The sequence below is a fragment of the Rhinolophus sinicus genome, chromosome X, assembly GCF_036562045.2.
Source record: "Rhinolophus sinicus isolate RSC01 chromosome X, ASM3656204v1, whole genome shotgun sequence".
Classification (NCBI taxonomy): Eukaryota; Metazoa; Chordata; class Mammalia; order Chiroptera; family Rhinolophidae; genus Rhinolophus; species Rhinolophus sinicus.
In genome coordinates, this window is record NC_133768.1 from 45,118,269 (window position 1) to 45,406,626 (window position 288,358).

General features: G+C 40.3%; 3 protein-coding genes across 12 annotated transcripts; 2 read left to right on the forward strand and 1 right to left on the reverse strand.

Annotated features, from left to right (window-relative positions):
* Window positions 1-28,028: 28,028 nt before the first annotated feature.
* LOC109438788 (profilin-2) lies at window positions 28,029-28,490 on the reverse strand. The gene has a single exon (XM_019718859.2). It carries the CDS (start codon window positions 28,488-28,490, stop codon window positions 28,029-28,031), a length of 462 nt encoding a protein of 153 aa, XP_019574418.1.
* A 4,695-nt stretch (window positions 28,491-33,185) lies between these two features.
* On the forward strand, window positions 33,186-172,206 carry ASB12 (ankyrin repeat and SOCS box containing 12). Of its 8 annotated transcripts, XM_074323412.1 has the most exons (16): window positions 33,189-33,331; window positions 40,740-40,839; window positions 55,334-55,456; window positions 61,940-62,102; window positions 64,303-64,460; window positions 68,365-68,493; window positions 69,682-69,816; window positions 78,862-78,994; window positions 80,347-80,456; window positions 87,047-87,172; window positions 88,948-88,997; window positions 91,751-91,951; window positions 101,798-101,926; window positions 138,413-138,539; window positions 170,260-171,109; window positions 171,931-172,206. In XM_074323412.1, exons 2-16 carry the CDS (start codon window positions 40,837-40,839, stop codon window positions 172,062-172,064), a joined length of 2,571 nt encoding a protein of 856 aa, XP_074179513.1. In that variant the 5' UTR covers window positions 33,189-33,331; window positions 40,740-40,836; the 3' UTR covers window positions 172,065-172,206. The 8 variants fall into 8 exon arrangements, with proteins under 8 accessions (XP_019574424.2, XP_019574422.2, XP_074179513.1 ...); XM_019718863.2 differs by lacking the exon at window positions 40,740-40,839 and having other exon boundaries at window positions 33,188-33,331; XM_019718865.2 differs by lacking the exons at window positions 40,740-40,839; window positions 170,260-171,109; window positions 171,931-172,206 and adding an exon at window positions 141,342-143,467 and having other exon boundaries at window positions 33,186-33,331.
* Window positions 172,207-186,771: 14,565 nt separating this feature from the next.
* On the forward strand, window positions 186,772-205,936 carry AMER1 (APC membrane recruitment protein 1). Of its 3 annotated transcripts, none has more exons than XM_019718862.2 (2): window positions 186,772-187,289; window positions 197,722-205,936. In XM_019718862.2, exon 2 carries the CDS (start codon window positions 197,818-197,820, stop codon window positions 201,193-201,195), a length of 3,378 nt encoding a protein of 1,125 aa, XP_019574421.2. In that variant the 5' UTR covers window positions 186,772-187,289; window positions 197,722-197,817; the 3' UTR covers window positions 201,196-205,936. The 3 variants fall into 3 exon arrangements, with proteins under 3 accessions (XP_019574421.2, XP_019574420.2, XP_019574419.2); XM_019718861.2 differs by lacking the exon at window positions 186,772-187,289 and adding an exon at window positions 187,822-188,156; XM_019718860.2 differs by lacking the exon at window positions 186,772-187,289 and adding an exon at window positions 187,822-187,998.
* Window positions 205,937-288,358: the final 82,422 nt, after the last annotated feature.

Consider the following 288,358-nt stretch of genomic DNA (forward strand, 5'->3'; position numbering starts at 1 on the left):
GGAGATTGAATGACCAGTCAAAAGAAGTACTGTTCATCTTACCTCACATTATTCTATCACCCCAGATTTTGCTCAGGTACAAGCCTGCTTTTGAGGTGGCCCAGTCTCACTCTGGGCAAAGGGAAGATGTTCAGCTGTGTGACTTGGAGTACACCTTACCATGTACAGACCTCTGTAGGTCCCTGTAAAGTATAGGAGGAGCGGTTATTGCTGTGCATATGTGGCACACTGGAGGTCAGATCTGTCAATTTTATTGCGGCACCACTAGCCAGCAGTTATTTCCCAGGAACACTTCTGAATAGCAAGGGAACAATTCATGTCTTGAACAGCTAAACCTGCCAGCCACTGGGTGGGGTGTACTATCTCATTTAGTTTTTCCAGTTCACTTATGTATTGTGAAACAAACCACCCCAAAACTCAGTGGCTTAAAACAATCTCCATTTGTTTGCTCATGATTCTGCAATTTGGGCAGGACTTGCTGGGAATGGCTTATTTCTATTCCATGTGGTTTTACCTCAGACAGCTTAGCTGGGGCTGAAGGATCCAAGCTGTTTGTACTCTCATATCTGGCACCTCAGCTGAGGTGGCTGAAACAGCTGTGGGCTGACTGGGCCCCCCACCTCACTTCATAGTATTTTCTTTCTCCATTTAGCCTCTCTCCAAGTAAGGTAGTCAGGTATTCTTTTTTTTTTAACCTGGCAGCAGGCTTCCACAAGGATGAAAATCAAAGCTGCAAGGCCTTTTGTGGCATAAGACCCAAAGTCATACAGCAACACTGCTGCTGTACTCTTGGTCAAAGCAAGTCATAGAGCCAGCCCAGATTTAAGGAGTGGGGCAAAGAGACTCTGCTTCTTGATGGGAGGAGCTGCATGCTTGTCAGAGATGGGAAAAATTGTTGGCCATATTTGTAGACAGTCTATCACATCTTTCAGCTACCTTATAAGGAAAGTGTTACGTGTCTCCATTTTTACAGATGGTAAAACTGAGGCTCAAAAAGGGTAAAGTAATTGCCCAACTAATAACTAGGAAGGGGCAAAGCCAGGAGTCAGACCCAGGTTTTTATGCCTATAGCCTGTGTTCCGTCTAAGTTCAGTGCTGCAGGTAAGTCCCAGACCTGGTTAAGAGAGAATAAAAGAAGGGACGAGAAACAAATACAGAATGAAAGAAGACAAGTGAGTGATGGAGAGAGAGGGAAGGGCGGAAGGGAAGGGTATAATAGGGAAGGGACTACCCTCATGTAGGGCCTCCCATAGAGGAAAAGCTGATAGCTGTGGGTCATGGTTCCTCTCCAGAACTACAAAACAGGCTCTGCTGCCACCTGCCATTGAGTCTGTTTAATGATTATGAAAGACACAGGTCCCTCCCGGGAATGAGGCAGGAACACTTTTTGCTTGTGGCTGTGGAGGAAAGACCATCCCCAAACAAGAATTCCCATTAGGCCAGCTATGCTCCTGTGCACTTCAGTGGTTTCTGTACTGCATAGCACAGGGAAATGACACTGACCCAGGAGCCTGTTCTCAGGTTCAAATCCCAAATTCTTTATTTGTTAGCAAGTTATCAAACTTCTACCTCCAGTTCCTTCATCTAAAAATTGGAGAGAATACCTGCTGTGGGGTTTCAGTGAAAATGTTAAAAACAAAGAAGGGGAGGATCACCATTCAATGGATGCCCATAATTTAGTTCTTTCACAGACTTCATCACATATGGCAGGCAGCATAGTGTAGTGGCTAAGAGCACGGATACTAAAGTTAGAGCGTCTGGGTTCAACCCTCAGCAATGCCATTTACTAACTGTGACCTTTGGTAGGCGCATTAACTTTTTTTCTCAGTGTTATATTAGTTTCACGTATACAGCATAGGAGTTAGACAGTTATATAATTTATGAACTGATCCTCTGACTAGTACCCACATCACATTCACTATACGTAGTTATATTCCTTATGCTGTACTTTATATCCCTGTGACTATTTCATAACTACCAATTGGGAGTTATAAAAGAATTTACTTCATTGGACTGTTATGAGGATAAAATGAGATAAAATTTATAAAGTGCACATAGCATTATGTGAGTGTTGATAAAGTAAACAAATCAAATCTTAGCAATACTCAGTGTCATCAACTTGAGATGAGAAAATTGAGGCTGGTAGAAGTCAAGTGCCTTCAAATTTGGGTCTGACTACTAAACCACAAAAATGCTTAAAAGAGTTACTGATGTCTGCAGTTTATTTTGAAATGCATCAAAATTTAGGTGCATTGATGGATGAATAGAAGGAGAGATGTATGATAAAATACAGTAAAATGCTAATTGTAGAATCCAGGTGGGGGTGTATGGGTGTTACATATAACATTTGCTGTGTAGTTAAATGTTTTCATAATAAAATATTGGGGAGATAAAATATCTATCTGGGGGGCGGCCGGATGGCTCAGTTGGTTAGAGCGTGAGCTCTCAACAGCAAGGTTGCCAGTTCAATTCCCGTATGGGATGGTGGGCTGTGCCCCTGCAGCTAAAGATTGAAAATGGCGCCTTCCACAACTAGGCTAAAGGACAACTTGGAGCTGATGGGCCCTGGAGAAACACACTGTTCCCCAGTATTCCCAAATTAAAAAAAAAAAAATTCTATCTGGTAATGTTACTCCTTTGCCTAAAAGCCTTGGTTTGTTCCTTAGCATACCCATTTTATAATGTGACCTCTTGTAAAATCAGCATAGCATTTCACTGATCCCAGTGGAACTAGCAAAGCACCAGGGAGAACAGATGATAATGGAGTAAAAGTCTACAGCTCTGCGCTCCCACTTATGGTGAACTTGTTCCAGTTTTCCCAGGACTGTTCTGGTTTTAGAACTGAAAGTCCTGCATCCTGGGAAACCCCTCACTCCTAGGCAAACTGGGATGGTTGGTCACCCTACTGCACTTTTGGGCCCAGCTGTGCTAGTAGTTCTAAGGGCAGCTGTCACCTATTGTTTCTAATCCATGCCATACCATGCTCAGGGGCTCTGGGTAGACGGTTTGATATCTGGCCCTGACCTATTTACTCTGCCATCTGGGCAGACGTTGCCTACTGCTGGTAATGGGGTGCACCTGTTACAGAACCTTCCCCACATTACTATTGTTCGGACTGAGCCCAAGTTGTTCCAAGATTTGTGCCTGAGAAGCTGCAAGCCCAAAGAACACATCAAGTGGCTGAGTGTGAGTGTGGGGACAGAGCCAGGAGTATAGTTTCCAGGCTCTCGCCCTCACATGGAAAAGTGCTCACTCGAGTAGTAAATAGCCATCAACTGTGATTAGATGGCCATCAGCTGTAACCAGTGAGCCATTGGGCGCTAACATAACTGCCGTGGCTATGCTAGCAGTAAATGGGGGCTAGCAAGAAGATGGTGGCTGAGCTACTAAGAGCTATTGCAGTTAGCACGGTGGATTGCAGCTAACAAGTGAGGTTGGTTGGCAGAGAAAAGTGAACGGCAGGTTGTGGATAGTGTGGCTCCTGCTTTCCTGTGTCTCCAACCTAGCCGCCAGCGAGACTATAGTGGTATGACTCCCCTATCTATGGCTCCGTGGGTGTTCCTTTTGGGCCTCACCATATCCTGCGTTCTTATGTGGGGAGCAGGAGCTGAGACCCCACATGACAACATACACGACAGTGAAACATAGGTTTATTGAGACTTACAGAGTGGGAAGAGTTTCAGGTGGTGGCCTGCTGGAGTGGTAGTGCTCTGCACACAGGCAGAGAAGAATTGAGATTATATAGATACAGCAAAGCACATTCCGTGAGAAAAACCACCTGGCAGGCCCTGCTGGTCTGGTCTCATGCACACAGCGTTCCCATGGAATTGGGAGACCTTGACTGCCTGCTAGCTTATGTGACTGGGCTAGGTCTCTTCAGCTGTGCACACCCAGTATGGTGGCAGTTATGCCTGCTCCCTTCTCCATATATCACTGCAGTCCTAGCCTTTTGAACTTGAAATCCCATACTCCTAATGTTTACAAGGGCACTGAGACACTGCCCTTGATCTCTGGGTCCTACTGCCAACCCTGATTCCAGACATTCTTTCACATCCTGACCAAATAACAGCAATACCCACCAGGAGACATCTGGATTCCATCCAGAAAGGAGAAGGGATGTCTCCACAGCAGGCAGCTGGCTATATTTGTCCAAAAGGAGCAAGGAACAGATACTCATACATGGCAGCACCTGGGAAAACTGAAGAGCCAGCCTGGGGGAGCCGAAAGATAAACATGGCTGCTAATGTGTTTTCAAGAGAAGCCTACAGAGAAGTGCATCCTTCTACTACTACCTAATACTACTCTGGCAGGGCACCTACATCCCTTGAAAATATTGCTTGCCAGGACTTTAGATGGCTCTGTATTTAGCCTGATGCCTTCTAATATATTTCCCCCTGTGACAAATGCATTGGGATGAAGACAGATCTGAAAGAGTCAAAGTATAGTAGCTTCTCTTTATTGAGTGAGCATTTGCTATGATCCAGGCACTGAAATACGTGCTTCACACAAAGCGCACATTTAACCCTTATAGCAGTCTGAAAAGATACATGCTATTCTGAAGCACCAAGTGGTTAGGTTTGTTGCCAAGGTTGCAGAGTGCTCCTGGATACAATCTCCATGAACTTAATAACAAATTTGAGTGTCATCCTAAAGCCATAGCAGGACTGGGCAGTGATGATACAATGGAAAGTACTGTTCAGTGCCCTCTTCATCTCTTATCTAGCCTGTCAACCACAACCCAGGAATAGTCAGAGCCTACAAAGAATGCCTCAACAGTTATACTTTTTTTTTTATGAATAGAGATTATTTTGAAGTGTGCTACAGAAATTGGCCTTGGTACAGGATTTTTTAAAAAAGGACATTCTTCCTTTTTGTTTTTGTTGGTAGAGTGGAGAAGACCGTGCAATTTTCCTATAACCACTTGGTTCTTTTCCTCTGTTATGGAGACAATTTCCCAAGAGAGGAGCAACACTCATGGGAGTCGTAGCAAGGAAGAAAAACTTTACTGGTCCCAGGAAAAATGATGCGTTCTTCACTCTCCTCCTGATGAAAGGAAATTATGGTTCCATTACTGATTTAAGAAGCTGTCTTTCACAAATGTGGCAAATTTATATCTGTAAGAAATTTAGCTCTTAGTTTTCTGTCCTGGGGAGAGATTTACTTTTCACTGATCACTTCAAGGACAAGAGTACCAATTCTTCAAGACTCACAAACCTGCCCAACTATATTTCTTTTCTTCAAGGATAGAATGGTCATAAGCAAACTAGCAATAATATTTTAAAACTTTATGTAATATTGCTGTATGCCAAGCCCCAGTCTAAAAAGTTATACATATCAACACATTTAATTCCCATAAAACCTTATAAGGCAAGTACTATTATTATTCCCATTTCATAGAGCAAGAAATTGAAAAAAGTTAGGCATCTGCCCAAGGTCACAAAGAGAGTAAAAAACGCAAATGTCATAGAATTCTCACACTTACTAGACTATAGAATACTATTTCTTTCTTGACACCATCAATAATGCCTTATAAAGACACATATTATGATTAAAGTTATATGAAATAGCCCCCAAAGAAGCAAGTAAAGAGAGACAGAAATATGTTGAGACAGAAAAGTTGATGAGTTGTCACCCAGGGATAGAACAGAGAATAACTGTAAATGGGCACGAGGTTTCTTTCCAAGGTGATAAAAATGTTCTAAAATTAGATTGCAATGATGGTTCTACAACTCTGAATATACAAAATATTATTGACTTGTCTCCTTAAATGTACATGAATTGGATACTTTATAGGCAACTTTTATTATAGATAAGTTATATCTCAATAAAACTCTTTAAAAAAGTTTAATTAGTACATTTTATCCCAACCACTGTACAAGAGAAGGTAGCACAGTAGTTCTTCCCTGATCATGATGGAGATGTTCTTGAAAAATTTCAATAGGTAAAATCAAAGTGTAACAATTTTACACTTTATTGAAGTAAGGAGAGTTACAGGGAAGAAAGTATGACTGTGATTTCATCCCTTTCTCTGGATGAATAAACAGTTGGGAAACATGTCAAAAAGTGTGGTGCATGTATGCATGAAAAGACACCAATGCTATTTTATACAGATTGTTTTAAGAAGTTGTAATAATAGATATTTTACTATTAATTTGTATTTACCACTCCCTAGTCCCTAGAAATATTCTTCTCCCACTTTCTACATGAAGTTTGTAACTGTGTTTTGTGTTGTTTAAGATAACATGCAAACTAAAAGGTATCTTTCCTGTGTTGTGATTCTTCCACTAAATGTTCTACCTCAACAAAGGAACAAGACAAACAAACAAAGAAACAAAAGTGACAGACACAGACAACAGTCCAGTGGTTACCAGAGGGCAAGGGGGTGGGGGAGTGGCAAAAGAAGGAAAAGGGGGTCAAATATATGGTGATGGAAGGAGAACTGACTCCGGGAGGTGAACACACAATGCAACATACAGATGATATATTACAGAATTGTCAATAGTTATACTTAATGGCTGTAAGCTTGGTCTACCTGTCTTACCACTGATGAATCTGTAAGTATAAGTGGCTGCTGTTTTCCATTCCACACCAATGGTGGCATTTACCCCTGCTACTACTCCATCCCACAGCACACCACCAGCAGCCTGCCAGTACTTACATAAGCAGCATAGCCTCAAAAATTTCTGTAAGACCCATTGCAGTTTATAGGTAAATTTTATAAAACCAACACTCATCCCTGAACACCAGAGAAGACAATCTCCCTGCAGAGGTCATCTTTATCACACCCACTCTGCAAATACTGAAAAACAGTTACTAAGGAAACAAACCCCATGGCATTCTATTTTTAGCTGCCAATATCATGAAGACTGGCTTATCTGCTACTGCTGCTCTTCCACCTGGCTTGCCTAGAGCACAGCCCTCTTCTAGCCCTGTGCCCAGCCCCAGCTAATTTAGATGTAGAACTGTAAAGCAGAATGGAAGAAATCTGATCTTACACTAGCACCGTAGTCAGCCCCAATTTCTGGTTCAGTAAAAAGTTAGGGGTGACATGAAAGCTTGTGAAAAAACCACCTTCCATCTCAAGAATACCTAAGAACCTATTAAATTCCTTCATTAATAAATCCATGAAAATCCAGGGCCAGCCCCTAGCAGGGAATAACATGTGTGTGTTGGAGATAGGGGTGCTCTATCTTTGCTATGATCATTTAAGCCAACTGGAGGAATGCACAAACTAGGCACCCCATGCCTCATAAATGCTTCTAGACTGTTTATGACAAGCCTCTGCAGCATCCCCTACTTGTTTGTGACCTACATTGGCTTCAATTTCATCCCTTTGGGACACAAATTCTTGGCTCTTGACCTTGATTCTACTTCTAGTCTTCCTTGGGTCTTGGGGTTTGAAGTTATTGAGCAATGCTAGGACCTCAGCTCATCCTCTGACATGCTGCCTTGGTGCTTTGTACTCTGCTTGTGGCCTCTCTAAATACAACTTTGATCTCAGTCACTAGACTTTGTAGACAAGCTGGGCCAGTCCTGGCCTTGTCTTATGAGGGGAATGTTAATCAAACACCCACTGCTTTCCCCTTCCCCTGCCCTGCTTCCCATCATGCCAAGCACTGACCCAGACAAACAGTGGTACAGTTCTGGCTGGAAATACCCAATATGTCTCAACCCTTCCCCTGACTGACTCTCTGCTTTGTCAATTAGTGGCAGGGGGATAGAAGCTGGTAGACATTCAGGTTGATTCTAGGTCTTGCCCTGGAAAAAAATCTCCCCCCTGTACCCAAGTAGGCAACTCTAGAAACCCTCTAAACTCCCTTTGAATTTCCCCAGAAGCATTCTGCAGGATGGGTCACGATCAACCACAATTGTGGAGGAGGTATTGAGTGAAGTGGGAGAACCTAAGGCTATGCTGGAATGCCAGCTGAAGAGTGATTACTGCAAGGTTAATGAGGTTTCTTAATGCATTTACTTAGTCCATCTTCTAAATGTTCATTTAGACACTCATCCTTCTCTTACTGAAGTTCAGGGTTGGAGGAAGAAGAGAAGAAAACCCAGTTTCAGTTTTGCCTGAGAGCCTGAGAATACGAAAGGAATTCAACCAACCTAGGGCTTTAGCAGACTCTACTATGTTATCCAACCAGCTTGATCAACTTTAGCATGAAGAAACTCAGCAGCTGTTCCCACCCAACAAGGAGAGCGAACCTCAACACACCTTAAAGCTTCAAAAATAAATTCAATAATCCCTGTATGATCCCACTCAAATTCCTGTAACTTTCCAGACATTAGATCCTGATTCTTACATAGGTGATCCCTTATTAGATTCGAGCTAGGAATTTAAAGCTGGAAAGATACTTAGAGTCATTTAGTCTAACTGATCCTTGTACTAATGGGAATGTTAAACCCAGAGAGAGGAAGGGACTGACACAAGGTCATAAATCTATTGCAGAGGCAGAGCTAGAACCGAGGTCTCCTCCTGAGTACCAGCCTATTACAGGTTCCTGATGCCACTTTTGTCCTGACATCTAAACAACCAGCTGTCCTTCTACTAGATCCCCTCTTCTCTGGTGCATCCCTAAACGGTCCTGTTCCCAACATGACCAAAGGAAGCCTCTGGCCGTTGTTGCTGCATGCCAGTGAGCTGTGATGGGGAGTCTGGCATAAAGGAGCTCAGCCCCATGGGACAAGCCAACTATGCTTTTGGGGAAATCCAGCCCCATATATCATCTAAGAAGACTGAGGCTGAACGAACCCCTTCCAGGGACGGGATGGTCTTTATTGTCTGAGGCACATCTCTTAAGAAAAGGCAATGGTTCCCTCCAGTTACCGATCAAAGCCTGTCATGCGGGGGACCCTGCTCGCTACGCCATTTGTCATGCAGGAGACCCTGCTCGCTGCGCCATTTGTCGTGCGGGACAGCCTGCGGGGTCTCTGGTCCCGCTCCCCACATAACGCAGGATATGGTGAGGCCAAAAAGGAACACCCACGGAGCCATAGATGGGGGAGTCATACCACTATATTCTCTCTGGCGGCACTATACTCTCACTGGAGGCTGGATCCACACGGTCCGCAAACCGCCATCCACACTTGCCAGCCCAGCCACCATCTTCTTGCTAGCCCCCGTTCTCTCTCTTTCTCCTTCTCCCTCTCTGCTAGCGTAGCCACAGCAGTTATATTGTGGCCAATGGCTCACTGGTTACAGCTGACGGCCAACTAGCCACAGCTGATGGCCATGCAACCACAGTTGGCCATTTACTACCTGAGCCAGCACCTGTCTATGTGAGGCCGAGAGCCTGGAAACTACTTTCTGAGGCTCTGCCCCCACACTCCACCCCTACAGGCTCTCGCCTCACAATCTACGCGACAAGCGTCTTCCGCGAGGGTCCCTGTGCGAGGAGCCTGGGGGTGAATGCAATATCCTGGACATAGCCAGGCTCTCTGGGCACAGCCAGGGTTTCTCAGGGCACCACCAGTGCTTCTGGGCACGGCCAGACTTCCTGGACTTCTTAGGGTACCACCTGTCTTCCCGGACACAGCCAGGGTTTCTCAGGGCACCACCAGTGCTTCTGGGCACAGCCAGACTTCCTGGACTTCTTAGGGTACCACCTGTCTTCCCGGACACAGCCAGGGTTTCTCAGGGCACCACCAGTGCTTCTGGGCACAGCCAGACTTCCTGGACTTCTTAGGGTACCACCTGTCTTCCCGGACACAGCCAGGGTTTCTCAGGGCACTGCCACTCTCTCTGGGAACAGCCCGACTTCCTGGGCACAGCCAGGGTATCTCAGGGCTCAGCCAGACTTCCTGGACTCAGCCAGGTCTCTCAGTGCACTGCCACTCTCTGTGGGCACAGCCACACTTCCTGGATACAGCCAGGGCTCTCAGGGCACTGCTACTCTCTCTGGGCCTCTCAGGGTACCCTGCTGGAACAACAGCGACTCACAATCAAGGTGCTTACATATTCTCAATGGCGGCCAGTCAAGACACAAAAGCAAATATCCCCCAGTTCCACTAACAACAGTTCCCAAAGAAACAGTCAAGCGGTCCATTAAATTAGGGATGGAAGGCAATTCCCCATAGTCCATAGTCATTCACCAGGGCTGTCCTGGGGGTGAGGGACGACCTTGACCTCACCCTTATCTCCCACGGAGGACTCAGCAAGCGTTACCTCCTGGGACTATAAGTCCTGCATCCGGGCTGCCTGAGCAGGAACTTCCCGGCCCACAGGGCTGCACCACCAGTACTTCTCTGGCCTGTGCTGGTTGGGGAACCGTCCACATCTTTCCACCTCTCCACGGGGCTCCATCTCTCCAGCAGCTGCATGGCTTTTCCTGTGCTGGTGGGAGAAACGTCCACATCCTCCCACCCCTCCACGGGGGTCCAGCTCTCCGGCAGCTGCTCCTCCTGGTCTTCCTCAGACTGGGTGTTCACACGCACAAACTGCTCCACCGTCCTTTGGAGAGCTTTGGCCGGCACCATACCCTGCTCGCTGCGCCATTTGTCATGCGGGGGACCCTGCTCGCTGCACCATCTTTCAGGCGGGGTGGCCTGCGGGGTCTCTGCTCCCGCTCCCCATACAAGAATGCAGGATATGGTGAGGCCAAAAAGGAACACCCACGGAGCCATAGATGGGTGAGTCATACCACTATATTCTCTCTGGCAGCACTATACTCTCACTGGAGGCTGGATCCACACTGTCCGCAAACCACCATCCACGCTTGCCAGCCCAGCCGCCATCTTCTTGCTAGCCCCCATTCTTTCTCTCTCCTCTCCTTCTCTTTCTCTCTGCTAGCGTAGCCACAGCAGTTATATTGTGGCCAATGGCTCACTGGTTACAGCTGACGGCCAACTAGCCACAGCTGATGGCCATGCAACCAGAGTTGGCCATTTACTACCTGAGCCAGCACCTATCTATGTGAGGCCGAGAGCCTGGAAACTACTTTCTGAGGCTCTGCCCCCACAAAGCCTGTTGGACCTTCTGTGCTTCATCCATCTGAACTCCCAATTCCCAGATCTGTCCACACCCAAAGCACTCTGTCGTGCGGGAGACCCTGCTCGCTGCGCCATTTGTCATGCAAGGCAGTCTGCGGGGTCTCTGGTTCCGCTCCCCACATAAGAACGCAGGACATGGTGAGGCCAAAAAGGAACACCCACGGAGCCATAGATAGGGGAGTCATACCACTATACTCTCGCTGGCGGCTGGGTTGGAGACACAGGAAGCAGGAGCCACAGAATCTGCAATCCACACTCTGCCACACTCCACAGCTTGTTAGCTCAGCCACTATCTTCTTGCTAACCCCCATTTTCTGCTAGCATAGCCACAGCAGTTATATTAGTGGTCAATGTCTCACTGGTTACAGCTGACGGCCAACTAGCCACAGCTGATGGCCATCCAATCACAATTGATGGCCATTTACTTCCTGAGCCAGCACCTGTCTATGTGAGGCTGCGAGCATGGAAACTGCACTCCTGGCTCTGTCCCCACATTCCACCCCTACAGGGCCTTGCCTCACAATCTACTCAACAAGCGTCTTCCACGAGGGGCCCTGTGCGAGGAGCCTGGAGGTGAATACAATATCCTGGGCACAGCCAGGGTTTCTCAGGGCACCACCAGTTCTTTTGGGCACAGCCAAACTTCCTGGGCTTCTTAGGGTACCACCGGTCACCCCAGGCACAGCCAAGGCCTCTTAGGGTACTGCCATTCTCTCTGGGCACAGCCAGACTTCCTGGACTCAGCCAGGGCTCTCAGGGCACTGCCACTCTCTCTGGGCACAGCCAGACTTCCTGGACTCAGCCAGGGCTCTCAGGGCACTGCCACTCTCTCTGGGCTCAGCCAGACTTCCTGGACACAGCCAGGGCCTCTCACATATTCTCCACAGTGGCCTGTCAAGACACAAAAGCAACATCTGCCAGTTCCACTACATGGTGGTACGTTCCCAAGCAAACAGTCAAGTGGTCCATTAAATTAGGGATGGAAGGCAATTCCTCATAGTCCATTGTCATTTGCCAGGGCTGTCCTGGGGGTGAGGGATGACCTTGACCTCACCCTCATCTCCCACGGAGGACTCAGCAAGCATTTCCTCCTAGGACAAGTCCTGCATCCAGGCAGCCTCAGCAAGCACTTCTCAGCCCACAGGACCGCAACCACCTTTGCTTTCTCCGGCCTATGCTGGATGGGGAACCGTCCACATCTTTCCACCCCTCCACAGGGCTCCAGCTCTCCAGCAGCTGCTCCTCCTGGTCTTCCTGAGACTGAGTGTTCATATGCACAAACTGCTCCACCACCCTTTGGGGAGCTTTGGCTGGCACCATACCCTGATCGCTGCGCCATTTGTCGTGCGGGAGACCCTGCTCGCTGCGCCATTTGTTGTGGGGGGCGGCCTGCAGGGTCTCTGCACCCGCTCCCCACATAAGAACGCAGGACATGGTGAGGCCAAAAAGGAACACCCAGGGAGCCATAGATAGGGGAGCCATACTACTATATTCTCGCTGGCGGCCGGGTTGGAGACACAGGAAGCAGGAGCCACAGAATCCTCAATCCACACTCCGCCACACGCTCTACCTCTGAAATCTTATGACTCCATTTTCCCTTTCTGCCTCCACACCTCTACCATGTTTACCAGTCTCCTTCTTCTTTCTCTTAGTTCTTCCGGCCAAGCTACTTCTGGACCTCACAGAGGCCCCAGGCCTGGGACCCTCACCTGGACCATCTACCCCATCCTGCCTTACTTCTCCAGCCTAGACCTCCTGGTCCATTGCTTCAACACTTCACTTGCCGAAACCTTCAGCTCTTCTTGTACCTGCCATTCTTCCATACTGCCTGGAGAACCTCAAATCAGTAATCAATGCTGCTGTTGTCTTGGGCAGCCAAATGCTGCTGGGATCACCTCCCAGCCTTGTGTAGCCTGGCCCTGCTTAACATTCATGGTCCTTAACTTCATCTGGGCATTTAGCACTACACAATTAGTCCCTGATCACTTTCCTTTCCTGTTTCCTCAGTGAAAAGGAGTGAGGGATATCACCTAGAGGCCACATGGGTGCTTAGAATTGCATATGTTAAAGCAGCTTAAGTAGGGGAGAAGGGAAGTTTACAGTTAGGCTGATCTGAGTTTGAATCTTGTATCTTCCTCCTGTTGATTCTGTGACCTTTGACAAGTCAGTAATCTCTCTTAAGCCTCATTTTCCTCTTCTGCAAAGTGTGGGAAATGGTGTTGTGAAGCATGCTTCTAAGGGCTTAGAAGGATACTTGGCAAATAGTCAGTGCTCAATAAATGGTAGTTGTTATCACTTAGTGCCTTGGGCAGAACGCTGATTGGCAATACATCTTAATTCCAAGTCTGATTGCTTAGTAGGAAGAAGCTGCTGACCAGTTGTTACCCTTATGGAGAGTGGTTCAGGACCTGAGATGAGCTTGAGCCTGCAGGCAGGCACATGAAGAGCTTAGGGAAGACATGGGGAGACCCAAGGATGTAAAGAGTCTAAGGTCATACAGATCTGAAATCTTTGTGACCTAGAGTAAGCCAGGTCACAAGTAAGCTTTATTTTTCTGAGCTTTAGTTTACCCACATGTAAGATGGGGACAATATTACTGCTTAGCACTCCTGCCAGGGCTTTGGGAATAATCAAATGGTATAATGGATGATAAAGTGCTTTTGCAAATTATAACAAACAAACTGTCCTCTTGTTAGTTGTGTGTGTGTGTGTGTGTGTGTGTGTGTGTGTGTGTTCTCTCACAAGGGCTATCTATGCTCTTGGATCCTGACTCAGAATATGGCAGGAGGCAGCACTGGGGTGACCACCTTAAGATGTCACTCTCAGCAAGAGCTTCCCTAGATGAACAAACCAGAAAATTTGCCAGAGTCCAGATAAATTAACTGTTCTTTTTTCTATTCTGACAGCAATTTAGGGTGAAAGACTTGAAACCATTTTCCAATATTCAGGTTACCCTGTGAGCTAAAGGCTGACTCATCTAAGAAGCTGATTAAGTGAGTTCTGCCTCAAGGGCTAAACTAGCTGACCTTTTGAGGATCCATCTAGCCTCAGGATCTGGTGATATAATGAACTTCAAATCAGAATTGTAGTTTCATATCTGCCACTAACTTCCTGTGAGATCTTGTGTGGGTCCCAACTTCTCTCTAGGTTTCAATATTCCTAACTTCAGAATAACAGGAGTCATAAAAAAATCTGTGGTTTCTAAATGCTACAGGCCTAGGAAGTGACTACCCACCATGACCTGATTTAGTTAGGAAATTTTTATGTTCAGACTATCCCGTGTGGTTACTTTTCATCACCAAACTAGAAAGGCCTACAACAAGCTCTCTGAGAGTTTCAGGTTTATCATGTGGCCTTTTTTTTTTTCTATTTTAATTTATTGGGGTGACAATTGTTGGTACAATTACATACATTTCAGGTGTACAATTCTGTATTACATCATCTATAAATCCCATTGTGTGTTCACCACCCAGAGTCAGTTCTCCTTCCATCACCATATATTTGATCCCCCTTACCCTCATCTCCCACCCCACACCCCTTACCCTCTGGTAACCACTAAACTATTGTCTGTGTCTATGAGTTTCTGTTTCTCATTTGTTTGTCTTGTTCTTTTGTTGTTTTTGGTTTATATACCACATATCAGTGAAATCATATGGTTCTCTGCTTTTACTGTCTGACTTATTTCGCTTAGCATCACACTCTCAAGATCCATCCATGTTGTCACAAATGTTCCTATATCATCTTTTCTTACTGCTGAATAGTATTCCATTGTGTATATATACCACAACTTCTTTATCCATTCATCTATCGAAGGACATTTTGGTTGTTTCCATGTCTTGGCCACTGTAAACAAAGCTGCAATGAACATTGGAGCACACGTGTCTTTATCTCTAAATGTTTTCAGATTTTTTGGGTAGATACCCAGGAGAGGGATTGCTGGGTCATATGGTAATTCTATTCGTAATTTTTTGAGGAACCTCCACACTGCCTTCCATAACGGCTGCACCAGTCTGCATTCCCACCAACAGTGTATGAGGGTTCCTTTTTCTCCACAGCCTCTCCAACACTTGTTACTATTTGTCTATTTGATGATAGCCATTCTGACTGGGGTGAGGGGATATCTCATTGTGGGTTTTATTTGCATTTCTCTGATGATTAGCGATGTTGAGCATTTGTTCATATGTCTATTTGCCATTTGTCTGTCCTCTTTGGAGAAATGTCTCTTGAGGGCGTCTGCCCATTTTCAATTGGGTTGTTTGTTTTTTTGCTGTTCAGTTGCATGAGTTCCTTGTATATTTTCAATATTAACCCCTTATCGGAGGCACTGTTTGCAAAAATCTTCTCCCATTCAGTTGGTGGCCTCTTTATTTTGTCAATGGTTTCTTTTGCTGTGCAGAAGCTTTTAAGTTTCATATAGTCCCATTCGTTTATTTTAGCTTTTACTTCCATTGCCTTTGGAGTCAAGTTCATAAAATGCTCTTTGAACCCAAGGTCCATAAGTTTAGTACCTATGTTTTCTTCTATGCAGTTTATTGTGTCAGGTCTTATGCTTAAGTCTTTGATCCATTTTGAATTAACTTTGGTACATGGTGACAAATAGCAGTCCAGTTTCATTCTTTTGCACGTGGCTATCCAATTCTCCCAGCACCATTTATTGAAGAGGCTGTCTTTGCTCCATTGTATGTTTTTAGCTTCTTTGTCAAAAATTATCTGTCCATATTTATGTGGTTTTATTTCTGGGTTCTCAATTCTATTCCATTGGTCTATGTGTCTGTTTTTCTGCCAATACCATGCTGTTTTGATTATTGTAGCCCTGTAGTACAAGCCAAAGTCAGGAAGTGTGATACCTCCATTATTGTACTTTCTTCTTAAGATTGCTTTGGCTATTCGGGGTCTTTTGTGGTTCCAAACAAATCTGATGATTTTTGTTCTATTTCTTTAAAATATGCCATTGGGATTTTGATGGGGATTGCATTGAATCTGTATATTGCTTTGGGTAATATGGCCATTTTAACTATGTTGATTCTTCCAATCCATGAGCACGGAATGTCTTTCCATTTCTTTGTGTCTTCTTCAATTTTTTCAAAAATGTCTTATAGTTTTCAGCATATAGGTCTTTCACATCCTTGGTTAAGTTTATTCCTAGGTATTTTATTCTTTTTGCTGCAATTGCAAAAGGAATTGTTTTTGTATTTCTTTTTCTGAGATTTCATTGTTAGTATATAGGAAGGCAATGGACTTTTGTGCGTTGATTTTGTAGCCAGCAACTTTACTGTATTCGTTGATTGTTTCTAATAGCTTTTTGGTGGAGTCTTTAGGGTTTTCTATATATAGCATCATGTCATCTGCAAAGAGTGATAATTTAACTTCTTCATTCCCAATTTGATGCCTTTTATTTCTTTCTCTTGCCTGATTGCTCTGGCAAGGACTTCCAACACTATGTTGAAAAGCAGAGGTGATAGGGGACATCCCTGTCGTGTTCCTGAACGTAGAGCAAAGGGCTTCAGTTTCTCTCCATTAATTATGAGATTAGCAGAGGGCTTGTCATATATGGCCTTTATTATGTTAAGGTATTTTCCTTCTATACCCATTTTATTAAGTGTTTTAATCATAAATGGATGTTGTATCTTGTCAAATGCTTTTTCTGCATCAATTGATATAATCATATGATTTTTGTCCTTTATTTTGTTTATGTGATGTATCACATTGATGGATTTATGGATGTTGAACCATCCTTGTGCCCCTGGGATGAACCTCACTTGGTCATGATGAATAATCTTTTTAATGCATTGTTGCATTCAATTTGCCAGAATTTTGTTTAGGATTTTTGTATCTGTATTCACCAGAGATATTGGTCTGTAGTTTTCTTTTATTGTGTTATCCTTACCAGGTTTGGTATCAGGGTGATGTTGGCCTCATAAAATGAGTTAGGGAGTACTGTCTCTTCTTCAGTATTTTGGAAGCGTTTGTGCAGAATTGGTATTAGATCCTCTTGGAATGTTTGGTAGAATTGACTAGTGAAACTCTCTGGTTCCGCCTGGACTTTTGCTTTTGGGAAGGTTTTGGATGACTGATTCAATTTCCTTAGTGGTGATCGGTCTGTTTAGATTTTCCAATTCTTCATGATTCAGCCTAGGAAGGCTATATGTTTCTAAGAACTTGTCCATTTCTTCTAGGTTGTTGAATTTGGTGGCATATAGTCCTTCATAGTATTCTCGGATGATCCTATGTATTTCTGTGGTGTCTGTAATAACTTCCCCTTTTTCATTTCTGATTTTGTTAATCAGTGTCTTCTCTCTTTTTATCTTAGTAAGTCTAGCCAAGGGTTTGTCAATTTTGTTAATCTTTTCAAAGAACCAGCTCTTTGTCACATTAATTTTTTCTATTGTCTTTTTGTTCTCTATTTCATTTAGTTCTGCTCTAATTTTTGTTATTTCCTTTCTTCTGCTGACCTTGGGTTTTACTTGTTCTTCTTTTTCTAGTTCTTTAAGGTGTAACATGAGGTTATTTATTTGGGAGTTTTCTTGTTTCTTGAGATAGGCCTGTAATGAGATAAATTTCCCTCTTAAAACTGCTTTTGCTGCATCCCAAAATTTTGGTAGGATGTATTTTCATTGTCATTTGTTTCTATGTATCTTTTGATCTCTCCTCTAATTTCTTCTTTGACCCAGTCGTTCTTTAAAAGTATGTTGTTTAATCTCCATGTATTTGTGTTTTTTCCTGCTTTCTTTTTGCAGTTGATATCCAATTTCAAAGCCTTGTGATCAGAGAATATGCATGGTATGATTTCAATCTTCTTAAATTTGTTGAGACTGATTTTATGTCCCAATATATGGTCTATCCTTGAGAATGTTCCATGTACACTAGAAAAGAATGTATAGTCTGATGTTTTAGGATGAAGTGCTCTATAAATGTCAATTATGTCCATTTCATCTAATGTGTCATTTAGGGCTACTATTTCGTTATTTATTTTCTGTTTGGATGATCTATCCATAGCTGTCAATGATGTATTTAAGTCCCCTAGTATAATTGTGTTTTGGTCAATTTCTCCCTTTAGTTCTGTTAGTAGTTGCTTGGTATATTTTGGTGCTCCCTGATTGGGGGCATAAATATTGATGACTGTTATGTCTTCTTGTTGTACAGTCCCCTTCACCACTATGAAATGTCCATCTTTGTCTCTTGTTATCTTTTTCACCTTGAAGTCTGTTTCATCTGATATCATTATGGCTACACCTGATTTTCTCTGGGTACCATTTGCTTGGAGTGTCAATTTCCACCCTTTCACTTTGAGTCTATGCTTGTCCTTGTAGCTGAGATGTGTCTCTTGGAGACAGCATATGGTTGGGTTTAGGTTTTTGGTCCAATCTGCTACTCTGTGCCTTTTTATTGGTGAGTTCAGTCCATTTACATTTAGGGTGATTATTGATATGTGAGGATTTCCTGTCATTCTATCTTTAGTTTTCTGGTAAGGCTGTGTCTCCATTGTTTCTTTGCCTTTTTGTTGTTGTCTATTATTTCTGTGTGTTGGAATTCTATGATGTTTCCCTCTGTTTCTTCTTTTACTACAGTATGTATTTCAGTTCTGGGTTTTTTTGATTGGTTCCCCTTAAGTTTATGTTAAATAAATTTTGATGTTTAGAGTGTTCCATTTTCTTCAGCACGCTTACTTTCTCCATTCCCATATTTCGCTTCAGGCCTTTACTCTCCCCCTTTTTATGTTTTGGTTGCCTCATAGTGTCCCTGTTGATGGTGGTTTGATAGCCTCCATTAGTATTTCTTGTAGTGCAGGTCGTTTATTAGAAAATTCCCTCAGCTTTTGTATCACAGTGGCTTTTCAGTCTTTTTCTGCTTTTTCCCTTTCACTTTTCTGCGAAATTGGTTGTGCTCTGTAGTTGTCCTTGCTCTGCTGGTCTGACAGCAGCAAAGCTTTAGCTGTTAGTGTTTTAAGTTAGGTCCTATCCTGTAGCATGGTAAGTGGGTATAGAACTCTTCAGCTTGTACTCTACAGTGACAAAGAGATCTATTATCCTTTGAGAGTCAGTACTCTCCTTAGCAGTTGCTATGCACTGGCCCAGGCAATGATATTGTGCCAGTCATTGCCATAAAGAGAAAAAAAGTGATCTCATCTCTGTAAAGATCTCTTTGCAAGGGCAGTTTAAACTTCTGCAAAGACTAGTTTCTTTTTGTGTGTGTGCATATGTGTATATCATATCTGTGTGGTGGGCACAAGTGTGGACTGGTGATAGCGGGTAAGTTGTAGTGCTGTTGATGCCAATTTTTATTTTATTTTAATTTTTTGTATTTCGCTCTCCCTGTGCTCTCATTATACCCAAACATATACTAGTACTAACCACACTGTCTTGTAATCATTGTGTAATTGTCTCTTTCTCTAGGTAAGCACTGTCCTAGTGTCCTAGTACATTTTTATCACTCAGTAACTAAACGGCACACAGTAATCACCCTATTAATATGTGAACGCATGAAATAATTCTTTCCACTTCCTTTATTCTAAAGCTTTCCCCAAAATTTATGGTTTATGCCATATCTGCAGATTAATTCTATATACTGAAATATAACTGATTTGGTTGTTTTAAAATTTTATTGTATTTTTTATTTTATCTTTTTACAGATATTCAGGGACTTCTAGGAATCTTCCAGACAATTCATTGAATCTACTCCTTTTCATCCAGTTACCTTGTTTACTATAGACTCAGCCTCTAAAACTGAACAAGACAGCATGGTTTGTAAATAGACTAAACTGCCTTGACTATCTATCAATCTATCTATCTATCATCTATTTGTTTATTTACTTACTTTCTTATAAATAACTTTCAGAAAAAATGCAAATAACTTGTTATTTCCACAATTTGAGAGTCAGTTTCTGACCTAGAGCCCCACATTCTCCTATCTAACCATAATACAACCAATCAGGATCAGGAAACTGACATTGACACATTACTATCATCTAATCCTTAGACCCTGTTCAAGTTTACATATAAGTGATATCATGAATTATTTGTCTTTCTCTGTCTTCCTTATTTCACTTAGCATAATGTTCTCTAGGTTCATCCATGTTATCGCAAGTGGCAGGATTTCCTTCTTTTTAAAGGTTGAAAAATATTCTTACACAAACACACCACATTTTTAAAATTGAGATATAATTGATGTATATATTGTGTAAGTTTCAGGTACACAGCATGTTAATTTGATACAATTATATTTTGAAATATGATTAAAAATCTAATGTTACCTAACACCTCTATCACATCATATAATTATTCCTTCTTTTTATTATTAGTTTCAGGTATACAAAGCAACATGATGATTAGATATTTACGCACTCCGCAAAGCGGTAACCCCAACAAGTCTACCACCCTTCTGACACTTCACATTGCTATTACAATACCATTGACTATATTTCCTATGCTGTAATTTACATCCCATAAATATATACTATATATATATATATATATATATATATATATATATATATATATATATATATATTTATATGTTACATAAATATATATGGTATATATATAAAGTATAGTTGATATTCAATATTATTTTATATTAATTTCAGGTGTACCGCACAGTGGCCAAGCATTTATATAATTTAAGAAGTGTTAACCCAGATAACTATGTATATTGTCTAGTACCCATCTGACAATATACATAGTTTTTACAATATTATTGACTATATTTCCCATACTGTATTTTACATCCCTGTGACTATTTTGTGATGATAAATTTATACTTCTTAATTCCTTCATCTTTCTCACCCATCCCCGCAAGCCACCTCCCATGTAGCAACCATCAATTTGTTCTCTGTATCTATGAGTCTATTTCTGTTTTGTTTGTTCATTTATTCTGTTCTTCAGATTCCACATATAAATGAGGTCATATGGTATTTGTCTTTCTCAGTCTGACTTTATTTACTTAGGTTAATATCCTCTAGGTCCATCCATGTTGCCAATAGTAAGATTTCATTCTTTTTAATAGCAGAGTAATACTCCATTGCATAAATGTACCACAATTTCTTTATCCAATCGTCTATTGATGGGCATTTCAGTTGTTTCCATATCTTGGCTATTGTGAATAGAGCTGCAGTAAACATAGGGGTGCTTATATATTTTTTCAAATTAGTGTTTTGGACTTCTTTGGATAAATACCCAAGAGTGGAAATGCAGGGTCATAAGGTAGTTCTATTTTTAATTTTTGAGGAACCTCCATACTATTTTCTATGTGGCTGAATCAATTTGCAATCTCACTAACAGTGCACGAGGGTTCCCTTTTTACCACATCCTTACCAACACTTGTTTGTTGATTTATTAATGATGGCCATTCTGACAGGAGTGAGGGGGCATCTCACTGTGGTTTTTATTTACATTTCTCCGATGATTAGTGATGCTGAGCACCTTTTCATATGTCTATTGGCCATCTATATGTTCTGTTTGGAAAAATGTCCATTCAAGTCCTCTGCCCATTTTTTAATTGGATTGTTCTTTTCTTTTCTTTTCTTTTCTTTTCTTTTCTTTTCTTTTCTTTTCTTTTCTTTTCTTTTCTTTTCTTTTCGGTGTTGAGTTAGATGAGATTTTTAACAAAGTTTGGATATTAACCCCTTATCAGATTCTCATTGGCAAATATCTTTTCCCATTCAGTAGGATGTCTTTTCATATGTCTATTGGCCATCTGTATGTCTTTGTCATTAACTTTTGACAGTTTTAATATAATGTATCTTGGAGAAGGTATTTTTGTGTTGAGATAGGTGTTTCTGTTAGCTTCTTGTGTTCAAATATATCTTTTCATAAGTTTGGGAAATTCTCATCAATTATTTCTTTGAATAAACTCTGTTCCTTTCTCCCTCTCTTCTCCTTTTAGTACAACCATTATTCTTTCTCTTTCAAATGAAGTCATATAGTTCTCATAGAGTTCTTCAATTTTTTTTTTTAACTTTTAGTTTTCTCTCTTCGTCTTTCTGAGTCATTACTAGGTTTCTATCCATAGTGTCGCTAGTTCTCTCTTCTGTCTTATGTACTCTATTTCCAGCACTCTCTAATGCATTCTTTATCTCATTTATTGTGTTCTTCAGCTTTAGAATTTCTGTTTGGTTCCTTTTTAAAGTTGTAAGACCTAGCCCACGTAACTTTTCTGATATCATTTCCTACCTGTCCCCTCCCCTCCTTGCTCATTCCACTCCAGCCTTCACTCCAGCTGCAGATATATCAATTCTGCTTTCACCTCATAGCTCTTGCTTTTGCCTGGAATACTCTTTTCCCAGATATTCACAAGACTTGCTTCCTTACCTCCTTCAGGCCTTTTCCTTAATGTTGCCTTTGGGTGACATACCTGCTGTGGTCTGAATGTTGAAATTCATAATGTTGAAATTCATATATTGAAATCCTAACTCTGAAAGGTGATGATATTAGTAGGTGGTGCCCTTGGGGATGACTAGTCATGACGGTTGAACCCTCATGAATGGGATTAGTGCTCTTATAAAGGATACCATAAAGCTACCTAGGCTCTTCTACCAGGTGAGGGCACAGTAAGAAGGTGCTGGCTATGAGACAGGAAAACTGTCCTCACCAAAACACAACCATGTTTTTCTTTCTGTCTTGACACTTAATCACCATCTGATGTACTTTGTAATTTACTTAATTTTGTGTATGATCTGTCTCACAGACTAGAATGAAAGCTCCATGAGAGCAGGGACTTTTCTCTAGTTTGTTCACTGTTGTGTTGTCAGTGCTTAGAACAGTGCTTGAAACATAGTGTGTACTCTTTAAATATTTGAATGAATGAATGAATATACTCTCTAATACCACTTACTACATTGCATTATCATTTATCTGCTCACAGTAAGTACATGGTAGGCACTCAATAAATATTTTGTTTAATTTATTTTTTAAATTTATTGGGGTGACAATTGTTAGTAAAATTACATAGATTTCAGGTGTACAATTCTGTATTACATCATCTGTAAATCCCATTGTGTGTTCACCACCCAGAGTCAGTTCTCCTTCCATCACCATATATTTGATCCCCCTTACCTTCATCTCCCACCCCCCACCCCCCACCCCCCTTACCCTCTGGTAACCGCTAAACTATTGTCTGTGTCTATGAGTTTCTGTTTCTCATTTGTTTGTCTTGTTCTTCTGTTGTTTTTGGTTTATATACCACATATCAGTGAAATCATATGGTTCTCTGCTTTTTTCTGTCTGACTTATTTCGCTCAGCATTACACTCTCAAGATCCATCCATGTTGTCACAAATGTTCCTATATCATCTTTTCTTACCACTGAATAGTATTCCATTGTGTATATATACCACAACTTCTTTATCCATTCATCTATCGAAGGACATTTTGGTTGTTTCCATGTCTTGGCCACTGTAAACAAAGCTGCAGAATAAATATTTTTTGAATGAATGAATGACAAAAGACTTTTATAATCTGTAAAGCACTCAGTGCTTTATCATTAGGAAATGGCCACTCTTTTCTCCTCTAGGCCACAAGGGTATGTTTGCTACTGTTCCTAAGAACCACCTCTACCCTTCACACAAGAGGCAACACTTTATTCTTATCCCCTCACCCCCACCCCCTGGCCACCTCAAAATCAATAAAGACCTCTGATATAACTGGCACTTCAAACCCAGTCTCCAGATTCTGTTGTCAACCACATAGGAACTCAGCCTGTGCCCCAAACCTACTTCCAAGTACCTTCCTGAAGACAGATGGCTCTAACTTAATCCCCACCCCCATCCCCATGGTTGACCTGATATCTAAAGCACTTTATGCTTTTCAAAGCACTTAGTACCCATTTTTTAAAAAATTTGATCTCCACACCAACCTTGCAGGTATCAACATCTCCATTTTCTTGGTGAAGAACCAGAGGCCCATAGAGGTAAGTGATTAGCTCAGGATTATGTACCTAATAAGTGATAGCTTAGGACTGGGATTCAGATTCTCAGAATTCAAGCCTTTTCACCTTACTGTAAATGCTGTTATGAACAACCCAACAATAAAATAAATAAACATATGAATAAATGAGTATACTGCATTTAGAACTCTTAATTCGCAGAGAGTATGCACATTCTATACAATAATGACCAAGGACAGCACCCAAATGGATTTTTTCACTCAATTCCTATACAATTACCATTCACTTGGCATGGAGCTCACCCTATGCAAGGAACATAATCACATAAAACCTCAAAACCAGAGCTAAAGATTTCAGAGAGTGAGATACCACACTTCCTAGAGGCAAGGGAGTTAATGACTGGTGCTGGGAGAAGGGGAGATGAGGGACGAAGAACAATCATCAACAACTTACCTTCATTCTCCAATCATTTAAACGGTGGGAAACCAAGGAAGGGGTTTGGCTGGAAACTCATTCGTTTATCCATTAATTTGTTATGTCCGTCATTCATTTAATCATCCTGCAAGTTGTGTATTCATTGAGAACTTCCTAGTGCAAAAGCCTGCTATGGGGTTTACAGCCTAATAGTCATTTCTAGGGGAACTTGCAGGCTAATAAGGGAGAGGAGGTATGTACCATGTTTCCCCCAAAATAAGACCAGGTCTTATATTAAGATTTGCTCCAAAAGATGCATTAGGGCTTATATTCAGGGGATGTCATCCTGAAAAATCATGCTAGGGCTTATTTTCCGGTTAGGTCTTATTTTCAGGGAAACACGGTACATGCATAGTAACGTGAAAGAGTTAAGTGTCATAGGAGAGATGCAAAGAAGGCGGTGGGGGTTTCCAAGGCACGGAGGGCACACCTCCAAACTTGGGGAATAAGGAATATCCTTAGAGGAATGGGTCTGATGGCTGGGCCTAGAAAAATGAGTAGAATATGAGCTTGAGATTGTTAGAGAATGGGAGGGGGAAGGCAGGTGGTGAATTCTGAGAACAGCATGGGGGCAATTGTGAAGCATGTCGTCAAAACAATGAGTTTTTCAGTGTGGCTGGACTGCACGGTGGAAGACAGGAAATTTAGGCTCCAAGGCTGCAGAGGAAGGTTAAGACTAGTTTCTGAATCCCACTGTGAACACCCCAAACACTACGGGAACACAGGGTGGGTGGAGAGGTGATGGGTCCTCCCAACAAATTTTGAGCTTCCTTGTTCTGACCCTGAACCCTGCCATGATGGCCTCCACCTGATGTCTTTTGGGAATAGAATAGCCTGAACAAGTTTCTCTCCTCATTCAGTTCAAGTTTATTTTCATGCAAGGCACATTCAGTCTCTAGGGAAAGACTTCACTATAGCAACAGGCTATGGTCATGGCCTTGTCCAGTGCTTCTCTCTGGCCAGGAATGGCAGGATCCCTGCTGGGTGGTCACTACCTGGGCTCCCTTCTCCTTCCCAGTTTATCACCTGGTGTCTTGGTCAGCCATAGGCCCAGTGGAATTTCTTGTTCATCAGTGCAGCTGGGTCCTTTAGCTTGTCTTCAAATGAAGGATTTGCCTGGGCCCCTCTAAATAGCAAGGCCATTTTACCTCAGTGGCCTTATTTTCTGAACACATCTCTGCTTGGGAGATCCAGGCTGCAAAGAATAATGTAGAAGGCTCAATTACCTTAAGGATTCACCTTCATCATCCTTTAGCTCACCTCCCTCTCTTTCCCTTCAAGGATATGTATCACGCCACAGTGAAATTCTGTCCAAGATGAAGACTCTAGTGAAGCCACTTCCATGTGTAATGTTTTCCCCTGGCTTACTGCCCTGCCACTATTTCAAACTCTTTTCTTAACAGCAGTCAGAATGAAAAAGCCTTAGGGGTTTTAGTTAACTAGGAGCCCAATGTGAGTCAGAAGTATGTTGTGGCTGTCAATTTAATTAGAAAGAGAGGGCCCAGAAGGAAGGCAATGAGAGCTTTCGTATTGCTTTGCTGCTCCACCCTGGGAGGCAGCATCAGCACCATGTCTGAGGATGCGGCAGGTGGGGAGGGAAAGGGGGCATTGTTATCGGAGGCTACAACCACATTGGCCTACTGATATCAGTTCCTCAACAGACCAGACACACTTCTGCCTCAGGACCTTTGAATGGCTCTTCTCTCCGCCCGCAACACATCTTCTGGTTCTTGGCATGGCTCACTTCCTCATTAGGCCTCTGCACAGATATTGTTTCTCCAGAGAGGCTGCCCCTGACCTGCCTATTTAAAATAGCCCCTGCTATCTCTCTCTATCTCCCTTTATACTGCTTTCATTCTTTTCATGAGACTTATCATTTCCTGATACATATTATCAGTTTCTCCCATTAGAATGTAAGCTCCGTGAACAATGGATTTTTGTATATTTTGTCCACTTCTGTGTATAGGACAGTGCCTGACACATAGTGGGGGCTCAATACATATTTGAAAACAAAAAATTTTTATAGCATTTACTTCATTGTACTGTAATTTATCTTTTCACTTGTCCCCACTAGAATTTTGCCTAAGCAACCTCTTTTTCCTCTCGTTATTTTAATTAGTTACTTAGTCAATGTCTGGCATGGAGTGTGTTGGTTGGATGGATATGTTGGAAGGGATGTTGCAGAACCTAGACTATGCTGCACAATATGGTAGCCACTAGATACATGTGACTATGGAGCATTTGAAATGAGGCTTATCTGAATTGAGATGTGTTGCAAAAGTAAATACACACCAGGTTTTGAAGTTTTGACATAAAAGCATGTAAAATATATCATCAATAATATTTTTATGGATTACAAGTTTAAATAATAATATTTCGGATGTATTGGATTAAATAAAACATGTTCCTAAAATTAATTTCACCTGTTTAATTTTTAATGTTGTTACTAAAAAGTTTTAAATTATATGCGTGACTAACATTATATTTGTATTGAATCGCAGAGCTGTAGAGATTTTGACAAACCCCATGTTGAAACCCCTGACCTCTACCAGCTCATGAGGGTGCGTGTTGGGGGTGTGGTATAGGTGATTCCTTGTAATTAACACAGAAGAGGGCTCTCCATAACCACTGCTCCTAGGCACTGATGACAGCAGGGTCAAATAAGCCTATGTTTTTTTAATAAACCTCATCTTTCTCATTCCTGCCTTCTCTCACCCCAGCTTACCTAGAGTTGCTAGCAACAAGGCAGATCAAATAGTTAGAATTTTCCACCTCCTTTCTTAACTCCTGCTTACCCATGTTTTCCCTGATGGTGACAACAATAAACAGATAAATGGTCCCAAGGTGAGCTACAAATTGGAAGAGGGAAATCTGGCCATAAGCACCCTGGATCATCCCCACCCAGCAGAATCCCCACTTAGGGAAATCTCTCTTTTGCTGATAAGTGGTTTTATGCATATACCCAACACCCCTGGCAGAGCCCCATGCTGGGTTATCCCAGGAGGGAAATACAGAAGTAGAAGACAGGAAGAGGATGTTGCAGTCTTGCCAGACCATCTGTCCTTTGGGGGATTATAGTCAAGTTGGGAAACAAAACTAACATGTATGTGAAAAGTTAAAAAAGAATATAGAACAGTCATCCAAGAAATGTTGGGCAAAGTGTGAGTAAGGGCCAAACAAATGATCCAGAGAGTTGTTGCTCTGGGAGTTCAAATCAGGATTAGCCTCAAATATTGAGGCAGGCGAGCAAGCTTCCCTGAGGAGGTGGTACTTGAGCTGGACTTTGAAGGATGCGGTAATATTACAAAATTCTAGATTTCCAGAGCTTGAGGGCCCTTAGAAACATATTGAACTCCTCATTGAACAGATAAGGAAACTGAGGCTCAGAGAAAGAAAGATCTCATAGTAAGTCAAGAAAAAATTGGTATTAAAATCAAGGTTTTCTAGTTCCCTGTCCGCTATTCTCTTCTCCAAGTGCTAAGAAGGAAGGGATCATGTTCGAGGTATAAAATAGGCCCAGAACCTCAAATGCCTGACCATCCCCAATACACACACCAACACACACACAGCATCTCCAAACCAGATCTGGGATCTCCCTTTCTTTTTACCTCAAGATCATGTTAATTTAGCAGGTGAAACAGGCAATACTGAACTCAAATTCCAGGTCAAACATCATCTCCTTTTTATTTAGAGGCGGGCCATGTGTTGGTCAATGGCCTCTTTGATGTAACCTGCCATCTCAAAAGCCTTGAGGTTGAGAGGCCCTCCTTCAGTTCCTTTTTGTCCTATCACCACAAAGTATACAGACTCCATTTGAAATATCGTTACTGCCTGGCTGCTCCAACTCTGGCCTTTGGTGCGGAGGTCCATGGTGTTGTTGCCCTCAGTGTACAGGTTGTCTCGGATCAACAAGCATTTAGTCCCCGCAAGAGTGACTCCCTGAAGAAACAACTTCTCTCTCTCCTCTCTCGCCAGCAAAATCTGAATTTCTTCCTGGGTCAACTGGAACAAGTTGCCTTCGGGATAAGAAGCTAACAACCAGGGTGGAGAATTTGTGACAATTGCTGCATCACAGCAGATCCCAGTCTGTAGGAAGAGGGTGATGCAGTCTTGCCAGACCTCTTTGTTGATATCCCTCATGCACTGCATGATTCAAGTAGGCTGTCTTTAAAAGATAAAGTACTTTCTAGCAAGATGGTCTTCGAAAGACGTTGGTTGGCAGTTGACTCAAGATGACTGATAAGCAGAGACTGAAATAAGCTTAAAATGCAGTCTGTTTCTAATGATCTCTCCCAGCAGCAAGGTGGAGGAGGTCAGCTCCCCTCTGCTGTGATTTATAAAGCTACCTCTAGAGCAGGAGTGAGGTCACAAAGGCTCTGTGACTTTTTAAATAGTCATCATCCACCACATCATGGGTGATCTTTGGCAGTAGGTTTCCGAGGCTATATCTCTAGCTAGTGAGATAATGGGACAAAATACACTTCCTTCCTTCCTTCCTTCCTTCCTTCCTTCCTTCCTTCCTTCCTTCCTTCCTTCCTTCCTTCCTTGGATACCATGGAAAGAACACCAACCCCCAACAGTAGAAAAACTCTCAAAGTAGAACATAAATGAGCAACAAATGAGTTGGAGGTTTGGACATTAGGCAGGACAGGTGAGATTTACTGCAGCAACTCGTAGGTCAGATGGTGGCTAATCATGCTGAGACCTGAGATCTAGGTACAAAGTCCCAAAACCCATAGGCTCACTGGTTCACAACTTCTTTTAGTATGACCAAAAAGCCTCCAAATTGTTTCCCTGCCTCCAGACTCTCTCCCTCTTGTCTATCTTCTGCCCCTCATCAGCTGTGAATCTAGAGTCATTCATCCTCATCTAGTCACTCAACAAGTATTTATCAAGCATCCACTATGTGCAAATACTTTTCTAAGCACTGGGGTACAATAGTGAAGAGAAAAACCATATGGAGCTGACATCATAATGGGAGGAGACAAACAAATAAATAGATAATAGTAGTATCCCTCTGACTGAAAATATTTTATGAGTCTAATATTTTCTTCTTCCAGGTTTTTCCTCTTATTCCCAGGCTTCCTCTACTCCTGTGAGGTCCAATCTGACTTCTCACTCTTCTATAGCCTTGGGAAAATCATTGCCTGTGCCTTCATTTCCTCTGAAATGACACCAACTTGCCTTAAGGAGGGAAAGTTAGGAGGATGGCTAAAATTAATGGTGGCAAAAACCTGGGATAGCTTTGAAAATTCATTTATTCAACAAATATTTGTTGAATACTTACTGTGTGCCAGGTGTATAGAATTTGGAGATCCAGCAATAAACAAAAAGTCCCTGCTCTCATGAAGCTGCCATCCGAAAGGGGGAGACAAATCATAACTGACAAAGACATTTATAATACATCAGGTGATGCTGATAACTATGAAGAAAAAGGGTTAGGGGGGTAGAGAATGCTAGGGCCGAAGTGGTGGTGGTTTTGTATTATATAAGGTGCTCAAGGAAGGATTCTCTGATATGGTGACATTTGATCAGAGACCTGACAGAGATGAGGGAGTGTACATGTGGATATCTGGGGGAAGGGCATTCCAGGCAGGGGGTTAACAGCAAGTGTAAAGGCCCTGAGACAGGAGCATGTCTGGAAAATTTGAAAAACAGCAAGGAGATCAATATGACTTGAACAGAGAGAGAATTGGGTGATAGAAGATGCAGTCAGAGAGGTACTGGGCTTAGATAATATGCAGGGCTTCATAGGCTATGATTAAGGGTTTGGCTTTTACTCTGAGATGGGGAGCCATTGGAATGTTTTGAGAAAAGGAGTGACATCACTATAGATTCTAGAGTCTAGAAGATGCTATGTAGAGAATAGATTTCAGAGAGGGAAAGGACAAAACATAGAGACTAGACTGTGACAATAATCCAGGAAAGATAAACAGAGGCTTGGGTTAGGGTACAGGGGTGAGAAGTGGTTGGATTTGGAGAACATTTTGAAGGATTTGATGATGAGTCAGGCTTGGGATATGAGAGAAAGAGGATGTCTCTAAGGCTTTTGGCCTGAGCAACTGGAAGGATAGAGTGGTCTTTTCCTGAGATAAGAAATACTATGGGAAGAGCAGATTTGAGGATGCAGGTAGAAATCAAAAGTTCTGTTTGGATATGGTAAGTTTGAGATGCCTCTTAAACATCCAAGTGGACATGTAAAGTAGGCTATTGGATATTGCGTATGCTTAAGAGTTCAGGGGGCAGATCAAGACTAGAGACAAAATTTTGAAAGTTGTCTAGAAATAAACAGTATTTAAAGGCCATGGGACTGGATGACAGCACCCAAGCAATAAGAGTAAATAGAAGACTAAGGTCTGAACCCTGGCAGCACTGAAACATGTAGAGATAAATAAGATGAGGGATAAACAGCAAAGGAGATTGGCAAAGAGAAGTCAGAGAAACAGGAGAGTAGTATCCCTGAAGTCAAGTGCAAAAAAAAATGTGTCAAGGGAAAGGGAGTGATCAAATACTGCTAAGAGGACAAGAAGAGGTGAGAATTGACCAATAGATTTTGCAATATGGAAATTACTGGTAACCCTAACAAAGGCAGTTTGGTGGGTAAAACCTGGTTAAAGTTGTCTCAAGAGAGAATGGGAGGAGAGGAAAAGAAATGGGGGGAATGAGTGAATTTAGAAAAATCTTTGGAGGAGTTTTGCTATAAGGTGCAATAGAGAAGTGGGGGCTGGTAGGTAAGGGAGAGTAATGTGGATCAAGGAAAGGTTTTTTTTTTTAATTGGAAATACTATAGCATGTTTTTTGTGCTGATGGAAATGATCTGGTAAAGTGGAAATGTTTTGTGATAAAGGAAAGAAGGGAACTGAATAGGTGAAGGAATATGCAATTGAGTGGACAATTGTCTTAGGAATGCTCAGGAACAGCTGATTCACTGAAGGCAGATTATAGGTCCACGTGCAGGGCAGCAACATTTGGTTGTGAGAGGATGTGAAAGTTCCTTTCTGATGGCTTGCATTTTATCAGCAAACTATTAGGAAGCAAGGTAATCATCTGAGCGAGAGAACAGACATGTTTAATAATTGAGTTGAGGAAGGGAAGGTAACCACCAATATTCATTGTGCCCTTATGATGTTCCTGCCACCTTATTATGTATGTTACCTTGTTGAATCCTCACAAATACTTTATTAGAATGGGTTTACAGGTGAGAAAACTTACACCCAGAGAGGCTGTGTAACTTGCCCAGGATCATGTACCATTAGCAAATAGCAGATTCCATACACCCCTTTTCACTATCCCAAACAGCACGGAAATGAGGTTTTGAGTCTGAGAAACTGGGTGTATGGTGGTGGCAATAATAGGGATAGGGAAACCTTGAGAAAGAGCAGGAGTCAGGAGGAGGGTGCCTTCAATATGCTAGCGGGAACATCCAAGGTGAACTCTCAGGGGACAGTTGGAAGTTTCAAATTTGAACTCAGAAGAAAGGTCTCCAGACTTGAGATATAAATTTGGGAAATCTCTACCAGGGGGTAAGAACTGAACTTGAGTAACAGATCAAGATTACCAAGGGAAAGAAAATAGTGAGAAGAGGAATGAGGACAGAAGGCAGGCAAATGGCTAAAGAAGGACAAAGAGTAGCTGGGAAGGAGACAGAGAAGGAACAGTTAGGGATGCAGGCATTGAGTCTGCTTTATAACAAAACCCAAGGGAGGAAAGAGTTTCAAAAAGGAATATTAATCAACAGTGTTAAATGCTGCAAACAGTTGGAGAGTGAACACTGAGAAGAACTATTGAATGCAGCAATTGGAGTTCAGGATGACATAAAAGAGCTAACTGATTGGAGTGGTTAGGGAGGAGTGAGTGTGTTATGAAGAAGCGGAGGCAATGATAAATGTAGACTACTGTTTTGAGAGGCTTGGCAGTAAAATGACCAAGCCTCTCAAAACACTGATATTCATGGAATGACTGCTCAAGGGATAATTGGCCAATAGATTGAGGGAAGGGCTTTCAGGCTAGGGAAGAAGGCAGAATATGATGAATGAGTAGTTTAACTAGCCAGTGTTATCTCAAAAAAGAAAGAAATCACTTTGTAGGGGAGGTGAGATTGCAAACCATAGCATCACAATAGCAGAACTAGAACTGACCCTAGAGATAGTGGCCAACACCCTCATTGTAACCTTGGTCAGCTTAAGGCCCAGAGAGGTGATATGATTTGCTGAAAATCACAGAGAAAGTTAGTGGCAGGTCTGAGAGTAAAACCCAGGTTTTCCAAACCCCAGACTTCTTTTCTCCATCACAAATTTGATTCAGAGAACACCACTGAGGGACTGCACCTATTGTCACTTCATCTGAGATGTGGTCCAGTGGGCCATTGGTCCTTTTCCCATATCTGTGATGACAAAAGTTATGAGGCTACTGCAATTATCCAGGCCTTAACTAGGTTTATGGCAGTAGACTTGTAAAGGAGGGGAGTCAGAGGAGGATATGCTTACAAAGCATTTCAAAAAATATTCTAGGGTGACTTGCCCAAGGTCTTTCAGCTAGGAAGCTCTTCAGAAATTCTGTTGCCACCAAGGGACAGTCTTCTATCTCTGCCGGGTGCCTTCACTGTTAACATTAAAGAGTAGTGAAATGATATCGGTGTTCAGAATCCTTACAGCATCAAGGGGTGTGGGAAGGGTGGCGGTACTCGAGTCTGGGGCTTAAGAACCTCAGGGCGAAACCTAGAGCTTGAACCAGAACAACTCCCCCAGAGAAAAGGGCATTTGCCAGAAAGCAAGATGGCGGGAGAGCCCACAGGCGAAGTGTCGCGATAGGACTTTCCGCGAGGATCAGGTGACGAGATCTCGAGCCAAGATAAGGCAGGCGGGGCCAGGAGCTCGGGTTTAACGAGCAGGCAACGGCAGAGGCAACGCTGGCGGTGGCGGTAGCTTTAGGAGCACTGAGGGCTTCAGGTTGCGGGAACCACGATCATGGACCACATCACGGTGCCCAAGGTAAGGAGAAGAGTTAAGCGAGGTTGGGAGCCGCGAGCTCCCTCTTGATGCCCAGCGGGTAGCTTAGGCACACCCCCTCAAGCCTTCTCCCGGTGCTCCGTGACGCCCCCTTCCTGCGCCGGGACCCGCGTTCTCTTCTCGGTTCACATACCCTTTCAACCAAACTGAACTCTTCTCTGGGCCGGCCTGCGGGCGGCGGCGGCGGCGGCGAGCGGAGGAGAGGTGGTATGCGCCAACCGTCCGCTTACGGAAGGGAGCCAGCCGGGTCCCTCCCTGCCCTGTGCCTCTGACCCCAGCTCTTCCGGGCACCCCAGCCGTTACTTCACATACACCCGTTTTACGCACACTCGCCTCACTGGTAACTGCCTTTCTTTTTTCTTTTTTTCATTTTATTATTTTTTTTATTAGTTTCAGGTGTACCGAACAATGTAATAGACATTGTTGCATACCCCACACGGCGTGGCCACCCGGAGAGTTACTTCCTTTATCCAGCGTTACCCTACTCCTCTTGGCTCCCTCTGCCCCTAAGCTGCCGGGAGGGCTGTCGAACCACTCAGTATCACTGTCCGGACCCCAGCTCTCCCCGGCGGGCGTATGTGGGTTTTGGGGGTGACAGCATCTCTCTAGCCCAAGCTGGACTATGTGAAAAGAAGGCGGCGCAGTAGAGTGGACCTGTCCCTGCTCAGCTAAGAGGAAAAACCCAAAACTGCCGGGCCAGTTGGCGCCTGTTTACAGCAGGCTCCCAGTTAGAGCTATTTCTACTTTTCTTTCCAGATCCTACTCTTCCTCCCCTATGGCAGCCTCTTTCCAAAGCCACCGACCCCGTCAGTTTTCTTTCTACCATCTGAGGCTGAGGATCAGGGAAGAGTTCACACCTAGTCTCTGCTTAGTTTTTTTTCCTATCGGTTGTAACAGACATTGCCCAGACTAAGTGAAGTCCTCACAAAAGCCCAGTATGTTGTAAACAAAAGAACATGGATTTTGAAGCCAGAAGACTTGAACTAGAATTCTGGTTCCCCCAACTACTATTAGGTTGGTGCAAAAGTAATTGCGGCTTAAAAGGTTAAAAATAGTTGCAAAAACCACGATTACTTTTGCACCAACCTAATAGCTGATGATTTTGGACAAATCATTTAATCGCTTTGAGCCTTTCCTCCTCTATCAAATGGGGATAATGAAATTTGCTTTGCTCACTTAGGGTGGTTGTGAGGACTAAATAAAAGGAAGTGCATGAAAGCTTTTTTATTTTTATTTTTTAACTAGAAAAGTGTTCTGCCCACTTGTTGATTTAAGATTATGATGCTTAGCAGGAACTCCAGCCTTCAATCCTCTTCTTTCCTGACTCCTTCAGGCCGCTTCTCTGTTGAGGATAACCACATCCCTTGCAGCATACAGCCTTAGCTTTCTCTTGGTCCCTTCCTTTCTAGGTCATGTCATCTGCATCAGTTTCCCTGGCATGGTATAGGAAGGTGGCACCATCAAAGCAAAGGGGCTTCTGCTATCCAGCCTCCCTTTTTTATCTATGCACCTAACCCTGGGCCACCCTGTTTGCTCAGTTCAAAATTAGCTCATCTTAATACTCCCTTTGTTCTTTCCCTGGAGAAGAGGGGGAGGCAAAACTGCCCTTATGCTTGAGTGTTATAATATTCAAATATTAAAATCCCCCTATTGGGGGATTAAAGCTATAAACTGGGTAGCTGTATGGTAAAGGAGAAGAAACCATTATCCTGCCCATATCAAAATAATAATAGCAGGTAACTCATTGAATGTTTAACTATGTGGCAGATACTGTGCTAATTGCTTTACATGAAATAGGTCTTAAATCCTTACAATGATTTATAAGGGAGGTACTTTTATTATTTCTATGTTACAGATGAGGAAACTGAGACCCATAGAGGTCAGGTGACTAGGAGTGCTCAGTGTCAGGCTGGTGTGGAGATGGGGTTCGTGCTCAAGAAAATTTTAACTGGCATCTTGGCCAGACTCCATTTGTACTGCATGGATGGTATTGCGAGTCTTGGAATACAAATTAAAACTCCAAATGAAGACTTAGTTTTTTAAAATAAAATTGGTATTTCTTTTGGTGCCTGGCAGGGCTACAACAGCCCACAGTAGGTATGCTGCCACAAGTCTATTTCTTTTGTTATAAGTTTCTGGGAAGGATTAGGGTTTCACAAATGGCTCGGGATTAAAATGCCCTCTCTCTTGTTAACTCATTGTTTCCACAAAAGGGAGAGAGTTCTGTCTTGTCCATTTCAGGACAAAGAGATAAACATGAGCTTCTAAATTATTAGTTCTGCATGTCAAGTGCAAAAGTGACTTTTATTTTTGGTTCTTGCTTGAATCTTTTTCTCTTCTTGGGAAGACTTTTCTTTTTAAACTGTATTGAAGTGTAACATACATATAGAAAAGTTTGCAGATTATAAGTTTATACTCCATGAATGTTCACAAACTGCACATACCCATGTAATCAGCACCCAGATCAAGAAACAGAAGTCACCTCATTCCTCTTCTAGTCAATAACCCTCTTAAGGGTAACCATTATCCTGACTTTTAACAGAATACATTGGTTTGCCCTTTTTTTGTACTTAACAAATGCATATAGTATATACTCTTCTGTGTCTGGCTTATTTTGCTCAAAATTATGTTGGAAAGATTCGTCTATATCATTCCTTATAGTTACAGATAATTCTCATTGCTATAAAGTATTCCATTTTGGTAACATGCCCCATGTGATTTATCTAGTCTTCTGTTAATGGGGACTTTCCTGTTCTGGCTGTTACAAAATAGAACATTTTTTTGATGGATACATATGCATTTTTCTTGGGATATATTATATAGGAGTGGAATTTCTGGATCATAGTGTATACATATGTTCAGCTAGAGTAGACACTATCAATTTTTCATTCCCACCACCTATGTGTGAGAGGAACTGCCTTTTTAAGTTATAACCATAAGATTTAACAATGACTTTTGTGGTACCTCAGGCCTACCTGAAAGTTCAGCGACTCCTATCTGAACCAGAATTTGTTCTTTGTACTTTTCCCTACCACTGACACTTCTGTGTCAGTTAGCACCTAGAATTTTAAATTATTTTCCTTTCTGGAATGGAATATTATTAATTAGGATTTTTCAGTTAACATTAATTGAGTTTCAGCTGGCATGGAAATTTACTGTCATGGTTAAATTAAGAGTGTGTGCTTTGGAGCCAGACTGTCTGACTTTAAATTTCAATTAGATTTTGTTGGGGAAGGGGAACAGTGTGTATTTCCAGGACTTTATTGGGGGAACAGTGTGTTTTTCCCAGAACCCATCAGCTCCAAGTCAAGTTGTTGTCCTTCAATCTTAGTTGTGGAGGGCGCAGCTCAGCTCCAAGTCCACTTGCTGTTTTTCAATCTAGTTGAAGGGTTGGGGGTGAGGTGGGGGGGGGGCACAGCCCACTATCCCATGTGGGAATTGAACTGGCAACCTTGTTAAGAGCATGCGCTCTAACCAACTGAGCCATCCGTCCACTCAGCGGCAGCTCAGCTCAAGGTGCTGTGTTCAATCTTAGTTGCTGGGGGCGCAGCCCACCATCTCTTGCGGGAGTTCAACTGGCAACCTTGTTAAGAGCATGCACTCTAACCAGCTGAGCCATCCCGTCCCTCAGGGAGCTCCGGAGCTCAGCGGCAGCTCAGCTCAAGTCGTTTTCAATCTAGTTGCAGAGGGCGCAGCTCACGCCCATGTGGGAATCCAACCGGCAACCCTGTTGTTCAGAGCTCCTGCTTTAACCAAGTCAGCCATCTGGCCCCCCCTCAAATTTCAATTCTTATACTTAAATAACTTTGTGATCTTGAGAAGTATGTAACTTCTCTGTGCCTCAGTTTCTTCATCAATAAAACGGTGGTGATAGTAGTATTTGTCTCACAGGGTTGTTATAAGGATTAAATGAATTAATATTTGTAAAAGTGCTTAGTCTAATGCCTGGTGCATCATAGATGCTTAATTTAGCTACTAATAACTATCATCATCATCATTATTTGTTATTATTTACAAAACCCTCCATTGGGAATAGTTAGGGATACATAGCTGTCTTAGATACAGCAACTGCCTTCTAGGAACTCTTAATCAAGTAAAGTGATGAGACGCCAAGAATGAAAGCGAGAACTTTCATAAGAAGGACAAGTGAAATAGTATTGGAGTTTAAAGGCAAATAAGGTTGAGTTCTAGATGAATGGGAGGAGTATGAAATGAAGAAAGCTTTATGGAAAGCTTTATGGCATTTAAGCTGAGTCTGAATAACAGATAGGATTTTACTCTTCAGAGACTGGGGAGGTGAGAGGGACTCCCTACCAAGGGAACCTCAAGAGCCTAAGCTCAGGGCCACGTAGCTCACTAGGGCAAGGCAGTCAGAGGAACATTTCAGGAATTAAGATGGAGAGATAGGTTTTGTAGATTGTAGAGGAGGACCCTGAATGTTAAACTGAGAAATCTGAACTTGGTTCTGTAGGTCGCAAAGAGCTGCTAAAGCTTTGTAAAGTCTAGAAACATAGAATATAAAAGAAAGGACTTTTTAAAAGGTTATATAAAAGAGGAATGGGAATACAGTTTCTTTTTGGCGTGATGGGAGTGTTCTAAAATTATATTGTGGTGATGGTTGCACAACCCTGTAAATTTACTAAAATCAGTGAATTGTGTACTTGAAACAAGTGAATTTCATGGTCTGTAAGTTCAATCAATCAATCAATCAATCAATCAATCAATCAATCAATCATCTAGTGATAGTCCAAGCCTCTCATTTCACAAATGTGAAAGCTGAGGCTCAGATGGCTGAAGTTTCTTGTTTTAAAATTCATTTTTATTTTTTTACTTTTATTATTTTTTAATTTTTTATTAGTTTCAGGTGTACAAAACAATGTAATAGTTAAACATTTATCATTTATATCCCTCACACAGTGATAACCCCCCGCCCCCCATCTACTACCCTTCTGACATCGCATACAGCCATTACATTTTCAGTCTCTATTCCTAATGCTGTACTCCACTTCTTGTAACTACATATATATGTATGTGTGTGTGTGTGTGTGTGTGTGTGTGTGTGTGTGTGTATATATATATATATATATATATATATATATATATATAAACTTGTAGTTGGCATTCATTATTGTTGAGCTTCAGCTTCAGTGCAGTGATCAGGCATCTACATCATCCCTGAGGTGGTCTCCCTAATGAGACAAGTCTCCATCAGATACCCTACAAAATCTTTACAACATTATTGGTTACATTCCCCAAATTGACTTTCGTAACCCCATGGCAATATTGTGGTTACCGATTGTACTTGAAGTCTCTTGTCTAAGGTCAAACATTTAGCAAGCAGCAGAGCCAACATTGTCTTTTTGTTGTTTAGTACGCATGGCTGGTTCAGACTATGATAAATTGTGTGGAATTATCATTGAAACAAGCGCCAAAAATAATTGGAGGTGCCAGGTGGGTACAGAATGCTATTCTGAATAATAATAATAATAATAATAACAACAACAATAAAAACATGTTATAGTACTTACTGTTTAAAAAGTACTTTTCAAACCACTCTACATACCTGTTCTCAAGATTACAATTTATGTGAAGTTTTCCTAAAAGCAGATAATTTTTGACTTGACTTCCAGGAAACTAAGAAACAAATTTAGTGTTCAATCATATTAACTACATTAGTCCTTGTACTTAGCATAATTGCTTCCTCTTCCTTTTCATGGCTTTGATTTTCTGTCCTAATAACCTAATTGTAGATCTTTTATTATAAACCACCTCAAATTCATTTAGGAAAGAGAGGCACGTTCAGAGTAAATCAAGATAAAACTAGGTAAAGTGTTTTTTATTGTCAAGCAAATGTGATTTTCAGAAGTGAGGATTGTATTCCCCTTCCAGTTCTCAAAAGTCCAAATTCAGTTGGCTTCACTTTGATTCTTTCAGTCTAGGAAATATAGTAGTACCTCGGTTTTCGAACGTCTCCGTTGACGAATGTTTCGGTTTACAAAAGCCGTAAACCCGGAAGTAAATGCTTCGGTTTTCGAACACGCCTTGGAAGTCAAACATGTCACGTGGCTTCCTCTGAGTGCAAGATCCTGAAGCCTAGTTGTCGGCTGTTTTTGAATGTTTCAGAACTCGAACTGTCTTCCAGAACAGATTATGTTCGAAAACCGAGGTAGCACTGTAGTGTGATGTAGTAGGGGGAAATAAAACATGAAAACAGCTGGGTTTGAATTCCAGATACATTATTTCTTAGCTTTGAATTCTTGGCCAAATCACTCAAACGATCTGAATATCATTTTCTTCATTTGTAAAATAGGGATGATATCTACTTCTTGAGACTATGATGAAAATTAAGATAAGGTCTGATAAGGGCCTGGCACATATTAAATGCTCCATAACTGTGTATACCTTTCTGTTTCCATCAGAGCCAAACAATGATAGAGGCTTTAGTATACATTAGTTCTGGGAGGTCTCAAAGATCCGCCTGTCTCAACGAGGGAGAGTTTCCTGAGCATCCAGAAAGGCTCTTGGTACTATAGTGTAAAGAGAGAGGCTACCCAGGAAGCCCTGGTAGCAGTGGTCTGGCATTTTGGCCACTATTTCATAGGCTTTGGAATTGTTTTCCTTACCATCAAAACCTCCTCCTTTGACCTCACTTTACTTGGGAAACCCCACCTTAGCCATTACTCCTAGAAAACCATTGGGATTTGTTTTAGGGTTGTGTGTTTTTTTAGATATCGTTCTGTGATTTTGTGGTACAATACTTAAATGCTTTAGAAAGATTTAAATTTTCTTCAATTACAGTTGATATTCAATATTATATTAGTTTCAGTTGTATTACATAGTGGTTAGACATTTATATAATTTACAAAGTGATGCCCCCGATTAGTCTAGTACCCACCTGACACTATACATAGTTATTACAATGTTATTGACTATATTCCGACACTATACATAGTTATTACAATGTTATTGACTATATTCCGTATGCTGTACTTTACATCCTGTGATTATTTATTTTATAAATTTTATTGGGGAATATTGGGGAACAGTGTGTTTCTCCAGGGCCCATCAGCTCCAAGTCGTTATCCCTCAATCTAGTTGTGGAGGGCACAGCTCAGCTCCAAGTCCAGTTGCCATTTTCAATCTTTAGTTGCAGGAGGCACAGCCCACCATCCCATGTGGGAATCGAACTGGCAACCCTGTTGTTCAGAGCTTGCGCTCTAACCAACTGAGCCATCTGGCCGCTCCATCCTGTGACTATTTTGTAACTACCAATTTGTACTTAATCCCTTGACCTTTTTCACCCAGCTCCCCAACCCCTTCCCATCTGGCAACCATCAGTTTGTTCTCTGTATCTTTGAGTGTGTTTCTGTTTTGTTTGTTTATTCTTTAGATTCCATATATAAGCGAAATCACATTGCATCTATCTTTCTCTGTATGACATACTCCACTCAGAATAATATTCTCCAGGTCCATTTATATCATCGTAAATGGTAAGATTTCATTTTTTTATGGCTGAGTAATATTCGTGTGTGTGTGTGTGTGTGTGCGTATCTTACATCTTCTTTATCCAGTTGTCTATTGATGGGCACTTAGGTTGCTTACATACCTTGGCTGTACAGCTGCAGTAAACATAGGGGTGCATGTATCTTTTCTAATTAGTGTTGTGGGTCTCTGGATAAATACCCAGAAGTGGAATTGCTGGTCATACATAGTTCTAGTTTTAATTTTTTGAGGAACCTGCATACTGTTTTCCATAGTGGCTGCACCAATTTGCAATCCCACCAACAGTGCATGAGGGTTCCCTTTTCTTTACATTCTCGCCAATACTTGTTTGTGGTTTATTGATGATAGCTATCCTGACAGGTATGAAGTGATATCTCATTGTGGTTTTTCTTTGCATTTCCTTAATAGCTAGTGAGGTTGAGCATTTTTTTTCTGTCTATTGGCCATCTGCATGTCTTCTTTGGAGAAAGGTCTGTTTAGGTGTTCTGTCCAGTTTTTAGTTAGATTGTTTCTTTTGGTGTTGAGTTGTGTGAGTTCTTTACAAATTTTGGGTATTAACTCCTTATTGGATGTATCATTGGTTAATAATTTCTCCCATTTAGCAGGTTGTCTTTTTGTTTTGTTGCTTGTTTCCTTTGCTGTGCAAAAAATTTTGGGTTTGATGTAGTCCCATTTGTATATTTTTTCTTTTGTTTCCCTTGCCCAAGGAGTGATATCAGAAAAAAATATTACTAAAAGCAATGTGAGAGAATTTACTGTTTATGTTTTCTTCTAGGAGTTTTATTGTTTTGGGTCTTACCTTTAAATGTTTAATCCATTTTGAGTTTATTCTTATGTAAAGTGTAAGAAGGTGGTCAGTTTCATTTTCTTTTTTTGCATGTATTTGTCTAGTTTTCGCAGCACCATTTATTAAATAGACTCTCTTTACCCAATTGTATGTTCTTGCATCCTTTGTCATAGATTAAATGACCATATAGGTATGGATTTATTTCTGGGCTCTCTATTCTGTTCCATTGATCTATGCGTGTGTTTTTATGCCAGTACCATGCTGTTTTGATTACTATAGCCTTGTGGTATAGTTGGATATCAGTAGTGTGATACCTCCAATTTTGTTCTTTCTCAAAGTTGCTAAGGCTATTCTGGGTCTTTTGTGGTTCCATATAGATTTTAGGATTATTCTAGTTCTGTGAAAAATGCCATTGGTATTTGGATAGGGATTGTACTGAATCTATAGATTGCTTTGGGTAGTATGGACATATTTTTTTTATTAATTTTATTAGTTTCAGGTGCACAAGACAAAGCAATACTTAGACGTTTATCATTTATATCCCGCACACTGTGTGATCTCCCCTCCCCCCATCCACTATCCCTCTGACATCGCACAGAGCCATTACATTTCCATTGTCTCTATTCCTAATGCTGTACTCCGCTTCCTGTAACCATATACATGCATATATATATATATATATATATATATATATATATATATATATATATATACATACATATATATATATATATGTATATATATATATACATATATATATATATAAAATTATAGTTGGCATTCATTATTCTTCAACTTCAGGTGTACAGTGCAGAGATCAGGCATCTACATCACCCCTGAGGTGGTCTCCCAAATGGGACACGAGTCCATCGGATACCCTACAAAATCTTTACATTATTGATTACATTCCCCAAATTAATTTTCAAAACCCCGTGGCCATCTTGTGGTTACCGACTATTTTCTAAACCCCTCACCTTCCGCCTTATCCCCACACCACCGCCCATCTAGCAATCCTCAGATTTTCCTCTATGTCTCCAAAACTGTTTCTGATTAGTTCATTCACTTATTCTTTTCTTTAGATTCCGCATATAAGTGAGCTCATATGGTATTTGTCTTTCTCTGTCTGACTTATTTCACTTAACATAATGTTCTCTAGGTCCAGCCATGTTGTTGCAAATGGTAAGATTTCTTTCTTCTTTATGGCTGCATAATACTCCATTGTAAAAATGTGCCACAGTTTCTTAATCCAGTCGTCTACCGATGGGCATTTCGGTTATTTCCATGTCTTGGCTATTGTGTATAGTGCTGTAATAAACATACGAGTGCATAAAGATTTTTGAATTGCAGTTTTGGATTTCTCTGAATAGATACTTAGGAGTGGGATTGCTGGATCATAAGGTAGTTCCATTTTCAGATTTTTGAGATACCTCCATACTCTTTTCCATAGTGGCTGCACCAATCTGCATTCCCACCAACAGTGCACAAGGGTTCCCTTTTCTCCACATTCGGGCCAGCACTTGTTGTTTGTTGATTTATTGATGACAGCCATTTTTTTCTTTTCTTTTCTTTTCTTTTCTTTTCTTTTCTTTTCTTTTCTTTTCTTTTCTTTTCTTTTCTTTTATTAAATTTATCGGGGTGACAATTGTTAGTAAAATTACATAGATTTCAGGTGTACAATTCTGTATTACATCATCTATAAATCCCATTGTGTGTTCATCACCCAGAGTCAGTTCTCCTTACATCACCATATATTTCATCCCCCTTACCTTCATCTCCCACCCCCCACCCACCACCCCCCTTACCCTCTGCTAACCACTAAACTACTGTCTGTGTCTATGAGTTTCTGTTTCTCATTTGTTTGTCTTGTTCTTTTGTTGTTTTTGGTTTATATACCACATATCAGTGAAATCACATGGTTCTCTGCTTTTTCTCTCTGACTTATTTCGCTCAGCATGACACTCTCAAGATCCATCCATGTTGTCACAAATGTTCCTATATCATCTTTTCTTACCGCCGAATAGTATTCCATTGTGTATATATACCACAACTTCTTTATCCATTCATCTATCGAAGGATATTTTAGTTGTTTCCATGTCTTGGCCACCGTAAACAAAGCTGCAATCAACATTGGAGCACACGTGTCTATCTATAAATGTTTTCAGATGTTTTGGGTAGATACCCAGGAGAGGGATTGCTGGGTCATATGGTAACTGTATTCATAATTTTTTGAGGAACCTCCACATTGCCTTCCATAGTGGCTGCACCAGTCTGCATTCCCACCAACAGTGTATGAGGGTTCCTTTTTCTCCACAGCCTCTCCAACACTTGTTACTATTTGTCTTGTTGATGATAGCCATTCTGACTGGGGTGAGGTGATATCTCATTGTGGTTTTGATTTGCATTTCTCTGATGATTAGTGATGTTGAGCATTTTTTCATATGTCTATTTGCCATTTGTATGTCCTCTTTGGAGAAATGTCTCTTCAAGTCCTCTGCCCATTTTTCAATTGTGTTGTTTGTTTTTTGTTGTTGAGTTGCATGAGTTCCTTGTATATTCTGGATATTAGGCCCTTATCGGAGGCACTATTTGAAAAATCTTCTCCCATTCAGTTGGTGGCCTCTTTATTTTGTCGCTGGTTTCTTTTGCTGTGCAGAAGCTTTTAAGTTTCATATAGTCTCGTTCGTTCATTTAAGCTTTTACTTCCGTTGCCTTTGGAGTCAAATTCATGAAATGCTCTTTGAACTCAAGGTCCATAAGTTTAGAACCTATTTTTTCTTCTATGCAGTTTATTGTGTCAGGTCTTATGCTTAAGTCTTTGATCCATTTTGAATTAACTTTGGTACATGGTGACAAATAGCAGTCCAGTTTCATTCTTTTGTATGTGCCTATTCAATTCTCCCAGCACCATTTATTGAAGAGGCTGTCTTTGCTCCATTGTATGTTTTTAGCTTCTTTGTCAAAAATTATCTGTCCATATTTATGTGGTTTTATTTCTGGGTTCTCAATTCTATTCCATTGGTCTATGTGTCTGTTTTTCTGCCAATACCATGCTGTTTTGATTATTGTAGCCCTGTAGTACAAGCCAAAGTCAGGAAGTGTGATACCTCCAGCATTGCTCTTTTTCCTTAAGATTGCTTTGGCTATTCAGGGTCTTTTGTGGTTCCAAACAAATCTGATGATTTTTTGTTCTATTTCTTTAAAATATGCCATTGGGATTTTGATGGGGATTGCATTGAATCTGTATATTGCTTTGGGTAATATGGCCATTTTAACTATGTTGATTCTTCCAATCCATGAGCACGGAATGTCTTTCCATTTCTTTGTGTCTTCTTCAATTTCTTTCAAAAATGTCTTATAGTTTTCAGCATATAGGTCTTTCACATCCTTGGTTAAGTTTATTCCTAGGTATTTTATTCTTCTTGCTGCAATTGCAAAAGGAATTGTTTTTGTATTTCTTTTTCTGAGATTTCATTGTTAGTATATAAGAAAGCAATGGACTTTTGTACATTGATTTTGTAGCCAGCAACTTTACTGTATTCGTTGATTGTTTCTAATAGCTTTTTGGTGGAGTCTTTAGGGTTTTCTATATATAGCATCATGTCATCTGCAAAGAGTGATAATTTAACTTCTTCATTCCCAATTTGGATGCCTTTTATTTATTTCTCTTGCCTGATTGCTCTGTCAAGGACTTCCAACACTATGTTGAAAAGTAGAGGTGATAGGGGACAGCCCTGTTGTGTTCCTGAACGTAGAGCAAAGGGCTTCAGTTTTCCACCATTAATTATGAGATTAGCAGAGTGCTTGTCATATATGGCCTTTATTATGTTAAGGTGTTTTCCTTCTATACTTATTTAAGTGTTTTAATCATAAATGGATGTTGTGTCTTGTCAAATCCTTTCTCTGCATCAATTGATATAATCATCTGATTTTTGTCCTTTATTTTGTTTATGTGATGTATCACATTGATGTATTTGCGGATATTGAACCATCCTTGTGCCCCGGGGAGGAACCCCACTTGGTCCTGATGAATAATCTTTTTACTACATTGTTGTATTCGATTTGCTAGAATGTTGTTTAGGATTTTTGCATCTGTATTCATCAGAGATATTGGTCTGTAGTTTTCTTTTTTGTGCTGTCCTTACCAGGTTTTGGTATCAGGGTAATGTTGGCCTCATAAAATGAGTTAGGGAGTACTGTCTCTTCTTCAATTTTTTGGAAGAGTTTGTGCAGGATTGGTATTAGATCCTCTTTGAAGGTTTGGTAGAATTCACTAGTGAAGCCATCTGGTCCCGGACTTTTGCTTTTGGGAAGGTTTTGGATGACTGATTCAATTTCATTACTGGTGATCGGTCTGTTTAGATTTTCCAGTTCTTCATGGTTCAGCCTTGGAAGGCTATATGTTTCTAAGAACTTGTCCATTTCTTCTAGGTTGTTGAATTTGGTGGCATATAGTCCTTCATAGTATTCTTGGATGATCCTTTGTATTTCTGTGGTGTCCGTGATAACTTCCCTTTTTCATTTCTGATTTTGTTAATTAGTGTCTTCTCTTTTTATCTTAGTAAGTCTAGCCAAGGGTTTGTCAATTTTGTTAATCTTTTCAAAGAACCAGCTCTTTGTCACATTAATTTTTCTATTGTCTTTTTGTTCTCTATTTCATTTAGTTCTGCTCTAATTTTTGTTATTTCCTTTCTTCTGCTGACCTTGGGTTTTACTTGTTCTTCTTTTTCTAGTTCTTTAAGGTGTAACATGAGGTTATTTATTTGGGAGTTTTCTTGTTTCTTGAGATAGGCCTGTAATGAGATAAATTTCCCTCTTAAAACTGCTTTCGCTGCATCCCAAAAATTTTGGTAGGATGTATTTTCATTGTCATTTGTTTCTATGTATCTTTTGATCTCTCCTCTAATTTCTTCTTTGACCCAGTCCTTCTTTAAAAGTATGTTGTTTAATCTCCATGTATTTGTGCATTTTCTCGCTGCTTTTTTACAGTTGATATCCAATTTCAAAGCCTTGTGATCAGAGAATATGCTTGGTATGATTTCAATCTTCTTAAATTTGTTGAGACTGATTTTATGTCCCAATATATGGTCTATCCTTGAGAATGTTCCGTGTACACTAGAAAACAATGTATCGTGATGTTTTAGGATGAAGTGCTTTATAAATGTCAGTTATGTCCATTTCATCTAATGTGTCATTCAGGGCTGCTATTTCATTATTTATTTTCTGTTTGGATGATCTATCCATAGCTGTCAATGATGTATTTAAATCCCATAGTATAATTGTGTTTTGGTCAATTTCTCCCTTTAGTTCTGTTAGTAGTTCCTTGGTATACTTCGTGTTTCCTGATTGGGGGCATAAATATTGATGACTGTTATTTCTTCTTGTTGTACAGTCCACTTCACCATTATGAAATGTCCATCTTTGTCTCTTGTTGTCTTTTTCACCTTGAAGTCTGTTTCATCTGATATCATTATGGCTACACGTGATTTTCCCTGGGTACCATTTGCTTGGAATGTCAATTTCCACCCTTTCACTTTGAGTCTGTGCTTGTCCTTGTAGCTGAGATGTGGCTCTTGGAGACAACATATGGTTGGGTTTAATTTTTTGATCCAGTCTGCTATTCTCTGCCTTTTTATTGGTGAGTTCAGTCCATTTACATTTAGGGTGATTATTGATATGTGACGATATCCTGTCATTCTATCTTTAGTTGTCTGGTAAGGCTGTGTCTCCATTGTTTCTTTGCCTTTTTGTTGTGTATTATTTCTGTGTGGTGGTATTCTATGATGTTTCCCTCTGTTTCTTCTTTTATTACAGTATATATTTCAGTTCTGGATTTTTTTTTTTTTAGTGGTTGTCCTTAAGTTTATGTAAAAGAAAGTTTGATATTTAGAGTATTCCATTTTCTTCAGCACGGTTACTTTCTCCATTCCCATATTCGGTTCAGGCCTTTACTCTCCCCTTTTTATGTTTTGGTTGCCACAAATTGTCCCTGTTGATGGTGGTCGAATAGCCTCCTTTAGTATTTCTTGTAGTGCAGGTCGTGTATTAGAAAATTCCCTCAGCTTCTGTATGTCTGGAAAGGTCTTTATTCCTCCTTCATATCTAAAGGATATCTTTGCTGGATATATTATTCTTGGCTCATGATTTCTCTCTTTCAATAGTTTGAATATTTGGTTCCACTCCTCCTGGCTTGTAGAGTTTCTGCTGAAAAATCTGATGATAATCTAATGGGCTTTCCTTTGTAAGTTACCGTCTTCTTTTCCCTGGCTGCCTTGAGGATTCTTTCTTTGTCGTTGATTTTAGACAGCTTCAATACAATGTGCCTTGGAGAAGGCCTGTTGGGATTGAGGTAACTAGGTGTTCTATTTGCTTCTTGGATTCGAGGGTCCAGTTCTGTCCACAAGTTTGGGAAGTTCTCATCGACAATTTGTTTGAATATATTCTCTGTTCCCTTCTTTCTTTCTTCTTTTTCTGGTATGCCCATTATTCTTATATTGCTCTTTCTGATGGAGTCAGAAAGTTCTTGTAGAGTTCTTTAGTTACTTTGAAGTCTCAAGTCTCTTTCTTCTTCCTTTTGTTTAATTTCCAAGTTTCTGTCTTCGATGTCACTGATTCTTTCCTCCATCTGTTCAACTCTGCTACCGAAGCTGGTTATTTCATTCTTAATTTCTTCTTTTGAGTTCTTAATCTCCAGAAATTCTATTTGGTCCTGTTTTAAAATTTCAATTTGTTTCATAAAAATGCTCATGGTGTTCTTTGATTGTGTTTCTGAGTTCATTTAACTGCCTGTCTGCGTTTTCTTGCATCTCTTTGAGTTTTTTCAGAACTGCAATCTTGAATTCTCTATCATTTAAGTCACATATTTCTGTTTCTTCAAGTGCCTTTTCTGGAGATTTTGCACTTTATTTCTGAGCTATCTTGTTGCCTTGGTTATTCATGGCAATTACTGATTTACTATTTCTCTTCCTAGACATCTACATTAGTGGCTTCTGCAACAGGTTGATATGAAGTGGTCTTTCTTTTGTTTTCCAGTACTTGTTGGTAGAATGTTTTATTATTTCTCCAACTGCAACTTATTTTTCTTCTCCCACACGGTAGTGCTATTTTTTTTCTGCACTATTCCAGCTTCTCACACAATGGGGGGATTATCTGGGAGACAGGCTTCTCCTCTGTTAATAGTTCGTCTAGGTCACAGGGCGCAGTGTCCTGGTGGGTATGTGGAGAGCTTTTGATGTTCCAAAGCTCTTTGAGCTCCAGATTGAGAGCCCATGTGTTTCAGCAGTTCTGTTTACTCCTGTGGGGATCTGCCCAGATAGGTGGGGTCAGGGGCGAGGTGAGTTGTGAGAGGTGGCCCAGAGCAGTGGCGTCGACCACAACCACAGCCGGTCCTGCTTCCACAGCTCCCTCCCCTTTGCCGGAACTAGTTGGACTGCAAATTTGTGTCTGCGGTCCACAGTTCTGAGAACCGCAAATATTGTATTCTTTAGATCTGACATGGGTACTGTTCCGCTTCTAGCACTGGGCCAGTGGGGGTGGGGCGAGCTCTGGGATGGTAGGGAAGGGGCGGCTAGTCTCAGTGCCTAAGGCTTCCGTTCTCTGCTCGGCAGTGAGGGCTTAAACCACCGTTTTCAGCCTTCTTCCCTCAGTCATTTCTCTGAGGTCTCCGCCGTGAGCGTTGGGTTCAGCCGTGTTATATGCTTCCCCCTCAGCCCTGTGGGTCATAAGCGGAGCCCTAGCAGTCCAAGTTCTTCCCTCTCCCGCAGCTGAGGTAGTTTCGGGAAGCAGCGAGCTCAGAGCACTGTGCCCACGCGGCTCCGTCTCCGCACTTCTCCCTTTCCTCCTCCCCCTGCTTGCGCGATTCTCCCACCTGTAGGTGACTTCAGTAGTCGGCCTCTTCGTGTTCCCTGTCTGCTGTGCAGGGAGTCCTTTGTGGAGTTTTTGTTGTTCGATTTGTTGTAAATTCCAGGTGAGCTTTACAGAGGCTCACCTCACGCCGCCATTTTTCCTCCGTCCTGGACTTTTATTGGGGAACAGTGTGTACTTTCAGGACTTTTTTCCAAGTGAAGTTGTTGTCCTTTCAATGTTAGTTGTGGAGGGCACAGCTCAGCTCCAGGTCCAGTTGCCCTTGCTAGTTGTAGGGGGCGTAGCCCACTATCCCTTGCGGGAGTTGAACTGGCAATCTTATGGTTGAGAGGACGCGCTCCAACCAACTGAGCCATCCGGGAGCTCAGCAGCAGCTCAGCTCAAGGTGCCGTGTTCAATCTTAGTTGCAGGGGGTGGAGCCCACCATCCCTTGTGGGACTCTAGGTGTTGAACCGGCAACCTTGTGGTTGAGAGCCCACTGGCCCATGTGGGAATCGAATCGGCGGCCTTCAGAGTTAGGAGCATGAAGCTCTAACTGCCTGAGTCACTGGGCCGGCCCCCTACTCTATGTCTTTTGATTGGAGCATTTGGCCCATTCACATTTAAAGTAATTATTGATAGGTACATATTGATTGCCATTTTGTTATTGGTATTTCTGGTCTTCCTTTGTTAGTTTGTTTTCCCCTTTATTGTGTTTAGAAAAGCCCTTTTAACATTTCCTTCAATGCTGGCTTGATGGTAATGAATTCCTTTAGCTTATTCTTTTCTGAGAAGCTCTTTATCTCTCCTTCAGTTTTAAGTGATAGCCTTGCTGGGTAGAGCAATCTTGGTTGTAGGCCTTTGTTTTTCATCAGTTTGAATATCTCCTGCCAGTCCCTTCCGGCCTGCAGAGTTTCTTTAGAAAAGTCAGCTGATAGTGTTATAGGAGTTCTCTTGTATGTAACCCGCTGTCTTTCTCTTGTTGCTTTTAGGATTTTCTCTGTCTTTAACCTTTGCTGTTTTAAGTACAATGTGTCTTGGTGTGGGTTTGTTTGGAACTCTCTGCACTTTCTGGGCTTGTACGTTGATTTCCTTCACCTGGGTAGGGAAGTTTTCAGTCATTATTTCTTCAAATATGTTCTTGATCACTTGCTCCTTCTGTTCTCCTTCTGGTATTCCTATGATGTGCATGTTTTTGTGCTTGATGTTCTCCCACAGGTCTCATAAACAATTTTCATTGTTTTTTCTTTTTTTCTTTTTTATTCTTTTATTCTTTTTTCCAATTGGGTGGTTTCTGCTATCTTCTAAATCGCTTATCCAATCCTCTGCTTCATCTAATCTACTGGTAATTCCTTCGAGTGTGTTCTTCATTTCTGTTTCTTCATTTCTGTATTGTGTTCTTTACTTCTGTTTTTTTTAAAATGATTTTTCTATCATTTTTTATGTTCTCACTAAGATCCTTAAACTTTCGTATCAGTGTTCTAAACTCTGTCTCTGATAGGTTGGATGCCTCTGTTTCATTTAGTTCTATTTCTAGAGGTTTCTTCTGATCTTTTATTTGGGACGTGTTTCTTTGCTTCCTCATTCTGGCTTTCACTCTGTGATTGCTTCAATGTATTAGGTAGATCACCTATGTCTCTAAGTCGTTGCTGGGTGGTCTTATGTACTATGTGTCCTTTATATTCGGATTGCACATTCTCCCTATTCTCTTGTCCCATGTGTTCCAGAAGTGTCAGTGTTGTAGTTGATCTTTAATTTCTTTTGGCTTGTCTGAGGGTGGGATTGACCCTCATGCTGATTAGCTGGGAGAATTATCTCTGCTCACATTGTATGAACTGCTATGTGAAAGTTGACCCCTTTAGAGGAGGCTTTGCCCCTGTGGGCTCTTGTGCCTGTGGAAAATTTCCTTTGAGAGTGCTGTTTATATGTTCAACCAGGTAATGCTCTGGCTTGGTCTGATGCTGGCCTCTGGGTATATTGGTTCTGGTGTCTCTTGGGCGGGTCTCCCACTAAGGACCATTTCAGCCTTGTTTGTTACTGGCCTGTTGGTACCTGGTAGGTGCCTCAAAGCTGTATGCAGTTGGCTGCTCCCCTTGCTGGACCTGGAGTCATATTAGGGTGGTCTCTCTGTGAATTGAGGCTGGCTGCCACCAATATTGGTCCTGAGGCAGTTTAGCAAAAGGCACAGGGCCCCTTAGGCCTGTTGCCACCTGTCAGTTGGCCATAAGGCCCTACTATTGAAAGAGTCCTCTTTAGGAGCCAGGCTGTTTCACCTGGTGTTGAGGGTGCCCTTGGCGATGTGGCACTAGGTGGGCAGGATGGTGTTCAAGTGAGTTATGAGAAGTGATTTGTGGTTTTTAAGATAATAATGCTGATTCAGATCTTATGCCAATGCCTGGCCTGTGACCCCCTTGTACAGTGTCCTGAGGGCGCTACAGCCAGCCTCCTCCTCAAGCTCACAAGTTCTCGAGAGCTGCTCCCGAGTGGCTATGGTGCTGGTTTGGGGTCACTGAACACCACCAAGATGACTCTAGGACTCTGTGGACCATCTGCTATTGTAAAAAACCTTTTCCACAGTTTGTGGGGGTGGGGCCAGTCACCCAAATTGTGGGGCCAGTCACCCTGGAAATGTAGCTGTAGGTGGGTGAGGTGGTATTACAGGTAGCTTAAGGCTGTGGTCAGTGGTTTCTACAAATTCAGTGTAGTCTCAGCTTCTGGACCAGTGGTAGGCCCGTGTCCACTTTGCAAAACAAAAACAAAGCAAGGCAGATCAACAACACCGAGAAACAACTACACCCCCAGAAAAACACGAAATACAATGATAAGACAGGAGAAACAAAAATATATAAAGGAGACAAAAACAGCAGAACAAGACATTAAAACAGTAACCAAAGCAATAACAAGACAAACAAACCCGAGAAACAACAAAAAGAAAACGGGAAAGACAAAGAAAAAGGGACAAAAAGATGAAAGAGAAAGAAAAAACAAAAGATAAAAAGAAAAAGGAAAAAATGGTAATATAAAAAAGGGGGGAAGAAAAAAAGGACTGAAAGAAAAGGGAAAAATACCCCCAAAAAACAGAAAAAGAAAGAGGAAAAAAAAAAGGCTCTCCATCCGCTTTAATCTGCAGGCCACTTACTCTGCAATAGAGAGACTCTGGGCGACTCAGCACCAGCTCTGTTGAGGGGAAGGGCCCAGTGCATCCTGCGCTGACCTCCCTCTTAGGCTTGTAGTGAGCTGCCTGCAGTTGGCTGCAGTGGGCTCTGGGGCCTTGCTCACCACCAAAAATCCCCACAGGTTGCAATGGGATGTCCGCTGCAAAAACCCTGTGGCCTGTGGGGGTGGGGTCCAGGCATCAGAGGCCCTGGGTGCCCCTGGCAACGCAACTCTAGGTGCGAGGGGGCAGGCCCCCAGGGCACCACCATGTCAGAGGAGGGTGCGCTCCTCCACCAGGCAGCCAGCCCACTCCAACACGCCACGAATGCCCCAGACAGATTGTGCCACCGCATAGCTCCTGGCCCAACACTCAGGAAAACTCTCTCTCTCTGCTTGTCTCAATCAGCAGCCCGTGGATCAGGTAGAGCAGCCTGAAGTCAGGCCTATCTCCCGTGATGCTGCACAAGCTGAGTGGAGAACCAGGACCCAAGGCAGGCGCATGCCTGCGTGGATTCCACCAGACCAATGCAGTCCCGAACCTGACCCTCTGTGGGAGGGCCCAAACCTCAAAACATGGCGCCCTCCTGTGCACTACGCGTGTGTGAGCTCCAAAACAATGGCTAACGATGGTCCCAAAACCTCCAGCTCTCGCACCAAAGGTGCTCAGCTTAGTCTTTCCCCGCAGGCTCCTGCCACCCCCTCGGTACCACTCTCTCCACCAGTGAACTGGGTGAGTGCTTACCAGTGAGCGAGTCCATGTGCTGGCCGCACAGGAGGGTGACGGCCTCTAGCCGCCCTCCATCCCATCGAGTTGAGCAAAGAGAGTCCTCACCGATTTCTACTGCCAGCTATTGTGGAACTCCCCCTCCTGGCAGAGGCACTCTGGCTGGGGAACCAGGAGTGGGGCTGGAGGGTCCCTCCCCCAACAGGGGAAGCTTCCGCCACTGAGGGGCCCCTGGCGGGGTTCGCCCTCTCTCCATGGGCCTGGAGTCAGCCTGCCTCACATTTCCACCCCTCCTACCAGTCTCCACTGGCCTCTTTAAATCCTCAGTGTAGAGGTTCTAAGTTTAGCTAGTGTTCAGATGAATTCCAAGGTTGAGTGTTTTATATAATTTGTAATTCTGGTGTAATCCTGGGAGGCAGTTGGCACAGCACCTGTCTATTCCACCATCTTAGCTCCTCCTGCAGCTAATCTATTTTTAACCTTTCTTGTTTCCTGATAAATACAGTGGTACCTGGATTTTTGAACATAATCCATTCTGGATGACCGTTCAAGTTCTGAAATGTTAAAAAACCGAGGTACCACTGTATACTTAAAGCTATATTAATATATTTCCTTTTTTAGTTCTGCTTTAGTTGTGTGCCACAGATTCTCATTTGTTGTGTTTTTATTATCATTCACGTTTTAAATATTTCTTAATTTTATTTATGATTTCCTTTTAACCCATGGTTAATTTAATATGCTGTTTTGTTTCCAAATCTATGCTAATTTTGGCTATTATTTTGTTAATTAATTTCTGACGTCATTAGTTGGCAAGGTAGGCTGTGATATTGAGCCTTTGGAATTTATTGAGGTTTCCTTTACAGCCATTATCATGGTGTCTTTTTGGAAGTGTTCTCTTTGTTGTCTTGAATGATAATGTGTTCTCTTTGTGTTGGACATAGAGTTCTACTCTCTATATCTAATGGCTTGAGCTTTTTAGTTTTACTTTGCAAGTGTTCTGTATCTCTACTTGTTTTGGGGTTGTGTTTTTGTGTATTTGATCTATCAATTCCTAACTAGAGTGTTAAAATATCCAAGTGTTCTTTTTCTTTCTGTAATTCTGCTGCAGGCAAGTACATCAAGCAAGATATATTTTGAAACTGTATTGTAATATGCATATATGTTTATGATGAATATATCTTCTTGTCCTGTTGTTCTTTGTCACTTAATTCTCTTTTGTCAGCTACTGAGAATGCTACACTGGCTTTGTTTTGGTTCATATTGCCTGGTATATCTTTTTCATCCTTTATTTTCAACTTTACATCTCTTTGTTTTAAATATATCCCTTCTAGCCTGAGTATTGTTGAATCTTTTGTTTTAATCCAGTCACTATTATATCTTTTAATTGGTAAGTTTAATTCATGTACATTTGTTGTAATTACTCTTACATTGGGACTTATTTCTGGTATTTCATTTTACATTAATATAATACTTTACATTTATGGTACTTTTTGTTTGTTTGTTTGTTTGTGTTTTCCTTTCCTGCTTTCCATGGGCTAGATCAGGTTTTCTCCAGCTTTATAGGAAGTTATATATTGTATTTTCTTGCCTTTAATTTAAGCACTAATCTCATGTAATTTATTCTGATTGATTTTTACACATACAATAACTACAACTTCCTTCCAACAAGATGAGTACCCCAGCAGACTCTTATGTCCTATTTATCTTCCACCCACAACTACCCCATCATGGTAATATCATCTAGAAGTTTAATCCTTCCTGGAATCCATGTTTCCTTCTCACTTTACAGTTTCTCCAGTCTCTGATGTAGGAACAGTAAACATAAATTATACTAGTTTGCCACCTTGTCAGGAACTAGAAAGCCTCAAAGAAGTTTTGTAGCAAATTAATAGCATTTATCCTGCTTTGCATTTTCTCACTTTAATCACAGGTGGTGAGTTGATGACTTAATCAATATTCCCTTCCCCCCAAACAGGTAGAAAACGTGAAATTACTGGATCGTTATGTGGATAAGAAACCAGCTAATGGGATTTTATATCTTACTGCAACTCACCTGATCTATGTGGAGGCTTCTGATGCAACCCGGAAAGAAACATGGGTATGTTCATGAGAACAAATTTCAAAGGGTCTTGAAGCGTTGTGGGTACATACTTTCTAATATGGTAGTTCCTTGAAATTTAAAGTAACAGCTAAATTTCTGTAAAATCTTTGCTTCACATAACCTATTCTAGGGGTGTTTTCATAGATTGAATCATATGATTCATTATCCCTCATGTTATTAACTATAGTCATCTTAGTCATTTTAAACTCCATGGAACTTTTCCTGAATATTTTTATGTACAGTAGTCTCTGCTCATTTTCTGAGCCTAGTTGACAAGCATCCTGAAACAATTTAAAGCCTTGCTACTAATAAAATGTCCAATAACCAGCAGTATCCATATCTCCTGGGAGCTTGTTAAAAATGGAGGACCTCAGGCCTAAGATTTTAAATTTTATTTTTTTATTAGTTTCAGGTGTACAAAGCAACATACTAGTTAGATATTTAAGCCCCTTATAAAGTGATAACCCACCCCCCAAGCTACTACCCCTCTGACATCTTATATAGCTATTACAATACCATTGATTATCTTCCCTATGTTGTATTACACATCCTGTGACTATATATACATTTATATTTAGTTATAGTTGACATTCAACATTATTCTACTTCAGCTTCAGGTGTATAGTGCAATGGTCATCAGGCCTAAAATTTTGAATTTCTATAAAGCTCTCAGGTGATGATGGCCCTTTGACAACACCTTGGGTATCAATGATTTAGACCATCTCTCTGACCTAAGACAGGGTGTGTGTTGTGTGTGTGTTTCTTGTTAATACCTTTAAACAATGTCTTCTAATTAGTGTAGCACCCCTATCATTACTGTATGCCTTCTCCATCCTGAATTATCATTATTTAATCTTAACTTATTCTTTAGCCAGATTTATGCTTAGACCTCTTTATAAGAAGTACAAAGTGCTGCTGGTATACAGTGTAGCATAGTGATTTACATCACAGGCTCTAGAGCCAGTCTGCTGAGGTGCAATCCTAGCTTCAACTTTTACTACCTTTGGAACCTTAGGCAAGTTGTTTAACTTCTCTGTGTCTTACTTCCCTCATCTGTAAAAAAGGGATAATAATAATAACCTTGTTATGAGAATAAAAAAGTTAATGTTATAAGTGCTTAATAGTGCCTGGCACATGATAAATACTACCGTATAAGTATAAAATAAACTGAATATATCTATATGTGAAATAAGTACAGTTGACCCTCGATCAGTGTGGTGGTTAGGGGTGCCAACCTCTGTGCAGTTGAAAATCTGCATATAACTTTTGACTCTACAGTCATCCCTCGGTATCCGTGGGAGAGTTGGTCCCAAAACCCTCTATGGATACCAAAATCCATTGATACTCAAGTTCCTCATATAAAATGGCACACAACAATACTTGCAGTTAGCCCTCTGTGTCCATGGATTCCCAAGTATGAATTGAAAATACTGTTTTCGATCCTCGGTTATTTGAGTCTGAGGATGCGAAACACATGGATACAGAGGGTCGACTGTATATTTATTGAAAAAAAAATCTGTATGTAAAGCTGTATTTTAATACTTCCTTTTCAAAACACCATGAGCTTTCCCCATATGTGATTGTATTTTGCTCTCTTTGGTGTGATGAAAGGAACGCCAAAAGAGGAATCAGGAGAGCTGGTTCTAGCTAGACTCAGTTATGCACTAACTGGCTACATGACCTTCAATAAGTGGCTCTTGCTCTCTTGGCTTCAATTTCCTTATCTTTAAGATAAAGTGGTTAGATTATATAAATTAGTAGGGATCCTTCCATTTCTAACAATTTAGGAACCATTTCTTTAGTACTGCATCATGAGATTTGCTCCTTTCTACCTGCATTTATAGACAGCACACATTTCCCTAGTTATGTTCCTACTGGGTATTATTTCAAACCCAGGGGACTAGATCTGGAAAGGAGAACTTATGTGGATTATTTCTACATATCAAAGGAAGCTTATTTACCCAATTAGTACTATTAATGAAGTTAGCTCTTCTCAGCCTTTATCTGTTTCACTTTCCCCCTCTTCCCAAATCACCACTTTTTTCGTGGCACCTAATTTTAATGATCAGTGTTTTACTACCCCAAACACAGGTCTCACATGTTGACCGACAGGGCTTTGATTTTCTTGAAATTTGATATATTACTTCCTATTACATTATTAGTAATTGTTGTGGCACCTCCAAAACTGCCATGGAAGGAACTGAGTTTAACAAAACTGTTAAGACAGAAATTAAGATGGAAAATCCCTGTAGGAATATGTGATGGTCCCCACACCTGCCCCATTCTTAAATGGTGGATATGATTGAAAGAGTTCCTGGAGGTGTATTTTCCAAATAAATTGGGACTGGAGCATGGAGTATGCAGGGTGGAGGAAAAGAAGAGACCATGATAATTGGAAGGCCATTCCAGGCACAGGACAGGGAGTCCAAAGAATGAAAAGAGCACATCAAGGTTCTAGTTGCAGGAAATATCAGAGAAACAGATAGGAGGAAAACATCAAAGACTGAAATGTAAAACCATGATTCCATGGCTTTTTTAATCTATAAAGAAAGAATTGTATTATTTGGATACCATTTCTTTGACTAGTTCCCTTTCCATGCATTTCTTTTTTTTAAATTTTGTTTATTAGGGTCTTTTCTCTTTTTGTCTTAGTGAGTCTAGCTGAGGGTTTGTTATTAATATGTTTTTGAAAAACCAGCTCTTTGTCACATTAATTTTTTCTATAGTCTTTTTGTTCTCTATTTCATTTAGTTCTGATCTGGTTTTATTATTTCCTTTCTTCTGATCTTGGGTTTCATTTGTTCTTTTTCTAGTTCTTTAAGGTGTAACGTGAGGTTATTTATTTGGGATTTTTCTTGTTTCTTGAGATAGGCCAATAATGATGTAAATTTCCCTCTTAAAACTGCTTTCGCTGCATCCCCAAAATTTTGGTAGGATGTATTTTCATTCTCATTTGTTTCTATGTATCTTTTGATCTCTCCTCTTTGACCTGGTTGTTCTTTAAAAACATGTTGTTTAATCTCCATGTATTTGTGGTTTTTCCTCTTTTCTTTCTGCAGTTGATATCCAATTTCAAAGCCTTGTGATCAGAGAATACGCTTGGTATGATTCCAATGTTCTTAACTTTGCTGAGGCTAGTTTTATGTCCCAATATATGGTCTATCCTTGAAAATTTTCCATGTACAGTAGAAAAAAATGTGCAGTCTGATGTTCTAGGATGAAGTGCTCTATAAATGTCAATTATGTCCATTTCATCTAATGTGTCATTTAGGGATGACATTTCCTTATTTTCTGTTTGAATGATCTATCCATAGCTGTCAATGATGTATTTAGGTCCCCTACTATATTGTGTTTTGGTCAATTTCTCCATTTAGTTCTTTTAGTAGTTGCTTGGTATATTTCAGTGCTCCCTGATTGGGGGCATAAATATTGATGACTGTTATGTCTTCTTGTTGTATAGTCCCCTTTATCATTATGAAATGTCCATCTTTGTCTCTTGTTACCTTTTTTATCCTGAAGTCTGTTTCATCTGATATCAGTATAGCTATACCTGATTTTCTATGGATACCATTTGCTTGGAGTGTCAATTTCCATCCTTTCACTTTGAGTCTATGTTTGTCCTTGTAGCTGAGATGTATCTCTTGGAGGCAGCATATGGTTGGGTTTAGCATTTTGATCCAATCTGCTACTCTGTGCCTTTTTATTGGTGAGTTCAGTCCATTTACATTTAGGGTGATTATTGATATGTGAGGATTTCCTATCATTCTATCTTTGGTTTTCTGGTAAGACTGTGTCTCCATTGTTTCTTTGCGTTTTTGTTGTTGTCTATTATTTCTGTGTGGTAGTACTCTATGATTTTTCCCTCTGTTTCTTCTTTTAATATGTTACATATTTCAGTTCTGGATTTTTTTTTTTGAGTGGTTACCATTAAGTTTATGTAAAAGAAAGTTTGCTATTTAGAATATTCCATTTTCTTCAGCATGCCTACTTTCTCCATTCCCGTATTCCTGTTCAGGCCTTTACTCTCCCCCCGTTTATGTTTTGGTTGCCACAAATTATCCCTGTTTATGCTGGTCAAATAGCCTCCTTCAGTATTTCTTGTAGTGCAGGTCATGTGTTAGAAAATTCCCTCAGCTTCTGTATGTCTGGAAAGGTCTTTATTCCTCCTTCATATCTAAAGGATATCTTTGCTGGATATATTATTCTTGGCTCATAATTTCTCTCTTTCAATAGTTTGAATATTTGGTTCCACTCCCTCCTGGCTTGTAGAGTTTCTGCTGAAAAATCTGATGATAATCTAATGGGCTTTCCTTTGTAGGTTACTGTCTTCTTTTCCCTGGCTGCCTTGAGGATTCTTTCTTTGTCATTAATTTTTGACAGCTTCAATACAATGTGCCTTGGAGAAGGCCTGTTGGGGTTGAGGTAATTAGGTGTTCTATTTGCTTCTTGGATTCGAGGATCCAGTTCTTTCCACAAGTTTGGGTAGTTCTCGTTGATTGTTTGTTTGAATATACTGTCTGTTCCCTTCTCTCTTCTCCTTCTGGTATGCCCATTATTCGTATATTGCTCTTTCTGATAGAGTCAGAAAGTTCTCATAGAGTTCTTTCATTTCTTTTAACTCTTTAGTCTCTCTCTTTTCCTTCTTTGTCATTTCCAGATTTCTGTCTTCGGTGTCAGTGACTCTTCCCTCCATTTGGTCAAGTCTACTAACTGAGCTGACTATTTCATTCTTAATTTCTTTTATTGAGTTGTTAATCTCCAGAAGTTCTATTTCGTTCTTTTTTAAAAATTACAATATCTTTCTAAAATGTTCATTTTGTTCTTTGTGTTTCTGAGTTCATTGAACTATGTGTTTTCTTGCATCTCGTTGAGTTAATTTTAAGAGTTGCAATCTTGAATTCTCTGTCACTTAAATCACATATTTCAATGCCTTTAAGTTCATCTTCTGGAGACTTTTCATTTTCTTTGTGAGCCGTCTTTGTTACCTTGGTTATTCATGATTTGGCAATTAATGATTTATTGTTTCTCTTCCAAACATCTACAGGAGTGTATTCTGCAACAGGTTGACAGAAAGAGGTCTTTTCTTTTCCAATAGGTGTTGGTAGGATGTTTTATTTTCTCTCCAACTGCAGTCTTTTATTCTCTTTCAAACTGTAGTGTTATATTTTCTCTGCACTATTCTGGCCTCTCACACAATGGGGGGATTCCCTGGAAGATGGACTTTTCCTCTGTGATCAGTTCGCCTGGATCATAGGGCGCCGCCTCAGTGGAGGCATGTGGAGAGCTTCTGAAGTTTCAAAGGTTGTCCTCATGCATTTCTTTTTTGCTGGCATCAGCATGGGCAGGAGTCATGAGACTAAAGATTTAATCATCTTTTTTGTTTTTTAAATCAAAATTGTTAACCTGTACTCCATGGGAAACAACTTTATTACCACAGTGCAGTGCTTATGTATATGTCTTTAGTTATTAGTATTTTTTTAAAAAAATTTTATTGGGGAATATTGGGGCGTAGTGTGTTTTTCCAGGACCCATTAGCTCCATGTCAACTTGTTATTTTTCAATCTAGTTGTAGAGGGCACAGCTCAGCTTAGCTCCAAGTCAAGTCCTTTTTTCAATCTAGTTGTGGAGGGCACAGCTCTCTGGCGCATCAAATCGGCGACCTTGGTTTTATGAATACTGCACTCTAACCAGGGAGCCAACCGGCCCACCCCAGTTATTAGTCTTATAGTTTCTACTCGTTTCCTAAGTTATTCAAGTCATTTTCTCCCCCATTTCATTGTTTGCTTTACTGTCACTAGAGTCTAAAATGTGGGAGAGGAATTTTCCCCCTAATATTTCTCGTCAAATCTTAATTCCAAAGTTAGTGTTTTTAGAATTGCTAGAGAAAGAATCCTGAGCTTGATGTTAGACTGCCATGGTTCAAATCCTGCTTGTGCCACTTCTTGGCTGTATGACCTCTGGTGAGGAATTCACTTCTCAGAGCTTCGTTTTTTTCATTCTTGAAATGGGGTGATTATATCTCAAAGGTTTATTACAGGGATTAAATAAGTAATAGTCATGGATGATCTTGTGAGAAATACAGCACAATGCCAGTTATTAATCATTTTAATTAATGATTAGGTAGAATGGAAGAAAGTTCTATTTTTCTCTGTCACAATTATTCTATGATTGTAAATTTCACCAGCGCATGCTAGAAGCCATCTATACTGAGCCAATTTACCACAATTGCCCCCACAAACCTGTTAACCTTATATCCCTGAGAGAGAAGTTTTATAACGCTGCAATTTGCTTTTCATTGCTTTACCACGGTTTACTTCTGTTTGAGAGAAACTCAGTTGTGCCTTCTAAAGGATGGTTGAAGGTTGTAGATGTGATAATGTCTCTGGCAGTGGTTTTATCATTAGTGAGAGTCAGAAGCACTGATGATGATAGAACTAGTGCATGTCTGTGGATTTATTTTGGTTCTTTTCTGTTTTATAGATTGCACTGCATCACATTGCCACTGTGGAGAAGTTGCCTGTCACTAGCGTGGGTTGTCCCCTGATTCTCCGCTGCAAGAACTTTCGGGTGGCCCACTTTGTTTTAGACTCTGACGTTGTGTGCCATGAGGTTTATATTTCACTGCTCAAGCTTTCGCAGCCAGGTAGTTATGATAGTATTTTTACCTAAAACCACTTGTTTATTTTTCCCAGAATGGCATACTGGAAAGATCATGAGCTATGCAGTTAAACAGGGCAGAGTTTGGATCTGTGCTATGCTACTTACCAGCCCCATGGTATTTGTGCAAGTTACATAATCTCTGAACTCAACTTCCTCACATGTAAAAGTAGTGATAGTATAAGTTCCCCATGGGATTGTTTTGAGTCTTCAATCCATTTGTGCGTTTTACTTTGCACTTGCTATATAGTAGCCGTTTAATAGATGTTATTTCCTTCTCTCTCCCTCCCTCCTTTTAAGTATCAACTTGGGAATTTTTTTCATCAGTTTAGGAAGCAAGTCAGCTTTGGAGCAAAATTTGTTTCCTGTTGTTCTGCAAGCTTTATGTTTGGCCTTACTATTCCCGCCCCTACTTTCAGTTCTAGCTAGAAGATTAGGGTGGTTTATTAGAGTCCTTTTTAATTTTATTTTTCAGCTATAGTTGACATTCAATATTGTTTCATAGTAGTTTCAAGCTTACAGCATAGTGGTTAGACATTTAATAATTTAAGAGGTGATCTCCCCGATTAGTCTACTACTCACCTGGCACTGTGCATAGATGTTACTATATTATTGACTATGAAGTACAAGTTGGTTATATCAGAGTCTTTAATAATGCAGTTATCTCTGTTTCTTCCATCCTCACCCTCTCATCCACCAGCTCCACCCCTAGGTGGCTAACCCATCACCTTCCTCTGAATTTAGTCTGGAATTTCCATGCTCTTACATTTTCCCTCCCATTTTCTTCCACCCTTTCCCCAGAATAATTCCTCAGAATTTGCTGGTATTTTATTGACAGAGGTTATCTGTCAGCCAGCCCAACATTTTGTGAGGCTCCAGCAGATTCTGTCCATCTCTAGAAAAGTTGTTGCCACATAAATTGGTCAAATGAGTTATTGATTGCATGCTGCATGATATGAGGGAAGGAAGGGGGTTGACCGGAAGAAGAGAAGAAATGGACATTTATCAGGCAGAAGTAGGTATTGGCCTGATAAGTAGAATGCAAGAACAGTGTTAATGTTTTGTAACGTGTTACAACAAACAGTACACTTAGGACATCGAAGCTTAGTTGAAAAACTTTCGTAAGGACCACTTTCCCAACATGTGAAACCTTGAAGCTTCAATTCAGTCCACTATCCATTAGTTCACAGGAAGCCAGACAGAATGTTCCTGATTTGTATTGGTGTCATAAGAAAATCAGCAATGCTGTAAAGATTATGTAGGCTACCAGATAGGTACTGGATTTATCAGGGGGATCACTTTGTAGACTGTATAGATGCCTGACTTCTGCGCTATATATACACTCGAAGCTGAAGTAGAATAATATTGAATGTCAACTGTAAATATATGTAAATATATATATGTTTATATTTATATTTATATTTATTTAGTTATTTTCCTGGGATGTAAAGTACAGCATAGGGAATATAGTCAGTGGTATTGTAACAGCCATATATGATGTCAGAGACGTAGTAGACTTGGGGGGAGTTATTACTTTGTGAGGGGTGTAAATGTCTATTACATTGCTTTGTACACCTGAAACTAATAAAAAACATAAATAAAAGAAAAAAAGCTCCAGTTCATGTAATAAATGATAGACTTTAACAAAAAAAAATTTTTTTTTTAAATTTAAAAGATGATTCCACAGAGGGATAGTGGATGGGGGAAGGGGGTTGTCACTGTGTGAGGGATATAAATGATAAATGTCTAACTATTACATTGTTTTGTGAACCTGAAACTCATAGAAAAATAGTCTAAAAAATAAAGGCTGAACTGGACTGAATATCAACACACATTTTGAAGTGAATTGGATAAAAAGAATCAGCAGCATTGTCATTCAGAATAAACAAGGTTTTGCTGCAATAATCAACAACCTCACAATCTCTGTGGCTTAAACAATAAAAGTTGGTTTCTTACTCAAAAAAAAAAAAAAAAAAGGTGATTCCAAAGCAATATTTCAGTTCTCATTCCTTACATAAAGGCAGCCTTGTACACAGATCATTGTCCTTTTCTGGGGCTGTATGACAGACATTCCCTTTGGGAGAAAAAAAAGTATAGCCTTTTTTTTTTTTTTTTTTTGCATTATTTGGTGTTCTTTAAGTTTCACTCATTATTACTTTGTTTTCATACCTTTCTCTCTTCCCTAGCATTATGTGAAGATCTGTATGCTTTTTCTTATAATCCCAAATCCTCAAAAGAGATGAGAGAGATTGGATGGAAACTCATTGACCCAATATCAGACTTTGGACGTATGGGACTACCCAACAGGTACTGGATCATAACAGATGCCAACAGAAATTATGAGGTAATTTTGTCATTGCTGTTTTCCTTTAGGTCCATTTAATTGAAACAGAAGAATGTCAGCAAACAAGGTTTTGAAAAAATCAGTCATAATCTCTCCTTTTCATTCAACATTCAGCCGTGCAGCATTTATTTATTTCTTAAAATTTTTTTAAATTAGAATTTATTGGGGTGACAATTGTTAGTAAAGTTACATAGATTTCAGGTATACAATTCTGTATTACATCATCTATAAATCACCTTGTGTGTTCACCACCCAGAGTCAGTTCTCCTTCCATCACCATATATTTGATCCCCTTTACCCTTATCTAACATACCCCTCCCCCCTTACCATCTGATAACCAGTAAACTATTGTCTGTGTCTAAGAGTTTTTGTTTCTCATTTTTTTGTCTTGTTCTTTTGTTGTTTTTGGTTTATATACCACATATCAGTGAAATCATATGGTTCTCTGGTTTTTCTGTCTGACTTATTTCACTTAGCATTATAATCTCAAGATCCATCCATGTTGTCACAAATGTTCCTATATCACCTTTTCTTACCACCGAATAGTATTCCATTGTGTATATATACCACAACTTCTTTATCCGTTCATCTATCGAAGAACATTTTAGTTGTTTCCATGTCTTGGCCACCATAAACAAAGCTGCAATGAACATTGGAGCACACTTGTCTTTATGTATAAATGTTTTCAGATGTTTTGGGTAGATACACAGGAGAGGGATTGCTGGGTCATATGGTAATTCTATTCGTAATGTTTTGAGGAACCTTCACACTGCCTTCCATAAGGCTGCACCAGTCTGCATTCCCACCAACAGTGTATGAGGGTTCCTTTTTCTCCACAGCCTCTCCAACACTCATTACTATTTGTCTTGTTGATGATAGCCATTCTGACTGGGGTGAGGCGATATCTCATTGTGGTTTTGATTTGCATTTCTCTGATGATTAGTGATGTTGAGCATTTTTTCATATGTCTGTTTGCCATTATACGTCCATATTTATGGGGGTTTATTTCTAGGTTCTCAATTCTATTCCATTGGTCTACATGTCTGTGTTTCTGCCAATACCATGCTGTTTTGATTATTGTAGCCCTGTAGTACAAGCTAAAGTGAGGGAGTGTGATACCTCCAGCATTGTTCTTTTTTCTTAAGATTGCTTTGGCTATTCGGGGTGTTTTGTGGTTCCAAACAAATCTGATGATTTTTTTTGTTCTATTTCTTTAAAACATGCCATTGGGATTTTTATGGGGATTGCAGCAGCAAACATTTATTAAGTACCTATAGCACTCAGGAGACTGAGTCAGAGTTCTTATAGTCTAAAGTGTAGAGCACTGTGGTAGCATAGATGAAGGCTATGGAATTCAGACTGGGAAGCCAGAAACACCTTGACGCTTTGGGAAATAGTCTGGAGAAGAAAATCTATCTTAATTTATATTGGAGAGAAAGACAGAGATCAGGAAGTGAAGTCAGAACATGAAGGGCTTCATGCCAAATTAAGGAATTTGAACATTATCCTGAAGACAGGCGTCACTAGAGTATTTTAGGCTGGAAAGGAATGTGAGTATATTTGCATTTTAGAAAGATGACTTTGGTAGTGGTGTGGAGAATTGGTGTACTGGAGCTAAGAATGCAGAAGAATGATATGAGAAGGGATGAGAACCTGGATTCCGGCAATGACTATGGATGGAGAGGAGGAGATGGATTTAAGAGATATTTAGGTGGTACAATTGAAAGAACCTGGTGACAGCTTAATGTGGCTGGGATAAAGAGGGAGAATCTTAGTATGCATTCCAGGTTTCCTGGTTTCTGGCCGAGGTGACCAAATGGGTAATGGATATGTTAACCAAGATAAGGAGCACAAGAAAAGGGCAATGTCTTTAGTTTTAGACTTGAGTTCAAGGTGATCCAAAAGATGTCAAGTATTTAATACCAAGCTTTGAGTCTAGATCTCAATAAAGAGCTCTGGGCCAAATAAGGTGGTCTGGGAATGTATTAGGGGTCCCCAAGACCTTCCCTCAGGCTTAGTGATTCACTAAGAGGGCTCAGAGGTACTTGTGGCTGTGATTTTTTACAGTGAAATGATATAAAGCAAAGTGAGCAAATGGAAAAGGAGCAAAGTCCAGAGAAAACCAAGCACGAGCTTCAGAGTCCTCTCCCAGAGGAGTCACATAGGACATGCTTAATTTCTGTAGCCAGAAATTGTGACAACATGTAGAAAATGTTCTCTGCCTAGTGTATGCCAAAGTTTCAGATGGCCTAGAAGGAAAACAGGAGTTTGGCATAAACCACATTGTTTGTAAAACAATTTAGGCATGATGAGTCACTCTTACCAGTTAAGGAATGGTGGGAACCCTTTCCAAATCCAAGTTCCCAGGCATCAACCAAGGGCCAACCTTGTAAGCAGGCCTTTCTAAGGATAGCAGTCAGGCTTGCTATGATAACTTTTCTTCACAGGGAGTCATTGGTGTTAAAGTGGTATCTCTGAATTGTTGGATCTTTCCAGCTTTTTACTAGCATGAAAAGACAGTAATTATAATGGCTTTCTGGTAACACAGTTGAGAATATCCACTAGATATGAGAATTGATGAGTTGTCACTTAGTAGGACCATTTGTGAGGTGGCTTGTTAGGGTCATACTTGACAGGAATGATTAGAGATGAGGTGAATTCTTTCCACTTAAAATACGTATATAAGTCCCCCAAATGAGGTCTGAAATATCTGTGTTGGCATCTGGGATGCATGTAACTTTCTGAGTTGTTAGAGAAGTTCCATTTATTTCTCTTTGTATGACCCATTTCTTCAAAGTCTGAGTCCAGGTATGGTGATGGGTAGAGAACTTTTTCTCTTTCAAATGTTCTGCATTTTTAAAAATAAATTTTATTGGGGAACAGTGTGTTTCTCCAGGGCCCATCAGCTCCATGCAGTTGTCCTTCAGTCTAGTTGTGGAGGGCACAGCTCAGCTCCAAGTCTAGTTGGGGTTTAGAACCGGCAACCTTGTTTTTGAGAGCTTTCACTCTAACCAACTGAGCCTTCTGGCCGCCCCTCCGGAAGCTCAGCTGCAGTTCATTGTCTTCAATCTAGTTGTGGAGGGCGCACTTCACTGGCCCATGTGGGAATCGAACCGGCAACCCTTTTGTTCAGAGCTCACGCTCTAACCAATTGAGCCATCAGGCTGCCCTGCAAATGTTCTGCATTTTAAGACATTTACTTTAATGAGTTACATAGAGCCTGATCTACCTCAAACTTTTTTGCCTATTCATACTTTTGTTTGTTTGATCCATTGTCAAAAGTTTAAGGGTGTTCTTTACTTAGAGGAATGATTAGAATTAGGTTTGTTCCATTACAATATTTTGTCACTGTCTCTTTAGAAAGATATATTTTGGTAATCAACCACTAACAGCTGGTAAATTTGAGAAGAATATATCAGTCTTTTTATAGAGTAAGTCATACGTAAAATGTTAACACTTTCACCCCCAGACTAGTGTTTTAAAGGCCCTGAAGATGCATAAATGAGGAACTGAATATGCGTTTTAAGAGTACGTTATGTTTTCTCCTTTTCCACGTGTCTGCTTTACATTTGAATCTATTTGTTTTAATTTACTTATTTATAATATACATTGTTTGCTCTGATAGGCAAGTGTGCACTTCTACTTATAACGTGCATTTCTACCTATAATATTAGTACCTTTTGTTCTTATATACCTCAGTATGTTCCTTTCTAGAAAATAATAGCATACTTGGAAAAGCTATTACACCAAGGATATTTTTGTTCCTATTTCTAAGGGATGGGTGATTCTAAGATGATAAAATACTAGAAAGCTAATGCTTAAGTGATTTGCTATTCCAACCTGTTGGTATCAAGTGAAAAAATATAAAAATATATAGAGATTAAAAAATTGAGTTTTCTTTTAGATATGCAGTACCTACCCTCCTGAAATAGTGGTTCCTAAATCTGTTACCTTGGGAACGGTGGTTGGAAGTTCGAAGTTCAGAAGTAAAGAACGGGTACCTGTGCTCTCCTACCTCTACAAAGAGAACAATGTGAGTTGAGCAAACTTCTCTCATGAGAACTAAACTTGATTCTAGAAAATTTCAGTTTAAGTCCCACCATTGCTACTTACTAGCTGTGTGATCTCAAGCAAGTTACTTCACTGAACTTAGTACTTTTGAGGGTTTTTAAGTGGGTTACATAAGGGAAAATGTATGTGTACTTTGTAAATTGTAAACTGTGATGGTATGCAGATGTTAAGTAGCATTATTAATGTGTTCATTTGGTTCTTTCCTTCTCTGTGGGCTCCTGCTTGGTGGGAAGTTGTTGAATGAAAGGTTATATGAAAATATTTGGGGACTGTGGCCTCCCACTACAACACAGACATCCTTGATTCTTTTTCATTACTTATAATTTAAGGTAGTAGGAAAAAGCACTTAACTCCTCCGTTTAAGTCCTCTTCCATAGGGTGGGATAATAATTCTTGCCTCTTGTGATCATTCTCAGATCTGGAGTTAGACAAATAGTCATGTTCTCAAGTAGGTAACTGTTCAGGTGCTAAAGAGTATAGTGATACAAGTGAGTGTATTGGTGTCAAACCATCAAAGTAAGCAGATTCCTTAAAAAGTACACTGAAGTACAATGCAGTCCATTAGCTAATCATTACCAATATACCTGCTAATCATTACCAATATACCTGCTAAATAACTATGTGGTTTTTATATTGATATAGCTCAAAACAAACCAGCCCCTCTGATTTGAAATTAATGAGTAAACCCTGCTCTCTTAAGACACTCTAAATCTCTGCTGTATCTGGAATTCTGCTTCCACTGCCAGCCTCTGGTTTATATGGGTGATATTACTGCGACTATAAAAAGCAGTTTCTGAAAAACACTAGCCTAATACATATTGAGAATAGAATTTTATTAAGGAAGCACTCAAGATGTGATTTTCTTATAGTCTGGATTTGCCAAGACTGGGTTGAGAATCTTAGCCAAGTAGAAGGGAAAAACAAGACTATTCTGAGCAGCAGTTTATGGTAACACAGCCCACATGCCAGGAGGAGGCAGGAGGCTGAGCCCAATGTCAGTGGCACGGCTGCATTTCAGAGCTACACCTCTCTTTGCTGCACTATTCTGAGTTGGCTCATCTTTTTCTGCTCACCAAACCTAGGATCCAGGAGGATTTTTGACCACCTGTGCATAAGATCACTCAACTGACACATTTATTTTTCCTTACAGGCTGCCATTTGCCGCTGTAGCCAGCCTCTGTCTGGATTTTATACTCGCTGCATAGATGATGAGCTCTTGCTAGAGGCCATTAGCCAAACGAACCCGACGAACCAGTTTATGTATGTTGTAGACACAAGACCAAAGGTATCTCTCTGTCAATCAACGACCTCTTTGATAACCCTACTTTACTCATTTTGTAATCTCCATACCTACATGTTGAACTACACAATGTTTTTGGGAAAATTAGATTTGTGTATATGGGCTTACTGTGTCTGACATTGTGTAGAATAATTTGAGCAACCCATTTGGAGCTCCTTTTATTGTAGCCTGTCACTGTCAAGCAAGACTGTGAGATGTCCTTGATTCTTTCAAAGATACTTTGAATAACCTGGCTTTGTGACCTCCTGAATTTGTGATGTCTGAATTGAATGCCTGGAGGCTCTTTGATGTTCCCACATATTTTCAACTAGATCTTTTCATCGATCAGAATTTTCAGTATTCCTCTTCTGTGGTGTAAATTTACTATCAGAGAATGCATTTCATCTTAACACTGGAAATTTATTAATAGCAACATATCTTTTTGTAAATAATGCATTAAATCACAGTGGATTAGTAGTACTTTGTATCTCCTGAAGGAACCAGGTTCATTATTACGAATGCTATATAATTAACAAAAATTCTTTTTTTGGTTTTTTTAGTTAATGTTTATTGGGGTGATTATTGTTAGTAAAGTTACATAGATTTCAGGTGTACAATTCTGTATTACAACATCTATAAATCCCATCGTGTGTTCACCACCCAGAGTCAGTTCTTTGATCCCCTTTACCCTAATTTCCCCCCCTCCCCCCTTACCCTCTGGTAACCACTAAACTATTGCCTGTGTCTATGAGTTTTTGTTTCTCATTGTTTGTCTCATTTTTTGTTGTTTTGGGTTTATATACCACATACCAGTGAAATCATATGGTTCTCTGGTTTTTCTGTCTGACTTATTTCACTTAGCATTATAATCTCAAGATCCATCCATGTTGTCACAAATGTTCCTATATCATCTTTTCTTACCGCCGAATAGTATTCCATTGTGTATATATACCACAACTTCTTTATCCATTCATCTATCAAAGGACATTTTGGTTGTTTCCATGTCTTGGCCACCGTAAACAAAGCTGCAATGAACATTGGAGCACACGTGTCTTTATGTATAAATGTTTTCAGATTTTTTGGGTAGATACCCAGGAGAGGGATTGCTGGGTCATATGGTAATTCTATTCATAATTTTTTGAGGAACCTCCACACTGCCTTCCATAGCAGCTGCACCAGTCTGCATTCCCACCAACAGTGTATGAGGGTTCCTTTTTCTCCACAGCCTCTCCAACACTTGTTACTATTTGTCTTGTTGATGATAGCCATTCTGACTGGGGTGAGGTGATATCTCATTGTGGTTTTGATTTGCATTTCTCTGATGATTAGTGATGTTGAGCATTTTTTCATATGTCTATTTGCCATTTGTATGTCCTCTTTGGAGAAATGTCTCTTCAGGTCCTCTGCCCATTTTTCAATTGGGTTGTTTGTTTTTTTGTTGTTGAGTTGCATGAGTTCCTTGTATATTTTGGATATTAGCTCCTTATCGGAGGCACTGTTTGCCAAAATCTTCCCCCATTCAGTTGGTTGCCTCTATTTTCTCGACGGTTTCTTTAGCTGTGCAGTAGCTTTTAAGTTTCATATAGTCCCTTTCGTTTATTTGAGCTTTTACTTCCCTTGCATTTGGAGTAAAATTCATAAACTACTCCTTGAACACAAGGTCCATAAGTTTAGTAGCTATGTTTTCTTCTATGCAGTTTATTGTGTCAGGTCATATGCTTAAGTCTTAGATCCATTTTGAATTAATTTTGGTACATGATGACAGACAGCAGTGCAGTTTCATTCTTTTGCACGTGGCTTTCTAATTCTGCCAACATCATTTATTGAAGAGGTTGTCTTTGCCCCGTTGCATGTTTTTTGCTTCTTTGTCAAAAATTATCTGTCCATATTTATGTGGTTTTATTTCTGGGTTCTCAATTCTATTCCATTGGTCTATGTGTCTGTTTTTCTGCCAATACCATGCTGTTTTGATTATTGTTGCCTTGTAGTACAAGCTAAAGTCAAGAAGTGTGATACCTCCAGCATTGTTCTTTTTTCTTAAGACTGCTTTGGCTATTTGGGGTCTTTTGTGGTTCCAAACAAATCTGATGATTTTTTGTTCTATTTCTTTAAAAAATTCCATTGGGATTTTGATGGGGATTGCATTAAATCTGTATATTGCTTTGGGTAATATGGCCATTTTAACTATGTTGATTCTTCCAATCCATGAGCACGGAATGTCATTCCATCTCTTTGTATCTTCTTCAATTTCTTTTAAAAATGTCTTATAGTTTTCAGCATATAGGTCTTTCACATCCTTGGTTAAGTTTATTCCTAGGTATTTTATTCTTTTTCTGCAATTGCAAAAGGAATTGTTTTTTGTATTTTTTCTGAGATTTTATTGTTAGTATATAGGAATGCAATGGACTTTTGTATGTTGATTTTGTAGCCAGCAACTTTACTGTATTCGTTGATTGTTTCTAATAGCTTTTTGGTGGAGTCTTTAGGGTTTTCTATATATAGCATCATGTCATCTGCAAAGAGTGATAATTTAACTTCTTCATTCCCAATTTGATGCCTTTTATTTCTTTCTCTTGCCTGATTGCTCTGGCAAGGACTTCCAACACTATGTTGAAAAGCAGAGGTGATAGGGGACAGCCCTGTCGTGTTCCTGAACGTAGAGCAAAGGGCTTCAGTTTTTCACCATTAATTATGAGATTAGCTGAGGGCTTGTCATATATGGCCTTTATTATGTTAAGGTATTTTCCTTCTATACCTATTTTATTAAGTGTTTTAATCATAAATGGATGTTGTATCTTGTCAAATGCTTTTTCTGCATCAATTGATATAATCATATGATTTTTGTCCTTTATTTTGTTTATGTGATGTATCACATTGATGGATTTGCGGATGTTGAACCATCCTTGTGCCCCGGGGATGAACCCCACTTGGTCGTGATGAATAATCTTTTTAATGCATTGTTGTATTCGATTTGCTAGAATTTTGTTTAGGATTTTTGCATCTGTATTCATCAGAGATATTGGTCTGTAGTTTTCTTTTTTTGTGTTGTCCTTACCAGGTTTTGGTATCAGGGTAATGTTGGCCTCATAAAATGAGTTAGGGAGTACTGTCTCTTCTTCAATTTTTTGGAAGAGTTTGAGCAGGATTGGTATTAGATCCTCTTTGAAGGTTTGGTAGAATTCACTAGTGAAGCCATCTGGTCCCGGACTTTTGCTTTTGGGAAGGTTTTGGATGACTGATTCAATTTTGTTACTGGTGATCGGTCTGTTTAGATTTTCCAGTTCTTCATGGTTCAGCCTTGGAAGGCTATATGTTTCTAAGAACTTGTCCATTTCTTCTAGGTTATTGAATTTGGTGGCATATAGTCCTTCATAGTATTCTTGGATGATCCTTTGTATTTCTGTGGTGTCCGAGATAACTTCCCCTTTTTCGTTTCTGATTTTGTTAATTAGTGTCTTCTCTCTTTTTATCTTAGTGAGTCTAGCCAAGGGTTTGTCAATTTTGTTAATCTTTTCAAAGAACCAGCTCTTTGTCACATTAATTTTTTCTATTGTCTTTTTGTTCTCTATTTCATTTAGTTCTGCTCTGATTTTTATTATTTCCTTTCTTCTGCTTACCTTGGGTTTCATTTGTTCTTCTTTTTCTAGTTCTTTAAGGTGTAACATGAGGTTATTTATTTGGGATTTTTCTTGTTTCTTGAGATAGGCCTGTAATGATATAAATTCCCCTCTTAAAACTGCTTTCGCTGCATCCCAAAATTTTGGTAGGATGTATTTTCATTGTCATTTGTTTCTATGTATCTTTTGATCTCTCCTCTAATTTCTTCTTTGACCCAGTTTCTTTAAAAGTATGTTGTTTAATCTCCATGTATTTGTGTTTTTCCTGCTTTCTTTTTGCAGTTGATATCCAATTTCAAAGCCTTGTGATCAGAGAATATGCTTGGTATGATTTCAATCTTCTTAAATTTGCTGAGGCTGATTTTATGTCCCAATATATGGTCTATCCTTGAGAATGTTCCATGTACACTAGAAAAGAATGTATAGTCTGATGTTTTAGGATGAAGTGCTCTATAAATGTCAATTATGTCCATTTCATCTAATGTGTCATTTAGGGCTGCTATTTCATTATTTATTTTCTGTTTGGATGATCTATCCATAGCTGTCAATGATGTATTTAAGTCCCCTAGTATAATTGTGTTTTGGTCAATTTCTCCCTTTAGTTCTGTTAGTAGTTGCTTGGTATATTTCGGTGCTCCCTGATTGGGGCATAAATATTGATGACTGTTATGTCTTCTTGTTGTATAGTCCCCTTTACCATTATGAAATGTCCATCTTTGTCTCTTGTTATCTTTTTCACCCTGAAGTCTGTTTCATCTGATATCAGTATGGCTACACCTGATTTTCTCTGGATACCATTTGCTTGGAGTGTCAATTTCCACCCTTTCACTTTGAGTCTATGCTTGTCCTTGTAGCTGAGATGTGTCTCTTGGAGACAGCATATGGTTGGGTTTAGTTTTTTGATCCAATCTGCTACTCTGTGCCTTTTTATTGGTGAGTTCAGTCCATTTACATTTAGGGTGATTATTGATATGTGAGGATTTCCTGTCATTCTATCTTTAGTTTTCTGGTAAGATTGTGTCTCCATTGTTTCTTTGCCTTTTTGTTGTTGTCTATTATTTCTGTGTGGTGGTATTCTATGATGTTTCCCTCTGTTTCTTCTTTTATTACAGTATATATTTCAGTTCTGGATTTTTTTTGAGTGGTTACCTTTAAGTTTATGTAAAAGAAAGTTTGATATTTAGAGTATTCCATTTTCTTCAGCACGCTTAGTTTCTCCATCCTATATTCCGGTTCAGGCCTTTACTCTCCCCCTTTTTTAGTTTTGGTTGCCACAAATTGTCCCTGTTGATGGTGGTCGAATAGTGTCCTTTAGTATTTCTTGTAGTGCAGGTTGTGTATTAGAAAATTTACTCAGCTTCTGTATTTCTGGAAAGGTCTTTATTCCTCCTTCATATCTAAAGGATATCTTTGCTGGATATATTATTCTTGGCTCATAATTTCTCTCTTTCAATAGTTTGAATATTTGGTTCCACTCCCTCCTGGCTTGTAGAGTTTCTGCTGAAAAATCTGATGATAATCTAATGGGCTTTCCTTTGTAGGTTACCATCTTCTTTTCCCTGGCTGCCTTGAGGATTCTTTCTTTGTTGTTGATTTTAGACAGCTTCAATACAATGTGCCTTGGAGAAGGCCTGTTGGGATTGAGGTAATTAGGTGTTCTATTTGCTTCTTGGATTCGAGGATCCAGTTCTTTCCACAAGTTTGGGAAGTTCTCATCGACTATTTGTTTGAATATACTCTCTGTTCCCTTCTCTCTTTCTTCTCCTTCTGGTATGCCCATTATTCTTATATTGCTCTTTCTGATGGAGTCAGAAAGTTCTTGTAGAGTTCTTTCATTTCTTTTAAGTCTCAAGTCTCTTTCTTCTTCCATTCATGTCATTTCCAGGTTTCTATCTTCGATGTCACTGATTCTTTCCTCCATCTGGTCAACTCTACTTCCTAAGCTTGCTATTTCATTCTTTACTTCTTCTATTGAGTTCGTATTCTCCAGAAATTCTATTTGATTCTTTTTAAAAATTTCAGTCTCTTTGGTAAAATGCTCATGTTGTTCTTTGATTATGTTTCTGAGTTCATTATACTGTCTTTCTGTATTTTCTTGCATCTCGTTGAGTTTTTTCAGAACTGCAATCTTGAATTCTCTGTCATTTACGTCACATAGTTCCATATCTTTAAGTTCCTTTTCTGGAGAATTTTCAATTTCTTTCTGAGCTGTCTTGTTGCCTTCGTTATTCATGGCCATTAGTGATTTATTATTTCTCTTCCTAGACATCTACAGGAGTGGGTTCTGCAACAGGTTGTTAGGAAGAGGTCTTTTTTTTGTTTTCCAGTACTTGTTCGTAGAATGTTTTATTTTCTCTCTGACTGCAGTCCTTTTATCTCTCTCACACTGTAGTGTTATGTTTTCTCTGCACTATTCCTGCTTCTGACACAATGGCTGGATTCCCTGGAAGGCGGGCTTCTCCTCTGTTAACAGTTCGCCTGGGTCATAGGGCGCCGTGTCCCTGTGGGGATGCGGAGAGCTGTTGAAGTTTCAGAGCTCTTCGTCCACCAGATTCAGATCCCGTGAGTTTTAGCAGTTCTGTTTATTTCTTCAGGGACCCACCCAGATAGGTGGGGATATGGGCGGGGTGAGGTGTGAGAGGTGGCCCATTGCAATGGCAGCGACCAGCACCACAGCCGGTCCTGCTTCTACAGCTCCCTCCCCTTTGGTGAAACTAATTGGGCTGCGAATCTGTGTCTGTGGTCCACAGTTCTCAGAACAGCAAATATTCTGTTCTTTTGATCTGACAATGCTACTGTTCCGCTTCTAGCACCGGGGCGAGCTGTGGGAGGGTATGAAGGGAGCGGCTAGTCTTAGTGCCTAAGGCTTCCGTTGTCTGCTTGACAGTGAGGGCTTAAACCACCTTTTTAAGCCCTCTTCCCTCAGTCTTTCCTCCAAGGTCTCTGCCGTGAGCGTTGGGTTCAGCTGTGTTATATGCTGTCCCCTTAGGCCTGTGGGCCATAAATGGAGTCCTAGCAGTCCGAATTCTTCCCTCTCCCGCATCTCCGTTAGTTCCGGGATGCAGCGATCTCTGAGCACTAAGCTTGGTCTGCGTCCTGCGCCCCTTTCGCTCCGTCTCCGCACTGCTCCCTTCCCTCTTCACCTGCTCTCGTGATTCACCGGCCTTTAGGTGAATTCCGTAGTGAGCCTCTTAGTCTTGCCTGTCTGCTCTGCAGGGAGTCCCTTGTGGAGTTATTGCTGTTTAATTTGTTGTAAATTTCAGGGGAGATTTCCAGAGGCTCACCTCACGCCGCCATTTTGATGTCTCCAGATTAAATAATCTTAAAATGGTAAAGAGAACTACCTAGTTTTTGTAAAACTAAAGAATTAATGCCTTTCGTCCTAACCGCTAACCAAAAATCCCCTTTTAACAGATTCCCTTATCCTCTCTCAGAAGGCTTGCAAATATCTAGCAATCTCCTTCTTTTGGATGGCTAGATCTATACTTTTAGTAGAAACTGAATTGTAATCACAAAGTTACATTTTTTTGGAGTCACACAAACCTGTGGGTCAGATACTGCTTTCAGCCCTTACCCATGTGATTCTATTTGACATTAGTTTACCTTTCTTAGATTGCTTTCTTATGGTAATAATAATAGTACAACCTCTCTTGAGGGGCTATGGTGAGGACTCAATGAGATAATTGTGATTGAAGGATCTATTATGGTGTCTGGCACGTACAAGGAATTTAGTAAATATTATATCTGTTCCCGAAACATTAGGCTGCTAATGTGCAGCTGTTCCTCAACTGTCAGACCTATTCCCAGTGAGTTTATAGTGGTACCATGAAACTAGCTATCTGCAGTAGCTGGCCTCTCAAGTGCTGCCCAGACCTGGATAGGGACTGCTGTAATTGTTGTTTTGTTTGCTGAAGCATTCATCAATCATAGCAAACTTCATTGTTACTAGATGGCTGTTGCTTGTACCTGCACAGATGTTTCTTTGACGTTTGTCATTAATGAAATCTCAGTGACATTGTCTGTGTGATAAGTAATCAAAATGACCATCACGTTTCTTTCTTTCACAAGTATCTTGCATTCTAACCAGAATATGTTGACATATAGACTGTTTTTTCCCCTGAATGTGTTAACATGAATAGTTTGTGCTTTTGAGGTTTTAGTGACAATCTTTTCTATTAAGACAAAAACTACACCCTGTCCACGTACATGCTCCTCCTGCCTTCTGAAATGCACAATACTGGGATACGAAAACACAGGCCCAGGCAACCGAAAATTATTTGATTAGTAAGGTACTTATCATAGAAGGTATTTTAGCTGCTTTCTAGTTTTGTATTTATATCTCCTCTCTGCAAGTCTCATTTACTCCCTCCCCTGCCCAACATTCTTCTTATAACCTAGAAATTTTCTTGATTACCATAAGGTTAAAACAGGTTGTGTTAAAACAGGTTCTGGTATCTCCATTTAAATTGTATCAGTGGGTGAAAGGCATTTATCTCATGCATGTTTTAGACATTTTTCTAGAATAGCTATTTACAATTAATTGGCCCTGAAGTTCTTAGAAGTGTTTTTAGAGCTTCTCAGGTGTAAAGATTTTTGAACTTTCCCGTTTCCCAGTACAAAGCCTTTTCAGCTGAGAAAACATTTGTTTGTGAAAGGAAGCTCAACATTATTATTTCATTTCTTCAGGTCACGTATCCTTGTAGGTGCCATATCCTTTCAATCTCTTAAGCAGGGTTTTAGCAATAAAACAAAAACACTAAATCTCTCTTTCCCTACATTACCATGTTATTTAAGATACCTGATCTGAAAACCAAAATCTCCCCATTCTAGGATGTACCCTGACTGATTTAACTTCTTGTTTTAAATTAAGGTTTACTGAGGTGACAATGGTTAGTAAAGTTACATAGATTTCAGGTGTACAATTCTGTAATACATCATCTATATAGCAGATTGTATGTTCACCACCCAGAGTCAGTTCTCCTATCACCATATATTTGATCCCCCTTACCCTCATCTCCCACCACCCTACCCCTTACACTCTGGTAACCACTAAACTATTGTCTGTGTCTATGAGTTTTTGTTTCTCATTTGTTTGTTTTGTTCTTTTGTTGTTTTTGGTTTATATACCACATATCAGTGAAATCATATGGTTCTCTGCTTTCTCTGTCTGACTTATTTCGCTTAGCATTATACTCTCTAGATCCATCCATGTTGTCACAAATGGTCCTATTTCATCTTTTCTTATGGCAGAATAGTACTCCATTTTTTATATACACCACATTTTTTATCCAGTCATCTATCGAAGGACACTATGATTTCACTTCTTTTTAAATGGGTAAGATTTAAAACTGTTTAGAATAAGGCATTGAGATTGATGAACCCTGTTATTTCATCCTCTGCCTAATCTGCTCTATTTTGTCCTCAACTATTGCAGTTGAACGCCATGGCCAACCGAGCAGCTGGGAAGGGGTATGAAAACGAAGACAACTATGCCAACATTCGCTTCAGGTTCATGGGCATTGAGAACATCCATGTGATGCGGAGCAGCCTGCAGAAACTCTTGGAAGGTACAGGGATTTCACCTTGGTTAGGCCAGAGGCCGTAGCTTTGCATTATTATATACACAAGAAGCATGCTTGATTTGGGGTGGAACATAAAAGCAACCAGGTGAGCAGAGTTAATAGGTGATAAGGTTTTTGACTTTAGTATGATCCCAGCCTACATAGTACTGAATTATAACAGTGTCGGTCTGGCAGAGGAACTAAGATGTTGTGCAGTTTCATAACCCATTGGAGTCCCTCGGCGATTACTTGCCATTGAAATCATTTCTCTCTATAGAATTACAGAGGCTGGTGTTTAGGGGTGGGTAGGTCAACATAATTATAAATGAATTTGGGATTCATTGCATCATCCTCAAGGTAAGAAATCACCTCATTTAATCCACTGTTAGGAGTTAGTTTGATTTCATCGCTGTGCTGATGAAGGGGGTGAATTTAGACTTCAATGGAATGAAGCTGATATCAGACAACTTGGGTCATCTGTCATCACTGCAAAATAATTGGAGTCAGAGTGGGGGCAAGATGAGATTGGTGCCTTACAGGAAGGACTCTTGAGTCTAGAACATTTCTTCCAAAGCCACTACCCAGGATTTCATGATACGGGTGTGTCAACTCAGGAAGAGATAGTGAAAACCTGCCTTCTTTAGTGAACTCCCCATTCTTCCTCTTTTCTTCAATTTTGTACATAGGGTGTAGGCCAGGACCTACCTGTCCGTTACATGACCCTTATCAGATCCTGTTTCCTCTGTCTGCATCCTTTTTAGGACATTAGTGCTCCTCTTCCTTGGATCTCTTCTTCCTCTCTTTTTTGTCCCAGAATATTTCACAGTATAGGAGAACAGGACTTTTTAAGGATTTTTGAGGCTAATGATTGTCCTCTGCTGGATAACCAATGCTAAGTGCATGAAAATTAACCAGTATACATACGAGTATATATGTATTTCAATCTGTTGAGACTGCACGGGGCTCCAGGGAGTAGGTGGGGGTGTGGGAGTACAGACGGATGTTAAGGGCCTGCAGAGTTAGGATGAGTGGGTGGAATTAGGATCAGAAGTGTTTCCTAGTCAGAGGAGATGTGTTTTCCTTTGGATGCTGACTCAGTCGTCAGGCTCTTTTCAGAGATTTCTGTGGGCTTGGGGGTGGGTTCTACAACTCAAGAACGCAGAGACCCAACCTGGAAGATATGGTAGGCTCTAGCGCTGGTACTGTTCCTGACTCACTGTGTGGTTTCCAACTAATCATTTAAACTTTCTGTGCCTCAACTTCCTCATTTAAAAAATTAGGATCCACTTTGTCCCCTTTCTTGGTGAATAAACTGAGGTGATTGTGAATTTCAATCTTTGCTTCCTTTTCTACCTTAGTTTGTGAATTGAAAACTCCAACAATGAGTGAATTTCTTAGCGGCCTGGAGAGCTCAGGGTGGTTGAGACACATTAAAGCTATTATGGATGCTGGAATTTTCATTGCAAAGGTAATAATCAGGACTTTTAAGAACTTGTACTAACTTTAATTATGGGATCTTTTGAGGTAGCAGTTTACCATGGCGGAAAGAATATTGAAAAGAAACCTAGTTTCTAGATTCAGCTCTGCTACTCACTGTGTGCCCTTGGCAAATCTCATCCCTTCTCTGGCCCTCAGTTTCTTCATCTGTAAAACAAGGTGGTTGGACTAGAATCTAATGGTATAATTTTGGGGGGCCCACAGAACTCTTTTTTTTTTAAATTTTATTTTATTAAATTTATTGGGGTGACAATTGTTAGTAAAATTACATAGATTTCAGGTGTACAATTCTGTATTGCATCATCTATAGCTCAGTCGGCAGAACTCTTTAGGAATACAGTTGGCCCTCTCCCCCTTGAAAAAATGTACATATGGCTGTACATACAGAAAATGGACCTCAATTTCAGAGGGCCTGCAGTATCCTAAAACTCATGTCCTTCCAGCTCAAATACTCTATGTTGCAGTTTTGTGTTGATTCTAAGGTATCAAGTGGAAGTAAAAGTGGGTGTAAAATAAATGCAGAGTTTGTGTGTCTGTGGGTGTTCAGAGCTCTGAGTATAAAGCAGATCTTTTTTACTTATTTGTATAGGTCTGCCTCTGAATGCAGTCCAGGCAGGCAGACTTCATCACTCATTCATGATGACTCACTTATTTTCTGACATACAGCACTTTGGCTTTATCATTTGTTAGGTTATGTAAAAAATAAAAGAAGAAATTGAGAGTGTACATTTTCTCATTTTGAAGTTTTGTTTATGTATATTCCTACATGAGAAGTCTCCCTGTTCACACCACCCCTGTTGTTTGGTAGAAGTAAAGAAAAGGAGAGAATGACTTTTCATCCCTCTGCTGTCATTTTCTCAGTTGAAGGTAATGAGATATAGAGCTTCTGGCTTAAAAGATTTGAATTGTATGCAATTAACTGCTTTAAATATCCAGCCCTCTTGCTTTTTGGCTTTCCTAGTCTTGTTGCCTACATTTTTTTAATCATTATATGTAACTAATGTTTACTATGTGACCTCTTCGGTTGTTTCAAGGCCACTGTTCTAACCATTCTTCATACTGTTCCTTTTTCATATGCCCTACATCTATACGTCTGTATTCCCTTTCTGAAGCAGACTTTATTAAACCAAAGACAGTGAGGATGGAGAAGAGGTATCAATTTGATAGACACTACAACCTTATAAATATTGATTGAATTAAAATCAGTGGATGAAAAAATAAACAGGCTTGGGATTGCATAATATATCCTGTGTTCCCCATCTCCGTCACCACCTGTTCCTTATCTTGAATTTCAAAACTCAGTCTGCCTTGAATTCTCTCTCTAGCCCTCCATTGGGGAATTGCCTACTCCTGTTATTTCTAACTCACAAGTGTTTCTCAAATCTGTCCTTCTCAGTCTCTACTCCTACTTCCCTAGCTAAGACATTCATCATCCTTTGGTTAAAGTACTATAATAACTTCCTAACTTGTTCAATTTGTACTAATTTGCATTTTTCTTACTCTCCAGTTTGGCCACCAAATTGCTTCTAAAATCATCTTTCTTGACCACATCTGATAATGGCACTTCAAACTCAAATCCTCCAGTAGCTGCCCATTGCCCATCAAACCCTGGCAAAAGTGAACTTCTTGTTCTCCAAAACATTATAGTACTCCTCCCTCTGTCTTTTTCTCTGTCATTATCTTTATTATTTCCTCATTACAAAAGTTGTACATGTCCATTATCAAAGAAGTAAACATTTCAGAAACATACAACATCAAATGTAAGTGTTCCCTGTAGTTTGCCCCAGAGCATGCACACCATTGGTAATAGTTCAGTGCCCCTACAGCAGCACTATTCAGACTTTCTGTGATGATGGAAATGTTCTAGATCTGTACTAGTACAGTAGCCACTAGCCACATGTGGCAGTTGTATACTTGCAATGTGACTAGTGGGACTGAGAAACTGCATTTTACATTTTTTTTGATCTTAGTGAATTTGAATTTAAACAGCCTCTTGTGGCTAGTGAGTGCCATATTAGACAGCGCAGCTCTAGAGTTTTTCAACATACGTGTGTGTGTATATATGATTAATCATATATATGTGATTAATCATATATATATGATTAATCATATATATATATGATTACTACTTTATAAAAATGGTATTATACTGTTCATATTGTTCTGCATCTGACTTTTTATACTTAATGTATGATGAACGTTTTTTCCAGTTCAGTCGGTACTACTTCATTCTTTTCAATGACTGTATCATATCCCATTAAGTGAATTTACTCTAGTCCCCTGTTAATGGGCAATTCGCTTATTCCCCGTTTTTCACCAGTGTAGGCATTATTGCACCAAATACCCTTGAACATATATCTTTGTATGTGTGCACATTCCTACGAGTGGATTTTATGAGTCAAAGAGTATGAATATTTGAAACTTTACTAGACATGGCCAAGTTGTCTTTCAAATAGGTTGCAGCAGTTTCCATTTCTACCAACAATGCCAATTTCTCCACATTGCCAGTAATGGTTATCATCAGTCCTTTTAATCTTTACCAATACGATAGGTGATATATTTTTGTCATGTTTTAATATGCATTTCTTTAATCATTAGTGAAGTTGAGCATCTTTTCCTGTCCATCAGTGACTTTTCATTCATTCCATTTGGAGCCCTTAGGAAAGCGTAGTTGCTACTTTCAGAACTCTGATACCTGAGGTATCTGGTTAACTGAGAAATTAAAAAGGTTGAGAAACTTTTCCCAATCTCTCTAACTCTTGTCTTGCCTGCATGCTAACTATCCTTCTAGGAATATCATTTCTTTTGTATCTTCTATAAGGGTCACTTACTTTCCCACACCCCATGAACCATAGGGCCCGTGGCAGGTTCAGTATTCTCCTCGTTCCTTACAAAACTCCTTTCTTCTTTCAGGTCTGTTTCACTTAGCTGTACCTCTATACCTCTCGAATTACTCTCTTCTTTCCATTAAGAGCTTTGGGATACTACCTTCCTCTCCATTCTGAATCTTGTTTCTATCCCAGGAGATTTGAATGTCCTTATATAATTTATTGAACACTTTGCACTGATAGTTCTTTGAACTTTTATAGTCCAGTTGTCACATTCCTGCTCCATCTAGCCTGGTTCTTCTGTCCCACAGAGACCTACCTATGCACTTTTAACTCCTCTTTTTCCACCTTTTCCCACATTCTTCCTTATCTAGCCACGACCTGGTGGTATAGCCCTTCGTCCATTCCACCTTGCTCCTTATCCTTCCACTCTACCTGCCCTGGTAATCCTAGTTATTCTTTACATTTTTTTGCTCTTACACCTGTCTACTAAACATTGCTACAAAGAAGTAAATCCCATAGCCATGTTAATTGGTACTATCACAGGTTTGTCGTCCGTAATCTTAGCTGTAGTTGTGTAAGTCTTAGGGCCACTTAACAGTCATTTTGTGTGTCCTGGTTGGGTCCCTCTGCTGTTCCACCAAGCAGCTATTCCTAATTTGTGCCTTGCTTTCAAGCTAGCTACACCACTGTTACTCCTTTCTCTATAAGCATATCCAAGAATGTATCCTTCTTAATGGAAAATTCAAGGTCATCTCATCTACTACTACTACTATCCTTACCGACTTTTTTTTTTGTCTCCTTCCTTGCTACCTCAGAGGAAATGGTGCCTCATATTCTGTGTAAGACTAATCCCTCTACCTGTATTCTAAATCCCATCCTCTCTTCCTTCAAGGAACCTCTTACTCCACATTTTCAACCTATTCCTTTCAACTGGCTTCATCTCTCAGAAATACGCTCAAATACTTTCTCATTCCTAAAGAAAAATAACTTATCCTCTTCTAGTTGTTGTCCTCTTTTTTCTTGGGTAAAGCTTTCTTGAAAGTAGTTGACTTTTCCTATGAACACTTCCTCATCTCCCTTCACTCTTCAGTTCACTGTGATAAGATTTCCGTACCATTATTACTGCTCTTGCTGAGGTCACTAATGGCCTTTGACTTGTTAAATCTAAGGGTCACTCTATTCTATTTTGACTTCTCTCCTGCATTTGGTACTGTTAATCCCTATATCTATATCTATATCTTTGAACCATTTTTGTAGTCCTGGCTTTAACCCTTTTCTTTGTACCTTTCAGGCTACTTCTTCACAGGCTGAATCCCATAATATCAACCCCCCTCCATTTTCCCTTTAAAAATCACTACTTCTTCAGGTTTTTCTTTTTCTTGCTTTGGTCTCTGCCTGGATAGCACTAGCTGTACCCAGTTTCCACTACCATCTCTATTCATATAGTAGTCAAATCTACACTCTGGCCCAGTTTTCTCCCTCTCCTGGACTTCCAACTCACATATCCAGTTGTCCACTGGGTTCTCCATTGGATGTCCCTCAACTGGCTCACACTCACCATGGCCCAAACTGAAATCTTACCTACTCCCCAAACCTACTCCCCAAACCAACTAGATCTGTTTCTTCTTCTGTGTTCACTATTCACATTAACGGTGCTGTCATCCACCAAGTTATTAAGCCACACTTTTCATAGTCATGTTCGGCTCTTCTCCTTCATCCCGTATCCTTTTTCATTTTTAGCATCCCTCTTCTCCTTTTCAACCTCACTACTACTACTTTAGTTCAGGCCCTCATAGCCTTTTACAATTTTAGTAGCTCTGTGACTGTTCTTCCTGAATCCAAACTCAAGTCCTCCCAGTTCATTCTCCGTAACTGCCACCACAATGAGAACATCTTATCCAGGCACTCCTGCTTTTAACAGTTCAGTGACTCTCTGTTGCCACCAGATAAAATGTACACTTGCTGTTCTGACCCTTGCCCTCTTGGGCAGGCCGTCTCTCCTCACCCCTAGCCTAGCCTCAACCATTACCAAGGTACTTAAGAGTTCCTCAACTATGTCATACCTCCTTGCATTTCTGCATGCGCTCGTCTTGTGCCCCTGTCTGGAATGTTCTTTCCTCATCCATCTGACAAATGCCTACTCATCTGACAAGCCCACTTTAGTTGTCTCCTCTTCTTTGGATATTTTGTGCCTTTGTTGTAGCTGGTATGGACTTTTACTGTTTTAGTGGTGATTGGTTTGTGGTTGTTCATGTAAGTGTTTGTCTCCTTTGTATCCCCAGTGTATACCATAGTGTTTCTTATAGAGTCACTCAGTAATTATTGGCTAGGTGGTTGGATGAATGAATGAGTGAATACGAGGTCAGACAATTAAGTTTGCGAACTCATCCTAGAAAAAGTGCTAAATACCTCATTACTGAATATCACTATGGTCACCTTTGAAGTACTCCCTTTGGGAAGCTATGCACCAATGCAGGCACCTAATCCACCCTTCAGAGCAATTTTGGAACTCTTTCTGGAATGGCCATCAGAGCTGTCGTCGTATTACACTTGATGTCCTGAATGACATCAAAATGTCTTCCTTTCACTATTTAAGAAAGAAGTCATTGGGGGCCAGATCAGGTGAGTAGGGAGGGTGTTCAAGTACACTTATCTGTTTACTGGCTAAAAACTCCCTCACAAACAGTGCCGTGTGAGCTGGTGCATTGTTGTGATGCAAGAGCCATATATTGTTGGTGAAAAGTTCAGGTTGTCTAATAACTGTTTCACACAGCCTTTTCAGCACTTCCAAGTGGTAAACTTGGTTAACTATTTGTCCAGTTGGTACAAATTCATAGTGAATAGTCCCTTTGCTATGAAAAAAGGTTAGCAACATCGTTGCAGCAAGTTCGCAAACTTAATTGTCAGACCTCGTATATTTCCTTCTTCTTCCTCACCTGAGGAAATGCTGCTCTTTCTTCAAGGCTCAAGCGTCCCTGGATCCTACAGAAGGATAAAGTTACTATGCATTACTCTATAACAGCATTTTTTTTCACTATATTGTATTTATTTATTTACCTTCGGTCACCCTAGTTTGTGAGTTCCTTGAAGGCAGAAACTAAGTCTCGTCTTTGTATCTCTAATACCTAGCACATACTAGGCACAGAGAGGTACATAATTGTTAGAATGAATAAGTGAATGCTCAATATCTATCATTGCCAAAATTGCCCAGATTGAGTAACTGCCCACATCTTTACATCATTCTGATTGTACAGAAACTGACCTAAGACAGGTAAACCTCTCCATCTTAAGTTGGAAGGATTTATATTAGTAAGACTAAATGCCTAAAGACTCCAGAGGAAATCATTGTTAGATCTGAGACTGGAATGCAGAACTGTCCTATCCGTGTTTGGGAGCATGGAGTCTTCCTCTTGCCCACTCCGCTCTCTGAGAATTGATCCTGTCTACTTTAGAAGTTTTGTGAACTTAGAACTCCCTTGTTTTTCTTTTTACCCTGAATTATATATTGGTTTTGATTTTCTTTACCTGTTAGGTAAGCTCTCCTTCTATTGCACTCCTTTATTTTCTTTTTCTTTCCCCATAGAGGATGCCATATTATGAGAAGAAATTAATGTAGCTCAGTAAAACCAGATTATCTGTGCTGTAGAGATGGTATTTTGTGACCCTATTTATTAACCCAGCATACTATGCAAAAGTTGTTTATGCTACTTTTTGCTTCTTATCTTCACAGGCAGTGAAGGTAGAAAAGGCCAGTGTCTTAGTTCACTGTTCTGATGGGTGGGACCGCACAGCACAAGTCTGCTCTGTGGCCAGCATCCTTCTAGATCCATTTTATAGGACATTCAAAGGTCTCATGGTAAGAGAGCAAGCAACTGTATTTTACTTTTCATGAGTGACAGATTGTGGATTAATCAAAAAGAATGCTCAGTCAACTTGTTTTGTACAAGGAGTTCCAAATCTACAAAAATAGCTCTGTTTTTCAATTTAGCTTCTTTCTACTAAATTAGGCATTTGCACTATATACGAGGTGTGATCAAACAATACGGTGAATGTTTAAATAAAAAAATTTATTACAGTAAGTGACACATTGCCATTAATCTCCATCAAAATATGTCCCCTCGCTTCAAACACTTATTCCATTGTTCTTGCCACTTTCTGAAGCAGTTCTGGAAGTCCTCTTTCATGAGAGTCTTTAGTTGTGCTGTCATAGCTGCCTCAATGTCCTGAATTATTTTGACTTTGGGGATGAGCCAGAAGTTGCAGGGTGCCAGATCCAATGAATAAGGTGGATGAGGACACACCGTAATGTTTTTGTTTGACAGAGCCTTTTATTTGACACGGAGCCTTTCCATTATGATCAACAAATATGGTGAATGCTGCTGCCGAGTGCCACCCAATGGAAAGGCAGAGATCTTTAATACGGAAAGCTAATACGGAAAGCGGCCTGTCAAACCTTAGTTATAGTGTGTGACAAGTTTCAACTTGTTCGGTGTAGTCAGTCGGGTGTGAGCTATAGTTGAGAGAAGGTGTGTTTTAAAGTGTGCCGTAAATCATCCTCCATCGTGACAATGCTCTGTGTCACACATCGCTTCTGGTACAGCAATTTCTGTCAAATAAAAACATGATGGTTTGTCCTCATCCACCTTATTCACTGAATCTGGCACCGTGCAACTTATGGCTCTTTCTCAAAGTCAAAATGACCATTAAAGGTAAACGTTTTGAATCAATTCAGGACGTTGAGGCAGCCATGACAGCGTAACTAAAGACCCTCATGAAAGAGGACTTCCAGAACCTCTTCAGAAAGTTGCAGGAACAATGGGATACGTGTGTTCGAAGCAAGGGGAATTAATGGCTATGTGTCTTTTACTGTAATAATTTTTTAAATTTAAACATTTACCATATTGTTTGATCATATCTCATATACTTTTTGTTGTACATTCAGCATAGTGTCTTACCTATCAGAAGGTAAGTTATATGTAATAGATGTAATAGACTGCTGTAAGGGTTACGAGAGACTCAAAAAGTTTGCAAAGCTGACTGGAGGACTGTTAAATAGACTGTCTGTTGGGTTCATCATCTTCAACATGTCAGCTGTTTGGATGTCAGACTCCTGATTGTTTTCTGGTGCTGAATCCAAGGCTTCTTAGTTGATCTTCCTAAGAAATAAAACTCACATTGGAGTTAATCCTCATTTTTTGGAATTTGTTTTTAAATGATTGCAAATAGGTTTGTGCCAAGATTTGTTCTTGGTACAGATCTGAGTACTGATTTTGAAGTCCTGTTTTCTTCATCAGTTGAATTTAATATTGTGTTTATCAATATTTCTTTTAGTTGTAGCTGAAATGGCTTGTCACACATCATGTAAAAGCCAAAAGAAATGTGACACTGGATACAAATCCAGAATAATTTCTCCTGAGAGCATTTGAATTTTGAAGGCAGCCTGTGCAGGCCTTTAAAGGAAATCCAAGTTACTTAGTTACATTTGGGAAATTAACTTTATTTATTATCAGTCCACCCAAACTTGTACAAAATCTGTTTCAGGAAAAAAGTGTTTTGATATTTTAATATTTATAGGTAATTCATTTTATGATTTTCCTAATGCAAACTTTTATTTTTGTACAAAACATGAAGATCCTGATAGAGAAGGAATGGATATCCATGGGCCACAAGTTCTCCCAAAGGTAAAAATATCCTCATTTTAAAGGAGGAGTCTAATGAAAGGTCATTAGCGTGAGGTTTATCAAAATCCAGTGTGTTCTGGCATGTGAAGGAGCAGTAAGTTGAACATGGCGTAAATCCCTTTTCATCAAGAAACAAGTATTCCAGACACTATGCTAGGATACTGAGGCTGAATAGGTGACTAGAATATTATCTCTGCCTTCAAAGTGTGCAAATAATTATATTAAACTGTTAAATATTTCAGAAAAGAACAAGGTATCATGGATCACAGAAGAAAAAGTACTTAACTCTGCTTGAAGAAGTCAGGATAGGTGTCTAGGAATAGGCAGCATTTAAAGATGAATTTTGGGGGGATAAATAGGAGTTTGCTAGACAGAACAGTGGGATGAGGAGGTCATTCAGGCAGAGGGAATAACATCTAAGACAGTGTGCCTTTTAACCTTTTATAAGAAAAAAGACAGGAGCAGATTTCTCTTCTTTTATAAGCAAAACAGCCTCACTGAGGCTTTACCTATGTTATAACAATCAACGAATATTGACCAAATACTTCACAGTATGCTGCATACTGTATCAAGACACTGAGCGGTTTACAAAAGGCACATAAAATATTTTACTCTCAGGGAAGTTACAGTTCAGGTCGTATTCTTCTCCATTGGTGTGTATCCATTTAATTCCCTTTGGCTGTCACTCTCTAGCCTTTTGGGTCCATCCATTCATTCATCCTTCATCAACAAGCTTTGGGCCAGGCCCTGTGCCAAGTTTTAAGGAGATTATGTTGAATCAGATATGGTCTCTATCTCTTCTACAGAAAAGAAAATTGATGATAGTATAGTATGATACATGGTAAGACAAAGGTAAATATAAACAAAAGAACTTAACCCATTCTGGGACAAAGAAAGCTTCCTGAGATTGGTGGCATTTTAGAGCATTAAAGAATATAAGGTTGAAGACTTGAAAGAGACAGTGGGTGTTTGGTAGAATAAGACTCCTGAGGAGACAAGGGGGAGTAAAAGCTAAAATTCAAATGAAAAGATTAGCGTTAGCTATAGTTAAGAACACATCTTCCATGGAGACTGGATGGAAGGACAGGCAATGAAGGAAATAAGTGTGCGAATGTCAGAGGCAGAAGTTAGATATTTTTACTTGAGGGCCTGTGTTTTTTTTTTCCAGTGGTACTATAGACACCAGTGTGAAATAGGTTAGGGTTTTGAGAAGATAGCTTAAAATTTGCAAGAGCTATAAGTTTGATGGGAAAATGGTGTTAAGGACATACATAAAGATTATTTAGGAGCAATTTCTAGATGAGTATGGAGACTTAATTTTAAATGGCATCAGTTTGCATGGTTCCATGATATTTTCATGCAGCATTCATCAGTCAGGATCTGTGAGCAGAGAACATTGCACTTTAGGCTTATCTATAGCTGGATTTTGAAGGTGAGTAATTAAAGACCAGAAAGTTGAAGAAAATGGCAAGAGAATAGTAGTTGGTGGGGCAGACCATAGAGTATAGGCTGGATAATAAGGACAAAAGGGAAGCCAATAGGAATCCAGCAGGCTGAGAGGTTCAGAGATAAGGGCTGGAGAGGTAAGATAAGCAGCCTTTGGAAATATATGGTGGTCAGAGTAGGATATTGAAATTAAAAGTTTTAAGTGCAGTATGAACCTCTGTGTAACTTAAGATCCAGCCTATGGCCATGGATATGGGAGGATGATAGTGGAGTAGAGGTAAAGATCAGTGAAGATAATTGGATTTGAGTTAGTTGAGGAACCTGTTAAGCCAGTGCAAGTCATCTGCATGGATCCCAAAGATAAGACTTAAGATAGGAGTCAGATTCCTCAGAAAACATGAGGAAGTGACCCAGAGACTTCTAGAAGATAACATTGAGGAAGGGGAAGGTAGTATAAGCTAAACAGCATGACTCATAATGGAAGTGTTTTTAAGAATGAAAAGAATAGTAGAAAGCAGTGGTAGGAGCAAGGAGAAAGCTGATCCCATCTCTGCCCTGTTTTAGGATTATGATATGTGGAGAGTGGAATGATGAGCATTCTCTATTTGATTTGGGCCCCAGGAAGAGGTGATGTCCTTGGTGAGGCATATTTCAGTTAAATTAGAAGTTAGAACATACCATGTAGAGGCTAAAGATGCTGTGTTTATTTCCAGTGGAATATGGTTTCCAGTGGATGGTAGAGTTGGTAAAAAGGGCATCATGGGGGAGGAAACATTAAACAGTTCTAGTATGAGTTTGTTCATTCATTTAATAAATGTTTATTAAATACCTATTTCACGTCAAGAACTGTTCAGTAAACAATGGAAGTATGGTCCTGACTCACAAGAGTTAAACGTGGCTGTTTAAATTTAAATTAATTATAATTAAATACTGCAGTTAAAAATTCAGATCCTCAGTCACACTAGCCACATTTCAAGTGCTTAATAGTTAGTGACTACCATATTGGACAACAGAGATATGGAACATTTCTATCACTAGAGAAAGTTCTATTGTAAAGAGGGTTGAGGGTGTAGGAGGAAATAGAATAGATGACCAAAGGGCTTACAATCTGGGTGATAGTGAAGGATACCAGTAGCTAAGAGATGTGTTGGGATTAACAAGCTTTGAGATTCTGGGTGGCATTTTGGCATGAGGTGTTTACTTGCCAGTGACAACAGAAAAAAGGTGACCTTGTTGTAGCCTATTCCAAACAGTGTAATCCCAGATGTGAGCTGTTGTCTTTCTTTACCTTTATTTGCATCTCTCAGGTGTGGCCATCTGGATGGGGACTCTAAAGAAGTATCCCCTGTCTTCACCCAGTTCCTAGACTGTATCTGGCAATTAATGGAACAATTTCCCTGTGCCTTTGAGTTTAATGAAATCTTCCTGCTGGAGATCCATGACCATGTTTTTTCTTGCCAGTTTGGGAACTTCCTTGGAAACTGCCAGAAGGATCGGGAAGCTCTGAGGTGAATACAGTTTTTGACAAAACACTGAATAGGGAGAGGGGCTCAGTGCAAAAGGAATGTGTACACCACCCTGATTTGGGGAGAGGAGTTCAGGAAAGGGGAGGAGATGACAACTATAAAAAAGAACTTTTGAAGTGTGAAGCACTCACTGTTTGCATGGGGATTCCTCAGAACCTCAGATTCCTCATCTGTAAAATATGGATAATAACACCTCCTTTTTGGAGCAATCATGAGGAACCGATAAAAAATGGATGTGCAAGGACTTTGTAAACAATCAGTTACTGTGCAGACATGAGTAGCCATTATCTGCAGTCCTTCATCATTTGTATTAGAGAGCATGAAATGGCAGCTCATAAGCGAAATGTGGCTCAACAGGCATGTTTAGTCTGTGGAGTATTTTTTAAACTGTAAATTAGTTGTCAACATTTTAATATCAGTCTATTTCACATAAAAATATAGTTATTTTAGGATTTTGTCCTAAATAGAAAAGCCATTATGCCAAGATACTGTCCTGAAAAATCAGGAGGTCTGGCAACAATGGACCTGTGTTTTCTCTTGGCCATTATCAGCTAAAGCTGAATAGCAGCTTCTCAGTGTGGATAAGGCAAACTCCCTTGTGTTTGCCATAGTCTCATCACCCCCTATAGTTTATTCTTAGCCCTTTTCTAATGTTATCTTCCCAGCTCCCGTGGGTGGTTGAATTTTCATTCAATTTAAACTCTAACATCCCCACAATATCCAAAGTGTAAACTCTTCTTGAGGTAGACACGATAAAGTTGCTGTGAGCAGTATTCTATGTTTTAGAGTTAAAGAGATAGACAAGGAAGAAGCTGTCTCACAATGCACTCTTATTTCACAGCTGTTGGTCAAGTAGCAGTTAGCTGAAGTTCTCAGGCCCCTTTATGACGTATCCTGGATGACATCACTTCTCTGATTCCATTTTGTTGTCAAAACAGAGAACAGTGATGGATCTTGATGCTTTAACATTTGTACTCACTTGGTAGCTTCTGTGCATATTTCTCTTCCTTTTTGCAACCAGATCTTTCTTACCCTCTCCCTAAATGCTTTTAGACACATTCATTCTGTCTAGCATTAAATAACACCCATGATCTTTTCCATCTTCTTTTTCTATCCTCTTAAAATGATATATCCTAATATATCCTAGACCCATTCCACAATCAAATTTGAATCTCCATATAAAAGTACAAAAGTTCAACATTTTAACACATATTAAAATAGTGATTACTTAAAAGAGGCAGAAGTTTCATTCATTCATGAAAGGAAAAGTATAGGCTCTAGAATCAGAGAGACCTTGGTGCAAGTTTTGGCTATGTTACTTCCTGGAGATGTGACCTTAGCAAATTAATTTAAAAAAAAAAAAAAGATTTTATTGGGGAAGGGAAACAAGACTTTATTGGGGAACAGTGTGCACTTCCAGGCCTTTTTTCCAAGTCAAGTTGTTGTCCCTTCAGTCTTAGTTGTGGAGGGCGCAGCTCAGCTCCAGATCCAGTTGCCATTTCTAGTTGCATGGGGCACAGCCCACCATCCCTTGCGGGAGTCGAACCAGCAACCTTGTGGTTGAGAGGACGGATGCACTCCAACCAACTGAATCATCCAGGAGCTCAGCAGCAGCTCAGCTCAAGGTGCCATTTTCAAGCTTAGTTGCAGGGGACGCTGCCCACCATCCCTTGCGGGACTCAAGGAATTGAACTGGCAACCTTGTAGTTGAGAGCCCGTGCTCCAACCAAATGAGCCATCCGGGAGGCAGCTCAGCTCAAGGTGCTGTGTTTAATCTTAGTTGCAGGGGGCGGAGCCCACCATCCCTTGCGGGACTCGAGGAGTTGAATGGGCTACCATGTGGTTGAGAGCCCACTGGCCCATGTGGGAATCGAACCGGCAGCCTTCAGAATTAGGAGCATGGAGCTCTAACTGCATGAGCCACCGGGCCGGCCTAGCAAATTAATTTTTGTCTTATTTTCTCATTGCTAATTTAGGGATAAAATTTAATGAGGTATTTTAGGTAGAGTCTGGAACAGTGTTTGACACATAGTAGATAATAAATGTTAGTTACCTTACCTCTGCAAGATATTTTTTTTCTGTTTTAACCAACAACAAATGAGAAAGACAGATATACAGGGCTTTAGGCCTCACCAGAATGGTCTGAGGATTATAAAAGTTAAAAGACTACAATTTAGGTCCTGCCACCCATACCACTCCTCTTTGTTGTCTTCCTTGAGAAGGTATGTTCCAAATGACCTTCCCCTGCATGGTTATATGCAGCTTTCATTGGGGACCACTGCAACACATGATTTTTGAGGGGTTAACTAAGGGGCTTCCTTGCTTGGTGAGCAAGGTCCCATGGTCTCAACTAAGGTATGAGACATAATGTTGCACATAAATATCGCAGTCTTTAGCTGCCAATCTAGGATAACTTACAAATATTTGCTAATATATGTTACCATTTGGAAACAACATCATAGAAATGGCAGTCTGAGGTGAGCCTCTTGAAATCTCCCCTGGAATTTACAACAAATTGAAGAGTTATGATTCCACACAGGACTTCCTGTACAGCAGACAGGCAAAACTAAGAGATGTACAACTGAAATCATCTAAAGGTGGGCTAGCTGGGCAAGCGGGTGAGGAGGGAAAGAGGAAGTACAGAGACATGGCTGCGCAGGATGCAGACCGGATTCGGAGCTCTGAGCCACCTGCATTCCAGAGCTACTGCAATCGCAAGAGAGGGAAGAATTTGGACTGCTAGCACTACCCTTATGTCCACAGTCCCGCCTGAGGCATCAGCATATGACACGGCTGAACCCAACCCTCATGGCAGAGAACTCAGAACAAAGACTGAGGGAAGAAAGGTGAAAACTGGTTTAAGCCCTCACTGCCAAGGAAAGGATGGAAGGCATAGGAACAGAGCCTAGCCCAAACACCCACCCTCCCAGAGCTCGCCCCACCTGTCTGTCCAGTGCTAGAAGCAAAACAGTAGCAGTGTCAGATCAAAAGAACAGAATAATTGCAGTTCTCAGAACTGTAGCCCACAGCCACGGACTGGCTGCCCAACTAGTTCCAGCGAAGGGAGGAGGCTGGGGTGCAGGATTGGCTTTACTAGTGTTCACCGCCATTGCTCAAAGTCAATTCTCACAACCCACCCCACTCCTACCCCTACAGGAGTAAACAGAGTCCCTGAAACACAGGCACTGAGACTGATGCAGGAAGAGCTTTGAATTTTCAAAGTGCTCCACATCCCGCATGGATGCAGTGCCCTGAGAACCAAGTGACCTGCTCATAGAGGAGAAGTCCACGATCCAAGGAATTCTCCCCCCTGGCCCATTCTGTGAGAACCTGGAACAGTGCAGAGAAAATATAACATTTCAGTGTGTGAGAAAAGAAAAGGCTGCAGTTGGAGAGAAAATAAAGCATTCTACCAACACGTACTGGAAAACAAAAGAAAGACCTCTTCCTATCAACCTGTTGCAGAACCCACTCCTGTAAATGTCTAGGAAGAGAAAACTAATGCACTAATTGCCATGAATAATCAAGGTAACAAGGCAGCTCAGAAAGAAAATTAAAAGTCTCCAGAAAATGACTTAAAGACATGGAAATATCTGCCATCAATGACAGAGAATTCAAGATGTCAATTCTGAAAAAAAAAAAAAGCTCAACAAGCTGCAAGAAAACACAGGCAGTTTAATGAACTCAGAAACACAATCAAAGAACAAAATAAACATTTTACCAAAGAGATTGAAATTTTAAAACAGAACCAAATAGAATTTCTGGAGACTAAGAACTCAATAAAAGAAATAAAGAATGAAACAGCCAGCTTAGGTAATAGAGTACAGCAGATGAAGGAAAGAATCAGTGACATCGAAGATAGAAATCTGGAAATGACACAGATGGAAGAAGAGAGAGAAGACTTAAGAGTTAAAAGAAATGAAAGAACTCTACGAAAACTTTCTGACTCCATCAGAAAGAGCAGTATAAGAATAATGGCATACCAGAAGGAGAAGAAAGGGAGAAGGGAATAGAGGGTGTATTGAAACAAATAGTCGACAAGACCTTCCCAAACTTGTGGAAAGAACTGGATCCTCGAATCCAAGAAGCAAATAGAACACCTAATTGCCTCAATCCCAACAGGCCTTCTCCAAGGCACATTGTTTTGAAGCTGTCAAAAATTAATAACAAAGAAAGAATTCTCAAGTCATCCAGAGAAAAGAAGATGGTACCTTAAAAAGGAAATCCCATTAGATTATCATCAGATTTTTCAGCAGAAACTCTACAAGCCAGGAGGGAGTAAAATCAAATATTTAAATTATTGAAAGAGAGAAATTATGAGCCACGAGTAACGTATCCATACCCTTCAGATATGAATGAGGAATAAAGACCTTTCCAGACGTACAAGAGCTAAGGGAATTTTCTAAGACACGACTTGCACTACAAGAAAAACTGAAGGAGGCTATTCAACCTGAAACAAAAAAGCAAAAGAATACAAAGTAAAAGAACACAAAAGAATACAAAGTAATATTACAAACAGACAGACTGGACAGTAGGAACTGGCAACCCACACACCAAATAAGACACAGTACACTTAAACACATCAGACAGGATAAGAAGAAAAAGAAAGCACTTAAGAAAAAGGAGGAAAAACAAGTAACTTGGTAATGTAGTGCAGAGATCAACTCACAGCATAAATAGGGATAATTAGTGACAACAGAAGCATAAAAGGGATGAAAGTAAAGGTCTGAACCAGCACAGGGGCATGGAGACAGTAAGCATGCTGAAGAAATTAAAATATTCTAAATGTGAAACATTTGTTTGCAGAAACTTAATGGTAACCACTCAAAAAAAAAAAAATAAAATAAAATCCAGAACTGAAATATATAACAAAAAAGGAAGAAATAGAGGGAAAAATCATAGAATACCACCACACAGAAATAATAGACAACAACAAGAAGGCAAAGAAACAATGGAGACACAGTCCTCCCAGAAAACCAAAGATCGATTATAGGAAATCCTCACATAGCAATAATCACCCTAAATGTAAACGGACTGAAATCACCAATAAAAGGGCACAGTGTGACAGATTGGATCAAAAAACTAAACCCAACCATATGCTGCCTCCAAGAGACACATCTCAGCTACAAGGACAAGCATAGACTCAAAGTGAAAGGGTGGAAATTGACACTCCAAGCAAATGGTATCCAGAGAAAATCAGGTGTAGCCATACTGATATCAGATGAAACAGACTTCAGGATGAAAAAGGTAACAAGAGACAAAGATGGACATTTCATAATGGTAAAGGGGACTATACAACAAGAAGACATAACAGTCATCAATATTTATGCCCCCAATCAGGGAGCACCAAAATATACCAAGCAACTACTAACAGAACTAAAGGGAGAAATTGACCAAAACACAATTATAGTAGGGGACCTAAATACATCATTGACAGCTATGGATAGATCATCCAAACAGAAAATAAATAAAGAACTAGCAGCCCTAAACGACACATTAGATGAAATGGACATAATTGACATTTATAGAGCCCTTCATCCTTGAACATCAGAGTATACATTCTTTTCTAGTGTACATGGAACATTCTCAAGGGCAGACCATATATTGGGACATAAAATCAGCCTCAGCAAATTTAAGAAGCTTGAAATCATCCCAAGCATATTCTCTGATCACAAGGCTTTGAAATTGGATATCAACTGAAAAAAGAAAGCAGGAGAAATCATAAATATGTGGAGATTAAACAACATACTTTTAAAGAGCGACCAGGTCAAAGAAGAAATAAGAGGAGAGATCAAAAGATACACAGAAACAAATGAGAATGAAAATACATCCTACCAAAATTTTTGGGATGCAGCAAAGCAGTTTTAAGAGGGAAATTTATAGCATTACAGGCATTTCTCAAGGAACAAAAAAATCCCAGGTAAATAACTTTATGTTACACCTTGAAGAACTGGAAAAAGAAGAAAAAATGAAATCCAAAGTCAGCAGAAGAAAGTAAATAATAAAAATCAGAGCAGAGCTACATGAAATAGAGAACATAAAGATAGTAGAAAAAATTGTGACAAAGAGCTGGTTCTTGAAAACAATAAAGTGGACAAACCCTTGGCATACTCACTAAGATAAAAAGAGAATAGACAGAAATTCAGAAATGAAAGAGGGGAAGTGACCACGGATGCCAAAAAAATACAAAGGATTATTCAAGAATATTATGAAAGTCTATATGCCACCAAATTCAATAACCTAGAAGAAATGGATAAGTTCGTAGAAACATAGACATCCTAGGCTGAATCATGAAGTATTGCAAATCTAAATAGACCAATCAACAGTACAGAAACTGAATCAGTCATCTGAAACCTTCCCAAAGCAAAAGTTCGGGACCAGGTGGCTTCACTAGTGAATTCTACCAAACTTTCACATAGGATCTAATACCTGTCCTACTCAACCTCTTCAAACAAATTAAAGTAGAGACAATGCAGTACTCCCTAACTCGTTTCATGAGGCCAACATTACCCTGATACCAAAACCTGGTAAGCAAAACACAAAAAAATAAAATTACAGACCAATGTCTCTGACATATACAGATGCAAAAATCTTAAAAACAAAACAAAAAAAATTCTAGTGAATCGAATGCAACATGCACTGAAAAGATTATACATCATCACCAAGTACGATTTATCCCAGAGGCAGAAGGATTATTCGACATACGGAAATTGATCAATGTGATACACCACATAAACGAAGTAAAGGACAAAAATGATATCATTATATCAGTAGCTGCAGAAAAAGCATTTGACAAGATACAACGTCCACTTGTGATTAAAACACTTAATGAAATGGGTATAGAAGTAAAATACATTGACATAATACAGGCAATATATGATAAACTCTGAGCTAATTAACAGTGAAAAACTGAAGCCTTTTGCTCTATGTTCCGGAACCTGGCAGGGCTGTCTCTTATCACCCCTGCTTTTCAACATAGTATTGAAAATACTAGCCAGAGCAGTCAGGCAAGAGAAAGGAATAAAAGGCATCCACATAGGGAATGAAGAAGTTAAAATTGTAACTCTTTGCAGATGACATGATGCTATATATACAAATCCTTAAAGACGCCACCAAAAAGTTTTTAGAAATAATGAACGAATACAGTTAAGTTGCCATCTACAAAATCAACATGCAAAAATCCATTGCATTCCTATATACTAACAATGAAACCTCAGAAAAAGAAATTAAAAAGAAAAAAAAAAAAACAATTCCTTTTGCACTTGCAGCAAAAAGAATAAAGTCCCTACTGTGTTTTCCCCAAAATAAGTCCTAGTCGGACCATTAGCTCTAATGTGTTTTTTGGATCAAAAATTAATATGAGACTTGGTCTTATTTTACTATAATATATGCCTGGGTCTTATATAATATGGTATTATGCAAGTCCGGGTCTTATTAATTTTTAGTCTGAAAGGTGCATTAGTGCTGATTGTCTGGCTAGGTTATTTCAGGGAAACACGGTAGGAATAAACTTAACCAAGGATTTGACAGACCTATACTCTGAAAAGTATAACACGCTTGTAAAAGAAATTGAAGAAGACACAAGTAAATGGAAAGACATTCCTTTCTCATGGATTGGAAGAATCAGCATAGTTAAAATGGCCATATTACCCAAAGCAATATACAGATTTAATGCAATCCCCATCAAAATCCCAATGGCACTTTTTAAAGAATAGAACAAAACATCTGATTTGTATGGACCTACAAAAAGACCCCGAATAGCCAAAGCCATCCTAAGGAAAATGAACAATGCTGGAGGTACCACATTCCCTGACTTCAGCGTGTACTACAGGGCAACAATAATCAAAATAGTATGGTATTGGCCGAAAAACAGACACATAGATGAATGGAATAGAACAAGAACTCAGAAATAAACCCACATAAATATTGAAAGATAATTTTCATCAAAGGAGCCAAAACATACAGTGGAGAAAAGACAGTCTCTTTAATAAATGGTGTTGGAGAATTGGAAAGTCTTGTGCAAAAGAATGAAACTAGACTTTTATCTGTCACCGTGTACCAAAATTAACTCAAAATGTATCAAATCCGTAAATAGAAGACCTTAAATAATAAACTTCATTAAAGAAAACATCGGTACTAAACTTAAGGACCTTGCAGTCAAAATTGATTTTATGAATTTGACTCGAAAGGCAAGGGAAATAAAAGCTAAAATAAATGAATGGGACTATATCCAACTAAAAAGCTTCTGCACAGCAAAAGAAACCATCGACAAAATAAAGAGGCAACCAACTGAATGAAAGCAGATGTTTGCAAACAATGCCTCCGATATGGGACTAATATCCAAAATATACAAGGGACTCATGCAACTCACCAACAAAAGAACAAACAATCCAGTTGAAAAATGGACAGAGGACCTGAATAGACATTTCCCCAAAGAGGACATACAAATCGCCAATAGACATATGAAAAAATGCCCAATATCACTAATCATGAGAGAAATGCAAATAAAACCCAAAATGAAATACCACTTCACACCAGTTTGAATGTGTATCATCAACAAGACAAATAATAACAAGTGTTGGAGAGGCTGTGGAGAAAAAGGAACCGTCATACTTTATTGGTGGGAATGCAGATTGGTGCAGCTGGTATGGAAGGCAGTGTGGAGAGTCCTTAAAAAATTAAAAATGGAATTACCATATGACCCAGCAATCCCTCTGTTGGCTATCTACTCACAAAATCTGAAAACATTTATCCCTAAAGATACATGTGCTCCAATGTTCATTGCAGCTTTATTTATGGTGGCCAAGACATGGAAACAACTGAAGTGTCTGTCCTTCGATAGATTAAAGGATAAAGAAGTTGTGATATATATACACAATGGAATACTATTCTGCCATGAGAAAAGATGAAATCGTGCCAGTTGCGACAACATGGATGGATCTTGAGATTATAATGCTAAGCAAAATATGTCGGAAAAAATCAAGAACTATATGATTTCACTGATATGTGGTATATAAAACTGAAAACAAAGGAACAAGACAAACAAAATGAAGAAACAAAAACTCATAAACACAGACAATAGTTTAGTAATTCACAGAGTGTCAGGGGTCGGGTGGTAGATGAGGGTAAAATGGATCAAAAATATGTTGATGGAAGGAGAAGTCACTTTGGGTGGTGAACACACAATGTGATATATAGGTCATGTGTGACAGAATTGTACACCTGAAACCTATGTAACTTTATTAACAGTTATCACCCCACTAAGCTTTAATTTTAAAAAAAAATTACCGTTTTCTCTCTGTCTTATACCCTCTGAGAGGAAGAGAAGGTGGCTTGAAATAAAATGAAATACGAAAGAGCCACAAATTCACCCTCTAGGCTGTCTGTTTACTTTAACTTACCAGAATTTTAAACATAATTTCAAGTTGAAAAAAAATTGAAAGGTGATCAGTCCATAGAATTCCAGATTCGGAAGAGACCTTAGAGGTCACAGTATATGAATGGAAAGACAGTCCCAGAAAATGGTATTGTCTTTCCTAAGATCTTTAGCTACTCCACAACAGCAGCTTTACGTAGCATCGCCTGCTTTCCAGTGTCAAAGTCTGTAACTTATTCATTTTAAAAACTGATAAATTCAAGTCCAGATAATTCATTATTCTGTCACTTATTAGCCACTTATTTCTATTTTTTTTCTATCATGTCCTATCACTATGTGTTGAATTGAGTTACTTATTAGTAAAATTTGGCTGATTATCAAGTTCTACAGAACTGTTGAGATTACTTACTTGCTGCTGTTAATTTGTTGGCTTGTTTTTCTTTTTTTGACAGAGTTTGTGAGAAAACCCATTCCGTGTGGCCTTTCTTCGTTCAGAGGAAACCAGATTTCAGGAACCCTCTCTATAAAGGATTCACTATGTATGGTGTGCTCAATCCTAGTACTGTGCCCTACAACATTCAGTAAGTTCCTAAGCTGTCCCTTCCTTTATACCAGCCGGGCCCAGGGCCTCAGCTGCTTTGCCTTTCTTTGTATATCTGCCACCATCTTCATAAGCATGACTGTGGAGTAGGACATTCTCCCCAGATCACCCATTCCTTGCTGCCTCTGAAAACAAGACCACTGTCCTTTTGATTTTCAGGGCTTTGCTGTTACTTGCTTAAGGAAATAAACAAGAAATAATAGTTGATTAATAGTAGTACTACCAGTCAAGATGTGTGTTGCATCTTTCTTTTTTCTATTAAAATTTATTGGGGTAACAATGGTCAACAAAACTACATAGGTTTCAACTGTACCATTCTATAATGCATCGTCTATATATTGCGTATGTGTTCACCACCCAGAGTCAGTTCTCTTTCCATCACCATATATTTGACCCCCTTTCCCCTCTGGTAACCACTAAACTGTTGTCTGTGTCTATGAGTTTTTGTTTCTTTGTTTGTCTTGTTCCTTTGTTGCTTTCAGTGTTATATCTTACATATCAGTGAAATCATATGGTTCTCGACTTTTTCTGTCTGACTTATTTTGGTTAGCATAATAATCTCAAGATCCATCCATGTTGTTGCAAATGGCACTATTTCATCTTTTCTTATGACAGAGTAGTATTCCATTGTGTATATATACCACATCTTCTTTATCAAGTCATCTGTCGAAGGACATTTTGGTTGTTTCCACCTATCTGAATATGTTTATTAATTCTAATAGTTTATTTTGTGTATTCCTTAGGATTTTGTTTATATAAAATCATGTTGTTTCTGAACAGAGATTGTTTTACTTCTTCCTTTCCAATTTGGATGATTTTTATTTTCTTGCCAAATTGTCGTCTCTAGAACTTCACAGAGTATTTTTTGAAATTCCATTATGACTTCTTTGATCAGTTGGTTTTTAAAGCATGTGTTGCTTAATTTCCACATATTTGTGAATTATAATTTTATTCCATTATGGTCAGAGAATATAGTTTTTATGATTTTAATCTTTTTAAATGTATTAAGTTGTATTTTAAGACCTATCATAAGTTATGTGCTGGAGAATGATATCTATTTTTCAAATGATGTGTATATTTTGAGAATAATGTGTGTTCTCCTGTTCTTAGGTATAGTGTTCTAGTATGTCTATTAGTTCTAATGGGTATATAATATTGTTCAGGTCTCCTATTTTCTTATTCATCTTCTGCCTCGTTGTTCTATTCATTATAGAAAGTGGGATATTGAAGTCTCTAGCCATTACTGTAAAGCTGTCTATTTTTCCCTTCAGTTCCATTACCTGTCTATTTCTCCCTTCAGTTTCATCAATTTTTGCTTCATATATTTTGGGCTTCATTATTTGGTGCATATATGTGTTTATAACTGTTATATATTCTTGAGGGATTGACCGTTTTTATGAATACATAGTGTCCTTTTTTTCTCTTGTAATGGTTGTTGACTTAAAGACTGTTTTGTCTTTATTAGTATAGCCACATCAACTCTCCTTTAGTTTCTATTTGTATGGAATATCTTTTTCTATCCTTTCATTTTTTTTAGTTTGAATTTAAAGTGAATCTATTGAAGATAGCATATAGTTAGATCATGTTTTAAATCATGTTTTTAAAATCCATTTTGTAAACTTCGGCCTTTTAATTGGATAATTCCATTTACATTTAAAATAATTCCTGATGAGAAAGGACTTCTCCCACTTCACTATTTTCTGTACATCTTATCTTTTTGTTCCTTAAGTTCTCCATTGCTACTTTCTTTTATATTACATTGATTTTTTAAGTGATTCATTTTAATTCTCTCATCTTTCATGTTCTGCATTTTTTATATACTTTGTTACTTGTCACCCTGGTGATTACAATTAACTTCTTAAATTTATAACATTCTACTTTCAATTTATACTAACTTTGCTTCAATTGTATTTAAAATCTCTATTCCTATACAACTCCATTCCCCCCCCCTTTTTTTTTTTTTTTACAAATTACGTCTTGTACATTGTGTGTCTATTAATGTAGACCTACAATTATTGTTTTTGTAATTTGTTTAAGGAAGAAAAGAGGAATTACAAATCAAAAATACAATATTGCTGGCTTGTGTATTTACTTAATCAGTTATCTTTATCGGTATTCTTCATTTCTTTGCATGGGTTAGAATTCCTGTATAGTGTGTCTTTTAATTTCAGCCTATAGGTCACTTTGTAGTTTTTTATTCTAGAGCAAGTGTACTAATGATTAACTCCAGCTCTTGTTTATCTGGCAATGTCTTAATTTCTCCTTCACTTTTAAAGGATGGTTCTAACCAGATATATAATTCTTAGTTGACAGTGTTTTTTTTCTTTTAGCACTTTAAATATGTGATCCCAGTGCTTTCTGGCTTCTGTGATTTCCAATGAGAAATCAGCTGTTAATCTTCTTGAGGATCCCTTGTATGTGGTGAGTAGCTTCTGTCTTGTTGCTTTCAAGATTTTCTGTCTTTTGATGGTTGATTGTATCTCAATGTGAATGTCTTTGAATTAATCCTACTTGGAATTTCTTGAGCGTTTTAAATGGGTAGGTTCATATCTTTCATCAAATTTAGGATGTTTCTGACCATTATGTCTTTGAATATTCTTTCTGCCTCTTTCTATCTCTTCTGTCATTCTGGGACTACAATTATTTGTGTGTTGGTATGCTTGATAGTCTCCCACAGCTCCCTTAGACTCTGTTCACTTTTCATCATTGCTTTTTCTTTCTACTCCTTAGAGTGGGTAATCTCAATAGACGTATCTTCCAGTTAATTTATTCTTCTGCCTGCTCAAATCTGTTGCTGAATCCCTCCAGTGAATTTTTCATTTCACTTATTATACTTTTCATCTCCAGAATTTCTGTTTGGTTCCCTTTACTAGTTTCTCTCTTTATTGATACTCATTATTTGATGAGATTTTATCTTCCTGGTTTTCTTTAGTTCTTTGAGCATATTTCAGACAATTGATTTAAAGTATTTGTCTAATAAGACCAATGTCTGGGCTTACTCATGAGGAGTTTCTATTAATTTCTTTTTTTCCTGTGAACGTGCCATAATTTCTTGTTTCTTTCTGTTCCTCATAATTTTTTTGTTGAAAACTGGCAGTTTGAGTACTTTATGATAATTCTGGAAGTCAGAGTCACCCCTCTTCAGGGTTTTTTGTTGCAATTTGTTGTTTGTTATTGTTATTTGATTAGTGACTTTTCCAAACTGTATTGTTTTTCATGTGTAGTGACTGAATTCTCCTTCCATTAGCTAAGTGATCAGCTAGTGATTGAACAGAAATTTTCTTAAATGAAAAAAAAAAGTTTCCTGTCTTTGCACATTGGCTCTATGTTGTGTACACCTTCATTGCTTAGCAAGGCCATTTATAAATCTTCCTTAGTCATCACTTCCTGCTGTGCAGAGTCTGAAAGTCAGCCACTGGTAAAGCTTAGGGTCTTTTCGGGTTTGTTCTGATCATACGTGTAGCCATGGGCATGTACTTGGCCTTTTACATGCCATGATATATACAGGAGGATTTCAGTGCCCTTATTTTCCCATGTATCTTCCTCCCAAACCTCCTTGTTTGCAGAATTTTCAATATGTCTGCTGCTTGCCCCATCTGTTATCCCTTGCCTCAGATGCCTCTATCTAGTATATTTACCTTTAAGTTATTTTGACACTGTCCATAAGGCCACTCCAGCCTTGAGGAAGTTCTAAGGTGGGCAAAACAAGCCCCTGAGCCCATCTTTCAGGGGGATTCCAAGGAAGTCAATGTACAACCACAATATTTTGATAACAAGGTCAGTATTGCCCGCTCTGGCATCAGAAAGCCACATTGGTCATGTGAACTGCTATCCCCCAAACTGCTGCTAAATTGAGGAGTGAAGGCTGGCAGGTCCATAAGTCAAAATGTGGTAATACTCTATTACCAAAATTTATAAGCTTTGTTTTTCATTAAACATCCCCCTGGTTGTTCTGAGTTTTGATTAGATTCTGAACTTTCAAAAAAGTTGACTATTACAATTTTTGCCTGCAAAATCATTGCTTTCGTGAAGGGACAGAGTTTTGGAAATCCCTACTTCACCATTTTCAGTGATGCCACCAATGATAGATATTTTTTCTTGCCACCATTCTTCTTCTTAGCTTTGGATATTCCAAATGAGAAATTCTAAGTGAAGTGATGCTAGTTTACAGTGCTTCTTGATAATTATAATGCCAGAAATTCTTCTGTATTTCTTTGAGAAGTGAAAACCAGATTAAGGGGAACACATGATAGACACATTTTTTTTCCCACTAAGTAAAACTAAAACCCTTGGACATTATAAAACCAGCATTAAACTTTGGACAGTGGAGAGATGAAGGCAGGCAAATTATGGTCCACAGGACTAAAGGAACAATGCAGTTGTGAGTTCCATGGGTTTTGTTTTTGCTTCATACAAGTCGCCAGACCTGGAGCTGGAGAAGTTGGCAATCCAGAATCATCAAGAAGATAAAAAAAGCCATAAGAAAAGCTTGCTTTTTCTAGCCAAAGGACCAGAAAAAGGACAGTATAGCAAGACAGAAAATTTAGACAATAAGTTTTAGTGAAACACTACAGAAATAAACTGTGACCATACCCAGCCAGCAAAGGCCAAGTAGGGAGCCTACATTTGTATCCTTATCAAGCTGTAAGAAAGCACCCAAATGTCCCCACATCCACCCCTTCAGTGTGGTGTTGCAGAAGGTCAGCTGGGAAGCTTGGATTTTTTTCTCCACTAGAGACTCTTCCTGGCAATATCAGTAGGGATCATGTGACAGCCTGGACTTACACTTCTACTCAGCAATGATAAGGTACCTCTCCCTCTCCCCACTTGGATGTTATCAAAGGAGGCCTAGTGTAGAATCAGGACTTTGACCACCATCCAGCATTAATGAGACCACTCTGTGGTATCATTGGAGGTCACATGGGGAGAAGTAATGAAGTACTTCTGCACACCCCAACTAGGGTGCTATCAGCATAGCACCAGTGGGATGTCTGAGTCCCCACTCACACCCATAAGTATTGTAGGGGCCCTCCTGAACATAAGTATCAGTGTTAGCCAAGTGGGGAACCTCAAACTGTTCTCCCACCTGACAGTAATGAGGAAGCACCCACAGTTCCTCTGCTAGAACAGTGTCATAGCAGACTCAAATAAGATTCAAATAAGTGCCAAAGTCTCATAACAAAATTGCCAAAATGTCTGAGTTTCAGTTGAAAATTACTAATCATACCAGGAACAAGGAAAAATATAAACTTGAATAAGGAAAGCAATCAACAGAAAGTTAACAGTGATGTTAGAATTACTTAAGATTTTATACAGCTATCATTAAAATGCTTCAACAAACAATTACAAACAAAAGAAAGTATCAGAAAATAAATTGAAGACAAATAACAACAAAATGGAAATGCACAATACATACAATATAAAATACAATAACAGAAATTAAAAAACAATTGGATGAGCTCAATAGCAGAATGGGAGAGAGGAAAGAATCAGTGAACTTGAGATAGAAAAATAGAAGCCAATCAATCTGAAAGAAATACTACTGAAAAAAAATAAACAGGCCCCCACAGACCTGCAGGACAATAACAAAAGATCTATTTGTATCACTGGAAAATCAGAAGCAAAGAAGAAAGAAGGAGGGGCTGAAAAAGTATTCGAAGAAATAATAGCTGAAAAATACTCCAAACAGAACAAAAGACACAAACCTGTAGAGTCAAGAAGCTGAGTGCACATTAAACAGGATAACCAAAAGAACTATACACCAAGACACATCATAGTCAAACTTATGAAAACTTATGAAACCAAGGGAAAAAAAATCTTGAAAGCAGCGAGAAATGAATGACACCTTACTTATAGGGGAGAAACTATTTGAATGACAGCTAATTTCTCATCAGAAATTATGGAAGCCAGAAGGATGTGGTACAACATTTTCAAGTGCTAAAAGAAAATTACTGTCAACTTAGGATTCTGTATCTGGTAAAAATATCCTTCAGGAATGAAGGATAAACAAGACATTCTGAAACGAAGGAAAATTAAGAGAATGTGTCACACTCAGACCTACCCTAAAAATAAAGCTAAAGGAAGTTCTCAAAAAAGATAAAAGAAGGAACCTTGGAAATTCAGAAAGGAAGAAAAACATAATGGGAATAATAAAAATATGAATAAACACAATAGACTTTCTCATCTTGAGTTGTCTAAATTAGGTTTGCCAGCGGAAGTAAACATTATAACACTGTGTTTCTAAATGTATGTAGATGAAATATTTAAGCCAATTATGTTATAAATGGAAAAGGGCAAAGGGATATAAAAAGGAAGTAGGGTTTGTACAGTTCACACAAACTGGTAAAATGGTGACACTAGTAGACTGTGATAAGATATATAAATACAGATATAGATGATATAGATACACACACAATATACTGCCTAGAGAAGGTACTAAAACATCTATCCAAAGATATATACTCAAAGACTATAGATTAATGAAAATAAATTCAGAAATATTCAAGTAACCTACAGGAAGGCAGAACAAGAAAACAGAACCAAGGGAACAAACAAAAATAATGTGGGAGAATTAAGTTCTAAACATATCGTAATTATGTTTAATGTAAATGGTCTAACTATACCATTTGAAAAACAGGTGAACAGTGGATTAAAAAAAGTAGCCCATTTATGCTGTCTACAAGAAACTCACTTCAAATACCAGGGGTGCCAAAAAATGTACAGAAGTGGACACTTTGGTCCGCGTTGCTCAGGTAGTAGTTTGCTGTAATCAGAAGTGTCTGGACACTGATGGTAACCACTTTGAGCACCTGTTGTAATTGCAGAACTCAAATGTGACTTGTATTCATTTTTTGGTATTGGTATATATTGAGTATTGCAATTTTAATATAGTTTTCCTTTCTTAAAATGTGTATACATTTTTTTGGCACCATCTGTATAATGGTAAATGTACATTAGCAGTAAAAGAATGGAAGGAGATATATCATGAAAACACAAATGAAAGCTGGAATGGCCATATTATTAATGGATAAAGTAGACTTCAGAAGAGAGAAAATTACCATAGACAAAGAGGGACATAACATAATGATAAAAAGGTCAATCCAATAAAAATAAAGACCAACCTTAAATTTATATGCACCAAGCAAAAGACATACAAAAAAATGTGACACAAAAATGGATAGAACTGAAAGGAGAAATAAACAAATTTACAGTTAGAGTTTGAGACATCAACACCCCTTTCTCAACATTTGATGTAACCATTAGGCAAAATGAACAAGGACATAGAAGAACTCAACAATACAATCAGCAGTGTCTAATACACGTTTATATAATACCCTACCCAACAACAAGAAGAATACACATTGTTTTCAAGTGCACATAGAACATACCTAGATAGACCATGTTGTAGGCCATTGAAAAAAAGCTCAACAATTTTTTTTAAAAACATACTATACAAAATGTTTTCTCTGACCACAATAGAATCAAACTAGAAATCAATAATAAAAAGATAACAGGAATGTGTACAATAGATTTTCTACTACTTAGAAACTAAACAACATGCTTCTAAATAATGCATGCATCAAAGAAAGTCTCAAGGGAAATTAAAATACATTGAAATAAATGAAAATGAAAATTTGTTGGGCTCAGCTAAAGCAGTGCTGAGAGGGAAATTTATAGCACTAAATGTTACATTTGAAAAGAGAAAAAGTCTCAAATATTCTAAGCTAGCTCATCAATAACTTATAAAAAGAATAGAAAAATAAACCCAAAACAGGAAAGGAGTAAATAAAGATAAAAGCAGAAGAATGGCAAAGAAAAAAGAGAGAAGACACAAATTACCTATGTCTGAAGTGAAGCAGGACATATCATTATAAACCATACAGACATCAGATAAAGGATAATAAGGATCTACTACAAACAACTTTAAGCCACATGAATTTGAAAACTTGGATGAAATGAATCAATTTTTTAAAAAGCACAAATTACCACCACTCACCCAATATGAAATAGATAATGTGAATAGCCCTACAAGTATTAAGGTAATTTAATCAATAATTTAATAATTCCCAAGAAAGAAATCTCTATGCCAAGATTGTTTCTTTGGAGAAATCAACAAATTATTTAAAGAATAATTAGCACAAACTACAAATCTTTTCTAGAAAATAGAGTAAGAAATACTCCCTAATTTATTTTATTAAGCTAGTATTACCCTGATACTGAAAGTAAAGACACTACAACAAAAATATAAACTAATTATCCTTATGAATAAGACATAAAAATCCTCAGCAAAATGTTAGCAAATGGAACTCACTGATATTAAAAATGTAATTTTATACCATGACCGTGTAGGGTTTATTAGTGATGCAAGGCTGGTTCAATATTTAAAAATTAATAACCATATTAACAGACTAAATAAGAAATATCACATGATCATATCAGTTGATTAAGATAAATTATTTGACAAAATTTAACACTCATTCATGATGAATACACTAAAAAGACAAGGAATAGAGTGGAACTTCCACAAAATACCTACAGCTAACATTGCACTTAAGATGAAAGACTGGATGCTTTATACCTGAGATGAGGAACAAGGCAAGGATGTCAGTTTTTCCATCTTTTCCAGCATAGTAATGGAAGTCCTAGCCACCACATTAGGAAGAAATAAAAAATAATAATACATATTGGATAGGAAGATATAAAACACTCTCTGTTTGGAGATGAAATGATAGTCTATGTAGATAATCCAAGGAATCAAATAAAAAATTAAAAAACCTCTTAGAAATAATAGGCAAGCTCAACACAGACACAGGATACAAGATGAGCATATAAAAGTTGGTTGTTTCTACTGTTGTTATTAAAAGCCAGGATTTGATGCTGAGCTCCACACAGAAGAGAATTTAATTTAATAAAAATTTTAAATAAATTCCCCCTCTAACAAAACTGCAAATAAATATATGTACAATTGAAAGAAAAAGCCAATTGTGTTTACATACGCTAGTGATGAACAAAGAGGCAAGGAAATAAAAAAATGTATATACCATTTATAATCACTCCCTGCAAAAATGAAATACTTAAGATCCCAACTAACCAAAACAATCTTGAAATAAAAGAACAAAGGTGGACAATTTGCACTTTCTCATTTCAAAAGTTACTACCAATCTGCAGTAATCAAAATACTGTTGTATGGGTGTAAGGACAGACATACACACTGATGGAACAGAATAGAGAGCCTAGAAATAAACCCTTGCATATATGGTCAGTAGATTTTTGACAAGGGTACCAAGAAAATTCAGTGGGGAAAGGACATTCTGTTCAAAAATGGTGCTGGGAAAATGATACCCACTTGCACAGGCATGCATTTGTACCCCTACCTTACACAATATACAAAAAGTAACTCAAAGTGTATTAAAGACCTAAATGTATGAGCTAAACTGTAAAATTCCTTGAAGTAAACATAGGGACAGTCTTCATGACATTGGATTTGGCAATGATTTCTTGAATATGAAATCAAAAGCACAGGCAGCTAAAGAAAGAAATAGGTAAAATGGGCTTGATCACAATTAATTTTTGTGTGTATATCAAAGGGCATTATCAAGAGAGTGAAAAGGCACACTAGAGAATGGGAAAGAATATTTGCAAACCATATATGGTAAGGGTTTAATATCCAGAACATATAATATACTGCTAAAACCCAACAAAAAACCCCAGAACAATCCTATTGAAAAATGGGCAAAGGACTTAAATAGGACTTCTTCAAAGGAGATACACAGAAGGCCAGTAAGTACAAGAAAATATGCTCAACATTACTGATCATTATGGAAATACAAATCAAAACCACAGTGAAATACCACTTCACACTCATTAGTATTGCTACTATCAAAAAATTGGAAAAAGAATCAGCAAGTATGTGGAGAAATTGAAACCTTGTGCAATGCTGGTGGAAATATAAAATTGTGCAGTCACTGTTGAAAACAGTTTAGCAGTACCTCAAAAAATTATATATAAAATTACCCAATAGATCCAGCAATTCCACTTCTGGATTTATATCTAAAATAATGCAAAGTAAGATCTCAAAGAGGTATTTGCACACGTTATGCAATATTATTCACAATAACGAAGAGGTGGAAGCAGCTCAAATGCCAAAATGTCCATCAACAGATAAATGGATAATAAAGAAGTGGTATATACAACACGATGGAATATTATGCATCCTTAGAAAAAGACTTTCTGTCACATGCTACAACATGGATGAACCTTGAGGACATTATGCTCAGTGAAATAAGCCAGTCACAAAAGGACAAATACTGTATCAATCCACTCATGAAATATCTAAAGTAGTCAAAATCATAGAAGTAGAAAGTAGAAAGGTGGTTACCAAGGTGTGGGGGCAGGTCAGGAGGGAATTAGTGTCTGGGAAGTGTGAGTTTCAGCGTTGAAAGATAAAGTTCTAGAGATCTGATTCATAATAATGGAAGATATTAACACTACTGAACTGTATACTTCAAAATGGTTTAGATGGTAATTTTAATGTAATATGTTTGTTAACACAATTAAAAAATTGTACTATAGATTCCACATATAAATTAGATCATATGATATTTGTCTTTCCCTGTTTGACTTATTTCACTTAGCATAATATCTTCCAGGTCCATCCATGTTATTGCATATGGTAAGATTTCATTCTTTTTTATGGCCTAGAGCTATCCCATTGTAAATGTATACCTTATCTTCTTTATGCAGTTGTCGCCAGATCGGAGGGGGTTTGGAGGATGGGTGAAAAAAGTGAAGGGATTAAGTACAAATTGGTAGTTATGAAATACTCAAGGGGGTGTAAAGTACAGCATAGGGAATATAGTCAATAATATTGTAATAACTATGTATAGTACTGGGTGGGTACTAGACTAATCGGGGGGAATCACTTCGTACATTATATAAATGTCTAACCACTGTGCTGTACACCTGAAATTAATATAAAATAATATTGAATAAAACTGTAACTGAAAAAAATAAATAACTGAAAAATACTCTATATGATACTGTAATCATGGATCCATGCCATTAGATATTTTTCCAAATTTATTGAATGTACAACACTGAGTGAAATCTAAGGTGAAGTATGGACTTTTGGTGATTATGATATATCAGGGTATGTTCATCAATTGTAACCAATGTGGCACTCTGGTTGGGGATCTTAATAATGGGATAGGCCAAACATGTGTGAGGGTAGAAGGGTATATGGGAAATCTCTGTTCCTTCCCTTCAATTTTGCTGTGAACCTAATAGTGTTCTAAAAAAAATACTAAAGTCTTTAAATAATAGAAGTGTAAAGTGGGAGGAATTACTGTGCCCAATTTGAAGACTATTATACAAGTAAATTTTAATCAGATCTGTGTGTTATTGGTGAAAGGATAGACACACACTTCAATAGAGCTGAATAGAGAACCCAGAAGAAGGCATACACAAATATATCAAGCTTATTGCATAAACAGCTCAATGAAGTTACCCTTTTCAACAAATAATGATTGGACATTCATTGGGGGAAAAAAAAAACCTTCACCTAATACTCATACTTTTATAAAATTTAATGCAAAATGGATCATATATTTAAATGTAAAGCATTAAAATATAAATTTTTTTAAATTGAGGTACTACTGGTTAATAACATTTATATAAGTTTCAAATGTACACTTTTATAATTTGGTATCTGTATGTACTATAGTGTGATCACCTCCAAAAGTATAGTTTCCGTCCATCACCATATAATTGACCTGCTTTACCCATTTCACCCTATCTCCTACCCCTGTTTCCCTCTGGTAACCACCAATCTGGTTTTTTTGTTTTCGTGTTTCTTTTTTGTTTTATATTCTACACATGAGTGAAGTCATATGATTTTTGTCCTCTTCCATCTGACTTATTTCACTTAGTATAGTACCTTCAAGATCCATGCATTTTGTCACAAATGGCAATAGTTCATCTTTTTATGGCTGAGTAGTATTCCATTGTGTGTGTGTGTGTGTGTGTGTGTATGTGTGTGTGTGTGTGTGTGTGTGTAGCATATCTTCTTTATCCATTCATTCACTAATGGACACGTAGGTTGTTTTCATATCTTGGCTATTGTGAATAATGCTGCAGTGAACGTAGGAGTACAGATGTCTTTTCAAATTAGTATTTTCATGTTCTTTGTTTGGATAAATACCCAGAAGAGGAATAGCTGGCTCATATATTAGTTCGATTCGTAATATTTGAGAAACCTCCATACTATTTTTCATAGTGGCTGCACCAATTCACAATCCTACCATCAGTGTATGGGGGTTCCCCTTTCTTCACATCCTATCACTTATTTCTTGCCAATTTGATAATAGCTGTTCTAAGAGGTGTGAGGTGATGTCTCATTATGGTTTTGATTTACATTTCCATAAAAATTAGTGATGTTCAACATCATTTCATGTGCCTATTGGCCATTTGTATGTCTTCCATAGGAAAATATCTATTCAAATCCTCTTCTCATTTTTTTAAAATTAAAGTTTATTGGGGTGACAGTGGTTAGTAAAGTTATATAGGTTTCAGGTGTACAGTTCTGTAATACATCCTCTATATATCACATTGTGTATTCACCATCCAGAGTCAGTGTTCTTTCTATCACCATATATTTGACCCCATTTACCCTCATCTACCACCCCCCCCTACCCTCTGGTAACCACTAAACTATTGTCTGTGTCTATGAGTTTTTGTTTCTTTCTTTGTCTTGTTCCTTTGTTGCTTTCAGTTTTATACCCCACATATCAGTGAAGTCATGAGGTTCTTGAATTTTTCTGTCTGACTTATTTCGCTTAGCATTATAATCTCAAGATCCATCCAAGTTGTAGCAAATGGCACTATTTCATCTTTTCTTATAGCAGAGTAGTATTCCATTGTGTATGTATACCACATCTTTTTCACCCAAGCATCTGTTGAAGGACACATTGGTTGTTTCTCAGATTTTTGTGGTATAGACTCAGGAGAGGGATTGCTGGGTCATATGGTAATTCAATTCTTAATTTTTTGAGGAACCTCCACACTGCCTTCCATAACGGCTGCACCAGTCTGCATTCACACCAACAGTGTATGAGGATTCCTTTTTCTCCAGAGCCTCTCCAACACTTCTTCTTATTATTTGTCTTGCGGATGGTAGCCATTCTAACTGGGGTGAGGTGATATCTCATTGTGGTTTTTATTAGCATTTCTCTGATGATTGACGATGTTGAGCATTTTTTCATATGTCTATTTGCCATTTGTATGTCCTATTTGGAGAAATGTCTCTTCAGGTCCTCTGCCCATGTTTCAATTGGGTTGTTTGTTTTTTTGTTTTTGAGTTGTATGAGTTCCTTGTATATTTTGGGTATTAGCCCCTTATCAGAGGCATTGTTTGCAAAAATCTCCCATTTCCTTGGTTGCCTCTTTATTTTGTCAATAGTTTCTTTTGCTATGCAGAAGCTTTTAAGTTTCATATAGTCCCATTCATCTATTTTAGCTTTTACTTCTCTTGCCTTTGGAGTCAAATTCATAAAATGCTCTTTGAACCCAAGGTCCCTAAGTTTTGTACCTATGTTTTCTTCTATGCAGTTTATTGTTTCAGGTCTCGTCAGGGAGTGTGATACCTCCAGCATTGTTCTTTTTTCTTCAGATTGCTTTGGCTATTCCGGGTCTTTTGTGGTTCCAAACAAATCTGAGGATTTTTTGTTCTATTTCTTTAAAAAATGACAGTGGGATTTTGATGGGGATTGCATTAAATCTGTATATTGTTTTGGGTAATATGGCTATTTTAACTATGTTGATTCTTCCAATCCATGAGTACGGAATGTCTTTCCATTTCTTTGTGTCTTCTTCAATTACTTTTAAAATTGTCTTGTAGTTTTTAGCAAATAGGTCTCTCACATCCTTGGTTAAGTTTATTCCTAGGTATTTTATTCTTTTTGTAGCAATAGGAAAAGGAATTGTTTTCTTTATTTCTTTTTCTGAGATTTCATTGTTAGTATATAGGAATGCAGTGGACTTTTTTTTGTACGTTGATTTTGTGGCCAGCAACTTTACTGTATCCGCTGATTGTTTCTAACAACTTTTTGGTGGAGTCTTTAGGGTTTTCTATATATAGCATCATGTCATCTGCAAAGAGTGACAATTTGACGTCTTCATTCCCAATTTGGATGCCTTTTATTTCTTTCTCTTGCCTGATTGCTCTGGCAAGGACTTCCAACACTTATGTTGAAAAGCAGAGGTGATAGGGGACAGCCTTGTTGTGTTCCTGAATGTAGAGCAAAGGGCTTCAGTTTTTCACTATTAATTACGATATTGGCTGAGGTTTTATCATATATGGCCTTTATTATGTTAAGGTATTTTCCTTCTGTACCCATTTTATTAAGTGTATTAATCATAAATGGAGATTGTGTCTTGTCAAATGCTTTTTCTACGTCTATTGATATAATCATATGATTTTTATCCTTTATTTTGTTTATGTGGTGTATCACATTGATGGATTTGCATATGTTGAACCATCCTTGTGCCCCCAGGATGAAACCCCCCTTGGTGGTGATGTATAATCTTTACAATACATTGTTGCATTCGATTTCCTAGAATTTTGTTTAGGATTTTTGCATCTGTGTTCATCAGAGATACTGGTCTGTAATTTTCTTTTTTTGCGTTATCCTTACCAGGTTTTGGTATCATGGTAATGTTGGCCTCATGAAATGAGTTATGGAGTATTGTCGCTTCTTCAATGTTTTGGAAGAGTTTGAGTAGGAGAGGTATTAGATAGTTTTTGAATGTTTGATAGAATTCACTAGTGAAGCCATCTGGTCCCGGACTTTTGGTTTTGGGAAGGTTTCGGATGACTCATTCAATGTCCTTACTGGGATCAGTGTATTTATTTTTCCCAATTCTTTGTGATTCACCATAGGAAGGCTATATGTTTCTAAGAACATGTCCAATTATTCTAGGTTATTGAATTTGGTGGCGTATAATCCTTCATAGTACTCTTGGATGATTCTTTGTATTTCTGTGGCGTCTGTGGTAACTTCCCCTTTTAGTTCTGATTTTGTTTATTTTTGTGTTTTCTCTTTATATCTTAGTGAGTTTATCCAAGGGCTTGTCAATTTTATTAATCTTGTCAAGGAACCAGGTCTTTGTTGCGTTAATTTATTGTATTTTTTTTTGTTCTCTATGTCATTTAGTTCTGCTCTGATTTTTATTATTTCCTTCTTTCTGCTTTCTTTGGGTTACATTTGTTCTTCTTTTTCTAGGTCTTTAAGGTATAATGTGAGCTTGTTTATCTGGGATTTTTCTTGTTACTTGAGATAAGCCTGTAATGATGTAAATTTCCCTCTTATAACTCCTTTTGTTTTATCCCAAACATTTTGGTAGGATGTGTTTCTATGTATCTGTTTATGTCGCCTCTTATTTTTTGTTTGACCCAGTTGTTCTTTAAAAGTATGTTCTTTAAGCTCCACATATTTGTAGTTTTTCCTGCTTTTCTTTTGCAGTTGATATCCGATTTCAAAGGCTTTTGATAAGAGAATATGCTTGGTATGATTTCAGTCTTCTTAAATTTGCTGAAGCTAGTTTTATGTCCCAATATATGGTCTATTCTTGAGAATGTTCCATTTATACTAGAAAAGAATGTATAGTCTGATGTTCTAGGGTGAAGTGCTCTATAAATGTCAATTATGTCAATTTCATCTGTTGTGTCATTTAGGGCTGTATTTCATTATTTTCTGTTTGGGTGATCTATGCATAGCTGTCAATGATGTATTTAGGTCCCCTACTATAATTGTGTTTTGGTCAATTTCTCTTTTTAGTTATGTTAGTAGTTGCTTTATATATTTCGGTGCTCCCTGATTGGGGGCATAAATATCGATGACTGTTATGCCTTCTTTTTGTATAGTCCTCTTTATCATTATGAAATGTCTATCTTTGTCTCTTGTTCCCTTTTTCATCCTGAAGGCTGTTTCATTTGATATCAGTATGGATACACCTGTTTTTCTCTGACTACCATTTGGTTGGAGTGTCAGTTTCCAACCTTTTACTTTGAGTCTATGTTTGTCATTGTAGCAGAGTTGTGTCTCTTGGAGGTGCATATGGTTGGGTTTAGTTTTTTTTTATCCAGTCTGCTATTATGTGCCATTTTTATTGGTGAGTTCAGTGCATTTACGTTTGGGGTTATGATTGATTTTTTGAGAATTTCCTATCATTCTGTCTCTGGTTTCCTGTAGAATGGTGTCTCCATTGTTTCTTTGCATTTTCTTGCTGTCTATTATTTCTGTGTGGTTGTATTCTATGATTTTTCCTACTATTTCTTCTTTTTTCAGTCTGCATATTTCAGTTATGGATTTTTTTGAGTTGTTACCCTTAAGTTTATGTAAAAGAAAGTTTCATATTTAGTGTGTTCTGTTTTCTTCAGTATGCTTACTTTCTCTATTCTGTTGTGCCTGTTCATACCTTTATGCTCTCCCTTTTTATGTTTTTGTTGCCACAAATTATCCCTATTTATGCTGTGAGTTGATTTCTGCGCTGCATTAGCACATTGTCTTTTTCTTCTTTTTTCTTCTGTTTTTCACCTTCTTTATCCTGTTTGTTATGTTTAAGTGTATAGTGTCCTATTTGGTGTAAGGGTTGCCATTTCCTGCTTCTGTCTGTTCGTAATACTACTCATAGTTTTGTATTCTTTTTCTTTTCTGTTTCAGGTTGAATAGCCTCCTTCAGTATTTCTTGTAGTGTGAGTCATGTGATAGAAAATTCTCTCAGCTTCTGGATGTCTGGAAAGGTCTTTATTCCTCCTTCATATCTAAAGGATATCTTTGCTGTATATATTATTCTTGGCTCATAATCTCTCTTTCAATAGTTTGAATATTTCATTCCACTCCGTCCTGGCTTGTAGTGTTTCTGCTGAAAAATCTGATAATAATCTAATTGGCTTTCCTTTGTAGGTTACTGTCTTCTTTTCCATGACTGACTTGAAGTTTCTTTCTTTGTTATTAATTTTTGACAGCTTGAATACAATGTGCCTTGGAGAAGGCCTGTTGGGGTTGAGGTAATTAGGCGTTCTATTTGCTTCTTGGATTCAAGGACTCAGTTATTTCTACATGTTTGGGATGATCTTGTCAACTATTTGTTTGAATATACTCTCCGTTCCCTTCTCCCTTTCTTCTCCTTCTGGTATGCCCATTATTCTTATATTGCTCTTTCTGATGGAGTCAGAAAGTTCCTGTGGAGTTCTTCATTTCGTTTAAGTCTCATGTCTCTTTCTTCTTCCATGTGTGTCATTTCCAGATTTCTGTCTTTGATGTCACTGATTCTTTCCTCCATTTGGTTGACTCTATTATCTAGGCTGTCTATTTCTTTCTTCATTTATTTTATTGAGTTCTTAATCTCCAGAAATTCTATTTGGTTTTCCTTTATAATTTCAATCTTTTTGGTAAACTGTTCATTTTGTTCTTTGATTGTATTTCTGAGTTCATTAAACTGCCTGTGTTTTCTTGTATCTCGTTATTTAAGAACTGCAATCTTGAATTCTCTGTCATTTCAATCACATATTTCAATGTCTTTAAGTTCATTTTCTGGAGACTTTTCATTTTCTTTCTGAGCTGTCTTGTTACCTTGGTTATTCATGGCAATTTGTGAATTATTATTTCTCTTCCTAGGCATCTATAGGAGTGGGTTCTGCAACAGGGTGAAAGGAAGAGGTCTTTCTTTTACTTTCCAGTACGTATTGGTAGACTGTTTTATTTTCTCTCCAATTGCAGCTTTTCTTTCTCTCTGACGTTGTGTGTTATATTTTCTCTGCACTGTTCTGGCTTCTCACAGAATGGTGGTATTCGCTGGAAGGCAGGCTTTGCCTCTATGAACAGGTGCTTGGGTCACAGGGCTCCGCCTCCTTGGGGGGATGTGGAGAGTTTCCGAAGTTCCAAAGCTCTTCCTGCAGCAGTTTCATGGTCTGTGTGTTTCAGCAGCTCTGTTTGCTCCTGCAGGGATCTGCCCAGATACATGGTAACAGGGGTTGTGAGATGCGGCCCAGAACATTGGTGGCAAGCACCAGGACAGCCAGTCCTGCACTCAAGGCTTCCTCCCTTTTGCCAGAACTAGTTGGGCTGTGAGTCTGTGACTTTGGCTGCAGTTCTCAAAACTGGAAATACTGTGTTCTTTTGATCTGGCACTGCTACCGTTCAGCTTCTGGCATTGGCGAGGTGGGGGTGGTATGAGCTCTGGGCGGGTAGGGAGGGGTTAGCCAGGCTCTATGCCTATGCCTTCCGTGCTTTGCTTGGCATTGAGGGCTTAAACTGCCATTTTCAGCCTTCTTTCCTCAGTGTTTGCTTCAAGGTTTCTGCTGTGAGCATTGGGTTCAGCAGTGTTGTATGCTTGATCCCTGAGGTGGGACTGTGAGCCATAAGTGGAGCACTAGCTGTCTGAATTGTTCCCTTTCTCACAACTGCAGTAGCTGTGGAATGCAGGAGCTCAGAGATCAGAGCTCCATCTGCACTCTGCGGCCCATACTGTGACCTGTGTATGCACACTTCCCTCTTTTCTCCTCCCCTGCTTGCCCAATTTGCCCACCTTTAGATGATTTCAATTGCTTGTCTCTTAGGCTTGCCTATCCGCTGTGCTGGGAGTCCTTTATGGAATTATAGGTGTTCTGTTTGTGGTAAATGCCATGGGAGATTTCAAGAGGCTCACCCCACACTTCCATTTTTATGTCATAATTTTTTCACCATTGGTATTTTGATAATGGTTGAGTTTAATCTATGGATTTTTTTGGGTAGTATGGACATTTTAAGTATATTAATTTTTCCTATCCATGAGCATGGTGTATGCTTCCATTTATTTGTATCTTCTTTAATTTCTCTTTTCAATGTCTTATAATTTTTCAGTACAGGTCTTTTACTTCCTTGGTTAAATTTATTCCTAGGAATTTTATTTTATTTTTTTTTGATGGAATTGTAAATGGGATTGTTTTCTTGATTTCTCTTTCTGATTATTTGTTATTCGTGTATAAAAATGCAAGTGATTTCTGAGTATTAATTTCGTGTCCTGGTGCTTTACTAAGTTCATTTTTCAATTCTAATGGTTTTTTGGTGGAATCTTTCAGATTCTATATAGTATCATGTCATATGCAAATAATGGCAGTTTTACTTTTTCCTTCCCCGTTTGGATGCCATTTATTTCTTCTTGTATGAATGCTGTGGCTAGGACACCCAGTACTACGTTGAATAAAAGTTGTGAAAGTAGACGTCGTTGTTCTGTTCCTGATCTTAAGGAGAATGCTTTTAGCTTTTCCCAATTAGCTGTTGGTTTGTCATATATGACCTTTACTAGTTTGAGATATGTTCCTTCTATTCCTGCTTTGCTGAGAGTTTTTATCACAAATGGATGCTAGATTTTGTCAGAAGGTGTTTTCTGCATCTATTGATATGATCATATGATTTTTATTTTTCATTTTATTTGCTGTATCAAGTTAATCGATTTGGGTATATTGAACCAAACTTGCATACCGGAAATGAATTCCACTTGATCATGTTGTATGATCTTGTTAATATATTGCTGAATTTGGTTTCTAATATTTTGTTGAGGATTTTTGCATCTGTGTTCAGTAGGAACATTGGCCTGTAGTTTTCTTTTTCTGTAATTTCTTTGTCTTGTTTTGGTATCAGGGTAATGGTGGCTTTGTAAAATTCGCTTGGGAGCCTTCCCTCCTTTTGAGTTTTTTGGAATACTTTGAGAAGAATAGGTGTTAATCCTTTTTTGAATGCTTGGTAAAATTCACCTGTGAAACCATCTGGTCCAGCACCTTTGTTTGTTGGGAGTTTGTTGATTACTGATTCGAGTTCATTAGTAGTATTCAGTCAATTCAGATTTTCTGTTTCTTGATTCAGCCTTGGAAGATTGTATGGTTCTAGGGATTTATCCATTTATTCCAGACTGTCCAATTTGTTGGCATATGGTTGCTCATACTATTTTCTTAAAATATTTTCTATTTCTGTTGTGTCTTACATCTCCTCTTTAATTTCTAATTTTATTTATTTGGGTCCTCTTTTTTCTTGATGAGTCTTGTTAAAGGTTTGTCAGTTTTATTATCTTTTCAAAAAAACAACTCTGGGTTTCATTGACCTTTTGCATTGTTTGTTTAAACTCTGTTTCTTTATTTCTGCTCTAATCTTTATTATTTCCTTCCTTGTATTCACTTTGGGCTTTCCGTGTTTTGTTTTGTTTTTTTTCCCCCAGTTCCCTTAGGTGTAAAGTTAGACTGTTTATTTGAGATTTTTCTTGTTTCCTTATGTAGGCCTGCACTTCTGTGAATTTCCCTCTTAGGAATGCTTTCGATGTGTCCCATAGATTTTGGGTCATTGTGTTTTCATTTTCATTTGCCTGAAGGTACATTTTGATTCCTTCCTTAATCTCAGTGTTGACCCATTCATTATTTAGTAGCATGTTACTTAGCCTCCATGTGTTTGTGTTTTTCTTTTCTTGTTATTGATTTCTAATTTCATGTCATTGTGGTCAGAGAAGATGCTTGATATGATTTCAGTCTTCTTAAATTTATTGAGAATTGTTTTGTGGCCTAACATGTGGTCTATCTTGGAAAATGTTCATGTGCACTTGAAAAGAATGTATATTCTGCTGCTTTGGTGTGAAATGCTCTAAAAATAGCACATAAATCTATCTGGGCTAGTGTGTCATTTAATATCCCCGTTTCCTTGTTGATTTTCTGTCTGGAAGATATGTTTATTGGTGTCAGTGGGGTGTTAAAGTTCACAAATGTGATTGTGCTACTGTCAATCTCTGTCTTTATGTCAGTCAATATTTGTTTTATATATGAAGTCTGACAATTATGTTCACGAACTCATCCTAGAAAAAGTGCTACATACGTCATTGCTGAATATCACTATGGTCACCTTCGAACTACTCCCCTTGGGAAGCTATGCACCAATACCAGCACGTAGTCCACCCTTCAAAGAAGTTTTGGAACTTTTTTCTGGAATAGCCATCAGAGCTGTTGTCTATTACCCTTAATGTCCTGAATGTCATCAAAATGTCTTCGTTTCAATATTTCCTTAATCATCGGGTAAAGAACAAAGTCACTGGGGGCCAGATCAGGTGAATAGGGAAGGTGTTCTGATACAGTTATTTGTTTACTGGCTAAAAACTCCTTCACAGGCAGTGCCGTGTGAGCTGGTACATTGTTGTGATGCAAGAGCCATGAATTGTTGGTGAAAAGTTCAGGTTATTTTTGTCTAATTTTTCATGCAGCCTTTTCATCACTTCCAAATAGTAAACTTGGTTAACTGTCCATTTGGTACAAATTCATAATGAATAATCCCTCTGATATCAAAAATGTTTAGCAACATCATTGCAACAAGGTAGCAAACTTGTCAGACCACGTATTTAGTTCCTCCTATATTGGTAACATAGATGTTTACTAGGATTATGTCCTCTTGTTCGGTTGATCCATTTATCATTATGTGATGTCCTTCTTTGTTTCTTTTTATAGTCTTCATTTTAAAGTCTATTTTGTCTGATACAAGTATCCTACCCCAGCTTTCTTCTCATTTTCATTTGTGTGATATACCTTTTTCCATCTCTTTATTTTCAGTCTATGTAGATCTTTCAATCTAAGGTGGGTCTCCTGTAGGCAGCACGTGCATGGGTCTTATTTTCTTACCCATTCTGCTGCCCTGTGTCTTTCGATTGGAGCATTTAATCCATTTACATTTATTTACATATTTTTTCACATTTAAAAATCTTTTAAATTTGTTTCAGGTGTACAAAACAGTGTAATAATAGTTAGAGATTTACACCCCTCACAAAGTGATAATTCCCCTCCCCCAATCTACTACCCGTGTGATATCGTATATACTTGTTACAATTCCATTGACTCTATTCCCTATTGTGTACTCCACATCCTGTGACTATATATATATATATATGTATACATACACACACATACACATATATATATACACATATGTGTATATACATATATATGCAGATACATATATACGTATATATACACATATATACATATGTATACATATGTGTGTGTATATATATCTACATATATATACACACACAAACACACAGACATATATATACATGTATATGTATATATTCACACCGTGTTTCCCCGAAAATAAGACCTAGCCGGACCATCAGCTCTAATGCATCTTTTGGAGCAAGAATTAATATAAGACCCAGTCTTATTTTACTATAATATAAGACTGGGTGTTATATGATATACTATAATACTGGGTCTTACAGTAATTTTTCCTCCAAAAGACACATTACAGCAGATGGTCCAGCTAGGTCTTATTTTGGGGGAAACACGGTATATATATAATTACATTTGATGTTCATTATTGTTTAGCTTCAGTTCAGGTATACACTGCTGCAGTGGTCAGGCACCTACACCGTCCATAAAGTGGTCTCCCTAATAAGACAAGTGCCCATCTGAGACTCTTCATAATCGTTACAACATTATTGATTATATTCCCCAAACAGTCTGTCGTATCCCTCTGGCAATCTTGTGGTTACAAATTTGTGCTTTCTAATCCCCTCACCTTCTCCCTCCTCCCCACCCTCCTCTCATTTAGCAATCCTCAGTTTCTTCTCTATATCTCTGAGACTGTTTCTGATTAGTTTGCTCATTGATTCTGTAGGTTCCACATATAAGTGAGATCATATGATATTTGTCTTTCTCCTTCTGAGTTATTTCACTTAGCATAATGTTCTCTAGGTACAACTATATCGTTGCAAATGGTAAGATTTCATTCTTCTTTATGGCCGAGTAATACTCCAATGTATAAATGTGCCACAGTTTCTTAATCCAGTCATCTACCGATGGGCATTTCGGTTGTTTCCCTGTCTTGGTGATTGTGAATAGTGCTGCAGTACACATAAAGGGTGCATATATTTTTTCAAGTTAATGTTTTGGATTTCTTTGGAGATATACCCAGGATTGGAATTTCTGGGTCACAAAGTAGTTTTATTTCTAATTTTTTGAAGTGCTTCCATACAGTTTTCCATAGTGGCGGTACCCAATCTGCAATCCCACCAACAGTTCACGAGGGAACCCTTTTCTCCACATCCTCGCCAACACTTGCTGTTTGTTGAATTATTGATGATTGCCATTCTGACAGATGTGAGGTGGTATCTAATTGTGGTTTTTATTTGCATTTCTCTAATGAATAGTGACATTGAGCATTTTTTTCATATATCTGTTGGCCATCCATGACAATGGAAGCAAGAATTTACATTGGGGTAAATGCAGTCTATTTAATAAATGGTGCTGGGAAAACTGGACAGATACATGCAAAAAAAAAACAGAAACTGGACCACCTTCTTATGCCATGTATAAGAATAAATTCAAAATGGGTTAAAGACTTAAATGTAAGACCTGAAACAGTAAAACTCCTAGAAGAAAATATTGGAAGTAAATTTGCAGACATTACCTTTAGTAATATTTTTACAGATATATCTCCATGGGCAAGGGAAGGAGGAGAAAAAATAAACACGTGGGACTACATCAAACTAAAAAGTTTTTCACAGCAAAGTAAACCATCAATAAAACAGAACTGCATCCTACCGAGTGGGAGAAGATGTTTGCCAATGATACATCTGAAATGGGTTAATATCCAAAATTTATTTAAAAACTCACCCAGAAAAACTCGTATCAAAAAAACAACCGTATTAAAAAATGGACAAAAAAAAAAAAAAAAAAATAGCCAGAGCACAAGAAGAGACATTTCCCCCTTGTTTTGAAAGAACTTTTAACATTTTTGTAATACTGGCTTGGTGGTAATCAGTTCCTTTAGCTTTTTCTTGTCTGGGAAGCATTTTATGTCTCCCATTATTATTTTTTAGTATCTTTTTATTTATTTATTTTTAATTTGCTGGGGTGAAACTTGTTAGTAAAATTACGTAGATTTCAGGTGTACAATTCTGTATTACATCATCTATAAATCCTGTTGTGTGTTCACCATCCAGAGTCAGTTCTCCTTCCATTACCGTATGTTTGATCCCCCCTTAACCTCATCTCCCACCAACCACTTCCCTTAACCTCTGGTAACAACTAAAATATTGTACGTGTCTATGAGTTTTTGTTTCTCATTGGTTTTTCTTGTTCTTTTGTTGTTTTTGGTTTATATACCACATATCAGTGAAATCATATGGTTCTCTGCTATTTCTGTCTGACATATTTCGCTTAGCATCATGCTCTCCAGATCCATGCATGTTGTCACAAATGTTCCTATATCATCTTTTCTTACTGCGGAATAGTATTCCACTGTGTATATGTACCACAACTTCTTTATCCATTCATCTATCGAAGGACATTTTGGTTGTTTCCATGTCTTGGCCACCGTAAACGAAGCTGCAATGAACATTGGAGCTCACGTGTCTCTATGTATAACTGTCTTCAGATTTTTTGGGGAGATACCCAGGAGAGGGATTGCTGGGTCATATGGTAATTCTATTAGTAATTTTTGAGGAACCTCCACACTGCCTTCCATAACGGCTGCACCAGTCTGCATTCCCACCAACAGTGTATGAGAGTTCCTAATATCCACAGCCTCTCCAACACTTGTTACTATTTCTCATGTTGATGATAGCCATTTTGATTGGGGTGAGGTGATATCTCATTATGGTTTTTATTTGCATTTTTCTGATGATTAGTGATGTTGAGCATTTTTTTATATGTCTATTTGCCATTTGTATGTCCTCTTTGGAGAAATGTCTCCTCGGGTCGTCTGCCCATTTTTCAATTGCGTTGTTGGTTTTTTTGTTGAGTTTCATGAGTACCTTGTATATTTTGGATATTGGCCCCTCATCGGAGGCACTGTTTGCAAAAAACTTCTCCCATTCAGTTGGTTGCCTCCTTATTTTGTCGACGGTTTCTTTTGCTGTGCAGAAGCTTTTAAGTTTCATATAGTCCCGTTCATTTATTTTAGCTTTTACTTCCATTGCCTTTGGAGTCAAATTCATAAAATGCTCTTTGAACCTAAGGTCCATAAATTTATATGTTTTCTTCTATGCAGTTTATTGTGTCAGGTCTTATGCTTAAGTCTTTGATCCATTTTGAATTAATTTTGGTACATGGTGACAGATAGCAGTCCAGTTTCATTCTTTTGCGCGTGGCTATCCAGTTCTCCCAGCACCATTTATTGAAGAGGCTGTTTTTCCTCCATTGTATGTTTTTAGCTACTTTGTCAAAAATTATCTGTCCATATTTACGTGGTTTTATTTCTGGGTTCTCAATTCTGTTCCATTGGTCTATGTGTCTGTTTTTCTGCCAATACCATGCTGTTTTGATTATTGTAGGCCTGTAGTACAAGCCAAAGTCAGGAAGTGTGATACCTCCAGTATTGTTCTTTTTTTCTTAAGATTTCTTTGGCTATTCGGGGTCTTTTGTGGTTCCAAACAAATCGGATGATTTTTTATTCTATTTCTTTAAAAAATGCCATTGGGATTTTGATGGGGATTGCATTGAATCTGTATATTGCTTTGGGTAATATGGCCATTTTAACTATGTTGATGCTTGCAATCCCTGAGCACGGAATGTCTTTCCATTTCTTTGTGCCTTCTTCAATTTCTTTCAAAAATGTCTTATAGTTTTCAGCATAGAGGTCTTTCACATCCTTGGCTAAGTTTATTCCTAGGTATTTTATTCTTTTTGCTGCAATTGCAAAAGGAATTGTTTTTTGTATTTTTTTTTCTGAGATTTCATTGTTAGTATATAGGAAGGCAATGGACTTTTGTGCGTTGATTTTGTAGCCAGCAACTTTACTGTATTGTTGATTGTTTCTAATAGCTTTTTGGTGGAGTCTTTAGGGTTTTCTATATATAGCATCATGTCATCTGCAAAGAGTGATAATTTAACTTCTTCATTCCCAATTTGGATGCCTTTTATTTCTTTCTCTTGCCTGATTGCTCTGGCAAGGACTTCCAACACTATGTTGAAAAGCAGAGGTGATAGGGAACAGCCCTGTCATGTTCCTGAACGTAGAGCAAAGGGCTTCAGTTTTACACCATTAATTATGAGATTAGCTGAGGGCTTGTCCTATATGGCCTGTATTATGTTAAGGTATTTTCCTTCTATACCTATTTTATTAAGTGTTTTAATCATAAATGGATGTTGTATCTTGTCAAATGCTTTTTCTGCATCAATTGATATAATCATATGATTTTTGTCCTTTATTTTGTTTATGTGATGTATCACATTGATGGATTTGTGGATGTAGAACCATCCTTGTGCCCGGGGATGAACCCCACTTGGTTGTGATGAATAATCTTTTTAATGCATTGCTGTATTCGATTTGCTAGAATTTTGTTTAGGATTTTTGCATCTGTATTCATCAGAGATATTGGTCTGTAGTTTTCATTTTTTGTGTTGTCCTTACCAGGTTTTGGTATCAGGGTAATGTTGGCCTCATAAAATGAGTTAGGGAGTACTGTCTCTTCTTCAATTTTTTGGAAGAGTTTGAGCAGGATTGGTATTAGATCCTCTTTGAAGGTTTGGTAGAATTCACTAGTGAAGCCAACTTGTCCAGGACTTTTGCTTTTGGGAAGGTTTTGGATGACGGATTAAATTTCATAACTGGTGATCAGACAGTTTAGATTTTGCAGTTCTTCATGCTTCAGAGTACGAAGGCTATATGTTTCTAAGAACTTGTCCATTTCTTGTAGGTTATTGAATTTGGTGGCTATAGTCCTTCGTAATATTCTTGGATGATCCTTTGTATTTCTGTGGTATCTGTGATAACTTCCCCTTTTTCATTTCTGATTTTGTTGATTAGTGTCATCTCTCTTTTCATCTTAGTGACTTTAGCCAAGGGTTTGTCAATTTTGTTAATCTTCTCAAAGAACCAGCTCTTTGTCACATTAATTTTTTCTATTGTCTTTTTGTTCTCTATTTCATTTAGTTCTGCTCTGATTTTTGTGATTTCCTTTATTCTGCTGACCTTTGGTTTCCCTTGTTCTTCTCTTTCTAGTTCTTTAAGATGTTACATGAGGTTATTTATTTGGGAGTTTTCTTGTTTCTTGAGCTAGGCCTGTAATGAGATAAATTTCCCTCTTAAAACTGCTTTCGCTGCATCCCAAAAATTCTGGTAGGATGTATTTTCATTTTCATTTGTTTTTGTCTCTTTTGATCGCTCCTCTAAATTCTACTTTCACCCAGTCGTTCTTTAAAAGTATGTTGTTTAATCTCCATGTGTTTGTGTTTTTTCCTGCTTCCTTTTTGCAGTTGATATCCAATTTCAAAGCCTTGTGATCAGAGAATATGCTTGGTATGATTTCAATCTTCTTAAATTTGCTGAGGCTGATTTTATGTCCCAATATATGGTCTATCCTTGAGAATGTTCCATGTACACTAGAAAAGAATGTATAGTCTGATGTTTTAGGATGAAGTGCTCTATAAATGTCAATTATGTCCATTTCATCTAATGTGTCATTTAGGGCTGCTATTTCGTTATTTATTTTCTGTTTGGATGATCTATCCATAGCTGTCAATGATGTATTTAAGTCCCCTAGTATAATTGTGTTTTGGTCAATTTCTCCCTTTAGTTCTGTTAGTAGTTGCTTGGTATATTTCAGTGCTCCCTAATTGGGGGCATAAATATTGATGACTGTTATGTCTTCTTGTTGTCTAGTCCCCTTTACCATTATGAAATGTCTATCTTTGTTTCTTGTTACCTTTTTCACCCTGAAGTCTGTTTCATCTGATATTAGTATAGCTACACCTAAATTTCTCTGGATACCATTTGCTTGGAGTGTCAATTTCCATTCTTTCACTTTGAGTCTATGTTTGTCCTTGTAGCTGAGATATGTCTCTTGGAGACAGCATATGGTTGGGTTTAGTTTTTGATCCAATCTGCTACTCTGTGCCTTTTTATTGGTGAGTTCAGTCCATTTACATTTAGGGTGATTATTGATATGTGAGGATTTCCTGTCATTCTATCTTTAGTTTTCTGGTAATGCTGTGTCTCCATTGTTTCTTTGCCTTTTTGTTGTTGTCTATTATTTCTGTGTGGTGGTATTCTATGATGTTTCCCTCTGTTTCTTCTTTTATTACAGTATATATTTCAGTTCTGGATTTTTTTGAGTGGTTACCCTTAAGTTTATGTAAAAGAAAGTTTGATATTTAGAGTATTCCATTTTCTTCAGCACACTTGCTTTCTCCATTCCCATATTCGGTTCAGGCCTTTACTCTCCCCTTTTTATGTTTTGGTTGCCACAAATTGTCCCTGTTGATTTTGGACGAATAGTCTCCTTTAGTATTTCTTGTAGTGCAGGTCATGTATTCGAAAATTCCCTCAGCCTCTGTATGTCTGGAAAAGTCTTTATTCCTCCTTCATATCTGAAGGATATCTTTGCTGGATGTATTATTCTTGGCTCATAATTTCGCTGTTTCAATAGTTTGAATATTTGGTTCCACTCCCTCCTGGCTTGTAGACTTTCTACTACAAAATCTGATGGTAATCTAATGGGCTTTCCTTTGTAGGTTAGCGTTCTTTTGTCTGGCTGTCTTGAGGATTCTTTGTTTGTCGTTGATTTTAGACAGCTTCAATACAGTGTCCCTTGGACAAGACCTGTTGGGATTGAGGTAATTAGGTGTTCTATTTGCTTCTTGGATTCGAGGATCCAGTTCTGTCCACAAGTTTGGGAAGTTCTCATCAACAATTTGTTTGAATATATTCTCTGTTCCCTTTTCTCTTTCTTCTCCTTCTGGTATGCCCATTATTCTTATATTGCTCTTTCTGATGGAGTCAGAAAGTTCTTGTAGAGTTCTTTCATTTCTTTTAAGTCTCAAGTCTCTTTCTTCTTCCATCTGTGTAATTTCCAGGTTTCTATCTTCGATGTCACTGATTCTTTCCTCCATCTGGTCAACTCTACTACCTAAGCTGGTTATTTCATTCTTAATTTCTTCTATTGAGTTCTTAATCTCCAGAAATTCTATTTGGTTCTTTTTAAAATTTCAATCTCTTTGTAAAATGCTCATGTTGTTATTTGATTGTGTTTCTGAGTTCATTAAACTGCCTTTCTGTGTTTTCTTGCATCTCGTTGAGTTTTTTCAGAACTGCAATCTTGAATTCTCTGTCATTTAAGTCACATATTTCCATATCTTTAAGTTCCTTTTCTGGAGATTTTTCACTTTCTTTCTGAGTTGTCTTGTTGCCCTGGTTATTCATGGCAATTACTGGTTTACTATTTCTTTTCTAGACATCTAGAGAAGTGGCTTCTACAACAGGTTGATAGGAAGAGGTCTTTGTTTTGTTTTCCAGTACTTGTTGGTAGAATGTTTTATTTTCTCTGTGCATCCTTTTTTTTGTCTCTCACATGGTAGTGCTATGTTTTCTCTGCACTATTCCAGCTTCTCACACAATGGGGGTTTTCCCTAGGTGATGGGCTTCTCTCGTGTTAATAGTTCGCCTAGGTGACAGGACACAGTGTCCTTGTGGGTATGTGGAGAGCTTTTGAAGTTCCAAAGCTCTTCCTGCACCAGATTCAGAGACCATATATTTTAGCAGTTGTGTTTACTCCTGCAGAGATCCGCCCAGATAGGTGGGGCCAGGGGTGGTGTGAGTTGTGAGAGGTGGCCCAGAGCAATGGCCGCGACCACCACCACAGCCGGTCCCGCTTCCACCCCTCACTCCCCCTTGCTGGAACCAGCTGGGCCGCGAATCTGTGTCTGGGTCCACAGTTCCCAGAATAGCAAATATTCCGTGACTCTGATCTGACACTGCAACTATTCCGCCTCCAGTACCGGGCAGGTGAGGGTGGGTCGAGCTCTGTGAGGGTAGGAAGGGGTCGGCTAGTCTCAGTGCCCAAGGCTTCCGTTCTCTGCTCGGCAGTGAGGACTTAAACCACCGTTTTCAGCCTTCTTCCCTGTCTTTTCTCCGAGGACTCTCCCGTGAGCGTTGGGTTCAGCCGTGTTATATGCTGTCCCCTCAGCCCTGTGGGCCATAAGCAGAGCGCTGGCATTCTGAGTTCTTCCCTGTCCCGCAGCTGTGGTAGTTCTGTGATGCAACGAGCTCAGTGCACTGAACTAGGTCTGTGTCTTGCGCCTTTGCTTCTCAGTCTCCACACTTCTCCCTTCCCTCCTTCCCTTTTCACGCGATTCGCCCACCTTTAGGTGAATTCGGTAGTGGTCCTCTTTGTCTTGCCTGTCTGCTGTGCAGGGTCCTTTGTGGAGTTATTGTTGTTCGATTAGTTGTAAATTCCAGGGGAGCTTTACAGAGGATTACCTCCCGCTGCCATTTTGACGACGTCTCTTTCTATTTCTCCTATAATTTTAAATGATAGCCTTGCTGGGTAGTGTAGTCTTGGTTGTATCATTGGTTTTTCTCACTGTTTCATGCCGCTGCCTTCTGGACTGCATAGTTTTTGTTGTAAATCGCCTGACAGTCTTATGGGATCTCTCTTGCTGTATTTATTAGGTCAGTGCAAAAGTAATTGCGGTTTTTGCAATTATTTTAACCTTTTCAACCACAATTACTTTTGCACCAACCTAATAGAATTCTTTGTCTTTAACCTTTGGCATTTTAATTATGATGTCTCTTGGTGTGGGTCTGTTTCGGTTCATCTTGTTTTGTTTGGACTCTGTGTACTTCCTGGGCTTGCATGTCTGATTCGTTCACCAGGTTAGGGACATTTGCAGTCATTATTTCTTCAAATAGGTTTTCAATCCCTTGCTCCCTCTCTTCTCCTTCTGACACCCCTATGATGTGATTGTTGATATGCCTGGTGTTGTCCCAGCGGTCCCTTAAACTGTCTTTATTTTTGTAATTCTTGTTGCTGTTCCGATTGGGAGTTTTTAGCTACCTTGTCTTCTAAATCGCTGATTCGATCCTCTGCTTCATTGAATCTGCTGTTGAATCCTTCTAATGCGTTCTTCATTTCAGTTGTTGTATTCTTTATTTCTGACTGGGTCTTTTATGTTTTTTTTTTTGTCTCTGTTGAAGTTCTCACTAAGTTCCTTGAGCATCCTTATAACCATTGTTTTGAACTCTGTCTCTGGTTGGTTGCTTGCCTCCATTTCATTTAGTTATTTTTCTTGAGGTTTCTCCTATTCTTTTATTTGGGACATGTTTGTTTCGTGTCTCTCTGTGTTTGCTTCTGTGTATTAGGTAGATCTCCTATATCTCTGTCTTTGCCAGTTGGTCTTACATAGTATTTATCCTGTGTGGTCCAGTGACGCAGTCTTCCTCATCACCTATGAATATGTTCCACCAGTGTCTGTTCTGAGTGTTGTGTGTAGTCTCCTGTTGTAGTTCAACCTTGATTGCTTTTGATGCCTCAGTGGGTGGGAGTGACTTCTAGGCTGACTGGCTGTGAGGTTTCGCTATGCCCACAGTATATGAGGTGCTGTGTGGGGGCTGACCCCTCAGAGGGGGATTCACCCCCATGGGCTTTTCTGCCTGTTGAGACCACTCTTTGGGTGTGCCGCTTGTGGAGCTGACTGGATAGTGCTCTTGTGTATTCTGAAGCTGGCCTCTGTGGTGTTTTTAGTGTCTCTGGGGAGGGGTTCCTTGGCAGGCAAATTTGAGTTTTGCATGTGACCCGCCCGAGGCTACCTGTAGGAACTACAGTGCTATATGTGGTTGATTGCTGCCTGTGCTAGACCAGGAGGCGTATGGGGGTAGCCTTGCTGTGAGCCGTGGCCAGATGTCACCAATATTGGGCCTGGGGCAACTTAGCAAAAGGCCCAGGGCCCCCCTAGGCCTGTTGCTACCTGCCGGCTGCCCATAAGACTCAGTCGTTGAGAGAGCCTCATTAGGTGCATAGTTCGCGCTGGTTGACCCAGTGTTGAGTGTCCCTGGCGATGGTGCACTAGCTGGGCAGGACAGGGTTTCAGGGAGTCACGGGGTGTGGGCTGTTGTTTTTACAAAGTTAATGCAGATTTGATTCTTGCATCAGTACCGGACCCATGACCACTTAGCAAAATGCCATGAGAACCCCACATCTAATCACTGCTTGCCTTAAGCCCATAAATCCCCGAGAGCTACCCAAGAGAGCCTGCAGCACAAGTTGTGGCTGAGTGTCCCTCATCAAAAGTTTTCCAGGCTGCCACTGGCTGTCTGCTGCTATAAAGGGCTTCCACAGCATGTGAGGCAAGTCCGGTCCCTCAGTAGCTGAGAGTGCCCCATATGAGCAGCACTAGCTATATGGAGTGGGGACCCAGGGCGTCACCAAGGCAGTACGCACACGTGGATTTTACCAGACCAGTGTGAGCTCAGATTTGGCCTTTTGGGGAAGGGTTTAACATACAAAAGTTGGCAGGCACCCTCCTATAGGCTATACATGATGCAGGCTGCACACAGGAACAATGGCAGCTGTCTCTCCAGCCCTCACCTGAAGCCACACAAATCAGTCTTTCCCCATATTCTTTGGTGCTTCTCAAGTTTCCGCCCCTTCACTGGAGCCCAGGTGTTTTCAAGAGAATGAGTCTGTGTGTGTGCCCTTTAACAGGACATCAGGGTTTCCAGCTTCCTTCTGTCTCACTAGGATGGACAGACACAGTTCTCGCTGGTTTTCAGTGGCAGATGTTGTGGGCACTCCTCTTCCCGGTGTAGGACCTCTGGGCTGGGTAGCCCAGTGTGAGGTTGGGACCGCTCCCTTTTCTGGGAGGACCTCTGCCATTGAGGGGTCCTTCCCAGTGTCCATTCACTACATGTGGGTTTGAAGTCACCCCGTTTTGTGTCTCCACCCCTCCTACCAGTCTCGATGTGGCCTCTTCTTTATATCCTTAGTTATAAGGGTTCTGTTCAGCTAGTCTTCAGATGATTCTAGAAGTTGATTGTTTTATAATTTAGTTATAATTTTTGTGATCCTGGGAGGCAGCAGGAATAGCATTTAACTAATCTGCCATCTTGGACCTTCTTGATACTGTTTTTTTTTTTTTTTAATCCACTTGCCAATATATGCTTTTTGATTGGAGAGTTTCATTTTCCATTTAAAGTAATTACTGATAGAGAAGTAGTTATCATCATTTTGTCATTTGTTTCTTGTGTGTCTTTTAGCTTTTTGTCCTTTATTTCCTCTATTATTACCTGTCTTTGTGTTTAGTTGACTTTTTGGTGTCATACTTTTAATTCTCTTCTCATTTCATTTTGTATGTACATTTGATAGATATTTTCTTTGTGATTATCGTGGGGAGTACATGAAAAATCCTAAAGGTATAACAATCTATTTTAAGCTGATACCATATGTTATGGGCTCTATTGTGTCCTCCCGAAAATTTATATGTTGATGTCATAACCCCTCAAATGTGACTGTATTTGGATATGGAATCTTTAAAGAAGTAATTAAGGTAAAGGAGGTCATATAGATGGTCCTTAATCCATTATGATTGGTGTCCTTGTAAGAAGAGATGATTAGGATACAGACACACACACACAGGAAAGACTATGTGAAGAAAGAGGGAGAAGATGGCTATCTTCAAGCCAAGGAGAGAGGACTCTGAAGAATTTAACCCTGCCAACACCTTTATCTTGGACAATAAGAAAATAAATTTTTGTTGTTTAAGGTACCCAGTCTGTGGTACATTCTTTGGGCAGTCTTGGCAAAGTGATAGAACATCTTAACTAGAGTCACATATAACAACTGTACTCCTTTACAGCTCTATCCCCCAGTGCTTTGTTATTGATCTTAAAATTTTTACCTTTGTGTATTGTGTACCCATTAACATAGATTTATAGTTATTATTTATGGTTTTATCTATTAAATCATAAAATAATTAGATGTGGAGCTAAGAACCAAAATTACAATAATAGAAGTTTTTATATTTGTCTATATTTTCACTTTACCAGAGAACTTTATATTTTTGTATAGCTTCTAGTTACTGTCTAATGTCCTTTTGTTTCAACTTAAAGAAGTCCATTTAGCATTTTTCATAGGGCAGATCTAGTGGTAATTAGTCTCTTAGCTTTTGTTTATCTTGGACTGTCTTAATTTCTCCTTAATTTTAGAAGGACAGTTTTGCTGGCTAAGGTATTCACAGCTGACAGTATTTTTCTTTTAGCACTTTAAAAATATCATCCCCCCTGTGTTCTTGCCTGCAAGGTTACTGCTGATAAATTTACTGATAATCTTTTAGTGGCTCTTTTATATATAACTAATCACTTTTCTCTTGCTACTACTGTCTTTGATTGTTTCATTTTAATGTGTTTAGTGTGGATCTCTTTGGATTTATCTTATTTGAAAATTGCTGAGCTTCTTATACTGTATAACACCAAATTTGAAGATAGAAATGAATATTCATTTCTATCTTCAACTTTGGTAAGTGTTCATCCATTATTTCTTCAAATAACTCCCCCCCCCCCTTTTGTCTCCTTCCCTCCCTCCTCTGTCTTGGACTACCATGATGCTTATATTGGTACATTTCATGTTGTCCCATAAGTCTCTTAGGCTCGGTTCACTTTTCATTCTTTTTTTTCTTTTTGTTTCTCAGACTCAATGATTTCAAATGACCTATTTCCAAGTGTGCTGATTCTTTCTTCTGCCTGATTAAATTTGTTTTGAACCTGTTTAGTGAATTTTTCAATTTTTGTTTTGTTTTTTTAAACTCTACAATTCCTGTTTGGTTCTTTTTTATCACTTCAATCTCATTGATTATATTCTCATTTTGTTCCTAAATCAATTTTCTGATTTTATTAGTCTGTCTGCATTTTCTTTGAACTCACTGAGCATATTTAAAACACTTGTCTTAAATTTTTTGTCAAGTAAGCCAGAGGCTTATTTGGGTAACTTTCTGGTTATTTATTTTGTTCCTTTGAATGGACTGTGTTTCTTTGCTTCTCTTTATGCCTCATTATCTTATGTTGAAATTTGTGCTTTTGTAAATTGTCTACATCTCCCAGTCTTTGAGGACTTGACTCCATTTAGGGGAAGACTTACATTAATCAGTAAGTTTAAAGGCTCAGGGTCCACTCTAACCTTTTGTCGACATGTGTCTTCCCCGGGCCTGTGCATGTGCTTTTATTCCCATTACCCATATACTCAGCTGCTTCTAAATAAATGAGCAAACAAAACAAATAGACTCAGAGGTACAGGAAAAAAACTGATGGTTGCTAGATGGGAGGTGGGTGGGGATGGGGAAGAAGGTGAAGGGATTAGAAAGTACAAATTAGTAGACACAATATAGTCACGGAGATATGAAATACAGTATGGGGAATATAATCAGTAATGTTGTGAAGATTACATAGGGTGCCAGATGGGTACTGGACTTATCAGGGGGATCACTTGATAGACTGTGTAGATGCCTGACCACCGCGCTATACACCTGAAGCTGAAATATATAATATTGAATGTCCACTATAGTTAAATATATATGTAAAACATATATATATACATAGAATTCAATATATATATAGAATGTCAACTGTAATTATGTGTGTGTATATATATGTATGTATTATTTATATATATATATATATATATATATATTTTCTTTTTTTTCTTTCCACGGGATGTAAAGTACAGTATAGGGAATATAATCAATGGTATTGTAACAGCTATATACAATGTCAGAGGGGTAGTAGATTGGGGGTTATCACTTTGTGAGGGGTGTAAATGTCTATTACATTGCTTTGTACATCTGAAATTAATAATAATAAAAATGATAAAGAGATAAAAATGTACTAGTTACCATAAGAGTTTTACCCCTGTTTTATAGAAGCCTTGGAAGTTTCTCTTGTATTCCTCTGTTCATAATCTCTTGCCCATAGGCACCTTATGCCTGCAGACCCTCTGCTCCTCTTACCTGCCACTTCTTTGACCATTCCAGTCAGTGCTTCAAGGCAGGTGAGACAGAAATCAATCCTTCAGGCTGCCCATAGACAGGCAAGAGCATTGCAAGCAACTTCTCTTTGCCTTCCATCCTGATACAGAAATTGGGATTGGGAATTGGGCACAGTCCTCCCAGTTGCACCATGCTGTACTGGGGAGGGGGTGGGGCTAGGACGAGCAAAAGCAGTATGAATTTTTCTACCAGTTTCGGTACAGTTTTTCTTGGTTAGGCATTCACTAGGTTGCTGCAGCTTCTTACCTGGCTTCTAGAGTGCTCACAAAGCTACTTTGGTCCATCCATTGTTGTTTATTTAGTGTTTCCATGGGGAACAAGGGCCTAGAGCTTCCAAGTTTGTCATCTTGCTGATGTCACTCCCTATTTGTTAAAACTGCATGTGAATGTATAATTATTTCAAAATAAAAAGTTTAATTTCATTTTTAAAAAGAAGGTCAAATTTGCTCAAGTCCCAAGTGTCTCAGCAGAGATCTTTCTGCTAGGAACTTTACTCTTCCATTCTTTTCAATGTTATCACAATTACTTTACTTTTGAGATCTGCCCAGCTACCTGGCTAATATTTTCTTGACACAAGGAAAACAAGTAATCTATTCCTCCAGCTAAAATAAACCCACTATTTTTTTTATTTTTTTTTTATTCAAGGTTCTGGTGTGGGATGTATAACCGCTTTGACAAAGGGCTGCATCCCAAGCAGAGTATGCTCGAGAGCCTCCTGGAAATTAAGAAGCAGAGAACAATGCTGGAGGCAGATATGCACAAACTAGAAAAGGTATGGAGAAAAGTCTCAAAATGAGGTCCTCTTGCCTGTTGTGGGTAGGCCCAGCCCACTTGGAGTTGAATTGGTACTTGTGAGAAGCTGCCTGGCTGGCTTTTTATAATTTCTGGCTTCCAGGTGTCCTGTATCTACAAAGCTCTGAGGCACAACATTTTTTCTTACTCCACATAGAAAGTAGTAAATATCATACTCAGCTAGTTAAACAAGTGGATTGGTTCCCTTTTTTGATCTAGATGTAATCATTAGGAGAAACAAGAAGGAACAACAGGGAAGTCATACTGGCATTTGTTATCCATCAAGAGAATAAGTATAACATCTTGGGTGTACTGATAAGAACAAGGAAATTGTTATATTTTCAATTAGGAAAACCTTATAAAAATTCTCATTTACTTCCCATGTAGATTGCAAACTATTCATTGAGTTGTCATGCAATGCATGTTGATTTTGCTTTACAATACCAGCGCAAAACCAAAGTCAGACATGTTTCTTTAATTATAAGTTAAACAAGTCAACAAGGATTTCGTTTCAAAATATGGACAATGCTGAGCTGCTTCTGGAATCCAGGGTTCCTTCAGGGTGTGTTTGAAGGAGAAGGGAGGAGTACCTCTTATAAAAGAATTCTTGGAAAGGGTGTGCTGTTTAGGAACTGGGTGTGACCCACTGTAGGCTAGATAAGGCATAGTTTTTCTTCTCCCTATAAGTTAACAAATATCCTTTTATTATGAAAATAAATGTACTGCTATTACATCAGATCCCAAAACTTGGGAATGTCCTCTTAGGAGGCAAAAGTCAGTTACTTGGTTCCATTTCAGAAAGAAGAAGAAGGAAAACTGGAGAACTGAAGCATGACTTAAAAATCATAGGGAACAAACAAACAAACAAAAATCATAGGAAACAAGGGAAACAAGCAGCCCTGAGAAGACCAAGCCATAGGCAGAACTGAGAAGTAGGAAAACTTTTTCCTAAGGTCTCCTGCCTTCTCTTTTAGCTATTAGCAGCAAGGTACCCAGAGTAGGTCCCTTATTTTAGCTAGACTCAGCCCTCTCACTTATTCCTGCCTATTTCTTGAGAGATTATCAGGTTCATTCTAGATAGAATCAGATCATTCTTCGATCTTAAAGTAAAAAAAAAAATTAAGGAAGGCTTCCTTTTAAAATATATACATAACAATTATTAGCATTCTTTTTTAATACAGAGAAGAGAAACAAAAGTGGCCCATAATATTATTACCCAGATAACTCTGTCAATGTTTTAAAAAGGCAGTTCACATGTGTGGGGACAGAGCCAGGAGCACAGTTTCCAGGCTCTCGGCCTCACGTGGAAAGGTGCTGGCTCAGGTAGTAAATGGCCATCAACTGTGATTGGATGGCCATCAGGGGTAACCAGTGAGCCATTGGCCACTAATATAACTGCCGTGGCTACGCTAGCAGGAAAATGAGGGCTAGCAAGAAGGTGGTGGCTGAGCTAGCAAGAGCAGATTGCAGTTAGCATGGTGGATTGCAGCTAGCAGGCGAGGTTGGTTGACAGAGAAGTGTGGCGGAGTGTGGATTGCGAATTCTGTGGCTCCTGCTTCCTGTGTCTCCAACCCAGCCGCCAGCAAGAGTATAGTGGTATGGCTCCCCTACCTATGGCTCTGTGGGTGTTCCTTTTTGGTCTCACCATGTCCTGCGTTCTTACGTGGGTGGGGAGTGGGACTAGAGACCCCGCAAGCTGCCTCGCACAACCACATGTAAAGTTATTAAATGCAGAGTACAAAAACATACAAAATGAAGAAAAGTTTAAGAGACTCCTTCAACCACCTATCCACTTAGTTCTTCTCTCCAGGGCTTATCAGTGTGTGTGTGTGTGTGTGTGTGTGTGAGAGAGAGAGAGAGACAGAGAGAGAGAGAGAGAGAGACAGAGACAGAGACAGAGACAGAGACACAGAGAGAGACAGAGAGAGAGAGACAGAGAGAGAGAGAGAGATTGATTTTGTGATTTCTGGAAAAATAAAAATGATATGCTTATTTCCTAAGGCAGGAACACTTAACTGGAGTCCATGAATCCATAGGGGTCCACAGATGCCCTGTGGAGCATCTGTGAAGCCCCTTAAATTATACCTAAAAACTATATGTGCTGTCTCATGTACACACATGTGTATGCATGTAGTTGTTTTTTTTTAGAGGAAAGTCCATCATTTTTTTCAGATTTTTAAAGGAGTCTATGACTGCCAGAAAGTGACGAATCACTGTTGTAAAGTGTCAGTGAATTATTGTATTATCCCTGAAAGTGAAAATATCCATTGGAGGTAGTACGGGGTAGTAGACAGAGTATAGACTTTGGCATTAAGAAGAGGCAGGGTCTAATCCCAGCTCTGCCACTTCCTAAATGTGTGAAATTGGGTGATTCATTTAAATTCTCTGTGCCTCAGTTTCCTCATCTGTGAAATACAACTAATACCTAATTAATAGGATCCTTATGAGTATAAAAGGAAGTATTATATGTAAAGTGTCCAGCACATAGAGGTATTCAATAAACATTAATGAGCCTCTCCCTTGCCCTCCCTGCTCCCAATAGTAGCATTTTTGAGAAAAGAGGACTGTTACAGACGCAACACTCTTGAGGATCTTTAATGGTCTGGCTTTTAATCACTCTGTCAAGTAATGAAAAAAAAGATGTTTGGGGTACGGAGCAGGCAAAGGGTTATTTACTACCTTGTAAGTGACAGTAGGCAGGATCCCTGCAGGTCAGTGTGATATTTGCCCAGTTTTTCTCCTGTTTTTAATTCTTTTCACCCATTCCTTGCTCCCATGACAGAAATTGAAAGCCCATGATGAGCCAACAGAAGAAGTCTGTACCTGCTCTCAATTAGGGAATTTATTGTCTCAGCATCTGGGAAGTCCTTTGACCAATCCTCTCGGCTTTATGGGGATTGATGGAGACCTCAGTAACTTGATGGAGAGTGGCACCCTGTCCAGGGAAGGAGGCCTCCGAGCTCAAACGGATAAAGTAAAAAGCGAGTGTGCAGATCATCACCATGACTCTTGTAGAATCATGGGTAGCTTTAGGGCCATAAACATTTCTGAGGATGTAGGCCTCTCTGGAGAGACAGGCATCTCTGGCAACACAGGCATCTCTGAGACCATGGGCTCCTCTGGAGACATCAGCAGATTTGGAGCCATGGACTTCTCTGGAGCCATGGGCATCTATGGGGAAATGGACATCTTGGGGAACACAGATATCTCAAAGGCTAGCACCAAGGAGGCATGCAGTTCTGAACAACAGTGAGCTACTCAATTTGCTTCCATTCTAGGTACACCTGCATCACCCACAATGATCATTGTCCCAAAGAAGGCTGTACTGATTTTCTAATTGGTTTAAATGGGTAAGGCCAGGGCACCCCTCCTCCCACTTAAGAGTCTGGAAGGGCATTTAGGGCTTTTACTATTGATCAAGTGATCAGTATATGCATGCCAAGCAGCCCAGAATGTAGGCAAGGGAAAGAATATGTTATTGTTCTGGAATGGGATTTAACTTTAGAAATGTTACCTTTCAGCTGAGATATTAGCCTGGTTATATTACTCTATTTTCCTTAATGACCCACCTTCCCTACTTTTCCACCCTCACTGCTATAGCATGAGAACTAAGTGGGAATACTGCCATAGTAGAGAATTAAGACCCTGTTGAGGGGATGGAGGGATGGTATGCAACAGGTAACTGAATTGTAGAATGGTTTAAAATTTTACTTTCAGGTATGTTTAGTCATAAGCTGTAAGCTAATGGTATTGCCTATAGAGACCCCAACATTTGCCTGAGAAATAAATCAAAATTATCCTTACCTGTTAGCATGGGTGCATGGGTAGTTTAAGACATATAAGGAAGTAGTTTTCCTAAGTTATACTTGCTGTCCCCAGCTAGGTCTTATAATACTCACTTAGCCAACTCCCTTTTCATAGATGGTCCATGTTAAATTTGAATCCACTACATTCTAAAATGATCAATTCCAAATTAGAAGGATTTGAATTAATAACATTGATTAATATTATTCTCAACATCAGTTCAGGAGACAGTTGGAAATCTCAGTGCTTTAGACCCTAGTTTACACATGGCCTGTGTGCTCATCTGAGTTTTCCTGAAGCAAACCTCTTCTTAGGTCTTTTTTATGAAAGCCAGTGGTTTTACTTCTCTAGACATCACATCAGGTTTGTAGATTTTTAGATACAGTTGGCATTACTTTTAAAATCTGGTCGGTTCATCACCTTGTGGTAATGTACACTTTTGAAGAAAGTCCATTCTTATAGCAGGCCTAAATACTCCTGGGGGAAGGGATATGTTTCTTGTTGTTTAAATACCAGATTTTCCCCTTGGGACTGATGCAGTTGATGTACTTTCCTGTTGGGTATTCAGTCAGGGTTTACCCACTTTCACAAGCTGGGGTAGGGTAGACCTCCGGCAGTTTGGGTCATGCATTATATATTGTCAGCATTTTCAGAACGTCCATTCCCAACAGAATCCAGGTCCCCACCCAAGATGTCTATTCTGAATAGTCTATGTCTGGTTTAAGCTCAAATATTAGTTGTCTTATTGAAAGAGCCATCTCTGTTACCACATCGAGTTGTAAACACAGACATTTCTAAAGGCTCATCTTATTAGTTACTTTTCTTTGTAAGAAAGAGGTGCCTTTTATTTTAAGTGTTAGAAGTAGCAGAGAAGAGCCAGGATAGCGCCTTGATTTCTCACCCATAGCTAAACTATGGACCCAAAAACAACCTTCCTCTTTAGAGGAAGAACAATAAATCATTTTGGTTGTCTTTTTTTCATATGTAAATGGAAGTCACTTTTTTACTTATCACTTCTTGGTAGCTGTTTTAATTCTGTGTTTTTGAAGAACTAATTCATTTGAATCTTTTCAATTAATAAATAGGGACCATTTTTTAAATTTACGCTTTCTTGATAGTTGCCTTGTTCCTGTCATTTTAAAGCAATGAGGTGATTTTCTATTGTGTCTTCTCTGATCCCCCCTCTTTCCACAATTTGGTCCTTGACTTATATAACCCTAATCATCAGATGTTTCCAGTTATCCTTTGACTTCTTATTTCTGGAAAAAAATATTTGTGCAAATCATTTTGATCTGGATACTCTATCTAACCCTGGCTTTGTGAAGGAAGATGTCAAAGAGGATGACAGGACCGATCATCTGTCACAAGTGAGTCTATTCTTGCTTGTACACAAGGGCCTTCTCCCATACCTCATTCTGAATTTTACAGTCCATTAACTAGTATGATATTCCAAATACAGTGTGTTCAGGTTTTTTTTTTCAGGGAAAGGAAAAAGGCAAATGTCAAGACATAGTTATTTTGCAAATCCTGTAAAAAGTTAGTTTAAGATTTAAAAGTCTCATATTTATTTCTACAGAACTGAAGTAAGGCAGTACATAGTACCAAACTTTATTTCTTAGATGTAAAACAAAAGTAATCAGTAGTAAAGAGATGTTTTCAATATAGTTCTAAACTGAGAAATGGTAGAGAGCCACACTGGTATTACCAAAAGCAAAAACAAAAAATTTAAAAAGACTATCTTATTTTGTTGAGCATTAAGGTCATGGAATCAATTTCAGCCTGAAGATCTCTGAGGTTAATTTACTTGGTCTTTTTTTTTCTTCCATTTTATTTCCCAACATATTCCATTAACACTTTCCTGTTTTTCAGTTGGATTTGAAAATCTGAGAGAGGAAAAAAGTTCAGTGAGATCCAAATATTTATGCACTGCTAAAAACCCAGTAGCTATCTGTAGTCGGGAGCCTCATAATGGAGAGGAAACTCCCTAAGTAAACTTGCTGGGTATACTAGAAAAAAATGATCTATTAATGGCTTTCATTTCATACCCTCATATAGCACCTACACTGTTTAAGAAATGTGACTCCTTCCCCCACTGTCCTACCCTTCCAGTTCCCTGAGTAGAAATTCCATTCTAATGTGACTGCCCCACTTAAATAGGAGGGCATTTAACCACCTGCCACTGTCTCATCCACTAACCTGACCCCTGCCTGTTTCCTACCCAAGTTTCACAGGCCTGGGATCACTGCATATCTTTTCTAAGCATGAGGCAGGCTCTGTGCCTGTGCTTGTAGGCATGAGGGTAGGAGAGATTCTGCATGGACACCTTTTTAAAGAATTAATTATTAGTTTATAGAATGACAGATTCAGATTCCTCATGGTAATAGATAAAACAATCCTAAATAACAAAGGTAAGTTACAGCTAATAGTCTGACTTTTCAAAGAAGAAATTTAGGGATAGGGCTTGCAGTATGAAAGAAAACATGAAACACTATTTGGAATTAACAGGGCAAGAACATGAAGACTATGATGCATGTATTGGCCATATATCTTTGGAATGTCACCCTAGAGATTGTGTTCAATTCCTACCAAGTCAGTTATTGCCTGTCAACATGGATGGGCACCTTTTGTTGGAGACACACCTCACACTTCACTGAAAGTAAGATCTTTCCCTGAACACTTAATCCAAGTCTTTTAAAGAGGGCTTTTCAAACCAAGTTGGTAAATATTTCAACTTGGCCTGAATTTAGCCAGAAAGAGAAGTCTAATCATTACTGTGTTTCCCTGAAAATAAGACCTAGTCAGACAATCAGCTCTAATGGGTCTTTTGGAGTAAAAATTAATATAAGACCCGGTCTTATTTTACTGTAAGATAAGACCAGGACTAACATAATATAATATAATATAATATAATATAATATAATATAATATAATATAATATAATATAATATAATTAATATAATATAATATAATATAATATAATATAATTATATAATACCGGGTCTTATATTAATTTTTGCTCCAAAAGACGCATTAGAGCTGATTGTCCGGTTAAGTCTTATTTTGGGGGAAACAGGGTACATCAGATCTTTGTTATTTACTGGCTTTTATGAAACACAACGCCTTTTCTTGACACTGTTAAGCTTTGATAAACCACTGGGAAATCTTTCTATGAGAGCATTTTATCAAGTGGCCTTTTTTTCAAACAGTTGTATAGGGAAATGTCAATTGCCTTTAAGAAAAATAGTTCTCTCAAGAGGTATACTATACTTCAGATCGGTTTATACTTAGGAAGGTTGTTCTCAATTCCTCTCTTCATTCCCCATGTGTATGGTTTGGTGATAATCTGCTGTACCAAATCTTTACCTCACTCCCAGGCCTTTCCCTCCCAGAATTCTATGTATGATACAGATAGATATGATTCCAACCAAATCTGGTTGCTTTCTTCTAAGTGCCAAATCTAGACTTGACTTTTGATATAGACATTTAAAAACAAACAAAACATAGACATGGATTAAGCCTTAAAGTTTTTCCTATGGGCTTATTTTATACAGATGGATAGATAGATAATGTGAAAAAATGGCTTGCTGTTAGGTGACATCAAATAGACAAAGGACAAGGGAAAAGGTTTGGGGTTGTAAAGGACTCTTAGTTTGTTGTTCTTTTATGGGCAGTTCTGTTTTCAAAGCATTGCATGGTAGCGTAGAAGCTTTTCCAAAGCAAAATAATAATAATAATAATTTCAAGCCATACAGAGTATGTCTTCTCTGATTCCCTGGTTGTGAGACCAACTTCTGTGCCTTCCCTTTAAATAGGAAGTATTGGTTTTGTCACCAATCACAGCAGTCCACCTCATCTTTATATGTCACTGCAAGTAAAAGTGTGTTACATGCTCTGTGATTTGTGACTTGTCTTCACAAAAGGCCAGTGTGCTTTGAAAGCTGCTGTCTAATTTAGGCCTGTGTCTTTCTGGGGCTAAACAAAAACATGTTCTGAAGTTGGCCTGTATGAAACCAACATGTTAGTCCCGTGTCCTGTTTCTTGGCGTTTTCTAAAGCTTTGGGGATGTTCTAAAAGCCTCTTTCTCTTCTAAAGCTTTGTTGCCTTTCAACCATTTTCGAGGCTTTATGCTCTTCTTTAGAGAGCCCTACTACACCAGCCCTCACAGAATCCCAGTTGTAGGGAAGGTGGGAGAAGGGCAGGAGAGAAGATAAAGTAACACAGAAATACACCTGGCCAGTTAAGAAAAAGGAGTATATGCCAGACCAGGAAGACCAGCATTCCAGTTATTTAAGTTTGCATGTGCTCCAGTAATGTCCAAAAAAGGTTCTCTTTTTCAGGCAGTAGTGTGGGTGATGTATTTTCTTTTAAGGCTGTGTCTTCAAAAACACAGAATCTTTTACACTGGTAGCAACTCATTTCTTTAAAATGCTCTGAGTTGTGTATTTTCTTTTTAAACACTTTTCTCTGCTAGGGTATTTGGTCCTGTTTTTTTTTTTTTTTTCCCTTTTAAAGGGTCAAGGATGATAGATGATATTCTCCCCGCTTTATATGTCCCTCAGACAGGTGAGTGCTGGGCCTTTTCTTTGCCTCTTTGTAGCTGAAACATTGGACCCATCACCACTCAGGTGAGAATACAACAAAGTCACTAAGTGATCACTGTTCAGATGCATGTCTCTGATCCTACCTCACATGCAGTTGGCCTCACCAATTCACATAAAGTATCTCCATGTCTTCACCTAACTCATGTTTGCAGACAGGGTTATTTTTGTATTTTGTGAATGCCAGTGGGAATGCAGAGCACATATCCTAGTTCTGAAATAGAGAATGTTCTGTATTCTAGTTAATGGTGCCTCAGGCTTGGAAAGAGCTAACAAGTTTAGTCATTTTGGAATGTAACTTATAATAGGAGTATTTGTATATGTGTATGTATTTACTGTAACTTTAGTATGTGGTCTCACAGGTCATTTGGGCATTCAGATGAGAATGTATGCAAGATTAAAAAACTCTTTTAGTGATAGACCTTTAACTTTGATATTGTCCAGCTAAGTGCCATGCAGATGCAGACTTTAGGACATGTTAAGCCAAGCCAGAGATACAAACCAAATGATGGTGAAGCAATTAGCCTTTTCTCTTGGATGTATTAATCATGCAGCTTTAGAAGTAGTGTTATCTGTAATGTGTTCATGTTAGCCACATACCTGCATGGACATCCTGCAACTGATGTATAAATGAGAATCCAAGCTGTATATGTTCTTTGAGAACCTAACTTTTCTTTAGCCCCATGTTTATAGAATGACACTGTCACAGAAGCTCATCTGAACTTGCCAAGGTACAACAGTGTGTGTGATTGACTTTAAACTTCCTGTTGTATATTATTTTGAACCTGTCATACCACTGAGATATGGGTGTTTGACCCCATTAGGATATTCACTGCCATTTGTTTAGTCTAGTGCCAAATTTCTCACTAGTTCCCTCCTGCAGTTGTGTTACAATTTGAAGATGTTTGCTCGATACAGTTGTGGTTTTTTTGGTTTAAAATTAAAAACTTGCAATCTTTTATGTGTGTGAGGTTGCTATATAATAGCTACAAATGAAACAAGGCATACCTTCAAAAAAAGGTGTCCTGACATAGCCTTAATGGAAAAACCACTGTATAAAGACAGAGAATCTGCAACTAAGTTAAAATATGCACTGTTGATGTTAAAATAAGACAGGTGCCAGGATGCCTGCTTCTGGATAGCACGATGGAGTGCAGGGTCTAGCTGTCATTGATCAGCTGAGGACAAGACTGACACGAACTTAACTCATGAAAGCATACTGTCTGACTGATACCAGTTTGTTCATTCACACTGGGGGATAGACCTGTCCAAGAATCAGGCTGTTTATTCCCATCCAGGGCTCCTTCTTCCCTACCCCGCCACCCCCAGGAAGAATCCTCACACATGGAGCTTCATGAACTCAGGGGTTGTTTCCTCCCTGTGAACTCAGGGGTTTTTTTCCACAAAAGTGGCCAGTGATATCTCCTTGCCCCACAGCAGAGCCTCCCTCTCTGGGAACCACATGCCCAGGGCCTCCAGTGGGTAGAACAGAGAGAGATATGGGTTCTAGTCCTAGCTTTGCTGTGCCAAGTCACTTCCCTTCTCTGAGCCTCAGAGGACTCACCTGAAAAATGGGGGTAATAATTGTACTTTTCTTCCACATGGTGGTTATGCAGATTAACTGAGCTAATATGTGAAGTACTACCTGGTAAAGAGCCTGGCACATACAAAAGCAAATCAGAATGATCAGTCAGCCTCCTCCTTTTATCCCTGTTGCTGCTGATTAAAATGATTAATTCTTAGGCTTCTTTTTTCCTCAGCTCCATTCAGCCCCCTTCCTACTCTTGACGCATTATGTTTAGACCATCAGGTTACATTACAATACAATTTCTGTCTTAGCCCATTCAGACTACTGTAACAAAATAGCAGAGTTTGGGTGGCTATAAACAACAACCATTTATTTCTCACAGTCTGGATGCTGGGAAGTCCAAGCTCATGCTGGAAGATTTAGTGTCTAGTGAGAGCTCACTTTCTAGACAGCTATCTCTTTGCTGTAACCTTACAGGGAGGAGAGATGCTCTCTTATGACTCTTAAACTGGCACTAATCCCACTCATGAGGATTCCACCTTAATGACCTCATCTAATCCTAATCATGCCTCAAAGGCCCCATCTCCTATTACCATAATATTGGGGAGGTTAGAATTTCAACATGAATTTTGGGAGGACACAGACATTCAGCCATAACAAGTGGATTAGGCTATGGCTCTCTTTTATAATTTACCAAGAAATCTGTTCATTATAGAATATTTTTAAAATATAAAGAATCCAAAAAAAGAGGGGCATCATAATTTCTCTCAGCAGAGATAAATCTACATGCATGCGTACAGAACAAAAATAGGATCACACTCCTATTTAAGTGTCTTGCTTAATTTTGAACTTTTTGTTTCAATAAATATAGCTCGATCTCATCATTTTTAATGGCCACATAGTATTTCACTATGTGAGCTATAATTTATTCAACCAACTCCCTATTGTTTGCCCAGGCTACAGCTTTCTTCTACATCAAATTATAATCTTACCTTCCTGAATTATACCCTATTTCCCTTTATTGGAATTCAGCAACCTCTTTTCTAATCTAAGATTCCACCTGTTTCCCTGAGATGACCTAAGCAGATGAATAATTTCATCTATCTAGGAAGATTTTATTTTTACCAGCAAGCTCTCTAAGGGTGATTTGAACTCCCAAGTTTTCAGGGTACTTTACTATAAATGGAACAAAAGCTGAACTTGGAATCCATCCACTCTGTAATTGCAAGGTAACCCACTGCATTAGCCCAAGGACATGAAAAGTTGGGCGCCCTAAAATCAACTATTTCCACAGCCTCAATTTATCCAGTAAGTATCCGGTTTCACATGTGAAAAGTATAAAGGGAAGACCCTGAATGAGAAATCACTTATGGGTGAGTCTCAGCCCCTCAACTGAGTTTCCTTATTTGTAAAATACGAACAATCTCTGTCCTGTTAGTCTAACACCGTGATTGTGCCAAATAAGGAAAATTGTAACTGTAAAAGCACTTTGTAAATTTTGAGGCACTTTTCACATATAAATTGTTACCTTTTGTTTCAATCTTCAAATCCTGTCCAACTGAACCAGAACTACCATGTAGAAGCAAGGAACCAAATAATCAAGAATTGACAGTATGCTTTTGGGCTTTGGAAAAATAAATGTTACTTGGGTATATGTGTGTCACAGCACATTAGAAAGGCTCCTGCATTTATCTAGGCCTCTGATGCCTTATGTTTAAAATAACTGGTTTGAACTAGATGATTACTAGGGAAACATACTGAACACAAATTGAGTGGCTCGTCTGTGCTGGGCCTTCAGCTGGGAGCTCTAAGTATATCTCATGTGGCTTAAATAGCCGAAGTCCTGTGTCTAAATCACCAAAGTCACATGTAGCTTGTTGGAACCCAATACTGACTCTAAAATATTGTGTCTCTTCAGAATTTTGTACCGTAGAATCCTGTTGGTTGGACTTCTGGTCCAGACAAGATGTAGACTTATTTTCACTGCTCATTCTAACTAAGTACCACTATAAATCCTGGAAATGATACAAGAGGCAACCAAAGGAGAACTCCAAAAGATCTTAGAACTGGTTTGGTATCCCAGGACTGGAATAACAACGCAAAAGAAGACAGTCCACCTTGGGTATTTCCTGACCCCCCAAATTAACAACAGAAGGCAGTCCAGACAGGCTCATTTCTCCCTCAGATCAAACAGGAATCCCTCTGAAGAGAGGTGAGCCTGGTAGTATCAGCAAAAAGAATTGATCAAGACCCTAACCCCACTAATAACCACCTAAGTGGAAGGTTCTCCATCCCTGTGTTTCCCACCCAGAGACACTGAGGCAGCCAGGAGACATTGATAAGATAAGCCCTACCACAACAAGTGCTCATTCCAGGAAGTCCTCACCATCTCCACAGGCGGGGGCGGGAGGGTGACCCTGTCAAAACAAGGACCTGCCATAGAAGCCTCCTCATCCTTGCAGGCCTGACACTTATCACCCACTCAGAGACACTGAGCAATGGACCTGGGTAAAGCCATTCCACCCTTTGAGTTAGCACAAGCAGAAACCAGCGAGAGCCCAGATGGCACCAGATAAAACAAGCAGACCAAAATAACACCACAAAGGCTTTAAAACCTAAACGTCCATTGGCACCACAGCTGACAAAAGTAGGCCAAAATCTGCATGGTAAAGTTAAGGTAACTGCTAAAGTAGAAGTTTCAAAAAGGACCCAGATTTTCCTAATACACTAAACAAAATGTCCAGGATACAATAGGAAGCCACCCATAATACAAAAAGCCAAGAAAAATCAGTTTGAATTAGAAAAGATAGTCACTGACATCAACACCAAGATAAATCAAATATTCGATTATCTCAGAAGGATTTTAAAAGCTGCCATTATAAAAGCTATTTTAAATGGCAAATAAAATTTTTTAAAAATTCTCAACAAAGAATTAGAAGTTCTGTACTTCCAGTTAAGATGGCAGAGTAGGTGAATGCTGTGCGTGCTTCCATTACTACATCAAAATTACAACTAAATTATAGGGCCATCATTGAGAACCACCTGAAGACTAGCTGAACAGAAGTCCTATAACAGGATATAAAAAAGAAGCCACATTGAGACTGGCAGGAGGGGCAGAGATGTGGAATGGGCAGGTTCCGCACCTACAGTGGTGATTATGAATCGGGAGGGATGTCTTGGCTGTGAAGTTTCCCCATAAGGAACAAGTGGTCCCAGCTGCACACAGGGTTCCCCAGCTCAAGGCTCCAGTGCCATGAAGAGGAGTTCCTGTAATATCTGGCTGTGAAAACCATAAGGGACTGCATCTGAGTGAGATGGAGGGCTGCTGGACACCTAGGCACTGCAAGTCTTAAAGGGCCTCTGCACATATTCTCTTACAAAGTCACTCCACTGAATAACGTTACTAAATAATGAATGGGTCAGCCATGAGATCAAGGAAGAAATCAAAAGATAAGACAAACGAAAATGAAGACATGACGACCCAAAATCTATGGGATGCAGCAAAAGCAGTCCTAAGAGGGAAATTCATAGCAATGCAGGCCTACCTAAAGAAACAAGAAAAATCACTAATCAACAGTTTATCTTCACACTTAAGGGATATGGAAAAAGAACAGCAAAATAAGTCCAGAGGGAGTACAAGGAAGAAGATAATATAGATCAGACTGGAAATAAATGAAGAGAGACCAGAAAAAAACAACACAAAAGATCAATGAATCCAAGAGTTGTTTTTAGAGAAGATAAACAAAATCGACAAACCTTGACAGACTCATCAAAAAAAGAGACAGAGGACCCAAATTAATAAAATCAGAAATGAAAGAGAAGTGACAACAGACACCACAGAAATACAAAAAAATTTAAGAAATTACTATGAGCAACTATATGCCAACAAATTAGACGATCTGGAAGAAATGGACAATTTTCTAGAAGCATACAACCTTCCAAGGCTAACTCAAGAAGAAACAGAAAACCTGAATAGACTGATTACCACCAGGGAAATTGAATCAGTAATCAACAATCTCCCAACAAACAAAAGCCCTGGACCAGATGGCTTTACAGGTGAATTCTACAAAACATTCAAAAAAGAATTATCACCTATTTTCCTCAATCTATTCCAAAAAATCCAGAAGGAGGGAAGACTCCCAAACACTTTTTATGAGGCCACTATCACCCTGAACCCAAAATCAGACAAAGACATTACAAAAAAAGAAAACTACAGGCCGATATCCCTAATGAACATAGATGGAAAAATCCTCAACAAAATACTAGCGAACAGAATTCAGCAATATATTAAAAAGATCATACACCGTGATCAAGTGGGATTCATTCCTGGTATGCAAGGGTAGTTCAACATCCGCAAATCAATAATGTGATACACCACATTAACAAAATGAAAAATAAAAATCACATGATCATATCAATAGATGCAGAAAAAGCATTTGACAAAATCCAGCAGCCATTTATGATAAAAACTCTAAAGAAAGTGGGAATAGATGGACCAAACTCCCCCCAGGGCTCCAGTGCAGAGGCAGCAGTTTGAAAAGCACCAGGGACATATGGGGAGGAACTAAATTGGCTAGCTTCAGTGTGAGAACCAGAGGGGCAGGGGTACAGGCAACTCTCTCCAGGGACAGAACTTCTGGCAAGAACCATTGTTTCTTTATTGAGCCCTATCCAAACACCCCCCCAACCAGTCTGGTTTTGGTGGGCACCAAATCTAAGCTCTCAATTAACCTGGCTGATTTGTCCTGCTCTGGTCATTCCCTGAGACCCCGCTCCACCGGACTTGGGAGCCCACCAGAACCTCTTCCAGTGGCTTCTCCAAACAAATAGCCTAACTCAGATTATGATGCAGAGTTTCCTAAAATCTCTCAAAGGTCCACAGACTAGAAAAAAGAAGTGGCAGTCCTTGGTGTGCCCTGCTCCTCTTGCTAAGCTACCCCAAGTCCAGCAAAAGCAGCGAATGGTCTCAACTTGCATTATAACACTCATCAGGTATCCCCAAGCCTGACATAAGCAGCAGCCACTCTTGGCTTCGATTGTAGCCTCAACTAAGTGGCCACAAACCCTGTACAAGTGACAGCTGGCTTCAGCTTACATCATAGTGCCCACTAAAGGGTCCCAAGCTTGACACTAGTGGCAGCCAGCCTCAGTTCGCAGAACAGCCTCTTCCAAATACCTCTAAGCTCAGCACAAGTGGCAAACAACCAAAGATCACCTTGTACCTCCTACCAGACAGGCCACAGCTGGGCACAAGCAGTGGCTGAGCTTGACTCACACAGGAGCCCCTATTAAGAGGCTCTACAATCAACACACTTGGTGGTCATTGTTAGATCACACACAGCACTACCTAACCAGCTCCACAAATGGCACACCCAAAGGGTGGACTTGTCTGACACTAGAGCTCCAATAAAGCAACTCCCACACTGGGGTCTGTCGGTCTGCACACAACATCCCATTCACTGTAGTCATGGCCAGCTCTCATAAGCAGTCAACCTGAGGGTCACTCCCACCCACTGACATGTGAACAGAAATCGAAGCTCAACTACAACAGGAGAGCACATACAACCCACATAAGGGACACTCCTGGAGCACCTAGGTTTGTGACAGAGAGAGTATACCACTGGGACCAACAGGATACCTATTACATAAGGCCACTCTGCCAAGACTGGGAGACAGCAAATCTACCTAATACATAGAAATAAACACAGGGAGTTAGCCAAAATGAAACAAAGAAACGTGCTAAAGAACAAGAGAAATCCCACCAAAAAAAGAACTAAACAAAATCGAGACAAGCAATCTACCAGATACAGATTTCGAAATACAGGTTATAAGGATGCTCAGTCAACTTAGGGGAGGAATAGATGAGCTCAGTGAGCATTTCATCAAAGATATAGGAAACGTAAAAATGGACATAGAAAACGTTTAAAAAATCAGTTGAAGAATATAACTGAAATGAAGAATACATTAGAGGGAAGCAACAACAGATGTAAGTGAAGGAAGGATCAAATCAGTGATGTGGAGACGTCATCAAGGTGGCGGTGTGAGGTGGGCCTCTGTGGCTCTCCCCTGGAATTTGCAACTAATGGAGCCTGTACGGTTCCGCGGGGGACTCCCTGCACAGCGGACAGGTGGGAAAAGGAGGCCCACTGCTATATTCACCTAGGGGTGGGCGAGTAGCGCAAGGGGGGGGAGGGAGAGGTGCGGAGACAGAGCAGTGCAGGCGCGGGACACACAGCTGGCTCGGTGCTCCCAGCTCGCTGCATCCCGGAGCTACGGCAGCTGTGGGAGAGGGAGGAGCTCGGACTGCTAGGACTCTGTTTGTGGCCCACAGGGCTGAGGGGACAGCATGTAGCGTGGCTGAGCCCAGCGTTCATGGCGGAGACCTCGAGAGGTGACTGAGAGAAGAAAGCTGAAAGCGGTGGTTTGAGCCCTTGCTGCCTATCAGAGAATGGAAGCCTTAGGCACTGAGACTAGCTGCCCGCTCCCTACCCTCATGGAGCTCGCCCTGCCCACACCTGCCCGGTGCTGGAAGCCGAACAGTAGCAGTGTCAGATCAAAAGAACAGAATATTTGCTGTTCTGAGAACTGTGGACCAGACACAGATTCGCAGCCCAACTAGTTCCGGCAAAGGGAGGGAGCTGTGGAAGCAGGACCGGCTATGGTGGGGGTCAATGCCATTGCTCTGGGCCACCTCTGAAAACTAACCCCGCCCCTGGACCCACCAATCTGGGCGGATTCCTGCAGAAATAAACACAACTGCTGAAACACATGGGCTCTGAATCTGGCGCAGGAAGAGCTTTGGAACTTCAAAAGCCCTCCGCATACCCACATGGACACTGCGCCCTGTAACCCACACGAACTATTAACAGAGCAGAAGCCCGTCTCCCAGGGAATCCCACCATTGTGTGAGAAGCTGGAATAGTGCAGAGAAAACAGCACTACTGTGTGAGAGAGAAAAAAAGGCTGCAGTCGGAGAGAAAATAAAACATTCTACCAACAAGTACTGGAAAACAAAAGAAAGACCTCTTCCTATCAACCTGTTGCAGAAGCCACTCCTGCAGATGTCTAGGAAGAGAAACAATCAGTAATTGCCATGACTAACAAAGGCAACAAGACACCTCAGAAAGAAAGTGGAAAGTCTCCAGAAAATGAACTTAAAGATACGGAAACGTGACTTAAATGACAGAGAATTCAAGATTGCAGTTCTCAAAAAACTCAACGAGATGCAAGAAAACACAGAAAGGCAGTTTAATGAACTCAGAAACACAATCAAAGAACAACATGAGCATTTTACCACAGAGATTGAAATTTTAGAAAAGAACCAAATACAATTTCTGGAGATTAAGAACTCAATAGAAGAAATTAAGAATGAAATAACCAGCTTAGGTAGTAGAGTTGACCAGATGGAGGAAAGAATCAGTGACATCGAAGATAGAAACCTGGAAATGACACAGATGGAAGAAGAAAGAGACTTGAGACTTAAAAGAAATGAAAGAACTCTACAAGAACTTTCTGACTCCATCAGAAAGAGCAATATAAGAATAATGGGCATACCAGAAGGAGAAGAAAGAGAGAAGGGAACAGAGAATATATTCAAACGAATCATTGATGACAACTTCCCAAACTTGTGGAAAGAACTGGATCCTCGAATACAAGAAGAAAATAGAACACCTAATTACCTCAATCCCAACAGGCCATCTCCAAGGCACATTGTATTGAAGCTGTCTAAAATCAACGACAAAGAAAGAATCCTCAAGGCAGCCAGGGAAAAGAAGACAGTAACCTACAAAGGAAAGCCCATTAGATTATCATCAGATTTTTTAGCAGAAACTCTACAAGCCAGGAAGGAGTAGAACCAAATATTCAAACTATTGAAAGAGAGAAATTATGAGCCAAGAATAATATATCCAGCAAAGATATCCTTTAGCTATGAAGGAGGAATAAAGACTTTTCCAGACATACGGAAGCTGAGGGAATTTTCTAACACACGACCTGCACTACAAGAAATACTAAAGGAGGCTATTCGACCACCATCAACAGGGACAATTTGTGGCAACCAAAACACAAAAAGGGGGAGAGTAAAGGCCTGAACCGAATATGGGAATGGAGAAAGTAAGCATGCTGAAGAAAATGGAATACTCTAAATATCAAACTTTCTTTTACATAAACTTAAGGGTAACCACTCAAAAAAATCCAGAACTGAAATATATACTGTAATAAAAGAAGAAACAGAGGGAAACATCATAGAATACCACCACACAGAAATAATAGACAACAACAAAGAGGCAAAGAAACAATGGAGACACAGCCTTAACGGAAAACTAAAGATAGAATGACAGGAAATCTTCACATATCAATAATCACCCTAAATGTAAATGGACTGAACTCACCAATAAAAAGGCACAGAGTAGCAGATTGGATCAAAAACTAAACCCAACCATATGCTGTCTCCAAGAGACACATCTCAGCTACAAGGACAAGCATAGATTCAAAGTGAAAGGGTGGAAATTGACACTCCAAGCAAATGGTACCCAGAGAAAATCAGGTGTAGCCATAATGATATCAGATGAAACAGACTTCAGGGTGAAAAAGATAACAAGAGACAAAGATGGACATTTCATAATGGTAAAGGGGACTAAGCTACAAGAAGACATAACAGTCATCAATATTTATGCCCTTAATCAGGGAGCACCAAAATATACCAAGCAACTACTAACAGAACTAAAGGGAGAAATTGACCAAAATACAATTATACTAGGGGACTTAAATACATCATTGTCAGCTATGGATAGATCATCCAAACAGAAAATAAATAAAAAATAGCAGCCCTAAATGACACATTAGATGAAACGGACATAATTGACACATATAGAGCACTTCATCCTAAAATATCAGACTATACATTCTTTTCTAGTGTACATGGAACATTCTCAAGGATAGACCATTTATTGGGACATAAAATCAGCCTCAGCAAATTTAAGAAGATTGAAATCATACCAAGAATATTCTCTGATCACCAGGCTTTGAAATTGGATATCAACTGCAAAAAGAAAGCAGGAAAATAACACAAATACATGGAAATTAAACAACATACTTTTAAAGAATGACTGGGTCAAAGAAGAAATTAGAGGAGAGATCAAAAGATACATAGAAACAAATGACAATGAAAATACATCCTACCAAAATTTTTGGGATGCAGCAAAAGCAGTTTTAAGAGGGAAATTTATATCATTACAGGTCTATCTCAAGAAACAAGAAAAATCCCAAATAAATAACCTCATGTTACACCTTAAAGAACTAGAAAAAGAAGAACAAGTGAAACCCAAGGTCAGCAGAAGAAAGGAAATAACAAAAATCAGAGCAGAACTAAATGAAATAGAGAACAAAAAGACAATAGAAAAAATTAATGTGACAAAGAGCTGGTTCTTTGAAAAGATTAACAAAATTGACAAACCCTTGGCTAGACTCACTAAGATAAGGGAGAAGACACTAATTAACAAAATCAGAAATGAAAAAGGGGAAGTTATCACGGACACCACAGAAATACAAAGGATCATCCAAGAATACTATGAAGGACTATATGCCACCAAATTCAATAACCTAGAAGAAATGGACAAGTTCTTAGAAACATATAGCCTTCCAAGGCTGAACCATGAAGAACTGGAAAATCTAAACAGACCGATCACCAGTAACTAAATTGAATCAGTCATCCAAAACCTTCCCAAAAGCAAAAGTCTGGGACCAGATGGCTTCACTAGTGAATTCTACCAAACCTTCAAAGAGGATCTAATACCAATCCTGCTCAAACTCTTCCAAAAAATTGAAGAAGAGACAGTACTCCCTAACTCATTTTATGAGGCCAACATTACCCTGATACCAAAACCTGGTAAGGACAACACAAAAAAGAAAACTACAGACCAATATCTCTGATGAATACAGATGCAAAAATCCTAAACAAAATTCTAGCAAATCGAATACAACAATGCATTAAAAAGATTATTCATCACGACCAAGTGGGGTTCAACCCGGTTCACAAGGATGGTTGAACATTCGCAAATCCATCAATGTGATACATCACATAAACAAAATAAAGGACAAAAATCATATGATTATATCAACTGATGCAGAAAAAGCATTTGACAAGATACAACATCCATTTATGATTAAAACACGTAATAAAATAGGTATAGAAGGAAAATACCTTAACATAATAAAGGCCATATATGACAAACCCTCAGCTAATCTCATAATTAATGGTGAAAAACTGAAGCCCTTTGCTCTACGTTCAGGGAACACGACAGAGCTGCCCCTATCACCTCTGCTTTTTAACATAGTGTTGGAAGTACTTGCCAGAGCAATCAGGCAAGAGAAAGAAATAGAAGGCATCCAAATTGGGAATGAAGAAGTTAAATTATCACTCTTTGCAGATGACATGATGCTATATATAGGAAACCCTAAAGACTCCACCAAAAAGCTATTAGAAACAATCAACGAATACAGTAAAGTTGCTGGCTACAAAATCAACGTACAAAAGTCCATTGCATTCCTATATACTAACAATGAAATCTCAGAAAAAGAAATACAAAAGACAATTCCTTTTGCAATTGCAGCAAAAAGAATAAAATACCTAGGAATAAAGTTAACCAAGAATGTGAAAGACCTATATGCTGAAAACTATAAGACATTTTTGAAAGAAATTGAAGAAGACACAAAGAAATGGAAAGACATTCTGTGCTCATGGATTGGAAGAATCAACATAGTTAAAATGGCCATATTACCCAAAGCAATATACAGATTTAATGCAATCCCCATCAAAATCCCAATGGCATTTTTAAAGAAATAGAACAAAAATCATCAGATTTGTTTGGAACCACAAAAGACCCCAAATAGCCAAAGCAATCTTAAGAAAAGAAACAATACTGGAGGTATCACACTCCCTGACTTTAGCTTGTACTACAGGGCTACAATAATCAAAACAGCATGGTATTGGCAGAAAAACAGACACATAGACCAATGGAATAGAATTGAGAACCCAGAAATAAAACCACATAAATATGGACAGGTAATTTTTGACAAAGAAGCTAAAAACATACAATGGAGAAAAGACAGCCTCTTCAATAAACGGTGCTGGGAGAATTGGATAGCCACGTGCAAAATAATTAAACTGGACTGCTATCTGTCACCATGTACCAAAATTAATTCAAAATGGATCAAAGACTTAAGCATAAGACCTAACACAATAAGCTTCATAGAAGAAAACTTAGGTACTAAACTTACGGACCTTGGGTTCAAAGAGCATTTTATGAATTTGACTCCAAAGGCAATGGAAGTAAAAGCTAAAATAAATGAATGGGACTATATGAAACTTAAAAGCTTCTGCACAGCAAAAGAACCATCGACAAAATAAAGAGGCAACCAACGGAATGGAGAAGATTTTTTCAAAGAGTGCCTCTGATAAGGGGCTAATATCCAAAATATACAAGGAACTCATGAAACTCAACAAGAAAAATACATGCATTCCAATTGAAAAATGGGCAGAGAACCTGAAGAGACATTTCTCCAACGAGGCATACAAATGGCAAATAGACGTATGAAAAAATGCTCAACATCACTAATCATCAGAAAAATGCAAATTAAAACCACAATGAGATATCACCTCACCGCAGTCAGAATAGCTGTCATCAGCAAGACAAATAGTAACAAGTGTTGGAGTGGCTGTGGAGAAAAAGGAACCCTCATACACTGTTGGTGGGAATGCAGACTGGTGTAGCTGCTATGGAAGGCAGTGTGGAGGTTCCTTAAAAAAATTATGAATAGAATTGCCATATGACCCAGAAATCTCCCTCCTGGATATCTACCCAAAATATTTGAAAACATTTATTCATAAAGACAGGTGTGCTCCAATGTTCATTGCAGCTTTATTTATGGTGGCCAAGACATGGAAACAACCAAAATGTCATTCGATGGATGAATGGATAAAGAAGTTGTGGTATATATGCACAATGGAATACTATTCGGCAGTATGAAAAGATGAAATAGCAGCATTTGTGACAACGTGGATGGATCTTGAGAGTATAATGCTAAGCAAAGTAAGTGAGACAAAAAGCAGAGAACCATATGATTTCACTGATATGTGGTATATGAATAAAAAACAACAAAAGAACAAGAGAAACAAATGAGAAAGAAAAACTCATAGTCACAGACAATAGTTTATTGGTTACCAGAGGGTAAGGGGAGATGGCGGTGGTATATGAGGGTAAAGGGAATCAAATATATGGTGATGGAAGGAGAAATGACTCTCGGTGTTTAACATACAATGTGATTTATAGATGATGTAGTACAGAATTGTACACCTGAAATCTATGTAACTTTACTAACAGTTGTCACCTCTTATAAACTTTAATTGAAAATAAAAAGATTTTAAAAAAGACAATGAAATAGTTAGGTATACACATAACAAAATAGGTACATGATTCATATGCTGAAAACTACAAAATGCTGATGAAAGAAACTAAGGACTTCAGTAAATGCAAAAACATAGTATATGTATGGGTTGGAAGACTGAACACAGTAAAGCAGTGAATTCTTTATAATCTTGATTTATAGATTAAATACAGTTCCTACCCAAATCTGAGTAAGGCTTTTTGTAGACATAGACAAATTTCTTCTAAAATGCATACAAAAAGGCACAGTCCCTAGTATAGCTAAAACAATCTTGACATGGAAGTGTAAAGTGGGAGTAATCATTCTACCCAATAATAAGGCCTGTAACCATAGTGATAAACACCTGTACACAGATATTCATAGAAACTTTATTCTTAATAGCCAAATGCAACCCAGATGTTCTTTACCTGGTTACTGGTTAAATTATGGTACATACATACCACAGAATCCCACTCAGTAACAAAAATAAAGTTCATATACGCAGCAATTTGGATGAATCTCAAGGGCATGTTGGATAAACAAAAGCTAATTCCAAAGGTATCATTTAATTTGTACCGTGTTTCCCCGAAAATAAGTGCTAGCTAGATAATTAGCTCTAAATGCGTCTTTTGGAACAAAATTAATATGAGATCCGGTATTATGTATTGTATTGTATTTTTTATTTTATTTTGTTATTAAGACCCAGTCTTATCGTAAAATAAAACCGGGTCTTATATTAATATTTTGAAATGGTAAAATTATAGAAATGGAGAACAGATTAGAGTTTGCCAGGGGTTAGGGACCAAGGGTGAAGGAATGGCAAGGACGTGTATATGGCTATAAAAAATGCAACATGAAGTATCTTTATTGTGATAGAACTATTCTGTATATTGTCTGTGGTGGTGTACTCAAGAATCTGCATATGTGATAAAGTTGTATACAAATAAATTACACAAATGAGTACAAGTAAACCTTGGGATCTGAGATGGGAGAATTGTATCAATATCAATATCCTGTTTGTGATATTGTACTATAGTCTTGCAAAATGTTACCATTGGGGAAAATGGTAAAGTGTACAGGGGATCTCTGTATTACTTTTTACAAGTACATGTGACTATGCAAGTATATCAATAAAATTGCTATTAAAAGCCTAATAATCTGTTTTTCAAGAATCATGCCCTATTCTGTCATGTTTAACATAATAGCTTATTTATTGGCTGCTGATCAGGTTTGCATGAGGCTTCAGATAATGAACAGCTTTAGGCCTTTGCCTCAAACTAAGCTGAGGCAGATATGCTTTTTGTTGATTTTTGATGTTTCTGATCTTTGGCGTCACTGATCACACCTGGACACTCTGACATTTTCTGAAGGAGTCATCTGACCTCCTGTGGACTCCCTGGTGCTATCGATGTGTAGGCAGGATGTGTGACCACTTCATGTGTGTGGGTGACAAGACTGGGGAAGGGACAGAATAGATACCAGCTTGAAAGAACTAGTTGAAGGAGCTGGGCTGTTTTCCCTGAGATAAGGTGACATGAAGGATAGAATACCTGAGTTCAGACCCCTAAAGGGCTGTTTGGGGGTAAAGAAAGTGGCTGGGTTGTCTGAGGTCCTAAGGGTGAGAGAAAATAGGATAAGACAGGATCAGCAGTCAACCTTAGGTGTGCTTTATACATGCAAATACAGACTTAGGAGAAAAAAGGACTAACTGAGCTGCCCAATAATGAGATATGCTGCTTCTGGATATAGAGTGCCATATTATTGGAAGCATTTAAGCAGAAATCATTGAATATCTCTCAGGACTGTGGAAATTTCTTTTCTTTTTTACATTAAATTTATTGGAATGATGGTTGTTAGTAAAATTACATAGGATTCAAGTGTGAATTTCTAGAATACATCATCTATATATCACATTGTGTACTCACTACCCAGTCAGTTCTCCTTCCATCACCATATATTTGATCCCCTTTACCCTCTTCTACCATCCCCCCCTTACCCTCTGGTAACCACTAAACTGTTGTCTGTGTCTATATTTTTTGTTTCTTTGTTTGTCTTGCTCCTTTGTTGCCTTCACTTTTATATCCCAGATATTGGTAAAGTCACATGGTTCTCGACTTTTCCTGTCTGACTTATTTTGCTTAGCATGATAATCTCAAGATCCATCCATGTTGTCACAAATGGCAATACTTCATCTTCTCTTATGGCAGTTCATTGCAGCATTATTTACAGTGGCCAAGACATGGAATCAATCAAAGTGCCCTTCGATAGATGATTGGATAAAGAAGATGTGGTATATATACACAAAGGAAATTTCTTTTCAATGTGTAGATTCTAACACCAAAATAATCATGTGAAACAGAGCTGCTAGTGCTTTATCCCAACACATCTCTGGTCCCCTCACTGACTTTTCATTTTTTCTTGATTGGGACCTTCTCTTCCTTGGTGTTTGGAAGGGAAAGAGAAGGACTCTGAGGTCTCGGGACCAGTGTTCTGTATAGACTGACATTTCTTTGCAGGAAAAGTCAAGGTATTATTGCTTGGAGTGGTATGTAGGGACACAGAACCTTACAATAACCCCTGGACTAATTTGAGAGATTGACATGGATACAGGATAACCATCGACAGCTTTTAGTTCTGGTATTTTTGCATTATGTGAAATATAATTGTTTCCGTGTCTGTTTTTTTCTAATGCATAAACTGCAAGCTCTGTCAGAGACTCCATATCTTACCTTGCTTTGTGTTCTTCCTGCATCTAGAACCTTACACATAGTGGCTGCTTGATAGTTTCTCCATAGAGTTTCTCAGTATGACCAGATTATTTGTGGTGTAGTTTGTATACCAAATGAAGGGGTGGCATTTCCTCACAAAAGAAAGAGGGAGCTGGCTCCCAGTTTATTTTTGGGTGACACCTCATATAGGTAATATGACTATTTCTAAAGGTATCTCCCTATTCCTTCATTTAAAGGCAACCAGGGAGATAAAATGGTACGATTAAAAGCTGAGCTTTTGACAAAATTTCAATGCTGGGTACATCATCTGGTTTGATGATGCTTTAGGTATGTGAAGAGTAGAGAGGACTGTGGGAATTTATTCAGGCTGAGCCTGGTGGGTTAGTGGAATGAAGAGTCCTTTATAAATGATCAGGGCTTTTTTAAACTTTAGAAAACCTTACTGATACACATCATAGTATGGAAGTCTCTGCTTCCCACTGTCCTCTTCACTCTTGGGAGGGGGCTGAGGTGTGGGGAGGAGAAGGCGATGTGGTGATGGACCTTCAAGAAAGGAAAAGAAAATCCAGAGAGGGTAAGTTGAGGATAGAAAAAAAGAGGGCCCTGACCGGAGGAAGGAGTGGCCCAGAGGAAGCTCAGGGGTCTAGCAGTGTAGCCCATTTGAATGGTGGGGAGGAGTACACTGGGGCACACTAAGAGCCTGAGCCCTGGCCTCACCAGGCACCTGTCTATCTGTCAGTCAGGACTTCCCCATGCATGGCCCCCCTCTTCTGGCTGGGATCACTCCCAGAATGGCACTAGTAAGATAACACGGCCCTGGGAATTGGAGGAGGAGAGTAGCCTAAAATTAGCCCGTTGGACCTAGTCAGCCCCAGAACCAACGCCTAGCCTTTAAGTGTTTGTTAACAGTGGGAACTGAGAATCTAACCTGCTCTGGCCTTGGGGCAGGAGGGGCTCCCTAAGGAGGGGCCACCAAGGCCCAGTGCTTCACAGAGGGACAGGGGCAGTGGTGACCCTAGGCTGCGCGGCCTCAGGTGGAAGCCTGGTGAGTACCTGGCGGCTAGGACCCCACGACACTGGCAGGGAGGAGTGAACCCTTAGGCCTGCAGGCCCCTGGATCTGTGGCTACCACCCTTTATAGGTTATTCCCACTGGATCTGGTTCCTGGGGGCACTTGGGAGGTCTGTAGGGAAACCTATTCACAAAAGGAAAGAGGGATATGATGATGGCTTCCTGCTGTGTCTGTCCCAAGCGGGTGTATCTGCCTAGGCTTTGGAGTCCAAATGGACCTGCTTCTTGAGGGAAATTGCCCTTATACGATACAGGGAGCATGAAGGTTTATCTTTGTGTCCTTGTGTGGTATTTGTAAGTCTGTGTGGGAGTACGGCAGGGTGGGCTCAAGGGTAGAAGGGTAGATAGAGCTCCTTAGGGTGTGGGGAGGAAAGTGACGCTTAAAAATAGTTTACTAATGCCCAGAGGACTGTTCCAGAGCCCACAGAAATCAGCCACTCTCCCGTAAGATCTCTTAAGCTGGATTCATAGACCCTCAAGAGGGGTCTATGACAAAGACCTCTAAGAGGGATCTTAGATAGAATTCAAAGGATCCAAAAACACAGATGGGGCAAACAATTACCTTTTATCCCCATAATCTCTAACTAGAAATTTACCGTTTCCTTCAAGGATGAATGCAGGCAGCAAATGGCAGTACTATTACTAGTTCCTGTAACTTGGCCACCAGAAGAAATGACAGACATTTCTTATCATATTACAGTCATGGCAGAGATCTGGAATTGTCATTTATGCTCATCATCACATAAAAATTACTCGTAGATCTTGTTATTTAATGTGTTAATAAGGAACATTTATTACTATATCATGCAGTTTTAAAAACATTTGGATAGCTGTATTTCAATATAATTTGTTTCCTTTAATCCTATGTACTTTATGTATTAAAATCATTCTGAGAGGTGACCAGAGATTTAACCAGATTGCCATAGAAGCCAATGTCTCTCTCTCTCTCTCTCTCACACACAGAGAGAGAGAGAGAGAGAGAGAGAGAGAGAGAGAGAGAGAGAGAGAGAGAGAGAGGTTTAAAACCCCTGCAATTTTGGGATCAAGAAGGGGAACTTTGCATGGAATTGTCACATAATAACTCTTTGATTAATAAACCACAAAGTGAGTTTAAACAGACTACTTAGATTTGGTTATCCTACCTACTAAGACTCAATGCACTTAAGTGCCCAAGCTAGCTGGGAGCCCTGGCTTGATTTCACTCTGGAGGTTCATTAGATGGGCCCTCCTGTGGGCTTATGGTATGACCTTGGTGAGAGCTTCAACATTATCTTCCACACTCCCTGCCTTCTTCATCTCCCTGGACACAACTGCCCCAAATAAAATAGTAAGAAGGGGATTTTTGCTGGCTGTCAGAAGAAATGATTTGTAAAGAAACCTTCCATGACTGAAGTCCCTGGAATTCAGCATAGCCCTCAAAGCTGAGGATTCCGGAAGCTGCAGTGTGACTCTGCTTGAGGCAAGGCGGGGGGGGGGGGAGGTCATGGTTCATTTTTCAGGTTGCAATACAAAAACAGGATCGGGAGTAGGGAAACATGGATTCTATTTGTGGTTCTGTCATTGCCTTGATGTAAGGCAGCTGGCAAATCCCTTACTCTCTCAGGCCTCAGTTTCCCATCCACAAAATGGGGACAATACAGTATTACCTCTGAAAAACACAAGACTATAGGTGTGTTCTGGGTTCTTGCTAATAAAACAACTGACAATATCAGCTATGCGACCTTAGGAAAAATTCCCTGCCCTCCTCTGAGGCTTGGTTTTCCCATCTCTAAATTGAAGAAATTAAATGATTTATTAGGTGCATTCCAGTCTGAGGTTATAAGAATTTAAATACAGAGCAATAGTTGTATAAGACCTAAGTGAAAATTATTTGATACTCCTTCCTTCAAGAGATGAAACCTAATTCCCCTCCCCATGAGTGTGGGTTGGACATAGTGACTTATTTCTAACAAATAGAATAAAGTTGAATTGATGTTATGTGACTTCTGAGACTAGATCATAAAAGACACTGCAGCTTTCTCCTTGTTGGCTCTCTCTGGAATCACTTGCTTTGGGGCAAGCCAGATGCCATGTCATGAGGATACTCAAGCAGCCTATGGAGAGGCCTATATGGTGAGAAATGGAGGCCTATTGCCAGGAGCAGTGAGGACCTGAGTCCTTCTGCTAACAGCCATTTGAGTGAGCCACTATGGAAGCAGATGAATCTTCCAGCTATAGTCAAGCCTTCAGGTGACTATAGCCCCTGCCAACATTCTGAATGTCACCACCTGAGAGACCCTGAACCAAACTATCCAGCTAAGCTGCTCCTCAATCTTTGACCCACAGAAACTGTGAGGCAATAAATATTTGTTGTTTTAAGTAAAAAAGAAAAAAGTCCTAAGTGATAACAATCATCACAGTAAAAGTGGTAACTGAGTACTACATTCAAGTGCTATTCCAAACACTAAATATGCATTTACCCATTTAATCCTAACAATAACCATCTGAGGCAGGTACTACTACCATCCTCTCTATACAGATGAAGAAATGGGCACAGATAGGTTAAGTGATCTGCCCTAGGTCACACAGCTAAGTGGTGGACCTGAGAAACAGAATGCCCGTCCATGTTTTACCACAACGCTATATGACCTCTCAGTCTGCAGCAGGAGCAAAACAGAAGGAGTTACAATATGGTATGATGAGTTCTATAGTGTTATAATAGCACAGACTCTCCAGGAACTAATCCATCAGAAGAAACTGCGTGTGACAGAAGAAAGCATGATATATACATGGAGAGCCATCATTTCTCTTCTCTTATCACTGGATCTTGGGTCTAAGTAGAGGATTAGTAGGAAGTAAGGCTGGAGATGTTGGCCAAGATTTGCTCATGAGGGACCTCTGAGACAGGATAAGGCATCTGGGCTATAATCTGAAAAAAGGGAAGCCATTAAGGGGTTTAAAACAGGATTGGCACAGACAAGATTTGTATTTTTAAATGATCACCTTAGCCAAAATGTGTAGAAAATATTGAGAAGGGAAACTAGCTAGGAGACTATTATAACAGTTGAGGCAAAAGATGATGGGAGCCTAGATAAAGCACTAGCGATGGGGTATGGGCTTCAGGGACATGTATGTGTGTGGCCTATACAGGTATCTCTAAGAAGTGAAATCCACAGGATTTGGTGACCAATTGGATGGGAGTGGATGAAGAGATAAAAAGACTGAAATGAGTCTTGGGTTTTTGGTTTGGTTGACCAGGTAGGTGGTGAGGAACTAAGATATGGATCAAGTTTTGTGATAGTGATTGTGTGATACTGCTGACTTTGAAGTGCCTGAATAAACTCAATGAATGTATACTTTTTCCTAAAGAGAGAGCTAGGGGACTTGGAGTAATAGGCTTGAAAAAAAAAAAAAAAAGTGAGCGCTACAGCTCTGAGACTGGAGAGAAAGGGATCAAGGAGAGAACAAGGGGAACAAAACTATTTCAGGGAAGGACAGAGGGGAGAAAAATCAGGAGAGTGTGCTGGCCAGGAAGCCAAGGGACGACTATGTAGGAGGAAGTTGTCAGTGGAGAGAGATGTCCGAGAAAAGTTTGAGGAGGAAAGATCTGAGAAGCAGCCTGTTGATTTAACCACAAGGATGATTTTTAAAGAACTACCTCAGTGTGTGATTGAGGGTGGGTGGAGTCAGACTGAAAATGGTAAAGAAGTGAATGAGAGATGTGAAAGTAGACAACTCTTTGGATATATTTATGAAGAAGAGAGAGATGAAGAGAAAGGTAGCTAGAGTAGGACAAAGGACCATAGAAGTGTTTTGTTTTGTTTCCTAAGATGGTTAAGGAGGAGCCAATGAGGAGGTTGAAGGTGCAGAGAGAGGAAGCTCACCTTTAAAGATCTAAATATATAGTAGCTCTCTTCCTCTTAACAGATCCATGAGGCAGGGACTATCATTTCTGTCTTGTAGATGAGGAAACTGGGTCCCAAAGAAGGGAAGAATGTTGCCCAAGTTTACTCAGCTAGGAACTGGGGTTGCTAAGTTGCTAACTTAGGTCTGCCTGATTTCTAAAATCCTCTTCTTGTAGTTGCACCCAAAAGTGAATAAATAGTAAGCCCATATATGGAGTTGATGCTTGTGAGGGGAAGAGGTCTAAAGTTGAGGGAGACCCTACGCATCTCACAATTTTTTTCTATAAGGTGTGCACATGAGGTCCCAGGCTAACAAAGACGGTTGGAGGTGGGCAGTGAATAAAAGAAGGTGTTCTGGCTCTGCCAATGACTGCTTTGTGGCCTTTAACATGCCCTCTCTAGGCCTCAGCATGTCCCCATTGGTACCATGTATTGAGGGGAGGATGGGGGACATTTCGCAGAAGGGAGAGAACATTTAGTGCTGCAGTAGCCAGGGCAGGAAGAATGCAGCCTTGGATGGGAGAGTTATCCTGAGAATTGCCCCAATACCATGGCTGCAGGGTATGGGAGAGCAGGGAGACTGGAACTCTGAAAAACCTACCAGCTTACCCTGATGATGACATTACAAACCGAGGTGGATGACTTTGACTTTGCTGCACTAGAAACAGGACTATTAAGGTCAAGTCTAGGTTGAGTCAGTCATTGGGTCATGAGTGATTTCATAGAGTCTGGGGATAATGGGGAGAGATGAGTTGAGGGTAGAGACAAGGCTGGATGAGGCAGAGAGGATGGGAAAAGGCTTGATCCAGAGGGGTGGGGAAGCCATGTTTCCAAGGAGGCGTTGGCAATCAAAGAGACTCCTGGATTGAAGTGGTCGGAAACCAGTTGTCACCAGAGAAGAAGACTTGCCCTAGAAACCTCAACTATGTCCTGCCATCTCTTTGACTTCATTTTACTTGAAGTTTGTTCTTCGTAAATCCACTTTTTTATTTGATTAGTAAATGTCATTCAACATCCATTTCCTGAGCAACTCTGTTGCCTGAAGCATGGGGTATAAGTCTGAGGGAAGGTCACACAGGAGGGGCTGTGAAGAGGTTGAACTTTATCTAAAAGGCTGAGAGATGGTGTTGATGTCAGAGTGCTCAAGCGTGAGATCTTAACTTCACAAAGCACCATTCTGTTGGCCTAGCAACTGCCAGACTAGAGCCACCTCATTCGTTCACACATTCTGAACTAAGGAAGATGCATCTACTAAGTCCATGGCCATGATGTTGGCCCTACTGGGAGTGGAGGAATACAAGATGAATACAGGCGCCCTCACTCTGGAGTTTACACACTAATGATGCACAGATAAGTGGAAATGTTATGTGAAAGTTCATAGCTAAATTCTAGTTGTGATCCTTTGGAATCCCTGAGAGCGGGAGGAAGAGATTAGGGAGGGCCTCCGAGAAATAGGAGTTTGAAGGGCAGGCAGAACAGCATATGCAAAGGCACCAAGTTGTGAAAAGGCCTGATCCGTTTTGTCAGCCAGCTCTGGGGCTTGAAATAAGATGGGAGTGGGAGTTACAGGCAGGGGACCTGATGGTGAAGGGTGGGGGGCAAGGGCTGGCATCCAGGCTTTTGATGGGGGCCTCAGTCTCTCTCCCATTTCTGTCACCCACAGATCTGGCATATCCTCCTCCTCATAATGAGAATAGTTCTGCTCCAATCAGCCAGGATGAACCTCATGGACATCACCAAGATCTTCTCCCTCCTGCAGCCCGACAAGGATGAGGAGGATGCTGACACAGGGGAGAAGCAGGCTCTCAATCAAGCAGTGTATAACAACGACTCCTATGCCTTGGACCAGCTTTTGCGCCAGGAGCGTTATAAACGTTTCATCAACAGTAGGAGTGGCTGGGGCATTCCTGGGACACCCTTGCGCTTGGCTGCTTCTTATGGCCACCTTAGTTGTTTGCAGGTCCTCCTAGCACACGGCGCTGACGTTGACAGCTTGGATGTCAAGGCACAGACACCACTTTTTACCGCCGTCAGCCATGGCCATCTGGATTGTGTGCGTGTGCTTTTGGAAGCTGGTGCCTGTCCTGGTGGTAGCGTCTACAACAACTGCTCTCCCGTGCTCACAGCCGCACGTGATGGTGCTGTTGCCATCTTGCAGGAGCTCCTAGGCCACGGTGCAGATGCCAATGTCAAAGCTAAACTACCAGTCTGGGCATCAAACATATCTTCATGTTCTGGCCCCCTCTATTTGGCTGCAGTCTATGGGCACCTTGACTGTTTCCGCCTGCTTTTGCTCCATGGGGCAGACCCCAACTACAACTGCACTGACCAGTGCCTGTTAGCTCATTTCCCACGGCCCCGCACCCTCCTTGAAATCTGCCTCCACCATAATTGTGATCCAGAGTACATCCAGCTGTTAATTGATTTTGGTGCTAACATCTACCTTCCATCTATCCCCCTGGACGTGAACTCACAAGATGATAAAGGCACTGCATTGCTGCTCCAGACCCGAGGTGAGTGTCAAGCAGGCCAATCCTATAGGCTTTCCTGGTGTGGCAGTTCCAGGGCCCCAAACCAATCTTTCTGGGATGAAATGTAGAAAACACCATCTTCTTCCCTCTTCTGGGGCCCCACTAGAGAAGAGGTTACGTATTCCTTATTACGGACAGGATCACTAAGGCGAGGTGGGGGGATGGCACTAGCCCAATATCTTTTTTTTTTTTTAACAAGTATAAATTTTATTTCATTTAAAATAAAAAACTAATGATTAGAGGTGAGGATGAATAAAAGGAAAACTTTTTTTCTTTTATCATCAGGGACTGAATCTTTATTAAACACTTTTTTAAAAACATGTTTTAGATTAAAAAAAACATTTGTTTCTAGCCTGTTGTAATCAGAATTACACGATTAATGCTGGAAGTGACAAAAGACTATATTATAGGTGTTCTTTTTTTTCACCTTTTTTAAAATTAGTTTCAGATGTACAAAACAATGTAATAGTTACACATTTATCATTTATATCCCTCACACAGTGATAACCTCCCTCCCCCAATCTCAATGTCAACTATAATTATATATATATAGTTACAAGAAGTGGAGTATAGCCCAATATCTTGTTCTGGCTCTGCCAATGACTGCTTTGTGGCCTTGAACATGCCCTCTCTAAGCCTCAGTGTGTCCCCCTTTGGTACCAGGAATTGAGGGAGGGTGGGGGACATTTCTTAGAAGGGAAAGAACAGTTAGGGCTGCAGTAGCCAGGGCAGGGAGAATGCAGCCTTGGATGGGAGAGTTACCCTGAGAATTGTTTTTCATGACCTGTTTCTCCTTGCTGTAGCCACTCCACGGTCACTACTGTCACAGGCTCGTTTAGTTATCCGCAGAGCCCTGCGCCAGGCCAACCGGCCACAAGCCATCGACAAGCTGGATATTCCACCTGTGTTGATTAGCTACCTTAAACACCAATTGTAAACTTTCAGTCTACCCAGAAACCCATAATGCTTCCAAAAACCTCCTGGGGACCCAGGTAGCTAGAGGGCACTATAGATCCACCCACTCACTTGGAGCTGCTTTCCTGTATTATCCTCCACAATAAAGTCATCAACAAAATCAATCCTGGTGGCTGTTGTGTCTGGTGTGTGTGTGGGGGGCTAACTGGGGTGTAGGGGTCTGGTTGGCCATGAAGAAGGATGGTAATGATCTGGTATTTGATTGGTATAGGGGTCCTTGCCACTGAAAGAGAAAAAGAGAAAACTAACTCAATGGCCCACACCTCCCCAACCAAAATTTTTGAGAGAATAGGGAGCTGTGATACTCTAGAAGCAAGGTTCTGAAGAATTCAAGTGGGTGGAGGGCTAGCATCAGCTTGCTCAGCCCTTTATCATCCTCCATTTCTCTGGCTGGTGAAATGCACCTTTTCAGGAGCTGTTACCAAATCTCCTATTGAGTCAAGTGGCCAAGGAGCCTCGCATTCACTCACCTTGAATCACAGGCTGCATTCCCACTAGTCCAGTTTGTAATCAAGATCAAACTGGGAAAACAAACTACCAAATATGACAGAATTTAATGCAGAAAAGAAACTGGTACTAGGCAGAGAGTCCAAGCAGGACAGGAAGGGAACCAAGAAATTAGTGGCATCAGGAGACCAAGACCATCCATAGGCTGAAGGAGTGAGGGAGAGTGTACAGAGTCCAGGGACAGGGGTCACCTGATGGAAAGTGGAATAACAGGCCTATTCATGGGTGCTAGAACCATGGGTGCTAGAACCATCGACGCTTCCCAAACTACAGGAAAGGAAGAAATACCCTCTCCTTTCCCTCATTCTTGCCCTTCAATCTGCCTCCAATGTCTCTCTCATTGGAGGAAAATGGAAGTCAACTAATACGAGAGCCTGGGAAACAGAACATATAGGGGTCAGGCCCCTTGCAATATAAGGCAGAACAGGGGAAGGTGAGAAATGGAGGAGCAGTGAGAGGAGATGGTGTGACCTGAGTCTGGAGCTGGGATCACACAGCAGAACCAACCAGAAGTATATTGACAGCAGGAGCCATAGAATATACACAGCAGAGATACTAACAGAAGCACAAAAGGCGGAGGCCAAATACACTGCCTTCTCCATTTTTCCTACCCTCCCACCAATGCCTCCCATTGGTTGAACCCAGCCAGAAGATGATTGATGGGGGCTCCCAGGAAATGCAGTGGTCAGTCCCCTACAATGTGCAGAAGAGCAGGGGAAGGAGGAAAACAAGACCAGCACAGATAACCACCCACATTCAGATCCAGGCATCCTCATTTTGGTAAATCTTTATCCTTCCACAGTACCTTCTTGCATTTCTCCTGTACAACACCTGAGTGGGATGTGGATAACAGTGAAAGATACAAGATAAAGGGCTGGGGTAGGAGAGCCCAGATAATTTGTTCCTGGGAAGCACTATAGATGTTTAAAGCTCTTCCTGGGAGCTGCCTTCACAGACCCCCTACATCATGATCTATCATGGGGAAAGGGAGGCAGGTAATGGGGTCTTGCACTGACTTGTCTCTCCCACCTCTTACTTCTCCCACTCTCCCTAGTTCCTAGTGCCTGGGAGACTTTAGGAAGGAAGGCAAGAGAACTGGTTATCTATCTCTATGGTCCTATACTGCTCAGCTTCCAGACTTTCATTCTTATGCATTTTGGAGAGTAGTGCAACTGTTTATCTCCAAGGAGTAAGATAACTAAAGGACTAGGCTCTAAACATAGACAGAGGTCTTCAGGGCAGGCAGCCCCAGGTCTCTTACTTAGGAGTGAGTTCCTCTGGCTCTGCCCCCCATTCCCTAAGTCAGGGCCCTTGGGCATTAGGAGTCAACCTCAGCAACCCCATCTGCTATAGGCCCCCAGGAAAGTGCACCTTTCAAATGGGTCCTGGCCAGGGTGGCCTCCTGTGCCGTCTGGGACACAAACTCTCTGGTTGACCTATGAAAGCATGTGGATACAGTGGGAATTTCAAAGGATTTGCATGTGAGGAGGATGTAGAAGCATACAAAATTCTAGGCAGGGAGAAATGACTGAAACTCTTAGCCCCATTTCTCAGATGAGCAGACTGAGACCCGGACAAAGTTAAATGGCCATGTTATTGGCTGTTATATTCTCAGTTGCCTGTGCTGCTGGTGGTCCTGTGCCTTAGTCCCTTCCACTCCCCAGGCCTAACCATTTCTATCCAGACAAAAGGCCAGGGGTTGGAATGGATCATCTCAAATTCTGATGACGAACCTTCTGAGACAACCTTCCTCAGGAGGTGTGAGGAGGAGGCAGAGGTGATGTCATTGTTCCTAGAGTGAAATCTCTCCCTTGGCTGTTGAGTCTCTTGTTGGTCTCATATGGTAACCTAGTCTCCTCCACCCCCTAATTCCCACTACAGCCACCAGCTTCCAAGAAAGCCAAATCTTAACCCTTTCAAGTGACTTAGGTCCCTTCCTTCCCTCCTTCTCTCCCTCTCTCCCTGTCTCCGCTTAACCTCCCTTTCTTCCCTTCCTCCTTCCCTCCCTTACTTCCTGGGGTTGCCTCTGCTCCTCACATGCCACTGATCAGTCTGCATTCTCTCCTGCAATGGAAAAATTATTTTCCTTTATTCAGAAAGGTGGCCCCCAAGACTAGATCCAATGTGCAAAATGGCCTATTGGAACTCAGAAACCAGAGATCCCCTTCAGCTGTGATCTTGAGGGAAAGTCTGATGGAAAAGGTGGTATTTGATCTTGGCCTTGACTGGGGGAAAGGGTTTTAATCAGTGCAGAGGAAAGAAAAGGTGTGACTGGAAGGATACTCAGTGAGCAAAGACAGAAGTGAGAAAAAAGCAGGGCAGTTTGGATAATCAGTTAAGTTTGGTTCGAGTTCAATATATTTGAATGAGAACTAGGTTGAGGAGTAGACTGGAGAGGACTCTGAATACCTTGGTCTTTTATTTTTTACTTGTTTAAAATTTTTTGTGTGTTTCATATATTTTTTTAATTCTTTCTTTTTTTCTTTTTTCTTTCTTTTTTCCTTGATTAAAATTTATTGGGGTGACAATTGTTAGTAAAGTTACATAGATTTCAGGAGTACAATTCTGTATTACATCATCTATAAATCCCATTGTGTGTTCACCACCCAGTTTACCTTGGTCTTTTAGACGTGAAGACTTCAGTTCTTAGAATAGAACATGCACAGTCATAGGATTCACTTGCTGGAAGTATGGAGAACATGTTCTCTAATTTGCCAGGGCAAATCTGGCAGCATTACATTTTTTAAAAATTGAGATATAATTGACATATAACATATTAGTTTCAGGTGTACAACATAATGATTCAATATTTGTACATATTGTTAAATGATCACCATAATAAATCTAGTTAATATTTATCACCATACATAGTTACAATTTTTTTTCTTGTGTTGAGAACTTTTAAGATTTATACTCTTAGCAACTTTCACATATGCAATACAGTATTATTAACTATACTCACCATGCTGTAAATTACATTCCCGTGACTTACTTATTTTGTAACTGGAAGTTTGTACCTTTTAATCCTCTTCAACCATTTCACCCAGACCCCCGACTCTACCTCTGGCAACCACATAAAAGTCAGATTATACATTATTTGTCTTCTCTGTCTGCTTTATTTCACTTAGCATAATGCCCTCAAAGTCTATCCGTATTCTTGAAAATGGCAAGATTTCATTTTTTATGAGTGAATAATATTTCATCGTATATATATACACCACATTTTCTTTACCCATTCATCCATGGATGGATAATTAGGTTGCTCCCATATCTTAGTTATTATAAATAATGCTGCAATGAACATGGGGTTACATATATCTTTTTGAGTTAGTATTTTCATTGTCTTTAGATAAATACCCAGAAGTGGAATTGCTGGATCATAAGGTAGTTCTATTTTTAATTTTTTGAGGAATCTCCCTACTGTTTTCTATAGTGGCCATACCAATTTTCATTCCCACCAACAGTGCTCAAGGGTGTCCTATTCTCTACATCCTTACCAGTACTTGTTATTTCTTGTCGTTTTTGATAATAGCCATTTTAACAGGTGTGAGGTGATATCTCATTGTGGTTTTGACTTACATTTCCCTGATGATTATTGATACTGAGCACCTTTTCATGTACCTGTTGGCCATCTGTATATTTTATTTGAAAAAAAGTCTCTCCAGATCCTCTGCCCATTTTTTAATCAGATTTTTTTTGCTATTGAGTTGTATAAGTTCCTTATATATTTTGAATATTAACTCCTTTATCATATGTATATGATTTGCAAATATATTTTGTAGGTTGCCTTTTCATATTGATGGTTTCCTTTGCTGTGCACAAGCTTTTTAGTTTGATGTTGTCCCATTTGGATGTTTGTTTTTCTTTTTTTGATAAATTTTTTATTTTTCAATTACAGTTGACATACAATATTGTGTTATTTTCAGGTGTACAACATAGTGATTAGACATTTATATAACTTACAAAGTGATCACTCTGATAATCTAGTATCCATCGAAAACTGTACATAATTACTGCAATATTATTGACTATATTTCTTAGGTTATACTTTACGTCCCCATGACTATTTTGTATCTACCATTTTGTACTTCTTAATCCCTTCTCCTTTCCCACCCATCCCCCCAACACCCCTCCTATCTCACAACAATGAAAATGTTCTCTGTACCTATGAATTTCTGTTTTGTTTGTTTGTATATTTTGTTATTTAGATTCCACATATAAGTGAAATCTTATGGCATTTATCTTTCTCTGTCTGACTCCACTCAGCATAATACCGTCTCGGTCAATCCACGTTGTGGCAAATGGCAAGATTTCATTCTTTTTTATGGCTAAGTAATATTCCATTGTACATATGTACCACTTATTCTTTATTCATTCATCCATTGATGGACATCAAGGTTGCTTCCATATCTTGGCTATTGTAAGTAATGCTGCAATGAACATATGGATGCACACGTCCCTTCGAAGTAGTGTTTTGGGTTTCTTCGGATAAATACCCAGAAGTGGAATTACTGGGTTCTTCTTTATCCCTTGTTATAGCCTTTGTTTTATAGTCTATTTTGTCTGGTATGAGTACTGCTACCCCAGGTTTTTTATTTTTCATTTCCATTTCCATGAAATATCTTTTTTCATCCCTTTACTTTCAGTCTCTGTATGTCTTTTGCTCTGAAGTGAGTCTCTTGTAGGCAGCATATGTAAGGGTCTTGTTTTCTTATCCATTCAGCCCACTATCATTTGATTTTAGCATTTAATCCATTTACATTAAAGTAATTATTGATAGATATGTAGTTATTGCTACTTTTATTCATATTTTTTATCCTTCTTCTCCTTCTCCTTCTTCTAGATGTTCCTCTAACATTTTCTGTAATACTGGTTTGGTGGTGATGCACTCCTTTAGCTTTTTCTTGTCTGAGAAGCTCTTTAATCTGTCCTTCAATTCTAAATGATAGCTTTGCTGAGTAGAGTAATCTTGGTTGTAGGTCCTTGCTTTCCATCACTTTGAATATTTTGTGCCAATCCCTTCTAGCTTGCAAAGTTTCTGTTGAGAAATCAGCTGACAATCTTATGGAAGCTCCCTTGTAGGTAACTAACAGCTTTTCTCTTGCTCCTTTTAAGATTCTTTCTTTGTCGGATTCAAACAGGCAGAGACATTGCACACATCAGAGCAGGATCCTGGCTTGGGCAAGTCAGCACAGGTAAAATCCTCAAAGGACAAAGGAACAAAGGGACTGAAATGGAGGAGAACAGGGGAGAATCCAGGTCTACAGACGAATGTATAAAGCAAGTACAATTGTTTGATTATTTTAAAGAAGACTTCTACATTTAATAAACAATGCTATGAGGTTTTTTTTGTTGTTTTTTTTTGTTTTTAAGATTCTTTTTTTGTCTTTAACCTTTGGCTTTTTAATTATGATGTGTCTTGGTGTGGACCTCTTTGGGTTCATCTTGTTTGGGACTCTCTACACTTTCTGGGCTTATATGTCTATTTCCTTCACCAGGTTAGGGAAGTTTCCATTATTATTTCTTCAACTAGGTTTGCAATTCCTTGCTCTGTCTTCTCCTTCTGGTACCCTTATGATGTGAATGTTGGTATGCTTTACATTGTCCCAGAGGCCCCTTAAACTATTATCATTTGCGGGGGGATTCTTTTTTATTTTTGCTGTTCTGATTGGGTGCTTTATGCTAGCTTATCTTCTAAATCACTGACTTAATTCTCTATTTCATCTAATCTACTGCTGATTCCCCCTAATGTAGTCTTTATTTGAGGTATTGTATTCCATTTCTGACTGGTTGTTTCTTATGTTTCCTATCTCTTTATTGAAGTTCTTACTGAGATCACTGAGCATCCTTATAACAAGTGTTTTGAACTCTGCCTCTGGTTGAGTGCTTGTCTCCTTTTTTTTAGTTCTTTTCCTAGAGTGTTGTTCTGTTCTTTCATTTGGGACATGTTTCTTTGTCTCCCCCATTTTGACAGCCTCCACATGTTTGTTGCTATGTATTAAGTAGGGCTGCTGTGCCTCCTGGTTTTAGTAGAATGGCCTTATGTAGTAGGTGTCCTGTGGGGCCCAGTAGTGCAGTTTCCCTGTTCACCGGAGCTGGGTGCTCCAGGTGTGTCCCTTGTGTGGGTTGTGTGTGTCTTGGTTGAGCATTAGTTGCTGTCTGTACATTAATGGGAGGGATTGTCCCTCAGGCTGATTGGTTGTGAGGACTGGCTTTGACTACAGTGGAGGAGTTGTTGTGCAAAGGATGACCCACAGAGCAGGATTCACTTTAGTGGGGCTCTGGTGGCTGCCCATTCTATCCTTTGGATGTGTCACTTTTGGAGGTGGCTGCTCCAGCTCAGTCTGCAGCTGGCCAGTGGGAATGCCAGCCCCAGGGCCTCCTGGGAGGGGCCTTGCCTCAGGCCAAGTTAAGCCACAGTCTGTCCCCTGCCCAGGGCCAGCTGGCATAAGCCACGAAGCAATACACAGATGGCTACTACCTGCACTGGGCTTGGAAGTACCTTGAGAGGTCAATCCATGAATCAAGGCTGGCTGCCACTAGAGCTGAGCTTGGGGCTTCTCAGTAAGAGGTATTGGGCATGCTGAGGCCAGATGCTGCTTTTTGGGGGGTTTGTGAACTTTTGAAAGATTTTAGGAAAGTCCACAGCTTAAGCCAAAACAGGCCATCTGTATGGAAAAGCCACTGGAAGTGGCTTGGTTAGGCCTGAAAGTTGGGTGGGACTGGGTCTCAGGGAATCACCAGGGCATAGAGACAGGTGTTGGCCAGGTTGATGGAGACTCAGATATGGTGGGCACCTGGAAGGACGGCTCAACAAAGAAACAATGGATTCTGTCAGAACTTCTGTCTGGGAGAAAGCTGCCCCTCTAGCCCTCACCCTGAACTACACCATTCAGTTCCTCCCCATATGTCCTTGGTGACTTTCGAGCTACTGTCCCAGTGATGGAGCTCAGAGCAAGTTAGTTCATCAACAAATAAGTGTGTGTGGATCCTTTAAGAGGAATGCCTGGGTCTCCAGCTGCCCTCCATCTCACTCAGCCTCAATATCCAGTGGTTTACACAGCCAGAAGTTGTGGGGACTTCTCTTTGCAGCATTGGAACCTTGGGCTGGGACCCCATGCTCCTCCAGGGGTACATCTGCAGCTAAGATAGCCCTCCCAATTTTTAATGGTCACATGCAAGTATGGGACCAGCCCATTATGCATCTCTGCCCCTCCTACCAGTCTCGAGGTGGCTTCTTATGTATGCTCTTAGTTGTAGGACTTCTGTTCAGCTAGACTTCAGCCATTCTCAATGATGGTTGTTCTATAGTTTAGTTGTAATTTTGATGTAGTCATGAGAGGAGGCAAGCACAATATGTGCCTACCTTGCCTTCTTGACCAGAAAGCCCCATGTGTTTATTTTTGCTTTTGTTGCCTTTGCTTTTGGTATAAAATCCAAAAAATCATCACCAAGGCCAATGTGAAGGAAATTATTGCCTATATTTTCTTCTAGGAGTTCTATGGTTTCTGGTCTTACATTCAAGTCTTTAATCCTTTATGAGTTAACTTTTGTGTATGTGTAAGGTAGTGATCGAATTTCATTCTTTTGCATGTGGCTGTCCAGTTTTCCCCACACCATTTATTGAAGAGAGTATCCTTTCCCCGTTGTGTATCTTGGCTTCTTTGTCATAAATGAATTGACCATATATGCATGAGTTCTGGCAGCATTAATTTAACCACTCTCTTGCAGACACAGAGGATTTGACTGTTAACAAATTATTTATGCACTCAACATTTCATTTACTTCTAGAATAATTTTGTGATAGGCATAAACGTTTTTGTACAGTAATGGAAACTGAAAACTAAAGCCCAAAGAAGGAAAGGAACTTTCCCAAGATCACACAGTAAGGCAATGGTAGAGCCAGGACTGAAACACATGGGGCTCCTTGTTTCTCAGGGCAAGGCTCTTCCCAGGATGACATGTTCTGCCTCATGTGTGAGTGCGAGCACTGGGGGAAGGGGGGCAAGCCATAACTTATTTTCACAGGCCTGGGCAATATGAGTGCAGGGCTCTCCCTTGCTGAGAGGAGTAGCAGATCATTAGCTGTCAAAGGCCCAGGCCTGGACCCCATGATAGAGCTAGCATTAATGAGTATTGTGTCAAGTCAGGAAAATGTGGCAGCCCTAGGCATGGAGATAGGCTAAAGGGGCTGAGGCAAGTCCAGAGTGAGGGGCTGGGCATGTGGGAGAGCCTTCCCTTTCCCTATTTTTTCCGGCTATTTCCAAAATATACAGGGACTTCATTGTTTCCCTAGCCCCAGGGAATCCTGTTGTTCTTTGGTTAAGCCATCTGCTTGACCAAGATGCAAGATGAATGACCATCTGCTTCATCCTGGTACCTTCTAACCTCTGTCCACCTACAGTCACAGAAGACATTAGCTTTCAGACACTAGTCTACTTGCTAGCTCCTACTTTGCCAGTCTTCTCTCATCACAGGCTGCCTTCTCCCAGTAGAAAAGCAGAGGCTGGGCTGATGGCAGGGTCCAGTCCACGACCCCTCAAGTACCTTTACCTGCAGTTCCTTCACCTCCTTGACTCTCATAACACTATCTACCCTCCATTTTACCACCTACCTCCTTGGCCTCACCTGGAAAGGCAGGTCCCCCTTCTCAGCCAGAACTGTTTACTTTTACAGAAGTGACATTTCTGGAACCCTATAATTTGACCCCACAGAATCTTCCATTCTTTTACTCAAAAAATATTTATTGAGGCCAAATTTGTGTCAGGCACTATGTTTCAGGCACCACTTGATCCTCTAATTTCTTTCCATTTGCCCCCTCCCCTGTCTTCATTTCCTTCCCTGTATAACTTTGACCCTGTATTTATTCAACCACTTCAATCTCTCACCCAGTAACACAATAAATTTGGCTCAAGCCATCATCCTTTCCGAAACCTGGGCTAATAAACACCATAGAAGAAATTGAAATAATTAATCATCATAGAAATCTAAAGAGTTAATATGCACTGAATATTGACTATGTGCCAGGGATTGTGTTCAGTAATCACTGAGCATGGACTAACTCATTTAATTCAATGGCCTTCCTTTACTCATGCACACTTTTAAGATGAGGCTACTGAAGCACAGAGAGGTTAAGTACGTTGCTCAAGGTCACATAGTTAGGAAGCAGGATCTCATGTAATTTAATGGGATCAGCATACATTCCTCAGTCACATCCCAATTAGGCCTTTATCAACTTGTTCATTTTGTGCATTAACTATTTCAAACCATGTCCAATAGTACCAAGCTTCCTTGAACCTCTCCTATTACTGCTTTTCCTCTCACTTAGGGACTTTGCCTCCCACCCCTCAAAGCAGGTAGAGCTCTTTAGGCATGACATCTTTAACTTTCCATAAGAACAAACTCTATTGCATCCACCCTTCCTTCCCTCTTGTCTTGGTCCCTTCTCCCAGCCAAGGCTAACTCATCTCTAGGGGCTCTGGATCCCATGTCCCTCCCATATCCAGGGCCTTCCACCCATCAGTTATCCTGTCTCCTGTATCTTCAACTTGATTGATTTTTCCCCCTCAGCATATAAACAAGCTCACATCCTTCCATCTTATAAAAATAAACTCGAACCCCGGGCCCCCTATAACTACCGTCTCTTTGCAGTCAAACTTCTGGAATAGGGAGGTTGCATACATTCTCTCTTTCCTCAAAGACAGTTCTCTTAACACCCTACTGTCGTCTCATGTATACCCTCACCCCTGCTCCAACTGGCCTTGCCCACAACACTAGTGACTTCCCAGATCCACATCCACGGCATCTTTTCTATCTTGCTGGAATTCTGGGCAGCATCTTTCACAAACACTTTTGGTAACACCATCTTTCACAAAACCCTGTGTCTTCCATAGCTTCTGGGAGAGTCAGCTCTCCTGGCTGTGGTCTCACCTTGCCAATCCCTCCCTCTCAGGGCTTTTGTGGGCTCCTGTTCCTTACTCCTTTCTTTTTCTCACACCTGTCATCTAAGGTGTTATCACCAAGTCTGACCAGTTCTATTTGCCAAATACATTCAGAATTCAACTGCTTCTTACCACCTCCACTGTCTCCACCCTGATCTGTGCCACCATCATCTCTCACCTGGATCACTATAGGAGTCTCCTTCTAGGTCTCACTGCTTCCTCCCTTGCTGCTACAGCTAGCTCCCCATGCCATTCCTCAGCTCAAAATCCTACAAAGTCTAAAGTCTTTAAAATGACTCACAAAGCCATACACCATCTGCCTCCCATGTCTTCTCTGACTCCCTCACCTACCACTTTCCCCCACACTCATTCTGCTCCAGCTGCACTGGCTGCCACGTTGTTCCTCTAACATTGCAGCATGTTCTCACCTTTGTACTTGCTGTTCCTTCTGCTTAGAATGCTCTTTCTCCAGATAGTCTCCTGGTTTACTCCCTTAGTTCCCGTGGATCTTTGCTTCAATGTCACCTTTTGGTAATGGCTACCCCAATTGGCCTGCTTAAAATAGCACACTCCCACCAATACCTTGTTTCCTTGAAAATAAGGCCTAGCCGGACAATCAGCTCTAATGCATCTTTTGGAGCAAAAATTAACATAAGACCTGGACTTATTTTAATATAATATAGGACCAGGTATAATATAATATAATATAATATAATATAATATAATATAATATAATATAATACAATACAATACCGGTCTTATATTAATTTTTGCTCCAAAAGACACATTAGATCTGATGGTCTGGCTAGGTCTTATTTTCCTGGAAACACAGTACTCCCTGTACCCCTTCCCTGTTCTATTTTTCTCTATGCCATTTATTGCCATTTGACATAGTATATATTTTACTTATGTATTTTATTCATTGTCTGTCAGCCCTCATGAAGTTTTCATTATCATGATGGGAAATAGACAATTAAGATGGCAATAAAATAAATAAAAAAATAAGAATAAAAATAATAAGCCAGGAGGTGAAAAATGTTATCGGTAAGAAAAAAGGCCAATTAAGGGATTGTAGAGTAAAGGAGATAGGAACAGAATTTCTAGCTTATATTTCAAGTGTCCAGGGAATGTCTCACTAAAATAAGGTGACATTTGAGTAGACATCTGAAGGAAATGAGGCAGAAACTATCTCAGTATCAGAGGACAAACATTGTAGGCATAAAGAACAACAGTGCAAAGGCCCAGAGGTGGGATTTCAGACAAGTCAAACTCAGAATGGTCTAAAGAGAATCATTACATTTTCCTAATCCTGTTCCTATATTCCTTAGTTCAGTGGATTGCCACACTCTCCAGTGCTTTGCCCCAGTTGGAAACTGCAGGGCATTTGTCTCATAGGTTGTATGCCTCCTTTACCACACTGGCTGCTCTGAGGCCAGAAGCTCTCTATTTCACTATTATGTGTGCGACACCAAACACAGGGCCTGGCACAGAGTTGGTACTAGAGATAGAAAGTGGCAACATCACACCTTGGATGCTGGCAACTAAGCTTGATATTAGACCTGAAGATGCCTCGTTTGACTATGTTCAACAAACATAGCAGTAAGTTTGTGCTAAACTCTCTGTTGAGTGCTAAGGATACAAAGATGAACAAAGAGACCCTCTTTCCTGGGAAACTCAGTCTGGCTCTGCACAATCAAAAAAAAAAAATCTATGTATACGGAATCACAAGCTCATGTGTGTTTATATCAAAAAGTGATTTCAAAGTCATATTATGGATTCTATAACTTTGAACATCTGTACATTGGATCATATGAAGACCAACAACAATAGCAGCAGCAGCAGCTAACATTTATTGAGAACTTTGTGTGTATTAGGCTCTGTGCTAAGCACTCACATAGAATACTCATTTAATTCTCACCACAACTCTGAGACATGGATACTATTATTATTCCTATTTCTCAGAAGAGAAAACTGTTACTCAGAGAGGTAAAATAACCTGCCCAGGTCACACCACTCCTAAGTGGTGGGGCCAGCATCCCAGCCTTGGCAGTCTGGTAGCAGAGCCACTACAGTATACCCCTTGCTTGCTTGGGAAGGACAAACTTAGCTAGCTGAACCTCACTTTAGCTGAACAGTTATGGTCTTTCATACTTTGGTCCCAGTCCTATCTTTCTAGCCTAATTTCCATTTCTTCCTCTCCACCTATACAAATACTCAGCCCTAGGGGTCCAGAATCCTAGCTCTTGCCCAACCTGCCACATCCTCTCACACTGATTGGGTTTGGATTGAGCAGGAATCCTTCCCCTACTTCTCTGACTTGACATAATCAGCAAGGCCATCCTCCAGGGAACTTTTCTCTGATGCCCCTCCCAACCCTGGGGAGAAGGAATCTCTTCATCCACAATGCTCCAGATCACCTTTACCAGCTCTTCTCACAATTCCATCATCAGAGACCTCTTCTCCCAGAACATTACCGCTGTACCCCCCTCTTCCTAATGCCTATCTGGAGGCCAGGCCCATGGAACATTTGGTGAAGAAAGAAATGAGCATTGTACTCATGTGGACTGTCTACATGAGTTTGTGGAGTTACTTCCACACAGCCTGCACATCTGTTCTCATGGGCTTTTCACTGCAACCACAAGATACTGGGCAGCAGAGAGATTATCTTTTTAGGTGAAGAAATTTAAGAAAATATTCTTGCCCCCACCACCAGCCCATATAGTGACTGAACAAGTTTACCATGTGTCAGTCATCACGTGGAATGGGGGCCTGGAGGGTTCTCTCTTCAAGAAGGCATTTTGAGGTACAAGTTTGTGCCCACAATTGGTCTTTCCCTACATTGTTTCTGGGGAGGAGTGGGCCATACAAACAAGAAGCTGTGCCACCCCTCCCATGCCCTTCCCCTTTAATGTGCACATATACAATCTCCTCCTGAGACTTGTAAATATCAGGACCAAGAAGAAAGCCACCCAGCTGGGAGACCTCTTTAGCATGTGAAAGACTACTTTTATTTTCCTGAAGCCCTAATGCTTTTGGGCCAAAACCAATGTCCAATATCTGTCAGTCCCAAAGCTGACTGGGATGGCAGAATGTTTGGCAGCTGGGCAGAGGACATGGAAGACTAGATCCTGTGCCAGGAGCAGCACAACAGTGCCCCCTCACCTGAGGTTTATTTCAAGCCTACCACTTGACTACTTTGCACAATTCCTCTCTCCCCTTCCCACAGCTGAGGCTGCCCTGGACCTGTGTTTCCCTGCTCTCCAGATTTGGAAACGGTATTCTCCAAATTGTAATCTTTGGCCTACTTCAAAGAGTCGAAATTCTGGGTGAAATGTGAACAGCTGGCAGGCAACCAGAGGCATGAGGCAGTGGGGAAGCCTATGAAGGAGGCATTAAAAAAAAGACACCTTCAAATCAGGTCCAACAGTTGAGAATCAGGACTTTGTGAAACAGGAAATCACAGCTCCAGGGAAATAGAATAGTCCAGCCATCCAGGTGGGGAAACTGAGGCTAGAGAAGAGAAGGTACTTGCTCAGCAAAGTTGCACAATGAGCCAGCCAGTGGCAGCTCCCTCCTTCCTGCCATTTATTTAGACCTGGGACTAGGATAGGAGGTCTCATGTTCAAATTGCTGGGTTTTGTTGGAGATATATAGAATGTCATGGAAGATCATAGAACATCTCAAAATATTATAGAAAGAATTGAGTTGAACCGTCAGAGCTGGAAGAGATCAAGGAACTTGACTAGTCTTAGCCCCTCCTTGTGTAGATGGGGTGATAGACTGGCCCAGAGAGGAAAAGGGATTGGCCAAGGTCATACTTCATGTCTGAGGCAGAACCGAAGCCAGATCCCATCCCTAGCAGCCATGTCAGTTCCTGTGCTCCACACATGCAGAGAAAGCAGTCCTTCTCTTACCAGTTTAGCAGCTGGATCTTTTCAAGGCAGACAGTACCCAGTACAGCAGCAGAGAACACTCCTTCTACAGTGCAAAAATGGCAGACATTGTTCTTTAATCCCACCCCCAGCCGTGCTTCCTCCCCCCCCCACCCCAGTCCCTCCCTCCCCTGTTTTTATACATTCACAGAGTTTTAGGGCTGGGCCTTCTGGATGTTCTTGAGCTAGTGGTAGAACTGGATTCTTTGTTGCCTCAGCTCACCTGACCCTGGCAGCCACTAATGCCACTTAATGCCCTCGGGCTAGTTAGAGACCCAAGTTCAGGCTGGCTCCCCTGCCACAACCCAGACACAGCAGCTGGCAGGGTTGTTACAGGCCTCTGTCCGCCCGCAGCCTTTACCTCCAGTCTGGGCTCAGACAAGCTTTTTCTCTCAATAGCTAGACTTTTCAGGGACAGGGAACTGCAAAAAGCCTGGCTCACTATTAAAAGGTGTGTGTGTGTGTGTGTGTGTGTGTAAGGGGGGGTGTCTCTGCAGACCTTGCGAATCCCCTCGAGTTCTGTGAAAGGTGGGGAATTTGGGTGAGGGTCAAACTATAGAAACAGGTCTCTCAAGAGAAGAAAAGTGAAAGCAGCCCTGGACAGGGAGCCCCAGGTTTGAATTCCAAATCTGCCTACGTCGCTGGTGGCGGGCTGGATGACCTTGGGGATGCGCCTCCCTTTCTCTGGGCAGCTGCAGGCCCTTTGGTAATGGGTGGAAGTTGGCCGAGATCGTCCCTAAGGGCCCTGTTGTGCCGAAGAGGCGGACGAAACTGAGGCGCTGGCGCTGCAATCGGCTTTCCTGGCAGGTGAGTCCCTTCTCTGAGCGGCCTGGTGGCACGCTCTGCGAGGCCTTCTCTACCCCTAAGGTTGGGCTGGGCTCGGTTCCAAGGGGCTCTGCAGTCTCCCAGGCTCCCCAACATCTCCGCCCCGCCTCTCCCCGCCTGTCTCTCACTCTGGAATAAACTGCCTGGTGGAGGCCACGGCACTGCAGCGCGATTACACCGCGACCACGGAAATGCGAGCGTATGCAAAACCGAAACCGAGCTCCAGGACTCCAGCGAGCCCTATCTGGGCGGGACCGGCCCCGCGAGCTCACGGTGTCTCAATGCAGTGACCCACCAGCTTGGGGGCTGGAGTGGGGAGTCCCTGCGAGGAGATCTGCACCCTCCCCGCCCCCTGCCAACACCACGCTCAGGCTTATTTGCATTTAAAGGGAACGCACAGAGGAAAGCAGTGGGCGGGGCGGGGCACGCCTTCCCACCGTGGCGATTGGGCCACACACCTGCCAATCGAGCCGCGGACACCCCACCCTGTGGCTGTAGAGTTCGCGGGGAGGGGGTATGGGGGAGCTGCCCAGAGCCTGGGGAAGGGGAGCCAGTGCAGTAGGTGACTGGAGCCGCGGCGGCGGCGGCAGGAGCATTGGTGGCGGCACTCTCAGCCGCGGCAGCCAAAGCTCCAGCATCCGCCAGGGCTGCGGGACAGACAATAACTGGGCTGGAGACCGGACCCGGTCGGGTAAGCGTTGGGGGCAGCCAGGAGGCTCCGCCTGCCCGCCGTCCGGTGCAGTCCCTCGTGCTCCGCTCTGGCCGCCTGGAGAGGGCCTCTAGGGCTGGGCCAGTCGGCGTCCGGGCCGCTCTCCGCTCCCCTTTGGAACCCGCTTTGAGGACTGTCCGGTGAGGGCCAGAGCAGAGTCCCTTGGGCGCGGGCCACCGGGCTGTGGGGTGGGAGAAGAGGGCGGGCAGGCGGGCGGGCTAGCCTGGGCCATGCCTCCGGGTTCTTGGGGAGGCGGGGAAGGGGCCCACACGTGCTGCCGCGCGGTCCCAGGAGGGGAGCAGCCAGCCAGCACCCCCAGCGGTACATTTGTAGGCCGGGATCTCTGCAGCTTTGTTGTAGCACATTAGCTGGAACAGCTGTGTTACGCGGGTGTTGCTCACCCTGGCGTCCCGGCGGCCGCCCCTCCCCTCCCCTGCAGATCTCCTGTCTCTCTCCTCTGCAGAGGAAGCCTGCGCGCTGGCCTAGGTTCGACGGACACTGACTGGCGTGGATTGGGGTATCTATACTGTCTGCCTCCTCCTTGAGGGAGCTCAGTGGGGCCTGTGGGCTGCCCACTTCCCTTCAGAACCTCAGCCATGTGTCCCCAACCAGCCGCGCCCCCTGCTCCTGGGCCTCCAGGCACATCTGGCGCCTGCCCCCGCGGACAGGCGGACTGGCAAGGGGACTTTCCCTGGACCTTGGATTAGAGCTGCGGCTCAAGCTAGTCTTTGGGTTAGAGCTGTAAGGCCGCTTTGTCTGCCCCCTCTCTCCCCCTCCTCTCCTCAGAGGGCACTGGCCGCGCTTTTCTCTCCAGCCTCCCGTTTAAAAATAGCGATAAGCACGGTGTTGGGAGGGGTTTCAGTGAAAGAGGCCGAGCGAACAATTATTGTAGTAGGGAAAGCACTGTCTGAGTATGTGTGAGAGAGCTAGAGAAGAAGCCAAACCCTCTAACTTCTCTGTTACTTAAAATATCCAGCCCGCCGAGCCGCTGTCATTGTCTGCTGCAGACACCTCTGACACTGGTGACCGCCCGCCTTTGCCTAGGCTCCCCAGCCTAGAGGGGCTGTGCCCACCAGGCACGCCACAGACCAGGCGCCCAGGCAGCAGCTGGAGTGGCCCTGCAGAGCCGGCCTCCTTTTGGCCAGGCTCTTGGCGTGGGCCGCGGGGTCAAGGCGAGCCTTGTCCCACACACAAAAACTTCCCTCTGCGGCTCTGCACGCCTGCTGCATCCGCGTGGGTATGGGCAGGGTGGAGGGCACTGCACTGGCTGTTGGAATACCCGCCCCATCGATGGGGATTCCAGCAGAGCCCCCACCCCCAGTGCGTCTCCCCTCATTCGGCTTCACCCACCGCTCAGTCACTGCAAAGCCGTGTGCCTCTGGCAGTGGACTCTAGGCCTTTCTGAGGAACAGGAGAGAGGGAGCTTGGCAGGCCCTTTTGGACCTTTGATCAACCTCTGAGGGTGGAGAACCCATTGAGAGGAGACAATGAGACCCAGTAAATCCCTCACTTGGAAGAAAGACTAGCTGGGGACCTTTGTGACACCAGCAAGTACTGCAGATACCATACTACACTCACCTCCTTCCACCACGACCAGTACCAACATAAACCCCCTACTTGCAGCCTGGTCCCCAGGGCTGGACCTGCCCTCTGCCCTGCCTTAAACTGACAAACAACCACCTAACATATCTGTCCTATATAACTTCCCTCCCTACATCCAAACCCACTCACACTACACTGTCCAAATTCTCTTTCCTCTCTGGCCCCAGCTCTGGGCCCACCTTCTCAGTGCCTTTCCTGCCTGTCTGTTGCAACCCATGATGACCTCTCCTTCCTCAGAACTCCTCTGGGCTGCCTGAGTCCAGTGGGCATTTTTGGGCTTAAATTATCATAGGAGGCAAACTATAATTAAGTTTTCCTGCCTCTACTTTGTCTCCCTGACATCATGGATGTCTGTGTTCTCTTGGAACCCCTCAGAGGGGTAAATGAAACCTGGAACTTGCTGCAACCCCTTCAAAGCCTAGCAATGTGTAGCAGTTAATGAATGCTCCAGAAGGACTTGCTGTCTTTCTAGAACTTTTAAGAAGACCTTTAGCTCTCCAACTTGCACTTGTTCTGATTCATATGAAAGTGATTAGAGAAATGATACTCAAGGCTCAGGTATTTACTGACTATGCCTAATAAGGATGGAGGAGGGGGATGAGTTGTAACCATAAGAAAAAAATAAATAATGATGTCTCCCTTCAATAGCAAGCTCAGGATCTGGACTGCCCAGACCCCAGACTACACATACCTTTGGCTGAGCCTAGAGACAATTTGTGGAGAGAGATGGGAGATCTATATATACAAGGGGATCATCTTGGGAAGCTTCCAGAAAGTAGAAGCATTTGGCTAGGCAAAGGGTAGTGGTATGCATAAAATTAGAAATGAGAGGGGGGTGGCTGGCAGGCAGGATGAGTGAAGTGATTGAGTCTTTTATGGTTGAGATTGTATGACTCTAAGGTAGAGAGGAGATTGGTGCCCAGTGGTGAGGTTTCCAAATGCCAGGCTGTGGAATGGGGATCTGATCATGGGGGAACAGGCCATCAAAGGATAGAGAACCTGGAGGTTTTGATTTTTTGTGTGTGTATGTGCAATATGGCACAATAAAATGGAGTTTTAGAAAGGGTTTTAGAGTGGGATGTTAGAAGAGGATTAGCAGTGTGCATAATAAGTTAGGCGGCTAAGAGGCCACTTTTGGATCTGGAAGTAGAACTGGTGGGGGTAGGCTATCTCTAGAGGGGAGTTGTACTATGTCCTACCTTTAGCCTTGTGGAAGTTGGGGAGTGGGATTTGCCCAAGTTTACACAAGAGCATGAAGCTCCTGGACCCCAATTCAAGGCTTCTTCCTCTAAGCACACTGATCCTGATCCCCTTCCAAGCCTCAGTTTCCTTAGCTGGCCTCTCGCATAGGTTATGGTTTATATATATAGGAGTGGATACATAGGAAAGTCAAGGGTCTTTATTGCTCACTTGGCCTAGCTTGTCCTCTGCAGGTTTCCCTCTGCTGCCTCATTACATCTGTTTCCCTGGGGTTGACTCCTCTCTTGTTCTTCATCTGAACTGGGGGTGGGGGTGGGGGAGTAGGGGTGGCACCTGTCTCTGATCTCACCCTGCTGTGTTAGTATTGATACAGTGGAAGGCTTACTATGCAGGCATGGGCATCCACCTCAGATACATTCCTCTCTAAGGAGGTTTGGGAGCATGAGAGGGAAGTGGCAAGTAGGTGGCCCTAAGAGCCCCTGTTCCCGGCAAGCTGGGCAGGGAACCTCAGCAGCCTGAGGAGAAAGCTGGGGCACCAAGAAGACTCACCAGGAAAGCCCATATCTTGGGGGAGGTGGTGTCTGGGTGACTACATCTCCCAGACTGGAGAAGCCCCTGTGTATTGGGGGCTGGGGGCTAAGGGGCAGAGAAGTGAGGCTAGGAAATCTAGAGGGCACATGAAAGGAGAGCTCGTCTTGAAGAGTAGGCAAAGGGGTTTGGCCTTGATCCTATAGGCAATGCAGAATAATTTAGTAAGTGTAGGAGTGATGCACTGAAATTAGGGTTGTAAGAAAATGAATCTGGCAAGGGTGTGCAAGATGGATGAGACGGAAGATGGGAGGCGGGGGAGGGATTTCAGCCTTGCAGCAGAGAGGGACCAGAGGGAGCTCAGCTAAGAGGCTTGTGTCATCCTTAGAGGACATGGGATGGCAGCTGAGGAGCTGGAGTGGAGAAGGTGGCTGCAAGAGGCCTTGTCACAAGGGTTCTTTATTGAACATCTGCTCGGTACCTAGTGAGCAAATTACCCTTTACATTTATCATCTCTAATCCTTACCGTGATCGTGCATGGTAGGTAACATTTTCTTCATCTTCTAGATAAGGCATTTGAGTCTCAGAGAGGTTAGGCCACTTTCTCAAGCCCCACAGCCTGTAAGGGTTAAAGTCAGCATTTTAGTTCGAAGCTGACAAACTCCAGCTGAATTAGAATTCAGGTGAACCAATGTTGTTTGAGCTCCCGTTCTGTGCTAGATGCAGTAACTAAGATGAAGGAGGGTCCATTCCAAAGGGATGAAGGGCAGACTGAGGCTTGCCAGAATGAATTACCCAAGGCTGAGTGTGTTAACAATTCAGTTGAGAGGCTAATGGTTGGGGAGTAAGAGCAGGGGTGAGAGGGCCCAGTGGGGGTCTGTGTTGCATCTAGAGTTGGTGGGATGCCCTTTTGAGAGGAGGTGCCCCTCAACAGAAAGGCTGAAAATTAGGGGAGGGGTGGTTGCAGGTGTAGTTTTGGTTGGGGCTCTGCCAGCGGCCTCTACAACTCCACCAAAGGGTACCAAGCGAGGCAGCCCTTCCTTCAGGCCTTGAACAAAATGGTTTTAAGAATGGATCTTGGCTGTGGGGTTCAGAAATGAGTGATTCAAGTTCCAGATCATCTCATAGGTCATTTTCTTTAAATAGTAGCTCATATTTTGCATCTTTGTCTCTGTTGGCAGGTTTCTGTTTGAACCATTTTTTTGGCCCCTCAAACTTATCTCCCAAGGAAATGGACAGTAGAGCAACATGTTCCACAGTTCGGGAAGGTTGACGGGGGCTGTTGCTTATGACAGCAGCCACAGGGTGGGTCAGCAGCCCTTGGATTTTGAAGTCAGCAGGCCTTCTGGAATGTGCTAGGACATTGTGGGTCCAAAACAGTGGCAGCCAGTGAGGACTAGAAATGCTATTGAGAAGGCTCAGCTGGGCTGAGACAGAGGTGAGATGGGAGGGGGAGATGATGGCTCTGGTGTGAGCGGAACCTGCACAGTCCTTGCGCTCAGGCTTCCTCCTTTGATTGGGGGCCAGCACAGTGCAGCAGAATGGCATACAACTGGGACTCAAGAGGCCTGTAGACTGGTGTGGCTCTGTCACTATCCCACTGTGTGACTTTAGGCAAATCTTTTCCCTAAGCCTAGGCAGTTTCCTTCTCTGTGACAAGGTGTTACCATCCCGTACCAGGAGGGAGTGGGGAGCGCTTTATAAACTGATAAGTACTCTGAGTTGGGTGAAGAATGTCTGTTGATTTGTGTTTCCTTTTGTATTGGTGCTTTTAGCTGAGTTTGAATTGTTAATCTTTCTGGCCTGGGCTAGAGAATCCGGCTAGTTGAAGTTCCCAGGTATTCCAGAGCCAGTAGTTGACTGGAGGCAACATTTTGGGTCCCTGAATATCAAAGTTTGGCTAAAAAGCAACTAAGCCCTCCTGTGAGATAACTACATAGTCACCCTCATTTACCATTTGGGAAAACTGAGGTCCAAGGAGGTTTGGTGACTTATCCATAGAGCTCTTGGAAGCACCCTATTCAACCCTGACTGAGGTAGTTTTGCTGCTAGAAATTGTCCAACTATAGTTTGAATAAACTATTTAAAAAATTGGTTGTTATGTTTTTGAACCTCTGCTATGTAACACATTGTAGTTGGTACTTTATGTACATTGGTTTTGTTCCTTACAATAGCTTCAAGAGGTAGGCATCTTTATAGCCTCATTTTCCAGTTGAGGAAACTGAAAGAACTTCCTGATTTCCTCCCAGGTGGGCAGAGCTGATTACAGTGCAGAACTGGCTGACTCCCTGGGTTGGGGTGGGGGGTGGTTCCCTATCCTCACCTTTCTTTCCTTAGATGCCCCCCACCATACACAATGGCAGGATGGGCCCAGAGTGGGCTTACCTCCAGGAAAACTTGGAGGAGTTCTGAGAAACTGTGACTGGTTGAGGCCATGCCTATGAAGCTACTGCATAATTCCACACACTTCTTTCCTGAACTCAGCCTTCTCTAAGTTGGCTGATCTGACCCCAGGAAGGTGGCCAGAACAGGCAAGGCTCAGGCTGTAGCTGCTTTCTCTTCACCAAGAAGGGTTCCTGAGGAAGATTTGTGGCTGGTCTCCTGCCAGTGTTTTGAGAGGAAGTGGAAAGGAAGAAGCTCTGCCCTAATAGCCAGCTTTCCACTGGTCCCAGAACGGACTGAGGCTGGCACTGGGAGCAGGGATGGCCCCAGCCCACACCATGCCATCATAGCAGCAGCTGCAGTAAGCAGCCCCTGCCAGGGACCACAGAGTAGTCTTAGAGGGTTCCCTTACCCACCAGTCCACCTGAAAATTAGCCACACAGGTTGAGAAACCTAAGAGTTGCAGGGCCTGTGTTTGGCAGGACCACTTTTTTGGCAGGAACCATGGTAGGAGCCATTCCCAGCCTGAGGGAGCTGCAAAGTCTATCCCTTGCTGTCCCCTTTCCCTTCTGCCCTACCTCACTCTCCTGGCTGGTAAACTCTGTGTCACGAAGTAAAGGCAGCACAGAGCATGGAGGAAGGATAGCAATGGGACCCAGTGGAGTAGTGAGGAATGTGGAGAAGGGGCCTGGGCCAGAGGTGACTAGGTGGAACTGTATTAGGGGGCTACCAGCTATGGGTCATCATTGCCACCTACTGGCCTACTGTCTTGGGGGAAAGTAGACAGAGACACTGTGAGTGGCTATGGGGGGATGGGGTACTTGGCCTTGGGAGGGACTAGCAGGGAGGTGGGAGATAGCACAGTTTCTAGCCTGGTTCCTGCCAGCAAAGATGACCCTGGGCCTAGTTAGGAGGAAGGCCTGAAGTGTGGGGGAGAGAATCTCAGTCCCAGGACACAATCCTGCCTACTTCATTCACTCCCACCACACCTGCAGAGGGCTTTAAAAACTGCCCTTAAGAGAGGACTTTGTATACATCCACACAGGTCTTTAAAATCCCCTCAAACCTGTCTCCTCCTCAATGTGGGCCAAGGCAGCTTGTCCCCACAATAAATGGCTCTCCTAAATGAGTGGTCTTTTACACGTGGTCTGCTACTTCCTAACTGGGATGTGACCTGGAAGGTAGTAATGATAACAGTAATAATAATGCCAATCTTTCTCATTTGCACTGCACTTTATGGTTTACAGAGTGTTTTTGGTGTCCATTATCCCATCTCATCCTCACTCTACTGCAGTGGACTGGGGAAATGGGAGGATAGATAGAGATAGAAGAGCTCTTTTGATCTCCATTTCACAAGTGCCTTTCAGAGGGGTGCCTTGGCCTGTTCAGGGTCCCCTGGCATGGCCTGGACCCTAGTCCTGTGGCCCGTGGCTCCTTCCACGACACACTGCAAATGCCTGTGGCAGGGAAGAGGACAACATAGAGAGCAGTGGGCTGGCCTCTACCCCAATGAAACATAGGAGTAAGGGCAACAGAAGGCCCAAAGGGACTGCCCCCAAGCCCTAAACCCAGCAGGACAATGAAGCCTTCGATTCACGAGGATATCTAGGCTCATAAGATTTTTCACTTGTGCCTTTATTTTCCTTGATTCCAATCCATACCTAGTAGTTTCGCCCATCCCTTCCCCTAAATCACTGCCGTTTCTACTCACTCCTGTCTGACAAGACTCAGATTGAATGCATCCTCCTCAAGGTAGCTTTTCTGAGCCCAGGGGGTGTCTTTCTGCCTTTCAAATTTATCCAGGGATACGATAACAAGGTATGAAGAATAATAACCCTTCAGCCAGCTTAAGCAATAATGGGGCTCTTCTTTAAGGCCTGCATCATGTTGTGCTTTCAGATTGTTACACATGGCACTCTCTCTGTTAGCCTACAAGCTCCTCAAAAGCAAGGGTTAGGGATTCCCCTTTTTGGCCTGCCTTGCAGCACTGAGCTCAGTGTCTATCACTTACCAAATGTTATAGAAGTTTGTTTCATGAATTCCACAGAAGGGAATACAGTTTCACAAACAACTCCACTACTGCTACCTCCCCCATGCCTAATGCCATAATGACATCACTGTCAGTAATTTCAGGGCTGAAGTTAAAAACATCTGTGCTTTGGAAAGTGGGGGATTCAAATATATGATAGGGCCCCCCCTTCCCATGAGACCCTGGGGCAAAGGACTCTGAGTGGTTGTATGATTGTATGTATATTTGCGGGGAAGGGGATGGCCCTGTCTATTGTGGGGCTATTAGTTACAGGGCTGAGCTGAAACAATGTCATGTAAAACTGTGTCACATGGGGGAGGAACAAAACCTAACCTGAGCAAATGGCGGTACCGACCTCTTCAGAGAGGGGATTAGATGAGTTTTTGTCTCTTTTATTTTCTGGATAACTAGCCATTATCTTGCTCCAAGTTTAATATTCATTTCTGCAGAGTGCTCCTGATGGAAAGCTGGATCACACTGATGATTCAAATATCAAGCCAAGCAAGGCTCAAGGCACAAAATTAATGTTTGCAAGACAGGATCAGGGTCTCCAGGAGGGTTCCTCTAATGAGGTCAGAGGCTAGAGTGTAGCTGGCAGCCTCTCACCAGCCCCAGTGCTGGCCGATAGTCTCTGACTGGAGGTGAATGTGTAAGTCTTATTACCTTGGCAACCAATCATAGGGCTAATGTGCTGGTCAGCTGCTCCCGGAACAACAGCGGTGCTTACCTTTCTCTCTGGCTCCCTGCAGCTGTTCTGCCTCCCTTCCATATCCTAGCTGCCTGTCTGCTGATGGCTACTCTACAGAGAAGGGACACAGTGGTGAGGGACTTTCCAGGGAGGAGTCATTCAGTTTTAGCAGGCTGGTCACCGATCCAGCTGTCGACCAGCTGTAGTCACTGGAATGAATACATTGGACCTGGGGCGGGGGAGGGGTAGCATGTGTTGTAGGTAGGGATGGGTGGGTGGTAGCTAGCCCTTCTTTTTATTCCATCTCTGTGGTGTTTGGGTATTTGGAGGATTGTGAGCCTAGACCAGAAGGGTGTGCCTTGCACCAGGTATTTATTTAAATAGATGCTGAGAGCCTAACTCCCAGGCCAGAAACATGAAGCATGTGGAGTTATGCATTCAAGGACTTCCCTTGCTAAATGGGAGCCAAAGGAATGAGGGAAGTGGAGAAGAAACAGTCTGCCGCATGGTTCTAAAGTGGAACTTGGGGGTTCCAGTTGTCAAGGACCACATTAAAATCTCTTTCCTGCAGGACAATCAATAGAGAATCTGACCTAGACTTACCCCTAGGTATTGCTAGGCCTCTTGGACTTGCTCCGAGGCCTGGAATGCAGCTCTGGAATGTGGGTCTGCAGGCAGATCCTCAGCATGGTCCTGCAGGCAGTTTAGGGAGCCTGTGGGAAGGAAGTGAAACTTCAGGTCTATTTCTCTTCCCAGCCCCAGGCAAAATGTTAGTGAGAGCTCAGGCTAATGTGAAATCGAGGCCTGGATCCCACAGAGCTCAGTGAGGACTTAATGGGCTCTTTTGCCAGATGCTTTTCAAAAATTCTGTGTCCTCAGAGCCAACCTCCATTCCTGTCTTTCCTGCCTCTCCCTCCGCTCCTCTCTTTGATAATCCCTCTAGCCGCCAATAGGACCACTGGACCTTTCTAACATCTGCAGTTCCCCCTGCCCAGGGCTCCCCTGAGATTAAGGTAGCCTGAAGGGAGTGGACCCAGCAAGGGGGTAGGGGTGGTGGCTGCCTGTTGCTCAGTGTAGAGTTTCGCTGCCTTGGGGCCTAGAGGAGGCTGGCCCAGCAAGCCAAACATATGGAGTGCATTAAGGTTTTCCCTACATTTTCTTTTTCTTTCTGGTTCCACTCAAGCCTGAAACCACAGACACCTGTGTAAACAAATCCTGCCTGGATGCTTGCTCACCAGTACTATCTTTCTGTCTTTATCTCTCTCATCTCTTCCAGACCCAACTGTGATGCTTCCTGACTGATGATGTAACAGTGCCAGGAAGCCAGAAGGCTACATTTTCAGCTGAACATACCTGAGTTGTTCCCATCACCATGGAGACCCGAAAGGATGAAGTTGTTCAGGCCAAGGGAGCAGCAGCCTCTCTAGACACCCAGGACCAAGGGGCAGAGAAAGGAGGCAAACACAAGGCAGCTGAGACAACAGAAGGACCAGCATCAGAGCCACCCTCATCTGGCCCAGGTAGGCTGAAGAAAACTGCCATGAAACTCTTTGGTGGCAAGAAGGGCATCTGTACTCTGCCTAGTTTCTTTGGAGGGGGACGGAGCAAAGGTTCTGGGAAAGGCAGTGCCAAGAAGGGTCTTAGCAAGAGCAAGACCCATGATGGCCTGAGTGAAACAGCCTGTAGCCATGAAGACATTGTTAGTGAAGGAACTGGCCTCTCCCTACCTTTGTCTGAGTCACCCTGCCAACTTCCCAGTTCCCAGAGTGCCCATGGGGCTTTGGAGACAGGCTCCAGACACAAGATGTCTGTGGCTGGAGCCACAGAGAAAGCTGGGATTGAGAAGGCTCCCTCTGTGACGAAGCCAAAGAAAGGCCTGAAAGGTTTTTTCAGCAGTATCCGCCGTCACCGGAAGAGTAAGATCTCTGGGGCTGAGCAAAGTGAACCAGGGGCCAAGGGGCCTGAAGGGGCCCGAGCAAGGCCTCATGAGCATATGAGCTCAGCTCTTCTGTCCCATGCTGAGAAAACCCTCCAAGCCCCAAGAAAGGAAAATGCCAATCCCCAAGATGCCCCTGGGTCAATCGTTTCTTCAGCACCAGAGATTTCTCCAGCAGCCATGGAGAAGACAGCTTGTAAAGATCCAGAAAAACCCACAGAGGTGTGTGCCTCAGCACTCCTGCAACCTAAGCCTGTCCCTGAAGCCAATGGCCTAGAGGAACCCCACAGCCCAGAAACAGGGGAGAAGGTGGTGGTAGGAGAGATAATTCCACCCAGTGTCCCTGTGGGGGACCAGCTGAGCCTCCTGTTTGGAGATGTCACATCTCTGAAAAGTTTTGACTCACTGACAGGTTGTGGTGACATCATAGCAGAGCAGGACATGGACAGTATGACAGACAGCATGGCCTCTGGAGGCCAAAGGGCCAATCGAGATGGGACCAAGAGGAGTTCCTGCTTGGTTACCTACCAAGGAGGTGGGGAGGAAATGGCCTTGCCAGATGAGGATGACGAGGAAGAAGAGGAGGAAGAGGAGGTGGAATTAGAAGAGGTAGGAAAGGAAGTCAAGGCAGAAGAAGATGATGACTTAGAATATCTATGGGCAAGTGCTCAGATGTACCCAAGACCCAATGTGAATCTGGGTTACCATCCCACCACCTCCCCAGGCCACCACAGCTACATGCTCTTTGACCCAGTTCAGCCTTATCCTGGCCTAGCTCCTGGGGACCTTTTGACTCCTCAGAGTGACCAGCAAGATTCTGCTCCCAATAGTGACGAGGGTTATTATGACTCCACCACACCTGGATTTGAGGATGATTCAGGTGAGACCCTGGGGCTTGTCCGCAGGGATTGCCTGCCCCGAGACAGCTATAGTGGAGATGCCCTCTATGAATTCTATGAGCCAGATGACAGTCTTGAGAACTCCCCACCTGGGGATGACTGCCTTTATGACCTCCATGGTCACAGCTCTGAGATATTTGACCCCTTCTTGAACTTTGAGCCCTTTTCTTCCTCTCGGCCACCTGGGGCAATGGAGACAGAAGAAGAACGGCTAGTGACCATCCAGAAGCAACTGTTGTATTGGGAGCTTCGGCGGGAACAGCTTGAGGCCCAAGAGGCCCGGGAGGCACGTGCCCGAGAGGCTCACACCAGAGAGGCCCATGCCCGAGAGGGCCATACCCAGGAAACTCATGTCAGAGAGGCCCGAGTGCAAGAGTCCTGTACCAGAGAGGCCTGTGCTAGGGAGGCTCAGGCCCGAGAGGCTTGTGCTCGAGAGGCCCAAGTCCGAGAGGTCCAGGCACGGCAAGAGAAGCCCATCATGGAGTATCAGATGAGGCCCTTAGGCCCATCAGTAATGGGCCTGGTGGTAGGGGCATCAGGGGCTTCTCAGACTTCCCACCGGGGAACCACGTCAGCTTTCCCTGCCACTTCGAGCAGCGAGCCAGACTGGAGGGACTTCCGTCCTCTGGAGAAACGTTTTGAGGGAACCTGCTCCAAGAAGGATCAAAGTACCTGCCTGATGCAGCTCTTCCAGAGTGATGCTATGTTTGAACCAGACATGCAAGAGGCAAATTTTGGAGGATCTCCCAGGAGGGCCTACCCTACTTATTCACCCCCTGAGGAGCCAGAGGAAGAGGAGGTTGAGAAGGAAGGGAATGCCACTGTGAGTTTCTCGCAAGCCCTTGTGGAGTTCACCAGCAATGGGAACCTCTTCTCCAGCATGTCCTGCAGCTCTGACTCTGACTCATCCTTCACTCAAAACCTCCCACAGCTGCCTCCCATGGTGACCTTTGACATCGCTGATGTGGAAAGGGATGGAGAAGGCAAATGTGAAGAGAATCCTGAATTCCACAATGATGAGGACCTTGCAGCCTCCTTGGAAGCTTTTGAGCTGGGCTACTACCAGAAACACACCTTCAACAACTACCGCAGCCAATTCTACCAAGGTCTGCCCTGGGGTGTGAGCAGTCTCCCTCGATATTTAGGACTGCCTGGCATGTACCCTCGACCTCCACCTGCCGCCATGGCCCTCAACAGGAGGAGCCGCTCCCTTGACACTGCAGAGACCCTGGAGCTGGAGCTCTCGAATTCCCACCTGGCCCAGGGCTACATGGAGTCTGATGAGCTTCAGGCTCAGCAAGAAGATTCAGATGAAGAAGAAGAGGAGGAAGAATGGGACCGAGACAGTCCCTTGTCCCTCTATACTGAACCTCCAGGGGCCTACGACTGGCCTGCCTGGGCTCCCTGTCCTCTCCCAGTGGGGCCAGGCCCTGCTTGGATAAACACCGGCCAGTTGGATGGGCCTTCCAGCCAGTCTCCATATGGGCAGGCAGCCTGTTGTATACCTCCTGTGGCTATGTCAGTATTGCTGTCAGTACCAGGGCCAGAGTCAAGGGCACCTGGGGAATCTGGGCCTCAACTAGCTCGGCCTTCGCATCTACCCCTGCCCATGGGCCCTTGTTATAACCTCCAACCACATGCCTCCCAGAGTGTGAGGGCCAGGCCTCGAGATGTGCTGCTGCCTGTTGATGAGCCCAGTTGCTCCTCCAGTTCTGGAGGTTTCAGCCCCAGCCCTCTGCCCCAGGCCAAGCCTGTGGGCATCACCCATGGCATCCCTCAGCTGCCCAGGGTCCGGCCTCAGCCCGTTCACTATGGGGCTTCCAGCCTTGACCTGTCAAAGGAGAGGGCTGAGCAAGGTGCCTCTCTCCCCACCAGCTACTCCTCCACTGCCATGAATGGAAACCTAGCTGAGTAATCATCATTAATTCTGGAGTGGGGGCATGGGGCCTGAGCATGTGAATGGGGATCAGGGGTTGGGCAGAGGGGTTGGGGGTGGGGGTTGCTGTTTAACTTGAAAATCCTTTTGGCCAAGGAAAGCTCCTGTGAGTTTTCGCCTTTGTTTTCCCACTTCCCTCTTCTGCCATCTGTAGCCACATTCAGCTCAAGTACATCTACCCCAGGAGGCTGCTGCTGCTGCTGTTGCTGCTGCTGTGCTCCGGTTGTTGCTTTGGGGGTTTCTTCTTGTGACCCATGCAGGGTTTGGGATGCTGTAATTTTGTGCCTATTCCAGTTGCCGAGTTAGTGATTATATATATAAGTATAGCATGCATCCTTGACACAGGCTGAACCCTTAGCACCCCCTGCCACCTCCCCCCACCCAGTGAATGATGAACCACTGATCAACAGCCAGGTCTGCACTGCCTCCCATGTGCGGACAGGGGGCTTGTTTGCCGTTAGCAATGTGAAATTATGGTACAGATCCTCCCCACCCCTACTCCCTTCTGTCTTGGCATGGCTGCCACCATTAAATCAGATTACTATAATCTATTTGCCCCAGCTAGCTGTCCTTAGAGAGGATCAAGTAGCATGTGTCTCACTGACTATTGCTGTGGACTTTGGCATCACAACAACATGAGGGCCTTTTAATCTGGCCTGCCATAGCTTGGGTTGAAGACAAAAATGCTAATCCCCTTAATGGAGTGATCAAATTCATCCAGTTGCAAACAGAAGACAAAATAGGATTCTATCATAGATACTGCTGTAAGTCTTGAACTCTGGAATAATAGGATTTTTTCCTTCTTCCTCTCAAGCTTGTGACTTCCTGAGTTGCAGATGCTTTTACATTTTAGTTCTTTTTTCCTCCAAAGGAAATTTTCATAATCTCATCACAAAGAATACATTCTTTTAATTGAGATACAAGAAGAGAAGTGGCCTAAATTAGGCTTGGCTATAGGGGCTGGGGTTTTTGTAGGTTGCAGAGAAAGGATAGAAAAGGGAGATCCATTTGCCCCAGCCAGCAGGACAAGATTTCAGACTTTGCAGAACTCAAGGCAACCCAGCTTCTTAGAGGGGAAAATTGCTTCCTCCCAAAAAACAAAAAGTTCCGTATGCTTTGCCCACCCTTTAATTTGGATGCTGTAAAGAGGCTTCAGACTAACACTCCCAAGAGACAGGATACCAAAGACATTTAGGCTGCTCTTCTGGACTCTAAACAACTTTCATTTTCTAATTAGCTAAGTCCTTAGCATAATCAAAGGACTGGGCTTCTTGAGAGGAAATACTGTGACCTGCCCTCACTCTGCCAAGCTTCAGGACTGATTTGCATGGCAGTTACAGCCCTTTATGGAATGGGCACCTTCCCTTCTCTTGCATCCACACAGTTTTCATGTTAAACTAGCTTGGAAATAAATACTGGTGGGAAAAAGTTGCTGTGAGGAAGACGTTGCAACAGGCTAATCTTACCAATCTCAACCTCATTAATCGCCAATACTAGAGGGTTCCTTTTAAAGTTCTTTATTGGAAATAGCATATGGAACATATTTTGCCTGAATGTGTTGATCCAAATTATGATCCTTGCCCACACTGTCCCTGTTCTTGCCCCCACCCCCACCCATCTCCTTGCCTGTTAAGGGAAGAGGTCAACATGGCTCTCGCCACTCCTGAGATAATAGCAGTTTGGCTTGGGAATAGCTGCTGTTGCCCACCCCCTAACTCACAAAGGTGACTATGTGGGCAAACTGCCCCTTGGCCAGGGGATATGTTTGCACTGGTCTTTGTCACCATTTCTCAGATTGGGGTTGGCCCAGTACCCCTCCACCCAAAATCAGGCTTAGCTGGTAGAAGCGGCACCCGTGGAAGCACCACACAAGTTTGCATGGCACAAATACCACTGCTCAAGGGACCCAGACCAGCTTTCCAGGCTGACTTTGTCTACGTAATGAAGAAATGCATCAGTTATGGAGCTGGAGAACGAAATAGGGTGAAAGGCCCTCCTCACACCAAGCACATTATTCCAGGAGAGAAGTGCCCACATTCCAATCTTCTGTCCTCTCACCAAAGCTGCCCTGGGAAGGTAGGGCTAAAATTGGCCTGGCTGTTTGGCAGGAAATAAGCACTCACCAAATGCCTTTACAACAGAGGAAAACCTACCACTTGCCTCTCTTGTCTCCGCTTGTCCTTTAGGGCAGCTCAAGCTCCTGTCTTGATGTGGACTGTGGCAGCCACAGCAGGTAGTAAAGCCATCACCAGCCTCCAGAGCCCACTGGGCCACCAGCCTATCTGGGAAGAGAAAAAGTAGGTGGTTAGCATTTGGCCAAGGGCTGAGAGCTGCCCTCAGTGACAAGAGGGCAGCACGAGGTGCTGTCTCTGAAGGGAGCAGTCATAGCTCTGACATACTTCGCTGGGCTTTGGAAGGTTGCATACCACAGAGTAGGGCCTAGGACTGAGCAGCAGCTTATGGTTTGGACAACATTACTGCCTGCAAGTCCTTTCACTTCACTGTCCTGACCAGCCCAGGGACAGGATCCTCACGACCACAAGTGGGGCAGTCAGGATGCATGGCTACAGAAGCAGACTCCTCTAGAGTCTCCAGATCTAAGCAGTTCATGGCTAAATCCCAGCTTCAGCCTAGAAGAGAAAGGAAGACCTGCCTAGGGACATGTGATAGCAGTGCAGGGTGATACTGGGAGAGCCAGCCAAGCTCCAGACCTCTCCCCAAATGTAGACCAGTACTTGCTTGGCTGGCACCAAATATGCCCAGAATACTAAAGGTGTCAATGTCAAGTCCACACCTAGGCTATGACTAGATGAACACCATGTCTGCATTGCAAGGTCTTGGGATAATGCTTTTGGATGTTACCTCACGGGGAGATATGACTTGAAAGGAGGTGGCTGCCTTCATCTATCTACCCCATAGGCTTATCTAGTGCCAGACAGCTGTGATCCTGAGAATTCCTAGATGAGACTGGTTCTTGGGGGACCAGTGATTGTGGATAGAAAAGGCCACCTAGGAGGCTTCTCCCAGGGCCGCCAGTTTCTCGGTGCTTTAGCGCCTTCAAGGAAGCCCTGCCTTGGGGCCCATTAAGGCCCTCCCTATCCGGCTGGACTCAGCTTGAGTACCAGTTCATGAGCCTCCTGGGCCAAAGGCTTCAGTCAACACTAGTCTCCCTCCCTCCTCTGTACTGTACCAAGGAGGGAAGTAGCTTCTCACACCCAGGGTGCATTCCCTTTATCCTGCTGCCAGCAACTTTCCCACCCATGCCAGTGCCACCACCCTACCTGCCCTTGGCCCCCAGGCCCTATTACTAGAGGGGAGGCATGGGGGTTTTAGCAGGGAGACTTCAAGTTTACCCATGTGTATGTTGCATCCAAGTTGTTTTTAATATATATATATCAAAAGTCAATTATCTATTTTTGTATTGTTTGCATTTTATATTCATGGAAAACGATGTTTATCAATTGTTCTTTTCTGATATATTTTATTTTTAAGCGGTGCTGTTTACAGTTTTAAACAAAACAAAGATGACACAAAAATTGCTGCTGCTTGTGCAGAGGACTGGCATCTCAACTTCCCAGGGCCCTCACTCTTTCCCCTCTCCCCACCCATGATGTATCACACTGTCCATCCCCTCCTTCCATGATAGGGACAGCAGAAGATGCCCAGGTACTAAATCAAATACCAGGTGACTCAGACATGTGGAACCTGGTAGACAGCGTGTCGTTTTATGGCTTTATTTTTTATTTTTCCTTTTGGACCCTGTCCCTTCCCTGTTTGTAGACTTTCTGGAAGTACTCATGTTTCTGTCACTGTCTCTTGTTTAACTCTTTATGTTTTGTGCTTTCATTTTGAAACCAGAGTGCCCATGTTGTGCTATTTGTCATGTTGAGTTTCTCCAAAGGAGCATTTTGGGGACAGGGACATTCTCCACCCAGTGGGAAGGGTAGAGGGTTTCAACCATGCCCTGTCTCCCCAAGAAGTTGAGAGAGACAGATGGCAGTCATGCTTGAACCATCAGGAATTAGCCATCTCGTTGAGGAAACCCTTACATGGGACTCTCCAGGAACTCAGTTGATTTGGAAATTCACCCAGAAGAGACATTGGGGAACTCCTTGACCCCTTTTGCTGTGTTGGGAGAAATCTCTCCCCCTACCACTGTTCCCCCTCCCTGCCCTGCTCCAGCTCACACATGGATGGTACTTTGGGGAATAGTGACTGTCAGGGTGATGGCTTACTGGCCTAATCCTCATATTTCATCCTATAGTCACTCCAAAGAAGAAAATCCACATGGCATGTATATGTATAAGGGTTGGACTTACTGAGAGGTGGGGCTTTAATTATTATTCTTGTTATTATTGGTGCTTATTTTCCCTGCTGTGTACGGGGGTGGGATGGGGGAAAGAAACCAGGAATGTGTATTTAGGTCATGTTAAATAAAATGGCTGGGGGATAGAAGGAAGAAATTACAAACTGCAGTACATCCCCACCCCAAGTGTAAGAGTTTTTTCTCTCCCAGTGCAGAAAGGGGAGCAAGGCCCCTGGATGTACCCTAGCTTCCTCTTCCCTATCTCTGAGACATCACGAATTTCCTGGATTGTGACCTCTCCAATCCTTGTTCTCACATCTGGATATCTTGATGCACTGCCTGTTTGTAATAACATATATTTCTTTGCTGAATGCTAATAAACTGGGTTCAAAATGGACCCCCCCAGTCACTAAAGTGCATTCTTGTGGTTTGTTCCACAGCAGCATGCCTGTGACCCATAGTTTCTGGGTTTGTCCTTAGAAGGAAATGGCAAAAGCAAGGAGGTAGAAGGGACACCCAGAAGGGGAAACAAGCCAGAGCTGAAATGAAAAGTAAAGGAAACTTCAGTTCTTTATCCAAGCCATGCCCTGCATCTCAGTATGATACTGTGTTGGTAAACTCCCCATCACACCTTCCACACCCTAAAACCAGACAGGAGCTGGCTATCACTTCTGAAATTAGCCTCTGTTCATGTGAATGTGCTGGCCTCCCCACCAGCCAGTTGTGGCCCTCCTATTGATGTCTCCATCAAAAAGATATGTCTAATGGTGGGATTCTCAGGCCAGGCTGCAGGAATGGCATCCTTCACCCAGGCCTATGGGCAGAGATGAGATGCTGACCAGGCAGCTAGCTGCCTGCTCCACCTATTCAGCCATGGGACTGAATGAGGAGCATGTAGCTTCTGCCCCTTACTGTAGGGTATCTCATCTGGTACCGTGTTTCCCTGAAAATAAGACCTAACCGGAAAATAAGCCCTAGCATGCTTTTTCAGGGTGACATCCCCTGAACATAAGCCCTAATGCATCTTTTGGAGCAAAAATTAACATAAGACCCGGTCTTATTTTCCAGGAAACACAGTAGGCACCAGAGGTGTATCACAACAATATCCCAGTTACCTTGTAGTCATGTCCTGATTTCCCGACTTGTCCTAGCCTAGGCAGAAATCACTTGCCCCTCTATTACCCACAGAAAGGCCTACCTGTACCATCAACTAGAAGAAGGTGATTATGGCTTTGGTTTTCCTAATCCAGACTCTTACTCTTGGCCCCTGACAAGCAAGGGAGACATCTGTTGGTGAGCTTCTTTGAGTTCCACTCAATTGCCATGTCCAAACCAGAAGGCCTGAAATAGCAGCCGTTTGAAAAGTTCTGTGGACAGTGCTGCCACAAACACAATTGGAGGGCTCCCTGGGGCTCCATCCGAGACTCGCAAAAAAACTTGGTGGCACCCAGGACCTCATGTGCCAAGGAAAGCCAAAATAAAGCAAGTTAGCAGGAAAGAAAAGAGAGAACATCCTGGGAAGGGAGTTGGTAATTCATAGAAATTGAATTCTCTGCCCTGGGCAGCTCATGGAACAAAGAAGAGGGTCATGTTTGTTCAGGGTGCTTTTGGAGCAAGACCTTCTGGGGAGATCTTATTATATCCATTGGAAATTCATGAGGGTTGTAGAATTAGGGAGGCCTGGGTTTATGCCTTAATTTTTGTCCCTCATTAATCAATTGGGACTTGGACAAATCCTTTCTCCTTCTGAGTCTGTTTCCTCATCAATAACATGTAGGTGACACGGATATATGAGGTCTGACAATTATGTTCATGAACTTATCCTAGAAAAAGTGCTACATACCTCATTGCTGAATATCACTATGGTCACCTTTGAAGTACTCCCCTTGGGAAGCTATGCACTGATACCAGCACCTAGTCCACCCTTCAAAGCAATTTTGGAACTTTTTCTGGAATGGCCGTCAGAGCTGTCATATTACCCTTGATGTCCTGAATGTCATCAAAATATCTTCTTCCTTTCAATATTTCCTTTATCTTTGGGTAAAGAAAGAAATCATTGGGGGCCAGACCAGGTGAGTAGGGAGGGTGTTCCAATACAGTTATTTGTTTACTGGCTAAAAACTCCCTCACAGACAGTGCCATGTGAGCTGGTGCATTATTGTGATGTAAGAGCCATTAATTGTTGGTGAAAAGTTCAGGTCATTTTTGTCTAACTTTTTCATGCAGCCTTTTCAGCCCTTCCAAATAGTGAACTTGATTAACTCTTTGTCCAGTTGGTACAAATTCATACTGAATAATCCCTCTGGTGTCAAAGTTAACAACATTGTTGCAACAAGTTCACAAACTTTATTGTCATACCTCGTAGACTTGACTAGTTTCCATATGCAAGTCAGAAGATTGGGCTACCTCAGAGTGGCCCATGGGACTTTTTCACCTACATAAGTGCAGCACTCACCATGCTGATTCTGACTCATTTGGCCTGGGGTGGAGTTCTTTTTTGTGGTACCCCACATGACTGATGTATTGGACCTGCTGGACAAGACGAGTGGTAAGAGTGGTTGTGCTATGAATGATGGCTGCCTTTGCTGTGGCTTCATGGGGAATCCTTTACAATACTGGAGGGGGGGCATTGTTGGAGAGACCCTCCTAAGACCTTCCTTAGATGTTCAAGAAAAGCACCTTGGTCAGTTGCATTGCTTGTCCACTTGAGGATTGGGGTTGTGCCTAGCAAGTGAGCTGCCTTTGTCCCCAGTTTCTGTTATAGCAGATGTAAACCCAACCAATAAGAGACCTTTGTGCAAGCCTTTTGAAGAATGCTGTGGCAAGCTGCTAACTCCCCACTCCCCCCATTCTGACTAGGCTCTGGGCCCTACTGACTGTGTTCTTCTCTTTCTGGATAATTCCCAGACTTAGGCTGGGCTGCATGGCTTCTGAGAACAAGACCTAGCCAATAAGAGCAAGTGAACTGAGGGTATCAATTCTAGTCTGCAAACTTTGCATGATCATTATCATCTAAAAGGCCCCTGAAGCAGGTAGGCAAAGCAGATGATTTTATCTCCACTTTAAAGATGAGGAAATGGAGGTGTGAAGAAGAGAAATGACTTGCTCATGGTAATATAGCACATTGACTGCATGTCAGAGTGGGAAAGAGGATGGGCAGGCTGTGGTGGAAAATGTGGAAGAGAAAGATTACTGTTAATAGTTTTCTAAGTGCAGAGTGAATATCACTGATATGTGGCAGGCACTAGACACTTTAACTACATTATCTTGTGTAATCCTTATCTTAACTCTAGGAGGTTGACATTGTTTCCTGCATTTTTATATGAGCAAACTGAGCCTCAGTTAGGTTAAGAGCCTTGCCAAAGTTCACAGCCAGATCACTGGACTCTAAATCTCCTGCTTTTACCATTGCACTTGAGAGAAGCTGCTGGTTAGCTGTATTATTAGGGGTGCTAGAGGTAAATCCCAGTACTGCCCTCAGCAGCAGGCACAAAGTCAGAGCATCCTAAAGCTCTGCCTCATTATCCCGCTGGGCCCAGCCCATCCTCCCAGCTCTGAGCCTGAGCCTGTGTCAGAGGTCCTTGTGAGCCTAGGGAGGGACTTCCCCCACTTCCATCTCCAGCCTTGGCTCTCTGAGAATTGTTCCCAGCCAGGTGGGCCCTACCCCCCTCCCACTTAAACCTGCTAATAAGTGGCCTGGGAAAGATGATGAATAGCATAGTGAGTCAGTAGATGTGAGCACTTTAGATGCCTGGAAAATGGGCCTCCCGCCACTCAGACCTTCACCATCAGTTGCAGCACTGCCTCATGAAGAGTTATTTAATTGTAAATCACTTAATAGCCACAGTGGGAAAAAGTCTCATTCTCTGAGAGAATAATTGCTGTCTGATGGGCTCTTGACATCTGCTCTCCTATGCTCCTTCAATTTCTCTCTTGTTTTTCCACTTCCTCCCTTTGGATGCCAGAGCACATTTTCTGTGTGGTTCTCCCAGCCCATGGAGCACCTCATGAGGCTTCCCAAGGCCTCCTGTGAGCACCCATTACCAACAGGAAGTGGATGCTCTGCCTTGCCACAATTCTGTGATTAAAAGTTATGCTATGTTCTTCAAGAGACCGAAAATGGAATGGGAATCCAATCTCTGTCCACAACTCAGATGTGGTGGCCAAGAAATAGTCCTCATTTGTTTTCTTTAAAGTAACTGAGTTCTCACTCTAAGCTCCCCATTCTAACAAGAAAGCAAAATGTTCCATGTCAGTCATGACTGAGGGCCTCCTAAGAGTTGCATTGGACTCCAAGGGGTGCTTGTAGTACCCATAAATTAGGGCAAGAACAACTAATCTCTAGTCTATTCCAGTCACCACTGACACCTTCATTTTCCATGCCACCAGTGTGGGAGGGGAAGTTGAGATCCCTGGGGACTTAGGTTCTGCCTCCCTCTGGGTACCTTAGAACCATCTCCTCACTGTCCTTGAAGCACTGCCATAAACAATACTTGAGTTCCTTCTGCCCCACTCAGGAGCTCTTCCTTTCCACATTGGTCTGGGAATGCTAGGAATTTCTCTTTTTCTCTCTGGGATTTCCAAAGGCTCTTTCTTCTCTTTTATGATATGTCCTCAGTGGAGGTTTCAGGATTTCATAAATGAATGGCAGATTCGGTAGCTTCAGGCTGTTTCTGCTTTCTACACTTTGGAAAACCTCTTGCAAGAGGTCTGTCAAGGGCCTGGTTATTTCCATGGAGCAGGGAAATCGGGGGTGGTGACGTAGAGGGACAACAGACAAGAACAAATATGAATATTTCCAGAAATTGCCCTGCCACAAAAAAACTCTATTAAAAAAATGATTTCAATATCCTAGAATTCATGACACCAAGATTATACTTCCTGCTCTGCCTGCAACTGATGAAAACTTAGGTGATTTCTCAGACCCTCAATTTATTCACCTGTAAATGAGGGGGTTGGAGAACATAGAATCTCAAGCTTAAGTACTTTCCAGACCCTTCCCCCTCTTGATGTTTAAATTACTCCTACGCTATCTGTTCCATTCCTGCTCACCTCCACTGGCATAGATTATTAGAGCAGTATTATTCTCTTTCTTTTTTGTAATTAAAGTTTATTGGGGTGACAATTGTTAGTAAAGTTACATAGATTTCAGGTGTACAATTCTGTATTACATCATCTATAAATCCCATTGTGTATTCACCACCCAGAGTCAGTTCTCCTTCCATCACCATATATTCGATCCCCCTTACCCTCATCTCCCACCCTCCACCCCCCACCCCCCTTACCCTCTGGCAACCACCAAACCATTGTCTGTGTCTATGAGTTTCTGTTTCTCATTTGTTTGTCTTGTTCTTTTGTTGCTTTTGGTTTATATACCACATATCAGTGAAATCACATGGTTCTCTGCTTTTTCTGTCTGACTTATTTCGCTCAGCATTACACTCTCAAGATCCATCCATGTTGTCACAAATGTTCCTATATCATCTTTTCTTACCGCCAACTAGTATTCCATTGTGTATATATACCATAACTTCTTTATCGAAGGACATTTTCGTTCTTTCCATGTCTTAGTCACCACAAATAAAGCTGCAATGAACATTGGAGCACATTTGTCTTTATGGCTAAATGCTTTCAGATTTTTTTGGTAGATATCCAGGAGAGGGATTGCTGGGTCATATGGTAATTCTATTCGTAATTTTTTGAGGAAGCTCCACACTGCCTTCCATAGTGGCTACACCATCTGCATTCCCCCCAACCGTGTATGAGGGTTGCTTTTACTCCACAGCCTCTCCAACACTTGTTACTATTTGTCTTGTTGATGATAGCCATTCAGACTGGGGTGAGGTGATATCTCATTGTGGTTTTTATTTGTATTTCTCTGATGATTAGTGATGTTGAGCATTTTTTCATATGTCTATTTCCATTTGTATGTCCTCTTTGGAGAAATGTCTCTTCAGGTCCTCCCATTTTTAAATTTGGTTGTTTGTTTTTTTGTTGTTGAGTTGCATGTGTTCCGAGTATATTTTGGGTATTAGCCCTTTATCAGAGGCACTGTTTCTAAAATCTTTTCCCATTCAGTTGGCTGCCTCTTTATTTTGTCGATGGTTTCTTTTCCTGTGCAGAAGCTTTTAAGTTTCATATAGTCCCATTCATTTATTTTAGCTTTTACTTCCATTGCCTTTGGAGTCAAATTCATAAAATGCTCTTTGAACCCAAGGTCCATAAGTTTAGTACCTATGTTTTCTTCTATGCAGTTTATTGTTTCAGGTCTTATGCTTAAGTCTTTGATCCATTTTGAATTAATTTTGGTACATGGTGACAGATAGCAGTCCAGTTTCATTCTTTTGCACGTGGCTATCCAATTCTCCCAGCACCATTTATTGAAGAGGCTGTCTTTTCTCCATTGTATGTTTTTAGCTTCTTTGTAAAAATTATCTGTTCATATTTATGTGGTTTTATTTCTGGGTTCTCAATTCTATTCCATTGGTCTATGTGTCTGTTTTTCTGCCAATACCATGCTGTTTTGATTATTGTAGCCCTGTAGTACAAGCTAAAGTCGGAGTGTGATACCTCCAGTATCATTGTTCTTTTTCTTAAGATTGCTTTGGCTATTTGGGGTCTTTTGTGGTTCCAAACAAATCTGATGATTTTTGTTCTATTTCTTTAAAAATGCCATTGGGATTTTGATGGGGATTGCATTAAATCTGTATATTGCTTTGGGTAATATGGCCATTTTAACTATGTTGATTCTTCCAATCCATGAGCACGGAATGTCTTTCCATTTCTTTGTGTCTTCTTCAATTTCTTTCAAAAATGTCTTATAGTTTTCAGCATATAGGTCTTTCACATCCTTGGTTAAGTTTATTCCTAGGTATTTTATTTTTTTGCTGCAATTGCAAAAGGAATTGTTTGTATTTCTTTTTCTGAGATTTCATTGTTAGTATATAGGAATGCAATGGACTTTTGTACATTGATTTTGTAGCCAGCAATTTTACTGTATTAGTTGATTATTTCTAATAGCTTTTTGGTGGAGTCTTTAGGGTTTTCTATACATAGCATCACGCCATCTGCAAAGAGTGATAATTAAACTTCTTCATTCCCAATTTGGATGCCTTTTATTTCTTTCTCTTGCCTGATTGCTCTGGCAAGGACTTCCAACACTATGTTGAAAAGCAGAGGTGATAGGGGACAGCCCTGTCGTGTTCCTGAACGTAGAGCAAAGGGCTTCAGTTTTTCACCATTAATTATGAGATTAGCTGAGGGTTTGTCATATATGGCCTTTATTATGTTAAGGTATTTTCCTTCTATACCTATTTTATTAAGTGTTTTAATCATAAATGGATGTTGTATCTTGTCAAATGCTTTTTCTGCATCAATTGATATAATCATATGATTTTTGTCCTTTATTTTGTTTATGTGATGTATCACATTGATGGATTTGCGGATGTTGAACCATCCTTGTGCCCCGGGGTGAACCCCACTTGGTCGTGATGAATAATCTTTTTAATGCATTGTTGTATTTGATTTGCTAGAATTTTGTTTAGGATTTTTGCATCTGTATTCATCAGAGATATTGGTCTGTAGTTTTCTTTTTTTGTGTTGTCCTTACCAGGTTTTGGTATCAGGGTAATGTTGGCCTCATAAAATGAGTTAGGGAGTACTGTCTCTTCTTCAATTTTTTGGAAGAGTTTGAGCAGGATTGGTATTAGATCCTCTTTGAAGGTTTGGTAGAATTCACTAGTGAAGCCATCTGGTCCCGGACTTTTGCTTTTGGGAAGGTTTTGGATGACTGATTCAATTTCGTTACTGGTGATCGGTCTGTTTAGATTTTCCAGTTCTTCATGGTTCAGCCTTGGAAGGCTATATGTTTCTAAGAACTTGTCCATTTCTTCTAGGTTATTGAATTTGGTGGCATATAGTCCTTCATAGTATTCTTGGATGATCCTTTGTATTTCTGTGGTGTCCGTGATAACTTCCCTTATTCATTTCTGATTTTGTTTATTAGTGTCTTCTCTCTTTTTATCTTAGTGAGTCTAGCCAAGGGTTTGTCAATTTTGTTAATCTTTTCAAAGAACCAGCTCTTTGTCACATTAATTTTTCTATTGTCTTTTGTTCTCTATTTCATTTAGTTCTGCTCTGATTTTTGTTATTTCCTTTCTTCTGCTGACCTTGGGTTTCATTTGTTCTTCTTTTCTAGTTCTTTAAGGTGTAACATGAGGTTATTTATTTGGGAGTTTTCTTGTTTCTTGAGATAGGCCTGTAATGATATAAATTTCCCTCTTAAAACTGCTTTCGCTGCATCCCAAAAATTTTGGTAGGATGTATTTTCATTGTCATTTGTTTCTATGTATCTTTTGATCTCTCCTCTAATTTCTTCTTTGACCCAGTCGTTCTTTAAAAGTATGTTGTTTAATCTCCATGTATTTGTGTTTTTCCTGCTTTCTTTTTGCAGTTGATATCCAATTTCAAAGCCTTGTGATCAGAGAATATGCTTGGTATGATTTCAATCTTCTTAAATTTGCTGAGGCTGATTTTATGTCCCAATATATGGTCTATCCTTGAGAATGTTCCACGTACACTAGAAAAGAATGTATAGTCTGATGTTTTAGGATGAAGTGCTCTATAAATGTCAATTATGTCCATTTCATCTAATGTGTCATTTAGGGCTGCTATTTCGTTATTTATTTTCTGTTTGGATGATCTATCCATAGCTGTCAATGATGTATTTAAGTCCCCTAGTATAATTGTGTTTTGGTCAATTTCTCCCTTTAGTTCTGTTAGTAGTTGCTTGGTGTATGTCAGTGCTCCCTGATTGGGACCATAAATATTGATTACTGTTATATCTTCTTGTTGTATACTCTCCTTATCATTATGAAATGCCCATCTTTGTCGCTTGTTACCTGTTTCACCCTGAAGCCTGTTTCATCTGATATCAGTATAGCTACACCTGATTTTCTCTGGATACCATTTGCTTGGAGTGTCAATTTCCACCCTTTCACTTTGAGTGTATGCTTGTCCTTGTAGCTGAGATGTGTCTCTTGGAGACAGCATATGGTTGGGTTTAGTTTTTTGATCCAATCTGCTACTCTGTGCCTTTTTATTGGTGAGTTCAGTCCATTTACATTTAGGGTGATTATTGATATGTGAGGATATCCTATCATTCTATCTTTAGTTTCTGGTAAGACTGTGTGTCCATTGTTTCTTTGCCATTCTGTTGTCTATTATTTCCGTATGGTAGTATTCTGTGATTTTTCCCTCTGTTTCTTCTTTTATTATAGTATATATTTCAGTTCTGGATATTGTTTGAGCGGTACCCATTAAGTTTATGTAAAAGGAAGTTTGATATTTAGAGTATTCCACTTTCTTCAGCTCGCTTACTTTCTCCATTCCCATATTCCGGTTCAGGCTTTTACTCTCCCCCTTTTTGAGTTTTGGTTGCCACAAATTGTCCCAGTTGATGGTGGTCGAATAGCTTCCTTTAGTATTTCTTCTAGTGCAGGTTGTGTATTAGAAAATTCCCTCAGTTTCTGTATGTCTGGAAAGGTCTTTATTCCTCCTTCATATCTAAAGGATATCTTTGCTGGATGTATTATTCTTGGCTCATGATTTCTCTCTTTCAATAGTTTGAATATTTAGTTCCACTCCACCCTGGATTGTAGAGTTTCTGCTGAAAAATCTGATGTTAACATAATGGGCTTTCCTTTGTAGGTTACCGTCTTGTTTTCCCTGGCTGCCTTGAGGAGTCTTTCTTTGTCGTTGATTTTAGACAGCTTGAATACAATGTGCCTTGGAGAAGGCTTGTTGCGATTGAGGTAATTAGGTGTTCTATTTGCTTCTTGGATTCGAGGATCCGGTTCTGTCCACAAGTTTGGGAAGTTCTCATCAACAATTTGTTTGAATATATTCTCTGTTCCCTTCTCTCTTTCTTCTCCTTCTGGTATGCCCATTATTCTTATATTGTTCTTTCTGATGGAGTCAGAAAGTTCTTGTAGAGTTCTTTCATTTCTTTTAATTCTCAAGTCTCTTTCTTCTTCCATTGTGTAATTTCCAGGTTTCTATCTTCAATGTCACTGATTCTTTCCTCCATCTGGTCAACTCTACTACCTAAGCTGGTTATTTCATTCTTGATTTCTTCTATGGAGTTCTTAATCTCCAGAAATTCTGTTTGGTTCTTTTTTAGAATTGCAATCTCTTTTGAAAAATGCTCATGTTGTTCTTTGATTGTGTTTCTGAGTTCATTGAACTGCCTCTCTTTTCTTGCATCTCGTGGAGTTTTTTCAGAACCGCAATCTTGAATTCTCTGTCATTTAAGTCACATATTTCCATATCTTTAATTGCCTTTTCCGGAGACTTTTCACTTTCTTTCTGAGTTGTCTTGTTGCCTTGGTTATTCATGGCAATTACTGATTTATTATTTCTCTTCCTAGACATCTACAGGAGTGGCTTCTGCAACAGGTTGCTAGGAAGAGGTCTTTCTTTTGTTTTCCAGTACTTGTTGGTAGAATGTTTTATTTTCTCTCCGACTGCAGCTTTTTTTTTCTCTCACATGGTAGTGCTATGTTTTCTCTGCAGTATTCCAGCTTCTCACACAATGGGGGGATTCCCTGGGAGACAGGCTTCTCCTCTGTTAATAGTTAGCCTGGGTCACAGGGCGCAGTCCGTGTGGGTATGCGGAGAGCTTTTGAAGTTCCAAAGTTCTTCCAGCTCCAGATTCAAACCCCGTATGTTTCAGCAGTTCTGTTTACTCCTGCAGGGATCCACCCAGATAGATGGGGCTAGGGGCAGGGTGAGTTTTGAGAGGTGTCCCAGAGCAATGGCGGCGACCACCACCATAACTGGTCCTGCTTCCACAGCTCACTCCCCTTTGCCGGAAATAGTTGGGCTGCAAATCTGTGTCTGCGGTCCACGGTCTCAGAACAGCATATATTATGTTCTTTTGATCTGACACTGCTACTGTTCCACCTCTAGCACTGGGCAGGTGGGGGCGGGGCGAGCTCTGGTAGGGTAAGTAGGGGGCGGCCAATCTCAGTGCCTAAGGCTTCCGTTCTCTGCTCGGCATTGAATTCTTAAACCACCATTTTGAACCTTTTTCCCTCAGTTTTTTCTCAGAGGTCCCTGCCGTGACCGTTCGGTTCAGCCGTGTTATATGCTGCCCCCTCATCCCTGTGGGTCATAAGCGGAGCCCTAGCAGTCTGAGTTCTTCCCTCTCCCGCAGCTGCAGTAGTTCCGGGATGCAGTAAGCTCAGAGCACTGATCTAGGTCTATGTCCTTCGCCCACCCGGCTCCATCTCCACACTTCTCCCTTCTCTCCTCCCCTGCTCGCGCGATTCACCCACCTGTAGGTGAATTCAGTAGTGGGCCTCTTCGTCTTGCATGTCCACTGTTCAGGGAGTCTTCTTTGGAGTTATTGTTGTTCACTTAGTTCAATTAGTTGTAAATTCCAGGGGAGGTTTACAGAGGCTCACCTCATGCCACCATTTTGATGAAGTCTCCCTGATTCTACTTCTTAAACATCTCTTGAATCCATCCCATCCTCTTCATCTCAGGTGTCTTGGTCTTAGGTCATGCCTTTATTCCTAGCCTCCACTGAGCACCACGTATCCACTCTCAGCTGTTGCCACCAGCTTGTTCTTTAGAAATCACCCATTGATTTAGGCCATGCCTCTTGTGAAATCACTATTTCCTGTGAAATCACGACTGATTTCCTCAACTTGGCACTCAAAGCCTTCTATATTATGTCTCCAACCTCCTTTGTAGTGCCAACTCTCACCACTCTATAGAGTAGAATCTTTAGCTGTTTTCTTAGTAGGTACCCCCTCTCCCCCCGACCCGTGTTACCACTGCAGGGCCTTTATACATGCTTTCCCCTCTAACTAGACTTCCGCCACCTTCACCCATTGAAATCCTACTTATCCTACATGATACCTCCTAAAAGCCACTTCCTCTTGACTTCCACCTCATGGAGGGCTCACCTGCTCTTCCAAATCCTACAGCCATTTACTTGCCTCTCTGCACTGGCACCTTAGCTTAGTGTTAAATGTTGCAACTTTTAAGCCAGACTGCTTATTTATTTATTTATTTATTTATTTATTTATTAGTTTCAGGCGTACAAAACAATGTAATTGTTAGACACCCTTCACAAAGTGACCATCCCCTTCCCCTATCTGCTTCCCCTCTGACATCATACAAGATATGACAATTAAGTTTGTGAACCTGTTGCAATGATGTTGCTAACCTTTTTGATATCAGACATATTATTCATTATGAATTTGTACCAACTGGACAAACAGTTAACCAAGTTTACTATTTTGAAGTGCTGTAAAGGCTGTGTGAACTTTTCACCACCAATTCATGGCTCTTGCATCATGACAATGCACCAGCTTACACGGCACTGTCTGGGAGGGAGTTTTTAGCCAGTAAACAAATAACTGTATTGGAACACCCTACCTACTCACCTGATCTGGCCCCCAATGTCTTCTTTCTTTACCCGAAGATAAAGGAAATATTGAAAGGAAGACATTTTGATGACATTCAGGACATCAAGGGTAATACAATGGCTAGCTCTGATGGCCATTCCAGAAAAATAGTTCCAAAATGGCTTTGAAGGGTAGACTAGGTGCTGGAATTGGTGCATAGCTTCCTAAGGGGAGTATTTAGAAGGTGACCATAGTGATATTCAGCAATGAGGTATGTAGCACTTTTTCTAGGATGAGTTCATGAACTTAATTGTCAGACCTTGTATATAGCTGTTACAATTCCATTGACTCTATTCCCGATGCTGTACTCCACATCCCCTGATTTTATGTATATAATTATAGTTGACACTCATTATTATTTAGCTTCAGCTTCAGGTGTACAGCACAGTGGTCAGACATCTATATAGCCCATGAAATGTTCTCCCTAATAAGACAAGTTAGGGCAGACAGCTTAAGTACCAGTTATGACTTTTCTATCTATTAGCTGTGTAATATTGAGCAAGTTGCTTAAGTTCTCTGTTACATATTTAAAATGGGCAACATATTACCGTGTTTCCCTGAAAATAAGAGTGAGTCTTATATTAAGGTTTGCTTTAAAAGATGCATTAAGGCTTATGTTCAGGGGATGTCATCCTGAAAAATCATGCTAGAGCTTATTTTCCAGTTAGATCTTATTTTCAGGGAAACACTGTAGTACTTCCCTCAGGTTTTACAAAATGTGAAACATGCATTAACTTAAAATGAATGTTTATTAACTATAAAATGAAACATAGTAAATAATAAATGCTGCTATTATATTTATATTCTTGTCTTATCTCTCTGACTACATGATAGTTTCTTGAATGCAGAAGCAAAGTATTACTCATCATTATGACAGTTAATAATGTTTTCTAAAAAATGCTTTACAGGGTCTTCTGGTCCAGATATTCCCCCAAAGTACAACTATAAACACTGGAAACAACACAAAACACAAACAAAGGAGAGCTTGAAAAGTGGTAGGAAGATTGTGAGCTGGTTAGGGATCATAAGATTGGAAGAATAGCACAACCACAGGGCATCATTCATCCCCCAACCCATGAAAAGAAGGTGACCCAGACCTGGCAATTCCCAACCCCCAACCTAACAATGCAAGGCAGCCAAAGAAGGCTCAACCCTCCCCAGATAGAACAGATGATCTTCTGACAATATCATGTGATCCTAGCACTACCAGCAAAGAGGATTGATTGAGAACCCTGCTGACAGACTGGTGCAGTCGTTATGGAAGGCAGTGTGGAGGTTCCTCAAAAAATTACGAATAGAATTGCCATATGACCCAGCAATCCCTCTCCTGGGTGTCTACCAAAAAAATCTGAAAACATTTATACATAAAGACATGTGTGCTCCAATGTTCATTGCAGCTTTGTTTACGGTGGCCAAGACATGGAAACAACCAAAATGTCCTTCGATAGATGAATGGATAAAGAAGTCGTGGTATATATACACAATGGAATACTATTTGGTGGTAAGAAAAGATGATATAGGAACATTTGTGACAACATGGATGGATCTTGAGAGTGTAATGCTGAGCGAAATAAGTCAGACAGAAAAAGCAGAGAACCATGTGATTTCACTGATATGTGGTATATAAACCAAAAGCAACAAAAGAACAAGACAAACAAATGAGAAAGAGAAACTCATAGACACAGACAATAGTTTAGTGGTTACCAGAGGGTAAGGGGAGTGGTGGTAGATGAGGGTAAAGGGGATCAAATATATGGTGATGGAAGGAGAAGAGACTCTGGGTGGTGAACACAAAACGTGATTCATAGATGATGTAATACAGAATTGAACAAATGAAATCTATGTAACTTTACTAACAATTGTCACGCCAATACTCTTTTTTTCAAATTTATTGGGGTGACGATTGTTAGTAAAATTATACAGATTTCAGGTGTACAATGATCATCATCTATGTCATATTACATCATCTATTTCATTTTGTTTTCATTTGTTGTTTATTTTTCAATTATATATCATTCTGATTAATTTATTCATAATTTTTTCAGGAACCTCCACACTACCTTCCATAATGATTGCACCAGTCTGCATTCCCACCAACAATGTGTGAGGGTTCCGTTTTCTCCACAGCCTCTACAACACTTGTTACTATTTGTCTTGTTGATGATAGCCATTCTGATTGGGGTGAGGTGATGCCTCATTGTGGTTTTTATTTGTATTTCTCTGATGATTAGTGATGTTGAGCATTTTTTCATATGTCTATTTGCCATTTGTATGTCCTCTTTGGAGCAATGTCTCTTCATGTCGTCTGCCCATTTTTCAATTGGGTTGTTTGTGTTTTGGTTGTTGAGTTGCGTGAGTTCCTTGTATATTTTGGATATTAGCCCCTTATCAGAGGCACTGTTTGCCAAAATCCTCTCCCATTCAGTTGGTTGCTGTTTTATTTTGTCGATGGTTTCTTTCGCTGTGTAGAAGCTTTTAAGTTTAATATAGTCCCATTCATTTATTTTACCTTTTAATTTCCTTGCTTTGGAGTCAAACTCATAAAATGCTCTTTGAACCCAAGGTCCATAAGTTTAGTAGTTTGCTTTCTTCTATGCAGTTTATTGTGTCAGGCCTTATGCTTAAGTCTTTGATGCATTTTGAATTAATTTTGATACATGGTGACAGATAGCACTCCAGTTTCATTCTTTTGCAGGTGGCTATCCAATTCTCCCAGCACCATTTATTGAACAGGCTGTCTTTTCTCCTGTTCAATTGTGTGTTTTTCGCTTCTTTGTCAAAAATTATATGTCCATATTAATTGGGGTTTATTTCTGAGTTCTCAATTCTATTCTATTGGTCTATGTGTCTATTTTTCTGCCAATACCATGCTGTTTAGATTATTGTAGACTTGGACTACAAGCTAAAGTCAGGTTGTATGATAACTCCAGTATTGTTATTTTTTCTTAAAATTGCTTTGGCTGTTCGGGGTCTTTTGTGGTTCCAAACAAATCGGATGATTTTTTGTCCTATTTCTTTAAAAAATGCCATTGGGATTTTGATGGGGATTGCGTTAAATCTGTATATTGCTTTGCGGAATATGGCCATTTTAACTATGTTGATTCTTCTATTCCATGAGCATGGAATGTCTTTCCATTTCTTTGTATCTTCTTCAATTTCTTTAAAAAATGTCTTATAGTTTTCAGAATACAGGTCTTTCACATCCTTGGTTAAGTTTATTCCTAGGTGTTTTATTCTTTTTGTTGCAATTGCAAAAGGAATTGTTTTTTGTACTTCTGTTTCTGAGATTTCATTGTTAGTGTATAGGAATGCAATGGAATTTTGTACGTTGATGTTGTAGCCGGCAACTTTACTGTATTCGTTGATTGTTTCTAATAGCTTTTTGGTGGAGTCTTTAGGGTTTTCTATATATAGCATCATGTCATCTGCAAAGAGTGACAGTTTCAATTCTTCATTCCCAATTTGGATGCCTATTGTTTCTTTCTCTTGCCTGATTGCTCTGGCAAGGCCTTTCAACACTGTCTGGGAAAGCAGAGGTGATAGGGGACAGCCCTGTCATGTTCTTGAACATAGAGCAAAGGGCTTCAGTTTTTCACCATTAATTATGAGATTAAGGGAAGAGGAAAAATGGTGGTGTGAGGTGAGCCTCTGTAAAGATCCCCTGGAATTTACAACAAATCGAACAACAAAAACTCCACAAAGGACTCCCTGCACAGCAGACAGGCAAGATGAAGAGGCCTACTACCTAAATCACCTACAGGTGGGAGAATCCTGCGAGCAGGGGCGGAGGGAAGGGAGAAGTGCGGAGACAGAGCCGTGCGGGCACAGGACACAGACCTAGCTTAGTGCTCTGAGCTCGCTGCTTCCCGGAACTACCGCAGCGGCAGGAGAGGGAAAAACTTGGACTGCTAGGGCTCTGCTGATGGCCCACAGGGCTGAGATGGCAGCATATAACACGGCTGAACCCAATGCTCACGGCAGAGACCTCGGAGAAAAGACGGAGGGAAGAAGGCTGAAAACGGTGGTTTAAGCCCTCACTGCCGAGCAGAGAACGGAAGCCATAGGCACTGAGACTAGCCGCCCCCTCCATGCCCTCCTAGAGCTCGCCCCGCCCCCACCTGCCCAGTGCTAGAAGCAGGAGAGTAGTAGTAGTGTCAGATCAAAAGAACAGAATATTTGCTGTTCTGAGAACTGTGGACCACAGATACAAATTCGCAGCACAAATAATTCCGGCAAAGGGGAGTGAGCTGTGGAAGTAGGACCGGCTGTGGTGGTGGTCGCCGCCATTGCTCTGGGCCACCTCTCACAACTCACCCCGCCCCTGACCCCACCTATCTGGGCGGATCCCTGCAGGAGTAAACAGAACCGCTGAAATATACGGGCTCTGAATCAGGAGCTGGAAGAGCTTTGGAACATCAAAAGCTCTTTGAAACATACCCACCGGGACACTGTGCCCTGTGACCTCGATGAACTACTGTGCCCTGTGACCTCGATGAACTATTAACAGAGGAGAAGCCCGTCTCCCAGGGAATCCCCCCATTGTGTGAGAAGTTGGAATAGTGCAGAAAATAGCACTACCGTGTGGGAGAAGAAAAATAAGTTGCAGTTGGAGAAATAATAAAACATTCTACCGACAAGTACTGGCAAACAAAAGAAAGACCGCTTTCTATCAACCTGTTGCAGAAGTCACTCCTGTAGATGTCTAGGAAGAGAAATAGTAAACCAGTAATTGCCATGAATAACCAAGGCAACAAGATAGCTCAGAAAGAAAGTGAAAAATCTCCAGAAAAGGCACTTAAAGATACAGAAATATGTGACTTAACTGACAGAGAATTCAAGATTGCAGTTCTGAAAAAACTCAAAGAGATGAAAGAAAACACAGAGAGGCAGTTAAATGAACTCAGAAACTCATTCAAAGAACAGCATGAGCATTTTTCGAAAGAGATTGAAATTTTAAAAAAGAACCAAATAGAATTTCTGGAGATTAAGAACTCAATAGAAGAAATTAAGAATGAAATAACCAGCTTAGGTAGTAGAGTTGACCAGATGGAGGAAAGAATCAGTGACATTGAAGATAGAAACCTGGAAATGACACAGATGGAAGAAGAAAGAGACTTGAGACTTAAAAGAAATGAAAGAACTCTACAAGAACTTTCTGACTCCATCAGAAAGAGCAATATAAGAATAATGGGCATACCAGAAGGAGAAGAAAGAGAGAAGGGAACAGAGAATATATTCAAACAAATTGTCGATGAGAACTTCCCAAATTTGTGGACAGAACTGGACCCTCGAATCCAAGAAGCAAATAGAACACCTAGTTACCTCAATCCCAACAGGCCTTCTCCAAGGCACATTGTATTGAAGCTGTCTAAAATCAACGACAAAGAAAGAATCCTCAAGGCAGCCAGGGAAAAGAAGGCGGTAACATACAAAGGAAAGCCCATTAGATTATCATCAGATTTTTCAGCAGAAACTCTACAAGCCAGGAGGGAGTGGAACCAAATATTCAAACTATTGAAAGAGAGAAATCATGAGCCAAGAATAATATATCCAGCAAAGATATCCTTTAGATATGAAGGAGGAATAAAGACCTTTCCAGACATACAGAAGCTGAGGAATTTTCTAATACATGACCTGCACTACAAGAAATACTAAAGGAGGCTATTCGACCACCATCAACAGGGACAATTTGTGGCAACCAAAACTCAAAAAGGGGAGAGTAAAGGCCTGAACGGAATATGGGAATGGAGAAAGTAAGCGTGCTGAAGAAAATGGAATACTCTAAATATCAAACTTTCTTTTACATAAACTTAAGGGTAACCACTCAAAAAAAATCCAGAACTGAAATATATACTGAAATAAAAGAAGAAACAGAGGGAAACATCATAGAATACCACCACACAGAAATAATAGACAACAACAAATAGGCAAAGAAACAATGGAGACACAGCCTTACCAGAAAACTAAAGATAGAATGACAGGAAATCCTCACATATCAATAATCACCCTAAATGTAAATGGACTGAACTCACCAATAAAAAGGCACAGAGTAGCAGATTGGATCAAAAAACTAAACCCAACCATATGCTGTCTCCAAGAGACACATCTCAGCTTCAAGGACAAGCATAGACTCAAAGTGAAAGGGTGGAAATTGACACTCCAAGCAAATGGTACCCAGAGAAAATCAGGTGTAGCCATAATGATATCAGATGAAACAGACTTCAAGGTGAAAAAGATAACAAGAGACAAAGATGGACATTTCATAATGGTGAAGGGGACTGTACAACAAGAAGACATAACAGTCATCAATATTTATGCCCCCAATCAGGGAGCACCGAAATACACCAAGCAACTACTAACAGAACTAAAGGGAGAAATTGACCAAAACACAATTATACTAGGGGACTTAAATACATCATTGACAGCTATGGATAGATCATCCAAACAGAAAATAAATAACGAAATAGTAGCCCTAAATGACACATTAGATGAAATGGACATAATTGACATTTATAGAGCACTTCATCCTAAAACATCAGACTATACATTCTTTTCTAGTGTACATGGAACATTCTCAAGGATAGACCATATATTGGGACATAAAATCAGTCTCAGCAAATTTAAGAAGATTGAAATCACACCAAGCATATTCTCTGATCACAAGGCTTTGAAATTGGATATCAGTTGCAAAAAGAAAGCGGGAAAAAATACAAACACATTGAGATTAAACAACATACTTTTAAAGAATGAATGGGTCAAAGAAGAAGTTAGAGGAGAGATCTAAAGATACATAGAAACAAATGACATGAAAATACATCCTACCAAAATTTTATGAGGTCAACATTACCCTGATACCAAAACCTGGTAAAGACAGCAGAAAAAAAAACAAAAAAACTACAGACAAATATCTCTGATGAATACCGATGCAAAAATCCTAAATAAAATTCTAGCAAATTGAATACAACAATGCATTAAAAACATTATTTATCACGATCAAGTGGGGTTCATCCCCGGGGCACAAGGATGGTTCAACATCCGCAAATCAATCAATGTGATACATCACACAAACAAAGTAAAGGACAAAAATCATATGATTATATCAATTGATGCAGAAAAAGCATTTGACAAGATACAACATCCATTTGTGATTAAAACATTTAATAAAATAGGTATAGAAGGAAAATACCTTAACATAATAAAGGCCATATATGACAAGCCCTCTGCTAATCTCATAATTAATGGTGAAAATCTGAAGCCCTTTGCTCTACGTTCAGGAACACGACAGGACTCTCCCCTATCACCTCTGCTTTTCAACGTAGTGTTGGAAGTCCTTGCCAGAGCAATCAGGCAAGAGAAAGAAATAAAAGCCATCCAAATTGGGAATGAAGAAGTTCAATTATCACTCTTTGCAGATGACATGATACTATATATAGAAAACCCTAAGGACTCCACCAAAAAGCTATTAGAAACAATTAACGAATACAGTAAAGTTGCTGGCTACAAAATCAACATACAAAAGTCCATTGCTTTCCTATATACTAACAATGAAATCTCAGAAAAAGAAATACAAAAAACAATTCATTTTGCAATTGCAGCAAAAAGAATAAAATACCTAGGAATAAACTTAACCAAGGATGTGAAAGACCTATATGCTGAAAACTATAAGACATTTTTGAAAGAAATTGAAGAAGACACAAAGAAATGGAAAGACATTCCATGCTCATGGATTGGAAGAATCAACATAGTTAAAATGGCCATATTACCCAAAGCAATATACAGATTCAATGCAATCCCCATCAAAATCCCAATGGCATATTTTAAAGAAATAGAACAAAAATCATCAGATTTGTTTGGAACCACAAAAGACCCCGAATAGCCAAAGCAATCTTAAGAAAAAAGAACAATAATGGAGGTATCACACTTCCTGACTTTGGCTTGTACTACAGGGCTACAATAATCAAAACAGCATGGTATTGGCAGAAAAACAGACACATAGACCAATGGAATAGAATTGAGAACCCAGAAATAAAACCACATAAATATGGACAGATAATTTTTGACAAAGAAGCTAAAAACATACAATGGAGGAAAGACAGCCTCTTCAATAAATGGTGCTGGGAGAATTGGATAGCCACGTGCAAAAGAATGAAACTGGACTGCTATTTGTCACCATGTACCAAAGTTAATTCAAAATGGATCAAAGACTTAAGCATAAGACCTGACACAATTAACTGCATAGAAGAAAACATAGGTACTAAACTTATGGACCTTGGGTTCAAAGAGCATTTTATGAATTTGCCTCCAAAGGCAATGGAAGTAAAAGCTAAAATAAACGAATGTGACTATATGAAACTTAAAAGCTACTGCACAGCAAAAGAAACCGTCGAGAAAATAAAGAGGCAACCAACTGAATGGGGGAAGATTTTGGCAAACAGTGCCTCTGATAAGGGGTTAATACCCAAAATATACAAGGAACTCATGCAACTTAACTATAGAAAAACAAACAACCCCATTGGAAAAAGGGCAGACGACCTGAAGAGACATTTCTCCAAAGAGGACAGACAAAAGGCAAATAGACATATGAAAAAATGCTCAACATCACTAATCATTAGAGAAATGCAAATAAAAACCACAGTGAGCTATCACCTCACCCCAGTCAGAATGGCTATCATCAACAAGACAAATAGTAACAAGTGTTGGAGGGGCTGTGGAGAAAAAGGAACCCTCATACACTGTTGGTGGGAATGCAGACTGGTGCAGCCTCTGTGGAAGGCCGTGTGTAGGTTTCTCAGAAAATTTCGAATAGAATTACCATATGACCCAGCAATCCCTCTCCTGGATATCTACCCAAAAAATCTGAAAACATTTATACATGAAGACACGTGTGCTCCAATGTTCATTGCAGCTTTATTTACGGTGGCCAAGAGATGGAAACAACCAAAATGTCCTTCAATAGATGATGGATTGGAATACTATTCACCAGTAAGAAAAGATGAAATAGGAACATTTGTGACAACATGGATGGATCTTGAGAGTGTAATGCTGAGCGAACTAAGTCAGACAGAAAAAGCAGAGAACCATGTGATTTCACTGATATGTGGTATAGGAACCAAAAACAACAAAAGAACAAGACAAACAAATGAGAAACAAAAACTCATAGACACAGACAATAGTTTAGTGATTATCAGAGGGCAAGAGGGGAATGGGGGTGGTAGATGAGGGTAAAGGGGATCAAATATATGGTGATGGAAGGAGAACTGACTCTGGGTGGCTAACACACAATGGGATTTATAGATGATGTAATACGGAATTGTATACCTGAAATCTATGTAACTTTACTAACAATTGTCACCCCAATAAACTTTAATTTGAAAAAATTCTCACCACAAGAAACAAAGTATAACTATGTGTGGTAATGCATGCTAACTAGACTTACTATGGTGATCATTTTGCAATATATACAAATGTCATATTGTTATGTTGTGTGTAAAAAGCCGACCTGCCTAGGATTAGTGGGAACTGAATCAGTAATTACCTGTCTGAGCATATCTATAAAATAGAGAAACATTAGGTGATCTACAAAGTCCTGTCAAGCTCCATCTTTGTATGTTCCTGAGATTTTGCACCCGCTACTTTGAGGCTGGGGGAAAGCCATGACAGCATGGAACAACTACCAATTTCCTATAAAGCTCTAACCTGGCTGGGGCTGCATTGCTGAAATGTGGTCTCTAGAGGGTGCTCAAAATACATTAAGTACACCGTTAAAGGTTTTTATAGCTGTGAGAGTAAGAATAAACAGAGGGGGCAGCTGTTGTTAAAGAGAAGGTCTTATTGGGGACTGCTGGTCTAGGTAGGCTGGATCTCTCCAAGAGTACAGTAGGAGGTAGAGAGAGTCCTCATTTGTCAGCCCGTGCTCCGTAGCTAGCTGTGATCATATTCCCAATATGGACATGAGCTGGTAGTGAGGTTCTGAGATCACTTTTCCCCATATCTTCCCTGTTGGGACCCAGGGTCACATGGTAGGATTACAGAGACCCTGGGAAGGGGTGATCCTGGAGGGAGTACAGACAAAGTCGTTCACTCCTTAATGAGACTTGGAGGTAGGGGCAGGGAAGGGAATGTAAATAGCGTAAGAGAGAGGACATACAGATACTCAAAAGATCACTAGTTCCTGGACTGAGTTAAGTGACCATGGAACCGTCTGGAATGAGATCTGAACTAATAAGGAAAAATGAGGCCATGTGACAAAGAGGTCTTAAACACTTTTCAGTGACCTGCACCATGAGAGTTTGCAAGAGTCTGGCTTCTGGATAGAGGGCCCTGGCTTCCTTTCCCACTCCAAAACACAGCAGGCCCTTTTCCTACCAAAGACATCTCTGGCACTCAAATGAGCCAATTATTTATAAATGTCTTCTCTCTTGTAATGCCGGGTCTCGTGCTCCCGCTCCTGGCAGGTGAACACAGGAGACATGGGGGCAGAGAAGGAACAACAATGGAGCCATGGATAGGGGGTTCGTACCATTATATTCTCGCTGATGACCAGGCGAGACACAGGAAGTAGGATCCGCATCACCCGCAATCCACACTTGCTAACCACACTTGCTAACCGTGTCATCACACTTCCTAACGTAGCCACAGCATTTATATACAAAACTACAGTGGCTAATGGCTAACTGGTTACATACAGCTGATGACTATCTGGTTACAGCTGATGGCCATCTAATAACTGAGCCAGCACCTTTCCACATGAGGCCAAGAGACTGAAAACTGCTCTTCTGGCCCTGTCGCTATACCCCTCTTTCCAATTTCTGTAAAACATAAAATCTTAGCACTTCTGGGTTTAGTTAGATGCTCAGCTGCATTCATTGGCTGGCACCCTTCCATTCTCAGTACCGTCCTCTCCCCACCAAGTTAAAAGCTCTAAAAGGCACAGGGAAAAGGAGCTGTCTCCTGGAGATTCTTCTCCAGGTCTAGGTGTCCTGTTTTGTTTTATTTTTTTTTTCTAGACCTGATTTCAGCTGAACACAATTCTGCTCAAGAAAGAAAATTGTTATCTCCCTGGGCTTGTTCCCCCATGTTAAAAAGTGGAGAGTCTCTGTGGGTCTATGGTGGGTAACTTCTTCTTGAATGCTAAAGACTGTTAGCTGAGCTTTTCCTGAGAGCCATTTGAGGAACACAAAGGAAGGAAGAGAACTTGAGAAGGGCATAGAGACTTTTAGAAGTATTATCACAAAGGGACTCAGCATTCTGGGGGCAGCGCTTACTTCCTACAGTCTTCCACTACCTGGAGGTGATGATTAGAGATGTCCCAGGGCAGAAAAGAAAGACCCCTCCAAGATTTTCTCCCTACACTGTTCCTGGTTCTGAATAGAATCCTCCCAGGTACAGTAGTCTACAATATACTATACCTACAATATACTGGATCCTATTATGGGAATCTAGGCTTTTCTTTCTTTTCTTTTTGCAAGGTGAGTTGTGGGCTTCGGCATCAAACAGCTCTTGGTTAGAATCCTAGCTTAGCCAATTCTGCTGAGTGACCCTGAACAACTTACCTGATTTCTCTAAGCCCCACTTTCATATCTGTAAACTAAGGGTAATCATACTCTGATTCTTGTTGAATATCAACTATAATGTACCCAATTGCAGTGTTCGATTTACATGTGTACTCAGAAAAGTGAAGGTTTCTTTCCTCAGGAGTCACAGAATGGATCCTGAGAAACATTCTGTAATCTTTCTGAGCCAACTTTTCTACATCTGCAGAATTGGGGTGGGGTGAAGAAGAGACTGTCCCTCAGAGGAGATGTGGGCCTAAGTGGGATGAATTCATGGATTACCAGAGGCATTATTACGTCCTAAGCAAATACAGGAAAAACCTGTAGTTGGAGAAACCAAACACCTGATGATTTTACCAGCTGGTTTGAAAACCAATTTGGATTTCATCCCAGTCAGCTCCTGAGTTTGGTTTGTTCCACAAAGTTAGGTTTGGAAGAGCAGTAGAGCTTTGGGCTCAGCCCTAGGCCCTAACAGGGAGAGGGGAATGAATCGTTCACTCTGAGTGACTTAACAATTACAAACCTAAATCACAGGTTGGGCATACATGGCAGGAAAGCTTTGCCACTTCCTGCCCCTGCCAATGTAGAAGGGGACTCCAGTGCTAGCACTGAGCTCAGGACCATTCCAATGTCATAGAAATAAAGAAGTACGGAAAGGGAGGCAAACATAATGTCTTACTGATGGAGTCCATACTGGCCACTGTGGCCTCATTTTGACCCTCCCCCAACTCAAATGCACATGCATATACGAAGATGGACGATTAAGTTTGCGAACTCATCCTAGAAAAAGCACTACAGTGACCTTCGAAGTATTCCCCTTGGGAAGCTATGCACTGATGCCAGTGCCTAGTCCACCCCTCAAAACAAGTTTGGAACTCTTTTTCTGGAATGGCCATCAGAGCTGTCGTCGTATTAGCCTTGGTACCCTGAATGTCATCAAAATGTCTTTTTGTCAATATTTCCTTTATCTTCGGGCAAAGAAAGAAGTCACTGGGGGCAAGATCAGATGAGTAGGGACGGTGTTTCAATACAGTTATTTATTTACTGGCTAAAAACTCCCTCACAGACACTGTGAGCTGGTGCATTGTCGTGATGCAAGAGCCATGAATTTTTGGTGAAAAGTTCAGGTCATCTAACTTTTTCACGCAGCCTTTTCAGCACTTCCAAATAGTAAACTTGGTTAACTGTTTGTCCAGTTGGTACAAATTCATAATGAATAATCCCTCTGATATAAAAAAAGGTTAGCAACATCATTGCAACAAGTTCACGAACTTAATTGTCAGAACTCTTGCACATGGATACATACATTCAGGCAGTGGAACAAGGAGCAAGGAACCAGGAGGGAAGGAGGCAAGGACTTTCCACCTAGGAGAGATTTTTCTGATGGTACCTAGTTGGATATAATGGGATAGGGGATTCAGAGATTATCAGACTGAAAATGCTTCCACTCTTTATCTAAAATGCCCATATTTTGGTCAGCCGAGGGTGCCTCCTTCATCAGTCAGGGCTATAGTCACCTAAACGACAGCTTCTTCTTGCTGGAATTAGAGAGCAAGTGAGAGAGGGGGAACATTCACTTATCCAACTGCCTGAAAGGTTTAAAGTGCTGTATAAATGTCAGGAACAGCAATTTTCATACTGCACTGATTGGGTTCTGCTTTTTGAACATAAATTCAGTCCTGAATATAATTCTGTTTCAAGTCAAATAACTGCACTAGTTAACCCTTGTTGTTGTTTTTTCCCTCTGACATTAGGAAACTCTTTGGAGAAAACACTGTTCTCTACAAGTTAGCTGGAGGTATTTTTAACAGTTCCCAGATTAAACTGGATGGAGATAGTAGGATTTTGTCACTGAAACAACTCTAAGAAATCCTTTAGAAACTTCCTCATTTTATGGATAGAGAAACTGAGGCATAGAGAGCAGACACATGAAATTAGAAAATAAATCAAGTCTAAGTTCAGTGACTGAGACCCAGGTCTGACAACAAAAGGCAGCTTTTGATAAAATTTGGACCATTCCCATATCCAGTCCCTTCCCCAAAAATCTAGAAAGAAGAAGAGGATGGCTGGAAGGACAAATTCTCACACATTTACCCCACTTAAACTATTCAGAAATAAATCTGCCAGGCTCATGGGGAACAACCTAGCCTGATATAAGAGGCCCTGAATTAAAGGCAGATGGTGGAGAGATAAAAATTAAAGCAATGATACCATGTTTCCCCGAAAATAAGACCTAACCAGAAAATAAGCCCTAGCATGATTTTTCAGGATGACATTCCCTGAACATAAACCCTAATGCGTCTTTTGGAGCAAAAACTAATATAAGACCTGGTCTTATTTTCGGGGAAACAGTAATAGTTCAAACTACAACAGGTAATACTGATTTAGTACCTCAAGTCTTTCTTTATTAGTTTCAGGTGTACAAAACAATGTAATAATTAGACATTTACACCACTCACAAAATGATAACACCCTCCCCCAATCTACTACCCCTCTGACGTTGTATATAGCTGTTACAATTCCATTGACTCTATTCCCTATGCTACATTCCATGTCCCTTCCATGGTACATATATAATTACAGTTGACATTCAATATTATTCAGTTTCAGCTTCAGGTGTACAGCGCAGTGGTCAAACATCTACACAGTCCATAAAGTGGTCTACCTAATAAGATAAGTGCCCATCTGACTCCCTGCAAAATCTTTACAACATTATTGATTATATTCGCCAAATTGTATTTCATATCCCCATGGCTATATTGTGATTCCTAATTTGTACTTTCTAATCCCTTTATCTTCTCCCCCATCCCCACCACCTCCCACATCACAACCCTCAGTTTTTTCCCCCATATCTCTGAGTCTATTTCTGTTTACCCTGTAAGGACATGATGTCTCATTTCATTCTCACATTCATCCTACAGGGTAGGTTAGCATATTCCCATTTTATAGATGAGGGGACCGAAGTTTAACAAGCTTGATTGACTTGTCTAAGGGCACATAGCTAAGGAGTGGATGTGCTGGCTTTGCAACACAAGTATGGCTTAACCCAAGGCCTGGGAGCTTAATTATTACAGTCTTCTGCACAGGAACTCAGGACTCAAATGCTACCTCCATTTGAGAGCTACCTGATCCTACCTGAGGACGTCTCTCTCCCTCTACTGAATTTCCATTTCATAGATTCCTGTCTTGTATTCTCATTATTTGTGCCTATGTCTTATTTTCCTCATAGGCTGTGAGCTTCTTGAGAATATTGGATGTGCCTCTCTCTGTGTGTGTGTGTGTGTGTGTGTGCGCGTGCGCGTGAATTTTCTTTTAGGCGGCTATCTCTGTGATATGCCCAGTGGGTAATGTAGCTGGTTAAAAACAATTTCTCTGTTTGTGAAAGTCCTTCAGGGCCCAGGAGCACAAGCCTTGCTGGTCACCAGAACCAGAAGATTAAAAGCTATCCCCTGGCTGTCAGCCACAAATATTGCAGCACCAGATGAGTGCACAAGATCCCTGGGAGATAACAGCAACCCAGAACAAGGCAGAGGGAGAGTTCAAAGCTAGTGTCCGCCAGTCTCTGTCCCCATAGAGCACTTCAGTAGGCCCCTATGTGTGTGCCAAACCAGAAGCCTTTCCCACTTTCACAGAAAGACTGGTTGCCTCAGTCTGTTATCTCTGTTTTGCCCTGGTAGTTAAAGACCCTTTTTCCATTTGTTACAGTCCTCTGGGATTTGCAGGCATAATCCCTACTGGCCACTAGAGCTAGGAAATTTAGAAGTGTCTCTTGGACTGCCATAAAAATCAGGGTTGAGGAGTGTACAAGCTCCTTTCCAGGAGATACTGGTGAGCTGGATTGGGGAAATGGGCGAGTGCAAAAATGGCATTCACTAGCCTCTATTTTTGGAGAGTAGTTCAGTGGATCCCTAGATACAAGTTTAATTAGATATCTGCACCTCAGGCTGAAGACTTTAGGTAAGCAAATAAGGATCTTTCACAAAAAATCTGGGTACTTTTCAGTTGTCTATCTCTGTGCTGGGCCATGGGGGTGGGTGAGTCAATGTGACACATTTAAAAACCATTTGTCACTTTGCTATAGTGTTGTGGATCTTGTGGATGCAAGCCCTATTGGCTTTAAAAGTTAGATGTTTTGGGTGCTCATCTTTGAGGTGCAGGTCTTTAAAGCTGGGGTGCCAGATGTGAAGCTCAAAACCTTTGCTCTTAAAGGAGAAGTTCAGTGCTGTGAGTTCCCTCCCATTGTGGGTAGAGATGCCAACGGTGGGGTTTATAACAAGATTGTATCTCAGCCTTTCCCATCCAATTTGATGTGGGTTTTTTCTTTCCATTTTCCCAGTATGTAGGAGTAACTTAACTAGTTGTTTTTTTCCCCAGAGAAAATTGTTCCATATGAAGCTGTAGATTTGGTGTGTCTCTGGAAGGAGGTAAGTTCAGGATCCTCCTATCTTGCCATCTTGAAGTGGAACTCCAATCATATCATTTTTTGATGGGTATCTAGATCATGCTATTATGTTTCTTAAAATTCCCTTCAAAATAAAAAAACCAAACCCTCATACACTGCTGGTGGGAATGTAAAATGACATAACTACTATGGAAAATGGTATGGCGGTTCCTCAAAACATTAAGAATAGAGCTACTATATGACTCAGCAATCCCTCTTCTGGATATGAGCCCCCAAAATTGAAAACATTTACTCATAAAGATATATGTACCCCTATGTTTGTTGCAATATTATTCATGGTGGCCAAGACATGGAAACAACCAAAGTGTCCTTTGTGGATTATTGGAATTAAGAAGATGTGGTACATATATACATTGGAATACTACTCAGCCATAAGAACTGATGAAATCCTGCCATTTGCAACAACATGGATGGATATTGTGAGTATCATCCTGAGCAAAATAAGTCTGATGGAAAAGGGCATGAACCATATGATTTCACTCACATTAGAACATAAAACAGAAAGCAACAAACTAACAAACAAAACAAAGAAACAAATTCATAGACACAGACAACAGTATGAAGGTTACCAGAGGGGAAATGTTGGGAGGGGGAGGATGAAGAGGGTAAAGGATGTCAAATATATGGTGACTGAGGGAGACTAGATTGGGTGGTGAGCACACAATGGAATACATGGATGATGTATTATAGAATTGTATACTTGAAACTTATGTAATGTCATTAACAAATGTCACTTCAATAAATTTAATTATAGAAGTTCCCCCCAAGTCAACTATAGAGCCGAAATTCTTATGGGTCACCTGCTCCTGGTGCTCCAAGAGTGTCCCTTGTGCAGGTTGTGTGTGCCCTCCTGTTACAGTTGGACCATGATTGCTCTTGGCATGTCTGTGTGTGGCATTGTCCCCCATGCTAATTGGCTGTGTAGTTTGGCCCTGTCCACAGCTTACAGGCTCCTGTGTGGGGGGCTTACTCCACTGAGTAGGATTCACCCCAGTGGTTACCAGTGCCTATTAAGACTGCCTTTTGTGTATGTTGCTTGTGGGACTAAATATGTGATGCTCTTCTTTGCTCTGAAGCCATTCTCCAAGTATGTTGGTTCTGGGGCCTCATGGGAGAGGCCCCCAGTCAGCCACTGCCTGTGACTGGCTGGGAACTACATGGTAGGAGCTACAAAATGATCCATGGTTGTTTGCTGCCTGTGCTGACATTTGAGGAACATGGGCGAGGCCATGCTGCGAACTGAGGACAGATGCCACCAATACCGGTCCTGGGTTAGCTTTGCAAAAAGCCAGGACACCCTGAGGCTTGCTACCACCTGCAGCTCCCTTAAGGTTCAGCCACTGATAAAGCCTCATGTGGTATGCAAGTTGGGTGAGGCAAGGTCTCAGGGATTCACTAGACTGGGAATATTTGTGGTCACAGGCTAATGTACTCTGGTTTGGTGCCAGTGCTGATTGTTTTCTGTATTTCTTTTTGATAACTCATTGTTATTGTATAGAAATGCTACTAATTCTGTATGCTTATTTTGTATCCTGTAACTTTACCGAATTCATTGATTAGATCTCACAGTTTTAGGGTGGAGTTTTTAGAATTTTCTATATATAAATTCATGTCATCAGCAAATAGACAATTTTAGTTCTTCATTTTCAATTCTGATGCCTTTTATTGCTTTTTCTTGCCTGATTGCTCTGACAAGGATTTTGAGTACTATGCTGAATAGTAGTGGTGAGAGTAGGCACTATTGTCATGTTCCTGATGTTAAAGGGAAAACTTTCAACCTTTCATTGAGTATGATATTAGGTGTGAGCTTTTCATATATGGTCTTTGTAATGTTATGTTCCTTCTATAACTAATTTGTTAAGCATTTTTACCATGAATAGGTGTTGGATATTGTCAAATGCTTTTTCTGCATGTATTGAGATGGTCATATGATTTTTTTCTTTCATTCTATTAATGTGAGGTGTCCCATTGATTAATTTGTGTACGTTGAACCATCCTTGCATTCAGTTATAAATTCCATTTGATCATAGTGAATGATCCTTTTAATGGGCTGTTGAATTTGGTTTGCTAGTGTTTTAATCATATTTTTTGCATTTATGTCCAACAGGTATATTGACCTGTAGTTTTCTTTTCTGTTAATATCCTTGTCTAGTTTTGGTACCAGGGTGATTTCTGGCTTTGTAAAATGAGTTTAAAGGTGTTCCCTCCTCTTCTACTTTTTGGAAGAATTTGAGAAGGATTGCATTAGTTCTTCTTTAAATGATTGGTAAATCCAACATTGAAGCCCTCTGGTCCTGGGCTTTTCCTTATTTTTTTGATTACTGCTTTAATCCCCTTCCTAGTAGTTTATTCAGAGTTTCTTCCTGATTCAGGCTTGGTAGTTTATATGTTCCTAAGAACTTTTTCATTTCTTCTAGGTTGTCCAATTTTTCATAGTAACCCCTTATGATCTTTTTTATTTATGTGGCACAGGTGTAATGTCTCCTTATTCATTTATAATTTTGTTGATTTGGGGTTAAATCTCTTTTTTCCTTGCTTTGCCTACCTAAAGTCTTTTCAGTTTTATTTTTTTCAAAGAACCAAGTCTTAGTTTCATTAATCTTTTCTGTTGTTTTTCTGTTCTCTATTTCATTTATTTCTGCTCTAATCTTTAGTTTTTTAGTTCTATGATATCTTTAAGTTCATTTTGTTCTTCTTTTTCTATTTTGTGAAGGTGTAGAGTTAAATTGTTTACTTGGGATCTTTCTTGCTTCTTATTGCAGGCATTTATTGCTATGAACTTCCCTCTTAGAATTGCTTTTGCTATATCCCATAAGTTCTGGTAGTTGTCTTTCCGTTTTAGTTTGTCTCAAAACACTTTGTTTTTCCCTTTATTTTTTTTCTTTGATCCATTGGTTGTTCAGGAGAGTGATATTTAATTTCCTTGTATTTGTGAAATTTCCAGTTTTCCTCTTAGAGAACACAAACCTATGATCAGCTAGGAGCTTATCAAATATACTCCCAGAATTTTACATTTGTCCCTGGATGTGACATTTCTTTCTAGGCCAAGGAAAGTAACTTTGGTAGCAAAGGGAGATACCCACTTAGATAATCAGATGAGGGACTTGTAGCTACTGGGAGAATCAACATTTCATGTGGTGACTTACAAGATTAAAGGCAAGATTAGGGGAGAGGGAGAGAGAGAGAGAGAGAGAGAGAGAGAGAGAGAGAGAGAGAGAGAGAGAGAGAGAGAGAGAAGAAGGAGAAGGAGAAGGAGAAGGAGAAGGAGAAGGAGAAGGAGAAGGAGAAGGAGAAGGAGAAGGAGAAGGAGAAGGAGAAGGAGAAGGAGAAGGAGAAGGAGAAGAAAGAAAGAAAGGAAGGAAGTGAGGAAGGAAAAAAGGAAGGAAAGAAAGAAGGAAGGGAGGGAGGGAGGGAGGGAGGGAGGGAGGGAGGGAGGGAGGGAGGGAGGGAGGGAAGATGTACAGCTCTCATCTAGTGTTTTCCCTTCTACCAGATACTGTAGTAGAATGCTTCAAGGGATTTCTGCCTTGACTACCTCTTAGGCTATGATGTATACGGATGTCCATTGTAATGTGGGATAACAAAAAAAGTGAAAAGACAGGCTCACTGGGCCACCATCTGTCTGTGTGCTCTTGGGCCTCTGTTTCCTTATCTGTACCCCAAGGAGCTTGGAATACATACTATCTTAAGACTCATTCAGGCTGAGGATTTGGCCTATGAATTGAATCAGCTATCACTGTTGTGGTTATTTCCCTTGCCCCTTTAGCTCATGAGGTTTCCTTGGCAACTTTGAGCTTTTGGAAACCTGCAGTATTTTTCATTTACTGCTGTGTTACAAAATAACTCAAAAGTTGCTATGTTACAAAATACTTCAAAAGTGATGTAAACATTTATTATCTCACACAATTTCTGTGGGTCAGAAATTTAGGAGTGACTTAGCTGGGTGCCTCTGTTTGGGAGTCTATCATGATCTTTCAGTCAAGATGTTGGCCCGGGCTGCAGTCATCTGAATCTTGATGAGACCTGGAAGATCTGATTCCAAGATGATTCTCTCATATGACTAGTAAATTAATGTTAGTTGTTGGTTGGAGGTCTCAGTTTTTCACCATGTAGGCCTCTCTATAGAGCTACTTGAGTCTCCTCATGACACAGCACCTGAATTTTCACAGGGCAAGTGATCCAAAAGATAGCTATGATAGAAACTGCAATGTGTTTTATGACCTAGCCTCAGAAGCCACACTTTCACAATATCTGTTTGTTAAATAAGTTTGTCCTGCACAGGATGCGGACTACAGAAGGGTGTAAATACCAGGAGGTAAGAATTATTGGGGGCTGTCTTAGATGCTGGTTCATGAAAATTTATGTCTTCCTCGTGTTTGTCCTTCTGCTCTTTTATCCCGAGTTATAATACATAGATGTGCTGGTTGGGGACTGAATTGGGGCTCCTGACCAAGTCAAAAAGAAAATACTGAAATAAAGCCTGAGCCTCACTTACCAAGTCTTGCACTTGCATGGTTGCATCCTCCCAAAGGATGTGCCTTTCGTTAGGGTATCATCTGAGATATTAGGACCCAATATCATTCATATTTGCTTGCTTCATTCTTTCATTTTTCAAAGGCCTTGCTTTGACCTGTCTAGCTGGACCACATCCCATCTTAACCCCACAGCTCTTACCTCAGATGCATAGCTCTGCTGTTTTTCTTCTCTCCCAACCTCCCTATTGTTCACCTTTCCCCCAGTGAAGTTTGAGTCCAGTGCTTCTGATCCGGAGTCCAGTGTTTCTTAAACTGTTATTTTCAAAAGAATCCCTGAGGAATCTTGTTAAAATAAATTTTTGGTTTTATCAGGTTTCTGGAGGGGTGTTAGATGCTACATTTCTACCAAACTCCTAAGTGATGTCTATCTCTGGTCCTTGAATCACACTTTGAGTAGGAAGAGTCTATAACTTGCTTCAGAATTTCTCCAGCTCTGCCCAGTTTTGGGCATAGAATAACAATAACAACAATAATGATCATAATAGCAGCTAACAGTTAACAATAGTTAACCACATGTCAGAACTTCTTCAAAATTTGTTAAAAACTAACTCATTTAATCCTGAGTACAACCTTGTGAGTTATGTCTCTTTTTATCACTCCCATTTTCTACAGGAGGAAAATGAGGCACAGTAAGGTGAGTCCTTTTGTCGGAAAATAAGCAGTGGCTTGCCCAAGGACACACAGCTAGTGAATGGAACAGCCAGAATTCTAACCCAAGTGGTCTGATGGTTATTGCTCCTAACTGTATCTTTACACAATCTCTCAATTAATCACCTACCATTTGCCTGGCATTGTGTTAAGGGTTTTCTACATAGGCTCTCAATCACTATGAACTAGGTAGTACTGCTCCCATTTTATAAATTAGGCACAGAAAGCTTAAGTAATTCACCCAATATAAAATGGTGAGCAAAGTTGCCACAGGAATCAAATCCATAGTTGTCTTACTCTAAAGCAACATGCATCAATTTATTCCAGAGAATTCCCTTATCTATTTGTCAAGGTACCAGAAATATGCAGCTTTTCAGTCACGCAAGTTCCCTTATTCAGAGTGATCCTCCTCCTGGGAGGAGAAACAGCTTTTTCTCTCAGCTGGATGGGTCAGGCTGCTTAGAGAGACCAGTGCTTTCTAAGAATGAGGGCCAATGCCCTGAAGATCTCGGGCCCAGCCCCGCATACAGGGATGGGGTTAGTGGTCTGGAAAAAAGCAGTGGATTGGGGTCAATGGAGAACTTAATTCTTTCCAGTTTTTCTAGGTCCCTCTGTCTCTTGGAGCTCCTGGGAGGGTATGGAGTTGTAGAGGGAGTAAAGTACCATCTGGGCTTTTGTGAAGACACATTGTTGTTTGGGGGAAGTGAGTCAGAGCCCCAATGTTTTCCTAGCCTGGCTAGGAAAGTGAACTGACATCCTGTGGTGAGGACTAAAGCCCAGAGGCACTCCATGAGCCTTTAAGCAGGCCTTTCATCTTGGGATACCCTGAGATACCCTGGAGGTTCCTTATATCCAGTGTCCCCCAGACTTGAGAACCCAGAACCTCCATCCTCCACATCTCCTTACCCTAGATCTGGCAGAATTCTTGACTTCTTGCCTACCTCAATTCTTAAAAGTTAATCTCCCTCATCTGCATCAGCCTCCCCACTGGGTTGGATTCATGCCACTCCTCCCAACTCTTTTTGTTTATTCCCTTGTTCACTGAGGCCTGCAAATTTTTCAGCAGGGAGCCCAGTTTTCGTTCCACAGAAAAGAATCAGACCTATAATGCTGAACCCTCTGGGTAAGAGAACATGAAGATGGCCATTTACTTCTATTCCTACCAAGAAACAAGTTACTGGAGCTTCGCTGGGAGAGCCATAGCAGTGGGAGGCAGAAGGCATAGGAATTGTTCCTGGTTTGCCCACTACTTAGTTGAGTGAGTTTAGGTGCATCCCTTTGCCTCTCTGGGCCTCAGTTTCCCCATCTGAAACCTGAGAAGATGGGGCTAAACGGGGTCTAAGAGATTGATCATGCTTTGCATTCCGGGAAGAGGTAACTCACTGAGAAAAATAACAGCAACAATAAAAATAAAGAACATTAACTGTGTACTTACTATTGATAGGTATTGTTCCAAATACTTTAGATATACATGTATTCATTCATTGTACCCTTACTTAGTATTAGAAAGATTAGTAGTACAGATTCTAATCTATGAGGTAAGTATTATCATCACCATTTTACAGATATAAAAACTGAGGCACAAAGAAGTGAATAGTTAAGGTGATACAGCTTGTGAAAGAGGAAATCCTAGCATAAAAATTGTATTGAAGGCCCAGAAAGAAAAAGTGCAGGAAGAGACTGCCTCCATTCTTTATTCACCTGGTTTAGTATATATACTCACTATGCTTTGATCTACCTCAGGCCCTGACAGCCCAAGAGCAGAGCAGTCAAATTTCTTCTGTACCTTTTAGAGTCCACTAGACCACAAAAGACTTAGAGAGAAGGGGATTGTGTAACAGGAGGTAGTTATTCCTATCTATCACAGTACCTGATGGTCTTCCACTAGAACAGAGGAGCTAGGGATTAGAATCATGGCAGTCTGGGAACATAAGGCCAGGGAAAGAGGGACATGCATGTGCTGGTGTTCTGGCATTTACCCCTCACCCCATAAAGAGAATGACGGCTTTTAGTGTAATTAGATATCTTTGAAGAGCACATGGCCAGATCCCCTAGGGGCCATTTCCTATATACTGACCTGAACCTCAGTTTTGTTTCCTTTACTCTCCAGGGTGGCATTAAACTCAGCAGAGGAGGAAAGTGTTTAGGGAAGAGTACTGCCCCAAGTAATGGATTAAGTAAGACGTGAGGTCTAAAGAAGGCAATCCCTCCACCCTTTTCTCTGTCCCAGGATGGAGAACTTCTGGGAACAGTGCTTACTGAGGTTGTTGTAGGGCATATATGTGTTAACCTGTATAGATGGGGCCTGTTCAGTCTGTTTGGGCTGTTATAACAGAATACCATAGTATTGCTTATAAATAATACCATTTATTTCTCACTCCTGGAGCTTGGAAAGTCCAAGATCAAGGCACCAGCAGATTTGGTGTCTGGTGAGAGCCTACTTCCTGGTCCATAGATGGCCATCTTCTCTCAGTAGTCTCACGTGGTGGAAGGGGAAAGGGTCCATTCTTTAGTGTCTTTTATAAGGACACTAATCCCATTCATGAGGACTTCACTCTCAAGGCCTAATCACCTCCCAATGGCCCCATCTCCAAATGCCATCACATTGCAGATTAAGTTTCAACATATGAATTTTGGGGAAAACAAACAGGGTTTGATTCTATTCATTAAAAAAATAGATGACTTCTGGACATCTGCCCCATAATAAGCTTTGGATTTTAGGGATGTAGATGGCACAGTCCTTACCCTACAGGAACTCAGTTTACATCACAACAGTAAAATAAGACACTGTGATGAGTAGTTTAACAAAAGGAAAGCAAAGTGCTCTGGCAGCCCAGAAGAAATAAAGATTAATCCTGAAAGTCCCTGTAATAATAGATGGCTTCTCGTAGGAGAGGTCATTTGAGAGAAATCCTAAAAAATGATCAGTATTTTGACAGAAAAAGAATAGAGATGGGGGACGACAAGGAAGGTATTGGTAGAAAGACAACATGAACCAAGCCCTAGAAGTGTAAAGGCAGTATATTTTGAGACTAGAGTTATGCAGAGTAGTTAGAATATACAATGAAAGCATGGGGAAGGTAGAAAAGGGACAGATTACAAAGGTCTTTGGATGAGGATTTTTTAGTTTCAAGACATTTTTTTAAATCTAGTTTGGGGTACTTGAAGCTGAGGAAAAGTTTTAAGCAAGAGAATGAATGGATAATATAATAATTAGAATTTATTGAGAGTTACTATATGCCAGGACTTTTGCTAAGTGCTTTATGTATATTCGGTACTATCCCATTTAATCCCTATAACTATCATATGAGGTGGATGGAATGAAATACTAGTTCCATTTTTCAGATTAGGAAGAGTTGAAGCACAGAGCATTTAGGTAACTGTGTAAGCCAAACTGTTCAATTTTGGAGCCTCCTTTATACCTATAAGAGTGGCCTGACGCCAGCACCAGCAAACTCACAAGACTTCAACTCATCTTCCTTTGGTTTTCATCTCTGGGTTCAAATGAGAAAGAGCCTGAGAAGGTCAAGATCGTGTGGGGATCGGGCACAGTTGAAGCCTCCATGCTTGCCCCAGGCCTGAGTGCCAGCACTTGGCTGTCATGGATGACTCCCCTGAGGGTCAGAAAGCATGCTCTGTTGTCTCATTTCTGCCACTCATTTGGGCATATATCCTTTACTCTACAGGCCTTAACCTCCTCACTTTTGATCTAAAGGAGTGGGTATGCATTCTTTCAAGAAGTGTTTACTGAGCACCTACTATGTGCCATACACTGTTCGGAAGTATAGTGGTGAATAACATTCTAGTAGTGAGAACCAATAAACAAAGAAATGATGATTTTATATAGCGATGAGAACCATAAAGAAATCAAACTAGGGTGATGTGATATAGAGTGACTGGGCAAAGGGTGCCTATTACTAGAGTGATCAGGAAGGGCTTCTGTGAAGAGGTAGGTAACATTTCAGCTGTGCAGAGAAGGGAAATTATACCCCAGGTAGTAAAAAGAGCAAATGCAAATGCCCCGTGGTTTAAAGGTGGACTCTGCAGAGAGATCCAAGATGGTAGAGTAGATAAACACTGTGCCTGAGTCCTTTCATGAACATTAAAATTACAACTAAATTATGGGACAATCAACCTGAGGATCAATCTGAAGTCTAGTTGATCAGAAGTCCTATAACTAAAAACAACAAAGAAGCCACATTGAGACTGGTAGGAAGAGAGAAGATAGAAATGGCCCTAAACCTCCATGTGGCAATTGAGAATAAAGTGGGATATTTCAGCTGTAGAGTTTCCCCTCAGAGGAGCGAGGACCCCAGCCCAACACCAGGCTCCATAGACCGGAGTACTAGAGCCAGGAAGAGGAGCTCCCACAACAGGTGACTGTGAAAAACAGTGGGTATTCTTATCATCCTGGTGGGGCAGAAGGATGTGGGAAACCCAGACGTCCAGTCATAGGCAGTGGGTGATCTGGGCCTGCAACAGAGACCCTCCCATAAGGCCCCAGAACCAACATACTTAGAGGTTGGCTTCGGACCACAGCAGAGCATGGCTCAATTAGCCCCAAAGTGTCATACACAAAGGGTGGTCTCAACAGGCACCAAAGCCCCCTAGGGCAATTCCCACTCAGTGGGTTAAACCCCCACAGAGCTGCCCATGAGCTGTGGACATGGTCAAACCCCACAGCCAATCATCAGGAAGGTCAATCTCACCCACTGACGAAGCAAGAACAATCAAGCTCAACTATAAAAGAAGGGCACACACAACCCATACAAAAGACACTCCTGGAGTATTTGGAGCAGTTCAGCAGGGAGACTGTGCCAGGGCCCCACAGGGCCCTACATAATAACATCCAGCCAAGACTAGGAGACATAGCAGATCTACCTAATACACAGAAACAAACAAAAATGAGGAAACAAAGAAATATGTCCCAAATGAAAGAAAAGGAGAAAACTCCAGGAAAAGAACTAAATGAAATAATGGCAAGCAACCTACAAGATACAGAGTTCAAAACAATGGTTATAAGGATGCTCAAGGTACTCAGTGAGAACTTCAACAGAGAGATAGCAAGCATAAAAAAAGACATAGAAACCATAAAAAAGAACAAGTCAGAAGTGAAGAATACAATAACTGAAATGAAGAATGCACTAGGAGGAATCACCAGCAGACTACATCAAGCAGAAACTCGAATCAGCAATTTGGAACAGCAAAAAGAAAGAACAGAATAAAAAAAAAAAAAATGAGGACAATTGAAGAGACCTCTGGGACAACATCAAACATAACAATATTTGCATCATAGGGGTACCAAAGGAGGAGAAAGTAAGGGGTCGAGAACCTATTTGAAAAAATAATGACTGAAAACTTTCCTAACCTGGCAAAGGAAATAGACATACTAGTCCAGGAAGTGCAGAGAGTCCCAAACAGGATAAACCCAGAGTCCCACACCTAGACACATTATAATTAAAAATGGCAAAGGTTAAAGAAAGAGAGTCCTAAAAGCAGCAAGAGAAAGGCAAGTAGTAACTTATAAGGGAGCTCCCATAAGATTCTCGCTGGGTCATATGGTAATTCTATTCTTAATTTCTTGAGGAACCTCCACCTATGTAAGTTTACTAACAATTCTCCCACAAATAAAGTTCAATCAGAATTGTACACCTAAAATCTATGTAATTTTACTAACAATTGTCACCCCAATAAATTTAATTTTAAAAAAAAGAAAAGGAAAAAAAAAAGATTGTCAGCTGATTTCTCAACAGAAACTTTGCAGGCCAGAAGGGATTGGCATGAAATATTCAATGTGATGAAAAGTAAGGACCTACAGCCAAAATTACTCTACCCAGCAAAGCTATCATTTAAAATCGAAGGGCAGATAAAAAGCTTTCCAGACAAGAAAAAGCTAAAGGAGTTCATCACCACTAAACCAGTAGTATAAGGAGTGTTAGAGGGACTTCTTTAAGATGGAAAAAGTAAAACTCAAATTATGAATAATAAAATGGCAATAAGCATACCTATCAACAATAACTTTCAATATAAATGCATCAAATGTTCCAATCAAAAGACATAGTGTGGCTGAATGGATAAGAAAACAAAACTCTTACATATGCTACCTACAAGAGACTCACTTCAGATTGAAAGACACACACAGACAGAAAGTAAAGGGATGGAAACAGATACTTCGTGAAAATGGAAACAAAAACAAAAACAAGCCTGGGTAGCAATATTTATACTAGAAAAATAGGCTTTAAAACAAAAGGCTATAATAAGAGATAATGAAGGACTCAGTAATCCCACTTCTGGGTATTTATCAGAAGAAATCCAAAACGCTACTTCGAGGGGACATGTGCATTCATAGGTTCATTGCAGCATTGTTTACAAAGGCCAAGATGTAGAGGCAGCATGCATGTCCACAGATGGAAGAATGAATAAAGAGGAGGTAGTATATAAAAGGTAGGACAATTAAGTTCACGAATATGTTGCAACGATGTTCCTAACCACTTTTTCTTTTAATATCATAGGGGTTGTTCATTATAAATTTGTACCAACTGGGCAGTTAACCAAGTTTACTATTTGGAAGTGCTGAAAAGGCTGCATGAAAAAGTTAGATGACCTGAACTTTTCATCAACAATTCATGGCTCTTGCATCATGAGAATGCTCCAGCTCACACAGCACTGTCTGTGAGGGAGATTTTAGCCAGTTAACAAATAACAGTAATGGACACCCTCCCTACTCATCTGATCTTGCCCCCAATGACTTCTTTCTTTACTCGAAGATAAAGAAAATATTGTTTCTGTTTCTCATTTGTTTGTCTTGTTCTTTTGTTGTTTTTGGTTTATATACCACAACAGAAACTCATAGACACAGACAATAGTTTAGTGGTTACCAGAGGGTAAGGGGTGTGGGGGGTGGGAGATGAGGGTAAGGGGGATCGAATATATGGTGATGGAAGGAGAACTGACTCTGGGTGATGAACACACAATGGGATTTATAGATGATGTAATACAGAATTGTACACCTGAAATCTATGTAATTTTACTAACAATTGTCACCCCAATAAATTTAATAAAAAAAAAAAAGAAAAAGAAAGAAAGCTAGAAAATAAAACAGGAAAAAAAAAGAAAAAAAAGAAAATATTGAAAGGAACGCATTTTGATGACATTCAGGACATCAAGGTTACTACGATAAGAGCTCTGATGGCCACTCCAGAAAAAGTTCCAAAATTGCTTTGAAGGGTGGACTAGGAACTGGCATTGGTGCACAGCTTCCCAAAGGGAGTACTTCGAAGGTGACCATAGTGATACTCAGCAATGAGGTATGTAGCACTTTTTTTAGGATGAGATTGTGAACTTAATTGTCTGATCTTGTATATACAGTGGAATATTGCTTGGCCATGGAAGGGAATGGATCTTGCCATCTGCGGCTGCATGAATGAACCTGTAAGGTAGTGTGCTGAGTGGAGTATTTCAGACAAAGAAAAACAGATGCAATGTGATTCCTTTTATATGTGGAACCATAAGAACAAAATGAGCAAACTCATAGATACAGAAAATATTTTGATGGTTGCCAGGAAGGAAGGGATTTGGGGCTGTGGGGGAGGGAAGGAGGAAGGAATTAAGAAGTACAAATTGGTTGTTACAAAGTAGTTATGGGGATGTAGGGATAGGTATAGCATAAGGAATATAGTCAATAATATTGCCATAACTATGTATGGTATCAGATGGGTACTAAATTTGTTCGGGTGATAGATGGGAGGGGTTTAGGAAGCAAGGTGAAAAAGGTAAAGTGATTAAGAAGTACAAATTTGTGGTTAAAAAATAGTCATGGAGATGTAAAATAAAGCATATGGAATATACTCAATGGTATGATAATAACTAATGTGTTTCCCCGAAAATAAGACCTAGCCAGACAATCAGCTCTAATGCGTCTTTTGGAGCAAAAATTAACATAACACCCGGTCTTATATTATATTATATAAGACCCAGTCTTATAGCAAAATAAGACCGGGTCTTATATTATAGTAGAATATATAGTAAATATTACAGTAAATTAAGAGATAGTTCTCCTTCCATCAGCATATATTTGACCCCCCCCCCTTACCTTCCTTCGGTGGTGAACACATAATGCAATATAAAGATGATGTATTATGGAATTGTACCCTTGAAACCTATGTAGTCTTGTTGACAATTGTCACCCCAGTAAATTTTAATTTGAGAAAAGAGGTTCAGAGAGATGTCATCAAAATGGTGGCGTGAGGTGAGCCTCTGTAAAGCTCCCCTGGAATTTACATCTAATCGAACAACAATAACTCCACAAAGGACTCCTTGCACAGCAGACGGGCAAGACGAAGAGGCCCACTGCTGAATTCACCTACAGGTGGGCAAATCGTGCGAGCGGGGGAGGAGGGAAGGGAGAAGTGCGGAGAAGGAGCCCTGCGGAAGCAGGACGCAGACATAGCTCAGTGCTCCAAGCTCACTGCATCCCGAAACTACCACAGCTGCGGGAGAGGGAAGAACTCGGACTGCTAGGCCTCCGCTTATGACCCACAGGGCTCAGGGGGCAGCATATAACAAGGCTGAACCCAACACTCACGGCAGAGACCTTGGAGCAAAGACTGAGGGAAGAAGGCTGAAAACGGTGGTTTAAGCCCTCACTGCCAAGCAGAGAACGGAAGACTTAGGCACTGAGACTGGCAGCCCCCTCCCTACCCTCCCAGAGCTCACCCCGCCCCCACCAGCCGGTGCTAGAAACAGAACAGTAGCAGTGTCAGATCAAAAGAATAGAACATTTGCTGTTCTGAAAACTGTGGACCACAGACAGAGAGTCGCAGCCCAACTAGTTCCGGCAAAGGGGAGGGAGCTGCGGAAGCAGGACTGGCTGTGGTGGTGGTCGCCAGCATTGCTCTGGGCCACCTCTCACAACCCACCCTGTCCCTGGCCCCACCTATCTGGGCGGATCCCTGCAGGAGTAAACAGAACTGCTAACACATACTCTGAATATGGTGCAGGAAGAGCTTTGGAACTTCAAAAACTCTCCGCGTACCCACTGGGACACTGCGCCCTGTGACCTAGGCGAACTGTTAACAGAGGAGAAGCCCATCTCCCAGGGAATCCCCCCCCCCCATTGTGTGAGAAGCTGGAATAGTGCAGAGAAAACATAGCACTACCGTGTGTGAGAGAGAAAATAAAGGCTGCAGTCAGAGAGAAAATAAAACATTCTACCAACAAGTACTGCAAAACAAAAGAAAGACCACTTCCTATCATAGTATAGCAGAAGCCACTCCTGTAGATGTTTAAGAAGAGAAATAGTAAACCAGTAATTGCCATGAATAAGCAAGGCAACAAGATAGCTCAGAAGGAAAGTGAAAATCTCCAGAAAAGGCACTTAAAGATACAGAAATATGTGGTTTAAATGACAGAGAATTCAAGATTGCAGTTCTAAAAAAACTCAACAAGATGCAAGAAAACACAGATAGGCGGTTAAATAACCACAGAAACACAATGAAAGAACAGCATGAGCATTTTACGAAAGAGATTGAAATTTTAAAAAGAACCAAATAGAATTTCTGGAGATTAAGAACTCAATAGAAGAAATTAAGAATGAAATAACCAGCTTAGGTAGTAGAGTTGACCAGATGGAGGAAAGAATCAGTGACATCGAAGATAGAAACCTGGAAATGACACAGATGGAAGAAGAAAGAGACTTGAGACTTAAAAGAAATGAAAGAACTCTACAAGAACTTTCTGACTCCATCAGAAAGAGCAATATAAGAATAATGGGCATACCAGAAGGAGAAGAAAGAGAGAAGGGAACAGAGAATATATTCAAATAGTCGAAGAGAACTTCCCACACTTGTGGACAGAACTGGACCCTCGAATCCAAGAAGCAAACAGAACACCTAGTTACCTCAATCCCAACAGGCCTTCTCCAAGGCACATTATATTGAAGCTTTCTAATATCAACGACAAAGAAAGAATCCTCAAGGCAGCCAGGGAAAAGAAGACGGTAACTTACAAAGGAAAGCCCATTAGATTATCATGAGATTTTTCAGCAGAAACTCTAAAAGCCAGGAGGCAGTGGAAACAAGTATTCAAACTATTGAAAGAGAGAAATCATGAGTCAAGAATAATATATCCAGCAAAGATATCCTTTAGATATGAAGGAGGAATAAAGACCTTTCCAGACATACAGAAGCTGAGGGAATTCTCGAATACACGACCTGCACTAGAAGAAATACTAAAGGAGACTATTCGACCAACATCAAGAGGGAGAATTTGTGGCAGGCAAAACATAAAAAGGAAGAGAGTAAAGGCCCTAACTGGAATATGGGAGCGGAGAAAGTTAGTGTGCTAAAGAAAATGGAATACTCTAAATATCAAACTTTCTTTTACATAAATATAAGGGTAACCACTCAAAAAAATCCAGAACTGAAATATATACTGTAATAAAAGAAGAAACAGAGGGAAACATCATAGAATACCACCACACAGAAATAATAGACAACAACAAAAAGGCAAAGAAACAATGGAGACACAGACTTACCAGAAAACTAAAGATAGAATGACAGGAAATCCTCACATATCAATAATCACCCTAAATGTAAATGGGCTGAATTCACCAATAAAAAGGCACAGAGTAGCAGATTGGATAAAAAACTAAACCCAACCATAGGCTGTCTCCAAGAGACATATCTCAGCTACAAGGACAAGCATAGACTCAAAGTGAAAGGGTGGAAATTGACACTCCAAGCAAATGGTACCCAGAGAAAATCAGGTGTAGCCATAATGATATCAGACGAAACAGACTTCAGGGTGAAAAAGATAACAAGAGACAAAGATGGACATTTCATAATGGTGAAGGGGACTGTACAACAAGAAGACATAACAGTCATCAATATTTATGCCCCCAATCAGGGAGCACTGAAATATACCAGGCAACTACTAAAAAGACTAAAGGGAGAAATTGACCAAAACACAATTATACTAGGGGACTTAAATACATCATTGACAGCTATGGATAGATCATCCAAACAGAAAATAAATAACGAAATAGTAGCCCTAAATGACACATTAGATGAAATGGACATAATTGACATTTATAGAGCACTTCATCCTAAAACATCAGACTATACATTCTTTTCTAGTGTACATGGAACATTCTCAAGGATAGACCATATATTGGGACATAAAATCAGTCTCAACAAATTTAAGAAGATTGAAATCATACCATGCGTATTCTCTGATCACAAGGCTTTGAAATTGGATATCAATTGCAAAAAGAAAGCAGGAAAAAACACAAATACATGGAGATTAAACAACATACTTTTAAAGAAGGACTGGGTCAAAGAAGAAATTAGAGGAGAGATCAAAAGATACATAGAAACAAATGACAATGAAAATACATCCTACCAAAATTTTTGGGATGCAGCGAAAGCAGTTTTAAGAGGGAAATTTATCTCATTACAGGCCTATCTCAAGAAACAAGAAAACTCCCAAATAAATAACCTCATGTTACACCTTAAAGAACTAGAAAAAGAAGAACAAGTAAACCCAAGGTCAGCAGAAGAAAGGAAATAACAAAAATTAGAGCAGAACTAAATGAAATAGAGAACAAAAAGACAATAGAAAAAATTAATGTGACAAAGACCTGGTTCTTTGAAAAGATTAACAAAATTGACAAACCCTTGGCTAGACTTACTAAGATAAAAAGAGAGAAGACGCTGATTAACAAAATCAGAAACGTAAAAGGGGAAGTTATCACGGACACCACAGAAATACAAAGGATCATCCAAGAATACTATGAAGGACTATATGCCACCAAATTCAACAACCTAGAAGAAATGGACAAGTTCTTAGAAACATATAGCCTTCCAAGGCTGAACCATGAAGAACTGGAAAATCTAAACAGACCGATCACCAGTAACAAAATTGAATCAGTCATCCAAAACCTTCCCAAAAGCAAAAGTCCGGGACCAGATGGCTTCACTAGTGAATTCTACCAAACCTTCAAAGAGGATCTAATACCAATCCTGCACAAACTCTTCCAAAAAATTGAAGAAGAGACAGTACTCCCTAACTCATTTTATGAGGCCAACATTACCCTGATACCAAAACCTGGTAAGGACAGCACAAAAAAAGAAAACTACAGACCAATATCTCTGATGAATACCGATGCAAAAATCCTAAATACAATTCTAGAAAATCAAATATTACAATGCATTAAAAAGATTATTCATCACGACCAAGTGGGGTGCATCCCCGGGGCACAAGGATGGTTCAACATCCGCAAATCCATCAATGTGATACATCACATAAACAAAATAAAGGACAAAAATCATAGGATTATATCAGTTGATGCAGAAAAAGCATTTGACAAGATACAACATCCATTTATGATTAAAATACTTAATAAAATAGGTATAGAAGGAAAATACCTTAACTTAATAAAGGCCATATATGACAAGCCCTCTGCTAATCTCATAATTAATGGTGAAAAATGAAGCCCTTTGCTCTACGTTCAGGAACACGACAGGGATGTCCCCTATCACCTCTGCTTTTCAACATAGTGTTGGAAGTCCTTGCCAGAGCAATCAGGCAAGAGAAAGAAATAAAAGGCATCCAAATTGGGAATGAAGAAGTTAAATTATCACTCTTTGCAGATGACATGATGCTATATATAGAAAACCCTAAAGACTCCACCAAAAAGCTATTAGAAACAATCAACGAATACAGTAAAGTTGCTGGCTACAAAATCAACGCACAAAAGTCCATTGCTTCCTATATACTAACAATGAAATCTCAGAAAAGAAATAAAAACAATTCCTTTTGCAATTGCAGCAAAAAGAATAAAATACCTAGGAATAAACTTAACCAAGGATGTGAAAGACCTATATGCTGAAAACTATAAGACATTTTTGAAAGAAATTGAAGAAGACACAAAGAAATGGAAAGACATTCCGTGCTCATGGATTGGAAGAATCAACATAGTTAAAATGGCCATATTACCCAAAGCAATATACAGATTCAATGCAATCCCCATCAAAATCCCAATGGCATATTTTAAAGAAATAGAACAAAAAATCATCAGATTTGTTTGGAACCACAAAAGACCCCGAATAGCCAAAGCAATCTTAATAAAAAAGAACAATAATGGAGCTATCACACTTCCTGACTTTGGCTTGTACTACAGGGCTACAATAATCAAAACAGCATGGTATTGGCAGAAAAACAGACACATAGACCAATGGAACCGAATTGAGAACCCAGAAATAAAACCACATAAATATGGACAGATAATTTTTGACAAAGAAGCTAAAAACATACAACAGAGCAAAGACAGCCTCTTCAATAAATGGTGCTGGGAGAATTCGAGAGCCATGTGCAAAAGAATGAAACTGGACTGCTATTTGTCACCATGTACCAAAGTTAATTCAAAATGGATCAAAGACTTAAGCATAAGACCTGACACAATAAACTGCATAGAAGAAAACATAGGTACTAATCTTATGGACCTTGGGTTCAAAGAGCATTTATGAATTTGACTCCAAAGGCAATGGAAGTAAAAGCTAAAATAAACGAATGGGACTATATGAAACTTAAAAGCTTCTGCACAGGAAAAGAAACCATTGACAAAATAAAGAGGCCACCAACTGAATGGGAGAAGATTTTTGCAAACAGTGCCTCCGACAAGGGGCTAGTATCCAGAATATACAAGGAACTCATGCAACTGAACAACAAAAAAACAAACAACCCAATTGAAAAATGGGCAGAGGACTTGAAGAGACATTTCTCCAAAGAGGACATACAAATGGCAAATAGACATAGGAAAAAATGCTCAACATCACTAATCATCAGAGAAATGCAAATCAAAACCACAATGAGATATCACCTCACCCCAGTCAGAATGGCTATCATCAACAAGACAAATAGTAACAAATGTTGGAGAGGCTGTGGAGAAAAAGGAACCCTCATACACTGTTGGTGGGAATGCAGACTGGTGCAGCCGTTATGGAAGGCAGTGTGGAGGTTCCTCAAAAATTACGAATAGAATTGCCATATGACCCAGCAATCCCTCTCCTGGGTATCTACCCAAAAATCTGAAAACATTTAGAGATAAAGACACGTGTGCTCCAATGTTCATTGCAGCTTTGTTTACGTGGCCAAGACATGGAAACAACCAAAATGTCCTTCGATAGATGAATGGATAAAGAAGTTGTGGTATATATACACAATGGAATACTATTCGCAGTAAGAAAAGATGATATAGGAACATTTGTGACAACATGGATGGATCTTGAGAGAGTAATGCTGAGCGAAATAAGTCAGACAGAAAAAGCAGAGAACCATGTGATTTCACTGATATGTGGTATATAAACCAAAAACAACAAAAGAACAAGACAAACAAATGAGAAACAGAAACTCATAGACACAGACAATAGTTTAGTGGTTGCCAGAGGGTAAGGGGTGGGGGTGGGGGTGGGAGATGAGGGTAAGGGGGATCGAATATATGGTGATGGAAGGAGAACTGACTCTGGGTGATGAACACACAATGGGATTTATAGGTGATGTAATACAGAATTGTACACCTGAAATCTATGTAATTTTACTAACAATTGTCACCCTAATAAACTTAAAAAAAAGATCATAATGGAAAGAAAATAGACTAAAAAAGCAATACAAAAGTTCAATGAATCCAAGTGCCAGTTTTTTGAAAAGATAAGGCAAATGACAAACCTCATTAAGAAATGAGATAGAGTACCGAAATAATTGAAATCAGAAATGAAAGAGAAGTGATAACTGACACCACAGAAATACAAAACATTTTACGGAAATGTTATGAGCATCTATATGCCAATAAATTTGACAATTTGGAAGAAATGGATAAATTCCCAGAAGGATACAATCTTCTAAGGCTGAATTAAGAAGAAACAGAAAATCTGAATACAGTTATTACTACCAATGATGTTGAATTTGTAATCAACCACCTCCAGACAAACAAAAATCCTGGACCAGAGGGCTTCACAGGTGAATTTTACCAAACATTTAAAAAAGTATTTGTATGTTCTCAAACTATTTCAAAAAACCCAAGAGGGGGGAAAAGCTTCCCAGCTCATTTTATGAGGCCACCATTATCCTGATTCCAAAGCCAAAGTCATTTCAAAAAAGAAAGAAAGAAAGAAAGAAAGAAAGAAAGAAAGAAAGAAAGAAAGAAAGAAAGAAAGAAAGAAAGAAAGAAAGAAACAGACAAACAAAGAAAAACTATAGATTGATATCTCTAATGAACATAAAAACAAAAATCCTCAACAAAATATTAGCAAACTGAATTCAGCAACACATTAGAAAGATCATACACCACAATCAAGTGACATTCATTCCTGGTATGCAAAGTTGATTCAATATCCACAAATCAATTAATGTGATACACCACATAAACAAAATGAAAAATAAAAATCATATGGTTATATTAATAGATGCAGAAAAAGCATTTGAATAAATCAACATCCATTTGAGTTAAAACTCTCAGCACAATGGGAATATTTTAACATAATAAAGGTTATATATTACAAAGCCACTGGTAATATCATACTCAATGGGGAAAAGCTTAAAGTATTCTCCTTAAGATGAGGAAGAAGACAAAGATGTCCACTTTTACCAGTTTTATTCACCATAGTACTAGAAGTTTTAGCCACAGCAATCAGACAAGGAAAAGAAAGAAAAGGCATCCAAATGGAAAAGGAGAAGGTAAAACTGTCATTCTTTGCAGATGACATGATACTACATAGAGAGAACCCAAAAGATTCCATTAAAACAAACTTTTAGAACTGATTTAGTAAAGTAACAGCATACAAAATTATTATTCAGAAATCAGTTACATTTTTATACACCACTAATTGACTATCAGAAAGAATAGTTAAGAAAAAAATCCCATTTACAATTGCATCAAAAACTATAAAATACTTAGGAATAAATTTACCAAAGAAGTAAAAGACCTGAACTCAAGCAATTATAAGACATTGAAGAGAGACATTAAAGAAGATACAAATAAATGGAAGTATATAGCATGCTCATGAATAGGAAGAATTAATATAGTTAAAATGTTCATACTACTCAAAGCAACATACAGACTAAATTCAATCCCTATCAAAATACCAATGACATTTTTCACAGAACTAGAACAAATAAACCTAAAATTTAAATGGAACCGTAAAAGACCCCAAATAGCCATGGTAATCCTGAGAAAGAAGAACAAAGCTGTAGGTTCCCCGCTACCTGATACCTAATTATACTACAAGTCTATAGTAATCACAACAGCATGGTATTGGCATAAAAACAAATACATAGATCAATGTAACAGAATAGAGAGCCCAAAATAAATCCATGACTGTATGGTCATTTAATCTATGACAAAGGAAGCAAGAATTTACACTGGGGTAAAGACAGTCTATTTAATAAATGGTGCTGTGAAAACTGGACAGATACATGCAAAAAATGAAACTGGATCCCCTTCTTATGCCATATTCAAGAATAAACGATTGGATAAGAAAACTATGGTACATTTATACAATGGAGTATTACTCGGCCATAAATAAGAATAAAATCTTACCATTTGCAAAAACCTGGATGGACCTAGATGGTATCATGCTAAGTGAAGTAAGTCACTGAGAAAGACAAATACCATATGATTTCACTTATATGTGGAATCTAAAGAACAGAATAAATGAGCAAACAAAACAGAAATAGACTCAGAGATAGAAAAAACTGATGGTTGCTGGATGGGAGGGGGTGGGGATAGGGAAATAAGTGAAGAGATTAGAAAGTACAAATTGGTAGTCATAATATACTCACAGGAATATGAAATACAGTATGGAGAATATAATCAATAATGTTCTAAAGTTTATGCAGGGTGACAGATGGGTACTGGACTTATCAGGGGGATCACTTCTTAGGCTGTGTAGATGCCTGACCACTACACTATACACCTGAAGCTGAAGTAGAATAATATTGAATGTCATCTATAATTTTATATATATACAGAGGTGCCAAACAATGTATACATATTTTAAGAAAGGAAAACTGTATTGAAATTGTAATACTCAATATACACTGATAACAAAAGATGAATATAAGTCACGTTTGACTTCTGGAATTTCAAGAGATACTCAAAGTGGTTACCATCAGCATCCAAACACTTCCGATTACAGTGAACTACTGCTTTAGCAACGTCGAACAAAGTGTCCACTTGTATACGTTTTTAGGCACCCCCGGGGTGTGTGTGTGTGTGTGTGTGTGTGTGTGTGTGTGTGTGTATTCATGGGATGTTAAGTACAGCATAGGGAATATAGTCAATGGGAGGGTAATAGCTATATACAACGTCAGAAAGGTAGTACATTGGGGGTACCACTTTGTGAAGGGTGTAAATGTCTAACTATTACGTTGCTTTGTACACCTGAAACTAATAAAAAAAGAAAAGAATAAACTCAAAAAGGGTTAAAGACTTAAATGTAAGATCTGAAACCATAAAACTCCTGCAAGAAAATATAGGAAGTAAACTCTCAGACATTACCCTTAGTAATATTTTTACTGATCTATCTCTTCAGGCAAGGGAAACAAAAGAAAAAATAAACAAACAGGAATACATCAATCTAAAAAGCTTTTTTCACAGCAAAAGAAACCATCAACAGAACAAAAAGACATCTTACCAAATGAGAGAAGATATTTGCCAATGATATGTCTGATAAGAGGTTAACATCCAAAATTTGTAAAAAAACTCATACAAGTCAACACCAAAAAACACCCAAACAATCCAATTAAAAAATGGGCAGAGGACCTGAATAGATATTTCTCCAAAGAGGACATACAGATGGACAATAGACATATGAAAAGATGCTCAACATCCCTAATCATCAGAGAAATGCAAATTAAAACCACAATGAGATGTCACCTCACACCCATCATCACTAAATCAACAAACAAGAAGTGTTGGCAAGAATGTGGAGAAAGGGGCACCCTTGCGCCCTGTTGGTAGGATTGCAAATTGGTGCAGCCACTATGGAAAAATGTATGGAGGTTCCTCAAAAATTAAAAATATAACTTCCTTATGACACAGCAATTCCACTCCTGGGTATTTGTCCAAAGAAATCCAAAACTCTAATTCAAAAAAATACATGCACCCCTATGTTTACTGCTGCACTGTTCACAGAAGAGAAGATATGGAAACATCCAAAATGCTCATCAATAGATGATTGGATAAAGAAATCCTGGTACATTTATACAATGAAGTATTAATCAGCCATAAAAAAGAATGAAATCTTACCATTTGCAATGACATGGATGGATCTAGAGGATATTATATTAAGTCAAATGAGTCAGACTGATAAAGACAAATACCGTATGATCTCACTTATGTGTGGAATCTAAAGACCAGAATAAATGAGCAAACAAAACAGAAATAGAGTCATAGACACAGAGAACAAACTGATGGTTGCTAGATCAGGTGGGGGATTGGGGGATAGGTGAGAAAAGTGAAGGGATTAGGAAGCACAAATTGGTAGTCACAAAATAGTCACGGGAATGTGAAATACAATATGGGGAATATAATCAATAATGTTGTAAAGACTATGCAGGTGGGTATTGGACTTATTGGGTATTGGAGTTAACGGGGCAATCACTTCATAGATTATATAAATGCCTTACTACTGCACTGCACACCTGAAACTAATATAAAATAATATTGAATGTCAAAAAATGAAAATGATTGGTAGGCGGTAATTGAGTTGCCATGGATATGCCATTTTGGGGCGCCAGGTTCCTGTGTTAGGGGCGGTAGCCATACTGCAGCAGGCGTGGGCTGTCTTTCCCAGCTTAGATTCATTGATTCCAGGTAAATCAGAGGAACAAGCATTGGAAACAGAAATATACAGGAAATACTGTATGTATGCTGAAGCAGAACTGCTGTTTCAGAAGTCCAGCAACTGGTCCACATAATACTGGAGAATATATTATTTCAAAAATCACCTAACTTTTACTCATGCTCTTATAATAGTAAGTTGTTGGTTTTTTAAAAAAAATAAATGTAAGTGATTTGTTCCTGAAAACCTAAGTTGTTTATTGCTTACTCTAAACTAATTTGGCTTTTGTGTTGCCTGGAAGAGGGAGGAGAATTTGCAGACTTGAGTTCTGAGGATCCAGAGATGCAGAGCAGTGATGGGAGTAGCATATCTAGTGTGTAATCTTGGCTTCGGAAGTGTAGTTGTGTTTTCTAGATGTCAGATGTTTCATTAAGTTGAGAACACATCTGTCATTAAAGATTAAGAGTAATCCTTGAGCAGGAAGAACACAATGCCTGTGTTTCTCAAAATTACTAAGTAGAGTTGCTGTGTACAGTAGAGTATGATAAGAACATATGTGAAATGTAAGGATATGGGAAAGCATGTTTGTGCAGTTGTCAGGGAACTAAGTAGGATGACTTTCATAGCATGATTGAGGGCAAGAAAACAAACCATGTATCTACACCAAAGAAATTGGAACAATACATCTAAATTTAAGTTTTTAATAAAGGAACCAAAAATATAAAAAAAAATGAAAATGATCAAGTTAAAAAAAATAAGACAATATGAAAAGGCAACATACTGTATGATTTCAATTACATTTGACCGTTGAACAATGCAGGGGTCAGGGGGGCTGACCCCTGCACAGTTGAAAACCCATGCATAACTTTTGATTCCTCTAAAACTCAACTTAGCCTGCTGTTGACTACAAGCCTTACAGATAACAAAAACTGTCAATTAACACATAATTTGTATGTTATACGTATTGTACCCTGTATTCTTACAATAAAGTAGGCTAGAGAAAATAAATTTTATTAAGAAAATCATAAGAGAAAAATCATTTATAGTATTTATTGAAAAAATTTCATATATAAGTGTATCTGTGCTGTTCAAACACGTATTGTTCAAAGGTCAAATGTATATGACATTCTGGAAAAGGCAAAACTATGAAGACAGTAAAATGATCAGTGGTTGCCAGGGATTCTTTTAAGGGAGTGAGGCAAGAAGAAATAGAGGAGCACAGGGGATACATAGGGCAGTGAAACTATTCTGTGTGTTACTATAATGAATGCATTTCATAAATCTTTCAAAACCCATGGAATGAACAACACCAAAAGTATACAACACCCGAATATAAACTGTGCACTTTAATTATAAAAATGTATCAATATTATCTCATTAATTATAGCAAAAGAACCACACAAATGTTAAGATTTTAATAATAGAAGATACTTGGATGGGATATATGAGGGACTGTGTAGGAACTGTTTGTGTTTTCCACTCAATTTTTGTGTAGACATGAAACTGTTCTAAAAAAATAAAGTGTGTTAATTGAAAAAAAGTGAATGAGTGTTAGAATAGCAAAATTTTGAAGATGGTTCATGAATGACTCAAGTTTAAGGCACACTGGATTAGATAGTCTCTAAGGGCCTTGTTGGCTTGATTCCAGGCTTTTAGAGTCAGCTGGCAAACTCCTCTCAACCCCAGAAAGCTCTGCACACTTATCAACTTCTCTGGGGAAGCCCATACCAATACACTTTCTCCTACAACCTCTTAATGTATCACGGACTATATCACATTGGATTTAGTTTGCTTGCCTATGGAATTCTCCACTAGTTATGAATTTCTCATGGGCCATGACTAGATGTAAGTTATCTGTATGTTCCCAGCACCTGGAATATACGCACTATGTAATAGGGGCTTAAGGAATGCTTGCTGAATAGATGGATGAATTTTTTTTTAATTAATGAGCTGAAGAAAGATGGAGAGTCAGGACAGAAGCAAGTGGCTGTGGTTTTAATAAGATAAGGAGCAGGTTGATGTGATGGAAGGAGCCCTTTGGAGGCAGTTAAATTTGGCTTTGAATCCTAGTTTCACCATTAATATTTATGTGACCTTGGCCAAATCATTTCACAGCTCCTGCTTCAGTCTCTGAATCAGTAACATGGGTTTAATAATGACTTCTAGACGTGTTGTTAGTAATAAGTTAAACAATATTCACAAAATGCCTACTATATTAGAATCAGATACATGGAAGATAATTCACACAAGTTTTCTTCCTCTTCCCACTGTAGTCGACTTGTCACCCTGCTTTGTTCCCAAGCACCTTCTTCTTCCCTCATCTCCACCAACTCCAGTTTTTATCCTGTTTTCTACCAATTCCCAAAATGCCTTAGCCCCCACTCTCCCAGCTCCTGGGAGTCTGAGTCCTCTCTATAGGACAGACCCTGGCTTGGATTTGCTGTTCCACTCCCTGCGGAAGTCTTGTTATCATGGGTCATCAGACTGACCCAGGGCCCTTTTCTTGTTAGTGCTTAACCAATCTAGAGCCAATGGCTGTTGCTTTATAATTGCTTTTCCTGGACTTGTTTTAATATTTTATAGAGGATTTGTGCTTTCTGCCCCACCCCTGCTCCCAACCTCCACCCTGACAGTGGGGGGCTCTCATCCCCTCTCCTTGAAGGGGAGGAGAAAGTGGTGCTGGGCTATTCAGCCCTGTCTGTCTCCTCTCCTGAGAGACTTCCTATTCTAGGCCCCTGGGAGCCAGGCAATGGAAACAGCCCAGAGGTTATAGCCTTGCAGGCTCCTGCCTACCTTCCTCTAAGCCTTGTTTGCACAAGTTTTTTGAGGGGTCAAGAATACATTGGTGATAGGGAGGGTGTGGAGGAAGAGGCCAGATTTTTTTCTGGGGAAAGGATCATACCTTTTACTTACCTTTTTTTATAAGTATCTCTCTATCCTTGGGCTCTTCTGAAGTCCTATAGCTACATTTTATAGGCATATCCAGTCTCAGAGCTAAATGGGATATTCACAGTCTACTTAGCCCATCCCTCATTTTGCAGGTAGGAAAATCAAAGTCCAGAGAGGCAGAAAATATTTACCTAACTCTTTTGTGAGTCTTTAGGCTTCCCTAGAGAATCAGATGGCTCAGCTTTCCTGAGTAGCTATTCCATTCTCTGGGGCCCCAAATTTGTCATGGTCTAGACTCAGGTTAACCCAGAAAAGCAAAGGATCCTAAAATAAATGAATTTTTCTGTCCCCAGGCAAACCAAACTAAGCATGTCTCAGAGCACCTTGCTGATGTGTTCAAAATCCTTGTTGCTATGGTCAGTTTGATTCCAAGTACAACTATTAACCAAATAATCCTGGAGAGTGGGAGAAATTCTGAAGAGTAGAAAATAGAAAATGCTTTATTTGTCCAAAAGATGAAATGAACAGATATTGAAAACCAGGAACAAAACATCTTGACTTTGACATTAGGCAAAATTCTGGAACAGACCATAGAAAGAATGTTGTTTGGGAACTTAGAAAATAAAGTGGTAATCAGGACAACCATCATAGGCTCATCTGGCAAAATGTCAGATGAATCAACTTCATTGCCTTTATGCAATACAAATAGTGTTATGAACTGTGGAAAAGGATAAATATGATTATCTGGCCAATGGTAGGGTACTTTTATGATTGTATCTTGGTCAAAATAGATTAATATAGATCGACTGACAGGGCAGTTTGGTGTATTTGTAATTGGCTAAATAGACTTACCCAATATATGGTTACTGCTACTATTACTACTATCATTATGGCTACTGTCACTATATTATTAACATTAATATCATAAAGGTCCATAGAATTAAATACAGAAATATTTTGGTTTCCATAAATGAATAAGACATATGTCTATGGTAAACTGGTTTTTTTTTTTTTTTTTTTATGTTGAACATTTTTTTTAAATTAAATTTATTGGGGTGACAATTGTTAGTAAAATTACATAGATTTCAGGTGTACAATTCTGTATTACATCATCTATAAATCCCATTGTGTGTTCATCACCCAGAGTCAGTTCTCCCTCCATCACCATATGTTCGATCCCCCTTACCCTCATCTCCCACCCCCCACCCCCCTTACCCTCTGGTAACCACTAAACTATTGTCTGTGTCTATGAGTTTCTGTTTCTCATTTGTTTGTCTTGTTCTTTTGTTGTTTTTGGTTTATATACCACATATCAGTGAAATCACATGGTTCTCTGCTTTTTCTGTCTGATGGTGCCAAGATCATTTTATGGACAAAGAATAGTCTTTTCAACAAATTTCACTGAAACAACTAGGTATCCACATGTAAAGCAATAAATTTGGACTCTTATCTCAGATCATACACAAAAAATAACTAAAAGTGTATCAAAGACCTAAATGGAAAAGCTTAAACAATAAGACGCTTAGAAGAAAATAAAGGTACACATTTTCATAACCTTGGATTTGGTAATTTTTAAAGATATAATACTAAAAACATAAGCAATAAAAGAAAAAGAGGTCAGAATTCATCAAAATTAAAAACTGCATTTCAAAGGATACTATTAATAAAGTAAAATGACAACCAACATGATGGGAGAAGAGTTTTACACATTATATACCTATTAAGAATCTAGTATTCAAAATATATAAATAACAATATATTACAAAAAATAAAGACAAATAGTACAATTAAACAAATACCTTTGGGATCTAAGGCTGGGGAAAGATTTCTTAAACAATAACTTGAACTACAAAATGTAAATTGAATAATCAGTGAATGAAGTACATAAAAATAAAGATTTTTACTCAATAAAGGACATGATGGACAAAAAAAAAAAGTACATAGACATTTCTCCAAAGAAGATATATAAATGACCAATAGGAACATGAGTTGTTCAACATCATTAGTCACTAGGAAAATGCAATTAAAACCACAGTAACATGTCACTTCACATTTTCTGTAGTGACTATAGTAATAAAAATAATAACAATTGTTGGTGAGAATTTGAAGAAATTGGAACCTTCATATATTGCTGATGAAGATATAAAAAGGTGCATCCACTGTAGAAAACTCTCTGACAGTTTCTCAAAAAGTTAAACAGTTACCATATGACTCTGCAATTCCACTCGTAGGTATATACCCAAGAGAAATGAAACTTATGTTCATACAAAATCTTGTACACAAATATAACAGTATTATTCATAATAGCCAAACAAGTGAAAACAACCCAAATATATATCAACTGTTGAACAGATAAACAAAGTGTGGTATATTTATACAATAAAATATTACTGTCATAGAAAGCAGTGAAGTGCAGGTGATACCAGGGAAGATCGCAGAGTACAAAGCATTAGGAATATGTCTCTCCACAGTAGACAAGAACTGTATTGTCAGAAATTCCTGAAGTATCTATTTTGGAACTGCAAATTCTATTCAAATAATTGAAGTTTCCAGGGGAAAGCTGGCTGGTAAATTATGATTAATTTCAGTCAATTTCAACCATCAGTGTGACCCCCACCCCTACCCCATAACAGGCAGCCAAACCTACATTTTGGAAAAGGCTTGTGAGCGCCAGGGTTAATAATAAGGACCTTATCCTCCAAATATTGGAGATTTGTGTTCGGATCACTTATTGTTACTTCTGATCACAGAGGTTCAGATAAAGAGGCAGCCTGTCACTGTTTCATCCCCCGCATTCGTGTTTCTTCTCCTTCAGGCTGATTCCTGATTCCACTTATAAGAAATGTCCAGAATAGAAAAATGCATAGATGTAAAAAGTAGATTAGTAGTTTCCAGGAGCTGCTGGGAGTGGAAAATATGGAGCAGCTGTTAATGGGTATAATATTTCTTTTGTAAGTGATGAGAATATTCTGGAATTATAGTGGTGATGGTTGTACAACTTTGTGACTTTACGAAAAGTTTCCAAATTGTAATAATTATTTAAAAATACTTAACAGGACAAGTTCAGTCCAAGTTCGTCGTGGTTTAGCAACAGTACTGTGTTTCCCCGAAAATAAAACCTCTCCGAAAAATAAGCCCTAGCATGATTTTTCAGGATGACATCCCCTGAAAATAAGCCCTAATGCATCTGTTGGAGCAAAAATTAACATAAGACCTGGTCTTATTTTCAGAGAATCACAGTATATATGGTAGAATTTAGGGGTTGTAGTTGATAAGTTCATGGTGAGTCAACAGTGTGGTGTGTCTTTAGAAAAACTTACTGTGATCTGAGGCTGCACTAACAGTATGTGGTCTATAAGAAAGGTAGCAGTCATCCTGTTGTTTCCTGCACTGGCCAGGCCACACCTGGAGGACTGTGTTTAATGCTAGCCTCATCTTTTAAGAAAGCAATTAATTACCAGAAACATGGCTAGAGGAGAGTGTCTGGGGTGTAAAAGGCCTCAAGGTAGATTCAAGAAGGGAATTGGTCTAGAGGACTTACACATCCTTTAGGAGTCACTATAGTTTAGAAAAGACTTAGTTACATAGGTTTCGATGTCAGTTCTACTTATTAGATTGGTGAATTTTAACAAGTCACTCACTGAATTAGTCAGAATTATTTTCACTGAAAATGGAAGAAACCCTAACTTAAATTGGCTTAAGCAAAATGTGAAATGTATGGGCTTACATAACTGAAAAGTTCAGGGGTAGATGCCGCTTGATCCAGGGGCACCATGGCTATCACTGGGATCTCTCTCTCTCTCTCTCTCTCTCTCTCTCTCTCTCTCTCTCTCTCTCTCTCTCTCTCCCCCTCCTCGTGTGTGTGCACGCTTGTGTGTGCACGCACATGCACGCACCCTGTCTTCTCCAGTTGGCTCCACACCTGGGCAGGTTCTCGCTTGGAACCCCTGGATGGCAAGATGGCTGCCAGCGGTTTCATTGTACATCATTCCAGGCTTGAGTGTGTGTGTGTTGGACAAGGGTTACTTTCCAGGAATTCTCATACAAGTCCAAGATTCACCCTGAATACACCACCTTGGGTCATGTGCAATTCCCTGAACCAATCACTGTGGCTAAGAATCAATGTGTTTATTGATCATGTCTGTAGGATTGAAAAAAACATGCCCACTATGCTGGAATGTTATGAGAACTGGATGAGATAGCATATGTAAAGTATTTATTTAGCACAGAGTCTGACTTATGGTATATGTTTTATGAATATTGGTTTACTTTCCTTCTCTCTTTTTTTTAATTAAAGTTTACTGGGGTGACAATTGTTAATAAAGTTACATAGATTTCAGGTGTACAATTCTGTATTACATCATCTATAAATCCCTACTTTCCTTCTCTTAACATGTATCAAAATGCCTGTCTCTTTGTTTTAGGACTTCATGCCACTGTGACTGAGCTCATGCAGAAATCATTCCATTACAGTTCAGTTTCTTTTTCTTAATTTCTAGAAGCTTGGTCTCTGTAGTTCAGGCAGGATGTATGTAAAATTCCAGAAATCTTCAGTCTCCCTATCTACCACATTAAACCATATAAATTAGTTCCTCTGGTCCTCTTCTTGAGGTTAGTTGACAAAATTCTGAATATTATTATTTCTACCTGTTTCCAGGAGAAATTTTAAAGCACCTTTTCTTGTAACTTTTTTCTATCTTAAAAGGCAAAATTACTTTCCTGTTCTGGACATTTAAACATGCTTTAAAGATAACAACAGCAATTTTGTAACAGTATTTTCTAAGAGGATATGGTGACCTTGACAGAAAGAACATTCCTGACTCTAGCAGGAGGCACTTGACCTGGAGAGAATGAAGATGAAATCAGATAGATGGTGCTGAAGAAAGGACAGAGGAAAGAGCAACGAATATTTCCAATTGACTTCCAGAGTGAGTCTGAAGCATTTCCAGATCCTACTCTAAAGTGCAAGGTGAACAGACTCATTCCTAAACTCCAGTAAAGAGACCAGGTGTTAAAATTATCTGGCCAGACCTGAGACTAAAGCTATACCTAGACTATTTTACACAATTAGCATCAGGATACAACCACTCCAGCATGCCTTCATTTCATTTCTGGCAGGGCTAAAATTCACTATTTGTCTAACTCCCCCTAACCTCTCTTATGTGAAACATACCTAGCACTGGGCCCCACACAATGTGTGTGTGTGTGTGTGTGTGTGTGTGTGTGTTTGTGTGTACATGCTCCTCCCCTACGAATGATGCTAAAGTGGATGGTGGTTGTATATACCTGGTGTTTGCAATCTGGATATAAACAAGGGCAAGAAAATGATGCCCTGATGCCCAAAGAGAAAGAGCTGCTAAAGCCTGAGCCAATACACAGGCTGTATTAGCAACTTCAAGCAGGATTGGTAGCCCAGGAAATGCCAATGGTGAAAGATGTATGGACACATAGAAATCATTCACAGAGAAGCCAGGTCTCAATGGAGAGGGAGATCTTCTTCAATGTATTGGGTTCATGAATGTTGAAGTCTTCCTAACCCTGCCAGTGAGTGTCTTGGGAATGAAAAGGCAACCTATGTAATGGGAAAAATATCTGTCAACTGTATATCTGGTATGTGGCTGATACCCAAAATAAATAAGGAACTCATACCAATCAATTGCAAAAAGAAAAATTCAAATAACCCAATTAAAAAATGAGCCAAGGACCTGAATAGACATTTCTCAAAAGAAGACAGGCATATGGTCAATAGCCATGTGAAAAAGTGCTCAACTTCTCTAGTCATTAGGAAAATGTAAATCAAAACCACAGTGAGCTATTACACCATAACTGTGAGAATGGCTATTACAGAAAGACAATAGATAACATGTATTGGTGAGGACGTGGAAAAAAGGGAACATCTGTTTGGTGGAAATGTAAATTGGTACAGCCATTATGGAACACAGAGTGGAAGTTCCTCAAAAAATTTAAAATAAGACTGCCATTTGATCCAGAAATCCCACTTCTTGGATATACGCAAAGGAAATGAAATCAGGATCTTAAAGAGATACGAGGTGTGATCACAAAAAACGATGAATGTTTACATTTAAAAAATTATTACAGTAAAAAACTCATTATCATTAATCTCCCTCAAAATACTCCCCCTTGCCTCGAAAACACCCCATCATTGTTACCACTTTCTGAAGCAGTTCTGAGGTCCTCTTTCGTGAGTGTCTTTAGTTGTGCTGTCATGGCTGCCTTAATGTCCTGAATCAATTCAAAACGTTTTCCTTTCATGGGCGTTTTGACTTTGGGGAAAAGCCAGACGTTGGACGGTGCCAGATCCAGTGAATAAAATGGATGAGGACACACCATAATGTTTTTATTTGACAGAAATTGCCATACCAGAAGCGATAGGTGACACAGAGCATTGTCATGATTTAGGATGAAGTAAAGGCACTCACGAAAGAGGACTTCCAGAACTGCTTCAGAAAGTGACAAGAATGATGGGATAAGTGTGTTCGAAGCAAGGGGGAGTATTTTGAGGGGGTTAATGGCAATGTGTCTTTTACTGTAATATTTTTGTATTTAAACATTCACTGTATCTTTTGATCACACCTTGTATCTGCATTTCTATGTTCCTTTCAGCATTATTCACAACAGCCAAGACATGGAAACAACCTAAATATTCATTGAAAGATAAACAGATAAAGATAATATACACTAGAATGTTATTCTGCCTTAAAATAAGAAGGAAATCCTGCCATTTGTGACAACATGGGTGAACCTGGAGGACTTTATGCTAAGTGAAACAATCCAGACACAGAAAGATAAATGTTGCACGATTTCATTTATATGTAGAATCCAGTCAAATTAATAGAAACAGAGAGTAAAATGATGGTTAGTGGAATATAAAATAGTCAAACTCATTGAAACAGAGACAAAAATGGTGGTTAGTTACAAGGGGCTGGGGAATAGGGAAAATGGGGAGATGTTGATCAGGGGGCACAAAGTTTCAGTTATGCAAGATGAATAAGTTCTGGAGCTCTAATGCACAACAATCTGAGTATAGTAAACAATATTGTTCTTGTGATTTGCTTAGAGGGTAAATCTTAATTGTCACCATCACACAAACACAAAGAAAATGGTAACTATGTTAGCTTGATTGTGGTAAATATTTCAAAATGTGTAAGTATATCAAATCATCAAGTAATACAACTTAAACATACAGTTTTTAATTGTCAATTATACTTCACTAAAGCTGGAAAAAATTAACACCTATAAAAATATTGTTCAATACAACACCTATTGAATACCGATTCCATGCCAAATATAGGGTGAGAAGGACATAAAAAGGTAGATGAAGCAAAGCTGTGGCTTTTGAGAAATCTCTATTCTAGTGGAAAAGGTAAGCATATGTGCTTAATGCTATAGGGCAGTCTATTCAATAGAGAAGGAAGTATTTGAGGTGGTATTTGAAGGATGAATAGAAGTTTTCTGAGTGAAATGGAAGGAATTGTGATGAGGATAGGGATATAATTCAAGAAAGAGGGAACAGCTCCATTAGGATTGAAGTTCCATGAGTTAGAGATCATGTTTATCTTGTTTATTCTTCATGCCAAGTGCCAGGCACACAGTGTAGGGTGGATGTTGAGGAAAATTTGTCTTCATTGGTTGATGTGAGCTTTTGTCTATTAGCTTTTATCTGTTCCTGTATGTGAGGTGATTTCTGTGCTGTGATCAGGGGTTGAGTAAATTCCCCCTTTGGTCTCATTCTCCCGAGCAGGGGAGACATGAGATGAGGTTTTCTGTTTGGTCTCATTCTCTCGAGTAGGGGAGATATGAGATGATGTTTGTTGTTCTGTCCGTGTTGTGAGGTGATGGTTAGCTTAGGGTTAAAGAAATTCTTGATCAGGGGTTGAGAGAATTCCCTCTTTGTTCTGTCTGTTTCGCCCACATCAGCAGATGAAGTGAAGAAGTAGCTAAGTTATATCAGGACGACGTGACAGGCATGTTGCCAGGCTTTGGAAGACCTTGGGCTGATGGTCCCAAGCAAGAACAGTAGATATTGTGTATCTGGATGAATTGGCCTTTGGCTGGATGAGCAACATTCATATCAGTAACTGCCGGACCCTCCCGGAACTGGCCATTCCCAGAGGGGGAGGCAGGAACAAGAAACTTGGCTCTAAGGTACATCTGAGAAAACATATAAGACAGACATCAGTTGGCAGTGTTAATTAATAATAATTATTTCATCATTTGGTCATTTGTCATTGGTGATTTCTCATCATTCTAACATTTTGAAGACTTCCAACAACATGCAGCTTACAACACCAGGGGATTTCCTGACTTCCAGCCACTAACCTGGTGAGGGCTGGCTGGCTTCTGGCCTCTCCAGTGTTGTTCCCCATGGTTAGCCTTCTTGAGAACTTGTTAGCCTCTAGAAAACTTGTACGTAGCTTGCAGCTTACAACATCAGAAGACGTCCTAACTTCCAACAACAACGACAACAACAGCAACATTCTTCAGATTGTTAACACCTTGAAAACTTATATGCAACTTGCAGTTTATAGCATTAGGAGACGCCTTGACTTCTAACAACAACAACAACAACAACAACAACAGTCTTGGAAACTAACAAGCAGGGGTGTGGGAGACACCTGAGTTTCTCTCAGCTACAGACCTGACAAGGTTTTGAATTATGACTTTTCCAGTGCTGTTCCCCACCCTGGTTTGGTGAGCTTTTGACATCTACTGTAATAGTTACTATCCCATAGAGCTTATTAATGTCTTTGGATACTCCTTACTGATGTTATTTGTGTATTTAGCCAAGTGATTTTTTTTTTTTAAAGATTTTATTGGGGAAGAGGAACAGGACTTTATTGGGGAACAGTGTGTACTTCCAGGACTTCTTTTTTCCAAGTCAAGTTGTTGTCCTTGCAATCTTAGTTGTGGAGGGTGCTGTTCATCTTCAAGTTGTTGTTCTTTCAGTCTTAGTTGTGGAGGGCGCAGCTCAGCTCCAGGTCCAGTTGCCGTTGCTAGTTGCAGGGGGCACAGCCCACCATCCCTTGCGGGAGTCGAACCGGCAACCTTATGGTTGAGAGGACGTACTCCAACCAACTGAGCCATCCAGGAGCTCAGCGGCAGCTCAGCTCAAGGTGCCGTGTTCAATCTTAGTTGCAGGGGGCGCTACCCACCATCCCTTGCGGGAGTCGAGGAATTGAAATTTCAACCTTGTGCTTGAGAGGATGCGCTCTAACCAACTGAGCCATTCGGGAGGCAGCTCAGCTCAAGGTGCCGTGTTCAATCTTAGTTGCAGGGGGCACTGCCCACCATCCCTTGCGGGACTCGAGGAATCGACTCGAGGAATCGAACTGGCAACCTTGTGGTTGAGAGCCCACACTCCAACCAACAACTGAGCCATCTGGGAGGCAGCTCAGCTCAAGGTGCCCTGTTCAATCTTAGTTGCAGGGGGCAGAGCCCACCATCCCTTGTGGGACTCGAGGAATTGAACTGGCAACCTTGTGGTTGAGAGCCCACTGGCCCATGTGGGAATCAAACCGGCAGCCTTCGGAGTTAGGAGCATGGAGCTCTAACCGCCTGAGCCACCGGGCCGGCCCCTAGCCAAGTGATTTTTGAACAATAGTAAACATATGTTGGGATCTCTTAAATTTATAAGTATGTGTACTCCTTTGACATGACATTGTTATCAATGTATATAGTTTAGTCTTAACCACCTTTACTTTCTGTCATTAGCACATTCTACTAATTGCTTTTGTCTTTTACTATTGCATATTACTAAATAAGTTGATTAGATATTACTAAATAAATTCATTAGCCCCATTCTAGCCTGTGTCCCTCTTCCTTCCTTGCCCCGCTCGTCATTACACACAGTAATGCGCTGGATACATACTTAGTGATTGAGTGGATATGAATATGTAAAGCATGCATAAAGACAGGCAAGTGAAAAAGTACATGTAAATTGAGAAAGAGGTAAGAAATCGGGTATGGCTGCAAGTAAGCTTACTTGGGGATTGGGATATAAGCATCTCATCACCTTCATTTATAATAAAAAATGTTAAAGACAGGAAACCCAAATCACTAGGCAATTCCTTGACCCAAGTCTTAAAGCTTAGCCATGGAGCAAAACCTCTTTGCAGACTGACATTGCAGTTATAGTGTGTGAAGAGAGGAGAATGAGATGTCTTACTGTCCTATTCCCCAGGAAGAATGGGGAGAAAGAATGTGGACATGTTGTACACTAGCTACCCTACTGGGTTATGTGATATTTACAAGATTTGAGAACCACTTTGGTGAGGAAGATGATGTAAAGTTCCAAGTATCCCTTTTACTAAGTAAACCAACTTTCCAGAACTATAATAATTCAACCCCTGTTCATGGAGCCCACCACTGAGTTGAAAGATACCTTAAGGAGAAGTTGGTAAGGCCAGTGGTTTTCAGTCCATGGTCGTTAGAGCTTCAGGAATTCCTCAAAGCTGTTTGGTGGTAGGTTGGCTGGAGATTATAGCTACAAGTAAAGTGATTCTGAGCCCCTATCCTAGCTTCAGCTGCACTTTTGCATTAGATTTCATTAGAAGAAAGGTTTCAACTAATAATAATAATAATAATAATAATAATAATAATAATAAAATAGACAATAAAATATTTGGAAAATAGCTGCTTACATAAAACCTTGCCATTTTATAGCGCTTGAGATAGAAACAGAAGAAAAGTGGCTACAGTGACGTCACAGCCTGCCAATGGGAGAGTCAGGGATCCCCTGCTACAAAAATCTGGAGGGTACATTTCCCAATAATTTATTGAGACGTGTAAAGCATGGCAGCACTGTCCTAGAACATGTCTCTCCCAATACATGGCTGTGTTATTTTTTACACTGTCATATACACACACCATTAATAAAGGAGGTGGTCTAAACCACAGAGATGAAAACTTTGAGAAAATTGATTATGCTCTTCACTTGAGTGGGAAAACTACTTATGAACTTCAAAAATCAATTGTTGAATCAAATATATATGTATGTATATGTATAGAAAGATATAGATATAGATATACATATAGATATCAAAACATTTATTGAACACTTATAATGTGTCAGATATTGCATTAGGTGTTTGGAAAACACATGAGAGTAAGGTCTATCTAGTTTTGCACCCAAGTAGCTAATAGTCTAGTGGAGGAAACACAAGACTCTTGGACATAAAACATCAACCTATTTTCTGCTGCCCCTCAAATATTTTGGAAATTGAGGCAGGATCTGTTAGGTAGCATGCTAATAAATGTTTAACAACTGACTCTAGGAAAAACACAACCTGATTTGTATTCTTTTTCAATTTCCATGGTGTAAATACTCCAACCATGGCTAATTTCAAACTGTCATGTGTCTGAATATGTAGGTGGGAAGAGATGCCTATGCTCATTTCTCTCAACAGCTGGTGCAGGCCAGTTCCATCACACTAGTGAAAGACACACTTTTCCTTAAACTCCTTCCCAATCTTTGTATACTTATCTGTGCTCTGTGTGCATGGAGAACTTTGTGTTCTATTTTCCAATTATTATTATTTGGTAAACACATATATGAACAGGTTCTTCATGCTTATTATTATTATTTTTTGATTAAGAGTGAGGGGCATTTCCTCTGTTGCAGCATGCCTTTCCTAAAGAGCACCTGGAGGACAAGTGGTAATCAGGATGTTAGTGCCCTAGTTCTTTTCTCTAGTTTTTCCTTCTTATATCTACTCAAGCTATCCCTTGCCATTTTTGCACTTATATCCTTACAGATCTCTAAAAGCTGAATGTCAGGTCTCTAGTCAGAAGATAAATATATATCAGGGCTGAGAAGGCTAGAATTTAGGGAGATATGAAGCTGGTAGGGGGGAACTTGGTGCAAACCAGGAAGGACTGCTTCTCTTTGCAAAGGCCTATTCATATCCCCCTGCCTCATTGCTGACACCTGCCCTCTTGATCTGACAACTCTATCATCATTCAAATGAAGGATTCTATGACAAAGAGAGAGGATGCCTTAAGATACTTATCAAGGTCAGTTGGGATACTGGTCATCAAAATGGTGGCCTGAGGTGAGCCTCTGTAAAGCTCCCCTGGAATTTACAACTAATCGAACAACAATAACTCCACAAAGGACTCCCTGCACAGCAGACAGGCAAGACGAAGAGGCCCACTACTGCATTCACCTACAGGTGGGCAAAACACGCGAGTGGGGGAGGTGGGAAGGGAGAAGTGCAGAGACGGAGCCGCGTGGGCGCAGGATGCAGACTAGCTCAGTGCTCGGAGCTTGCTGCATCCCTGAACTACCACAGCTGAGGGACAGGGAAAAACTCGAACTGCTAGGGCTGCACTTATGGCCCACAGGGCTGAGGGGGCAGCATATAACTCAGCTGAACCCAACGTTCACGGCAGAGACCTCGGAACAGACAGAGAAGAAGGCTGAAAACAGTGGTTTAAGCACTCACTGCCAGCAGAGAATGGAAGCCTTAGGCACTGAGACTAGCCGCCCCCTCCCTACCCTCCCAGAGCTCGCCCCGCCCCCACCTGCCTGGTACTAGAAACGGAAGAGTAGCAGTGTCAGATCAAAAGCACAGAATAGTTGCTGTTCTGAGAACTGTGGACCGCACACAGCTTCACAGCCCAGCTAGTTCCGGCAAAGAGGAGGGAGCTGTGGAAGAAGGACTGGCTGTGGTGGTGGTTGCCGCCATTGCTCTGGGCCACCTCTCACAACTCACCCCGCCCCCGGCCCCACATATCTGAGTGGATCCCTACAGGAGTAAACAGAACTGCTGAAACATATGGGCTATGAATATGGTGCAGGAAGAGCTTTGGAACATCAAAAGCTCTCCGCATACCAACACGGACACTGCACCCTGTGACCTAGGAGAACTATTAACAGAGGAGAAGCCTGTCTCCCAGGGAATCCCCCCATTGTGTGAGAAGCTGGAATAGTGCAGAGAAAACATAGCACTACCGTGTGTGAGAGAAAACCAAAAGGCTGCAGTTGCAGAAAAAATAAAACAATCTACAACCAAGTACTGGAAAACAAAAGAAAGAACTCTTCTTTTCAACCTGTTGCAGAAGCCACTCCTGTCGATGTCTAGGAAAAGAAATACTAAATCGGTAATTGCCGTGAATTACCAAGGCAACAAGACAGCTCAGAAAGAAAGTGAAAAGTCTCCAGAAAAGGAACCTAAAGATATGGGAATATGTGATTTAAATGACAGAGAATTCAAGATTGCAGTTCTGAAAAAACTCAACAACATGCAAGAAAACACAGAAAGGCAGTTTAATGAACTCAGAAACACAATCAAAGAACAACATGAGCATTTTACAAAAGAGATTGAAATTTTAAAAAAGAACCAAATAGAATTTCGGGAGATTAAGAACTTAATAGAAGAAATTAAGAATGAAATAACCACTTAGGTAGTAGAGTTGACCAGATGGAGGAAAGAATCAGTGGCATCGAATATAGAAACCTGGAAATTACACAGATGGAAGAAGAGAGAGACTTGAGACTTAAAAGAAATGAAAGAACTCTACAAGAACTTTCTGACTCCATCAGAGAGCAATATAAGAATAATGGGCATACCAGGAGGAGAACAAAGAGAGAGAGGAACAGAGAATATATTCAAACAAATTGTTGATGAGAACTTCCCAAACTTGTGGACAGAACTGGATCCTCGAATCCAGAAGAAAATAAAACACCTAATTACCTCAATCCCAACAGGCCTTCTCCAAGGCACATTGTATTGAAGCTGTCAAAAATCAATGACATATCAGTGAAATCACATGGTTCTCTGCTTTTTCTGTCTCACTTATTTCGCTCAGCATTACTCTCTCAAGATCCATCCATGGTGGGAATGCAGACTGGTGCAGCCGTTATGGAAGGCAGTGTGGAGGTTCCTCAAAAAATTACGAATAGAATTGCCATATGACCCAGCAATCCCTCTCCTGGGTACCTACCCAAAAAATCTGAAAACATTTAGAGATAAAGACACGTGTGCTCCAATGTTCATTGCAGCTTTGTTTACGATGGCCAAGACATGGAAACAACCAAAATGTCCTTCTATAGATGAATGGATGAAGAAGTTGTGGTATAGATACACAATGGAATACTATTCGATGGTAAGAAAAGATGATATAGGAACATTTGTGACAACATGGATGGATCTTGAGAGTGTAATGCTGAGCAAAATAAGTCAGACAGAAAAAGCAGAGAACCATGTGATTTCACTCATATGTGGTATATAAACCAAAAACAACAAAAGAACGAGACAAAGAAATGAAACAGAGGTAGTTCCATTTTCAGATTTTTGAGATATCTCCAAACTGTTTTCCATAGTGGCTGCACCAATCTGCATTCCCACCAACAGTGCACCAGCGTTCCCTTTTCTCCGCATCCACGCCAGCACTTGTTGTTTGTTGATTTATTGATGATAGCCATCCTGACTGGGGTGAGGTGGTATCTCATTGTGGTTTTTATTTGCATTTCTCTAATGGTTAGTGAGGTTGAACATTTCTTCATATGTCTGTTTGCCATCTGTGTGTCCTTTTTAGAAAAATGTCTCTTCATGTCCTCTGCCCATTTTTTAATTGGGTTGTTTGTTTTTTTGGAGTTGAGTTGAGTGAGTTTTTTATAAATTTGTGATATTAACCCCTTATCAGATATATCATTGGCAAATATATTTTCCCAATCAGTAGGATCCCTTTTTGTTTTATTGATGGTTTCCTTTGCTGTGAAAAAGCTTTTTAGTTTGATGTAATCCCACATGTTTATTTTTCCTCTTACTTCCCTCGCGCGAGGGGATATATCAGCAATAGGTATCTATCCGGAGAAATCCAAAACTCCAATTCAAAAATCTTTATGCACTCCTATGTTTATTGCAGCACTATATACAATAGCCAAGACCTGGAAACAACCGAAATGCCCATCAGTAGATGACTGGATTAAGAAACTGTGGTACATTTATACAATGGAGTATTACGCAGCCATAAAGAAGAAAGAAATCTTACCATTTGCAACAACATGGATGGACCTAGAGAACATTATGTTAAGTGAAATAAGTCAGAAAGAGAAAGACAAATACCATATGATCTCACTTATATGCGGAATCTAAAGAAAAGAATAAGTGAATGAACTAATCAGAAACAGTTTTGGAAACATGGAGGAAAAACAGAGGGTTGCTAGAGGGGCGGGGAGGTGGGGATAAGTGTAAAGTGAGAGGTTTTGGGAACGTACAGAGGGATAGTGGATGGGGGGAGGGGGGTTCACACAGTGTGAGGGATATAAATGATAAATGCCTAAGTTTTGCTTTGTCTTGTGCACCTGAAACTAATTAATAATAAAAAAAAAAAAAAAAAAAGAAAAAAGAAAAAAAAAAAAAAAAAAGAAATGAAACAGAAACTCATAGACACAGATAATAGTTTAGTGGTTGCCAGAGGGTAAGAGGGGGGGGGGGGGGGGGGAGATGAGGGTAAGGGGGATCGAATATATGGTGATGGAAGGAGAACTGACTCTGGGTGATGAACACACAATGGGATTTATAGATGATGTAATACAGAATTGTGCACCTGAAATCTATGTAATTTTACTAACAATTGTCACCCCAATAAATTTAGTAAAATAAAATTTAAAAAAAAATCAACGACAAAGAAAGAATCCTCAAGGCAGCCAGGGAAAAGAAGACGGTAACCTACAAAGGAAAGCCCATTAGAGTATCATCAGATTTTTCAGCAGAAACTCTACAAGCCAGGAGGGAGTGGTACCAAATATTCAAACTATTGAAAGAGAGAAATTATGAGCCAAGAATAATATATCCAGGAAAGATATCCTTTAGATATGAAGGAGGAATAAAGACTTTTCCAGACATACAGAAGCTGAGGGAATTTCTAATACATGACCTGCACTACAAGAAATACTAAAGGAGGCTATTCGACCACCATCAACAGGGACAATTTGTGGCAACCAAAACATCAAAAGGGGGAGAGTAAATGCATGAAGTGGAATATGGGAATGGAGAAAGTAGGCATGCTGAAGAAAATGGAATACTCTAAATATCAAACTTTCTTTTACATAAACTTAAGCGTAACCACTCAAAAAACATCCAGAACTGAAGCATATACTGTAAGAAAAGAAGAAACAGAGGGAAACTTCATAGAATACCAACACACAGAAATAATAGACAACAACAAAAAGGCAAAGAAACAATGGAGACACAGACTTACCAGAAAACTAAACATAGACTGACAGGAAATCCTCACATATCAATAATCACCCTAAATGTACATGGACTGAATTCACCAATAAAAAAAGCACAGTGTAGCAGATTGGATAAAAAAACTAAACCCAACCATATGCTGTCTCCAAGAGACACATCTCAGCTGCAAGGACAAGCTTAGACTGAAAGTGAAAGGGTGGAAATTGACACTCCAAGCAAATGGTACCGAGAGAAAATCAGGTGTAGGCATAACAATATCAGATGAAACAGAATTCAGGGTGAAAAAAATAACAAGAGACAAAGATGGACATTTCATAATGGTAAAGGGGATTATACAACAAGAAGAAAGAAAAGTCATCAATATTTATGCCCCAATCAGGGAGCACCAAAATATACCAAGCAACTACTAACAGAACTAAAGGGAGAAATTGACCAAAACACAATTATACTAGGGGATTTAAATACATCATTGACAGCTATGGATAGATCATCCAAACAGAAAATAAATAATGAAATAGCAGCCCTAAATGACACATTAGATGAAATGGACATAATTGACATTTATAGAGCACTTCATCCTAAAACATCAGACTATACATTCTTTTCTAGTGTACATGGAACATTCTCAAGGATAGACCATATATTGGGACATAAAATCAGCCTCAGCAAATTTAAGAAGATTGAAATCATACCAAGCATATTCTCTGATCACAAGGCTTTGAAATTGGGTATCAACTGCAAGAAGAAAGCAAGAAAAAACACAAAGACATGGAGATTAAACAACACACTTTTAAAGAACGACTGGGTCAAAGAAGAAATTAGAGGAGAGATGAAAATATACATAGAAACAAATGACAATGAAAATGTATCTTACCAAAATTTTGGGGATGCAGCAAAAGCAGTTTTAAGAGGGAAATTTATTTCATTATAGGCCTATCACAAGAAACAAGAAAAATCCCAAATAAATAACCTCATGTTACACGTTAAAGACCTAGAAAAAGAAGAACAAGTGAAACCCAAGGTCAACAGAAGAAAGGAAATAACAAAAATCAGAGAAGAAAAATGAAATAGAGAACAAAAGATAATAGAAAAAATTAATGTGACAAAGAGCTGGTTCTTTGAAAAGATTAACAAAATTGAAAAACCCTTGGATAGACTCACTAAGATATAAAGAGGGAAGACACTAATTAACAAACTCAGAAATGAAAAAGGGGAAGATATCATGGACACCACAGAAATACAAAGGATCATCCAAGGATACTATGAGGACTATATGCCACCAAATTCGATAAACTAGAAGAAATGGACAAGTTCTTAGAAACATATAGCCTTCCAAGGCTGAACCATGAAGAACTGGAAAATGTAAAAAGACCGATCACCACTAATGAAATTGAATCAGTCATCCAAAACCTTCCCAAAAGCAAAAGTCTGGGATCAGATGGCTTCACTAGGGAATGCTACCAAACCTTCCAAGAGGATCTAATACCAATCCTGCTCAAACTATTCCAAAAAATTGAAGAAGAGACAGTACTCCCTAACTCATTTTATGAGGCCAACATTACCCTGATACCAAAACCTGGTAAGCACAGCAGAAAAAAAGAAAACTACAGACCAATATCTCTGATGAATACAGATGCAAAAATCCTAAACAGAATTCATTCCCAATATCAATGGTGGGTGGACTTTGGCTTGTTTCAGATACACTGGCACCTGGAATAACTTAAGAGATTCTGACATGAAGATTTTCTTGGTGTAACCCCAAGAAGCAGATTTATAAGCTACTGTCAACTCACTGGCACTCCACCACATAAATCATTTCTTGTTTTAATCCTCAACTGCACTCGTGATCCTAGACATGGAACTTAGACCAAGGAGATTTTGCCCTGTGTCACTCAGTCAATTTGCTCTCTAATTAAAACACACACACACACACACACACACACACACACACACATTTATTCTGGCTCCAGATTATAGTTGGCCTCCTCCCTTGGGTTGGGGGAAGAGGGTAACAATTCTTAAATAAATAAAATTAACTACAATATTGCCCTGGAAGAATTAATATAGTTAAAATATCCATACTACCCAAAGAGCAGTATATAGATTCAATGCAATCCCAATCAAAATACCAATGGCGTTTTTCACAAAACTAGAACAAATAAAACCAAAATTTATATGGAACCATAAAAGACCTCAAAAGCCATGGCAATCGTGAAAAAGAACAAAGTTGGAGGTATCATGCTATCTGATATCAAATTACATTACAAGTCTATAGTAATCGCAACAGCATGGTATTGGCATAAAAATAGTCACATAGATCAATGGAACAGAATAGGAAACCCGAAATCCATGCCTATATGGTCATTTAATCTATGACAAAGTGAGCAAAAATTTACATTGGGTTAAAGACAGTCTATTTAATAAATGGTGCTGGGGAAACTGGGCAGATGTATACAAAGAAATGAAACTGGACCACTTTCTCACCATATACAAGAATAAACTCAAAATGGATTAAAGTCTTAAATGTAAGACCAAAACCCATAAAACTCCTAGAAGAAAGTATAAGAAGTAAACTCTCAGACATTACCCGTAATAATATTTTTACTGATCTAGCTCTTCAGGCAAGGGAAGCAAGAAAAAAAACAACAAAAAACAATTTAATTAAAAAAACAACAAAAAAAACACACACACAAAAAAATGGGACTACATCAAACTAAAAAGTTTTTTCACAGCACACCATCAACAAAACAAAATGACATCCTACTAAATGGGAGAAGATATTTGCCAATGATATATCTAATAAGGGGCTAATATACAAAATATATAATGAACTCATACAACTCAACACAAAAAGCAAAGAATCCAATTTAAAAATGGGCAGAGGACTTTATATTTCTCCAAAGAGGACATACAGATTGCCAATAGACATATGATAATATGCTCAATGTCACTAATCATGCAAATGCAAATAAAAAACACAATGAGATACCACCTCTCACCTGTCAGAATAGCTATTGTCAATAAATTGACAAACAACAAGTGCTGGCAAAGATGTAGAGAAAAGGGAACCCTCGTGCCCTGTTGGTGGGATTGCAAATTGGTGCAGTCACTATTGAAAACAGTATGGAGGTTCCTCAAAAAATTAAAAATAGAACTATCTTATGAACCAGCACTTCCACTTCTGGGTAATTACCCAAGGAAATCCAAAACATTAATTTGAAAACAATATATTCACCCCTATGTTTACTGCAGTACTATTCACAATAGACAAGATATGGAAACAACCAAAATGCCCATCAATAGATGATTGGATAAAGAAATCCCGGTACATTTATATAATGGAATATTACTCTGCCATAAAAAAGAATGAAGTCTGAGAATAACAAGATGATGCAGTAGGTAAACGTTGTGCTTACCTTCTCTCTTGACCACATCAAAATTACAACTAAACTACAAAACAACCATCATTGATAATCACCTAAAGTCTTGCTGAACCTAAGCTCTATGACTAAAGACGTGCAGAAGAAGCCACCTCAAGACTGGTGGGGGGGCAGAGACACAGAATGGGCTGGTCCCACACCCGTGTGTGACTATTAAAAATTGGGAGGGAAGTTTCAGCTGTAGCGGTCCCTCTTTACCCCACACAAGAGTGGGAGGTCCCAGCCCCACCTCAGCCCAGGGTTCTAGTTCCAGGGAGAGTAGTCCCCATAATTTCTGGTTGTGTAAAGCAGCAGATTGTGACTGAGTGAGAAGGAAGTTAGCTGCACTTCCAAGCACTCTTCTTAAATGGACTGCACATGGACTTACCCACCAACGGAACCATTCGCTCTGAGCTCCAGCACTGGGGCAGCAGCTAGAAAGGTGGCAGGGGCATATGGTGGGGAACTGAGTTGTCTGGCTTGGGATGGGGGCTGGAGAGGGGGCTTTCTCCTGGACAGATGAATTGGCAGAAGCCATTGTTTCTTTGTTGAGCTCTCTTCCTTCCTAGTGTGTGGACACAGGTGGCTGCCATATCTGAGTCTCAACTGTTCATTCGCCATGCCCTGGCGATTTGAGGACCCTGTCCCGCCCAACTTTTGGGCACACCGAAGCCACTTCCAGTGGCTTTTTTGTACAAACCACCTGCCTTAGCTCAAGCTGCAGACTTTCTTAAGATCTCTCAAATGTTCATGGAACCCAGACAAGCAGCATGTGGCTTGAGTATGGCCTGTACCTCTGGCTGAGCAGCCCTAAGCTTGGCATTAGCAGCAGCCAGCCTTGGTTCATCGCTTGGCCTCTCAAGGTATATCCAAGCACGACATGGGCAGCAACTACCTGTGGATTTCTTTTTGGCACCTGCCAGGTGGCCCCAGGTGGGGCACGGGCTGTGGCTGAACTTGACCTCTAGTGGATCCCCTCCAAGGTGGTACTGGGGCTGGAGCCCCCAGTGGCCAGGTTCAAAATGAGCTGGAGCATCACCCAGCTGTCTCTAAGTATGACACACCCAAGGGGTGGATTGGGCAGGCACCATGCAGAGGCAGATCCTGCTCTGTAGGGTCAGCCCCTGCACAACAACTCTTCAGTGCAGTCAAGACCTGTCCTCACAGCAAGTAAATCCAAGGGTAAGTCCCTCCCATTGATGTGCAGTTATCAATCAAGCCTCAACTACAAGAGGAGGGCACACAACCCACACAAGGGACACACCTGGAGTGTGTGGCTCAGGTGACCAGAAAGATTCCACCACTGAACCCCACAGCACACCTACTATATAAGGCCACTCTACTAAGACCAGAAGACATAGCAGCCCTACCTAATACATAGAAAAAATCACATGGAGACAGCCAAAATAGGAAGACAAAGAAACATGTCTCAAATAAAAGAACAAAACAAAGCTCCAGAAAAAGATCTAAACAAAATGGAGACAAGCAATCTACCATATGCAGAGTTCCAAACACTGGTTATGAGGAGTCTCACTGATCTCAGGTAGAACTTTAACAAACAGATAGGAAACATAAAAATGGAGATAGAAAACATGAAAAAGAACCTGTCAGAAATAAAGAATACAATAACAGAAATGAAGAATATATTACAGGGAATTAACAGTAGACTAGATGAAGCAGAGGATTGAACCAGTGAGATAGAAAATAAGGTAGAAGAAAACACCCAGGTAGAACAGCAAAAAGAAAAAAGAATCCAAAAAACTGTGGAGAGTTTAAGAGGCCTCTGGGACAACATCAAACATACCAACATTTGCATTGTAAGGGTACCAGAAGATGAAGAGAGACAGCAAGGAATTGGAGACCTATTTGAAGAAATAATGACAGAAAACTTCCTTAACCTGGTGAAGGAAATAGATATAAAAGCTGAGGAAGTGCAAGATGAACCCAAAGAGGCCAACACCAAGACACATCATAATTAAAATTCCAAAGGTTAAGGACAAAGAGAGAATTTTAAATATAGCAAGAGACAAAGAAACAAAAACTCACAGACATAGACAATGGTGTAGTGGTAATCAGAGGGTAAGCAGGGAGGGGAGTGGTAAGTGAGGGTAAATGGGATCAAATATACGGTGATGGAAGGAGAACTGACTCTGGGTGGTGAACATGCAATGTGATATATAGATGATGTATTACAGAATTGTACACTTGAATCCCATGTGACTTTACTAACCATTGTCACTCCAGGAAACTTAAAAAAAAAAAGCAGCAAGAGAAAAGCAGTTAGTTACCTACAAGGAAGCCCTCATAGGAGTGTCAGCTGATTTCTCAACAGAAACTTTGAAGGCCAGAAGGGATTGGCAGTAAATATCCAAAGTGATGAAAAGCAAGGACCTACAACCAAAATTACTCTATCCAGCAAAGCTATCATTTAGAATCGAAGGACAGATAAAGGGCTTCCCAGACAAGAAAAAGCTAAAGGAGTTCCACATCACCAAGCCAGTTACCAAGCCGTATTACAAGGAATCTTAGAGGGACTTCTTTAAGATGGGCGAGGGTTAGCGATGGGTGAAAAGGGGGAAAGGATTAAGAAGTATAAATTGGTTGTTACACAGTAGGCGAGGGGATGTAGGGTATAGCATAAGGAATATAGTCAATAGCTATGTTTGGAGCCAGATAGGAATTAGATCTATAAGGGTGATAGATGGGAATGGGGCTGGGGGCAGGGTGAAAAACGTGAAGGTATTAAGAAACACAAATTGGTAGTTACAAAATAGTCATGGGGATGTAAAGTATAGGGAATATAATCAATAATATGGTAAAAACTATGTATAGGGCCAGGTGGTACTAGTTAGGAGGATCACTTCCTAAATTATATAAATATCTAGCCACTATGCTGTACACTTGAAACTAATGTAAAATAATATTGACCATCAACTCTAACTGAAAAATTCAAAAAGAGGGGAAAAGATCAATAATATTGTGATAGCATGGTACAGTGTCAGATGGTTGCTGGACTTATGATGGTGATCACTTCTTTAGCATAGGGAATAAAATCGATAATGTGGTAATAACACTGTATAGAGCTAGATGGGTACTGCTGAATAACTGTGATGTACACCTGAAACTAATATAATATTGTATGTTAGCTGTAGTTTAATAAAAAGTCTTTGTTTTAATATATATATATATATATATATATATATATATATATATATATATATATATATATATATATATATATATAAAATTAGTTTCCAGTGCACAAAATTATGTAATAGTTAGACATTTATCATTTATGTCCCTCACACTGTGTCAACCTCCCTTCCCCCATCCACTATCCCTCTGACATCGCACAGAGCCATTACATTTCCACTGTCTCTATTCCTAATGCTGTACTCTGCTTCTTGTAACTATATACATACATATATATATATATATATATATATATATATATATATATATATATATATATATATATATATAAACTTGTAGTTGACATTCATTATTGTTCAGCTTCAGCTTCAGCTGTACAGTGCAGTGGTCTTTTTTAAACGCCCATAAAAAGTCAGACCCATAATCCCACCATCCAGATTCACAATTATAGATTAGTAAATGACTGAAATAAATAACAAAACATATTTCAAAAAATGCCCCATTCTTCCCCACTTTTATGAGTACCTTTTTATCTGATTTGATTAAACTGAAATCTTAGATAAAAAAAATAAAGAATGAAATCTTACCATTTGAAACAACATGGATGGACCTAGAGGATATTATGCTAAGTCAAATATGTCACTGAGAAAGACAAATACCATATGATTTCACTTATATGTGGATTCTAAAGAACAGAATAAATGAGCGAACAAAACAGAAACAGACTCATAGACATAGAGAACAAACTGATGGTTGCTAGATGGAAGGGGTGTTGGGAGATGGGTGAGAAAGGTGAAGGGATTAGGGAGCACAAATTGGTAGCACAAAATTGTCATGGGGATGTGAAATATGGTATGGGGAATATAGTCAGTAATGTTGTAAAGATTATGTAGGGTGTCAGATGGGTGCTAGACTTATCTTAGGATCACTTCATAAATATAAATGCCTAACCACTGTTCTGTACGCCTGAAAGTAATATAAAATAATATTGAATGTCATATATATATATATATATATATATATATATATATATATATATTCACAAGATGTAAAGTCCAGCATAGGGAATACAGTCAATGGTATTGTAATAGCTATGTATGATGTCAGGGTAGTAGACTTGGTGGGGTTATTGCTTTGTGAGGGATGTAAATGTCTAATCATTATGTTGTTTTGTACACTTGAAACTAATACAAAATAGAAAAACTATTACACTACTTAATTGATTCAAATAGCAAAGATTTAGAAGTTTTTATACTGGACATGGGATAGAAATATTGATTTGTGAAATTAATAGAATTTTATTGCTTGAAAGACCCCTTAAAGATTATCTATTTCAACCCTCTTAGAAATACAAATGAAAAAAAACTGTGATCCAGAAAAAGTAAATGACTTGTCTAAGGTTCTACAGGAGATTCATGGCAATACCAAAACTAAAATCAAGAAGCATGATTCCCATGTGGTGTTATTTTTCATCACATCTTGCTCATAGTTGGTGCTTAGGGCCATTACTATAAAAAATTAGATAGCAAGCTTCTGGATAAACCTGCAGGTCTCAGTTATGACATTATCTTTTGTGAATATCAGATTCAACTTACATTTGGTTTGCCTAGATGTGCTTTTTCTAGAAAATTGTTTTGCCAAAAGTCTGAGGACTATGTGTGCATTTATTTATTTATTGCCATTATACCAGCATTTAAAAAAATATTTTTATTAAAATAATAGGTAACATAATACAATATTATATGAGTGTCAGGTGTACACAATAGCTATCCAACATTTATACCTAAAGAAGTGATCACCATAATTCCAGCAACCATCTGACACTGTACCATGCCATCACAATATTATTGACTATATTCCTCATTCTGTACATTACATCCCCATGACTTATTTATTTTATACTTGGAAATCTGAACCTCTTATTTCCCATCACCTATTTCCAACATTTTTTAAATTTTAAATTGCAGTTGACATTCAATATATATTTTATATTAATTTCAGCTGTACAGACTAGTGGTTAGGCATTTATATCATTTAAAAAGAGATCCTTCTGATTAGTCTAGTACCCACCTGGCACTATACATAGTTATTACCATATTATTGACTATATTTCCTAAGCTTTACTTTACAACTGTGGAAGTAACTACCATTTGGTAACTACCAATATGTACTTCTTAATGCCTTCATCTTTTTCACCCTGTCCCTCAACCCCCTCCCATATATCACCCCAATAAATCTAGTACCCATCTGACACCATAGTTATTACTATATTATTGACTATATTTCTTATGCTATACCCTACATCCCCATGACTACTGTGTAACAAGCAATTTGTACTTCTTAACCCTTCCCCTTTTCACCCACCCCCAAACCCGCTCCCATCTGGCAACCATCAAAATGTTCTCTGTCAATAGTTTAGTGGTTGCCAGAGGGTAAGGGGGGCGGGGGGTGGGGGGTGGGAGATGAGGGTAAGGGGGATCGAATATATGGTGATGGAAGGAGAACTGACTCTGGGTGATGAACACACAATGGGATTTATAGATGATGTAATACAGAATTGTACACCTGAAATCTATGTAATTTTACTAACAATTGTCACCCCAATAAATTTAATAAAAAAAAAAAAAGAAAACAGAAGCAAAAACAAAACAAAAAAAAAAAACTGCAAAAAGCTCAATTACTTTTGCACCAACCTAATAAATATATATATCAATATAAAAAAAAAATGTTCTCTGTGTCTATGAGTTCATTTCTGTTTTGTTTATTTATTTTCTTCTTTAGATTCCACATACCATGTTTCCCCAAAAATGAGACCGAGTCTTATATTAAATTTTACTCCAAAAGATGCATTAGGGCTTACGTTCAAGGGATGTCCTCCTGAAAATCATGCTAAGGCTTATTTTCTGGTTAGGTCTTATTTTCGGGAAACACGGTATAAGCAAAATCACATTACATCTGTCTTTCACTGTCTGACATATTTCACTTAACACAATATCCTTCAGGTCCATCCATGCTACTGCAGATGTAAAGAACCCATTTCCTTCCATGGCTGAGCAGTACTCCATTGTATACATGTACCACCTCCACTTTTATCCGTTTATCCATGGACAGACTTGCTGCTTCCACTTCTCAGCCATTGTGTGCAATGCTGCAACAAACACATAAATGAACACATCCACAAGAAACAGTGTTTTGGGTTTCTTCGGATAATTACCCAGAAGTGGGATTACTGGGTCCTTCTTTGTCACTTGTTGTAGCCTTTGATTTACAGTCTATTTTGCCTAGTATAAATTTTGCTCTGGCAACTTTTTCTTTTTCATTTCCATTTTCATGAAATATCTTTCCCCATCTCTTTACATTTTGTCCATGTGTGTCTTTTGATCTGAAGTGAGTCTCTTGTAAGCAGCATATATAAGGGTCTTGTTTACTTATCCATTCAGCTGCCCTAATTTTTGATTGGAGAATTTAATCTAATTTTTGATAGATATGTAGTTGTTGCCATTTCATTATTCATATTTTTTTTTTTTTGGTCTTAAATTAGTCCCTCTAACATTCCTTGTAACACTGGTATGGTGGTGAGGAACTTCTTTAGGTTTTTCTTGCCTGGGAAGGTCTTTTTTCTGTCCTTCAATTCTAAATGATAGCTTTGGTGGGTACAGTACTCTTGGTTGTATGTCCTTTGCTTTTATTACTTTAAATATTTCCTGCCAATCCCTTCTGTCCTGTAAAGTTTCTGTCAAGAAATCAGCTTATAGTCTTATGGGAGCTCCATTGTAGACAACTAATTGCTTTTCTCTTGCTGCTTTTAAGAGTCTCTTTGTCTTTAACCTTTGGCAGTTTAATTATGATGTGTTTTGGTGCGAGCCTGTTTGGGTTCATCTTGTATGGGACTCTCTGCACTTCTGGGTCTTGTATATCCATCTCCTTTGCCAGGTTAGGGAAGTTTTCATCATTATTTCTTCAAATAGGTTTTTTTTTTTAAATATTAATTTCAGGTGTACAAAACAATGTAATAGTTAGACATTTATCATTTATATCCCTCACAAAGTGATAACTCCCTCCCCCATCTGCTACTCCTTTGACATCGCATACAGCCATTACATTTCCACTGTCTATTCCTAATGCTGTACTCCACTTCTTGTAAATATATATATATATATATATATATATATATATATATAAAAAATTATAGTTGATATTAATTATTATTCACCTTCAGCTTCATGTGTACAGTGCAGTGATCATTATGCTAGGTGAAATAAGTCAGACAGAGAAAGACAAATACCATATGATCTCACTTATCAGTGGAATCTAAAGAAAAGAATAAATGAACGAACTAATCAGAAACAACTTCCAATAGGTTTTCAATTCCATGCCCTCTCTCTCCTCCTTCTGATACCTGTTTGATGTGAATATTAGCACTCTTGATGTTGTCCCAGAAGCCCCTTAAACTTTCCTAAATTTTTTTTTGATTCTTTTTCCTTTTTGCTGTGCTGATTGGGTGTTTACTCCTACCGTATCTTCTATGTTGCTGACTCAATCCTCTGCTTCATCTAATCTACTGTTGATTCCCCCTAATGTACTCTTCATTTCAGTTATTATCATCATTCCTTATTTTTTAAATTAAAATTTATTGGGGTGAC

Coding starts and splice junctions, on each gene's coding strand:
- LOC109438788 (XM_019718859.2), bottom strand. CDS start 28,490: ATGCAGTGCATGAGGGATATCAACAAAGAGGTCTGGCAAGACTGCATC.
- ASB12 (XM_019718863.2), top strand. CDS start 33,308: ATGGACCACATCACGGTGCCCAAG. Junction 55,457..61,939: donor CAACCCGGAAAGAAACATGG/GTATGTTCATGA, acceptor TCTGTTTTATAG/ATTGCACTGCATCACATTGC. Junction 68,494..69,681: donor ACCTCTACAAAGAGAACAAT/GTGAGTTGAGCA, acceptor TTTTCCTTACAG/GCTGCCATTTGCCGCTGTAG.
- AMER1 (XM_019718862.2), top strand. CDS start 197,818: ATGGAGACCCGAAAGGATGAAGTTGTTCAGGCCAAGGGAGCAGCAGCC.